Raw genomic sequence first — 288358 nt, 5'->3', positions numbered from 1 at the left:
TGATAGAGATTGTTCAGTGCTGAGCACTCTGTTACTTTTTCTCTGCATCATGGTGCCTTCTGAGTCACCCCAGGGTCACTGCCATCTGAAAAGAGAAGTTTCTCTAGCCAAAAGTGAGAGTAACATTAATATATGGGTATGAACATTAAGAGAAGTGCTTACGTGGCAGTTTGGTGAGCATAATATATACATTTAGCCAGACAGCAGAAGATATTATACCTGTAGGGCTCATGACTATCCCTGTCGTAGGTTTTCAGTGTCAAGGATATATTCCCTCCCATGGAGCAGTCCTCCAGTCCAATTATAGAATGGTTGGTTTTCCCCATAACAGACATGCCACTATTGCACCTGTTGGCTAATTTGGCCTGGATGGCCAGACATAAGGTTTGCAGTGTCCAGTGTTGAGTATCTTCACTGGTGATTTCTTCCTCTCCCATTGAACTGCATGCAGCATGACTTTTTCCAGCTTTCTGTCAGCTGGTCTACATGAAGGAGATTTTTCAGCACAGCTCCAACAGGACTTCTCAGTGACCTTGCAGCCCAAGTATGTGGAATCTTCAGCAACAAGGTCTTACCATCTATTCCTGGAGGGAAACCAAGACCCTTGGCAATGGCCTGTAATGTGTGGGGATATCAGGGGCCTCCCTGGCCAACAACTCACTGGAAGGCATCCCATCCCTCACACTGAAAATTTTTTAGTAACAATCTATGGCTTCTGGGTGTTCCATTGTCCAGAAAAGTAGGTTTCCATATGACTTATTCATACCCTCTTAGATTTTGATTAGCTCTCCCCGCTACCTCTCCTTTACTCAGTCTCTTCCCCTGACCTAATTTAGGCCTTTCTACCCCATTAATCTGTTCTTTTACTTACAGATATTCAATGCCTTCTATGAAGTCCCTCCTCTCTCCCTTCCTGTTCCCTTTATATCACTTTTTCCTATTTTTAATTAGGCTGCTGCTTTTTACCAATGAGCATTGGAAGTGGTCTTTATAAGTAGCATAGGTTCTTGCTTGGATAAATTTTGCAAGCATGTTCTTCCTCAGTGCTCGGAAAAGATGTTTTTCACCTAATTAGAAATTAACATTGTTGATGCTTTCCAAGAAGATACCATGCCCACGAAGCCTGCTGAGACAAGTGCCCCAGGGCATCACCCAGAAGCTGGCTCTAGAAGCCTCTGGAGCTGTGACCTGGTGGGAACTAGGACATGGAACTTTGATGACTTGACTGAGGCTGAGTGTCTAGTAGCAAGATGGGACCCCTGGGCTGGAGTCCTTTGGAGGACCTCACAGTTTCTTGGTTTTGCCTCCCAGAATTCAAGCGGTTTCTCACATGGAAAGCCAAGAAAGTTTCCCTTTCATTTCTGGCAGAGAGAAGAGAAAACTAACTAGACTGGATATTCAGGGAGACCTCGGCAGCTACGAGCCCTTCTTTCAGAAAAGGACTGCCCAGAGCCTGTTTCCATGGGTAGCAGACTCAAGCCCCAACACAGTCACCTTGGCTGGGCACATCTGTGAAACCCAAAACCCACCAAAATTTAGATAGAAGAAAGCATTCTGTTGCCATAGTCCTCAGAGCCACACCCTGTCATGGCAATGATAGGAACTTGGTATAAAACCAACTGATCACAGTTTATAGAGTCGTAAGACCCAGACTCTCCTCAGAGAAAACTCATAGAAATCACCAAGTCAGTGGGAAGATGGATAATGAACAGACGAGTCTGTATTCTGGCACCCCTAGCTTCAGCAATTGCTAAATACACTCCAGCCTGCAGGGAGACTTCCCACTGAAGACCTAATGCTTGTGTTCCTATTATGCAATCCATTATATGCAGCCTTAAATGAGCAAACAGAAAATAAAGGGCTCACCAACAGGCAAGAAGAGGTGTGAATGCTAACATGAAACAGGCCCACCAGACACAGCTATAAGTGAATTTTGAAATTATCAAAGGCTGATAATTTGAAAATAATTGTGATTAATAGTCTAAGGGACCCAATAGAAAAGGTGGAAAAAATGCAAAAGGGAGGTACAATGTGCGTATAGGTAAAGATACTAAATATGAATACATGGACATGTCACATTTAAATTACAGTGAAGTAAAGAGAACATCTTGAAAGAAATCAGAACATCTTACTTGTGTGGAAACAAAGATTTGAAATTTTCCACAGAATTTCCTTTGAGAGCATGAAAACCAGAGGAGTGAAATAGAATATTGAAAATATTCAAATAAGATATACACCAACCTTGGGCTGGAGAGATGGCTTAGTGGTTAAGGTCTTGCCTGTGAAGCCTAAGTATTAGTGATAATTCTTTAAGTTTCTAGTATAATTGTGAGATGCTTTGTCACTGGTATAATCTCATTGCTGGCTATAGAACTGTTTTTGTTTTATTACATCCTCCTGGTTCATTTTTTATTAGCCATGTGTGTCTATAAATATAGTCATTTATTATAGATTTTTCAAAATTATCCTCCTATAAATTTGAAATCATCTCTAATGATCTTCTGAATTTAGTGGTAGCTGTTCCAATATCTCCTTGTTAATTTAGAATTCTAGTTATGTATGTAAGTCATTTCTCTTAATTAATTACTAGTAGTATGTTTATCTTGCTTATCTTTTCAAAGAACTGGTTGCTTATTTCATTTAATCTTTTTTTATTTAAGAGCGACAAACAGAGAAAGAGGCAGATAGAGACAGACAGAGAATGGGCACACCAGGGCTTCGAGCCACTGCAAATGAACTCCAGATGCTGCACCCCCTTGTGCATCTGGCTAACGTGGGTCCTGGGGAATCGAGCCTTGAACCAGGGTCCTTAGGCTTCACAGGCCAGTGCTTAACCACTAAGCCATCTCTCCAGCCCTCATTTACTCTTTTATAGTCTTTTTCTGGATTCCCTTTCACTAATTTCTGACCTGATAATTGTTTTGTTTTTTTTTTTTTTCATTTTATTAAAATCTTGAGGTATATCACTAAGTTACAAGTTGGGTACAGATCTGTCTTTATTCCTTATACCTCTGTACCCCAACTTGAAATCAGCTAATAAACTTCCATTCAGATGTTTGATGTCGGATCAGGAACCTAGGTATCTTTATACACTTTGTGTCATTTTTAATTATGTGCGGAAAACAGTCTCTAGGGTTTTTTTAATTATTAAAGTTATCTAATGTCTAAAACCAAAGCAAGAATCTTTGCATTTTATTTAAAATAATTAATAGCTAAATAAACTGAATTCCAAAGCATCAACATCAGAAACTCAAATTTTCTTGTGGCTACATATATAACATTCGGTACTTGTGGTAGTTTGATTGAGGTATCCCCCATAAACATAGGTGTTCTGAGTGCTAGGTTCCCAGCTGATGGATATTTGGGAATTAATGCCTCCTAGAGTGAGTGTATTGTTGGGGGACAGGCTTATGGGTCTTATAGCAATTTCCCCATCCCAGTGTTTGGCACACTCTCCTGTTGCTATTGTCCACCTTATGTTGCTCACAGGGTGATGTCCATCCTCCGCTCATGCCATCATTTTCCCCTGCCATCTCAGAGCTTCTGCTTGAGCCTGTAAGCCAAAATAAATCTCTTTTTCCCAGAAGCTGCTATTGGTTGGGTGATTTCTACCAGCAATGCAAAGCTGACTGCAACAGTAAAGTGGTACCGAGGAGTGGGATTGCTGCTAGACACCTGACTGTGTGGCTTTGGCCTTTTGGAGCTGATTTTCAAGAGGAATATGGGTAGATTTGAAACCTTGGCCTAAGAGATGCCTTGCAGTGCTGTAAGTACAGCTTGATGGAATATTCTGGTCTGAGCTCAAGACCTGAGTGCAGTAACAACTATGGACTGTGAGGTTTGGCTTATGAGGGTGAGAAAGAGCTTTGCTTGGACTGGGCTAGCAGTTTGTGTGAGAAGCTTGCTCTTGTGCCCATGTCCTGAGAAGTTGTGCAGGATTGCTTTGTGCAGAAATGAACTGGTTTGAACAGAGGGATATGGCATAGAAAGAACAATCTTTGGGTGAACTTCTGCCCGTTCAGGTGCATTTGAAAGATTATAACCTTCGAGACTGGGCCAGCTGACCTGTACTGGGGCAACAAAAGAATATAGACTCTTTTGAAGGGGCTGAGTGCTCAAGGAGTGTCCTGTTCTTCAAAGTCTGCTTTATTCCCCCCTGGATTAACAAATTGGCACCCTACCTGGTATTGTGGAATATAAGAAATGCAGGAAAGAGAGGATCATTGAGTTTGCAACACAGTCTTGTGTTTTGGAAATGGCCATGGGCAGTGTGAAGCAGGTTTTGTTGGTTGCCCGCATGGAGACCCCATGGGGCCATGACAATGAACCATGGCTTGCAGTGGAGACCCAATGGAGATGCCGGAACCACGAGATGGCTGCCAAGAAGAGCTGCTGGCCCTGATGAAGTTTTCCAGGAGTGTGAGTAGCCTAGCTGGAGGGGCAAAATTGGAATGCCAGAGACTTATTGCTGGCTAGAATTATCAGACTTAAAGATTTGTCACTGACTAGAGTTGTTGGACTTGAAGCTTCAGAGTTTAATGTTTGTCATGGTTGTTTTAAATCTTGTATTGGTTGAATATTTCTTTGCTATGCCCAATGCCATCTTTTGCATTGTGAATGTTTATTCTGTGCCCTTATGGGCTTTTGGAGGATTTTTTTTTTTTTTTTGTATTGTGGTTCAATTAAAAGATCTTGGATTATGGGGATGTTTGAACATCATTAAAATTGTTTAAAAATTATGGGGACTTTTAAAGATGGACTGAATGCATTGCATTTTACATCATGTATGATTAACAGTTTATGGGGGCCAAGGGCAGAATATGGTATTTTGATTGGGGTATCCTCCATAAAATTAGGTGTTCTGAGTGCTAGGTTCCCAGCTGATGAAGATTTTGGAATTAATGCCTCCTAGAGTAAGTGTATTGTTGGAGGCAGGCTTACAGGTGTAAGTTTCCCCTTGCCAGTGTTTGGCACACTCTCCTGTTGCTATTGTCCACCTTATGTCGGCCAGGGGATGGTGTCCACCCTCCACTCATGCCATCGTTTTCCCTGCCATCATGAAGTGTCCCCTCAAGCCTGTAAGCCAAAATAAATCTCTTTTTCCCAGAGGCTGCTTTTGGTTGGGTGATTTCTACCAGCAATGTGAACCAGACTGCAACAGTACTAACATTTAAAAATTATTTAACATTGTTATGCATATCCCTGGTCACATTTTACTTATGAATAGAACAGAAGAGTCAAGGCAAATATTAGATTGAAATCTCAGTTTAATTAAAGCATATCTTTGTAACAGAGCCTGATTTGAGCTATTTTGGACTCTGCTTCCCCATTATCTGTTTGTTTGCTCAACAACAATATATTTAGCAGTGATGCCAGAAAAGAAAAGCAAGGCATATCCTCATTTGAAAACTATGAGGAAGAAAATTCTCCGCTGTTCAGTCAAGCCCTTATTAAGAAACATTGAGAGCAACCTAATTTTCTGGTGACAGGTAGAGCTATGTTTGTGTATACATCTATGCTTCTATTTAGCTATGTGTTTTAATTTTAGACTTTCAATCCAAGACCATTTTCTTCCTAGCATAAACTTTTCCATTTGTGTGGTAATAACTGATTACCCTTTTTCACAATTTTCATGACTTTAACCAAATGCATTCTATTTTGATTGCTTAAAGGAATGACTCATAGTAGAATGTTCTACTTTCTTATCAAATTTCCAAAAAGATTTTAAAAGGCATAAAATAAATCTGTTTCCTGTTTCCTCAAAGGGAAGATTACAGGAGACCCATATGTGGTATGCTTCTGAGATAGATCCTCTTCCTATAGAAATCAAATCTAAAATCAAGCTCCCAACTTCACTCCATGGCTCCAGAGTATTTTGAAAACACTGGTGGAACATTCTGTACACACTCCTCCTGTTGAAGGACTAGAGAGTCACAAACAGACCCTGCAAATTAATGAATGGAACCTCAACAAAGAAATCCCACAGTGACCAGCAAAGATGTTTGCTTTGTGTTTCCATAAGCACAAACACATGTTTCACAGATCTTTACCACAAGCAAAGAAGTATTAAAAGTAGAAATAAAAAAGACTGTGACTTCTTTTCTAGAAAATTATTGCCTAACAGATCCATAAAGCAAAATAATATGTTATAGCTTTCAGGGAACATCGAATAAATCACAGCAGGGCAAGCAGTGGATTTAAGAAACTGGAGAGAGCCTGCTTCTGTTCCCTTACAAATACAGGCTGCTCATTTGTCTCTAAGAGTCTACGTTATTCAAATGGAACAATGGTTTACTGTTGCTACATGTATGAGGGTGTATGTATGTGTGTGTGTTAGAGAGATTAAAGAGCTTTGTTACCTGAAAAAACAAATAGAATTCTCAACCCTATGGTACTTTCATCTTTGTGTAGATTTCTTTTATTCCTGCAATAGATTTCCCAAAGAAAGTATTTTATAATAGATGAAGATTAAACTTGAGCATAAGGCACGTACGACTTGATGTCTATTTCATGTTGGGCCCTGGTGGTACACTGGGATATAAGTAAGACATGTCTTAAGCCCTTAGAAATCTTAAAGATGGGTAGGAAATCAGAATTAACAATCAGGTCATGATAGCTGTGTGTACAGCGTAGAAAAGAACCAAGAAGGAATACACAGGGCATGCTTATCTCATCCTGAGATTAGGAAATGCTTCCAAGGGTGAATGGCTTTCTTCCTTTCAATGCTGAACTCAGGATAAAGGGAAACTTATTACTGGACTCTCTTAGAGTAGAAGTAAGTCCCTAGACATGTCTCAATAGGTAACCTATAAAAACTAGACAAGGGCTGGAGATATGGCTTAGCAGTTAAGCTCTTGCCTATGAAGCCTAAGGACCCAGGTTTGATTCTCCAGTACCCACATAAAGCCAGATGAACAAGGTGGTGCATCTGTCTGGAATTTACTTGCCGTGGTTGGAGGCCCTGGAACTATTCTCTCTCTCTCTCTCTCTCTCTCTCTCTCTCTCTCTCTCTCTCTCTCTCTCTCTCTCTCTCCACCTCCCTCTCTCCCTCCCTCCCTCCCTCCCTCTTCTTCTCTCTCAAATAAATAAATAAATAAAACTTAGGAGTTTATTTGAACAAAGAAGGATTCATGAACTGATATGCAATCTTCTCTTGCAGTTGTATCAAACCAATGTGGAAGATATCAAAAGTTATAGCCTTCTTTACCATGATGAGTGTCCATAGACTGAGCAAGGAAGCATGTAAGAAACCACCTAGTTGGCTACTGTGAGTAGTTGCCTTATTCAATGTAGTAGTTTCCATGGTTCAATGGGAGGGCCTGAGTTTTAAGCCAAATTAGCAGCCCGAGGATCTACAATTGGCTGATGATTGATTCAAAAATTAATCAATAAGTTACAAGAGATGCCTCCAACTTAAGTTTCCATTTGTTTACATTAGTGTTCCGGGTATAGACGACTTGGACTAAGGGCCATCTGCTGATGGGTTTCAACTGTCTGCCCATTGGTCAGACTATGACTCTTGACAAAGACTTGATGTTAGGAGACTGTGTCACCAGCACAGACACGTCATCTTTGTCTCTGCTCAGGATGCATATGGTAATTCAGATTCATTTAGGAAACTTTCTTTTGCTGTTGTCTTCATTTTTATTGCCTTTATGAAAGTGAAGCCATCTGGCACACTGTAGGCAACTGAAAACTTTCACTTAAGAACCTAGAGAAATTTTATCACAACAGGGAGGCTATGTAAGGACCATGAAGGATGGGAGCCTGCACTATCACCAAAACTCCAGTAACAAATCTGCATAATTGAAAGATAAACAAATGTTAGCATCTACAGAAACCATTAAGTCTAAGGAGTCATAACCTGAGATTTCTGGGGAGAGCTCAGAGGCACCTGCCTAGCCGCAGTCTAAAGGGCTCTGGTGGAGGCTCAGCCTGTCTTGAGGACCTCCTCGAGTGGTCAAAGCCATGACAACACCATTGATTTGTCCAGCACTGGTCTTCAGGAATTCAGGATGGGGACTACTATAGGAACAACACTCTCATATCCACTAGGGTATTTGGTAATTTTCTAATAAAATATCATATTTTTCTCCATAGCTACCCAAGAACCACAGTAATACCAATATATTTGCAAAATGTTTTTTTTTTATCCTCATAAACTATGGCTGGGTTATTTGTAGGAGCTTGGGAAGAACTCTGTTTTATCACCTAGGTTCTACTGGAGTTGGTTTTATAGTAAAGACTCACAGATTGGTTTTATAAGCCTCCACACACTAAGAAAGCAAGTCAATAACTTGCCCTGAATGCATGTCAAGTCCTTGAGGTCTTCAAAAGACTTTTAGGATTCATAGGACTTCTTCCTACAGAACTATGGAAAACTCAAAGCTAGGGAGATCTCGCTGAGGGAGCTGAGTCAGCACACGGCTTCGTAGCATTATATAAAACCCTAACACTGCGTGGTTTATGTAACTTACTGCACATTTCTTCAACAAACACTCTGGAAGACTTGGTAATATATCCATTTCCCCATGCCTGCTCTAATGAGAGTAGACTGTGGGTTAAACTTATAGAAATGGCTAATATCATATAGTAGAAAAAATATATGTTTTAATTTTGTTTATAAAACTATGATTTATCAAATTAATAAAAGTGATAGTTCAAAATAACAGAACAAAAACTTTGAGTTTAGAAAATAAATTATTAAAGAGCTAGCCATATTTAAACAAAAAACGACCATAAAAACACAGAATTCGCCCATCTACTGAGCCCCTTGTAACTCATTGTGTTTCATGCTGAGCAAGCAGTAGAATAAACCAATCAGCTTCTTCACCAGAGTTCTGAAAATCTTACCTCATCCAATGGTATGATACTTAATTAATCAAAAAATGTGTATTTGTAGTAGTCTTTTCTATAAATTTCTTGAAAACAAAGCATTTGTAAAAGCATTCAAAAAGATATCAGAATAAAATACCTGTGGTAGCAAGATTAAAAATCATCATGGGGTGAGGGAGGTGGCTCAGTGGTTAAAGGTGATTGGTGACAAAGCATGATGGCCCAGATCTGACTCCTCAGATCCAGTGCTGAACCAGGTACACAAAAGTGGTGCATGCATCTGGAGTTTGTTTGCGGTGTCAGGGGCCCTAAGTGCACCCCTACTCAATCTCTCTCTCTCTCTCTCTCTTTCCTTCTGTAAAACAAATAAACAAACAACCATGTTGGCTTAGCAAATGAGAGTCCATTGCAGTGCACTTGACAAGGATATTCTATTACACCTGTCACACAACGTCTTAATACACTAATGTAAATTATGACTAGTAGCATTGTACCAGAACATATCAGATTTCTCAACATTTCATACAATTTCTGCAACACATACAGTGATAGCCAGAGATGGCTAAATGTCATTCTTACTTGACCTTGCTTCCCCTAACATTGAGCTTATCTAATGAGCCCAATGAACTGAGCAGCTCCCTCTGTGTGAAGAAAGGGTAATAATTCTTTTGGGATTTCTAGGAGCCCTATGAAGGACCCAAAATTAGTTCATATAAAGAGAACTTCAGGTCTGGAGAGATGGCTAAGCAGTTAAGGCACTTGCCTGCAAAGCCCAAGGACCGAGGTTTGATTCCCCAGGAACCACATAAATCAGATGCACAAGGGGGCGCATGCATCTGGAGTTTGTTTGCAGTAGCTGGAGGCATGCTCATTTTCTCTATATGCCTCTTTCTCTCTCTCAAATAAATTTTAAAAAAGAACTTTGTTCACAATTCACCAGAGGTGTCAAACACTTTATTAACTAGGATATCTTATGAAATATTACTTAGCATCCAAAGGGAGCAATAAAAGTTCTTAAAGCTAGTTATGGAAGTTATGTAGTTGTAGAAAATCCTTACATTTTTTCATAGAGATTACTTAGTTTCCTTAAGAGTTAAAACCTGAGGAAACCCTGCTAAAAAAAAAAAAAAAAAAAAAAAAACAAAAAAAAACAGAGAATTAAAAGTTCTTCCTTGTCAGATCAAACAGCAAAACATTTCACAAATTTTTACTAAGACCAGAGAAATGCTCAAATAAGAAATCTTGTTTTATCAAATTGTAGTTTTTGAATGTGCATTTTTTTTTGAGACAGTGTCTCACAACATAGCCAAGGCCAGCCTTGAACTCATGACCCCACTATCTCTGCTTCCCAAGTGCTAGGATTACAAGCATGCCACCAGGTGTGGTTCAATGTGTTCATTTTAAAAGTTGTACTTTCCTCTTTCCTCCAAGTCTTGGTCATCATGATCCTACATGCTGTAGTGTGCTGTGCTGAGTACATCCCCAGTGGATATCCTCCAAGCACACATATGTTGGAAATGTGGGCTGCAGAGTCATGGTACTAGGAGGTGGGTCTGGAAATGCAAATGGTACATGTGTGCCTAATACAAAATGCACATAAGATTTTAACAACTCAGCACAAAAGAAGAAGCACAAGGTGATTTTCAGGCCCCTGGCACAGACAATATGTAAGGTATAGTGTATTAAAGAGCACTTGTTATTAAGGTGTTTCCACCTGTAACATGGGGCTTTCAGGTTGTCTACTAGAAAACTTACATTAACCTGTGTGGCTCCCAGCATGCTCTGAGAGTATGCCCTGAACCCAGAAACACATAAAGAAACTGAAGATCAGAGGGCAGTGGTCAGAATGAAGTCCATATTAGAGCCTCGGGCCATTTCAGCTGGATTTGTAGTCCAAGGGAGGTCCAGCTAAGGGAATTGACTTGACAGCATTCACTTTGGGCATGGCCTGGGCCCCACTCTATACCTACTCAAGAGGATACTGCCCTACTCATCTCTGGGTGACCCCTCTGACCAAGAACATTCTTCCAGCCTGAATCAGGAGGGGATCATTGTGACTCTCACCTGGAACTTTGTTCCCATCCTCCTGGGTTTAGAGGCTCTGACATCCTTGGGCATTGTGACACATCAGTTGTCCGTACATGGATTCAGATGGAAACCATGACACTGGAATGCCTCTAAAGTCATAAACTACATTGTCACCACCTCATGTCACTGGCCAACCTTTCTTAAATTTCAACTCAGTAGCCTTTGGTTCTACTCTAATACTGAGTGAGAAAGGAAGGGTTATAACACCATGCTTGGAACAACACCCAAGCACATATATTACACCTGCCGACAGCTATGCACACTCATTCTCACATATCACACTCACACTTGCACATTTTTTTCCTACAAATTCATTCATACACACACAGTCATCACACACACATACATACACACACACACACACACACACACACACACACACACACACACCACAATGCCCTCTTCCAAGCCTTAATGATAGTGCCAACACAACAGACCATCCCTGGCTACTAGTGTGAACTACCAAGGAGAGGGAGGCTCTTGGCAGCAGAACATGGTCCTTTCTTGTCCCCTTCCTCTGCTGATGACATAAATTGGCTAATCTTTTGCAAGAAGGAAGGATATTCCTCAAAGCAACCCAGACCAAAATCTCCCCTTTCCATGCCTTTGGAATGAAACACTCATTTGTTAACTCATTGTTACTCATATTTTATCTGTCTGCACATGATAACCTCAAGTGAATGGCTAACTTCTTAAGGTCCAACTGGATAGGCCAGACAGGGGCTCTCTCCTGCTCCTTGTGTGAGCTGTCATTGCTCAGGGACAGGACAACTTGCCTATTCCACTTCAAAAGGGGTGTGTTCATTTCCAGTTGCATTTCCAGCAGTGGGTTTGGAATTAAATATTCAGTCTTGGTCTAAGTTTGAAATTAAATCCTTGCAGAAACTCTGCAAGCTCTGCTGCCTTTTGTTAACAGCCTGCCTGTAGTTTTGGGGTGTTTCCATTGCTCCAAATTCCATATGACTTTGCACACCATCACCAAATTAGTGTTGAGGTGAACGTTGATTTACCCAAGAATGGAGAGCTAAAACACATAGCATACATAGGCTTTTCAGAGCAATGGGGGGTTCAGAAATAAACACCACCCATGGGAGAAATGTGAACACTGCCAATGCTATCATATCCTTAAACATTCCAGAAGGGATTCTGTGGGTTTCTGTAGTTGAGAACAGCTGGAGGACACACGACCTTAGTAAGCAGAGGCACTGAGAACTCCTTCCTCCCCACCTCTCACATGGGGGACTCTGGAGTAACTTCCCACTGGGAGGTAGCCCAGGGTTCTGTCATAGATCCACACTGCCCTTTCTGCTGGGGTGGGGCTGCCATTTCACAGAGCCAGGAGGCCACAGGAGGGTTCTCCCTGACCATAGTAATCATTAGTGGCTGGCATGTATGCATGAAGAGATACAAAAGGGACCCCCATCTTAGCAATTTGTTATGAGCAGTCTCCCTGTTTCACCCTGGGGGTGAACACTGCATACACAGGGATCCCAACCAGTCTGTTAAAGCATGCTTAAGACTGTGTATTAACTATTTTCTTGTTGCTGTGACCAAATGCCTGACAAGAAGTAACATAAGTAAGGAAGGCTTACAGTCTGACAGGACAAAATCCATCAAGGCAGGAAGGGCATGGTGGCAGGTACACAATGAAACTGGTCACATTGTGTTCTCAGCCAGGAAGTAGAGTGATGACACCCAGAATTAAACTCATAGCACTTGAACATTTTGTCAGACTTACCAAATGTGTGTGGAAAAAGGAGACACCTCAAGGAAATGCAGAGAACTATGGACGACACATGGGGAAGCATGTCTACACTTCTGACAAATGATTGGTAGACAATAGCAAGCAAAGCAATAAGGAAATAAGGGAGTTAGGTTGTTCTTATTTTTGTTTCACCTGCCCAGTACTGTTGAAAAGGGCGAGTGCTTAATCCTCAAGTCCAGAGCCACTCAGCCCCATGGAGCAGTCTGGGCAGAGCAAAGCATCACAATTTCAGTGAGCAGATTCTTCAGTGGATGGGGTCACACAGGGACCATGAAACACACTGGCTCTGTGTGCTAGGATTGCTTTCCGATTTGATTCTCACGGAATTCTAGGAAGTCAGAATGGCCATAGCTGTTGTCCCTGCAAGAGCACTGAAGAGCAAGCCAGCAAATTCCCATCCTGAGGACACACAGTGACCTTGCCTCGACTACACACCTTTGTCAAGGCCTAGACCTAATTCATGGGATATTGGCAGGCAGAAACTGAGCTCCATCAGTCAGTCACCCTGAGGCTTGTTAAAACTGATTCTATTGGGTTCAATTTCTGTGAAACCCAAGGTCCAGAACCTAGAAGATGCTCCTTAGCCCCCAAGCTTCACGCTTGCATGCCGTATAGTGGGATGGGAATGTAGGCATCATCTTTTGCAGAGAAATATGGCTTAGAACACTTCAGCAGTACTGAGGCAGGGCCGCTGACCATGAGATCACACCCTGCTGTCATTACTTCTCAGGGTCCTACCAGGCTTGGCTAGAGATCTTTCCTTTGCCCCTCACTGAAACTCCCAGGCATTTCTGGAATCCTACCAAGACTACTGACCAAGCTGTCCTGAGTGAGACCCTGTCTCAAAAAATAATTATAAATTGAAGCAGATATGTATTCTGCTTCTATTGCAATTGTGGGGAGAACAAAGGCCACAGAAACCAGCCAAGGTCAGGAATTTCCTTCCCAGCCACATGCTTGCATAGCTCTGATATAGAATCTCCCTGGCCTTCCCAGGAGCTCTGCCTCTGGCTTGCAGTCAAAACTAGGGGTATCTATCTCTCCATCAAGATTAGCAAAGGACTGAGGAAAAGGAGGGTACCTACCCCACAGGAAACCTTACAGGAAAACTGGTGTGACATTGTCAGGTGGACACAGTGTAGAGTTTGTTGTTTCTGTCAGAATTGACTAGGGGAACCTCCTCAAGGCCATTGTGTTTGAAAGTCACCCTGGCCCAAGCTGAGTCTGTGTTTTTACTGGGTGTACATAGCCAGACATACTCTGCCACAAGTAAAAGACAGTTTTGGCTTTGGTGTTTTGTTTTGTTTTGTTTTGTTTTGGTTTGGTTTGGTTTGGTTTTACGAGGTAGGGTCTCACTCTGGTCCAGGCTGACCTGGAATGAACTCTGTAGTCTTAGGGTGGCCTAGAACTCATGGCGGTCCTCCTACCTCTACCTCCTGAGTGCTGGGATTAAAGGCAAGAGCCACCACGCCCGGCCTTTTTTTTAATTCAGCGAGAACTATGTTTTTGCCAATGTTGCTGTGTTTGGCATTACATCCTGTGGTTTTTCACAGTATGACAGCTAATACGAGAGCAACTTCTGGTCTTCTCAATTGTGTTCTAAACCAGAGAGATGTCTGTACACTTTTTTTGTCCAAGTGAAAATTAGAAAGTACAAGAGTTAGAAATGGCATATTATATTTCCAAAAAAGACAACAGAGTCCTAATCTCCCATCTGAAGGGCAGCCTCTTAGGGAAACTGAGGCGCCCCCTACTACACCTGCAGTTGTGAGCTGAATTTTACTCCAAGTTTCAGTTTCTGAGTTTTATTTATGATAAAAATGTATATTATTCCCTCCAACCACACACAGGCTAAGGAATAAGCTGTTTCTTATTTCTTCATTTTAATTAATACAATGCAATGTGGACAGCAGACTATTGACAGTTCCAACAGAAAACAAAGAACCTGCAATGAAGGTGTGTTTTCAAGTCCACATGCTATACTGCCCCTGAAGATGGTGTCTCACTCAGGGCCAGAATCACGTCTCCCTCCTGGAAACTAAGCTTTCTGCTAGGAAGACAAGTGTCCGGATAAATACTAAACCCAGCATTCATAAAGCCCAACACGGGTCAGAGTTCCAGAAGCAAGAGTAATTGCCCAAGTGCCCAGGGCTCAGAGCAGAGCTGGCTTGTCACAGTGGGAGAGGATGACACATGTGACATCAGGTGATTCTCAACACCTGACAAGTTACCACTGAGGCAAATTAAAACAAACTTTAAAATGATCAAAATTTAGTTTCAAGTTCTATAAATTGCAAGAAAGGGATGGAGGGAAGAGAAGAAATACAGAAGGGAAAGAAGGAAGAAAGGGGGTGAAATGGAAAGGAAATGGAGAAGAATAGAAGATGGGAGAAAGGATAGAGGGAGAGAGGGGAAGGGAAGAAGAATGAAAGATTGGAAGAAAGGATGGAAGTAGGAAGGAGAAAGGGAGGAAAGAAAAAGAAAGAAAGGGAGAAGGGGATGGAAGAAGGGACATCCATCAGGAAACCAAGAACCAGTTTTCTGTCAGACTGCATCCCCAGCTCCAGGGTAGAAACATATGCTAGTAATGTGATGTTTGACACACTAAATGCATGCTTTATAATCCTTCCCTGCAGGATGATTATTGGTGAAGAGTGGGCTCCAAGCTGACCTGTGTGCTTGACTCAAGACTCTGGCTAGCCAATCACAGCAGGAGGGAGACTTTGTGGACTCTTCTTCCAACACTTGCTTTCATTCCAAGCAAGTTGCCTTTCACAAGAAGCCTTTGGGGCTGGCAGCAGATGAGAGTTGTCTGTGATTAAGGCATGCATGACCTGGTCCTAGCTATCTTCTTTTATTAGCCTTATTTCTGGTGATTTATTGTTCCCCAGGGTCTCTAGGAATGCAGCTTCCCAGCTTTGAAGAACAGAGAAAATATCAGAGGTCAGTGGTAAAAAAAAATGTGTGAAGTACAGAAGCTTAGGCCCTATCCATGCTCAGCTGGCCTCTCTCCATGTGCCTTGGATTGGGCACTGGCTGCTTCTCCAGGTCAGGTTTAAAGGCAGAAATGTAGGAGGAATGAGAATATCCTGCTCCCAAGGGATGCCCTTCTTTTCATACTACATATTTCCCCCATGAAAACCAGAATTCAGAGAAATTTCTAGAAAATCTATGCTAACACCAACTGCTGCCACACTGTAAAGATGTAGTCTACCTTAGAGGATCTTTTAGGTACAAGTCAACAATTTTTTCATTACTGTTACAGGCTCAACCTCTGCTGACTCTGAGATTGCCCCAACAGGTTCCAAGGGGCATCTCCTCATGGCTCATCTTAGTCTGGGAAGGCACATCCAGCCAAGGTCACAATTAACCCCAGTCAGGCATCCCTCAATGCCCCATGTTTCTCCTACTTAATGTATTGTATACACAAAGCACAGCTTTCCCTCAAAGGGAGTAAGAGACAATTTGTTCTTGAGCCAAACATGAGTGGCCATGGCCCAGGAACATAGATTCAAGTTGCCAGCAAAAATGTATTCCAGGTCTCAAGAGCTAACTCAGTGATTAAAGGTACTTGCTCACAAAGCCTAATGGCCCAGGTTTGATTCCCCATTTCCCACTCAAAGCCAGATGCACAAAGTGGCACATGCATCTGGAGTTTGTTTGCTGTATAAAGAGGCCCTGGTGTGCCTATTCTCTCCGCCCTCTTTTTTCTCTTCTCTTTCTTTCTCTCTTTCTTGCTCTCTTTCTCTCTTCCTCTCTCTCTCCTTGCAAATAAATAATGAATAAAAATTGTAAAACCATGTTCCAAAGTGGAAACAGTTGTGTGAAGCTTTTATTGTTACAGAACAAAAGTCATTAATCAAGGCATATTCTGAATACATTGGTGGAAACAAATGGTTTAGAGAAAAGTGGGGAAGTCACTACTACAGGTCTCAGATGCTATTTGAAGATACTCTTAGCTTTTGGATTGGTAGAAGCTAGTGGTCTGCTAAGTGAATACATCCCAGAAGGGTTCCCTTGTTAGTCACGATCTTGTTAGGCCAGACACAGAGCTGAGAACTGAGTGGCTGGTAAGAAAACTAACACTGGTACAAGACAGTGTGGATCTGGGCCAGTGACACTCCAATGCTCCAGAGTCATCAAGTTCTGATCAATCAACCAGCCCTGAAGAATCCTTAACACAGGTGTGGCTTTTTCTCTGGGAAGTCAGTTTATGCTTTCTTCTGTTGGCCGAGCATCACATTTGATGTACGAGCAGACCAAGTGCTGTTTTAAGTCCTGCAATCCCCGGGGAGCTCCTCCTCTCCTACCTCATGATAAAGGTGAGGCTGGGCAACAGGACAGTAACCTTCAGGAAAGAATGACCATTGTTGAAACTATGAAGAAACAAGTTACTGTATCAATCCAATATTATCAGCCATCATGATCAAGGTCTGATTTTTTTTTCACCCTCTGCCCCTGACATCACATTTACAAGTGACACATAACAGGAGTATTTACCCTGTTATAATTAAAATAATTAGGCACTCTACAGAAGTGAAGGTAGCAGGCATCGTAAGTTACCAAGAAAATGCGTCATCACACCCCTTAGTCAGGCCAACTGTATGACCCTCCCCATGTCTCCAGTCATTTGCAATATATGAAATATTTTTTGATGTTTGGGATATTTTAAATAATTCATTACTTTCTAATTCTAGTTTCTCTTCTGGCCAGTCTGATTTCATGACTATAACATCATGTGTAATGGCTAGTTCTAATTCTAGGAAAATTGGTCTTCAATATCTAACAATATAATTCTTATTTGTACATAATAATTTGATTTGTCCTATTTCTTAGTATTTCATCAAATTTCATTTTGGGAAACTCAGTGGAAAGTAACATTACAGATAAAAATCATTTTAATTTCGAATTCCTTCCCAACAAAATTATCATTTCCTTTGTATTGTTAGATAGGAATATTAATAAGAGGACATATATGTGAGAAATCAAGATTTAATAGATTTTTTTTAGTATAACCAAATCTTATTCCTTAATTCACAATCATAAAGGGAAATGAAACTGCACTAGGAATTATTTTGTAATATTGCCCATGTACTTCTCTTTGGCAAAATGCAAGTGCTATTCGGTATTTTTTTTAATCCTGGCTAATCATACTATTGCATTATTTGAAAATCATTTATTGGTGAGTGTGTTAAGTGACAAGCTTCATCTACTATTTTCCATAATTCATATTTTCCATAGAATTTTTACTAATTTCAACACTAAGAAGTATTTGTCTCATAGCTATTTGAGATTTCAACTGTATCCAAAAAAAAAAAAAAAAAAAAAAAACACCTGCTGAGTTAACATATGTGCTCTTTCCTACCTCTGACTTTGGGAATAGTCCTGTGTTGTTTATCTAGAATTTTAAATACATTTTTGTAATAAACTATTTTCTTTTAGAAATACTTCCATCCTTTTCCCTGTTTTTTTTTTTAAATTTTTTATTTATTTATTTGAGAGCGACAGACACAGAGAGAAAGACAGATAGAGGGAGAGAGAGAGAATGGGCGCGCCAGGGCTTCCAGCCTCTGCAAACGAACTCCAGATGCGTGCGCCCCCTTGTGCATCTGGCTAACGTGGGACCTGGGGAACCGAGCCTCGAACCGGGGTCCTTAGGCGTCACAGGCAAGCGCTTAACCGCTAAGCCATCTCTCCAGCCCCTTTTCCCTGTTTTTTGAAATAGCATTCCTCTGCAAGTCTTGCTTTTGAAAGCCAGCCCCCTTTTAGGGACTGTCTTCCTTCATTTTTAGCAATTCATCCTGTCCCAAAAACCCTAGTCTAGTATTGGAACCTCCAGGGATGTCTCTGGGTATTAGCATTTGGCCAATTTTGATGAATCTACCATGAATGCTGTTGCCATTGGAGACTAGTTGCTTCTGTACAATTTGAATAAAAGGTGTCAACTCCAAACATTTGAGCATCTCCTGAGTGTCAACAGAGTGAAAGTTACTTCCAGGTAGGTGACCATGTATGTGTGCCACAGGGCTTTCCAGAGTCTTGTAGGCATGATGGTGGTATTTCCCTCATCTGGAATTTGAGTCCACCAGGTTGTTGCTATGAATTGGAGTTCATATGGCTGATATATATGGTTAAGCCTCAAACTGTGGGGCATCCAGCCACAGTTACAGGGCAAATAATCAAGACAGGTTACATTATGACTATAAATACAAACAGCTACAACAAAGTGATCATTATATCCAGGAATTTGTTGTATCTTGAGCATTTTCAATTTTAATGGAAATACAGTAATCCAATTGGCTGGTTCCAAGCAACATTCTTCCCTCTTTCTTTGTGGCAAGACTTTCCATTGCATTGGTTATTTGGATTACAGATCTAAAGTAGAGCTATCCCTAAAAGGTACTTCCTTATGTAGGTTTAAGTTAGGGCTCTGCAGTCTAAAGTCTAAAGTTCTTTATCCAAATTACACTAATGAGTCCTTTTCTGCAGATAGTGAAAACTTTGAATCTTTCTAAGGATGAAGACAAAGCAGGAGGATTGGATAAATAAACAATCATAATGAAAACATGGTTAAAGAGAGACACAGTATAATTGAAATCAGTAAGACCAGCATTATTTCAATCTTATAAGAAAATGTACCAAGGTAAATTGTAAAGACAATTTCTAAAGGACATATATCCTAAAAGGAGTTGGGATTTTGTCTTCATTTACTTATGGCTTTAAATTGATGATAAAGTTGAAGTGTTCTCAGACTTCTGAAATCCACATGGGCATGTCCTCGGGAGGAGCTGGGTGTATTTGAAGTAGGAAATATGAATCCAAGAGTTTATCCCCCAAGGTTTGGCAGCACAGCTGGAGACTAGAAGTACATGGTAGGGTTTTTCCAACTAAGGCTGAAGAGAGACGCTGATATGGTGTCTTTTCTAATAGACACCATCCCCGGCTTGAGCTCCTTCTTATTCAGTTTTTCATCTCTCTGCAACCAGTTTTGAATTTTTAGATATAACTTCCATAAATATCCTTTACGATGGTGTACAATGTCTCCCTCTAGCAGACATAGTAACAAATCCTCCATCTATTCTCATAGAATTCATAGTAATTCTTTTTTTTAAAGTTTTTTCGTTTTTTTGGAGGTAGGATTTTACTCTAGCCCAGACTGACCTGGAACTTACTATATAGTCTCAGGATGGCCTTGAACTCATGGTGATCCACCTACCCTCTGCCTCTCTCCCGAGTGCTGGGATTAAAGGTATGCTCCACCACACCCAGCTCCCTAGTAATTCTTCCAAAAACAGATAATTGATGTTTCCCAAAGGAGACAGACCTCAGATTTAGAAGATCTAATGGAAGTGCTTTGGGCCAAAGAAGGCTGAAAGTTTCAGCTTACTTTGCCAATTTATTTTTTATGGTACCATTCATTGCCCAGCCAATCCAGAGAACTGAGGGTGGTAAGTAAAATGAAGATGCTGTGCAACAGGCCAGATTTTGCAAACAGATTTAAACACTCATCCAGTAAAATTAGTTCCATGATCACTATGTAACCCAGCAGGAATGCCTCAACTAGGGATAATTCCTTCCAACAGAATCTTTCCTACCACTAAGGCAGTGACTTTCCAGAAAGAGAAAGCATTAACTCAGTAGAGAAACATAAAAAATAGAATTAAGATATATTTATACCAAAGACATTTGGATAAAGTTTAATTGCCAGGTTTCAAATGGCCCATTTGGGAAAAGGAAATGCCCTTGAAGTGGCATACCAGGGTTGTATTTGGGGAAAATGGGGCACTTTCAGTATACCTTGTGAGATATTGTTCGGGAAGGCTTTCAAAAATATTGTTTACACAAAGAGATTAATTTCTCTGTTGCCCAATGTGTTAAGCTATGTGTATGTTCCAGATGCAGCAACTAGCCACTTCGGAGTATTATGGGCTTTTCATCTGGTCATAACCCGATTGCTCTGGGGATTAAATTTTCAAGGTTTCTTTTGCTAGGTTTCTTTTCCCTGTAGTGACTATTTTATATTTGGCAAGTAAGAAAACACTAGTTTATAGGTCAGTAGGATGATCTGAATTTCCTTAGCAAATCCTAGATGGTCCTGATATGACTCAGGTAACTACATAATCAAAGATTTCTGCTCACTTTTACTTCAGAGAATATACACAGTATTGGGATCCCCTTTCCTTCTGGGTTTTATCCTAAAAGGAGCCATAATAATTTATCCATTTGAAATAGAATGGGTCCCTTGGGAATTTCGAGAGACGGGAGCAGAAGAGAAAAAGTGAAACAGGGAGATAAGTACTAATGGGAGCACAGGGTTGAGAGAAGTTGGCCTTCAAAGTGTATTTTTAGTTTTGACACAGTGTCTAAAATTTTATTAATAACTTCTTGTCTTTCAATACCATTCTTCAATTATGATATAGTTTCCAAAACTCTTATTAACCACTGATAAGTTAGCAATTTTATAATTTCTTCTCTTCAATGCTGGTTTCTAAATTACAGTTAAAGTAGGATATCCATTTGCTACCTTTTGCTTTATTACCTAATACTCATATGTTTGTACATTAAAATTAGATACCACATGTTCCCCCTTGAGAGAAATGTAAAATCAAGGTATCTTTAGTGAGACTGGCCACTGCAAACTATCAAACCTAAAGCCAGCTAGAGTACCTGATGGCAATTTATTGCTAAATACTCCCTCCATTTTTGAACTTCAGTTTCCCATTCTCTTCTCTATATTAGCTGGTAGTGTTTGTGTCTTAGGTCAGATGTACATGCTTCTATCACCCTAAGGTCAGTTTCTCCCACTGTGTTTCAGGTTTATCCTGCACATTGATGAAAAGATGAAGGGGCTTAAGACACGGGTGGTCAGCCCTATGTGTATCTTCCCAGATGAGCTAATGTGAGTCCTTTCCAACACAAGGAATAAGGTATGGGTCTTCAGCTTATCTATAAAGGCATTAGACTTCCTGGGACATTCCCCTTGATACCTCCTTCCCCTTGTACAAGTGTCTCCTATCTTTAGCACTTTTACAATCAGATATTGATACAATTTCTAAATGAAAAGGGACAACATTGAAATAAGCAGGAGAAGGCAAACAAAATGCAGCATTAGATATTGGAGGGTTGACAGAAGAAACAGGCTAACTACTAGCAAATAAACAAATGCTTTGACCAAGTACTCTGGAAATAACAGTTAACAAAAGCTCTCAAAATATAATAAGAAATTATCCAATGACCAGCTCAAAAGAAACCAATATATCATCAGCCAAATGAAGGAGGGATCTGAGCCACAAAAAGACAAAGGTCCCATGCTGGTACCTTGTGCCTATCTGAGTGGCTCCTCCAATGAAGTGGATCATCATTGAGACCCCATGTTCTGTCACCAAAGCTAACAAGAACAACAACAAAAAGCTTTAATCTCAAAGGGAGTAAGAGACTATTTATTCTCGAACCAAATATGAGTGACCATGCATTAAGAACATGAATTCAGGTTGTCCCAAATAACATGCTCTAATATCCAAGTTGCTTCATGAAGATTGTATGCTTACAGAACATATTCATTTGAAAACAATGCATCTTTTTTTCAACTATATCAGGTCAGCAGGTTACAGCAAAATGGGGAGATCTCTGTTATATTGTCATATACTGAAAAATATCTTTAGCTTTGGGGTTGGTGGAAGCTAGAGACCAGCTAAGCTAATGAATTTCAAAGGTTTTACCTGCCAGTCACACAGATGTTAGGTCACATACAAAAGTATGCTGGCTATTAGAGGGCTAAGATAACCCAAGAAAATTTGGCTCTGGACAAGCAATGTTCCCACTCTTCACAACCATAAAGTTATAATCAGCCTTATAGAATGTTTAACATAGATGTAGCTTCTTTCTTGCCCCTGGGAATGTCAGTTTAGGAGTATCATATTAGGAAGAACATGACCATTTTTCAGTATTGGAGGCTGTCTTTTTCTATGGCAGGACTTTAGGATGCCCTGCCTGAACTTTACCAATGCTCTTTTCACAGCTACTTGGATTGTTTTCTGGAAAGATCAAGGCTTCTTTACAGCTCTTCTAGCTTCTGGCCATCACCCAGTTCTAAAGCCACCTCCATTAAGTATTATAATAGCACCTTGCTCCCAGAAACAATTCCGTCTTAGTCTACTTGGAATGTTATAATAAAATTCCATGTGTTGGGTGACTTATATACAACACACATTTATTTCTTCCAATTCCAGAGAATGAGAGGTACAAAAAGATCAAGGTACTGGCAGATTCAGCATCTGGTGAGGGCATGATTGGCCAAGTTCTTACATGATAAAAGGGGATATGATCTTTCTTAGTCCTTGTCCTGTAAGGACACTAACCTCATCCGGGTAGGTTCCATGATTCATGGTGGACACCACATCCTATGGAGTAAATGCCAGGGTAGAAAGGAAACAATGTGAGAAGAGAACAACATGACATGTGGAGCAGGTACCATGTGGGGAGTGGACACTCTGTCCTGTGAAGTGGATACCATATAAGGAGTGAACAACACACCCCATGGAGTTATTATGCTTTGTAGAGCAGGTGTCATGTGAAGAGTAGACAACAGGCCTGAGGAGTGGGCACCACATGATTGGGTGTGGTTATTGTGTCTTGTGGAGTGAGCTCCACATTAGGAGTGAACATATTCTATGGAGTAGACATGATGTGAAAGCTAGAAAACACATCCTATGGAATAGCGCCATGTGAGCAATAGATAGCATGTCCTGTCAAGCGTGTGTTATGTGTGAAATGATTGCCACTTGTGAAGTAGATCTCCAGTCCTGTGGAGTGGGTTCCATCTGTGGGATTAGTGCCATTTGTGGAATAGATATCATGCCTTGTGTAAAGGATGTCACATTCTGTGGAGTGGGCTCCATGGACTACAAGACAGGACATCCTAATCATGAGATGACTTTTACATGGTATGTCTCTACTGACAAGGTCCACCACAGAAAGGAATGAAAGTCAAGTGCACAATGACTCACTAACATGTGCCACGTGCAGTGTAATCTGGCTCTGCCGGTGGTGGACTTGGTAAATATGGGACCATGCCAATGCTGGCTGATGGAGCTACTGCTAGTGCCACATGCTGAACCCTCAGATGGAGAAGCAGTGCTAAGGCCCTTTTGAGTGACACTCTTCAAGAAACCCAAGCAGCTTCCCAGACCTGGGTGACATGCAGGCCCTTCCATCCACAGGAGACCCACTTAATCTTTTTTTTTTTTTTAGTAGTAATGGCCATAGTATGTAAACAGCACATGTTGGTACTATCCTTACCCTCTTCCCTGCCCCTCCCAAGGGGCCCTCCTTGTTAGGGATGCTGGTTATCACCATGGGGATTGTGAGTCATACATTGTGGGGGTATCCATCAGTTATGGGGTAGAGGCAATGTCTCTGTGCATAATATACCAACTTGTGACTCTAACAATCTTTCTTCCCCTCTTCCATGAATCTCCCTGAGCCATGTTGGGTTCATTTTAGTTCTACTTCAGTGATGGGCTCTTAGGAACCTCTGTATCTCTGGATCTCAGGTTTAGTAGGAAATGAATGTCCTCAGTGTCTATCTCCTTCACCCTTGTGCTGATATCAAGTTCACCGAGTAAGTAGCACTCTTGCTCATTTACCTACTTCCTCTATGGTTTCAGCTGGGGCCCTGGTGAAGTACAATGGGCTGTTTCTCTCCTCAAGTCCTGTTTCCATCTGAAAAAGAAAAGTAGATTATCTAGCAGAGACTGAAGGTAGCACAGGTTACATGGGATGGCCATTGTTAGTTTAGAGAGAATTTAATGAGTGTAGGCCCTCTTGTAGCCCAAAATTGGTGGGAGCTTGATACTAGAGAGTGAACTTGTTATCTGGATATGCTTCTGACTTGTTTCCCAGTTCCAGACATGGTTTTCTTTCCACTGAGTGGATCTGTTAGCCAATCCAAGAGCAGTTGGTTACCCACCATGGCTGTGTGTCACTATAGCACTTAATTGTCAGGTTGTTTGCTTCTGAGTAGCTTAGATCTTGAGTTGCTCAGACAGATGTTGGCCACTTCCCCCAGTAGCTCATGTAGCAACTTCCAGCACTAGATGGGCTAATGGTCAGGGCTGGCTCTCTTCCAGATTCCAGAAAGGTCTCTCCATATTCTATACCGACAGTGTATGGTGTCCTTGGCAGTAGGGTCTTACCATTAACCTCTTGTGGGTAATCAAGTGCTTTAACAGAATTCTGCCTTCTGTGGGGAAAACTTATAGGTTTGTCTGATCAAAAGTTCATTGTAGGTGTTAACCACATTCTGGTACTGAGTTACTGGGCAATTGATCTTGATTAGGTCAGTGCCTTCCCATGGTCCACACTGAGATCCACTAGTCACCCATGCAAAGTAGATCCAGAGACAGATCCCATGGTATAGACAGTAACATTCAAATGTGAGAATCCTCAGTATGTCCTGGACCTGTCTTAACTGCCGAAGAAAACTTATTGATGACATATGGAGCTCTTCTTCCACATAAGGTAAGGTTAGGACAGTTTCAGAGAAGGCCAACATCAGGTGCCCTTCAAATAGCCACTGGAGCCACAGACACATGTATTAACCTGGACTGTTTAAAGTGTATCCAAATATGCAGTCTCACAGCACGGAGCTCAGGGCCTCCTCACTGACTCAAACCATCTCATCATGCCACATTTTAATCAGAAATTAAGAAGCTAAAAGTTCTCACCTTCCCCTCTTATACTTGCCCATAGAAAGCATCCACAAGCAGGGTGAGGTGTTTGGAATGTAAAATGCCCCCATAGGATCATGTGCTTGAAAACCTGGTCCTTCACTGGTTTCTATGAACCAGGAGGTTGTGGGACCTGTAGGAGGTAGAACTTGCTAGAGGTAGTGGGTCCCTGGTGGGTGGGCCTAGAAGTGTTATACATGCTGCCCCGCATACTGTTGGATCTCTGCTTCTTGATCACCAAGACAATGTGACCCACTGGTGTCTACTCCTGCTACACCTTCCCTGCCATGATAAAGCTTTCTCTTGAAAGTGTCAGCAGAATTAAACCCTTTTCCTTCCATAAGTTGCTTCTTTTGGTATTTATTCACTGCAATGAGAAAGTAATAGATACACAGGTTGACAGAAAACTAGTGCTTACTGAACAGACAAAAAAGAATGAATTATGTTTACCAGGCTCTCTATAAAAACCCATTTAATATGTGAATGAATAGTCATGATTCTGAACTCGTGAGCCAAAAGAAATCAAGTTAATGATTTCTCCCATGGTTTATCTTTACATTAGAACAGGAAGTATCTCTCCATGTTTTCATTAAATAACATGTATCACTTTGTGTCTTTTTAGTATATTTATCTGTCCTATTATTTTCAGAAACCCTCTTGGGAAGTCTAGATAAAGTTGTTTAAATATTTGCAAAATCTGATCTTGTTCACTGCCAACTTTAGGTTACATCCATAAAAGTTGAGCCTCATTATGAATGCTAGTTCATAACTACTTTGAAATCGTGACTCTCTGCAGACACTGAGGACCCAAAACAACCTTCCTGGCAAGGGATGAAACATTAACAGTGGGATATTTACATGCTGAATACTTTTAAAGTGTTCAGTCATCTCAGCCCCCATAATGATCATAGATTTGGGGAAACAAGGACAGTTTAAGGATCCTAGAGGAAATGCAACTAATCAGTAGTGAATAGAAACAAATATCAAAGCTCAAAGCCAAGTCTACAGCCTGTCTACCCCTGGAATCTTCATGGAAGATGTCTGACAATGCCCTGCTTACTAAAGGTCGAATCTAAAGATATGGAATCCTTTTGGAAATTCTGCATAAATATTAGAGATCAAACCAATACTGGTTACTTTTTTGTTGCTGTGATCACATACCTGACAATACACAGTTTAAGGAAGGAAGGGCTGTGAGTTCAAGGTTATAACCCACCATGGTGGTGAAGGGAAGGCAAAGCCAGGAGGCAGGAGTTGGAGGTGTCCATCTAGTCAGATTCAGTCCACAGTCAGGAAGCAGAGATGAACAGTGGTGCTTAGCCATCTCTTTCCTTCCTATATGTCCCAGGACTCTGGACCATTGAATGATGCTGCCCACAGTTAAGCTTGTGTCTTGATTAAGCTAATCACGATAATCCCTTTGTCATAGAAATGCTCAGAGGTTAGCCTAATCTATATAACCCCTCACAGGCATGTCCACAGGCTAACCTGAGAAAGATAGTCACTCATGGGCATGTCTAGCTTGGTTTCCTAGGTGATTCTAGGTCCTGTCATATTGACAGTCAGGGTAAGCTACCACACCAATACATACAATACATACAATACATACAATACATACAATGCATATTCATGACAACATGAATTACAATAGTCAACAGATAGAATACAAAGAAACAATAAAAGAAACAATAGTCAACAGATGGAATACAAAGAAATGTCCATCAACAAATGAATCAGTGGGCAAATGGTGATATATCTATACAGTGGAATGTTATTCATCCTTAGTAAGGAATGGGCTGTAACACACATTGCAATATGGTAGAATCTTATGAACATCATGCTAAGCAAAAAAACCAGACCCAAAAGACACAGTATTGCAAATACGTGGAATGCAGAATAGGAAAATGCCTTGTTACAGAACACTGGCAGCTGTCAGGACCTGGGAATGACTGTGTAACTGGTATGGGGATTCCTAGTGAGGTAATGAGAATATTCTGGAGCTAGATAGTGGTGATTGTTGCACAATGCTAAGAATGTCCTAAAAGACATTGGCTTACTCACTTCAAAGCTGTTTATTTTGTGTTATATGACTTCCACTCCAATTTGAAAACTAACAAGAAAAGAAGCTCGAGGTAGTTAGTTTAAGAGGCCACCATAGCTAAGGGCTGATGTGGGATGGGACTAGTCCAGCCCCGGCACGTTTCTGCCCAGTACCATTATCACTTCCTCTGACCATTTCATCTTAGTGGCTCCTTCTGGAGAGCCAGATCAACAGGCTTCGTGGGCTCAGCCAGACACAGGAAGTTGAGTGGGGGCAGGAGTCACTGCCATCCTTCTGGCACCACTCTGTGTGGGGACTGGGAGACAATGAACTGCTCTGTCCTCATCAACAGAATGCTAGCACTGACTTTGCTTCCATCACCACACTATGTGCGTAGAAAAACAGATATTTAAACATGGGTAGAGCCACATAGCATGGTTAAGAGACAAAAATATGTTCTCTTGATATAAAATACACTCTGAAATGATGCTGTCCATGTAATGGCTATGTACAGAAACAACCCAATCTACATTGGACAACAGGGCATGGTGCCACACTTACATGGTCTCCCTAACTCTTGTCATGGGAAAGACACAGACACCCATACTCGGAGTTAGGCAAGCATAAAGCTGAACTATTAGCAATGGATTTGAGAAGACTTCACACACATGGCTACTGTGCTTTTCAGAATGCACATAAACATGGAGTTTTCTGGTGCACATGCGCTTTCCACAGGTGCCCTGGATTTCTGTCTTTGTATCTATTCACAGTCCTGTATAAAAGAAAGATGCTTCCATTATTTAATTTGTTCACAAAATCCAAAGTACATGAGACTTAAACAAACTATCATTTCTTAGAAGAAACATGTAGCATGTGTGGACAGTACCTGGAGCCCACACATGTTCGTTTCAGATGGAAACTGTGTGACCAGTACAAGGGAAGGAGACTGTGGAACACATCCAGTTTTCCTGTAGCACTCTGAGGTCCATACAACACCATCAGACTGAAGGCCTCTGACACAATCTTGTCACACCTAACACAGCTCATAAGCCACCCTGGGTCCTAGGCACCCCCAGCACTTGTTTGGTTTGGTGAAGCTGGCAGAAATAAGATAAGAGCTGAGTGAAAATTAGAAAGAGCAAAACTTGGGGCTGGAGAAATGGCTTAGCTGTTAAGGTGCTTGCCTGTGAAGCCTAAGGACCTAGGTCTGACTCCCCAGTACCCACATAAAGCCAGATGCACAAGGTACTGCATGCATCTGGAGTTCTTTTGCCATGACTAGAGGCCCTGGAGCACCCAGTCTCCATCCTCTGCCCTCTGCTTTTTCTTCTCAATAAATAAATAAATAAATTTTTTAAATAAGACATGTCAAAAGTAGGCAGAGCATTTTCTAAATAACATGCATGTAAGCTGAGATAAGAAGGCCCCAGGCTACTTCCCTATGCTTTGTAGTATCTGTGTACAGAGGCACTGGACATCAGACCATGGATTCCTGAAACATACATAGGTCTCTGACCTGAATAAACACAGTTCTATGTTCCACCAAGAGCAACATGGCTCCTGTCCCCTGATGGCTCTGGTGAGGATAAAGCAGGGACAAGCATGCTATGGGGACTCTGAGGGATTAACACTCCAAATCCAACATTGTGGCTTGATCACTTAAACATGAGCTTGTTTTGTGATCCTAAAAGAATTATAAACAAAACCACTGGCTTCAGTCAAAGAATCCAACCAGTACACAATCCCCTTGAGGGTGATAGAGGGATTTTTGAATCACATTAAACACATGAAATTTTACTCACCCAAAATTCTTAAGTGACACATGGGAATTGCTTTAAATTCACTTCTAGAGCAGTGGAGTTCAACTGGATGTTCTCTATACCTCCAAATGTTTGTTTTAAAACAATAATTACATAAATCATGATTCCAAAAAAGAGCTAGCATATGCTCCCAATCTTCTTTAAATGTTTCTCCCATTAGAGCACATCCCTGGCTCGGAAGATGCACATCGTGTGGGATCGACCTCATCATTTGAATGAGATCTCTGAGACAGATTAGGCCAGTCCCTTCATAGTATAATACTCAAAGCTGTGAGCAGAATACTGCCACATATACAAATATGCAGGAACTCACCAAAGGAGGACTAATCACCTAAGTAGGAAGGCTAGTCCTGAGTCTGGCCTTTGAACTACCCCCATCCACCTGCTTCCCACATCAACACTTGGAGGACAACAGGAGGCTAAGGGGGTCTCAGTATCCCAGCTGGCTTTGCCTGGGACCACCTCCTTGTGATCTCTGGGAAAGCACAAGTTTGCTTTGGACACTGGATGAGGCCTCAGAGCTGTTTTGCTCCCTAGAAAACCTGATGGCTTATGTGGTCCAAAATTCCTCAGAAGGCAGCCATACTCGGGCTCTGCAGGAGCAGTGGCCTCTCTGTGCCTTGGGTCATGCTTGTGTGAGGTACAGACACAAAGGGACAGACAAAGCTTATATACCTGACCAAAACAGCTCAGTCACCCCTCCCACCTCAACCCCACCCCAGGCCCCAAACTAGGCAAACATTTCCCCACTGCTGTTGCCTTGCACCTAGCCTGTGGAGCTACGGCATGGCCCAGCACTTCATTCTTGTGTTTTGGAGATTCCAGTGGACTACTCATTCTTGCCTTATAACAGGTCATGTGGGGTGTGTCAGTCATTAGCCTTCATTCTGGCTGATAGCAAAAATCCCAGGGGTCTGCAGCCTCTGCAATACCACACAGTTGCAGGGCCCCAGTGGGGCTCAGTGGAGCCCCTGCAGATTCTGAAGGGCAGTGTTCCCCTTGCCAGGGAAGTCATATGGCAACAGGTCCAGCTGCATCCCCTTCAGAGAGGAATCACACAGAGTGCCCAGATTCTCTTCCAGCACATTCCAAAGCTCACAGCTAATGTAAACCAGCTCCGTTGGGAAGGAAGTCAGCAGGCCAAGATGTTTCCCAAAGGACTGAGCCCCTTGTACCTCATCCCTCTCACCTCTGCAGGGTCACTTGGCATGGGTGAAATGATATAAAAACCCACTAGCAGACACTGGTCACTTCCAGAGGCACAAGGCAGGCTCAGAGGTATGGCTTTCCATCTTCATATGGGTCTCAGAGCAAGCAGAATTCAACTTAGTTCCATTACCCAGAGGCAAGCAACCTACAGGGATGACTCTCAGAGGCCAGGACATTCAGTAAGCCAGATGAAGTCAGGGGAGCTGGACCTCACCACCTGGACAAATATAGAGAAGATTCAGGACCTGCTGACAGCTTCAGGATAGTCTCAGGATCCTACTTCCACTACAGATAAACAGTTGGTCCCCACATGTCTTCCCTTTCCTGCTCCTTCTCATCAATGTACCAGTCCCAGGCTTTCCAAACAAGAATCCCAGATCTTGTCTAGTTGAAACCACACATACTCCTAACTTCCAAAAACTCAGTGGGAATACAGTGTGGACCCTCACTGTTCCCCTTCCTTCCCAAATACCACCACCAATAACAGCTCAGGTGAATTTACAGTACTCCATCACATCCTTCCACAGGAAAGGCATGACTCCACAGTCACTTGGGATCCCCCATCCTGCTCCTCAACATTTCCTAGTTCCCACAGTGCCATCATAGCCCAATGGCAGGTAGATCCACCTCTAGGGTAGCACCCACAAAAGGTCACTTGTGCCGGGCGTGGTGGCGCACGCCTTTAATCCCAGCACTAGGGAGGCAGAGGTAGGAGGATCACCATGAGTTCGAAGCCACCTTGAGACTACATAGTTAGGTCCAGGTCAGCCTGGACCAGAGTGAGACCCTACCTCGAAAAAGAAAAAAAAAAAAAAAAGGTCACTTGTCTGCCAGTGTGTCAACAAGAACAGAAAACCACAGAGCACAGACACCATCTCAGTAGAAAATGCTGTTTATAACATACACCTAGCACAGTGGTGGGGTGTCACTCCCATGCCATGCCTTGGGGTTCTCTAAGACTCTTTTCTGAATAAAATAAGGAGAGTCTAGTAGAAAGGGTGTGTGCCTGTGTGCGCATGCATGGGCAGGGAGGGAAGTTTCCACCTGAGGACAGGGAAAAATAAGTAACAAGAGTCCTCTCCATAAAACAATGATTTATTGCTCAAAGATCTCAGTCTAACTCACTGACAAATGTAGCTCTCTCAGACTATGTGGAAGGGGAGGTCCATGAGTAGAGAGCTGCATGTGAGGAGTCACATGTGAGGAGCACCAGTGATCTCAACAGAACATTTAAAATGTCAACAAAGATTTTGAATGGATATTTTTTATTTTTAACACTTCATAGTTATTTTTAAACTAACTTAAAAATAACTATGCTAGTCTGGGGAGATGGCCCAGTAGGTAAAGTGTTTGCCTTATAGGCATGAGAACCTGAGGTGGATCCCCAGGCCCATATGAAAATGCTGGATGTGATAGCATGCACCAGAGACAAAAGAATCCCTGAGTCTCATTGGCTAGCTAATCTAGTCTAATTGAAGAATTCCAAGCCACCAAAAGAGAAACCCTACTACAAAAGATATTGTTCCTGAGGATAACATCTGAGTGTGTCTTCTTGCCTCCACACACATATACACCTACTTGTATGTATATCTGCCCATACATGTGCATCCACACACATGAACACACATATACACACTACCAATAATTATTACATTAGACCAATCAGCATATGTGTTTCAAATTTGTTAAAAGAGTGGCTTCAAGCAAACCTTAAGGGAACTCCAATGTTACAGTGTCACATGGTGCTCCAGAATACTAGGAAATGCTCCAGAATACTAGGAAATGCTCCAGAATACTAGGAAATGAACACTCTGAAGTAAGCCATCTGCCTTGAGATGTCAGGATCCTGGGATTGTAAGGCCTCAGAGGGAGGTTCTGCTCTATGGGGCTAGGAGGCTATGGCATCGTCCTGGCTCTTACCACATAAACACAGAAGCCTCAGTAAGCATCAGTGGTGGGAAAACTCCCTATCTGCTATGTTTTTCAACCATCCTGGGAGAAGAAATACATCACTGATGGTGGGTAGTGAAAAACCCCTAAAATTCACCCATATGACCTGGAGTGTGTGTATGCACACACAGGCCACCATGCCCAGCTGCCTCTTATTTTTTGAAACATCAAACACTGCTCACTGATGCAGCAAGACTAGTTAGCAAGTGAGCTCTATGTATCTGCCTGTCTCTGCCTTCCCAGCACTGGGATTACAGGTGGGTTTCACCACACTTGGTATTTGATGTGGGTGCTAGGGATCATACATGCACTGGGCTATCTTCTCCTAACCCATCTACATTTTCTTTCAACAGGCTAAATTTTAAATGTGTAATAGTCAAGTGAGAGGGTAAAATTCACCTTGCCACTTTGAGCTTTCTTCTTCAAATTGATCACATGCTGTTATTTTCTACAGAGGAAGAAAGCATCTAGATGTCTTCAGAATTGGCTGCCTTACATGTAAGTCAATGTGTGCTTCAGCTTGTGCAGACCCACCTCTTAAGTAAAGGAAAAAACAAGGAAGGACTTTGAGCTACATGGACGAAGGCTCATCTGGGAATTAACTGTACCCAACAATGTTTCTCAGTGTACAGTGAGGCTTCATGGCATAACCCACTGTCAGCTGAAAACATCATAAGCCAAATGTTTTAATACAACTGACATACCATACCTCACAGCTAAGCCCAGGCTGCCTGAAATAGGCTTAAAACACTTGCATTTGCCCACAGAGAGCAAAATCATCTAACTGACTTAGTTCATTTTGTACTAAGTGTTCCATATGCCCTGTAAGGTATTTGAGTCTGTAGAGAGAGTAAAGAACAATATGGTTACTCAGTTACACCATCATAAAGATGAAAATCTTAAGTCAAACATCATATGTTCAGGATGGTCTGCATTCTAAAGAATGTGCTTGGGGTTGGGGGGATATTCAGTCAGAAAAGTAGTGTGAGCATGAAATCTCGAGTTGGCATCACCAGCACCCAGTCATAATGGCATGGACCTGTAATTCCAGCACTGAGGAGATGGAGACAGGAGGATTTGCGGGTCTTGTTAGCTTAGCTAGTCTAGCCTTATCAGTGAACTCTAGGTTCAGTGAAAGGCCCTGTCTTAAAAATAAGTAAATGGAGAGCAATTGAGGAAGACACTCAGTGTTGACCACCAGCCTCCACACACATGCATAGACACATGCATATGTGCTGTCACCAATATATGTACAAACATACACACACACACACACATACACACACCCCTACACAGAAAAAAAAGAACAAAAATAAAGTTCCTGGTAATGGCAGGCCAAGCTTAGGTCCTTGGAAGCATAGCAATCTCGCTTCACACTAACGAGCAGCAGATGGCAACTTTGGAACCCAGACATGCTGAGATTCCCCCAAGTACCCATAGCAAGCTCCCTACTTTCTATGGAGACTTAATGAGGCAAACTGGGACACCTTGTCCACGGGTGAAAATTGATTCTCTTCTTTAAAAAGATTATATATACTTGTCTTAATTATGCATCAGAATAGAGGAGCCTTAACCAAACAGTTCCTTCAGGGTTGAGGGCAGGAAGCTGTCTCGTCTTGAAAATTTCCATAGCTCCAAGCCATGAGAAGAACTGGTCTTTGCCAGGGTTCAGAAAGAAGAAATTGCTTGTCTGGGTTCCAAACATGTGTGGGAAACAGTGATTATCAAACAGAAGGCATCTCCAAAGCCTTGGCTGATCCAACAATGGAAGATGACTAACGTCTGCTGGTAACAGCGGCAGGTGTGAGTTTGCCCCTGTTGTCTGTTTCTACAGATAAGCCTCCCAAACACACAGAAGACAACCTGGTATCTGCACTGGGCAGAGCATAACTCTCAGCAAGACAGACACACCTCTACCTCCTGAAAAGATTCTAGTGTTTCCATTTCAACACACTGATGATGCTTCTCCATTGACACAGGCATCAAGAGTGTATTTATGGGAAAAAGCTGAGGAAATGCCTAAGTGGTCAATATTCTCAATCTCTTCAACATTGTTTAACTTGTTTAAGAAAGGCTTAAACATCACTATGCATCAGCTAGTGCTGTATGAAGATAGAGGAATGCCTGGGTTGACAAGAGGGGCAGAAGTCACCCTGAGCTGTCTTTGCAAGTTCAAGATGCAGGACGCAACATCAGGAAAAGGTGGGGTAGGGGGACCCACCAAGTCCAAAGTCACATAGATGCAGGTCACAGTACACAGCTGCCTGGTCATGCCAGAAACAGAAAAGACCAGCTGAAAGCAGCAAAGGCCCTGTGCCCATTCATCCCCACTTGTCAACAGTGTGACAGGCTTCTTCCTGTCCAGATGAGTCAGGTATGAGAGCCCCAGGAATAGGACAAACTGGGCCCACTGTCAAGAGAACATTTAAAGAAGTGATACTACAAAACAACAGTAACTAGAAGCATCTAGTAGAAACACAGGAAGGCAAACAATACCCCAGTCCCAAAGCCAGAGGTCTGGGGAGCTTCCAGAAGCAAGTGACATTAAATTTAGGCACTCGTGACAAACGTTAACCAGAGGAGAGAAGAAAGTACATGTGTACCCACCTCCCTGTGTGAAAACTTCATGTGTATTCTTCCAGGTAGAATAAATGTTTAGGGAATGGAGGATATGTCCATGAAAAAATGTGTCCTCAAATGATCTAGAATTTACCAAGAGAATAATAGAAAGACCCTGGAGAGTTTCTGCATGAGGGTGGTAGTAAGTGGAGATTTCCAAACTTTCCCCTGAGTGGGGCAGAGGTCTCCCCAGCTGTGTTTGGCATCTAGAAAGCAGCCCCAGCTGCTTACTAGCAAGCTTGCTCTATAATCCCGTGTGATGTCTGCCTCTCCTCCCTCCTGGTAACCCTGAACCTGAGACATAGAGATGACTGGTTTCCTTTTAGGCAGGAGTGCCTCTCCCCTCCCTAAGGCAGTGGGTGCAGGTTTCTTCCTGTGCTGAGTAAGTTCTGAGTAGCATGCTCGGGGAGAATTGCCATGCAGAACATCTGGGCTGAGCCCCTTGTGCCTTCCATGTCTCAGTGAAATTCAGATGAAACAGCTCCCTTGTGACTGATTCCCCAGGAGTCCTGGGAGTGTGAGAAACTGGCTGCTGATACCAAAGATTCCCAACCTTGACAGAAGCTAGTGAGCTAGTCCTAAAAGGGGTGCAACTCTCTTACTTCGTGTGAGTTCTGGAAATCCCACCTCCGGTAGTCATGCTTGCATGGCAATTGCTTTACCCATGGAGCCATCTCCCCAGAGTGTATAAATTTTTGATTTTTACTGACATTTTTCAAGCATGTTTATAATGATTTCATTATAATCTCCTTGTCCCCCTTTCACTGTGGATGTCTTTCTTTCTTTCTTCATGATGTCTTTGCCCGGCCCAGCAATGTGCAGGTCTTGTGCAGGCATTGACAGCATCTGTGAGATAATGACTACTTCAGGCGTATCATGTCTGGAAGACAGCACTCCACACCACTCCTCCCCATCATCTGGTTCTTTCATTCTTTGGCTCCTTTTTCCACAATGTTCTCTGAGCCCTGGGAGTGGGGAGGTGATATAAATGTCTTACTTGGAGCTGAAAACTCTGTTTCTAATCAAGCAAATACTTTAAAAAATAATACAACACACCAGAAATCATTTTGATATTGCTTCCTAGTCCCTTTGCCAGAAGGTCCAGGCAAGCCCTTGCAGTGTGACTGCTCCTCTTTGGGCAGCTCCTGAGGTCACCTGAAGTGAGTCCTGAACTCACTAAAACACCAGCAGAGGTTCCAACACAATGAGTGCATCATTGAGAGATTATGGCAAACAAGAGAACCTGGACCTTGAGCCAGCAACAGGACTCTTTAAAAAGTAAGACAAGCCGGGCGTGGTGGCGCACGCCTTTAATCCCAGCACTCGGGAGGCAGAGGTAGGAGGATCGCCGTGAGTTCAAGGCCACCCTGAGACTACAGAGTTAATTCCAGGTCAGCCTGGACCAGAGTGAGACCCTACCTCGAAAAACCAAAAAAAAAAAAAAAAAAAAAAAAAAAAGTAAGACAAAATATTCAACACTTACAATGTACCATGAAACCCAAGAGCAAAGAACCCAGCATTCCTTGGCCTTTAAGAGAAACATCTTCAGTATCAGGCCATAAAAGCAGTCTGAATCCAGAAGGAAAAGCTAACAGAAACTGAGTTAAAAAGTTGAATAAGAATTACAAATTAGTTGGAAATTATGAAACAAAAGTTGACTCAAAAATAGTTCAAACAATTTTCAAACAAATCTCAGAATTGAAAAATCAAAACCTCTGGAAAATTTTTACAAAAGCAGATGAATATTTCAAGAAAAATTTGTGGCTTAAATAGAAACAATTAGATTGTGGCTTTGTATTAGTGTATTCATGTTTCATTTTTCTCAAAATATCAGTAAACAATTTTCTACTTTTAGCCAAATTGACCAGATTTTCTTTCATAGGGTTTATCCTTCACAAACCCTTTAAGATCCCCTCAGGTCCTATGTGACCTGTTTAAATTTACTATTGCCCTATATTTCTTTCTTTCTATTTCTACAACCTAGCTAGTTGTCCCACTGGAGAACAACAGTAATTCTACTACAGTTTCTTTTATTAAAAATAGTTATTTCTCTAACTTTCCTTACAAAAATGCATATCACACTTTCAACTATTTTGCATCTCTTTCAATTACCTACTTGTTCCTCCTGCATTGATTTTCATTTTTTTTAAACTTTATAAAATTTTTTATTAGTTTTGTACTCAGTGTATACAGTAGAGTGGTACCATCATTAGCCTCCTCCCTGTTCTTCCCCTCTGCAGGGACCCTCCTGGTTGGGAAATATGGGTCGTGCATTATAACTCACTATATAGTACAGGCTGGCCTTAAGCTTGTGGCAATCCTCCTGATTTAGCCTCACAAATGCTGGGATTACTGGTGTGAGCCTGATTATACCATGTAAATGGATCTTTGAAGGCACTTACCATGTAGACATAAATATAACCTGTAAACATATAGAACACACACAGGCATAGATACACAGAGACCTCGTAGCTTCCATTTTAGAGTTCCACTTATGAGATGTAAAAACACAGCAATCAATATAACCTAATTTATAACAAGATAGTTGAATCCAAATTATACTTCTGACAAAATGTAAAGGTAATTTTTTCATATGACTAAACTTTAAAATTTTCATTTGTCCTAAAATATAGTCTTGTAAAGACTGTAGGCTAAATTTGAGGTAAAAAGTCATCATAGTAACTTAACTTTTAAAAACTTCACCCTTTTGTTATTGGGCTTTGTTTTGTTTTATTTCAGTTTAGTTTAGAATAAGCTCTCAGATATCTACACTTAACCATTATTGGCTAGGATAACAAATCTCTAAGCAACCTTGAATTTTATAACAAAATTATCTTTTTGCCAATCTGATTTGCTTGTGAGTCAAGGTTGGTGAGTAATATTTTTTGAAATATCTTTTTAAAGATAACTTATGACACAGATATGGGGGAACCCACCTCCCCCTAGAGCCCTGGGTAGGTGTTAAGCACTGTTAATACATGTGTCAAAATCTCTATTAGTGTTGATGATAAATTCTTTGTGCACTTACTTTAAGCACTTCTGATTTTCATTTCCCTGTAAATAAGCAAAAATATGGGGTGGCAGATACTGGACTCTTGTTTGTTGCCTTATCTTCCTTGAGCAAAATGGTCTTTGGTCAAACAGCCAGGTAGAGTGCCCTTACACCAGCACCAGCCATCCTGAACACTCCATAGACTCCTTGATAAAGACTTCACAATAAACATAGCTGATTGGTCTGGCTCCTGACAGAGTAGCCTCAGTCAGGGATGTGTGAAGTTTTACCAATCATTTTACTATCATCAGCCTCAGTGGACTCTAGGTGCTCTGCAGCAACTTCCCCTTGTGGCCTCTGAGGGGCTACTATGACTGGTGCCAAAGAGTCAAGGCTGAGATCAGATCACACACAAACATTCATTTACATGCAAGGGGTATTATAATTAGTCAGACACTTCCCTGTTCATATAAACAGGCTGTTCAGGCTCACTGAGTCAGCTGGGAGACACTGTCCTGTGCTGGCCTCTCCTATCACCAATGTACAAAATTAGGTTCCATTAGAGTCTTCTCTCCAGAGCTGTTTCCTTGCCTAGTACAGTGGAGTGAGCGGAAGCATTAAGAAAGGAGCAGCAGAATGCAGCCAAATGACAGTGACAAACAGGGCAGAGAGAGCCATGGCACAGCTGAGCAGTGGGCAGGCAAAGCCATGAAAGCAGCATGGCAGCCCAGCCTGACAGTACAAGACACAGCAGCGGCACGGCTCTCGGCGGCCAATGCTTTGCAGCTCCAGGAAGGCAGAAGCACTGGGATCCTTGCCTTTAACACTGGCCTCTATTAAACATTCTTATCTTAGGGCATCTGAGATTCTTGTCCCAAAGACCTGACAACTCTGAACTATTATCATAACCAGGCCTGTAGGTTTTCTTCTCCCCCTCCTTATGGCCTTCTCTTCTTTTGCCCTGTTTTTGGGGTCATCTGTCTCTATTTGTGTTCCCTTCCTCTTCCTGCTATCCTGGACTGTTTGCCTGCCCACTGCCCAGCTATGCCATAGCTCTCTCTGCCCTGTTTCTTGCTGTTATTCGGCTGCATTCTGCTGCTCCTTTCTTAATGCTTCCAGCTCACTCCACTGTACTAAAAGAAAGCAAGAAAATACCACTGGAGAGAAGACTCTAATGGAACCTAATTTTGTAACATTGGTGATGGGTGAATTGAGAACAAGATGCTCCTAGCCCTACTCAGGAACTAGAACACTTGCAGAGTTAAGGGTCTTCACACTCAAGGCCTGTGCAGTGGCTGCCACACTGGTGGGCACCTCCTGCTGCTGCTCCCACCGGCCTGCTGCCACCACTCCTTGCTGAGAAACACTTAAGAGACAAAAGCTGCCTAAAACCAGCATGGAAGGAGCAGAACTCACCTAATATTTCTGAGCTGAACAAAAGGTCCATAGCCAAATGATTGGTGAGACAGGTTATTTTGGGTGGGTTTTGTTGTTGTTGTCTGTTGTTTGTTTGTTTGAAGATTTTTCTTTTGCTTTATTTTGTTGTTGTTGTTGTTTTGTTTTGTTTTGTTTTTCAAGGTATCCCAGGCTGACCTGGAATTCACTCTGTATTCTGATGGTGGCCTGAAATTACTCACAGTGATCCCCCTACTTCTGCCTCCAGAGTGTGGGTATTAAAGGCATGTGCCACCACATGTGGCTGATTTTGAGGATTTCTGATTGATCATTTTGGCTTTTGAGTTATTCCTTATCCAAGTTCCAGACCAACAATAAATAAATAAAAAAGAACACTTTATGTCAGACAGAGATATCTGTCTGATATTACTTGAGCTCAAGAGTTGATAAAAAGATTTTTTTAAGACAAAACCTTTAATCACCCTAAGCCACAGTTAGCCAGGAAAGTCTAAATTTTCATTTCCAAGGGGCTGACACAGGTGTTTCCATGGAACTCCTGTAAATTCCAAAAACAGCATTTGAAAGTAGCCTTTTCCCAGATCTTGGCTAAAATAATGTAAGAAAAACTTTGAAGCAGGAATTGGCCTGTTCTTTTTCAATTTGTCTTTATCTTAACATAAGTGAAAAAGTCAACAGATTCAAAAATTGGAAGAGTTTAAAAGCATTTCCATGTTAACACTGTAATTTCATTTTAAGACTTATCTTTTCCTGATGCTAAAAAAGATTGCACACGAGAATGGATCTCCATGTAGCCTGCTGGTGCCAAGAAGGCTCTTCTTTGCATGTTTTAGAATTTAGGGAACGTAATTCATTCCTTGCCAATTACAAATATTATTTACTCACAAAAGCAAGAAAAGGCTACCAAATCCTTCAAGTTAGCTACTTAGGGTAATGTGTTTTGGTTTGACCACTGTGTCGCAGATGGGATTTGTTGTTTTGGTTTTTTGAGGTAGTGTCTGTATCCCAGACTGACCTTGAACTTACTATGTATTCTCAGGGTAGCCTCAAACTCACAGTGGTCCTCCTACCTCTGCATCCCAAGTGCTGGGATTAAAAGTGTGTACCATCATACCCTGCTGACATTTTTTTAGTTGAGTAGATGACTTTTCTCCTAGTTTGTCTGGCCTATGGTTAAGTTTTATTGAGTTGTGATGAAATTTTCTTATGCCATAGCCTTAATCTTGTTGGTTTCTAACCAGGTAATCTCTACACAGGACACTTTACCTTTAGAAGTTAGAATCTGTGCTGGCAGCATATGGTGTCTTCAGCAATAGGGTCTTACCTTTTACCTCAGAAGAGCAACCAAGTGCTTTGACAGAAGCCTGTCTGGTTTTGAGGACCTTGTGGGTCTCTCTGATTGACAGCTCATTTTGGATAGCAATCACCTTCTGGTACTAGGTATTACAGGTCAGAGCTAAAACACTTTTTAAGGTTAGCCTTTATCATATTCTCTCCAGAACCCTTCTTTTTGGGTTCTCCCCCTGTTCCTATTGAGGGTTCAATCTTTTACTCTATCTTCAGGGATAAATGTTTCTATGGTACCAGCTCATTTGGGGTTTAGCATTGTGGGGTTGTTTTGTTTTGTTTTGTTCTGTTTTTCCCCAACCTTCCCTTCCCATAAGTATTTCCTTCCACGTTGTCTGGGCCTATCAGGTATGTCAGCAACTCCAGCTGATCCAGGTTAGGAACTGCAGATGAGTGTGGCCATGCTACAGTTCTTTCTGTGATTGTGTGAGTTCACTGAGTATGACCTGTTTTACGCCCATCCATTGTTCTCCAAATTTTGTTTTGTCATTTTTTTAATTCTCAAATTATTTTATTAGCATTATGCATTAACATGTCTTAAATTTTAACAGTTTTTCATAAGAAACAAGTATATTTAATATTGATTGTTGTTTAAAGTTAAATATATTTTTGAATCATAGTATATTATTTTTAATAGAAACTAAAGCAATGTGTTGTAGGTACACTATATAGCAAACAGACAAATTGAGTTAAAGACCATATATATATACATCATTTATACATATGATTTAATTTATATATGTATTGATCTCATTCAAAGAAGAAAGTCCATGAAAAGTTTTTTTTTTAATTAAACTGGCTTTAGACAAGTGATCATCATAAAAGAATAAAATTCACATCATATACAAAGTTAAAATTATGTCCATATATATTAGAAACTAGCAGTATAGGCTTTAAAGTTCAACTGTAGAACATCTTGACAAGCAAGTATAAAAACCAACAGCAATAAGGAAATGGGCATAGGGAAAACAGAAATAACTATTATTTTAATACTGAGGAATGTAAAAAGAGCAAATGTATATAAAAGAGTCAAACTGTCATTATCCATTGTAAATATTACTATCAAGGATTCATATGCAAAACATAAATAATTCACTAATAAATAATATTATAGGCAATCTAACTTTAACATAATAAATGCCATAGTTTGTATCTAAAATGTCCCCCAAAGTATTAAAGTCTTTTGTAATTTATTTTATTTTATTTAATTAATCAATTTTTTTAAATTAATTAGTTTTGTACTCAGTGAATACAAGTTGGTACCATTGTTAGGCTCACCCATGTCCTACCCACTCCCCTTGGCCCCTCCTTGTTGAGGTATATGGGTCATGAATTGTGGAATTAGCCCACAGTTATGGGTAGGAGAAATGTCTCTGCATATTATGACCCAACGTGTGACTCTGACAGTCTTTCTGCCCCTTCTTCCGCAAAATTTCCTGAGCCATCCATTTTTATTGCTGCTGAGTAGAATTCCATTGTGTAAATGTACCACAACTTCATTATCCATTCATCAAATGATGGGTACCTGGGTTGATTCCATTTCTTAGTTATTGTGAATTGAGCAGCTATAAACATGGTTGAGCAAGTATCTCTGTAGTGGAGCATGGAGGAGCTAGGGTAAATGTCCAATAAGCAATAGGACTGATGGCTCTATATTCAACCTTTTAGGAATTTCCATATTGATTTCCATAGTGGTTGTACAAGCTTACAATTCCACCAATAGTGAACGAGGATTCCTCTTTCTCCACATTCTCACCAACATTTGTTGTCATTTGATTTTTTAATGATTGCCATCCTTACTGGAGAAAGGTAGAATTTCATAGTTGTTTTAATTTGCATTTCCCTAATGGTTAAGGATATTGAATGTTTTAAGTATGTGTTAGCCATTTGTATTTCTTCCTCTGAGAACTTCTTATTGAGTTCTCCACCCCATTTTTGGAGTGGGTTGTTTGATTTTTATATTGTTCAATTTTTTGAGTTCTTTGTAAATTCTAGATCTCAGACCTCTGTCAGTGGTATAGCTGGTGAAGATTTTCTCCCATCCTGTGGGTAGTATATTGGCTCTGATTATGGTATGTTTGTCTGCACAAAAGTTTTTTTAGCTTCACGAGATCCCATTGTTTAAGTGATTGTTTAATTTCCTGGGCTACTGAAGTTTTGTTCAGGAAGTCTTCCCCACCCCTATTTCATGGAGAGTTCCTCTTATTTTTTCTTTCAGTAGAAGAAGAGTTTCGGGTCTTATATTGAGGACTTTAACCCATTTGGACTTGATTTTTGTATATGGTGAGATGGGAGGATATAGTTTCATTTTTCTACATATGGTTAGCCAATTTGTCCAGTACCATTTCTTCAAGATGCTGTCTTTTCTCCAGTCTATATTCCTGGCACCTTCATCAAAGATCACATAGCTGTAGTTACTTGACCTAAAGTCTGGGTTTTCAATTCTTTTCCATTGGTCTATATTTCTGGTTTTATGCCAGTACCATGCTATTTTTGTTACTATGGTTTTATAATAGTTTTAGATCAGGTATGGTTATACCTCCAGAGGTGTTTCTTTTGCTAAGGATATGCTTGACATGGCTAGAATCCAGAAGGGAACAAGTCCTCAGATAGTTAGCCCATCTAGTGCTGGAAAGCTCTATATGAACTACCAGGGAAAAGTGAACAACAATGGTCTGAGCATCCAGGTGTCTAAGCTACTCAGAAGCAAACACCCTGAAAAGTGTACACACAAGTGAAATAGTGACATACAGTCTTGGAGGGTAGTCAAGAGTTTTCTGATTATCTAAGAGACTCAGTGAAAAGGAACCTACATCTGGAATTGGGAAACAAATCATAATCTTTTGGAGCAAAGACCATGCTCTTCAATGTCAAGCTCCCACTAGTCCTTGGATAAAAGTTGGGCTACATCCATCAAATTTTACCTAAATTAATAAGGGTTATCCCAATTATGCTGAATTCAATGTGCTGAATTCATTCTCTATTGGAGAATCAATTGTTTTTTTTGTTTCTCTTTCAGAAGGTTGTGAGACCAGAGGAGATAAATTACCCCTTGTACTTCAGCCAAGCCCCAGCTGGAGCCACAGAGGAACTGAGGAGATGAACAGGAATGCAGCTTCCATGGTGAGCCTAGCAATCAACACCAGGCTAAAGGGGACAGATGCTGAGGATACACAACACCTACCAAAGCAGCGATCCATAGGCTCCTAAGAGCTCATCACTGAAGTAGACTTAAAACACACTCAGCATGGCTCAGGAAATTTTGTGGAATAGGATGTGGAAATATTGGAAGAGCTGAAGGGTGGGACATCATTCCCAGAAGCATTGCCTTCCCCAAACAACTGACTGCTGCTCCCTCAACACATAACCCACAAACCCATCGGGAATACCTGCATCTCCCCTAGGAGTGCCTGCAGTGGAAGGGGACAGTGACAAGAAAATGATGGTAATAATTCATTATGTATACATACTATGTATGTCCATAACTAATAAATAAAAAACAAATGGGGAAAAATGAAGTTAGAATCTCTCAAAGATAGTGGTGACCACTCCACAGGATTTTCATTGGCTGTGTGATGTCCACCATTTAGAATGTTTGTCTTGTTCTTTTGAAAGGAACAAATTACACACAAATGCCTATAATTAAACCAAATCAAAGGTAAGATTAAAATGCTTGTGAAAATGCTGATTAAGAATGTTAACCAAACGAAATATTAAATCAGGTATGAAAAACCCCCAAATACTTTCCAGACAAGAAATGATCTTCTTGCAGACTATAAATTCTGAGGAGACCCCAGAACTCCCAGGACTGTGTCATTATATCATAAAAGGCTTGCAAAAACAAAAATCTTTTACAGTCCCACAAAAAGATGAAAAATTCTTCATGCAAAGTGATCTTACCTAAACAAGCTCCAAAATAATACCTGAGAAGATTTTCCAGGCCAGCAAAGGGCTGGCAATGGAAACAGAAAAGGCAAAGGGCACAGTGTCACAATTCTCTCTAAGGTTCATGAGATCTCTCTTCTGACAATGGTTTGTCAACCTACAAGAGCACAGAAAGATTCCCCAAAGAGTAATGGTATTTTTAATAGAGCACTTCAGTGGGACTGTGCATGCCACAGTAAACCAAACATGTTCAAGAATGCTAAAGGGAGGGGAAGTTTTTAAATGAAAATAAGGAAGATTAAATAAAATTTCTGGAAATAATAACCTGTGGCTAGAATGACTAATAACAAAGTGGCATCTGCCTGAGATTGGGTAGGTGGCTGCTGCACAGATGTGCATGTGGAAATGTGCTGTGAGTGTCATTGTGGATGCCTTTCTGCAAAGCTGACCTCAGCCTTTGTGAACAGGTTTCATTACCAGGCGTTGTGCATGAGATCCTCTCCCTGGCAACATTCTGGATGTGTTTACATATTGAATTATTTATTTATCTATTTGCCTTGACAGAAGTGATTCCATTTTGATTCTGACAACTTTCACAAGTACCAAGTCTCACATGCCTTGCACAATCATATGAGCTATAGCTTTAGATGACTGTTACACTTGCAATGTGTCACACTATGCCATTATGATGGTTGCCATGTCACTAAATGAAAAGAACTTTTTGGCTCCATCATAAATTTCTGGGACTGCTGTCTATGTAGTCCACCAAGCACTGCTCATCATGTTTATTGGGTGACTTACTGCATCTTGAGGCCCCCTTTTCCAGACTATCCCTTGAATTCTTCTCTCTAATCTGAGCTGACAGCCTCCTCACCATCCCAATTCTACCTGTAGCCTGGTGCAGAATTCATTTTCCATGAAGCACATGCACAACGAGGTGAGAAGGGCCAAGAGTAAGCGAGTTGTGCACGTGCGCCTATGTGTGTTCCCTTACAACGCTTACCTACTACAGCCAAGGAAGCTGTGCTGCCCTTGCGCAGCCCTTCAGTTCAGCTGGCATTGGAATGGCCCTGCAGGATCTGGGTTGAAGATACTTTTAGTTTGGCTTTGTGATGTACACTCACTGATGTGAACATCCAAGTACCTGTGTGTAACAGAGTTATCATGAAGTAACCTAATGTGGAAGTGACCTCCAACAATACATCATGACACTTAAAAAAACACTGTGACTCAACTCCTACCAAATCAGAGATCCAGAGGCACAGAGGCTCCCAAGAGCCGATCACTGAATTAGACCTAAAACGAACACAACATGGCTCAAGAAAATTCGTGGAAGAGGCCGCAGAAAGATTGTTAGAGCCACAAGTTGGGACATTATGCGCAGAGACATTGCCTCTTCCCCGTAACTGATGGCTTCCCCCACAATGCACAACCCACAATCCCCATGGGGAAAACCAGCATCCCCAACAAGGAGGGTCGCCTTGGAGGAAGGATAGGGATGAAGGTAAGGATAGTACCAACATGTGCTATTCACACACTGAGTATGTACATAACTAATAAAAAAAACACTGATATATAATTTTGTACTCAAAAAGTTGAAATCTTTATTCTAAAGAGAACCCCTGTATGAAGTATGTTTTAGGTCCTACAAATCCTAGATTTGTATGATAGACCAGTACCAAGACAAGCTCTTCATTGTCTATTAACTAAGTCATCTCTTACAATGACTTGCCATCTTTACAACCTATCTAGCCTCTTTCATCAGGTGTGCAAATTCCATCAGGCCTGTGTCTCATCGTCTCTGTACCTTCTTCTCTGCTCCCCATGCAGGTGAACCACCAGATATTGATGAGTCACATGTTAACCCACTACTGAACTTCAGCAGAGTTTTGGTCTGGCCAACACTTCTGTCATTGGAATATTCAATCTACAGTAAGCTTCAGGCATTTCTTACAACCCAGCTAGACATCTGCTTGCCAGGAAGCTCCTCTCCTGTTCCTGGGCATGCTGCTCCTGGGCATATCCCTTCAGCCCTCAGCTTGCATGGGGATTTCTAGCCAGAGGGACCTAAGATTGCCAAGGAATATCAGTACCATTTAAGGGAAAAGATACATTTTATAAGTTTGTATAAATCTACATTTAAATGTATTCATAGCATGATTCCATCTCCTACCTCAGATTCTGACCCAATTTGTGAGGATGACAGTAGCCTTGGTCATTCTCAGAGCATCCCAGTCTGAATGACCAATGGTCACCTTCTTATGTACCACAATCACATGTACACCATTAATTCTTAATAAAAACAGAAACACATGTAAAATTATCCACATCATCATGATGTTCAGAAAGGACATTATTTAAAATAACTCACTTTTACAGTAAGCACAGTTTAACACACCACAGCAGTATGAGCATGGGTAAGAAACAGATGGGGTGTAATAAAGAAATGTGGTGACTTTGGTTCCTTGGGCGGAAGCATTAAAGTCTATAGGCACAGTGTAATTTTGGACCCTCCTGTGAGAGACCATAATTACAACCCTTTATATTATAACTCAAGGATCCCAAGTTACAACTGTGACATGGAGAAAAAGTATTTTTTTGTATGTATATTTGCCCTTTAGCTAAGAACTAAAACCTCTCTGTAAGCATTTGGGGAAATCGGAGACAGCTGCATGAAATTGCAATTGTGGAATAAGCACATGGGATTATAGGTTAGGTCAGCTCGGCTGATGTACATACAGTTTCTACTATTAGACATGGATTACTGTGAAGATAAAAGCTATGGATCATGTATCAAACTTGGCCTTTCTACTGTTCTCTGTACTTATCATCCAGCATGGTCAGGGGGTGCATGAGCTCACCCTGCTGGCAGCTTCTCATCTCTCCTTCTACCACAGGGCCATGTCACTTTTCCAGTAATGACTTCTACAGAAGTAAAAAGCAAGTTACTTGCACATGCCGAACCCCCCCACACACACATATTGATATTTTTGTCAAATGTTTTACTATACTTATACTCCAAACAATGCCTTTTTCTTATAAATATTCCAATTATGTCATTAAATTGAATAATCTTTTAACGACATCTGTGGTTCTTATTCCAGCACTATGATATTTTGTTGTATATTTGCAATGCTTTAAAGTTACATTTCTGATGTATTTTGTTCACTTTAAAAATTATTTTTCACTTTGAAATACAGGATTATGTGTTTCATTATGAAATTTCATCAGATTTATTTTGACTATTCAGGGTCTCTTTGGGGCCCACAAAAATATAGATTATATAATATATATAATATAATATATAAAGAATATATATAGAATATATATTATATGTATATATAAATATGTAATTTTATATAATAATATATAATATAATAAATATAGAATATATATAATATACATATTATATATAGAGAGAGTATTTCACATTTCTGTAAAGAATGTCGCTGGTGCTTTGCTAGGGTCTTTACTGCATCTGTAGGTCCGTGTGAAATCCATGAAAATGGGATGCCTTTACCTCTGTGGAGCTCAGGTCCTTTCATCAGTGTTGTGTGGTTTCTGATGTGAGGCTCTTTCACATCCTTGCATCAATTTGTTACTAGGAATTTTGTGTAGTTATTGTAAATAGTGTTATTTCTTGATTTCCTTCTCATTGAGTTTGTTGTCTGTATGTAGAAACCTTACTCATTTCTGTATGTTAAGGTTGCATCCTGAAACTTTAACTCATCTACCAGTTGTAAAGGTTCCTTGGTGGGATCTTTAGGGTTTTTGCTACATAAAGTAATATCATCTGCACACATGAATAGCTACTCTCTCATTCTCAATTTAAGTGCCACTAATTTGTTTGTCTTAACAAACTACTGTGACTAAGGCTTCTGCTACTATGTTGACTAAGTGTAGTATCATTCCAGGTATTGGAAAAAGCACTAAACTTTACTCAGTACAACATAAACTATGGTATTGTCATATATGGCCCTGTGTTGACATGTGCTTCTTTGAAATCTCATTTGTTCGGAGGTTTTCTTGGTGTATGTTCTGATGTATACATATTCACATAGTGTGTGTGCACAGATGTGTGTGCTCTGTGTGCATCTGAATGAAGGTAAGAAGATGTTGAGTATCCTCCTTTATGAGTCTTTCCCTGTACATTCATGAGGCAGAGCCTGTCTTTGGAGCTACTGTTTTTTGGTTAGACTGGTTGATCGGGGATCCCCACAATTCTCCCCTCTCTACCTGACTTTGCATGGGGAATACAGGCATGTATAGCCATGCCTGACTTTTTAATGTGGATCGTTGGGAACAAACTCATATCCTCATGTTTGAACAGCAAAGCACTCTGAGCTCTCTCTCCAGCCCCAGTGTTGTTTCTTCTTAAACCATGAAAGGATGTTGCATTTTATCCAGTGTTTTTCTACACCTATTGTGCAATCATTATTTTCCTTTCTGTTGAGGTGAAATACCTCATGTACTGATCTGAATCATTAAGCCACTTTCACATTCCTGGGATAAATCCAACTCAATTATCATGCATATATTTTTATAAATTGCAGTATTAATTTTGCTGATGTTTTGTAAAGAATTTTTGCATCAATGTCCATCAATGATATTGGTCAGTAATCTATGTGTATGCCTTTGGTTTATACAGGAGAATGCTGGTCTTGTAAAATGAATTTGTAAGAAGTAATTCCCTCTTTTTTTTTTTTTTGGAATAGTATGAGAATTAGTTCTTTGAAATTTTGGAGGAATTTATTTGCTTGCATTTGTGCATACGTGTGTGTGTGTGTGTGTGTGTGTGTGTGTGTGTGTGTGTATGCACACACATGCAAACCAGGTTCTCTTGCCACTGTCAGTGGAATACCAGACACTTGTGTCACTCTTGCATCCAGTTTTATATGAGTGTCTGGGAATTGAATCTGTCTCTACAAAGGCACCGTACACTAGATAAAAGAGAATCTTCCCATAGTGAGTGCTGGGAAACTAGAATACACATAGAAGGATGGATTACACCCTTATCTGTCAAATCATGTAAAACTCAACACAAAAATGCACCACAGAATGCAAACATTCTTAAAACGGAAGGAAAGGAAAAATGCTTCTCAGCACTGTTCTGCAAAAATAAATTTTTTGAACATGATCACAAAAGAATTGGAAACAGAAGCAAATTTTTATAATCTTCAAATCTATGAAAAATATTGTCAGGGAGGAGCAAATCAAAATCACAGTGAGGTGTTGTTCTGTCCCAGTCAGACCGCCATTGTCCTAAGGACAAAATAATTACTGGTGAGAATGTAGAAAGTAACTCTCTTCTCTATTGCTGGTGGGAATGTAAATTAGTACAGGCATTGTGGGAAAAAAAAAGGAAGGATACTACTCAAGCCATCTATAACAGTTACTTTCTCATTGCTGGTACAAAATGCCTAGAATAAGCAACTTATGGAAGGAAAGGGTTTGTTTTGGCTTAGTTTCAGACAGCAGAGTCCATCATGAGAGGAAAGGCATGGCAAAAGTGGGAAACTGAGATGACATTGTAACACAGAAAACAGAGAAGGCATCCTGTCTAACCAAGCTGACACCTCAAGGCCCACCCCCAATGACACATTTCCTCCAGCAAGATTCCACCTCTTAAAGTTTCCAAAACCTTCCCAAACAGCGCCACCCGCTGGGAATGAAGTGTTCAAACACATGAGACTATGAAGGACACTTTACATTCAAACCACCCCAACATCAGAAATAGAACTATGGTATGACCCGGCAATCCCGTTACTGGGTACATATAATCAAAGAAAAAGGAATCAGTATGACTAAGAAATACACACTCTCCCATTTTTATTGCAGCTCTGTCCACAATTGCCAAGCTATAGAAATCCATGGATAGGTTAAGAAAGTATGGCATATATACACAATGGAGTGTAAATCATTCATACAAAGAATGAAATCCTATCATTTGGAATGATAACTGGAAACCTAGAGATTATCATGTTAAGTGACATATGTTAGGCTCACAAAGAGAAGTCTCATGTAGTGTGGAAGCCAAAGTTGGTCCCATAGAAGCACAGAGTATAACAATGGTTACCAGATACTAGGAAGAGTCAGGGGATAGAGAGTGAGGAAAGGTAGCTAAGGGGCCACGGGGATAGCTGAACAGCAGGAGAAACCTCTAGGAGTCCATAACACAGAAGGGAAATTGGCCACAGTGGCTAAGTATTTCAAACTAGCTAGTACAGGAGTGCAAATGCACAGAAATTCTCAGTGTGTCAGGAGATGGGCACACCAGTCACACTGATCTGATGGCTACAAAGTTCACTGTGTACCTATACTGAAATATCACACTGTATGTGCACAAGTATGTGCAATTATTATGCCAGTTGAAAATAAGGAACAACTTGCAGAGTTACTACCTTCCAAGACTTGACTGGCTGAGCAATCAGATCAATTTAAGCAAGTACAAGTAATATTATAATTCAAACCACAGTATAAAGAAAATCAACACATACATACTTTCAGAAGAGTGCTAAAATGTACTTTGAAAATATCAGTTATAGACAAAGTTATTTTCCTAAGTTCTTATGAAAGAAAACTAGTACATACGTATGTTCTTTTCTTAAAAATTTAGAGATATAATATTAAAAATTAACATGCAAAAATTAAGCAAGAGCAAAAAAGATACTATCCTTGGTCAGAGTTTAAGCTATCTGGATGAAGTCATGGTTACCTTAACATAGATACTAATAGTAATATAAACATATACACACATATATGTACATGCACATATACATACACAAAGGGAGGTATTTGTCAAGATTGATGCACCTATGTGCTTGCTATACTAATTAGTATACATCAAGGCTATTCTGCACGTGTCCAGTTGATGAAGATATTCCCAGCTACCACAGATTAAACATATAGTCTAGCTAACACAGATGAAAGTGTTTAAATGAGGAACTCTGTGAATTCAAACATTTTAGAATACATTATACCAGTTCTTTTAGAATCCTCTGTATCTCTCTCTCTCTCTCTCTCTCTCTCTCTCTCTCTCTCTCGCTCGCTCGCTCTCTCGATATATAGTACTATAGCATGTATCTCTCATACCTGATACATTATTTAAAATAATAAAGTCACACTTGTATAAGGAATTCAGGAGTGGACTATTCTGCCCAGGGCCTGCTCTGTGCCCATCCTGGGACTCAACGGGAAGCAGGAGGGTACAGGTTATGGAGGAGCAGACACATTCCATGTGAGCCTGCCAACCTTCACTTCCTCCAGGTCAGTGAACTTACTAAAATATTTACCTGTGGGTAAATCAGTGTGGTCTACATTTGTCTTGAATAAATTTGTTATTTTGGGGGTGGAATTTTTCCTGAGTTGAACGATGGAAGTCTGGAAGAAGTGTTGGCTCTCTTTGCTTGTTTTCCACTTATATTCTTATTAAGAAATATATTGGCTTTAAAATATTAAACTTTGACTTTATTCTTCTGCTACTTTGGTCCTTTGAGACAGTAAACAGTGCAAAGTGTACTGATTCTTTTGGATCCCTCTTGTCATCTCAGGCCCACTTCAGCAAGCCAGGCAGCACAAGAGCTGGGTCGCCTGGGGCACAGCAGAGCACAGAGCCTCCAGGCATAGCCTGCCCCAACCCCAGGTCCCACACCACCCCTCAACACCCAACCATGGCAGCTAGCCTTCTCCAGCCAAGAACCTGTTTGTTTTCTAAGTCTGGACCTCATTCTTCACTCAGCTGGTTGTCATTAGGGCCTCTGTGGTAGCACTGAGATTAACCACAGCCAAGTCTTTGAATTTTGACACAGACTCAACCAAAATTCAATCTGCCACGTTCAAGATGAAATGAGAATATGGGGGAGGAGACGGTGGCTCCCTGCTGCTCTCAATGCTGTGCCTTATAGTGTTGAAGGAGGACAGCAACTTCCTCTTAAAAACCCAGGGTCAGGCTGGGAGATGGCTCAGTGAGCAAAGTGCTTGCCATACAAGCATAGGACCCTAAGTTTGATCCTGGCACCCACCTAAAATGCTGGGCAAGCTCACTGGGGAGGTAGGGGAGACAGGAGGATTCCTGGGGCTTGCTGGATAGCTGAGTTTCAGTTCAGTAAGAGACCCTGGATCCAAAAATAAAATAATAATAATAATAATAATAATAATAATAATAATAAGGTGAAGAAGCAATAGAGGAAGAAACCTAACCTAACTTCTGGACTCCACATGCACACACATACACACACACACACCCCACACATACATACAATATACATGCACATACACATATACATACAAATGCAAACCACACATACCCATACCCACACATACATACACATGCACACACACATACATACACATACAACCGCACACACACACATCCACACACACAGGAAAAAAATGAAACAATGTCTGGGAACCTTAGAGGTGATTTACTTTTCTAATTCTTTTTCACAAGGAAATAGAGTAAAAGAAAGTCAGTTCCTGTAAGCTAATGAAGACTCCCATAAAGGAAAGGGCTTGGTGGATGTGTCTAGAAGTGCTTCTGACAGTGAGTTCACAGGGCTGGCAAGTGAATGGAAAGCTCATAGTGTCAGAAAACTTGGCCATGAGCAGCTGACAAGCCCTGAGAGCCCTGCCTCATCTTGTATTGTGCGGGTCCTATGAGTCCATCAGACCACCACAACCCCTACGCTGGCAGAAAGAAGGCTCAGGGCTATGACCTCCCCCAGGTGGGGAGCAGCACCCTGGGTGAGGGCAGCTAAACCACCATCTGTCTTGGCGCTGTGGGGTGGGGTGGAAGTACCCCTTCAACACTCCACTGTGCACTGCACACATCCCTACAATAGCAAGTTCATCAGCAAGGTCACCGTGTCTTTACTGACTCATCACATTTCTTGCTTAGTTCTTCCATCTGCTGAAAGGATATGTGAAAAATTACACTCTTGTTGAGCTTCTTATCCCTATTTTTAATTTCACCCATTTTGCTTCGTGTTGGAGAGCCAGCTAGGGGTCATTTCACCAGCATATGAATGCTCTCTTTATCTTTCTAGTCCACATCATGGGGTGTGTGTTCTGTCTGCTCTGAATGCAGACCCTCCACTTCCTTCCTCTTATCATTTGTGTGGCTTATTTCCTTCATGTGTTGATGTTCCACTTGTCCATGACATCTTACCTAAAATTTGTCTTTCATGGGCCTTGTTTGTTTGTTTGGTTGGTTGGTTTGGTTGGTTGGTTGGTTTTCAAAGTAGGGTCTCTAACCCAGGCTGACCAGGAAATCACTATGCAGTCTCAGACTGGCCTCAGACTCACATTGATCCTCCTACCTCAACCTCTTGAGTGCTGAGATTAAAAGCATGTACCACCACGCCTAGGAGAGAGAGGGAGAAAGAGAGAGAATGGGCCCATTGGGGCCTCCAGCCACTGTATATGAACTTCAGACTCATGCACCACTGTACATCTGGATTTACATGGGTACTGCAGAATTGAACTCAGGTCATTAGGCTATATGGGCAAGCATACAGGCCTTGATTTTTTTTAATTCAATAAGTTTTACTTAACGTGAATTTATTAGAGACTATATCATTAGTATTGTATTTATTAAAATTAACATTTAACCAAATGATGATCTGTATTTACAATTTTATGTTTTAAGTTAGCATTACTGAAAACCACTCAAGAGATTAAAAGCATGTCTTAATGGAAAAGTGAAAGCTTTGTACTTCCTTTAAAGCAGTGGGCATTTGCTAATTTTGGTTGCTGAAAAATAATTCTTTCACAAAACTCTTTTTGGTTGCAAGCTGACTTCCCTGGTTGAATGTGAAGTACAAAGCTGATTGTCAGGCTCACCATGGAAGTGGCTCTCTTGCTCATCTCCCCAATTTCTCTGTGGTTTCAGATGGGACTTGGCTGAAGGACCAAGAGTAGTTTATCTCCTTGGATCTCACTACCTTCTGAAAATGACAAACAGATTCTACAAGGGAGAGTAAAGTCTGCATAGGTTTAATGGGGTAAGCATTATTGATTTAGGGAGAATTTTATGGATATAGCCTCTCTTTTATCTAAAGACTAGTGGGTGCTTGTCACTGAAAACCATAATCTTTCTCTACATAAGATTCTGACCTGGCACACAGTTCCAGATATGTGTTCCTTCCCGCTGAGGCCTTCTCTTCACCTATTTCAATGATCATGCAGTTCTTTTTATTAAATTTATTATCTGGTGTATTACATTGACTGACTTCCATATGTTGAACCATCCCTGCATCCCTGAGATGAAGCCCACTTGATCAAGGTGGATAATGGTTTTGATGAGTTGTTGAATTTGGTTTGCAAGGATTTTGTTCAGGATGTTTGCATCTAAGTTCATCAGGGATATAGGCCTATAATTGTCTTTTCTTGTATCTCTCTCTGGTTTTGGTATTAGGGTCATGCTAACTTCATAAAAGGAGCTGGGGCCTTTCCTGACCCTCCAATTATATGAAACAGTTTGAGAAAAATTAGCTTCAGTTCTTCAGTGAAAATTTGATAGAATTTGCCTGAGAAGCCAACCAGTTCTGGACTTTTGTTTTTGGGGAGGTTTTTGATTACCATTTCAATCTCCATGGATGTGATAGGTTGGTTTAGTAGATTAATCTGCACTGAGTTTAGTTTTGGTAGGTGATATATGTCTAGGAATTCATCCATTTCTTCCAGATTATCCAATTTTGTGGAGTAGAAATTTTAGAAGCAAGTCCTGATGATTCTTCCAATTTCATTGATTTCTGTTGTGACCTCTCCCTTTTGATTTCTAACTTTGTTATTTTGAGACTTCTCTTTTTTCACTTGATCAAATTGGCTAGAAGTTTATCAATCTTATTTTTCAAAGAACCATCTCTTTGTTTCATCAATTTTCTTAATTGTTTTCTTAGTTTCCATCTCATTAAGTTCTGCTCTGATCTTGATTTATTTCCATCTGGAGCTCTTGGAGTTGGATTCTTCTTATTTTTTCACTACCTTTAGGTGGATGGTTAGGTTATTAATTTGAGATCTCTCTGTCTTTGCTATGAAAGCATTTAATGCTATGAATCTTACCCTTAGGACTGCCTTCATTGTGTTCCATGAGTTTTGGTAATTGTGTTCTCATTAACATTCAATTCTAGAAATTTTAAAATTTCTTTTTTATTTCTTCCACTACCCATTCATTGTTTAAAAGTGTGTTGTACAGGGGCTGGAGAGATGGCTTAGCAGTTAAGCGCTTGCCTGTGAAGCCTAAGGACCCCGGTTCGAGGCTCTGTTCCCCAGGTCCCACGTTAGCCAGATGCTCAAGGGGGTGCACGTGTCTGGAGTTTGTTTGCAGAGGCTGGAAGCCCTGGCGTGCCCATTCTCTCTCTCTCCCTCTATCTGCCTTTCTCTCTGTGTCTGTCGCTCTCAAATAAATAAATAAAAATTTTTTTTAAAAAGTGTGTTGTACAGTCTCCAATAGTTGGTTGAATTCCTAATGTGTCTCTTGTTAATTTCTAGCTTTAAAGCAGGAAGCTACTTTAATTTTCCTGAATTTATGGACACATGCTTTATGGCATAATATATGGTCTATTTGGAGATGGTTCCATGGGCTGCTGAGAAGAATGTGTATTCTGTAGAGTTGGGATGGAAAGTTCTGTAGATGTCCATCAGGTCTAGTTGATCTGTGGTATTGTTGAACTCTCTTATTTCCCAGTTGATTTTCTGCTTGGATGATCTGTCTGTTGATGACAGTGGAGTATTGAAGTCCCCAACTATGATGGTGTTGGTATTTATTTCTGTTTTGTTATCAAGTAGGTTTAGTTTTATAAACTGTGGTGCACCTGTGTTTAGTGCATATAGATTTATGATTGGATGTCCTCTTGCTGGATAGTTCCCTTGATGAATAAGAAGTAGCCTTCTTTGTCCTTTGTGATTACTTTTGGCTTGAAGTGTATTTTATTAGGTATTAATATCATCATCTGCTTGTTTCTTATTTCCATTTGCTTGGGATGTCATTTTGCATATTTTCCCCCTGAGGAGGTGTCTTTAGTGGTGAGGTGGGTTTCTTAAGGACATCAAATTGATGGGTCCATTTTTCTGATCCATCCTATCAACTTGTGCCTTTTCATGGGTGAGTTAAGACTGTTAATATATAAGGATATAACTGTGAGGTTTGATTTAATCTCTGCCATGTTGGAGTGGATTATGGGGTTTGGTGTTTTCTTGGACTTTTTACTTTTCTGAGCCTGCTCTAGTTTTGGTTATTGTGATCTTCTTGCAGGCTCTTGAGATTGGTTGTGTGACTCTTCTATGTGGAGAATTCCTCTGTAGGTTTGGCCTTGTGTTCATATAATCATAGAGCTGGGTTTTATCATGGAAACTTTTCCTTTCACCATTTATTATGAGGGATATTATGTGGGAGACGGGGACACTAGCCTAGAGGTGCACACAAGGGCCCCTGTAGGCAGCATAGGCGGAGAGGGTCTGTGAGCAGGGAAGCAAGGCAGCTTGCAGACCAGCTCACCAAGGAGGCGAGCCAGGGGAGTGTGTGAGCAGCTGGGGAGCCTGCAGGGCCATAGCGGGAGACAGGGGACTGTGGATAGACTGTAGGCTCAGTCCGAGGAGCCTGAAGGATCACAGTGGGAGAAAGGGCAGCCTGAGTGGGCAGTGGGTGCAGTCAGTTGGGCTGTGGGATCACAGTGGGAGACAGGAAGTGTGAGTGGGCAGAAGTGGGAGGCTCCAGGAGAGAGGGAAGTGCATGGGCTGTCCACAGATGCAGTGGGCGATGAAACCTGTGGGTAGCTTATCAGGAGACAGGGGAGTGTGTGGGCCTGCAGATAGCACAATGGCAAACCTGGTTGAGGAGCTGCGGCAAGTGGTTGAGAGGACCTGAGGGTCTGGTGGGATACCTGAGAGTATGGAATCAGGAGATTCCCAAATGTGCCCCTCCTGGAAGTCTGCCGAGAACTACTCAAACTGGAGCCCCACAGATATTGCCTGATATTACACCAGGAGCTGGTGTGGTTAGGAGGATGCCTTCTTTACCAGAAGTCCCAAGGCCTCGTTTTTATCCATGCTGAAAATCCTTACTACCTAATCAAACTGTGTACATGCTTAACATTTAATATAATTACTGATAATGCTCAATGTGAGTCTATCATTCTATTATTATTCTGTTTTCTGTTTTTTATTCTATATCTATACCCACCCATCTATCAACCTGTATGTGTGTGTGCATTTACACACACACACACACACACACACACACACACACACCACATACACTGAGAGAAAAAAGTAACTTTTAAAAAATTAATTTTCATGATTTTTACAGAAATAACAGTACAGAGTTTCTAAGGCTAGTTGTACAGTCTGGACAAATGTTTAAGGAAATCTTATCCACATTAAATTATAAGCAATTTAGAATGATAATTTATAGTAAGGAAATAATTTATAATAAATCAACATTTAAAGATAGCAATTATTATCAATATGAAAAATAAATGATATTTAGAGCATCAACCAGCAAAATAGTGCATCTCTGTAGTGGTCTGACTGCAGATCTACTCGTCAGTTCTCCATGCCATGGTGCTGGGCATAGAAGAAGGAGGAGAAGGAGAGGGAAAGAGAGCAGGAGAAGGAAAAGTAGACAAAAAGAGGAAAAGGGAGAGGGAGAAGGAGGAGGAGGATGTAGTCTTTACAGTTCTTCTACCCCAGGCTCTTGGGCCCCTGCTTTTCTCCCTTTACTCTCTCTATCCCTTCTCCCCCTCCCTTTACTCCTCCCTGACACATGTATACCTCTCTCTGTCTCTCTCTCTTTCACCTTCTCCTTCTCCCCCATTATAATAAAGTTTTAGATCCAAGAAAAAAAATAAATGTGAATAGGGCCTTTGACAACCTGCAGGAATCATGGGCTAGGAGAACATGAGCAGTGGCTGGGAAATCTACTTTTCAAGAGCACTATAGGCATTAGGAAAGTTTAATAAATCCATAGTTGATATGAGGTGAGCATGGATGGAAATTATTTTAAATAATTGTTGATTACTGTACATAATGTTACATTAAAATATGAATCTAAAATTTAATGAAAAAGATAAAATCCAACCTATGTTGTTTCCAAGAGAGACTCTTAAATGAATGACACATAAAGTGTACAATTTTTCAAATACTCCAGATAATATGAGCAGAAAGCTTTATGAAAATCAGCAAAGTAATTAAATGTGCTATTCAAAATTGAAGGCCATTTCTTAGTGCTTCAGGGTAGGTGGTTGCTGCCTAAGGTACCTGTGTTCACAGCACTGGGTTCCTAGATTCCTTTGTCTGCAGCTATACCTTCCCCTTAAGATAGGCTGTGACATACTGAGGGTCCAGATGCTAAAGAGGGTGGGAGGAAGTGGATCCTCTTAGGTGTAGCTTTGGAACAAGAAGACAGAAGCTCTGTGGCCTGAGAAAATAGAACCACTGGCCCTGGCAGAACTAAACTTTGAGGGATAGAGGTGATACAGCAAGGGGGGGCAGATATCAGGACCCTTCATAAAGGACTGCCCTTTGTTTCAGACAACAAAAAATTTAAGATGTTAAAAAGTCTAAATCCAAACATGTTGTCTCCACTCCTAGTGGAAAGTGCTTCCAATGTCTGATAACACCTCAATGACTATTATCTTTTACAATATTGTTCTTAAGTTCTGCCATTAAAGTTTGTTCCCATGAGTATTTTAATGGGAATACTTCTCATAAGGAATTTTAAGCTGATGTGGAAGTTACTATGTAGTCTCAGGCTGACCTCAAACTCACAACTATCCTCCTACCTCTGCCTCCCGAGTACTGAGATTACACATGTACCACCACACCCAGCCTAAATGGTCTTTTAAAGTGCTTATAGTTTTATTCATAATGTTCCCTGAAAATTTATTAAAATCAGATTAAATTTTTATAAAACAAATAACCCTTCACCCAAAACTTCTGGAAATGTTTATGGGTCACTTTATACCTCAGGCTTCCTCATTTTGATGCCATGTGCTTTTAAAATAATTGAGGTTTATCTTTTCAACTGCCTTTCTTAAGTAATTATTTTGGTTTTTTTTTTTTTCCAGTGGATTTCCTGGAGAACAAAAGGTTGAAGTCTTAATAGCATAACCTTTTCTGCTGGATAGCTGCTTAGAACAGCTCCAGCTGTAACTCTCACAATGAAAGCTCTCCCCAGATAACAGCCACCCTCATAGGGACATAGTTCATAGACCAATGGAACAACAAAGAGGCTGCTGGCATCAGACATAAAACAATGGACTCCACCATCCTCAAAAAGGAGAACGAGATCCAGAAGTCTCGCTGTGGCCTGGGTCCATAACAGGGCCAGACCGAGAGGACCTGCAGGGGACCAGCACCAAGCCCAGCATCTCCTCAGCACAGAACTGGCTCCCACCGAGTCTCGAGGTCCAGATGAAGGACACCTTTCTCTGGTAGGTGAGTCAGGCCCAAGAGTTTCTGAAGTGCAGTGGCAGCATCATCGCATGAGTATCATTGGTAAAGGTGTAAACACTGACCCCATCATTAGTGGGAATCATGTCAAGATTCTCTACAATATATTATTGACTATTTTACACGTTTGTGGTTTGGTGTTTTATTTTGATGTTTCTTGGATGTTAATTTAAAAGAGCATGGCTCATTTTCACAGATGTTCTTATATACTTTAATCACTTTCTGTATTTACTGTTGTGACTAAGTGCATACTTGCGCACACACACACACACACACACACACACACACACACACACAGTGCTTGGAGCAAACTGCCATTATTTGGTTATTCAGCGGATCATGGTGATGGAGGATTTTCTCCCCAGGTCTTAACCTAGTACCCAGTGTCAGTCTTAGCATAGAGTAGAGGAGAACTTCCTCCTAGGAAGCACCCCATCCCTGGAGCTGAGAATCCTTGCACTCTCCCCTGGACTGTGCACCCACCTCTGCTGGCACTTGTTGAATTGCTTGGTCCTCAACTCTTCCAACACCTCATCCTCATGAGACCAGCAGCTCTGATGGTGGATGGTGGCATTCCCCACTGCCACTCAAAAGGACACTGTCTTCAAGGCCCAGGCACAGGCACCTCAGGTTTCTGATGGAGGAAAACAGGATGTTTGGAAATGAGTTGAAGGGCTGAGGGTGGACAGGTGGAAGCCTTGAGCTAGAAGACATACTATCCAGCCATGAAGCCAAGAATTACCAAGCATTACCCACGAAATTGGGAAATGTGCAAGACAGGCAAACAACCTTCAGGTGCCATGGAGAAGGGCCACCAGGCTCATTGGGGAAAAGATGACAGAAAGAATGTAAGAACCAAATGAAGAGGACTTCTTACAATGCTGTCTTCTAGACACAAGATGACCTTGATATTCATGACCTCACAGTGGCTAACACTATATACAGAAGACCTACATAATAGGAGGAAGAAGGGATGGCATCAAAATAGAAATATCAAAAAATAGAAATAGAGATTACTTGAAATGAAGAAGGGATTCAGTGGAGGAGTGATTTGGGGGGGGAGGGAGAGTGGTAGGAGGGGACTATAATTATGTTGTATTATCTATATTTATGGAAGTTGTCAATAAAAAAAATTAAAAATAGTCTTGAATCTTTATTTTCACAAACTGTCCTGTCTTGCCAAGGCTAAAGCCCATGGTGTCGCCAGGGAGATGACACCAGGTGGATATGCTGGGGATCAGAGCTCAGGATCAGGGACGCCATGTTCAGAATAGCCTAGCACAGGAGCAGCTCTTAGACTCTGATATCTGTCCAACCTTTCTGATGACATGAGGATCAGGCATCTTCCCAGATTCTGGGGACCCTCGCTCCTCCATGTTTGTGTAGAAGAGAGCATACCAAAAGGTCTCTCCAAATTCCTTCAGGTTGAAACTCACAGGGTGGAAGTCCTAAACACAGAAAAAGAAGTTAGGCCAGAAAGAAGGGATTGATCTCCTTATTAACAGGAAGTGTGGGTCTTTAATTTCATCTGGGGCAGTCACACCATTCCATCTGTAAAGAGTTCAAGTCACTCTTTTTTAAGAGAATTGTGCTTTAACATGCATGAAAACAACATACAAGATATGGGCATTTAACAAATGTTTGTGGTATTCAAATTTCCTATCATCACAGTCTTGTTTGCCTGTGTTGTACACCAGTGAGAGGGAAATATAACTTTTAATTCACCTGTGTAGTTCCAAAACCTGACAGAGTGCCGGCGACGTGGCAAGTGCTGGACAAGTAAAGCACCTGGGTAAACATAATTAAGAACTCCCAACTAGGCCAGAGGGGTGGCCTGGTGGTTAAGCGCTTGCCTGTGAAGCCTAAGGACCCCAGTTTGAGGCTTGATTTCCCAGGACCCACGTAAGCCAGATGCACAAGGGGGCGCATACATCTGGAATTCATTTTCAGTGGCTGGAGGCCCTGGTGCGCCTGTTCTCTCTCTCTCTGTCTGTTGCTCTCAAATAAATAAATAAAAATAATTTTTAAAAAGAACTCCTAATTAATAAATTTTTCCAAGGAAATGAACATCTGAGAATGCACCCTATCTCATAAACAAGCGCCCCAGAGCAGAGTTGTGGACATGCTGGCCAGTGTATGGCCCGTGCTGGGGTGGTCATGCTGGCCAGTGTGTGACTCACACTTTCTTGGAGTGGATCTCAGGTATAGGCCAGGTGTGGGCCTTGACCCCTGCTTTCAGAGGCAGCAGAACGGAAGGCTAAGGGTGAGATAAGCAGGTTCTCACACTTGAAACCCCCATAGCAAAACCATGGAGCACTGTGGTTCCTTCTGGCTGGAAGTGCATGAAGACATAGGGAGTTTTGAGCCATATGTGGGGCAGTAATGGGACATCCTATAAAGAGGAGAGAAGAGAAGGCTGTGAGAGGGAAGGTGGGAGGAGGGAAGGAAGGCTGAGGGAAGCTGCTTTATTGTATTCCTGGCTTTCAAATCTGTTTCTCCATCTGAGGTGCTATAGAGTTCCTTCCTATCTTAAGTATCTTCAAAATACTTCTGAATGGCAGTGACCACTGGGAAAACTCAAAACTCACCATAGAACTGAGAAGAGGTGACAGTGTAGTATTTTTGACACTAAGTGAAACACCTCTATCACACTATTCAAGGCTCAGGACTCACTGGGGAAGAGATGGCAGAAAGAATGTAAGAACCTAATGAAGAGGTGGACTGCTTACAAGGCTCTCTTCTAGACACAAAATGAGCTTGATATTCATGACCTCACAAAGTCCTGCATAAAAGAGGAAAAAGTGATGGCATCGAAATAGAAATATCAAAAGATTGAAATAGAGATTAGTTGAAATGAAGAAGGGATTCAGTGGAGGAGTGATTTGGGAGGGGGAAAGGGAAAGTGGCAGGAAGGGATTATAATTATGTTATATTATCTATATTTATGGAACTTGTCAATAAAAAAATTTTTAAATACTCCTTAATCTTTATTTTCACAAACTATCCTGTCTTGCCAAGGTTAAACCCACACCTCCTTTCCTTGAAAAGGAAAAAGCCCCAGCAAGACGCAGTCATCCGCCTCCTGTTCCGTCCTCCCCTCCCACCATCTCTCTCTCTCACACACACACACACACACACACTTCCCCAAGTGGTACCTTTGGAGTTTTATTCATTTAGTTTTATTTTTTTCTCAAGGGATAGGAAAGAAAATACAAATAAACAATTAAAAGCCTGTTTTAAAACTCTTATTTTATTTTATAGCCATATGATAACAACAGATTAATACTCATACCCAATAAAAATAATTTTAAGCTGACAGAAGCTACTTACTTCCTTCATGGTGTTTAACGAAGAATGGCTTTCCCTTACTGTGTAGTGTTGCTAGCCCATCTTCTTTAGGCAGGCCTTCAGATTCTGTCACATTTGCAATATTAGCCATCATACCCTCTAACAGTGCCTAAAACACGCTTGGCGTTCAAAATATGGATGAATGAGGCTGGATAGATGGCTTAGTGGTAAAGGTGCTTGCCTGCAAAGCCTGAGGACCCAGGTTTGGTTCCCCAGTATCCACATAAGCCAGACACACAAGATGGCACATGTATCTGGAGTTCCTTTGCAGTGGCTAGAGGCCATTCTCTCTCTCATCTCTTTCCCTCTCTCGTATAAGTAAATAAATAAAATAGGGCTGGAGAGATGGCTTAGTGGTTAAGCGCTTGCCTGTGAAGCCTAAGGACCCCGGTTCGAGGCTCTACTCCCCAGGACCCATGTTAGCCAGATGCACAAGGGGGCGCACGTATCTGGAGCTCGTTTGCAGTGACTGGAAGCCCTGGCGTGCCCATTTGTTCTATCTATCTATCTATCTATCTATCTATCTATCTATCTATCTATCTGTCTGCCTCTTTCTCTCTCTCTCAATCTCTGTCACTCTCAAATAAACAAAAATGAACAAAAAAAATCTTTAAAAAAAAAAATAAAATATTTTAAGAAAATGGATGAATGAATCTGTGTCCAGTGCACACTGGCCCATGTATGCACTTTGAAGTAACATTCTCCTCCACTGTCCTGTTGTCAACAGCTACCACAACAGTGCGAAGCTTTCTTTCCTCAGCAGAGCTCGGGTGTGTGAGACCTGTGGGCCTGTGGTCCTCCTAGCTGTCCCAGCAGCAGAGCATATGACCTAGGATCCTCATCACGAAGTGTCATGCCCTGCGGGCCAAAGTGATAAGCAGTTCATTGCTCACCTTTCCTATCTGTTTCCTTCTTACTCCTCTTCCTCCTGAAAACATCTAGTATTGTTGGGCTTCCAGATCGAGCAAAAGTTTGGCATTTTTATCAGCAAACACTGGTTGCCTCCTGTCCTGTGTTGCTGGTAGGGTTCGTATCCCCTCCCTGTGGATTTAACTTGCATTTTCTTGATCTCCAACAGTCCTGGATCACTGGCCACTGGGGCACTTGTTTTGCCAAGTGTTTATGGGACCTGTATGCATTCTTACTTTCTCACTGACTTAGAGGGATTATTTCTATATTATGCAGGCAAATTAAGTCGCCCCACTTTACCACTTTATTAAGGTTGTCTTTTTGTAACTGTCGTAACAGACTTATCACTCTCTGACACTTCAGGTGCCAATGAGCAGAGACAAGAATTAAATTTTTATTTATTGCTTGTGAGATTCACTACTGGGCATAGTTGGGAGGATATTCAGACATGAAGTGCGGGAGTGCAGATCCTGCCATGCATCCAGGGGACCACAACTAGGTATGAGTCTGACTGCAATTTTTAAACAATTGGAGAAGGCAGTGGGTTGTCATTCTAAAATTCTGTCTTCTTTAAGTTAAAAATTCAGTTGAGAGACACAAGCAGTTGAAGCAATATATTTAGCAAAGCAAACACTCTACAATGAGACTGGAATTGGCTTCCCCATAGGTAAGATGGATGGGTGCATGTGCAATGGGGTCTACATTATGTATTTTAAAAATGCTTTTATGTGTATTTATGAGGTGGGTGGCATACTCATGAGGGAGGCAAGATGGCCCCTTTACCTTCAAATCATGATGGACTGGACACTTTCTTTTAGATATTTCCTCCATGAACCTCTAGAAAGGAAGACTTTCAAAACAACAATACAAGTGATACCATAATTACAACAGATCTTTTAAGGATTCCTTACCTTCATTATAGCACATGTGTGAGAAAGTGTCCTGGGGCCTTAGTTTCTGATATCATGGGAACCTGACTGTAGTCCCAGGATAGTTAACCATTAAGGGGTATTCTGACATCAGGAGACATATCTAGCAGATGCAGATATAGTTTCCTCTGTTACCTCACATCTAACTTCTTGTTTACCTAGTATCAGTTGATGGATATATATTCTAAATTTTGCTGAAGCCTAATTTAACCACATATCACTATTTGGGATGATTCTTGTGCTCTGAAACATTGTTGCTACTTAAGGTCATGGAGATGTTTTATAGGATAAGACTTCTAGAAGGGGTGGGTAAATTTGACCTGATAAAGATGTGAGGAAGAACTAGGAGATAAATGAAGCTATACTCTTTTCATTTAATTCATTTAGGTTTCTTGTTCTTCCAGTTGATGAACATCAGCAGATGTTGGTCTAAAATCACAAGCTGGGTTAAAGACCAGTATCTGAGACAACGAAGGGAGCTTGCCTAAGGCACAGGGCAGAGGAAATCAACACGAGGTTTCTCATCTGCAGAAAGAGATGTGCCCGCATGCATCAAAAACTTCTGAGAAGCAGCCTACTCCAGCCAAGGATGCCATTTTTAGGGAACTGATTTATGCAAGCCTCATAAAAATGTTCAATCAAAGGGCATGAGTTCAAGAGGCTTCTTCAGGCTGGCATAAACAATGGCCTCTCTTGCCAAGAGCGTGACCAGGCCAGGCCTGTGACATTCCTGCTGTGGAGAGTAATTGTGTCTTCAGCATCAGAACTTAGACCAAGCTTTGCCTCTGAACTTTATTCTTCTTTTCTCTCCAAATATCAGAGAACACACTCTACTGTTATTGTCTTCTTGCGAAAGGAATGATTTGGATTTCTGGTGATGAAAATTTGAACAGACAGCTAATTTTGCTAAAAAGTTTTTGTTCTAATCACAGCCCACATTCCAGGCAGACAGAGTCGCTGATGGCTCTTTATTTAAATCAAAAGTCAAGTTGTCCCAGTGGTCAGATCCTTCTCAAAAAGCAAGGGATAAATACACGAGTGTTTCAAAATCAGCATTTTGGGAAATAATAAGGCCTTTAAAGTCAAATTTGCTTTCTTGTCATTTTTCTAAGTTTTACTAATAGCTCTTATGAAGAAAATGTTTGGAGAAGGAACTATTGTGATGACATTAAAACAACTTGTTAAGTATTAAAAAAACTTAATCCATCCCTATATTCCCCAATTCCATTTTGTACTTTTTATCCACAGACCCTTAAGATCACAACAGCATAAGATGTTTTTCATCTTCTGTTCCATGCCATCACTTCTTAATGATGTCACCACTTCTGAGGATTAGAATTTTCTTCCTGTCCTTTTTTTTCCATTGACTGGACCTCCTGGTTTTGATTCTGTTCATATTGCCAGCTCATTTCAAAACATTGGTTCTGGCAGCACTAATTGAAGACCATGATGTAGCATACCCCAGATCCCTTCTCTTTGTGACTCTTGTTTTACATAATTCATGTGTCCCTTAACTATGACACCCACTCACTGAGTCACTTGCCTCATGACAAGCTCTGTGTGTTTCTTCTTGTAAAATGGTCGCTTTTCAATTTGCTGCTTTCACCAAATGACAAGCATAACAAGCTTACCCATGGAAGCCTGGGCATTGGACCCTCCTTGATGTTGTCTCTGCAGCCGACTGTCCTCAGCACTTTATCTGGCACTCTCGTCTCATCCACCAGTTCCTATCGCCTGGGCTTCCACCACTTCCAGAGCAAGTCGGAGTCCACAGGTGACACTCCCCAACCCTGTCCTCTCAGCTCACACTGGTCTGCTGACCCCGAAGGCCAGCATCACCTATGTGTCCACAGGCTAGGAACCGACTATATGGACACACCTCCTGCTCCTTCCTGCCTTTATGCATCCAAACGCTGCAATGCCATTGGCTTTCCCACAGGCTCACTATCCATCAGCTGCAAGGGAGAGGGATGGGAGGAGGGAGAGATTTTTATGGAATTGCCTCATGGGCTTGTGGGGTTGGTGAGTCTGAAATCTACTGGGCAGGCTGGAGACCTAGGCAAGGGTCGGTACAGTCTTGTGTCATAGGCTGGAAATTCAACCAGAATTCCTTCTTCCTGGGGGATCTTGGTCTTTTCTCTGAAGGTTTGCAGCTGACTGGGTGGGGTGGAGGGTCCTCTGCTTCACTCTGAGTTGGCTTGCTAAATGTATTTAGCTCATCTAGCAGTTTCTATCATTAGTTCAGAGCAGTGTCTAACCCAAAGACTGTGTGGACACGTGAAGTGCAGCATGACCATGTCCCCAGGCTCTTGTTGACCACTAGCCCACGTAAAACTGACGTTTTATCACTCTTTCCAGCACCCTAAATCAAGCCTTCTCTAACTTTTCACCTTTTGTATTTTTTGAGGGGATGGGTTTTTCTAGGTAGGGTCTCCTTCTAACCAGGCTGACCTAGAATTCACTATGTAGTTCTCAGGGTGGCAATCCTACCCATACCTCTGCCTCCTAGGTGCTGGGATTAAAGGTGTGCATCACCACACCTGGCTATAATGTTTCACCTTTCAAACTTGACTGTTCACTCTCTGTTCTAATCCATGTGTACTCTGGAACTCCTGAAGAGGCCAGAATTCTGGGACAGGCTCCATGCAGGTGGCAGCCACCAACCTCCAACATGCTCTCAACCTTGCCCATATCCTGGATCACCCTGAAATACCATCTCACAATAGCCACAGCCTCACTTACTCCCACCTGAGTACGGGGGTGAGGAGTATTACCTCCTGACCTCTGTGCTGGACCCTTCTGCCCTCTCAGGAGGTACACACAGCCCAGCGGCCATCACAGAATCCACCCTGTGCAGTAGTTAGAGGAAGCTGTTATCTCAGTACTCCTTCATACCCCACATTACCCTCACATGCCCACCAAGGGTCTCCTCTGTTTCACATACCACCTTCTCAAAACCCATTTTCATGTGCATGTGGAGGTCAGAGGACAACATCAAGCATTGTCTCTCAGTCACTCTCAATCTACTTTTTGAGATAGGTTCTCACACTGAGCCTGGAGTCATCCAATTTGGATGCACTGACTAGCCAGCAAGCCCAGGGATCTTCCTGTTGTCACCTCCCCAGTGTCAGGATTGCAGAATGCACCACAGTGCCTTGGCTTTTACATGGGGGTTGGGGACCTGACCCTGCAGGTCCTCATACTTGTGAAGCAAGCACTTTACCCACTGGGCCATCTCCCTAACCACTAGAAATGACCTCTGAGGGAAGAAACCATAGGCTCCTGCTTAGAACTAGGACCCATGAAAGCCTAGCTGGGAAGAGGAAAAGTTGAGCCCAGTGTTTCAACCTGACTGCTTTGTTCATCAGCAGTGGCTACAGAGCTGAGGGACTGTCAGAGGATGATAAGGATGGAGAAGGAGTCCAACTAAGTGGGTCAGATATCCATTTTCAAATGCAGCATCTCCCTTAAATCCCACTGTGAGGACATCCAACCCCCCAGTCATAGGGTGCATTACTACTTGCTCATTGCTATGAACAAGTACCTGACAGGAAGCAACCTAAAGAAGGAAGGGGTTTATTTTTATTTTGCTTACAGTTCCAAGGTTATAGTCCACCATGGCAGAGAATGCAGGCAGAAAGAACAGACACCGAGGAGGTGGCCACACTGCATTCAGTCACGAAGCAGAGAATGAACAGGAGGTCAGGCCACACAACAAAACCTGGAGGCTCTGTGACCTAGTTCCGTTAGCAAGGCTCCATCTCCTAAATATTCCATAGCCTTCCCAAATAGTGTCACAATTAGGGGACTAAGTGTTCAAACACATGAGTCTATAGTGCACATTTCACATTCAAGTCACAACACAGGATCAAGTCAGGTCGTTCATCACTATGGGAGAAACTTCCAGTGTGGTGACAAGGAGCCACAGTCGGATATGATTCTCCATCAATGACACTACCTTAATGGCCTCAGAAAGTGACAGAAACAAGAATCAAAGACATTCAAACTCAAATACCAAGTGGATGGCATGTGGGCGGCCAGAGCAAGTCAGTGAAGAACACCTCTTACACATTGTGTAATTTTAAAATTGTTATCTGGGGCTGGAGAGATGGCTTAGCAGTTAAGCGCTTGCCTGTGAAGCCTAAGGACCCCGGTTCAAGGCTTGTTTCCCCAGGACCCACGTTAGCCAGATGCACAAGGGGGCGCATGCATCTGGAGTTCGTTTGCAGTGGCTGGAAGCCCTGGCATGCCCATTCTCTCTCTATCTGTCTCTTTCTCTCCCTCTCTCTCTGTCACTTTCAAATAAATAAAGAAAGAAACAAACAAAAAATGTATTTTTTAAAAAAATCGTTATCTGATGCTTCACACTTAAGCTAACCAGACATATGGATCAAATTTTCCTTTAAGTGTTTTGAAAGCTAATCAGAAAAATGCCTGGCAATACTATTAAAACAATCTTCATCAAATGGTTGTTTTTAGTTATAAATGTTCGCAGAACCCAAAAAGGCCACAAAACTCACCCATCCCAACTGCGGATCAATCAGTGTTGCTCACATGAAACCCAACTACCAAGTGTGTTATAACCCCCCTGTAACCAAAATTCCATGCATCTTGGGAAACTCAAATTATCCTACGCTTGTTTTCCCTTTTCTTTCAAATTTTCTTTTGCTATTAATTCTAGAGATAGTATATTTAATGTCATTTTTCTGTTTTGATGATAACACAAAATTCTCACCTCAGAACTAAATATTCTAGTGAGTTTCAGCAGCTGATGTATCTGCACCAGAGGTTATTGCCTTCTGGGAAATGAATTTGTATTTTGAATTTTGAGGACCAGGGCCAAGGACTTAGCACAGTCAGCCAAGTGCTTGCCTTGTAAGCATGAATGCCTAAGTTCAGCCTCCAGAACCCATGCAAAACGTCAGGCATAGTGTAGCGTACTTGTAATCCCAGTGCTGTAGAGGTGGAGCAGAAGGATCCCTAGGGCCAACTATCAAGGCAGTCTAGCCTACTGGTGAAATCCAAGCAATGAGAGACCCTGAGAGGAATGATACCTGAGTTTGTCCGCTAGCCTACGCACACATGCATAAAAACAAATTAAGATAAAAATAAGTGAATGTTGGAGACAGCAAACAAATCATGGTCACATTTTATTTTTGATTATAAACAGCGATGATCTTCATAAATATTCCAAGTCTATATGTCTGTGTCTTTGTATGCGTGCACCACGATGTCCAGACATATAGAGGCATGCAGTGCGTAGGGCACACACTCATAGCCACACCAGCCGTGCACAACGGGGGCCACAGCACCTTCCCACAAAGGTTTCAGGATATTTTCTGTGTTTTTTCTTTCCCTTGACAGTTCCTTTTCTGCAATGCCCTGTTCTTGTTTCATTGATACCATATCTTCTTGTCTCAGGATGCCAGTGATGAACTCTTTTCCCCTACCAGCACAACCTCTGCTTCTTCTGGAATGTTGTTTCTTTTGGGTTTTGTCTACTACTGCTGAGGATTCTCTTGGCTGCCTCTTTCATCCTGGTTATCTGGTCATAGTTAATGCCATAATTAACATTATTAACCTTAGGAGATGAGTGGTTCTTATGGGGTCTGAACTTGATTAAAGCATCAGATATTTTGTAAGGATCCTTTTTTCTGGATGGTCCCTATGCCACAGGCTGGATACATTCAACACATTGGCTTTGAACCACTGAGCACAGCTGTCCAGGATCCAAGGAAGGAGGACTCACCATGCATTACACCCCTATATAAACAAGCATTCAACTGGCAGTTAGAAAGCTTCAGGACCCAGCAAAGTTGAATCCCTTACTCTTCACAGTCTGCTTCCCAGGATGATGGCACATGCTGAGGATCAGGGACCAAAATGAGGCACCAGATATCCTGTGAACTTCTCTAACTGCCTTCCCCCAATTTCTTTTCTTTAGCCACACCCCAGAACCCAGACCCAGTGGTGGCTCATGCTGCAATGCCTGAGAAGTCTGTGGTTGTAAATGCAGCTCAGACCAGTTTCTCATTCTCCCCTGCTGCTTCCTTGTCCTGTGAGTCCCATTAGCTCAATATCTTCTGCTGTTTTGGCCTCTCATCCTAGTGGGTTCATCTTCACAAGCGTTGGATGTAACGTGATGCATCTTGCAACCTGTTATCCCCCATCCAGGTACCAACACTTTTCTCCCCAACTCAGTTTTGCATTCAACTCTTAATGTGACTGGAGATTACTTTGGCATAGGGTAGGGTTGATTTCCCAAGAGTTTTTGGACAGAATGTTCTCAAATAACATTTTTTTCCAATTATTCCACTGAAGTCACAACTGTGAGAGTGTTGGGACTAGGCCTCAGACAAACTGAGTTTCAGAATTTGCTTTTCATCAGTCCTGGAAGTGGGGATCAGCACAGGTCTCCTGAAACATTCAAAGACCAGGGCATATAGTCCTAATGTCTCCTGCCTCCCTGACACTCAAACCTCCATATTAAAAAGATCATGTTTGGGCTGGAGAGATGGCTTAGTGGTTAAGCACTTGCCTGTGAAGCCTAAGGACCCCGGTTCGAGGCTTGGTTCCCCAGGTCCCACGTTAGCCAGATGCACAAGGGGGCTCACGCATCTGGAGTTCTTTTGCAGTGGCTAGAAACCCTGGCGCGCCCATTCTCTCTCTCTCTCCCTCTATCTGTCTTTCTCTCTGTGTATGTCACTCTCAAATAAATAAATAAAAAATGGACAAAAAAATTTTAAAAAGGTCATATTCCAGCAGGGTGTGGTGGCGCATGCCTTTGAGGATTGCTGAGAGTTCGAGGCCACCCTGAGACCACATAGTTAATTCCAGATCAGCCTACACCAGAGTGAGACACTACCTCACACACACAAAAAAGCAGATCATGTTTTAGTGTAGGCAATGGAGGCTCAGCGTCTGAAAGCCCAGTGACGGAGACAGGTGACAGCAGTAAAAATGGGATAAACTGAGGCTTCTCACATGTTCTGTCACTTCCCCAAGACCCAGAATGCTCTGAAAGGTGAAGAAATAGGTAACCCTCTTATGATTTTTTCAATTTTTCAGGAAGTTGGATGGGGAGAGGCAAAAAGACTCCTTCATGAAATATAGATTTAAGAAATTTGAACTACCTGTGTTGACACACAAGTCCTGGAAACCCAGAGGCAAACCTCCCCCAGAAGACAACAGAGCAGAGGAAGTCTCGGAGCTACAGGTGTCCTAATGGGAGCCCAGCCCACTTACGGAAATGCTCCATGATTGCCCACTCCTGCCAGTCAGGTATCGACCAGCCTGCTCACCTGGCATAAGCAGGGGTTTGGTTACAAGGACATGAGGAAGCTTGCCCTCCAAATGAGGCACGTAGCTGAACCTTTCTGTCTCTAAGGCTGTCACCCTGCACTGGCGACTACCGCACCCTTTCTCTGCAGCCTCCCTTTGATGTCATCATCTTTCCCAAGTTCATGCAGTGGTCTATATTGGATCCACAACCAATGTCACCTGTCAATTCTGACTATCAGTTCCACATACTCAGAGAAGATCCTTTGGTGAGTGTCCTTAGTCAGACAACCATGCATCCTCTGCAATGGAAGTGGGCTGGGGTGTTGGGGAACTTTCCCTGCACTACAAGGCTCATTCCCACACATGAGGGCCAGGAAATTTATGGGAGACATACCATGTGAAGGGGGGAGTGGTGAGTGCCAAGGGAAATTTTAGAGCCATTCTGCTCTTTTCCATCTTTTCCTTATTTAAAAAAAAATTATATTTATTTTGTTTTCCAGGATATCAGGTGATAAATAGAAAAATCAATTTGTTTAAAAATAGTTTTGTATGTGAATCTTTCTCCAAAATACTTGAAATAGCCATTTCAAAACTATGTTATTTGTTCTTGCAATATATTTTCCATTCTTTCTGTGAGGTAGTAAGTGGCTTGATTTCAAGACCCTGAGGAAAAGACAATGCCTTAGTGAAGAACCATCTAAAGGAAGTTGAACCCTGTGAATTGAAGTCCTCCCCAAAAAGTAAAAACCAGCCACATCTATGTGTAAGATTCTACACAGTTGGCTGGGGACTGGTTAGGATTTCGTGATTGTGGAGAGTTGGAATGTTACAAATCCAGAGCCAAATTTCTCAGGCCATCCTGAGTCCACTGAACAGCCATTCATTGCCCACATCTGTAACCTAACACCTTTGAGAGAATCAGATTAATCCTTTAGGGGTGTACGGGTATATTAACTTAGCAGACATATAGCTTTCACCAACCCAAAAGCTGCAAATGACATTAGACAGCATCTGAGACCTGTGACAGACTTCCCTACTTTACTGTCCACCTAATGTTCCCACCTATATATCTGAAAAATACCTTGGTTTATTACTTCCCTTTATCCTGTGACTAGAAAAGTTCATGCAGCACTTCTTGTTGGAGCATGTCATGCAAGACAACATGAGTCTGTGTTCCTCAGCCATGGCCACTCATACTTGGCTATGATAAGCTTGTATTTTCTTTGAGGAGAGATCTGTGAAGCTGTGTTTTGCACCCATAGTCCTGTCCTCCAGGAGGACCCACAGCCAGCCTTCAGCCCAGCAGAGGGCAGCTTTGTCTGAATCCCAGAACACGTAACCAGGTCAGAACTCCCAAACGGTGCCGACAAGGAAATAGAAGATGCATTTTTTCTCCTGTGTGACAGAGCAGCCCAGAGCCTTCACACAACGTTCAGCAAGCCAGGTGAGTCCCTGGCTAGCAGCCTCCCAGAGGCTTGAAGTAAGTCAGCAAAGTGTGAGTATAGCAAGAACAGAAAGATGGGGTCATCACAGACCACATAGGACAGGCAGCAAGGAGAGTGTCAGGTCCCTAGGAAGAGCTGCGTCTTTAGACTACTGGCTAAGACACAGGAAGACTGCTACAGGGCAAAGCAGCCCAAGTCAGAGGCCTCAGGAGCCACTGGCCAGAATCAAATACAATAGAGCTAGTTTCTCTGTTGTGGCCGCCTGCTCAGAAGACTGGGTTTCAGGCGGCTCCAGGAAGCGTCCTGGGTCTTTCTGTGAGGATAGCTTTCCCAGACTGTCCTCAATCTTGGACAAAGGACTATCCCCATCTGAGATGCCTTGAAATCTGGAGTTTCCTCTGGTAACTAACAGTGTACCTTTCATCACTATATTGTTAGCAATTAGGCTTCAGGTCCTTGCTGACCCATAAATGACTTGGAATCAGGACCTGGACATTCTTCACATTGCTCACGCTCTTCCTCATGTGTCATAATAACTCAGTAAGTGGCCAAATGGGAGTTCTATTGAATTAATAAAATTCACTACCCATTGGACCCAGGCTCATCTGGTCAAGTACTGCATGCACTTCCTCTGGAGAGATTTGTTCTGCTTACTTGTGGCACCATGTCCACTATTGATAAGCGTATCCAATGAGGAGAAAATTTAGAAACCTGAAATGGCTACAATTGAGGACTTATGGGAATATAAACAAGTCATTCAGAAAATACAATATGTGGAGAGCTTAATCTCCATGTGGTCAGCTGGTGCCCTTGTCAGGAGTCACTTAGCACTTGTCACTGAAAGATCCCATGTTGGAAGACTTGTACAGACACGGACAGAATTGAATGAACAGTTCATGGGGAAATCAGAGATGCACACACGCACTGTGGGACACTGGCAATGCTGAGTCCCTAGTCACAAGTCTGACCTTCCAAATAGATCATGGGGAAATCAGAGGTGCACACTCACACTGTGGGACACTGGTGATGCTGAGTTTCCAGTCACAAGTCTGACCTTCCTGCAGGCTCCTCTAGGCTCTTTCCCCACACCCTTCACAGTATCCACTCTGGATGCACAACAGGTTGACATCACATGCTAAGCTCTACAGAACTCAGAAGTTACAGTCTCAATTGCCTTCCTCCACCACAGCCTATGAAGTTCTGGACCATCCTGCTGCCAATGCCAACCATGAAAGATGTAGGCTGCCTGTTCTGTTCAGAAGAAGAGAAGAAATACATCAACACCCTACATCTATAATATCTACAGCAGAGCTTCTTAAACCTCTTATATGCCAACTCATTTCTATAAAAATTTTTATACTATCCTGACTATATTGGGGTATAAAATAGGGGGTGCTAATTGAACATTTATTAATAATAAGTCATAAATAAAGGTATTTTAAATAATTCTTTAGTACATGTGTACTTCTACAATTTATTAAGCACTAAAGTAATTTGCATTGTAATAAAATGTATGTGCTTGTCTATTTTACATAAAGATCTGAATTTTGGCTAATGTACTGCAGGATGTTGAACATCTTCACCCATTTTTAGAGTGAACAGTATTTTGATTTTATAATCATCAATTTTGAGAATGTCACTTTGAATAAATACATAATACAAAATGACACAAGTAGGCATGTCAGAAATTGCTGGAAATTCTGTCCTAATCCCAAGCTAAAATTCCTTGAATAATTTATTATGAAACCCAAGTCAGAAACTCAAATGGAAGTTCTTAAAATCCAATGCTCTCATATAATACAACCCAATGATATATAATCTAATCTTTAATATTCAAGAGTGACAGAAGAAAAATATTTAAAGTCTTTTTTCTTTGTAATTAAGTCAGTATGCTTCTAAAATAGCATAAAACTTTGTATGTACAGTAAAAAGGCGTCAGTTCATAACATACAGTAGTCTTAAATCTACACAGATTATTCAGGCAGTGTTTGTTGATGTTTCTCGGTATGACAGTATGCTCAGTGCAGAGTGCACATGTGTGTTCAGAACCAAGGCTACATGTGAAGTGCACATGATGCAACATGAGTGAGCAGGGGCAGAAACATCTCAAATTTTTAAAATGTGTTCTTGAATGAATTCCTGGTGACTGAACTTTCAGAAACTTTTTAATTGTTGCCAAATTTTTTACGATTCCCAAGTAGTGCAAAAGGCAAGTATATTCAGGGACACTACACAAGCTGTGGGTTGCGAACTGTGCTTGAAGAAGCCACACTCCAGATAACACTGCCTCGCGCGGTCTCATATACCTAAGCCAGCAATCACAGTCAGCAAAAAGAATGCACCTGGAGTTCCTAGGAGGAAGCTGAGGCTCAGGAAAGTTGGGGACCTCTCCTAAGGCTCTATGTTAAGGGGGTACTGTGCTTGCAAGCCCAGCCCCACACAAATCCTGTCGGACTTGAACACAGAGCCCTCTCTCCGTCTTCTCTGCCATCTCCTCAGCGCTGCCTCTGACTTGAAGTAGTCACTGCTGTAGTGTTTATACAAGATGCTTCCCAAAGCCATGTATTAGGCTTGGTCACTAGTTTGGCACTATTGGAAGGTGGTAACCTTTAAGGGGAAGAGTCTAATGAGAGGAACAGGGTCACTGGGGACATGCCCTTGAAGGGGAACCTAGTCTTACTTCCTGACAACCATGAATTGAGCAGTTCCTTCATCATCTTTGTAGGTTGACTATCACAGGCTTCTGTTGTAGTGATAAAAGCTGACATAGTTTCTATACCCCTAAATGTATCCCAATTTCTCCCCAACCCAATAAAGTTTCACGAAGTTTACAACCAGAGCCATTACTAAGGTCTGTTTCGCTCCTAAGACACCCACAAATAAAATCTAGTAATTGTTACATAAATGTTACTATAAATTACAACTATAAGCCGGGTATGGTGGCACACGCCTTTAATGCCAGCACTCAGGAGGCAGAGGTAGGAGGATTGCTGTGAGTTTGAGGCCACCCTGAGACTACATAGTAAATTCCAGGTCAGCCTGGACTAGAGTGAAACCCTACCTTGAAAGGCAAACAAATAAATAAATAAATTACAAACTATAAATGTTGCCATTTAATCTACTTTTTCTCAAACTATAGCTGCTACTGCTCAGCATTCCAGGTGAATAAGTAAGGGTTGCATGCTGGCTCCCGTTCTGAAAGCGAGTCCTGTTGTGGAATTATAAAACCTGCCTAGGTTTTCAAGTCATGCCCTTCATGCTGTTCAACAGCATCTACCAGACTATTCCAAGAAAACTGACATGATTCTGAACACACTGTTTTCTTGTACTTTTTAGGGAAAACATCCAAAATATTGTAAAAGTCTTGAAAATCTGTGGCTTTTCTCAGGTAGTCACATTACTCTAAGTCACATTATCCTTTTGAAGGGTAAATGGGAGAAAATTCTGTTTCCGTACAATAAGCACCCTTCATAATTAAAGCAAAATGATTATGGACTCCAATTCAACTCTATTATTATGCTCAAACCCAGCAAATACCACAATAATGTGTATAAAAGCAAAACTGGTGCCAACATTTAAAGGATGCCATTTTAAGTAAGAGTCAATGCACTCCTGTAAGACCGCGTGGGCACTCATGCTGTGGCACCTGAGTGAATAGGAGCCAGTTTGCTATTTCTTAGAACCAGAAGTACCTTCAGCCAGGAGGCAGGAAAAGCCCTATAGTGACCAGCAAGTCATGGGGCTACGGTAGCTAAGCTCTCTGTCCTCTCACCAGCCTCTAGCCTCAGACACAGAAATGCTCCTCAACTCAGTTTGTTCATGTTCAAAGTTGTAACCAATGACTCAATGAATTTCTCATAGAATGAGTGTGGGCCATCACTGTGTGATACCTCTTATTAATGAGATTTTCTATGTGTTTCATCTCACACTGGTGGGTTATGAATCCTCTTCCCTTGTTACGTAGCCCAGGATTACTATGGCTATTGTTCTCTAGGAGGGGAAAGAGCCATGTGCTTCATGTCTGAGACACGGTCCTCTGTATGAGAAGCCTGTGTGATTCTGCATGGTCCATGAAGTGTTGCCACATGGCAAACATTGAAGGGGTTTATGAGTCCCTTAATTGGTAGGAAATACACAGACAAAGTGGAAAAATCCTGGAGGTGTCTTTCTGTGAAACCATCACAGCTTAAGAACCATTGCCCCATAATCTAGACAGCACCCTTATTCTCTAGCCCATCCCTACCCACTCCTGAGAGTGTTTTCAAACTTCATTCCCATCCCAGTATTCTCTGTCTGTATGGCATTTCACTTTTAATTAAGTACCTTGTTGTGTCTAGTAGTATGACAGGGTGACAGGGCCTTTACACTCCCACTGTCATTTTTCTTTTTTGGTTTTTCGAGGTAGGTTCTCACTCTAGCCCAGGCTGACCTGGAATTCACTATGGTGTCTCAGGGTGACCTTGAACTCACGGAGATCCTCCTACCTCTGCCTCCAAAATGCTGGGATTAAAGGCATGCACCACCACGCCTGGCTCCACTGTCATTTTTATTCTCCTGGAACTACAGATAAATCCCAAAACTGGCTCCTTGGAATCTATCTGGATTTTTGTCAGAACCAGAGAAGAAAGCTTTCTGTTTCCTGTGAAGAGGATATCCCGTAAGTGAGGTGTTGTCTCCAATATTCAAATTTTCTCAATGCAAAATTTATTACATTTTCTTCATAAAAGGCCTTTAATTTTCCTATCTTGGTGTCTCACGGGCCTTTTAAGTCAGGGTCATGACTAGAGGTGTTTACATTACATGTTATGTTATCACAAGTGTGTTTAAGTCTTACTGGGATCATGTTGAGTTCTAATGATTTTTCAGTAAGCACTTCAGCTTTCCAAGAAGGCAAGCATGTCATTTTCACTGAATGCCTCAGTTTCTTTATTCCCCACATGTGCACACCACTTGCAGCTCTAGCCTTCCAACCCTTCAAGCTGGAATTTGTGGGGAGAGGCTTGCCATAATCTAGCTTAGTCTCCAGGTTCTTGAGGGGATCCATGAAGTAACTGTTGGATTCAGAAAAAAAACGAAAATCGGTCTTCATACTATAAACTAATATTTTTGAATGTCATTATTAAATCCTCCTTAGCCACTGTCAAGGTGAGCATGGATTATGAATTACATTCATATACTTGTGACTACCAAATACCTTTATCTGTGAAGCGAGGCCAGCCCTGCCCCTGTGTCTTCACATTCCATTTAGAACTCTTGCTCTGTGATCTTAAGCTCAATCGCTAGCATCATTTAACTGACTCACGTTTGTGTCAAACCATTTGGTCACCATGGTCTCTGACACTCTTAAGGCTCTAGGCATGCTTAAATCTGTGACTATCTACTGTTTTCCCAAAAAAAAAAAAAAAAGATGATAGACTAGACCCATAAAGCCATCTTAGCAGAGAATCATTCTTGAGGATTTTATTACTGTAGTTGTGGGTTCATTGCTGTACTTTCCAATTTTCAAATTGTTCAAGGTTATTTTTTACCAACTGAGCATTTTGATATTCAATGTTGATAATACACATGCTTGTCTAATTTTATAGTTGTTTGAATCACAAGGGTGAAATTGGTAGCTTTCCATGATGACCAAGAACAGAAGTTCCTGGTGTTAGTTTTTGTAATCAACCTAATGGTTTATAAATGAGTGACTGTCACAGTATGACCATTAGTCCACAGGAAAGCTTGTGGTCTGTGTCATTAGATATTGACAGTTCTCTAAAACCTTTCATCAGTTTGCATACCTTCACTGTCAGTCATATCAGGTCAGGTCCATGACAGTGTGAATGTGAATTCATCTCATGAAGAAGTTACATCAACACTAGGCTGACGCTTGGCACTCAGTGTCACCTTGGCCCACATAACTTCACCAAACCCTTGCACCTGAGTGTTCTGGCTGGGTAGGGTGGGGAAGCTGGATGGTCAGGATGTTTTCCTTTTATTGTCTCACCATGTTGCTCCTTTTTCTGTATAATTTGTTATTGGAGAGAGAACAGCCTGGGTTTTGAGTTGATCTGTTTTTAATTACATTGTTTTTGGTCAGAATGCTGAAAACATCCTCTTTAATTTTGAAAGGAATATATTTCACTCTCAATGCTCTCTCAGAAATTTTCATACTGAATTTCTTATCTGTCCAGGACCTCAAATATGTGCAACACACACACCCCGTTTCTCCTCTGTGACACTATGGGTTAGCTCAACATTCGCCGTCCACTCTACCATGTACCACCCTTCTAAAGCCTTGTGTCTTTGCCCTTCTGATCACAGAAACCACTAGAGCTGCCCTTCATGTGACTGACTAGCTTTCAATGCTGTTAAGCGCAGCATACCAATTCCAATATGTATTACAGTTCACATAGCCAGTATCAGTTTCCTTCCAATCTTCCTTTTAACATGTAGCTCCATTTCCCTTTCAGGATGCTTTTTTTGTTGGCAATTATTTCACACTTAAATAATGTGACATCAAAGCCAGGTGTGGTTGTGCACGCTTTTAATCCCAGCACTTGTGAGGCAGAGGTAGGGGGATCACAGTGAGTTTGAGACCACCCTGAGATTACATAGTGAATTCCAGGTCAGCCTGAGCTACAGTGAGACCCTACTTCTAAAAACCAATAATAATAATAATAATAATAATAATAATAATAATAATATGAAATCATTTCTGGAAATAATTTTCTGCATTTTGGAAAAGATTGAGTCATATTCTTCCTCTACACATTGCATACTTTAGTTATATAAATGCTTTACATTTTTATGTACACTTTTTATGATAGGCTTTAAATAATAATATTTTCCTCTTTACTCACTTATCAAAAACTTGGAGTACAAATCATGGTGTCACTTCAGGAATAAGGGAATTTCTCTCAGAATCACTCTACCCATTTATATAGTGGTTAGGGGCTGGAGGGGAGGCTTAGCAGTTAAGGCACTTGCCTGCAAAATCAAAGAACCCAGGTTTGATTTCCCCAGGACCTATGTAAGCCAGATGCACAAGATGACACATCCATCTGGAGTTCGTTTGCAGTGGCTAGAGGGCCTGGAATGCCCATTCTCTCTCTCTCTCTCTCTCTCTCTATCTCTCTCTCTCCCTGCCCCCTCTTCCTTTTATATATATATACATATGTTAGAACCCTCTCTCAAACATATCATGAACCTCAGTTTTCTTGTGATATGATTGAGAGAAGGTCCTCCAGAGATTCACCTCTTCTAACTTCAACTCCCAGAATATATTGGGTCACCATGGAATTTCCTGTAATAAAATGGCAACATGTTCTCTAATATTTGTAGCAGTGCATCATTGAAAGATGAAGGGAAAGTCATCACCCTTTGGAATTCCTCTGACAGCAGTTTCAGTGGCACTGAGAATGTGCATGGCTACTTAATCTTCCCTAAAAATTAAATTAAAACCAAAACATTACCCCCCCAATATCTCTGAAAAAGAAAGTATGAGAGTGCACCTGTGGGCCCTGTGGCTCAAGGTCTTTACTAGGGCTGCAGGTGGGCTGCCTGCTAGGACTCTGTTCGCCCTTGAAGAACCAAACCAAAAGGAGACAGACTATAAGCTACAGTTCTTATGGTAGTTTGAGTGTGAAATGCCCCCTATAACCTCATATGTTTTGAATACGAGGCTCCCCAGCTAGTAGCAATTTATGGGGTAGAGCCTTGCTGGAGAAGGTGTGTTGCTGGGGGTGAGCTCTAAAAGCAGCTCTTTCTTGCCAGAGTTCACTCTCTTGCTGCTTTCTGCCAAGAGGTGATGCCAAGTCTCTGCTCTACCATCCTTTCCTTGCTATAATGAAGCTTCCCCTTGAGACTGTAAGCCAAAATAAATCCTTTCCTCACATCAGCAGCTTGTGGTCAAGTGTTTTGTCCCAGCAATGAAAAGGCAACTGTAACAGCTCCCCACAGCTACTGGGGTGACAGCTCTACTCACTGTGAGCTTTGGGGATGAGAGAGCTTCAGTGCCCTACAGTTTGGTGAGGTGATGTCTTCAGCTGGTAACTACTGGAGTAAGAGCTCCAGTCCCCTGTGGTTTTCTGAAATAGAGGCCTCATTTCTTTATGGACTGTTGGAGTAAGAGCTATGGTTACCTCTGTGCTGTATAACTTTCCTCTCAGCTGAGCTGTCATAGGCTTAATCTGAAATGTCCCCCACAAACTCATGTTTTGGCTGTCCACAGCTGGTGGTCCTATTGGGAGGTTCTGGAAGCTTTGGGAGGTGGTACTTAACTAACATAATTAGTTCACTGGGGCATATTATCCCTGGCCAGTTTGTGCCACTCACTGTTTCCTGTCTTCCATGGTATAAACAGTTGTATGCCACCACACAGACCTACTCCCATGATATCCCACACAAGTACATGGGACCAAGCAAATGTGCACTGAACTCTGGGAAGCCATAAGCTAGCATAAATAATCCCCTAACTTGTTTCTGTCAGATATTTTAGTCACAGGATTGCAAAAGTAACTACTACAGGAAATTAGTGCAGCCATGGGGTCATTACTGCGACTAAACCTAACCATATTGTTCTTATACCTGTGGAATTAATCCAAAAGAAATCAGGAGATGCAGGCTACAGAAACCACAGATTGTCATAAATAGAGCTTACTGGGTGATTCTTGTGGGAGCTCCAAAAACCAAAATACCAATAGAAAGGACAATACAGACTGTAATGCAGCAAATGGGAACAAGAACTGTATTGGGAATTAGAGTCAAGACCATTCATGTGATCTTCTGGCAAAGAATCTGTCCACATTTTACTCACAGACTAAAAATTTGAGTGATTCTCAATTCAAAAGTAATGGGCTAATTAATTGGCAGAGGAAATTTTACAACATCACAGCATTCAGGCTGTGACATAGCTAATGTTCACTACTTTTAACCAGGTTTACTCTGAGAACCATCAGCAAAAAGCAAAGCAGATACCTTACATATCCAGCAAGAATCTCATGAACTAGACACTAGGATGGATGGGGAGGGAGGGGAGAGCATTGAAGGGGTGGGAAACACAAATCTAGACTCAAAAGGCAATTGTACCATAAAATGCTAGTTTCCTAAAAGGCAGGCCAAATGGCTGAACCTTCACGAGGCCCTTATAGGGAACACCTGAACCACAAGACACTGGAGAGGGTAGGATCAAGGCTAAACCTTAATCTTTTACAACCTCTCTCTCTCTCTTTCTCTCTCTCTCTCTCTCTCTCCTCTCTCTCTCTCTCTCTCTCTCTCTCTCTCTCTCTCTCTCTTTTCTCTCTAACTCTTGTATATTAGTTATCTTTTTCCTCATTTTCTTAGTGGGCACTGACCTGTAACTCCCAGTACCAGCATGGGGCTATCATCCACAATGAGCATTTGATTAGAGACCTACAAGGTTTCCTAAAAGACAGACAGATTTCTATCAGAATACTTGATGACCCACCAAAGGTTAGTGGTAAGACCCTACTGCTGAAGACACCATATGCATTTGACACGTAAAATGGAATGGCATGGCTGGAAGCTAGAAGAGAGTCAGTCCCCAGTCCCCAGACAGTCAGTGTATCTAGTACGACTGGGGGAAAATGACCAATATCTGTCCAAGCAACTCATGGTCTAACCTACTAAGCAGCAAATAACCTGTTGTGATGCCCACACAACTGCAATAGAGGCACATAGTCATGCTGGGGAACCAACTGCTCTTGATTTGGCTGACTGATCCCCTCAGTGGTATGGGACCCATAGCTGGAGCTAGGAAACAAGTCAGAACCATATCCAAACATTAGCCCACTCTTCAATATCAAGCTACCATCAATCATGGGCTACAAGAGGATCTTCACCTATTAAATGCTCTATTAAAAAGTAAGGGTTATCTCATTTGTCCTGGTGCTAACTTACTTTCCGTTGGAGGATCTGTTTCTCTTTTTCAGATCGATGTAGATCCTAAGGAGAGAGCCACCCCATCATACCTCAGAAGGGCCCCGGTTGAAACTAAGGAAAATTGGCACAACAAGCAAGGGTGCTGTTTTCCTGATGAACTGGATACCAGCACAAGGGGGAAGGAGACCAACACAGAGAAAATTCAATTCCTACCAAATCAGAGACCCAGAGCCTCAGAGGCCCCCAACACCTCTTCACTGAAGCAGACCAAAAATGAACCCAACATGGCTAAGGGAAATTTTGCAGACCAGAGGGCAGAAAGAATGTCAGAGCCACATGTTGGGTCATGATATGCAGAGACATTTATCTTACCCATAACTGTGGGCTAACTCCACAATGCATGACCCATATACCTCAACAAGGAGGGGCCAATGGGGAGAGGGTAGGTCATGGATGAGCCTAATAATGGAACCAAACTGACTGTATTTGCTGAATACAAAACTAAATTAATTAAAAAAAAAAAAGCAAAACAGGCAAGTGACAAGCACACATGAAGTCTGTAACAGGTGCCCCTGGGGTGTCATGAAACTAGCAAAACTAGAAGCTCACAGGCACCGAGACCCAGAGAGCCATCCCCACCCTGACTGTCCTACATTTCTCCTGGCTGTTCATGCTGGCCTACCAATGTAGAAGGGACAGAGTGGCAATGGAAACCTACCACTTTATGCCAACATTAAAGTCCTTTGTGGAGCTGAGACATGCTGGCTTTCCTCAAGGAGTCCAGCATCAACCAAACACAGAGAGAAAGAGACCACCAAGAATGCAAACTCAGTTAGGCTAGCCTTGTAAAGAGGTTCAGGTAAGAATCCAGACAAATGTCCAGAAAGGACACTATGTAGCGACCGAGGGGATAGAAGAGGACCTATGAAGTATTATGACAATCTAATAACATAAATTCAGTGGATCTTAGAGTGCATTTTTATGAAGGTAACAGCAAAATGAGTTAATCACCAAAATACCAATTTGTAACCACTTGGCTTTGGTGTTAAATGTCTTTAGTATAGCTTGTCTTTAAAATTATAAGCTCCTTTTGAGTTCAAATTAAAGAACTTTGCAAACAAAATTTTAAGAAGCAAGAAATAGTAACATTTTAGGCAAGTCACTGATCTATTGTTGAGAATTTATTTCATCATGCTCTTGTCCTGGAAGACAAAAATGGATTTCTGAGCAGTTTATACAATACAGTGTGAATAAAATATAAAGAGATGCATTAAATCAATTTTAAAAGAATAACACACTTGGTTTTCCATAATCCTGTGAGCATTATTATTTATAATCTATGCAACATTTAATGAAACACCTGGCTAAATAAAATGTTGGAAGGCAAAAAAAAAAAAAAAAAGCAAAACAGAAAAATATAAAAAGTATTCCATTTGGCCAGAAAAGGAGTGAAAACTTCTAAAGTTGTGAATAAGTAATGTATTGTGTCAGAGAAATCAAGCATGTTACACTGGAAAGGTGAATAAAAGGGCATCTGAGGAGCTGGTTGAGAGCCTACCCATCACAATCTTCATGGTATAAAACTTCAAACTCATCCAAAAAGATTTTCTATAACAAGATAGTACCTCCATGGTACCCAACCCACACAAACATTAAAGAAGTATTTTCATAGGTTTGGCACTTGGGCAACTAAGAGGCCATCACTGCTGAGGGCCCATATGGTCCAGATAGTACCTGAGCAGCAGCAGAACTTTAGGTCATCCATGTGGTGCTGTTTTTGCAAGATTGACAGGCTTCTAAAGGAAAGCCTTGAGGATGGATAATATGTAGCAGTGTAGTAACCTCTGCCAGGGCCTCCAGAGAGAGTAATGCAGGAAGCTGTATAGATGCTATAGTGAAGAGCCCTGGATGAAGATACCAGAACAGAATGTCTTTCAAGGAAAACCACAGGCACTGAGTGGAGCCAGAGAGAAAGGTCATGGGGGCTTAAATAGAAAGAACATAGGGGTAGGGCTATGCAAATCTGTTGAGTTCATAAAAGGATACCACATGCCCCAGATGCCAGTCACAGAGCTACAGGAATTAATATTTTCTTACTGGATTTTAGTCCAACCCTTCCTTCCTATCTTCCTGACCAGCACCTACCAAACACTGACAAATAACCATGTTGCAATGCTGACATAGTATTGGAAGTAAGTTTTCATTCACTTATCCATATAGGATCTCAAATGTAGAATAATCCAAAACATGATGAAGGTATGTTTTAATTTATTATGAAAGCAAATGTAGTACCTTAAATATTTTGCTAAATTAAAATATAAAAGCAAGAATGTTTAAATACTATAGTTGAATTAAATATGATAAAATTAAAATATTATCATAGAGTTAAAAATTTCTGTTTGAAACATTGAGTACTCTAAGTAACAAGGACTTTGCCCCAATTTGTCAAAACCAGACACAGCAATAAGCATGGCTGCTGAGGTGCCAACTCTTGTCTTTCCACCTAGTGGTGCAATAAAACAGCTTTAGTATGGTCTCCACAATAGGTGGAGGATGGGCCCTCAGAAAAAAAATTACAGACTGTTCAAAGATACCCTGGCTAGTAGCTCATACCAGAACAGCCTTCTCTTCACATGCTCCTAAGACATGGTGACGAGTGGCCTCCATCTGGAGCATGTGCATAGGATAAGGTCAGTATTTGTGGTTGGCCAATAAATTCATGAAGATCTCAATAAATGCATGGATCATATTTTTAAACAAAATCTGAACCCAGCTGAAAATCCTCCTTTTCTGCCCAAGATTAGGATTCACATGGATGGCGCCTGCAGGAGGAATCTGCTTTGTGTTATTTTAGTCAACACAAAGCTGTGTGAGTGCCAGCTGAAGGGGAGAAATGGGAGAAGCATAATCACTACTGTAAATGAGTTTTGTGTGCAGAGATGGCCCTCTTCCCTCACCCTCATCCAGTGTCTAAGCCTTGTCCAGCTGTGAAGTGGCCAGGCACTCCTGAGACTGCCCGTGCTGGCGGCCAGAGGCCAGAGCCCAATGCCTGCTGAGTTATAGCTGGAAAAATCTGGTCTCCGTATGCCTTTTCCATGTGGTGAGCAAATCCTCTCTGTTCCCGCAGAAGGGCCAGCACTTCTCCCCTGACGGCCTTAAATATTTTACAAAGTGGAAAATATTTTGCTTCCTTGGGCTATGCAAACTACACAAAATGGAAGATGCTGCCTTGTATTTGGAACTGTGTGCTCAGTTTTCCACATCTGGTATTCTCTTAAGTCTGAGTGAAGGTAAAGAGTTTCAGGTTTGCAAGTGAACCATGTAAAAATCAGAATTGTATGTTGATATTCTCAGTAGACTTTCTTCATCTTTGATAATTATACCTCTTTGTCTGCACTTGTTTCTACATACTTTCACAAAATGTTATTTTTCAGAAAAAGAAAACTAAAATATTGGGGGTTTTCCTGTTGAGAAATAGGAATACTGAAGAGTTAAGGAGTCAAAGCCAAGTGTAGCTGCTGCTTGCAGTTCTCAAGTGTGGCCGGGGGTTCACTCTACACCCTGGACTGCAGTATGTGGTCAACCTCTCTAAGTATACTCTCTAAACAGCAACGTCTTCAGTTGTTATCTCAAGTAGTTCAGAAATATATTTGACAACCCTTCATAGAATGTTGGATTAGATGCTTCTGACTAATGACCTATTAAAGCCTTGGATTGAAATGTGATTGTCATCATTTCTAATCTCGTTTCAACCAAAATACAACTTAGCAGAACTACTACAACTATCCTTAAAGTCCTTACTTCAGTATTTTAGATTTGTTTTCTTGAATTGTCTTTTTAGACATTAAAAGAATAACTTTATTTGTGCAAGGGCCAGTCACATACTAGATGAGTCCATTTCACATGAAAGACTGAAATGATGGATCTAGAAACTAAAGAGAATGGAGGTAGGCTATATGAATTCAGGGCTGATTTATTTTTATAAGGACTACTCTACCCGGAAAGGGCATTAATTTTTCAAGACTCCTTACTTGAAAAGTAGTTATCTGCAGGCTGGAGGGATGGCTTAGTGGTTAAGTGCTTGCCTGTGAAGCCTGAGGACCCTGGTTCAAGGCTCATTTTCCCAGGACCCATGTTAAGCCAGATGCACAAGGGGGCACATGTGTCTGGAGTTCGTTTGCAGTGGTGGAGGCCCTGGTGCACCCATTCTCTCTTTCTGTCTATCTGCCTCTTTCTCTCTCTGTCTGTTGCTCTCAAATAAATAAATAAAAATAAACAAACAAATTTTAAAATTTTTTAAAAAGTCGTTATCTGCAATTGCTGTGCCAGATAACAGCAAGCTGAAGTAGAAGTGTGATGAATAAAGGGGGGGGGGAGGAAAATTCTACAAAGTATAACTTTGCAAGAGACAGTCTTCAAAGGTAGAGTTTATTTTTTAAGACTTTTTGAAGAACTTAAATATTTCTATTTTCACCCTACCAATTTTATGAAATTTTGCACTAGGAGTTTTATTTCTCAAAATGTTCTAGTAAAAGCATTTAAGCCCAGGTCAGAATAACCAGATCAACTGAAAAAAGTACTTCTTCAAGACAGTAGACAACACTGAGGATAATGTGGCCCCAAATGATTTTTTGGCCTGAGGTGACCAGACTTGACCCCCCACTGCCCACACATTTACTGACTAATCTTCAGGGCTTCTACTTCTGCAAAAAGCTTGGAATTTTTTCAGATTGCTGGACTAGGCTTGTCATTCTTCTCACAGAAGGGAAAAGGGGCTTGTATTAATTTTCCACTTATTTTTCTCCTGTTTTTAAAGTTATTTTAATTTTTAAAATTAATGTATTCACAGATCTCATTAAATTCTAGACTTTAGCCATTTAAAGCATGATCTTAAGCCAAAATTGGTAGTTCCTGCTTATAATCTCAGCACTCAGGAGACTGAAGCAGGAGGATTGCCACAAGTTCTAAGTGATCCTAGGCTATAGAATGAAACTATAACTAAATGGATAGATGATAGATCAATAGATATATAGATAATAGATAAAAAGATAAAGTCCACAATCAGGTGGCATTTAAACACCAAACATGGGAGGTCATCATCACCTTTATGCCAGGACTTTCTCACACCCAAAGAAGTCCCATGCTCCATTAGCAGCAATCTCCTCTAAGTACTAAGATTCTTGCTGTCTCAATGGGTTTACATCTTCTGACATTTGATACAAATGGAAAAAGACAATATATGGCTCTTTATGTGATGTATGTCTTTTTTAACTTGACGTTAAGTTCATCAATGTTGTGGTTATATAACGGTACTGCATTTCTTTATTTGTTTTATAATGTTATTTTGTTAAGACACGCATAAAATAAAAATTAGCTCTTAATGTTTTTAGATGCATAGTTCAATTATTTTAAGTACATTTTTATTGTGTACAGACTTCACCATCATCCATCTCTAACTCTTCAAAACACTCTCTGCATCCCTTCCTTCCCCAGCCCCTGGTAACCATCCCTCACCTTCTCTGTAAAATGAGCTACCCTTAGGACCTAATATTCTGGAGTCAAGAGCTTTCATCTTTTAGCCCTTCACAATCTTGAATAGTCTATCTCCATTTTTTTGTAACTCCATTTGCTGAAATTTTTATCATCGTGAGTATAGTTTACTGTATGTCAATTTTGTCAATAAGGTTATTGAAGACCTAGTCTAGTTGCTGGTTGTCACTAATGATAAGAGAAAAATTTACATATGTAATACATATATTAAGTGGAAAATAGATAATGATCATTTATACTTCCATAGCACAAAGCCAAAACAGGAAAAAGTCAAAATGGGAAATGGATAAAAGAAATGATGACATAAAGAACAGAAATAATCACACTGTAAAATATGTTTTGCATTTGTCTGTCATCTATTAATTAGATGAGATACTGCCCCCCCCCATATTGTGTTCTGAACCATGGTTGGGGCACACATGCAAAGTCCAGAAATCAGAGCATTATTTTGTAGAGACTAAAAATGAGTAAAGGGAGGTGTGTGATTACATGCAATCAAAAGTAATGAAGTTGTAAAGAGGCACAAACAAGTGGATATATCCTGGAAGTCAGACTAAAAAGTGGAACCTTCATGAGGACCTTAGGGGGAGCATCTGAATCAAAGGGCTCTGGAGAAAGAAAGACAAAAACTAACCTTAAATTTCTCCTGCTTCTCTTTTTTCTCTTTCTCTTTTACCTTGGCACTGGCCTGTAATTCTCTGTACCAGGATGTGGTTTTCATCCACAATGAGCCATTGATCAGAGAGTCCTAGTAGATCTCCCTAAACAAATAAAACAGACTTCTTTCAGGGTACTTGATTACCCACCAGAGGTTAATGGTAAGACCCTACTACTGAAGACACCATACACTGTCAACATGGACCATGGAGAGACCTGGTTGGAATCTGGAGGAGAGCCAGTCCCCAGACAATTAGCCCATTTGGTGCTGGAAGTTGCTACATGAGCTATCAGGGGAAAGTGGCCAACATCTGTCCAAGCAACTCAAAGTCTAAGCAACTCAGAAGCAAACAACCTGACATGATGCTCACACAAGTTCAAGAGTGGTACACAGCCATGGTGAGTAACCAACTGCTCTTCGATTGGCTAACAGATCTGCTCAGTGGAAAGGAACCATACCTGGAACTAGGAAACAAGTCAGAATTACATCCAGATAGTGATTCTGCTTTCCATAGTCAAGCTCCCACTAATCTTAGACTATAAGAGGGTCTACAACCTTTTAATTCTCTCTAATTCAATAATGGTTATCCTATTTAACTGGTACTGACTTCATTCTCTGTTGGAGAATCTGCTTCTCTTTTTCAGAAGGGAACTGGACCTGAGGAGATAAATGACCCAGTGTACTCCACCCACCCCCAGCTGAAACCACAGAGGAACTGGGGAAATGAGCAAGAGTGCTGCTTTCTTAGTGACTCTGATATCAGCACAAGGGTGGTGGAGATAGACACTGAGGACACTCAACACCTACCAAACCAGAGATCCAGAGGGTCCTATGTGCCCAGCAAGGAAGTAGACTTTAAAAGCTCCCAGCTTGGGTCAAGGAATTTTGCAGAAGAGGGAGCTGGAAGATTGTTAGAGCCACAAGTTGGGACATTTTGTACAGAGACATTGCCTCTCCCCCCGTAATAATGCATGACCCACAATCTCCATGGGGTTGACCTGCATCCCAAATGAGGAAGGCCTCTTCAGAAAAGGGACAAGAAGGGGGGAAAGGATGGTACCCACATGTGTTGCTTACATACTAAATATGTCCATATCTAATAAAAAGGAGGGCAAACAAAGGAAAAGGTGCTAGGGAACTGACTGATAAGGACTCCTGCCTGGTTCAAGGGGAATGTGGGAAATGGCAAACTGAATAAATGATCTCCCAATGCACTTTGAGAAGCAATTGAAGGAAATGAGCCAATTATTATCATCAATGCCCCAAATAGTTCCCCCTCAGACAATAATTAGTGATTCCAGTGACCTTTCTGGGTGCTGGGTCTAGAGTCCAGAACTTTGGCTCAGCCACCCCATATCCTCATCCTCTCAGGTGAGCTCTCAGCCCAGGACTCCATCCCCTTAGGTGAATACCTGCCATGGTCTCCTTTCTCTTCTGGTGAACAGCCTTCTCCCCTCAGGTAGCACAACTTTTCATAACCTTGCCAATGCCCCTTGGCCCCAAAACCCATTTGAGGTCATGGCAACTGTATTGAAATGTGAGACAACTGTGACTGTAAACACCTTGTTTGTAAGCCTTTGGGCCCTAACTTTTGTAGCTGTCACTCACAAGTACCCTGTGAGCAGTTCCTCCTTGTAAGGGGACCCCACTGCAAGAGAGTGTCTAGACACGATAAATTTTTGGATAAGAGAAGTTGAGAATTTAATGGTGCTAGAGGGACTGTTTTGTAGTGTTTTTCCTATTACAAGGCTCCCACCTGGAGCCCTAAAGTACTCCTGCATTTATGCTCCCTTGTCATGTAGCACTGATGGGCACTAGGGAAGGGATTTCCAGTCCTTAAAAAGTATGAGAGAATATGTATATGACCATGGGGTAAGATACACCCTCCGCAAATCAGAAATTTTTCTGCATTAGAGTGAAAACTGTAGCTTTCCCAGAGATAAACAGGAACAACAAGGTCAAAGGCTGCATGTCTGGACCAGAAGCAAGTTGTCACTTGGGCAGGTGATGGTCATGTGTGCTTCCCTTGGATAGGTTCTGAGTGGCACTGAGACATTGCATGAAAAATAAGACTGATTTGTGGCCAAATGGAAATCCTGGTTCAGTAACAACAGCAGAAGTGTATATCCTTGTCTCTGGGCTTTCAGCACACTGCCGACCCCCTGCACTGGGAGAAAGTTCCTCCTGCCATATCTCCAGACCTGGTGCTCTTGGGATACACCAGCCTGTCACAACAGTACACACTTGGCCTGTCCCTCCCTGCAACTCCCTAAAGGGGCTCCTTGGAGGCTGACCCAATGCCCTTGTCACTTATGACTACATGTTACTCCTCATCTCTTGCTGGAAACAACTTGCCATGATAATGGAGGCTTCATGGGAGTCACTCACAGGATTCTATATGCTTTCACCTGCTTCAGTGGAAATGCTGAAGTAGATTTATGAGATTCTAGCAAAGAGGAATGCAGTCACTAAATTTAAAACTTAGCACTGGAATCATTACTGCTTCATCCTCTGTCATAAAGACAAGTGAGGGGCAGGAAGGGTCCCTGAAAACAAGAAGCAACTGGAAAGTGTGGAGTGTGCTGGCTCACAGGCCAGGCATGGAGACTGGTGATGCACGGAGTGACAGAAGTCAGAATCACAGATGGGATCAGAACACTGAGTGGGGTACTTGCCTATCAAAGAACAAAGGTGTGAGCAGTTTGGGGAGGAAAAACAGGGTGGAAATCTGTTACTGGCCAGCCAGGTAGGATGGGGACTCAGGATCCACCAATGCCACCAGTGTTGGGCAGATACAAAACCCCTAGTCATCTGGCTGTGTTCCTGAGAGTTTCCCACACTGATCAAGTACACACACACATGTGGGCACACAAGCACCCATGCACCCACACTCACTGGCTGCCTGTAAAGAGCTGGTCACATGCTCGCCTTCAGAAAAGGACAAGAAGTATCTCTTCTACTCTACTTCAAGTGTGAGGAACTGCTCTTGTAGGAATTCTGAATTCTCACAGTGCGCTAGGCTGAAGCGGAGTAATTTCTAGCTTTCTCCTCCTGCTCCTCCTTCATCTGCTCTTGCTCCTCCTCCTGCTGTCCCTCTTTTTCTTGCTTCTCCTTCTGCTCCTACTCTTCCTCTTATTTCTCCTTATCTTTCCCTCCTCTTGCTCTTGCTCTTCCTCTTCTTATCTATCCTCCCATCCTACTTTGGCTGCAACTGTGTGCATGCCCTTTCCTTATTTCATGGTATCAAGCACATGCTCAGGAGTCTGGGTTCCCTCTCCACTGAGCACAGATAATGCAGAGGAGATCAAACAAAGCTCCTGTCAGTGGGTGCTTACATCTAGAGGGAAAGAGAAATGAAAGGCCTATTTCAAGTGCACACAGAGCATGGGAAATCACAGAGAGCATGAAGTAGGAGGGCTTCACCCTTCACAAAGACCATGGTGTTGGCTCAGCATGCCTGGACTCTGCCAGGCACCATGAGAATAATAAGAATAATAAATGAACAATGATAAATGGTTATTGAAATGTAAAGAACAGAGCTGGGGAAATGTCTCAGTCAATAAAGTGCTTGCTTCAGACTAATTAGAGACACTCTCTCAATAAAAGATGGTGAACTTTCTTCCTAAGATAACACCCAGGCCTCCACACACACATGTACCCATGTGCCTGTGCATACTTGAACACATACACACATGAACAAAATGTAAAGGAAAATGACTAGTGCCATTGGCATCACTGTGTGTGCTCAACAGAACTGGGAAAGAACTTTTCTCCTGACCTGTTCATAACAGGCAGTGTTATTGGCACCTGAAATCACTGCTGTGTTCACAGATGAATTTCACTATCCCTTGCAAGCACCCACACTTCCCCACCAACTGTCAATGTGAAAGCTCCTGTCTGGAATTCCCCTTGGCCTAGACTGAAAGTGATACAGCCCTGTAAAAGAGGCATGTAATACTTCAAAATCTGCAGGAGGGTGGTCAGACAGTTACCAAAGGCTATGGAAAATGGGGAAGTAGAATGAGCCAAGCTCATGCCTTTTACAGTTCTGATTTCATGATTTTCAATATTGTAGATGCCTGGACAGCACACTGACATGTGGAATCCATATTCCTGCTGAATCATTGAAGGAGTGGAGAGCAGTCTTAATTACAAAAAAAATGTGCAAGGGTACCATGACCCCATGTAGAGGCCACAGAACCACGTGTGGGGTTCAAGTCATGACACCCTAAACCCCAAATCTTCTCTTAGTGATGGGGTGGGGCTACTGTATAGCCTGCTCCCTGCCCCGCTTGCAACAGAGCAAGGCTCTTTCCCTGCTTCAACTGGTCATGATGGCTCTGTGATGTAACCATCTCACTTCTGTCCCCAAATGCTGACAGGGCAGGTGACCCAATTCCAGGCTGTGAAAGGAAAAATCTACCTAGGATTCTGTGGAAAATACTCAGAAACAGCCATTTTTCATCTCTGCCCAGCATACATACCTGAGCAGCCCCATGTACTCATGTTGTCATATATGCTCACATGTATGTATGTGTTCTCACAGCCACATTTGCTCTCTCATTCACATGTATGTTCTCATGTGTATATAACCTCATTACATTCTTACATATGTTTTCACATATATGTTTATGCATTGTGCATTGTGTGAGGACAAAGACTGCTGGTATTACTATGGAGGAAAAGCCATCCATGTTACAGACAGAGTAACTGGAGAGACTGGAGACTGTGAAAAGGTCTGAAAACCACATCTGAAGTTCCCACTGTGGACACCTAGTACTTTGGGACAAAAGCTTCCATACTCTATCATGTTAGTTGACATTTCTCTCTCCAAATACAGCTGACTGTCCAGGTGAAGCAAGGGATATATTATCCATCTCTTAAAACCAAAAACCAGCATAAACTCAACACCACCCAAAAACAGTTCAGTAAGATCAACACAGTGACAGTCAGTGTGAGCAGCATGCAGGGGTCTTCTGTATCACTTACCTTCTGAATGCCTTTGCCATTTTGTCTCGGTTTACCTTTAAAAATATATATTCCAGATATAACCTAGACCCCAAATTTCCTGTTCCAATTAGGATACTGAAGGGTATTCAAATACACATAGCAAAATAGTAGGTACAGATTACCTAGTAGAGCCTGAGTAAGAGCCCCCATAAACTTCCAGAATGGTGTAAACTAACCCAACATTCTCCTCTGACCTCCACACATGTGCGCATAGGGTGCACCCATCCATTCACACAATTGCATACACTGCACATACACATACCATACCACACACACACACAGAGACATATACATGCCAAAATTAATAAGTAAAAGTGGAACAATGAGACTGACAAAGTCCATCCTGAATGAGGCCCTCTGACCAGTGTCATATTTAGGAAATTTTGTTCTGTCTGCTGCTGATGCTAATAAAATCATCTTAGCTTGGAGCGCTAAATAGCTAACACATTCTTTTACCACCATCTGTAAAGCATATAGTATGGCTGGGGAAAGTAAAAATAATTACAAGGCATTTATTATGCTCTGGGTTAGGAGGATCAAAACACATGTTGTCATAGCAAAGAACTCTGCTTGGTCTGGAGTAGGTGTGGCTGAAAGAAAGCATGTGACCTCATCATATAGAAAATGTCCTCTGAGTAATTCTCTAGGAGGACAGCATATGTCAGCTGTCAAAAAATACAAAGTAATTGAAAACTGAACAAATAATGAAATTGTTACTGTCAGATACATTGTTAGCTGGTCCTGGAACATGTATCAGGGGCAGTGCAGTGCTGTTCAGTATATGCAAGTGCATGGTTACCAGAGTTCATCAGCATGTCCCACCATCACACACACAATTGAGATATCATTCCAGAGGGCTGACCTGACTGGCATATAAGCAGACATTTCAGTTTGCTAACCCTGAATATCAGTAGCTAAGGAACAAATGAAAGAATAGATTCTATTACCCACATGCATACTTAAAATTGATCAGTCTTGGACGTAGAAGAAGCATATCATTTGCAGATGTTCAGGGCAGTGCAGGAAGAAGGCAGACATGGTGCACAAGGATTGCTTCATCCCATGGAGCCACATAGTTCAGAGGTCCTAGAATGTGGCACTCCTAGGAACATGGTCTTGTGATAAGATTCCAGAGAATGATTTGGATAAGGCCCCAAATGCCACAGCCATCAGGACAACACACATGGTTGAATGCTCCTGCCATACAGCTCCAGGCAGGCTGGCTCACTGAGTTCTGTCCCTGCAAGGGATAGGTGTGGAAGCAAGTCTAGAAGTCTGTCATCATTTCTGTTCAGGATGCAGAATTGCTATGGAGTTTAAAGATACATGTTCTGTTTCCCAGGAAAGTGATGGAAGCCTCCCAATCCATCCATCTGTCATGAAGTTCCAAGCAGTAACTACTGAGTCCTGCCGGCATTGCATCTGTAGAACATGTTACTCTGACCAGAGCTGCTTATCTGGGGAACACAGAACAGTCCCAGTCAGCCATGCACCCACAGGATGACAGAAGACAGCCAGGGCCTCCTGACCTGTGTGTCTGGCTGTCCCACAGCTATTAATGACTCAGTTGGAAATATGGTCAACTAGGAATTGGGCAAGACAAGAATATCCATAGGAAAGGGGAAGGAGAAAGAAGGAAGACCTCCACAGATGAGAGGAAGGGGAGAAAAGGACCTCATGTGCGCTTGGCAAATGGAACACTAGTTTTAATGAATTCACCAAAGCTTCCACTACTGCAGGTACCCAGCCAATTGTCTTTTGCTGCTGCTCTGCTTCTACTGACCATAGTGATGTCTCCTGCACTTAGACTCTGAAGCTATATGTCCCTTTCTGCTTTTCGCAAGCTCCTCAAAGCCCTGCATACCTAAAACCATGAGCAACTAGGATCCTCAGGCATACGCCACCATGCTCAGCATTTTCACATAGGTTGTAGGAATTGAACTCATGTCCTCATGCTTGTCAGGCAAGCACTTTACTGACTGAGCTGTCTTCCAGCCTAAGGTTTGTCTTTTGTCCTCAGCTTTTTGGAGGGGATCTCTGTTTCAAATACTGGCTGTGACTTGGAGCAGGCTCACCACTGGGCCTTGGCCCCATGTACTCCACCCTGCACACTGCATGGGCTTATTTTAACCCATGATAAACTGGATAGGAAACAGTGTCCAGAACCAGCCACTTCCCTACACACATTTCCATCCTTAGCAGCTGATCTCTTTGCCAAGACCAATGTGCTCTCCAACTGACCTCTGAGCCCACTGTGAGAGTTGATGGTGACACCCTCTTTGTACTCACCATTGGTCAAGAACAAGTGCCCTTCAGAGAACTCATCTGAAGCCAGATCAGCTCAGAGAAAGGAAGATAGCTGAATCCTACCTCATTAAGTGTGGCTGCCCTGGACCCCTTGCCTTCAGTGCTTGAGGACATTTTGGGGGTCGACTTGGGTGTTTCAGCCACTCTGGCTCAGTGTCACCCTGGTGTGAAACATGGCACAGTCTAGTCCCACACTTGAAGGCCACTCTCAAAAGATGTCAGACTAAGTATATGGCTGGTTTCTGACTATGTGGGATGCCTCTGAGACCAGCCTTTACTGAGCATCCCCAAGTCATCTGTGCTACATTGGCCACAAACAAGATGCATGGATGCAAGTGCATGCCAAAAAGGTCCCTTGCTTTAGCCAATTGTTCTGAGTTACAAGGTGTTATTTTTCCTATGTGTGTGATTCAAAGGGAATATAAGTTACTGATATCTGACTGGATAAGCCTTACAGACTGCCCAACTGGGAGAATATTTGTCATCCACCCTTTCACTGTCACTGCTGTCTCCTGTATCACTTAATGACAAATTCCTCTAACAGTGGGACGTGCTTCCTAAGCATGTCTGTCCTTATATAGCAAGGGTGGTACTAAGGGTTTGATGTCATGGGATCCTGGGTCACTGATCTCATAGCACTCTAGCTATGAATCACAACACATATCTGAGAATCATGGCCACTCAGATCCACCAGGCTGTAGAGCCTGCAGGTCTATGTGTCTGTGGGCACTCACAGCTGCCCATCCCCACACAGCTCTTAGAAGGCTGAGGTAGCATTTTCACCTTCAAACACAAACACAAAGGCAGTACATGCCCACCTCAACCCATCCACACAACCCCAAGTCACCAAACTCAACACAGGAGGGCACAGCCCCACATGACAGTGGCTATGTGTGGTCTTCTAATTGGGCTATTAGAAGGAGGAAGGCCTTCTGTGAGCCATCAGCCCCTCTCTGATGTAGAGTCTCAGCCAGTGCCTAGGAGGCCTTCCAGGGCCTTTACTACCAAGCATTGACCATCAGCCTGGGCCTGCACTTCACAGCTGAAGGGTAATTCCTGGGACTACCACAAGTAACTGGACCATAAGTACTAACTATCCTGTGTCTCAGCTTGCCCTGTCTGTGAAATGGAATAATTGGTACTATGTTATGGTTTGGGGAGCTAGATGCACAGTGACAGACTTAAAACAGTTCCCACTCCAACAAAGACAATATAAAGGCTGGATGTTACTATGTCTACAAGTGAAAAACTAAAACTGTCAGACAGAGCTGGTCCCTTCAATGCATGGGGTGGGATTGCAGGAAGGTACAGCCCAAGACAGCTCCAGATGGCAGCCTCCAGTCCAGCAGGGAGCTGGGAGCACAGGGATCCATGGCCTCTGGGACCTTCCCAAGTTTCCAGCTGGTGGGAGGCTGAGGTGTGAGCTGAGAGGAAGCTGTCCAGGACTGTGTGTGAGGAATCTACATCTGTCTGGAAGGGCCAGGGCAATATGTGTATATATATATACACATATATATATATATACATATATATATACATATATATATATACATATATATATATATATATGATTTTATGTTCATATAAAGTCTAGAACCCGCCAATGAGAGAAAGCATGTAGCATTTGTTGTTGTAGATCTGGATTATTTTACAAACATAAGCAAACTCTCCCAAGCAGTTGTTTTAATTCTTGAACTACATAAAGCTTCTTTGGGTAGTAAGCCATCTTCATAAAGACTGTAGAGTCAGGGCTGAAGAGATTTCTCAGTGGTTAAGGCACTTGCCTGCAAAGTCTAATGATCTGGGTTTGATTCCCCAGTACCTACTTAAAGCAGAAGCACAAAGTGGTACATGCATCTGGAGTTTGTTTGCAGCAGCTGGAGGCTCTGGCATGCCCATTTTCTCTGTCTCTCTCTTCTCTCTATCCCTCTCTGCTTGCAAATAAATAAATAAAAATACTTTTAGGAAAAAAAAGAATGTAGAGTCACCCTCTGATTCTATTTCTCCTCATAAAGCAGAAAGTGGAAGGACCAGCAGAGGGCCACTGTCTGATCATTTAAACCAAGCCTGTTAGGGCCAAAGCACATGTCCAGACAGTCCTTTGTATTTTCATTGTTACAGTGGAGCTTCTTTGTGATTAAAACTGTGCATTCTTAGAATCTTGGTTTTGTTTTTGTTTTTGTTCTTTTCAGAATAAAGGGTGAAGCCGAAGCCAGCATACTCTATATTACTGCCACTTTCTTTCAAGGTATCAAATCCCTATGGAAATTCACCATTGTTTTTTGTTTTTGAACTTTCTTCAGGGAAAAAAAAATGTTGTTCCAAGAATTTCTCTTCAGGATTCATAACAAAATGATTAATAGTACTAACATACAAATGGAGTCTTCATGTGCATTTTATGATGTAAGTCTCTGGATGATGGTGCCCTATAGCACTTCCTGTCAATCTCCAATAGTATCGTACAGAAGGCACAGTACATGCGATTGCTTCACTGGTACCAAGTGTAGTAGCAGCTCCACAGCTGTGCAAAGCCTCTTAGCTTGGGCTATGAAGTAGGTGACCTCATGTCTGGCTTCTCAGAGTTTGATATTCTTGTAACTAATTTCTTAAAAATAGTTTCATTTCTTTAAGCTTGTAAACACCTCAGACCATTTTGCTACACACAGAATAATGTGAGAAGGCACTTTACTCCTATTACAGCTTTTCCCTAATGGCATCTCCACTGAAGAGAGAAGCCTTCAAGTGATTCATTTGATAGAGAATTCATGCTCACACTTCTCACTGACTACATAAGGCCTTGAGGCTGGGCAGAACTTAGGTTACTTGGTTGGTTTTCCTCTTTAATGAAAGGTGTTCCCTGAGATGAAAAGCAGTGTCAGCAGTTACAATACTATTCAAAACTAGCACATTTCTGGTTAGGATTAGATAGTTAATTTTGTTGGTGTAATTTTTTAATGTGTCTTTTTTTAATCCTTTTTGACATTTTCATATGTGTGTGTGTGTGTGTGTGTGTGTGTGTGTATTACATTTTAATTATATGTAACCCATCTTGATGTCCTTATGTCCCACAGTCTCACTCCTCATTTCTTACTAGTAGTGACACCTCAGAAGAGAATGATTTTCCTTCCCTGGCAACCGTTAACTGCTTTTCAGGAAGGGCAGTGACCTCCTAATCCCCTCCCCTACATATAACAGAGTTTCAGCTGGTCCTGTCACATGCAGGCCTTGTACAGGTAACCACATCTGTCATGAGTTCAGGAGAGTAATGGCCTTGGCATGTTTGGACACCAGAGTTCTATGGCATTCCTCCCCATCTTCCAGCTCTTACATTCTTTCCATCCCATCTTTATTTTTAGTTTGACAAACAGTCTTCCTACATAGCCCAGTCTACAGCTTACAGTATAGTTTCTCTAGAGTACCATTTGTACATGAGAGTCTGGCACTGAATTCGCCATTCAAAAATGAGGCTGCAGAGCATGCGCATTCTGTACCAACGGAACTTCAGAGTCTAACATTCTGCATAGCCTATTACATGCTGAGACTCATCGATTCCCATTCATGATCATCTCTTTTCTTTCTAGTTCTTGAAATATAGGAAATTTCATGTTTTGCCTAACACAAACAATAATATAAACAAAGATTTGGGGGAAATTTCTAAGAAATCTACAACATCTGAATCTGTTGAGACAAAAGAAAACTATGCATTGAGTAGTAGTTTTCTGAAATGTAGCCCAGTAGATATGACCAAATGTGGGGAGCAGATGAACACTCTGAGAATATGCAAAGGATTTCTCAGGGGTTAGAGAGATGGCTTAGCTGTCAAGGCACTTGGCTGTAAAGCCGAAGGGCCCATGTTTGATTCTCCAGGTCCCACATAAGTCAGATGCACAAGATGGTACATGATTCTGAGTTCATTTTCAGTGACTAGAAGTTCTGGCACATCTAATCTCTCTCTCTATCTATTTATCTATCTATCTATCTATCTATCTATCTATCTATCTATCTCTCCCTCTATCTCTAATAAATAAAATTTTAAAGATTTCTCAGCCACATAAAACAATAAAACACTCAAAAAAGAAATTCCTTTGGAATCACAAAAAACCTCGAATATCTAAAATAATACTGAGCAACAAAAAAGAGGCTAGTGGTATCACCATACCTGATTTTAACCTATACTACAGAGCCATAGTAACAAAAACAGCATGGTACTGGCACAAAAACAGACATGTAGATCAGTGGAACAGAATAGAGGACCCAGATGTAAGCCCAAGTAGCTATAGCCACCTGATATTCGATAAAAATGCCAAAAATACTCATTGGAGAAGAGACAGCCTCTTCAGCAAATGGTGTTTTGAAAACTGGATAAATATCTGCAGAAGGATGAATATAGATTCTTCTCTCTCGCCATGCACAAGAATTAAGTCCAAATGGATTAAAGACCTTAACATCAGACCGGAAACTTTGAAACTGCTAGAGGAAAAAGTAGGGGAAACCCTTCAACATATTGGTCTTGGCAAAGACTTTCTGAATACAACCCCAATTGCTCAGGCAATAAAACCACAGATTAACCACTGGGACCTAATGAAATTACAAAGATTTTGCACCGCAAAGGACACAGTGAAAAAAGCAAAGAGGCAACCTACAGAATGGGAAAAATTCTTCACCAGCTATATATCTGATAGAGGATTAATATCTAGGATATACAAAGAACTCAAAAAGTTAAATAATAAGGAATCAAACAAGCCAATCAAAAAATGGGCTATGGAGCTAAATAGAGAGTTCTCAAAAGAAGAAATACGAATGGCATATAAGCATCTAAAAAAATGTTCTACGTCACTAGTCATCAGGGAAATGCAGATTAAAACTACATTGAGATTCCATCTCACTCCTGTCAGATTGGCCACCATCATGAAAACAAATGATCATAAATGTTGGTGGGGATGTGGAAAAAAAGGAACCCTTCTGCACTGCTGGTGGGAATGCAATCTGGTCCAGCCATCGTGGAAAACAGTGTGGAGGTTCCTAAAACAGCTAGAGATTGATCTACCATATGACCCAGCTATAGCACTCCTAGGCATATATCCAAAGGACTCATCCCATTTCCTTAGAAGTACATGCTCAACCATGTTTATTGCTGCTCAATTTATAATAGCTGGGAAATGGAACCAGCCTAGATGTCCCTCAACAGATGAGTGGATAATGAAGATGTGGTACATTTATACAATGGAGTTCTACTCAGCGGTAAAGAAAAATGAAGTTATGAAATTTGCAGAAAAATGGATGGACCTGGAAAGTATTATACTAAGTCAGGTAACCCAGGCCCAGAAAGCCAAGCGCCACATGTTCTCTCTCATATGTGGATCCTAGCTACAGATGACTGGGCTTCTGTATGAGAATGAAAATACTTAGTAGCAGAGGCCAGTAAGTTGAAAAAGAGACATAAAGGGTGGAGAAAGGAAGGGAGGAGGATACTTAATAGGTTGATATTGTATATATGTAATTACAATGATTGTAATGGGGAGGTAATATGATGGAGAATGGAATTTCAAATGGAAAAATGTGGGGGTGGGGAGGGAGGGAATTACCATGGGATATATTTTATAATCATGGAAAATGTTAATAAAAATTTAAAAAAAAAAGAAATTGAGAAGGACTTGAGAAAATGGAAAGACCTCCCATGTTCCTGGATAGGCAGAATTAGCATTGTGAAAATAGCAATCTTACCAAAAGCAATACACAGATTTAATGCAATACCAATAAAAATCCTAACATCTTTCTTCACAGAGATAGAGAAAGTGATCTCAAAATTCATATGGAATGGCAGAAGGCCTCAGAAATCTAAGTATATCCTCAGCAAAATAAACACCATACCTGATCTAAAGCTATATTACAAAGTCATAATAATAAAATCAACATGGTACTGGCATAAAAACAGGAACATAGACCAATGGAATATAATCTAGAACCCAGAATTTGGGTCAAGTAACTACAGCTACTTGATATTTGACAAAGGCTCTAACAATGCAAACTGGAAAAAAGACAGCATCTTCAACAAATGGTGCTGGACAAACTGATAACCATATGCAGGAGAATGAAACTCAATCCACACATTTCACCATGCACAAAAATCAAGTCCAGATGGATCAAAGACCTCAATAAAAGACCAGAAACTCTGCTACTACTAGAAGAAAAAAATAGGAGGAACTTTCCATGATATAGGAATGGGAAAAGACATCCTGAACAAAACCACAGGAGCTCAGGAAATTAAACAATCACTCAACCATTGGAATCTCAGGAAGCTGAAAAGCTTTTTTCACAGACAAACGATAAGCAGAGCCAATAGATTTCCCACAGAATGGGAGAAAAACTTTGCTGGAAACACATTGGACAAAGGCCTAACTTCTAGAATCTACAAAGAACTCAAAAAACTAAACAACAAAAAGTCAGACAACCCACTTACAAAATGGGCAGAGAACTGCAAAAGGAGTTCTCAGAGGAAGAAATATGAATGGAAAACACACACTTAAGAAAATGTTCAACATCCCTAATCATCAGGGAAATGCAAATTCAAACTATAATATTCCACCTTACCCCAGTAAGGTTAGAAAACATTAAAAAAAATCTAATGACAACAAATGCTGGCGAGGTTTTGGAGAAATGGGAACCCTCATTCACTGTTGGTGGAAATGTAAGCTGGTACAACCGCTATGGAAAGCAATATTGAAACTCCTAAAAAGGATGACTATAGAGGTACTAACAGACCCAGTTATTCCCTTACTAGGCATTTGTCCTAAAAGCTCCAAACCTCAGCTCAGAGATATTTGCTCAACCATGTTTATAGCTGCTCAATTCATAATTGCTAAAAGTTGGAATCAACCCAGATGTCCATCATTAGACAAATGGATAACTAAGATGTGGTATATCTACATGATAGAATTCTACAAAGCAGGAAGGAAAAATAAAATTTGAAGAAAAATGGTCACACTTGGAACAGATCATTCTCCGTGAACTCACCCAATCACAGAAAGATAATCTCCACATGGTCTTACTAACCTGTGGCTCCTAACCTGAATCTGCCCATGATGCTGATATACCTAATAAACACCTCAAGGACAATAGTGATGGTGGGGCAGGAAGGGAGGATAAGGATGGGGGGCAAAAAATGGACCCAAATGGAAATGGTACCATGAAATCCTACATCCTGAAAAACATACTAGAAAGTTAAACCTTCATCAGGTGCTGAGAGAGAATACCTGATTCACAGGGGCCTGGAGAGGGTATGATAAAGACTATCCTCAATCTTCTCCTGTTTCTCTCTCTCTCTCTCTCTTTCTCTCTCTCTCTCTCTCTCTCTCTCTCTTTTCTCTTATTCTCTTTTATATTACCTACATTTTCTTCCTTCTTCTCCCCCTTGGAACTAACCTGTAACTCCCAGTACATTCACAATGAGCTGTTGATCAGAGAGGCCTACACGTTTCCCAAAAGAAGACAGAATTCTGTCAGAGTACTTGATGACCCACCAAAGGTTAATGGTAAGACCCTATTGCCAAAGCCATCATATGCTACTGGGATGGAACATGGAGCAATCTGGCTGGAAACTGGAAGAGGGTCAATCCCCAGACAGCTGTTACATGAGCTCCTGGGAGAAAATGGCCAACATCTGTCTAAGTAACTCATGGCCTAAGCTACTCAGTAGCAATCAACCTGTTCTGATGCTCACACAAGTGCAATAGTGGCACACAGCCATGGTAGGTTACCAACTGCTCTTTATTTGGCTAATGGATCCACTCAGTGAATTGGAATCCATACCTGGAATTGGGAAACAAGACAGAACCATACCTAAAAATAAGCCGACTCTCCAATATCAAGCTCCCACCAATAGTGGGCTACAAGAGAGCCTACACCTATTAAATTCTCTCTAAAATAATAATGGGTATCCATGCATCTTTCACTGACCTCACCCTCTGTTAGAGAATTTGCTTCTCTTTTTCAGATGAATGCAGAACCTGAGGAATCAAGCCATTGCACCTAACCAGGGCACCAGCTGAAGCCATAGAGTTAGTGGGGTAATGAGCAAGAGCTGCTTTCTCGGTGAACCTGGTATCAGCACAAAGGTGAAGGAGACAGACATAGACACACTCAACTCCTACCAAATCAGATATCCAGAGACACAGAGGCTCCCAAGACCTCCTGTCACTGAAATAGACCTAAAATGAACCTAATATGGCTCAAGAAAATTTGTGGAAGTGGGGGTGGAAAGATTATTAGATACATAAGGTGGGTCATTATGCACAGAGACATTGCCTCCCCCCCATAACTGAAGGCCATGCCCATAATGCAACACCTACAATCCATGGGGGGTGGGGGGAATGACAGGGAAAAGGCTAATGATACCATCATAGCTGTATACACACTATATACATAACTAATAAATAATAACAAAAAAGAAAAATATGCTAAAGTTTTGACAAGTAACTTTGGCTTCTCACTAGTTCTAATCAGGTAGACTTTAATTTCCTCACTCTGACTTTCATTCTTTTTTGTCTCCCACTTAGCTTCTTTTCCTTCTCAATAGTTCTCTCCTCTTTTCTCTTAAACAGGTCACAGCTTGCCATCTATTATCACCTTCTGGGACAATCTCTGTTAAAAACATGTTTAAAACCTTGGTGACCTAATGAGAATTTTCTAGGTCTTCACAGGCCACCGTTCTTCCCCATTATGCCATCTGACTAGCAGGCCCATGTTCAGGCACATGCTGAGTTCTCAGTAAAACAGGTCTTTACAGTGTGGTATAATTAAGAGAGAATAAAATTTGACGCCAGAAAAAAAAGAGATTTCTCAGCCACACAGGCTCAGCACATACAGTGCTCACTAGGGTCTGCTGAGATCGGTTAGGATGACAATCATGAGGTCCACTAGACTGAAGGTCATCTGGTTGGCCCTACTGTCCAAAGTTGGTGATGTTGGAAGAACAAAAAGTGTATAGCATACAGAAGAAGTCATGTCTCAAGGTGGAGTGTGGATAGAAAAGTAAGTGATCCAGCCCTTTACTATTGTAGTAAGCTTCTCATTGTTGGCAGAAAACACCCAACGAAGAACAACTCATGGGGAAAAGGGTTTTTTTTTGGCTTATAGTCTCAAGAGGAAACTCCATAATGGCATGAGCATAGGGTGAACATCGCCTCCTGGCCAACATAAAGTGAACAACAGCAACAGACGACTGTGTCAAACACTGGCAAGGAAAAGCTGGCTATAACACCCATAAGCCTATTCCCAACAATATACTGCCTCCAAGAGGCTTCAGTTCCCAAATTGCCAACAGCTGGGGATCTAAGCATTCAGAATACATAAGTTTATGGAAGACACCTGAATTAAATCAACATATTCTGCCCCAGACCCCCACAAACTGATAATTATGTATGATATAAAATGCAATGCATTCAGTCCAACTTAAAAAGACCCCATAGTTTTATGAACCCCAATATTCAAACCTCCCCATAGTCCAAGGTATTTGAAATGAGCCATAATACCAAAAAAAAAAAACATAATGGCACAAAATATTCACATTTTAAAAGATGGCATGGGACATACCAAAGAAATATTCAATCAATACAAGATTGAAAACAAACAGGGCAAACATCAAACTCTGTAGCTCCGTCTAACAACTCTAGCCAGTAACAAGTCTCCAAGTCTGATAATTCTAATCAGAGTTTATGGAGTCTCTGGAGTTCCAATTCTACCCCTCCAGCTAGGCTACTCACAGACCTGGCAAGCTGCATCTGATGCCAGCAGCTGTCTTTGGTAGCAGTCCCATAGTCCTGGCATCTCCATAATTCAACTATAATTCAACAAACCTGCTTCACACTGCTCATGGCCATTTCCAAAAAACAAAACCGTGTTGCAAATTCAACCATCCTCTCTTTCCTTCATTTGTTATACTCCATAATACCAGACAGACTTAAAAGAAATGCAAATTCCTTCAGCATTCAGGCCCCTTCCAAAAAGTCCATATTCTTCCTGATGTTCCAATGCATATCAGCTGGCCTAATCTTAATGGTTATAATCTCTCAAACAATTGCTCCTGGACATGCAGCAGTTTCAACACAAATATTTCATTTCTAGACCAGTTCTGACAAAGTTCTTTTTCACAAAAATAAGCCAAACCACATAGTCTATAGTTCTTATTGCATTCAGGTCTTTCAGATCTGATCAGAAGTCCATCAAGCTGAGCAGCACTGCAAGGTGTCTATTAGGCCAAGTTTTCAGATCCATTCACATTACTCCTGCAAATAAGTTCCAAAAGTCAAAGCCCTATATTCAAATTTCTAGCAGCAACAACCCCTCTTCTCAGCATCAATTTTACTGTTGCAGTCTGACCCATATTTCTGGCATAAAAAACCTGACCAAGAAGAGCTTGTGGGAGGAAAAGGTTTATTTTGGCTAAGAGATTCAAGGGAAAACTCCACAATAGCAGGGGAAAATGATGGCATGAGTAGAGGGTGGACATCACCTCCTGGTCAACATCAAGTAGAAAACAGCAACAGGATAGTGTTTCAAACATTGACAAGAAGAAGCTGGCTATACCACCCATAAGCCTGCCTCCATCCCCTCTTCCCTGCAATACACTGCCACCAGGAAGCTTCAATGCCCAGATTGCCACCAGCTGGGGACCTAGCATTCAGAACACATACATTTATGGGGGACATCTGAATCAAATCACCACAGGAATTTTCTGGTGAAGTAAAAATACATGGCCAAGACTATGACCACTTTTAAACAAATGGGTTTAAATTCTATAGCTCTGTATCTGGGGACTAGAGTATAGGTTGTCCTGACTTGGGCTCCAAAGGTCTTGCACAGCTATGTCCTATTCTTGCCAGCACATATAGTTTCTTTCCTTGAGTAGCTCCAATCAGCTCCTGCAGCTTTTCTCAGCAAACACTGGAGTCCCCTGGCACCTCTAGCATCCTGGGATCTCCATTATAGTTTAGGATTGCCCTCAATGTTCCTTGTATCACCACACTGTCAAAGACTCCCTTTTGGGAATACAATCCTGCTACAAACTGCCTGACCTCACAAGCTTTACTCAGAAATCCTGATGGATGCTTCCATGACCCCATCATTCTTTCATTCCTGAAACCCAAGCAGTAAATGAATAAAATCTCTGCTATAAGTTTAAGGGCCATCTGGGCTCCCTTGAACCATGGCTGCAGTGATCTGTAAGCCCTGGGTGGTTAAAACCAGGAAAGTTCTTCCCTATGTTACCCTTTTGAAGCAGTCAGAGTGGAAGAGGCTCTTTTCATTAAAAGGATCTTTTAAAGATTTTGTAGTTGTATATAAAGAAGCTATAATAGGTGTGGTGTCTCACAGGTTCCAGACATGCCTTCAAGCATCTTTCTTACTGTCTCAGTGCATGCAAACGACTTGGCTTCACTTCAACAGTTCTAATTTAACAACCTCAGCTTCTTTGTCTGCAGCTTAAAATGCTACCTTCTGGCCAAAATTCATGTTGTATAAATGAGTCTTTCTGTCATATTTTTCCTCCTGATTCTCACTATAAATTTGGCTGAAAACAGCCAACAATAACCATGCCTGAGTGCTGTGCTGTCTCAAATTTTTCACCTCATATTAATTTATTCCATTATTTTGGAATATGTTTTTATTTATTTAAAAGAGAGAGGGGGTGCATGAGAGAATGGGCACACCAGGGCCTCTAACTACTGCAAACAGACTCCAGACTCATGTGACAATTTGTGCATCTAACTTACATAGGTATTGGGGAAATGACCTGGGTCCTTAGGGGTTGCAGGCAACTGCTTTAACCTCTAAGCCATCTCTCCAGCCCTACTTAATTACTTTTGAGTTCAGCCTCACTCAAATTTCTAGAACACAGGAAATAAACAGAGACAATTCCTTTGTCAGGATGTAATATAAATGTTCTCTAGTGGCTTAACTTGAAAATTTTCTTCTAAGAAGCTGCTGTCTCAATTCAAATGGTAACAGACCCCAGGGCCTCAAATGTCCTATTGAATTATGGTCATCCTTTGTTTGTTTTTGTTGTTGTTGTTGTTGTTGTTATTGGATGATTTCTTTTTTTTAATTTTTATTAACATTTTCCATGATTATAAAATATATCCCATGGTAATTCCCTCCCTTTGCAAGACACTATAGCTATGTGCAGAGAGCTCCTGGGTTGTGGCTTATCCACCTTCATTTCACTCAACATGCAAATGAAAGGATAGAATACACTTATGCTTGTGATGATTTCAGCCCTCTCCTTCACAGTTCTGTGAACTTGTTGATGTGATCTGGATAAATGGTTCCAAAAGTCCAGCACAATGAGTGCCTGACTCTCTCAGCCCATGTGCAAAGAGTTAAGTCAGTAAGAATAAGGAATACATGAGAGAGGAAAACAATGGGGAAATGGGTCTAGGTTCTGCTGGGTGTATGCATATATGCAGAGGACAGAGGTTAACACTGAATGTCTTCCTCAGTTTCTCCCTGCTTTATTTCTTGAGGCAGAGTCTCTCACTAAACCTACAGCACACTGATTTTTCCTAAACTGGCCATCCAGTTCTGTGTATCCTTTTGTCTCTGCCTTCCCAGTGTCAGGATTACAGGTGGCACATGCCACCATGTATAGAATTTTACCTGGATGCTGGGGGTCTGAACTCAATTCTCAATGCTTCATGGCTACCACTTTACCAATGGAGTCATCTGTCTGACCTCTGCTCCCTTGCTGGAAGAAAATATTCTGTAGATAGAAAGTGATTGAGAGCTGGGGTAATTGGTTCCATGGGTAAGAGTGCTTGTTGCACAAGCATGAGGGCCTAGAAGGCCAGGGTTCAATCCCCAGCACCCACATAAAGCATTCTGGCCATGGCCATGCACACCTGTAACCCCAGTACTGTCAGAAGCAGACACAAGAGAATTGCTGAGGCTTGCTGGTTAGACAGTCTGAACAAAAATGGAAGCTCTGAGTTCAAAGAGAGACTCTGTGTCAAGGAAAACAATATGGAAAATCAAAAGCATTCACCTCCAGCCTCTGAATCAGCATCACTCCCACACACACACAAACATACACACACACACACACACACACACACACACACACACACACACACACAGCATGTGTGCAAACATGTTTGTGTCAGTAGGAGGCTGTCTGAGTCCAATACAATGAGTCTCTGGCTCCCTCAGCAAATGTGCAGAGAATTAAGTCAGTAAGAATGAGGAATAAGGGTGATTAGGCATTGGTCATTGTATTTTATTTCATAGGCAAGCCCAACAGACTGGCCTTTTTTTATGCAAGAGAGAGAGGTTGAGAATTGGTGCACCAGGGCCTCTAGCCACTGCAATCAAACTCCAGACACATGCCCCACTTTCTGTGCATATGCGACCTTGCATGCTTGCATCACTTTGTGCATCTAGCTTACATGGTACCTGGAGAGCCAAACCTGGGTCCTTAGGCTTCATAGGCAAGTGCCTTAACCATTAAGCTATCTCTGCATCCCACATTGGTCATTTTAAATGCTTCAATTTTATAAGACCCCGCAAAAAAGTATCTGTTGGGCATCTGATAGGTTCCACAAGAACCTGTCACCTGCAGTCCATGTGCGTACCTGCACCTGTGTCCACTGTCTTTTCTCCACCAGCCATTCATCACATGCACAGTAGAGATGCAGCCCTGCCACATAGGGAAGGCTAGCACCCTCCCCTAGCAGGCCCAAAATGCACAATAGGTTCTCCTTAGGCTTAGGAGAAAGAATGAGGCCTGCGTCTGCAAATAATGCCTTTAAAGGGAATGTGAAAATGAGCAGAAATTGCTTATTCCAGAAGGTCCTGGAAGGCCACTGTGGCCAGGCCTGGGACCACAACCACATTCTTGCTTTGATGTCTTCAAAAACATGGATGTGCCAAAATTGTGCAAATCCATGACATATGCCACCAACTATGAATCATTTTATCTTCCAAATACCAAAAGTGATTGTAAGAGCCATCTAATTAGAGACTTAGCAGACTAGCCTGAGCTGTGGCTTATCCATGTTCTGCCCCAATGTCAGTGTGGGTCATCAAGGTGGGCAGCACATGGCATGGCCTCCTTAGCACCCTTCACCCATGAATCCAGCTGCCACAGTGGTCAACATGAAACAGAAAGCTACAGGACATGAACAGGATGAGCTGTCTCATACAGCATCAAGAGCTGCACATCCTGGTTCTCTGGGCTCAGGGACAATTGGCTGAGGTAGTCACCTGGCCAACCAGCATCTCAAGCCCCAGCACACTTGGCTGGCTCTGCCATGATGGATGGCTGGAAGGTTCCTCTCTCAGACTCTGGAGGGGACAGCTCTTAGCTGGATTAAATCTACACTGGAAGGGACATCCACTGACACTTTCCAGATAAGATCTGTGAGCACTCTCACTGTACATGGCTTTTATCAACTGTCTGGAAAATGTAGATGACAAGACAATAAACCCTCACACACTTGATGAGGTGATGAAGGAAGCCAAGGCCACATAAATATATTATCATCCACTTTTCTCTGAGAAAGGCAGGGCCTTTATCACATGTGGTTACTCTTGGAAAGTGTGTCAGATCTGCCTGTGTGCCACTGACAAGACCTTCGTTAGTAGTGAGATAGAGGCCTGAGGCTCCCTGCTCCAAAGCTGCAGCCACCCTACCTCTGCCCTGCCGGTCACAGCTGTCAGCATGTCCTCTAGCGTGGAGCCCATGCTGGTACACTCACAGTCCTCTCTTGGCAGTTTTTCCAAGTCTACATCTCCCCACATTTCCCCTTAACAAAGGTCTCTGGTGGGTATTTTTCACATACTGGAGATTTTCTTTTACATGAGCTAGTGATTTCATTGAACATTTTTTCTTGGGGTCACATTTGAAGATGTAGACTGACTTTGAAGAAACTTTATATAAAAGTCAATTATAATTGCAGAAGTTACATTTGGCCTGAAAAAGCACATGAAAATTTTGGGTGTATCTAAGACAAAAATATCACATGCTCTTGTGTAACCCTGGTAGAAGACAACATGGTAGCCCTTCAAGAACTTAGAAATAAGTGACTGGGCTCCAGTCACTCTGCTTCTGGGCATGAACCTAGAGTGGAAATTGAGTCTAGAAGTGATGTTTGCACACCACGATCCCAGCAGCCCAGGAGCAGAGCAGCAGGGTGCCAAGCAGTGTGTGGATGGATGAACAAAAATGTGGGACAGGGCTAGAGAGATGGCTTAACGATTAAGGTGCTTGCTTTCAAAGCCAAAGGACCCAGGTTCAATTCCCGGAGATCCACTTAAGCCAGACTCTCAAGGTGGTGAATGTGTCTGGAGTTCCTCATAAGAGGAAGAAAAGATCATGACATCAAAATAAAAGAGAGACTGATTGAGATGGGGAGGGGATATGATGGAGAATGGAATTTCAAAGGGGAAGGGGGGTAGGGAGGGTATTACCATGGGATATTTTTTATAATCATGGAAAGTGTTAATAAAAATTGAGAAAAAAATAAAATAAACAAAAAATATTATATGTACCACCAAAATTGTTTTTAAAAATTAAAAGACATGGGACACCCACACAGAGATTATTCAGCACTAAATAGGGAACTGTACAACTTTCACAGTGAGACGTGTCAATCAAATGTGCAAATGCTGTGATTCCCAGTATACTGAGAGCACACCAAACCCGGCTTACAGCAGTGGGTGTATGAACCATACAACAGTGGGAGTACACTTAACACTACTGAGCCCAGGTTGACCTAGCACTCACTCTGTAGTCCCAGGTTGGCCTTGAACTCATGGTGACCCTCCTACCTCAGCCTCCAGAATGCTTGAACTAAAAGTGTGTGCTACCACACCCAGCTGAGCTTATAATTTTCTAATGAAATTCTTTTGTATTAAGATTTCACTATAATTCAAAATAAAACTTAAAAAGATGTGATTGATGTCATTCAATTAAAATAATGCATTAGATTCAATTGTCATGTTTGCCCTGAAACAGCTTCCTTCACTGGACGGTAATTTCATTTTAATAGAGGGAATGAACAGATAATATAATTAGATCACTCTAAATGGTCAGAAAAAAATGTGGTTCTATACTTGCTTTCCCAAGCATTGTGTGAAATTATACACATCTGTGTTAAACGTGAAAGTTCCATTAAGCCAGAGTCCTCCCCTTGAGACCTCACAGATGGTGGATTGGCAGGTAGACCCATAGGGTAGCAGGTATTCTCCAAGGCAGGAAGGCTATACTAAGCTACAGTGTTCTTGGGAGGGTCCCCAGTGTTGGCACATATATAGCTATAGTCATGCAGAGACTATCTTGACTTTTCTAGTATCCTATTAAGACTTGGATCTGTGGTCTCTGGAGTATGACCCTGGAGTCAATTCCCAGGGTAGCTTTTTGGCTCTAAGGAGCTTGTCCAGGCAGCCATGAGACCCCAAGAGATTCAGTCAGCAGCTGCAGGAAGAAAGGCTCAGGCCGGACTGGCATGGTGGTAGGCTCACCAAAAAGAGCCCAACGTCAGCAGGGAGAGCTGGCTAGAATGAAGTCCTGCTTCATTTTCCTCTCTCTAGTTCCCTCCTTCTTTCCCTCCCCCTTCCTCTCAAAGTTCAATCACAAGAGAAACACCAGGTCTTTATTGAACAGTATTTTGCTCTACCATCATCCAGGCCTGTTTAGGACTGGATGCCATTCCCACTTATACTGAGGAGTTCTTTGCAGAGTGGGAAAACTCAGATAAGGCATGTGGTACAGATGGCTGAGACTTGCAGAAGGGGATCCAGCAAGGGGCCCCCCTGAACAAATCATCCTGTCTTCTCAGATGGACTGGCTACCAGCCTCTCCTGGTTCCTCCCACATCTGGTACTAGCAGGGCAGCAGTCAGTTAGCCACAAACAGCTGAAGTTTCCCATCCAGGGTAGCTGTGACAAGCTATAATAGAAAACACAGCACAACTTAACCACCTTACATTAACTGAGAAATGTGCAAGTAAGCCAAAAGTGTGTATGCACATGATTTATAATGTTTCAGATCAAAGAATAAAATTTGCTCAAAGAGTAAAACCTGTAGATTCAATAGACCCAACACCTACACTTGATCAGTCCAGTCTATGTTTTGTTTAGTATTATTTTCAAATTTGTTTCCAGCTTTCTTTATTCTTTCTTTCTTTTTATTAGTTATGGACATACTTAGTATGTTAACAGCATATATTGGTACCATACTTTCTCTCATCCCTGCCCCTTTTCCAAAGGGACCCTCCTCATTGGGAATGCATGTCATCCTGATGGGAATTATGGGGCAGCCATCAGTTATGAGGAAGAAGCAATGTCTCTGGGCATAATGTCTCAACTTGTGCCTCTCAGTCTTTCATCCTTCCCTTCTGCAAAATTCCCTGAGCCATGTTGGGTTCATTTTAAGTCTAAAACAAACCCAACATGGATCTCTGGATCTCTGGTTTGGTGGAAGTTGAGTTTCCTCAGTGTCTATCTCCTTCATCCTTGTGCAGATATCAGGTTCACCAAGAAAGCACCATTCTTGTTCATTTCCCCAATTCCTCTGTTTATGAGAGAATGGCACACAACTTGTGCATTTGGCTTACATGGGTTCTGGGGAGTTGAACTTGGGTCCTCAGGTTTTGCAGGTAAGCGCCTTAATTGCTAAGCTTTCTCTCCAGCCTTAATTTAGTATGTTAAATGTTTTTATCAGTCAGTCTGTCTACACTGAACAAAGGGTCATAAGATAACCATTTTACTGTCTGCATATTTCCAACCAACTGTGAGAGCCACAGAACAAACTGCAGGAGAAGCCAGAGGAAAGAGTGTGGCAGAAAGCAGCTGGATTCCATGCCAGCCTGTATAGGAACTACAGCAGCAGAATGTCAAGTACTTTGAAAGTTTGGAGTCAATGAAGGCTTGCAGCCTCCAAGTGAAAGCTCGGCTGCAAACTGCAGTTCATTTTTGTCAACTTCAGATCTTACCACATTAGCAGCATCCCCACCTGGATGCCCATGTCTCATATTCCAAGAGTCAACTGTACCTAGCTGACGGGGGCCACTTAAATAAAAAGCCCTCTGTCCTCTATATCAAAGATATGTACTCTAACCTTGCTGTGACATCCTTCTCCATTCTTGCTCTTTATGAGTACTCCACCTTGGGGAGAGTGGCTTCCAGGGAATTTGGAGAGCCAGTGTCATTTATGCTACCTCTATTTTTATTGTTGTTGTTGTGTCTTGATTGGTAGGGAAGACATTAAAGATTAAGACATTTAAATATTTTATTTTTATTTATTTATTCAATTATTTGGTAGAGAAAGATTGGGCATACCAGGGCCTCTAGCCCCTGCAAACAAACTCCAGGCACATGTACCACCATGTCCATCAGGCTTACATGGGTACTAGGGAATCAAACCTAGGTCCTTAGCCTTCACAGCCAAAAACCTTAAGGGCTAAATCATCTCTCAAGCCCAGAGTAAGGCATTTAAAACCACTACATAATGCAAACAATTAGAAAATGATTATCTATGATAAAAGCTGAAAGAGGGCTTAAAAAAATAACTGGAAGACTGTAACTTTATCTCAGGGTGATCCTGGGCTGAGACACACACTACAACCAAAGTGAACAAGGAAGTAACAAAAATATCAAACCATGAGCAAAGGAATAACTTCAGTTCCAGCGTTATCATGTTACTATGTTCAAATGTCCACTTTTCAACAAAAAAGCCACTGGGCAGGACTGGAGAGATAGCTTAGTGGTTAAGATGCTTGCCTGCAAAGCCAAAGGACTCAGGTTTAATTTCCCAGGACCCACATAAGCCAGATGCACAAGGTGATGAATGCATCTGGAGTTTGTTTGCAGTGGCTGAAGACCCTCACAGGCCCATCAACTCTCTTTCCTTCTCTCTCTTTCTCTGTCTTTCTCTCTCTCTCAAATAAATAAATAAATAAATATTTTAATTTAAAAAAAAAGTCAAGGGCATAGAAAGAAATAGGAAGATGTGGCCCATCCAAAGAGAAAAAAACAGATCAATAGAAATGATCCCTGAAACAGACCTAATGTTGGATCCATGACATAAAAGCTTTAAAATGACAGTCTTAAACATGCTTACAGAATTAATTTAAAAATGTTGTATCAGGGCTGGAGAGATGGCTTAGCGGTTAAGCCCTTGCCTGTGAAGCCTACGGACCCCGGTTCGAGGCTCGGTTCCCCAGGTCCCACGTTAGCCAGATGCACAAGGGGGCGCACGCGTCTGGAGTTCGTTTGCAGAGGCTGGAAGCCCTGGCGCGCCCATTCTCTATCTCTCCCTCTATCTGTCTTTCTCTCTGTGTCTGTCTCTCTCAAATAAATAAATAAATATTTTAAAAAAAATGTTGTATCAGTTACTTTTATCCTTGCTGTGAACAAACACCTGACTAGAAACAACTTAAGGAAGAAAAAAGTTTATTTCAGCTTATGTTTAAAAGGCTATAGATGATGGCAGGCCAGCTTGTCACATTTCAGTCAGGAAGCAGAAGCAGAGAGACAAAAGGTATGGAGCTTCTGTAGTGACCCACTTCCTCCAATATGACTCCACATTCTAAAGGTTCCATAACCTTTCCAAACAGTGCCACCAGCTGGGGACCAAGTGTTCAAACACATGAGCTTTTGGGGGACATGTTATATTCAAACCACAACTGATGTGTGTAAAGTTTTTAATGCTGTAGAAATGAAATAGAAATATCAGTAAGGAGATAGTGCACCTGAATTGAAACTATGAAGAAATAATTTTAAATCCGAAACCCATAATAACCTAAATGAAATAAGCATTCAAAGATTCAAAGACAGATTTGAGCATGCAGAAGAATTGTCAAACTTGAAGGTAAGACAGTAGAAATCAGCATGTCTTAGGAACACAAAGAAAAAAAGGTTGGAAAAAACACTGCAGACATGTATGAAAATGGCAAAACAGGAAGAAAACTGAAAAGTGAAAAAAACTGAATACAAGAGAATATAGCCAGGTATGGTGGTATTGCATACCTGTAATACAAGCATACAGGAGGCTGAGGGAGGAGGATCATGAGGTTAAGACCATTCTAGGCCACTCACCATGGGACAGCAGTAAACAGACCAATGTGTACACTGCAGGAGTCTCAGAAGAGTGAAAAATGAAAAGAGTAGGCATGCTACTTAAGAATAATGGCTTGGGCTGAGGAGATGCTCAGTGGGTAAATCGCTTGCCACACAGGCATGAAGACTAGAGCTCTGATCCCCAGTGTCCATGTAAATTACTGGGTGGACATAGCAGCCCTGCTATAATCTCAGTGCTCTGGCAGTAGGGACAGGAGTTCCTCAAAGCAAACTGGCTAAGTAGGCTAGCCAAATCAGTGAGCCCTGAGTTAAAGTGAGAGGCTGTATCTCAACACAATAAAATGGAGGGCAATCATAGAAAACATACCTTCTGGCCTCCACATGCATGTGCACATGTGCATACACACCACACACACACACACACACACACACACACACACACACACACACGCACACACAATTTTTTAAAATAATGGCAGAAAATTTTTCAGATTTGACAAATGACATGAATATAAATGTCCAAGAGCCTGATGAGCTTTGAAAGTTTGATTACAATGTGTAATCTTTTGGTTCATCTTACTTGGCCGAAAGAGGGTTTGATTACACATTGTAATTAAACTTTCGAATTCCAAAATCAGACTGAATCCTGGAAATAGGAAAAAAAAAAGTTATTCCTCACACTCACACACAGGATTTTCAGTGAGCTCACCAGAAGATTTCTCATTATAAACTTTGATGAAAAAAAAAAAAAGTAGTGAGCTGATACACTCAACAGGCTGAAAGAAAAAAATACCTGTCAACCAGGAATCCCACATTTAGTAAATGCCCTTGAGAAGTGAGGGGGAAATTGAGACTTACTAGATAAACTTACTAGATAAATGAAATCTGAATGAGCTCATTATCACTAGACCTATTCTGCAAGAAATGCTTAAGGGAATCCTACACAGTGAAATGAAGACACTAGATATCAACTCAAGGCCATATAAGGAAATAAATATCTCAATAAAGGTAAATATAAGGGTAATTATAAAAGCTAGCATAGGGCTGGAGAGATGGCTTAGTGGTTAAGCGCTTGCCTGTGAAGCCTAAGGACCCCGGTTCGAGGCTCGGTTCCTCAGGTCCCACGTTAGCCAGATGCACAAGGGGGCGCACGCGTCTGGAGTTCGTTTGCAGAAGCTGGAAGCCCTGGCACGCCCATTCTCTCTCTCTCCCTCTATCTGCCTTTCTCTCTGTGTCTGTCGCTCTCAAATAAATAAATAAATAAAAATACTTAAAAAAAATTTAAAAAAAAAAAGCTAGCATAATTGTAACAGGACTCTAACTCATTTTAAAGACAAATACATTAAAAATGATTGCCAACGTAAAAACAATATTGTAACTCTGATATTGTAACTCCACATTTTCCTACATAATTTAAGAGATTACTGCATTTAAACATTATTAGTTTATATTTTGCTTAACATAATAAACATAATATGTATGTAAATGTAATTTTTACTTTAATAACTGAAAAATGTAATAATAGAGTATCAAGAAAAGCAGTTTTTATGTTATTTAAGTTAATCTAGTATAAACCAAATACAGATGATTTAACTTTAAAACACTAAATATAATCACAGCAATGAAATATATATAAAGTGAAAACTTTTGAAGCATTTTACTGCAAAAACCGACCAAAGACAAAACAAAATGCAATATAATGTAATAAGTGAGAGACAAAAAGTTAAGAGACATATAGGAAACAAACATTAAAATACATAAGTAAACCTCCACCATGCAGTTACTTTAATTGTAAAAGTAAATAAGTGGATCCAAATCTCCAATAAAAAGACAGATTTGCATAGTGGATTAAAAACAAATGATCCAATTCTATGCTACCTACAAGAGATTCACTTTATTTTTTAATTGTTTTTGTTCATTTTTATTTATTTATTTGAAAGTGACAGAGAAAGAAAGAGGCAAAGAGAGAGAGAATGGGCACGCCAGGGCCTCCAGCCACTGCAAATGAACTCCAGACGTGTGCACCCCCTTGTGCATCTGGCTAACGTGGGTCCTGGGGAATCGAGCCTCAAACCGGGGTCCATAGGCTTCACAGGCAAGTGCTTAACCACTAAGCCATCTCTCCAGCTCAGAGATTCACTTTAGATGCAAAGACACAAACAAATTGAAACTGAAAGAAGATATTTCCTGTAAACAATGACTAAAACAGAGTGGGGTTTACTCATAACATAGATCTTAAATCAAAAAAGGTTATAAGTGGCAAAAAAAACTTCATATATTAATAAAAGTTTTCAATAAATTCAGAAAATATAATGATCACAAACATTTACATTCTTCATAGAGATCATCAAAATATATAAAACAGAAATTGTCAGAATTAAAGGTAGATAGATATCATTTGACAATAACAGAGGTTCTTATAAGTAAGTATTTAGAGAAGTTAATACAATAACTAGATCTAGCAGACATATTCAAAATACTATAGCAAGGAAGAATAACACATGTATGTACTCATCTCAAGTACACATGGGACATTTGCTAGAATGACTATATGTTAAACCAAACACTAAGTTTCAATATATTGAACAAGATTGATATCATACAAAGTATTTTATCTGTGCCCATTAAATAAGCTGAGAAGTCAAAAATAGGGGTAAAACTTTAAAATTCATAAAATTCTACAAATTAAGTGACATATCCTCCCACATGCACATCACAAATGTATGGCTCTAAGGTTTCTCCATAGGTGTACCTTTACCTAACTCACATAAATATTTAAATATGATATTTATATGGAAATTATTTTTCTCAATGCAGAGAGCTATTTTTAAACATTGTACAGGATAATTCATCTTCATCATTCCATGGTACTGTGTTCAATACATATTGAGATATTAAATATAAATGGGCCTAGATTCTGAATTATGTATTAGATTCTTCCAGCTCTATTTCTTTCACAAACTCCTTATTGGTTTTGTTTCTACAATTTTGAAAGTATTTTCTTATAGGGAAAATAAGCTGATATCTTTTACAGATTTTTGTATATATGTGCATATATACAAAATTGACATCTATATAACATTAGTTAGAGCTTAAACTATGGAATATCATAGATTACTACTCAGACCTTCTACAAAGGTTAGCAGAGCTTCAGTCCCATACCCCTCCATGGTTGTTTTTATTTAGTGAAGGACCTCCAAAACTTCAGAATGCAATTATCATGTTATCCAACAATTATACTTCTGCAAAAGAATTGCAAGCAGGGTCCTAAAGATATGTTTTACACCCATGTTCATAGCATTAGGATGCACCTCAGGTGTCTGCCAATGGGTGAATGAAAAATCAGAACATAGAAGGCATCCATCACATATTCTTTAGCCTTTAAGATTAGGGATATTCTGATAAATGTTACATCATGGATGCATGTTGAGGATACGGGCACAAAAAGGCCAATATGACATATTATAAGTAGTCAATTCAGAGACATCAAAAGTCATGTGGCCATTGCCAGTGTCTGGAAGACAAGAGGATTGCACATGAGCATTTAATGGGCACAAAGTGTCAGATTTTAAGAGAAAAGGGTTTTGCACATGGATAGTTCAGTTTTCCTCTGGGACCTGGGTTTTCCTGAGAATGAGCACGGTCAGCACCTGGCAGACCCAAATACTGGCTCCCTGCTCCATGAAACCCAGCTGTTGTTGGAGAAAGGGAAGGTGGAGTTTCACTCAGCACAAATTCTGAAGCCAGTAGCAATCTCTCAGTCATAAGGGAATTGCAGATATTAGCAACACTGTCAAAGACTTGGAAAAGGAAGAGGTTTAGTTTCCTGTAATCCTGATTCAGCTCACTGGCTCGGCCTGTGTGGATCACAGGCTTCTGGGAAAGAGCAGTTGGCATGCATCACAAGACCAGCAACATGGTGGCTGACCCCAAGCATGCCATGGAAGGTGAGGTTGAGCTCTGTGCCGCAATCAATGCTCCACACATCCATGCTCCTCCTCTCCTGCACTGATCAGAAGTGGGAAAGCAATCCAGCTTCCTCATCTTGCCTTAGCCCACACTAACCTTTGAGCTAGGCTGCTTTCACTCATCAGGAAATGGCCCTTCCATGTCTGAAAAATTTCCCTGTTCTGCAGGCTGGAGGGCATCTCATGAAGTCTAGCAAGAGGACGTGGCCTAAGTGTGCAAGGGCATGTCTACCCTTCTGCTATGCCCACTATCCAGTGGTGGGAAGCTCTCTGCAGAGGCAAGAGCCCTGCTCCACAGACAACGGAAAAGAACAGTGACAGGGAAGACTGCTCTTGGCTGTGGAGATGGTATGTGCTGCAATGCCTGTGACTCTTTTGCTGCTTTGAAGGGAACCCAAGTAGCCCCCCGGAAGCAGCCACCAGGCTCTCAGGCACAGCACAGCAGCACGGCCCTCAGTTGGGCCAGCCTGGGTATCTGGAAAGGATGGGTTCCAGATGATGCACTGTGCAGTTTTAAAGGAATAGCTGAGTGATAAACTTGCTCTCTGCTCACTTGATAGCACCTTTAGTTAGCATTCTTCCATGGTTCAGGTATTGAACTAAAATAAACAAAATATGTATGCCATTGTATGTTTCCTTTCTTACTGCTAGGACAAAATACCCGACAAAAACAACTTAGGGAAGAAGGGGTTTGTTTCATCTTACCGCTCCAGGTTACAGTCCATAATAGAGAGAAAGGATGGTTACAAGAGCTTGAGGCAACCAGCAGCATTCAATCCACAGTGCAAAGGAAAGAATGATGAATGTTGCCCTATAGACATTGTCCAGGACTGGGGCCCAAGAAATGGTGGCTCCCACAGCTAAGGTTGGTCTTCCCCACCTTAATTAACCTAATCAAGATAATTCTTCACAGACATGCTCAGAGACGAACCTCAACTAGGTAACTCCTCACAGGTGAGTTTAGATCCTGTCAAGTGGACAATCAATATAAACCATCACAGCCATGAAGCCAACCATCCGGCAAAAAGCCGAAGAAAAATTTACTGCTAAAAGACAAGTTTACAAAAATGAATATGGCCAATACAAGTGCAGTGAACATTTTCGCAAGTAGGAGTTGAAGCATGGTTGTGTGGGGCGAGGAGATGGAGCTGACCCTCCTCAGAAGCAGGAGGTGAACCTGAGCAGGTTGGTTCTCAGTCAATTCTTTACCTCACCCGATCTTGTTCAGTCACTACTGGGGATTCATATGGTATGCCTAGTGCAGTGTACTGATATCACCTAAGAAAAGCCTGAAACCTAACCCTGGTTAGTCTGATAAGGGACCACAAGTGGAGAGCAGCTCACTCCTGCCTGTCAGTGGCCAGAACTCTGTGATAGCAGTGGCGCCCTGCGTCCTGGCTCTACCCTCACTCCAGGCAACTCCACTCAGACTGGTGCACACAAGCAACTTCTACTTGTTCCTCAGGCCAGATCCAAGGACAGGACCAGCTCAACCTAAACTGATGACCAGCAATATAAGTGTTCACTGGTACCAGATGAGAAATACAGTGTGAGCAGGGTGCCCACAATGTCCCCAGCCCATTATACATGCTGAAACAGCCTATGTGGACAAGTTCCATTAACCAGGAGAGAGGAACGGCAGTGTGCACACATGTAGAAATATCCAGAAATGGCATGCAATGTGGCTTGATTCTCCCAGGGAGGTGGCCTCTAGCCATCATACGGTTCTGTCTGTGACTCTTGCAAGCACCCAGACAAGGTGCTGTGCTCATTTGCCCCAATGTGATGGCCACAATATGGCCAGCCCACATCTCATGCCTCATGCTTGGGTTGCAGAATAAGCCCAAAATTGGCTGCTTTTCTTCTGGACTCCAGGAGAAAATGATACCCATGCATTCTCCTGCTATGAGGTAGGCCAGTCCCTGGCTAAGGCCCCTCCTCTATCTCAGGGCCAGCAGGGACCATCTCTGAGCTAGCTCTTGCTGTCAGCTCTCTCTCACTCTCTCAGACTTGCTTTTTTTTTTTTTTTAATATTTTATTTATTTATTTGAGAGCGACAGACACAGAGAGAAAGACAGATAGAGGGAGAGAGAGAGAATGGGCATGCCAGGGCTTCCAGCCTCTGCAAACGAACTCCAGACACGTGCGCCCCCTTGTGCATCTGGCTAACGTGGGACCTGGGGAACCGAGCCTCGAACCGGGGTCCTTAGGCTTCACAGGCGAGCGCTTAACCGCTAAGCCATCTCTCCAGCCCCAGACTTGCTTTTTTACCTCCTTCCTCGGGACCCCTGTGAAACCAGAATAGTGTGTGTGGGAGGGAATCAGCTAATGAGAAATCCAATTCACCTGCAACCTTAGTCCCCTTGCTGGTCACAGGCTCTACAATTGGGGGTTGGGGCTAAGACATCACTGTGAAGCAAGCAAGCACAGAGAAGAGCCTAGCAACTTGGGATCCTGCTTGGCTTGGGCGGTGAACACGCCCACTTCCTAATGATGCACCTGCACCCTGTTGGCAACCTGGGAGCCCTCCCTACACTAAGTTGCTTGTGAGCCTGCTTTAAATAATGGGATAAGCTACTCCTCTCATAGGCCCTTAGTAACGTCCCATTTTTATCCAAGCATGGTCTAGGACACATGCAGAACTCGAACACGGGGGCCTATCTAACCTGGACCCATTGTGGGTGCACAACCAATATAAGACAAACTGTGTCCTGTGAGTAGAGTTTTAGAGAGAAACCTTTATTTACCATCTAATGTCCATGCATGACTGGTATATGTATGACTAAAATCAGATGCATCATGGGAAAGGATATGTATAGAGAAAAGCTTTTATAATTCAAGCTTGTCAATTACAATAGTCACTCAAACTGTGACCCTTACCAACCAGCTCCTTTTTCTGGAATCTATAAATAGAAGCCCTGAGCAATAAACCAGGGCCCTGGAGAATTGTTTCATTAGGATGACCAACTGCCACTCAAGCAGTGTATTCAAAACATACACTTTTGCTTTGTTTTAATCAACTTCTTACTAATTTATTTTTTAATGTGTGTGTCTCTTTCAGAGCCTGAAAACACCCTGCCACCACCAGTAACATCTGGAGCCACCATTTCACTCACCACAGGCAGACCCACTCTAGGAGGGGAGCTAGAAATTGAACCAACAGAAGGTTAGTGGACTTGTAAGCTGTTCTTATACAAGCTTCCCAAAAACCTTTTGTCTGGTTCCCTAAAAGTCTGAGAACTAGGGGCTGGAAGGATTGCTTAGTAGTTAAGGTATTTGCCTACAAAGCCAAAGGACCTTAGTTCAAATCCCCAGGACCCATGTAAGCCAAATGCACAAGGTAGAGCATGTGGATGGAGTCCATTTGCAGTGGCTGGAGGCCCTGGAACACTTATTCTCTCTGTGTGTGTCTCTCTACCTCTCTCTCCCTCTATCTGTCTCTCTCTCTCCTCCTCTCCCTCTTTCCTCTCTCAAATAAATAAATAATTTTTTAAAAGCCTGAGAACTAGCCCAAGAGGTTTCTACCTCATCAAAATACAGAAGGACCAAATTATCATTATATTTCATGAGCATTTTCAGAATTCATAGATCACAAGACAGCTATTTCATTTTTCTCTGCTTGTGTCCTTCAAAGGGATGCCGTTGTCCATGAGGTGAACAGAGTAAGTAGGAAGAGGCAGGTATTGAAAAACACCAGTTGGCCAGTTGCTAAAAAGCCTCAAGGTGCTGTTCAGTGAGGAGCACTTCCTCGTGTACACAGGGAAGGCCTAGGAAGCCATGCAGACATATGTGCAGCAGGACTCTGTGACACAGAAGGACTAGGATGACACAGAAAGGGTATGTGACAATGGTCCAAACTAAAGACATTTATACTGTGGATGCTCCAGTCCTCAAAGAGATCCTTGCCACTGGAATGACAGATGACCTGCTTCTCACCCGTGCGATACATAAACACTTCTGGGAAGAGTCAGAGTGAGGGGCCCCAGGGAACAGAACTCTCCTTCCTGCCTTCCAGGAGCCATCCCCAGACACCACAGCCTGCCGTGGGTTGGCTCAATGGAAAGCAGAGGCTTTTATTTTCTTGTTGGAAAAAAAAGAAAGATGAGACACTCTGATTAAAAATGTGTTTGAAATGTCTTGGGAACTTTTCTGTTCATGTGGCTTACTAACAATTCATATTTCTTGTATGATTTTCTGGGCCTGCCCAGTATTCCAAGTCACATAAAGCAGAGTGAACGTTCAATTAAATTCTAGCCAACTATCTACCCCTTAACCATTACTTTAAAGTTATCTCTATCAAGCCTTCAGCTTCTATAAGCTTTCTTCCAAAAATTCCATTTAAAAATCTAGCAGTCCAATCTCAGTAGTTGTCCCTCTCCCCCATGTAGCACCCTGCCCTCCCCTACCATCATGAATGGCTTGCTGGTAAGTGAGACAGAATTTGGGTTTAAAAATAGGAAAGTTGTTATGGGGAGGTAATATGATGGAGAATGGAATTTCAAAGAAGAAAGTGGGGGGGAGAGAGGGAATTAACACAGGATTTTTTATAATCATGGAAAATGCTAATAAAAATTAATATATATATACATATATAAATTTAAAAAAATAAATAAATATAAATAGGAAAGGTCAATTTTACAGAATGATAGACACTAAATTATTGGGATGGTGTGCTAACATGTAATTGACTTTGACATCCATCAAAAGTCAGGCAGGGGGCTGGAGAGATGGCTTAGCAGTTAAGCGCTTGCCTGTGAAGCCTAAGGACCCCGGTTCGAGGCTCGGTTCCCCAGGTCCCACGTTAGCCAGATGCACAAGGGGGCGCACGCGTCTGGAGTTCGTTTGCAGAGGCTGGAAGCCCTGGCGCGCCCATTCTCTCTCTCCCTCTATCTGTCTTTCTCTCTGTGTCGCTCTCAAATAAATAAATAAATAAAAATTTTTAAAAAAAAAAAAAGTCAGGCAGGGGGCTGGAGAGATGGCTTAGTGGTTAAGCGCTTGCCTGTGAAGCCTAAGGACCCCGGTTTGAGGCTCAGTTCCCCAGGTCCCACGTTAGCCAGATGCACAAGGGGGCGCACGTGTCTGGAGTTCGTTTGCAGAGGCTGGAAGCCCTGGCGCGCCCATTCTCTCTCTCCCTCTATCTGACTTTCTCTCTGTGTCTGTCACTCTCAAATAAATAAATAATTAATTAATTTTAAAAAAAAAAGTCAGGCAGGTAAGCAGAAAGAGGGATGAATAGATAGCTACATAATCATAGGTGTCATGGATAATTCCACTGCTGCTGCAAACACTGTCCATTTTGTGAGAATATTTTCATGACAAAATTCTAAGATAGGGGCTGGAGAGATGAATTAGTGATTGAAGCACTTGCCTTCGAAGCCTAACAACCTGGTTCAATTCCCCAGTACCCACTTAAAGCCAGATTCACAGTGGCACATGCATCTGGAGTTCATCTGAAACAACTAGAGACCATGGTGTGCTCATTCTTTCTATTTCTGTTTCTCTCTCTCTCTCCTTGCTAATAAGTAAATAAAAATATATTTTTAAATGCTAAGAAACCTGCCAGCCTTCTGCCTAGTGTGGCAGTGTCATGATACTACTCTGCCACTAACATTAAATTAATTTATTTTAGGCAGCAGGCCTTCTATGGAAGAGGTAAAAACTGTACCTTAAACACCATCTGTGTAATTTCCCATAAATCTGGCAAGATGTATAGTGATGCATCTATGAATTAGTAAGTGCCACTTGGCATTCCACATGACAATGGCTAAGCTATAGTGAAGCAGATTTTCCCTTGGAGGTGCATATGGGTTATGTGAAATCATATCTACCTTAATATCACTAGCTATGTTTATAATTTTCCATTCAATTAAAAGCTTACCAAGACCTGCTTCTACTCGTGTGCTCCTCTGGAAAGAGAGAGGATGGGAAAGAAGAGGTAGAAAGAGCCCTTGAAGGTGATTTCTTCCCCAGTATGCCAATTGCCACTTACATTGCACTATGAGTCTTAACTCACCGGGGCAATAACTAAAAAAAATCTATTATTCACTTGTCTCTTATCAAACAGACACATCTGCTATATTCCTTAAGGCTAAAAGCACCAAGCTAAGGTAGGTACATCCATTGTTCTTTCCTATGTGCTAAGAAACAGGTTGATAGGATGGATCATGTGACCCAGAATATCTGGCCACAACTGGTAGGCCTGTGAGTCACACAGTAGATAGCATCCCCCTTCTCCAAGTAGTCTTGAGACTAGCAACGAAACCCAGTGCTCCCAAGTCCCTCAGACGTGCAAAATCATCCAATGAGAACCTCAATGTCAAATGAACTGCTGAGGGATCCCATTCCTGCAGCCTCCACAAGTGAACAGAATCATTTGGAAGTCTTATGAACACCCAGGTTCTCACTCGGCTCCACCCCCAGGTTTTTAGGTTGCCTGGGTCAGAGCAATGCGAAGGGTTCCCAGCAACTGCTGCTTCAGAGAACACACTTTGCAAAACGCTGCTCTCATCCACACCATTGCATGAAGACCACCTCGGCTGCTGTAGTTATCAGAAACATACTGGCTGATAGCCCCCACAAGCTTCTAGAACTTTTCAAAGTCCTCTTCAGGGCATCCTTACAATTTTATATTTCTCTCTGTCTTCCAAGGAATTATGAATTTTCTGCAGGCATGTGCAGCTTAGAAGCTGTCCTTGAACTTCCAGACACGAATTCTTCCCAGGTTTAGGCTAATATTGCTTTCCCTTTGATGGGAGAGAATTGTTACACCCATCCCACGCATTTAAGATTTCCTAGAATACTATAATCATGATCTATGTAATAATCTATATGCCATTAAATCACACTGTCTTCCACAACAAATATTGACCAACTGCATATTTTAATCCACTTACATGCTAACAAGATTTCAAGTGATTTCAAAAAAAAAAAATCTAAGGTTCTTATTGGTGCCTGTCTTAAAGGAGTCTCTTTCCCCAAGTACCTGGATTTATAATTTCTGAATCCTGCCTTGCCCTAGTCACTAGTGTCTGGAAATCCACTGAAAGCAAAACATTTGGCCAAATAAAAAGCAAGACTGAGGGAATAAGGAAACAGCAACTCCAGTAACAAAACAAGAAAACAGTAGACTACAATAAATGTACAGAAATGTGTTAATAGGATAAAAAAATGTGGTGCTGCAAACTAGCTGTGAAGATAATTCTATCTTCAAAACTCATGTGTCCTTTATACTAAATATTCAGTACCTCTCTTTACATTTGGTCTGAAGCTGCCTCTGTACATTGAGCTCCTATGCAGCAAAGTGCAATCATATTTGGTATGTAAATAAACCCCAAACTAATGTTATGTTATTATATTGCTGAATCACCACCAATTATAGCAGTCAAGCCTCAGCCAATCATAGCAACCTCCTGCTCAAACCACAGTGGTCCAACAGTACTCAGCTGTAGCCAGCCAAGAGGCTTCCAGGTCCCCAAGAAGGTACAAGATCCTTAGGCTTTTCTCTTAGGGTTTGATTCCAGGATGAGAACTGAAGTAAGCGCAGTGAGCCCCTGCAGTTAAATGTGTAAAGGGTACCCCCCCCCAGGCCTCATTGTACCTATTAACGTCACAGTAACTGGGAACCAAGTTTAAACTCCTTCTGGGATTTGAACACCAGGGTTTGTACTTAGAACTGTCTGCTTCACTGTACAATTTTTACCACAGAGCCCAGCACAATATGGTCCAGACTGGACTCAGCAATTAACTGCCTTGTTGAATTAGCTACTTTTCTTGTTGCTGTGACAAAATATCTGACAGAAGCAACTTAAAGAAGAGTTAATTTCAGCTCATGGTTACAGGAGAATACTGTCTATCATGGTGGGAAAGGCCTGGCAGTGGAAACAAGAGACTGCAAGAAACAGTCACAGCCTAAGGCCAGCACAATCCTCAGAGACCTTCTCCCAACAATCCCCACCTCAGCTAGCAATAGACAGCAATCAGTTAAGGACCAAGTGTTCAAACACATGAGCCTGTGGGAGACCATTTAGAACCAAGCTATAACAACTGTCTTGTCAGGCTGGAGGTGTAAGTTTGAAAAGTATTTCCTACAATTTATGAAGTCTGGGCATTGAAGGGAGATTAGCTCAGTCAGTAAAGTATTTGCCTTGTAAGCTTGAGGGTCTGAGTTTGTTTCCCCAGTGCCCATGTACAAATATCAGGCATGGTGGTGACTCCTATAATCCCAACATGGGGAGGTGGAGACAGAAGGGTCCCTGAGGCTTGATAGCTGGCCAAGCTAAGCTAACTGGGGAGTTCCAGGCCAATGGAAGAGCCTGTCTCAAAAACCAGTTAGACAATGTTCTTAAGGATGAAGCTGGAGATTGTTCTCTGGCCTACACACACACACATTCTTTTTGTTTGTTTGTTTGTTTGGGTTTTGGGGGGTTTTTTGTCTTGTTTTGTTGTTCAAGGTAGGGTCTCACTGTAGCTCAGGCTGACCTGGAATTCACTATGGAGTCTCAGGGTGGCCTGGAACTCATGGCGATCCTCTTATCTCTGCCTCCCGAGTGCTGGGATTAAAGGCGTGCGCCACCAGGCCCGGCGACACACACACACGTTTTTTAAAAGTCTCAGATTCCAACCAGAGGTCTGGAACTCCATTCTCTGAGATAGGCTTTTTTTTTTTAATTTTTATTTATTTTTTAATTTTTATTTATTTACTTGAGAGCGACAGACACAGAGAGAAAGACAGATAGAGGGAGAGAGAGAGAATGGGCGCGCCAGGGCTTCCAGCCTCTGCAAACGAACTCCAGACGCGTGCGCCCCCTTGTGCATCTGGCTAACGTGGGACCTGGGGAACCGAGCCTCGAACCAGGGTCCTTAGGCTTCACAGGCAAGCGCTTAACTGCTAAGCCATTTTTTTTTATTTATTTATTTTATTTATTTGAGAGTGACAGACACAGAGAGAAAGACAGATAAAGGGAGAGAGAGAGAATGGGCGCGCCAGGGCTTCCAGCCTCTGCAAACGAACTCCAGACGCATGCGCCCCCTTGTGCATCTGGCTACGTGGAACCTGGGGAACCGAGCCTCGAACTGGGGTCCTTAGGCTTCACAGGCAAGCGCTTAACCGCTAAGCCATCTCTCCAGCCCTGAGATAGGCTTTTTATACAAGTATTGTGGGCCCAGAGTCTAGACAGTTTTGGTAATGAACATAGCAGGGAAATTTTAACCTAGATACATTTTTCACTTGTTAGATGTGTGAAAAAAGGATCCAAAGTGTCATGAAAGCAGAGGGCTGCAAGAGGATGCCTTCTTGGATCAGTATACAGAGGCGCATAAAGGAATAAGTGAATCAAAGACTGATTCTTTTTTTTTTTTTTTTTTTGGTTTTTCGAGGTAGGGTCTCACTCTAGCCCAGGCTGACCTGGAATTCACTATGGAGTCTCAGGGTGGCCTTGAACTCACAGCGATCCTCCTACCTCTGCCTTCCAAGTGCTGGGATTAAAGGCGTGCGCCACCACGCCCGGCTAAGACTGATTCTTTTTAAGTTCCTTGCAGGTGACAAATGAAAAAAGTCTTGTTATTTTCACCAACATTAGTCAAAAGCTTTAGACACATAGTCAGGAAATCTTAGTTCATTATCCAGAAAAATAACTTGGATACATATATTACTTAATGAATTCCCGAGTTTTGTAGCTGCACCTGTCCACAGCTGAAAATTTAAGTGTCAGGTCTGTTTCTGGATTCCTCAAAGGAAGTGAAGTTATAAGTGGCCAACACTGAGATTGTGCGCATATCATTAAGAATTTCCACACCCATACAGGCCACCACATACACATCTGGAGATGGTAGTTTATGTTGTTTCTATTCAAAGAATTACAATCCAAATTTTAAAAATACTTTTAATTAGTAAACATAAAATATTATAAATTATTTCATTATAGATAAGAATGCACACACCTAGCACTTGACAGAGGCAGAGGAAGAAGGATCACTGTGAGTTTGAGGCTACCCTGAAACTACATAGTGAATTCCAGGTCAGCCTGTGCCAGAGTGAGACCCTACCTCAAAAAGGAGGAGGAGGAAGAGGAAGAGGAGGAAAAAGAAGTAGAACTGACAAAAACCCTGTAATTTCCCTCCAAATAATAATAGCTAGTGGCATTGCTGCATGAATATCTTCAAGTGAAGAAACTTTATTATGATATATCTTAAAATCTTGAAAGTGCAATTAACTATTGTCATTTCACCAGAATTTGAGTCTTTTTCATCTTGTCAGTAATCCAATATTTTGAATTGAAATAATAAAGTACCATTTCAACTTTAGGTCTGAATATAATTCAAGTCAATTTTCAAATAAGATTTAACTGTCAAAGCCGGGCGTGGTGGTGCGTGCCTTTAATCCCAGCACTCAGATGCAAAGGTAGGAGGATTGCCATGAGTTCAAGGCCACCCTGAGACTCCATAGTGAATTCCAGGTCAGCCTGGGCTAGAGTAAGACCCTACCTCAAAAAAACAAAAAATATATATTTAACTGTCAAAAGGTGTTCTTCACACTAGAACCAGCAGCAGTCCAGGTACTGTTAATAGGCCTCCACGTCTCCTCAACCACAGGGAACTCAGCATTTTCTATCTTTAATAGTAAATTAACAGTAAACTCGTAGTGTTGCTGGAACCCCAGTGAATTCTTTTTTTTTTTTAATTTTTTTGTTCATTTTTATTTATTTATTTGAGAGCAACAGACAGAGAGAGAAAGAGGCAGATAGAGAGAGAGAATGGACGTGCCAGGGCCTCCAGCCACTGCAAACGAACTCCAGACATGTGCGCCCCTTGTGCATCTGGCTAACGTGGGTCCTGGGGAATCGAGCCTCAGCCTGGGGTCCTTTGGCTTCACAGGCAAGCGCTTAACCACTAAGCCATCTCTCCAGCCCCCCAGTGAATGCTTTGATATGACTCTTTCAAAGTTCAAATGGTGACATTCCTATTATTATGTGTTACTGCTAAATTTAAAAGTCATGTAATTCTGCTGTTTTAGTCTTTAAAAATTATGAAATTATCCAACACTAAATCTTCTTTTCCTCCTGGCCACCTACTTTCCCCAGAGGAAAGGAAATATCAAATCTCAAGACTTTTTCAATTCATACCCAATTTCTAACTGTGCCTAAAACAGTGTGGAAAATAGGAAGCTTTCTCTGTAAAAAAAAAAAAAAAAAGAATATTTTCCTGAAACTAATAAGTCAGTGAAGTGACTACATGAGGGTTATGTGGCCCAATAAGGCATTACTTTGGTTGTAGTTCAGTGATAATCCTGAGTGTCTTCCTTCAGGAAAGGCATAAAGTCAAACAGCTCTAAATCTACTCACAATTTGATTTCTAAGAAGACCAAAAAAAAAAAAACTAAATTAAATTTAAAACTGTAAGTCTGCAGAACAGAAGTATAATCACATACCCAAAGGACACACAGGTTACAATGTTAACACCTTTGGCAACTTTATTACGGAAGAGGCTAAGATCTATAAAACAAGGGATGTTTATTGAGAGCTAGAGACTTCATAACTTCATCAAATGCCAGATTTTACTAATACCACTTGAAGGCTGTTTAAGGTGCACAGATATGAGAACTGAGCACGACGAAGCAGTAGCACTGATGACTGCATATAATAGAGAGACAGTAGTCCTATCACCTTCAATTTTGTGCTCACTCTGTATCTGAAGCAAAACAAGAAAACATGATCCCTTGCTAATTTGCCTGCTGGAGTCTTTCATGTGAAAAGACAACCTGTGAAGGGACAAGACAGATGCAAGAAGCAATGGTTTAGGAATCATGATGCTGAAAAACAAAAGAAATCACTCTTACCCTCAGCTACTTGCATTGCTGGCTATTCCAGCACCTGGTGATTTAAAACAAGTAGCACTTTCTATCCTCCAGGAGCTGCCCAGGGTCAGTGGGCAGCCTCGTCATCTGTGCACTGATGCCATCTCTCACCAGAGAGCTTCTGCTGAAGAACCAGCTACTGGCCTCCTGCAGGGAGCCCTGTGGTAGTGCTTCTGCCAGAGTGGTTCACTTTCCTAGAACCAGGGCCAGCAAAGAAAGCAGAAGCTACAATTGCTCATTAGCATGGCCTCAGAACTTGCACTGTACCCTTTGAACACATTTAATTGCCCAAAATGGCCACAAAATCACCCAGGATCAACGAAAAGGGACACGATGCTTCTGGATAGAGCAAGTGTCATAAGCACTTGTAGCCTATAGCAGCTACCTTATCAGTGCTTGGACCAAACATCCAGCTCCTGCACTAGATGACACAGATAATGGCTTCTGCTCTCATTATTAGAGAATTAAAGTGCCAAGGAGCATAAAGAGGGAAAAGTCATACTTTCATAGAACTAAACCAGCAGCAAATGGGCTCTTGTTGTGCAATGTCTCTTGTCTTTTGGCAAATGACACAGGCCACTGAACATTAACTGGCCATTTGCATACCTGGCTGCTGACAGGCCATCTCCAGCAGTCCCAGAAATATCTCACCTACAGACTGAAATCTCCCTACTAATAAAAAGCCTTTGTTCCATAACTTTAAAACTGCTTCCAGAACAGATCAGAATAAAAAAGAATCTTTGCTAAGCATATTTCTATAAGAGCATTTGGAAATACTATGTGATAAAATTATAGAAGGGAATAAGATAAGGAAAATAAGTGTCAGAAATTATGGTGTTATTATTACTGTGTTATTATGAAGAGCATAGGTGTGTCCAAAGAATCCCAGCACTTAGGAGGCAGAGGTGGGAGGATCGCTGTGAGTTCAAGGCCACTCTGAGGCTATATAGTGAATTACAGGTCAGCCTGGACCAAAGTGAGACTCTACCTCAAAAAACAAAAAAGAAAAAAAAAAAGAAACAATTATTTAATGGATTTCCTTCATGGCAACAAAAAATACTTGGAAAATTCAAAACTGATATTTATAAATTACTTCATCATTATTAAATAAATATAAGGAAGCATATGCATTTACTATGTTTATGTATCATAGATACTTTAAATGAGAAATAAACTTAAGATTTTTAAAGTTCCCGTATGTTTTTGAAATAACTTTTAAAAAGAGACATATGAATGCCCAGAAAATCATAGATATTCCTGGATATTTAAAATACCCAAAACTATAAAGATTTAAATCCTTTGCAAATTCATCTGCAAGTGGACTATATTCCTAATATAGTAGCATTTATCACAAAAAAATGAAAACAATCCCAAAATCTATCAGTAGATGAAAAATATACTGGGGGAAATGACCAATATCTGTCCAAGCAACTCATGGTCTAACCTACTTAGCAACAAATAACCTGGTGTGATACCCACACAAGTGCAATAGTGGCACACAGCCATGGTGGGGAACCAACTGCTCTTGATTTGGCTAACTGATCCCCTCAGTGGTACTGGACCCATAGCTGGAACTGGGAAACAAGTCAGAACCATATCCAAACATAAGCCCACTCTCCATTATCAAGCTACCATCAATCATGGGGTACAAGAGGGCCTACACCTATTAAACTCTCTATTAAAAAAGTGTTATCTCAATTTTCCAGGTGCTAACTTACTCTCCATTGGAGAATCTGCTTCTCTTTTTCAGATAGATGTAGATCCTAAGGAGAGAGCTGCCCCATCATACCTCAAAAGGGGCCCAGGTGAAACTAAGGAAAATTGGCAAAACAAACAAGGGTGCTGTTTTCCTGATGAACCGGATACCAGCACAAAGGGGAAGGAGACCAACACAGAGAAAAATCAACTCCTACCAAACCAGAGAGCCAGAGCCTCAGAGGCCCCCAACACATCACCACTGAAGCAGACCAAAAATGAATCCAACATGGCTCAGGGAAATTTTGTGGAAGAGGGGGCAGAAAGAATGTCAGAGCACATGTTGGGTCATGATATACAGAGACATTTATCGTACCTATAACTGTGGGCTAACTCCACAATGCACGACCCACTTACATCAACAAGGAGGGGCCGTTAGGAGGGGTAGGTCATGGATGAGCCTAAACAATGGTACTAAACTGCCTGTATTTGCTGAAAAGAAAACTAATAAATTTTTAAAAACATTAAATTAAATTTAAAAAAATAAAAATATAAACAATTCACAGTAAATTCATACTATGAAATGTTTCTCATCAGCTAAAATGAACGGATACATGCTTCCATGTGATCAAACCTCAAAAACATCAGACCAAGGCAAAGAAGCTACAAGACAGGCCATGCTGAAATATCCCACACACAGGGACATTTCAGAACAGGAGAAAAATGAAAGGGTATCAGCCTTACACAAAGATAAACCCAAGAATTAAAATTTAAGTAAAATTTAAAATGCCTAAATACAAATCATATCAACATGAAATATAATATTGGAAAATGATCAATGAATATGGTCCTTACTTGAATGTTCTAATGATAAGAACAGACTTTAGAATGTTTTTAAGTACCATGGAATGAGAAAAATTATCACCACACATGGTAGGGATTAACAGCTAAAGAAAGAGATTTCTCTTTTCATGTATGTGTGGCATGTGTATGTGTTTGTATGCATGTTTGCATGAGTGAGCACATGTGTGGGAGGGGGATGTGTGCCATGCATGTTGAGGCCAGAGGTTGATGTCAGGTATCATCTCCTTCTATGACACTCCACCTTATTTATAGAGACAGGATCTCTCACTTAATCCAAAGCTTACTGAGTTTAGCAAAGCCATCTTGCCTAAGGGATCTGCTTGTCTCTGCCTCCAGAGACAAGAACCACAGGTACATGTCACTACACCTGCTCAGCATTTATGTGTATGCTGGGGATGTGAACTTAGGGCCTCATGATTTTTCCCAATTACTTTACCAATGGAGTGATCTCCCCAAGCCCTGAAAATGAAAAAGACATTTTGGTGAAAACATGTGACTTAAAGAGTTTGATAATTCCTAGAAGGAAAATGCATAGGCCAAAGTAGTAAAAAGCCCCCTTCCTGCTGTCTGGAAGCTGTGACTCTCAATGCATGGAGCAGAGCAGCCCTTCTCTGTGAAGTCCCATCCATTACAATGAAAAGTGTAGGTATCATGGAAAATGTTAATAAAAATTGTGAAAAGAAAAACAAAGTGTAGGTAAGTGTAAGTGTTCTGTTGCTCAAAGCAAACACCCTTGATCTGTGCTCAAAGAGGTTTTAAAAATAATTGTGCTTGTTTGATACAGATAATTTCCTCACACTCTATAAGAAAACACATTTTCTGGAGAAACACCACTTTTATCAAAAGCTATTATGAAGTGGGTATACTGACTCATCAATTCCAAATGTGGAAAAACAAATCACAAACAACCACAATTGAAGGATGCACATCACAGCTGGAAGGGGGCACATCACAGCTGGAGGGGATCACATCACAGTTGGAAGGACCACATCACAGCTGGAAGGGCGCATATCACAGCTGGAAGGGATCACATCACAGTTGTAAGGAGCACATCACAGCTGGAAGGGCACACATCACAGCTGGAAGGAGCACATCACAGCTGGAAGGGCACACATCACAGCTGGAAGGGATCACAGTTGGAAGGGATCACATCGCAGCTGGAAGGGCGCATATCTCAGCTGGAAGGAGCACATCACGGATGGAAGGAATCACAGTTGGAAGGAGCACATCACAGCTGCAAGGGTGTGCATCACAGCTGGAAGGGTGCATATCACAGCTGGAAGGGCGCACATCACAGCTGGAAGGGATCACAGTTGGAAGGGCACACATCACAACTGGAAGGAGCACATCACAGCTGGAAAGAGCACATAACAGCTGGAAGGGTGTGCATCACAGCTAGAAGAGTGTATATCTCAGCTGGAAGGAAGCACATCACAGCTGGAAGGGATCACAGTTGGAAGGAGCACATCACAGCTAGAAGGGTGTGCATCACAGCTGGAAGGGATCACAGTTGGATGGAGCAAATCACAGCTGGAAGGGTGTACATCACATCTGGAAGGGCACACATCACAGCTGTAAGGAGCACATCACAGCTGGAAGGGCACACATCACAACTGGAAGGGATCACACTTGGAAGGGCACACATCACAGCTGGAAGGGTGTGCATCACAGCTGGAAGGGCTCACATCACAGCTGGAAAGGTGCACATCACAGCTAGAAGGGATCACATCACAGACCTTTGGGAAGCTTTTTATAAAAAATATTTTATTTATTTCTTTATTTTGAGAGAGAAAATGGGTGCACCAGGGCCTCTAGCCACTGCAAATGAACTCCAGATGCATGAACCACCTTGTGCATCTGACTTACATGAGTTCTGGGGAGTTGAGCCTGGATCCTTAGGCTTTGCAGGCAAGCTCCTTAACCACTAAGCCATCACTCCAGCCCCTGGGAAGCTATTTTGATCTTCACAGAGGAGAGATCACACTGATCGTGGCACATTCATAAAATAGGGTTATATGTGGTTATCAAGGCCAACCAGGTGGGAAATCAGCTAAGAGCCAGTATTCACAATCACATCTGATTCCCTTGTGTGCATGTGTTTAGATAGAAACACGTATGTGCCCACATAGATTCAGAGAGGACTTCCTGAAAGCTTCCATGCTGGTGGAGGTAGGGGCTGTGCCAAAGAACTATACTGTGCTTTCTTCCTTATGCTTGCTTGATTTCTTTTATCTTAAATTTTTTTTTATCTATTTTTTTTGTTGTTGCACCAGGGATAGAACTCAGGGCCTCTATACCACTGAGCAGCAGCCACAGTGCTTTTTAATTTTGGTTCTTTTGTGCTAGGGTAATAATAAGTTGCCCAAGCTGGCCTTGACCTCAAGATCCTCTTGACTTGGCTATCTGAATAACTGGGATGGTAAGCCTATGATATCTCATCTAACTTCCTTGGTTTATCCCCAAATAGTATATACTGTTTCTTTAAAAATTAAAATCATGGGGCTGGAGAGATGGCTCAGCAGTTAAAGTTTCTTGCTTGCAAAGCCTGATGACCCGAGTCCAGTTCTCCAGCACCCACACACAGCCAGATACACAAAGTGGCACATGCTTCTGGAGATTGTTTGCAGTGGCAGGAGGCCCTGGCAAGCCCCTTCTCTGTCTCTCTTTCTCTCTCTTAAATCAATCAATCAATCAATATTTTTAAAATTAAGGTAATATAGAGACAGACTCTGAAATGATAAAAAGTAACCCCACCAACATCCAATCTTCTGTATGTACATCTTACATTTCTATAAAATGACTGCATAGTATATGCAAATTCTAATAAACATAGAGATCTTATCATGGCCAAACTGAACTAACTGTGAGGTGTGATCCTCAGTTCACCCTTGCTTGCCCTTTAGGAACTCTGCTTGATTACCACCAGCACTGAGGTGCCAAACCTTGCTCAAGTCTGTACATTGTGGGGGCTTTTCTGGACACTTTTGTTACTGTGTCTTCTTCCTTGATACTCTGTTGTTGTTCTCATCAATCTGCTTTTCCTTGAACAGAAAACCTTTTGATTTATTTTTGTGTGTGTGATTCACAAACTTCAATAGTGGTGTGCAATAACAGAGCTAGATGTGTAATAGGAATCCTATGTGCTGAGTATCACTGAGATGCTGCAATGCATCCTAAGATAAATTTTTCAAATTGAGTTTATAAATCACTCACAAAGAAACTGAGCAAAACTAAAATTATGGCCCAACTGTCACATTCCTGCAGTGTGATCACAATGTGCTCAGAGCTGGAGACCATGGCAATGAGTATGTGCAGACCCAGAAGCTTTGCCAGACCATCAGAGACAGCCAGATATTAGATCAACAACTGTTCGGCATAATCCGAACCATCTTCCATGGCCAGGGCTCAAGAGCTGCAATGCAGTCACCTTGTCACTAAGGGTCCACTTGCTGCACAAACACCTCCAGACCCTCCAGGAGAAACCCCAGGGTCTGTGGGGTGGATGGCAGCAGGGCCTAGACTTGGGAGACCTGCCCTTCTGGTCCCTCCTTCCCTAGCTACCCAGAAGGCAAAGATACTGCTTCAGAGGCACCCCTGATGCTTGAGGCCACATGTGTCACAGTGTGAGCCTCAGTTGTGCTAAATCTAGTCGAGGGCTTACTAGCTCACTCACTTTGCATCTTTGGCTCTCTGCTGTATGCAAAGCTGTAAGCATTTGCTGCTGGTCTGACATGATCCTCCTCTGGGATGGGAGACCAGCATCCTGGAGACTATCTGTTCTTTCATCCTTCATGAAGCATTCAACCTCTCTGCGCAGTATGTTCAATAAAAGTAATACCCAATCATCAAATTTCCCAAGCCAAAGGAATAAATTTTTCTGGTAGAAAAATACATTTGTAAGAGATATTGCAAATTTAAGTTTTGTGCTTAACCACACTCATGCATCTACACACACCTCATTCCCACAGCGTCTCTGTCCCTCACAGTCTGTATGTGCTTTGACTCCCTGCCATCCTCCATACAGTAATCACACAAAGTCCCACTGGTTCTGCCACAGCACCCAACACAGCCTGTCTATAGAGCATAGATGTGGTCATTTTTGCAGTCCCCTGCTACCTGAGACCAAGGCCAGGCAGCACCCCCATCACTACCACCACCACTGTCAGGCCTTAGACAACCTTTAAATCTATTTGCTCTCTTATCCATGGGCCTTCTTTCCCCAACCCTAACCCCAGCCCCAATCAGAAGTGGAACAGACCCTCCCCTTAGAGACCTTGAAGAGGCCTTCTCTATCTCCCTTTCTCTCCTCCACTACTTCCTTTACTTCCCTCATATGCAGGCTGAATCACTGACCCTCCCCTGAAAACTTTAAAAATGACCATCTCACTTCAGGTTGCAAGATCCCCTTGATTCCTTCTCCCCCCTGCATGCCCTCTCCCCCCCTTCTCTTTCTAGCTTTGTATCCCACCATGCTATCGTGATATGATGCTATAACTCTCTTAATAAAGCTTTTATTCTAGAAAGGCACTTAATCTCTGCTACCTGTCATTGAACCAGCCTACCTTCCCATAATTCTTGAGCTCTAACCTTTCTTTCAGCCATTATTTTACTTGCTCACACAATTAATGTCTATGTTTCACAATGCTATGAAAGCTAGGGTCCACGAGTCTTGTCCATTCTGAGATTTAGCATTAGCTGCGTGAGTGGGCCTCTGTGCGCACAGCAGGACTTTCTCATTTCTGACGGCCCATGCAGCGCAAGACTGCTAGCTCTAGGTCTGTCCTCCCCTCACTCTGCGCTGTACTTGTGCGTGTGTGGTAAAAGTTAGGAAGTGGTGCAGATTGTGCAGAATTAAGATCAACATTCAAGAGCTAGGAAAATTACTCAGTGGTTAAAGGCACTTGTTTCCAAAGCTTGCCAGCCTGAGTTCAATTCCCCAGTACTCATATAAAGGCAAATGCACAAAGTGGCACCTGCATCTAGAGATCATTAGCAATGACAAGAGGTCCTGCATATCCATGTCCATACTCTCTCTCCTTGCAGAGAAATAAATATATAAGCATATATATTTTTTAAAAATCAACATTTAAGCTCCATTTTTTTTTCCTACTGGAGCCCATATGTTCTTTCCCTTAACCTTGTTTTAAGACCTACATCATCTGAGCCCTCACCCTTTGAGGTATGCTCCTGATGGGACAGGAACTTCTCCCAAATATGACCAAGCAGGGACTCTTGGGCAAGAGGAAGACTCTTAAATCCTCAAATGTTTCCTTCAAGGGTGGGAATGTGCTAAGGAGCTGAGGTTCACTTTTCTTCTGCTCCCATTCATAGTCTAGTATTGACATCAAATGAAAGAAAATCAAGTAAGTCCATGTGGCCAGTGAGGCCTGTTTTGCACATAACAGACTTCTCTGTGCAGTTGTCTCTAGATGGAGCATGTGTGATCTCTAATGACTATTCTTTACATTGGCAGGCAGACCAAGAAATTCAAATTGTTTTTCTTTCCTATGAAAATACTTAGTGAGTTTCTTTCCTCTTAAGAAAACTAAAGCAGCCCAGTTTTATTTAAAGTCAGGATACAATTAATTGAACAGTTACAAATTCTATAGTTTTAATGAATTTTTTCTGAGTAGCTATTTAAATCATATGAACTTCATTCTGAAATAATTTTACCTTTAGAAAATTTGTATTTGGATGAAAACTTATTACAAAGTATCTGCATCATATAATTATCTCTAATTTTAATGCTTTGAGTGATAGGACAGTGTGGTTGTTTGAGTATAATACCTTCCCCCATAGACTCGTATGTTTAAATACTTGGTCTCCAACAAAGTGGAACTATTCAGGAAAGATATAGAACCTTCAGAAGGCAGAGTCTTTCTGGAGGAAGTGTGTCACTAGGAGCAGCCTTATGGGGTGACAGTCTACAACCACTTGTTCTCTCTACCTCCTCTCTCTGATATGACAACATGAGAAGCTGACTTCCATATCCTGCCATGCTTTCCATGATGGACTCTACCCTCTGCAATAATAAGTCAAAATCAACTTCTTTCCTAAGTTGCTTCTGGTCAGCTAATTTTGTCCTTGCAACAAGAATGAAACAGGTGCAGATAGAAAACACTAAGAGTGGGTAAAATAGGCCTCAGGCAGCGACACAAACTGGCACAAGGAGCCTATCCTCACAGGCCACCTTCTCCAAGTGCATCAGGACACAGCTTCACTAGCAACCACTATTGGGCCCCACTCCTAGGCTCAGTGCTGAGCAGTGAGGGTTCTCATCACCAGATATAGGGGTGGAAGGCCGCCTTACCCTACTCCCCAAGGGAGACTCACTGCACAGTCAGCCCTTCAGCTGACCCAACTGTACAGAGACAGTTAAGCTCCACTGTTGGAAATTTTATTTGCATTAGTCAGAGAAAACTCAATTTTGTATGTGTGATTTTCTATTTTGATGTGATACAGGTATATTTAGTGCTATCATGGGTGAAGTGTATTCGTTTATGACTTTTTAGGTAAGGTAAAACTTCTAGCCCTTACTCTGATAAAGCTTCAGGGCAGAGCCCAGATGGCATATGTCTCAGAGCTGCAAGGATGGGGGGTCACCCTGACCTGAGTAGGGTCCTTGTGTACTGATAGTGCCTCCTGGACACAGTCTGTATCATTTGATACCTTGACTCATGAATTCTGGAGGAAACAAGAAAATAAATTAAAATGCATTTTGAATTTTTCTAATTTGAAGCTTCCCTATTTTTTTTTTTTTTGCTTGATCAAATTGGCCAGAGGTTTGTCAATATTGTTTATTTTTTCAAAGATCAGCTCTTTGTCAATTGTCCTAATTGTTTCCTTGGTTTCCAATTCATTAATTTCTGCTCTGATTTTAATTATTTCTTTCCTTCTGGAGCTCTTTGGGTTGGACTTTTCTTGCTTTTCCAGTGCCTTTAGGTGGATGGTTAGGTTATTGATTTGGGATCTCTCTGTCTTTTTTGTGAAGGCATTGAGTGCTATGAATTTTCCCCTGAGGACCACCTTCATTATGTCCCCTAAGTTTTGGTATGATGTTTTCTCATCATCATTCAATTTTAGAAATTTTGCAATTTCATTTTTTATTTCATCCACTATCCATTTATTGTTTAAAAGTGTACTGTTCAGTTTCTAGGTGCCATTGGGATTCTTGGTGGGTCTTTTTGTTGTTGATTTCTAGCCCATGATTAATGGTAGCTTGATAATGGAGAGTGGGCTTATGTTTGGATGTGGTTCTGACTTGTTTCCCAGCTCCAGCTATGGGTCCCGTACCACTGAGGGGATCAGTTAGCCAAATAAAGAGCAGTTGGTTCCCCACCATGGCTGTGTGCCACTTTTGTACTTGTGTGGGCATCACAACAGGTTATTTGCTGCTAAGTAGGTTAGACCATGAGTTGCTTGGACAGATATTGGTCATTTTACCCCAGTCTCCCAAGCACCTTCTGGCACTAGACGCGCTGACTGTCTGGGGTACTTTTATATAACTTCAATGCCTTTTAATTGTTAAAACATAGAAACTCTAGCAATAGTTCTTTGAGGTTTGGAGAAATGACAAGGGAAGGTATACATTAAGATGCATCAAGGAACCAGGCCAGGCCTGCAACACCATCAGAAGACATGTCCTTCAGAGAGAACATGAGTGTAGGCAGAACCTGAAGGGCAGGAGAGTAAGCATGTGCTCGGCAGAACATGGTAAGTTCATCTACCAGGAAAAAGAAATTACAGAGCACAGATACAGTAGAGCAGAGGACTCGACATATGGGGATGGGGACATGATTTTTGCAAGACAGTTGAAGACAGGGCATAGAGACAGGAAATGAGTCTTCTGCCTATATCCAGAGTGACTAGGATCAATGAGGTTTTCTTGTGTTTAGTGACAGATATGACTAAAACAAAGGTGACAGCTGAGACTATTTCCTGAGAGAATATCATAAGAAGGTGATGCCAAATCAGAATCCCAGAAGTTTCTTAGAGACAGCATGCCTGGTCAGGTTTCAGTACCTCATTCTAGTAGCTCAGTGATCCCATGTTCAGACATCAGGGAAATCGGTGGCATAAAGGTTTCATGAGCAAACACTGCAGGTAAAGAACTGTACATGCAAGCTGACCACAAAGAAAGGTGTTCTGAGCACACAGTCACAGAGGGAGAAAACAAGCCCTCTTCTTCTGAAGTGTGGCCATGTGTTTACTATAAACACAGGGACGATGAATACCCCAAAGCAAACACAAATTGCCACTTGGTAACAACTCTCCAAAATTCAAGGGTATGCACATGTATGTTTCCTAACCATCTAGATTGCAGGCTTGAGCACAATGAAGACTAGACATTGAAGAATGGACATCTTCATCTTTGGGCAAGTGTGTAGTCCCCCACTTCCAAGTACAATGTTAGCTGTGTATTTTTCGCCAGTCACCCTAACAGGTTGAAGAAAATCCTTCCTGGTTTAATATTGGTGTATACTGAAACAGGGATGACTGCTGAATATGGCAAAATGATTTCTCTGTGGCAATTAAAATAATTTTGTGGGGCTTTATTTGGTTAATGTGATGTATTGCATTAATACATCTTCCCTTGTTAAACCAACCTTGCATTACTGCAACAAAAAATCACTTGTAATCACAGCAATAATATTTTCCATATTTCAGTGGATCTGATATTCTGCAATTGCTTTAAGAAGTTTCAATCTATATTAATAAGAAATATTCATCTTGGATTTCTGTTCTTTGGATGTAACTTAGGTTTGGGATCAAGGTCATTCCTATCTCACAGAATGGCATGACATGTGCCATTCTCTTCTGGAAGCTGAAATCATGTAGGAAGAGTTGGTGCTCATGCCCCTAGGCTGTATGGCATAAATCACTAAAGAAAACACCTTGTCCTGTGCTTCTCCTGTGAGAAGCCTTTAGATTATTGTGTGATTTCTTTACTTAGTGGAATTCTTAAATTTTCTATTTATACATGAGACAATTTCAGTGATTTGTGTCTTTCTAGAAACATATCCATTCATCTACGTTATTTAATTTTCACATGTAGTGCACATGCACATCTGTAATCCATTTGTGTAATGCAGAAAGTAATGGTTCCTCTTCATATTTAAAGTATAATGGTAAAAAACAATAGCTGATGAAGAAAATAAGAATAATTCAAAGGTAAAATTCTAAGCTGTCCTGAAGGCTTCCTGGAACAGGAGAATAGGTACTATCCCAGGCCTGAAGGGACCTCTGTGGTTGCAGCCCTGTGATGAACAAGCTCTAAATAGAATCAAGTGATTGATTCAAAGACCCATATACCACATGGTACTAATCCTCCAGTGTTTGGTATCTGACCAGGTGGCAGATATGGTGTCCATCAATGCCAAAGAATCTAAGGATAAGGGAAGAAAGTCTTCAGAGATGAAGACAAGTGTGGCCTGCTGGCAGGAGTTGCCAGTGCCCATCTTCATGTACACCTTCCCTTGTCATTTCTCCAAACCTCAAAGAACTATTGCTAGAATTTCTATGTTTTAACAATTAAAAGGCATTGAAGTTATATAAAAGTACCAAGAAATATTTCTAATTCTTAAACTCAACAGTGGGGAAATATAGGTTCATCTATCACAGTTCTCTTTTCTCCCTCTTTCTTTTATAATCTGCCATAAATCATGGAAACCCAAAGGAAAAATTAAAAAGTATAAAGTATTTCCAGTAGTTCATCTCTTCCTAGGAAATGAGACTACACTGCTGCCCAGATGGACTTAATGGAGCTTAACCAAACTGGGGCACAGCTTTAAAGCAAGGCACAATGACTAAAGCTTGTGCTGTTTGCTGGGCGCATAACCACCCACACTTGAGAACTGTCCAAAATTCTTGAAGCAAGTGTCCTGCAAAGTCTGGCAGGTCAGGAAAGGAAGACAAAGGTCAAGGGTGGGTTGGGATGGGGCTGTGCCATACACATATCTGTGTGGATTGTTGGTGACAAAGATAAGCACGTATCTGGATGCCCCAGCAGGAAATGCCAGTGCTGAATCACTGTTCCATTTTATCCCTATGAAAGCCAATGCCTTCTCCACGTTCTTTAATTTAAAGGAATTAAGGGAAGTTATACACAAGACTGAGGGCTCTCTTCATAGAAGCATGTGCAGAAGCTGCCAGCATGCCTATAAGATTTCACCCCTGGAAAATATTAAGTTACCCTTCAGTGCCAGTAAGAAAAACAGACTCGGAGACTTCCAGCCAAAATGGTGACTGCCTGGCTGCGCTGCATATCCCAGGGAAAGAAAGGCAAGACATTAAGGGTTCATGGGTCTTTTAGAGGATAGCAATCTCCAATAGATTGCCACTGGGAGGGCACAGAGGGGGGAAAAACAGGGAATCGCTGATTCTCTCATGGGCGGGTAGTCCACCCCTCCAACCAGGTAGCTGCTGTATCCATGGCACCGCAGCGCACCAATCCATCCCTGGTGTGGCAGCTTAGACTGCTCCACCCACTCACCCACTTACTGCTCCAGCCACTGCAGGTTCAGCGGGTCCAGGAATAAACAGGGAATCACTGATTTTTCATGGGTAGGTAGCCCACCCCTCCCCCCAAGTACCCGCAGTACCCACGGCAGCCCACGCGCCAATTGATCTCTGCATGTGGAAGCTTAGAATGCTCTGCCCACTCACTCACTTACTGCTCCTGCCACCACATGTTCAGCAAGTGTAGGCCCACAACAACTGCCATGCAAACTCAGACTGTGTCTGTTGCTTGCGCCAGCTCAGGTGCCATCCCCTACCGGTCTGATGCGCTGTCCGTCTGCCTTTGTCCGAGCACAGACTACTTCCGGGTCCCAGTGTTCCCACGCCAGGGTTTGGGCTGCTTTGGTGCTTGGTGCCTCAATGTCCCTCCTAGCTCACAGGCAGCTTTGGCACATTACCACTTGAGAGATCAGGCAACATTGGCGCCCCAGCCAGGCAGTAGGTCAGGCGGCTTTGGCAAGTGAGAGCCAAAGCCCAGAATGCTTGGCAACTGCCTCAGGCTGTGTCAGATTCCCATTGTGCTTGAGCCCAGGCTGATCCACCCACCTAAGTGCCCACACATTTGTGATGGGCAGACCACAGCACAAAAGAAATAACATAAAAAATCAAATGCAAGAAAATCCAGTTAGACCAACAAGTCCTACAATGAATACCTCTAATCAAAACATAGAAGAGTCATTAGGATCCCAGCACCAAAATGAAGCTATGAGCAATGCAACCTTGACAAAGCTACTAGTAGAACTTGCAGAAAAGCATCAAAGAAACGATAATCATGTGGATGCTGCCATCACTAAACAAGAACTAATAGATAAGAAAATGGAAGGAGTTCAAAGAGAGTTAAATCTGTATGCATGAAACACAGGGGCACTAGAGTTCATAAAACAAAACCTACTTGACAATAAATCAGAAATGACCACCAACACCATCATAGCTGGGGACTTCAATATACCATTATCAGTAATAGACAGATCATCCAAACAGAAACTCAACAGGGAAGTAAGAGACCTCAACAAAACCATATATCACTTAGACCTAATGGACATCTACAGAACTTTCCATCCCAAATCCACAGACTACACATTCTTCTCAGCAGCCCATGGAACATTCTCTAAAACAGACCATATACTGGGTCACAAAGACTACTTCCACATATTTAGGAAGATTGACATAATTCCCTGCATGATATCAGATCACATTGCCATATTGCTAGAAATCAACAACACAAGACCCATCAAGAATTCCAATGGCACCTGGAAACTGAACAGCACACTTTTAAACAATAAATGGATAGTAGATGAAATAAAAAATGAAATTGCAAAATTTCTAGAATTGAATGACAATAAGAAAACATCATACCATAATTTATGGGACACAAAGAAAGTGGTACTCAGGGGAAAAATCATAGCACTCAATGCCTTCAAAAAAACACAGAGAGATCCCAAATCAATAACCTAACCATCCACCTAGAAGCACTGGAAAAGCAAGAAAAGTCCAACCCAAAGAGCTCCAGAAGGAAAGAAATAATTAAAATCAGAGCAGAAATTAATGAATTAGAAACAAAGAAAACAATTAAGACAATATACAAGAGATGGTTCTTTGAAAAAATAAACAATATTGACAAACCTCTGGCCAATTTGATCAAGCAAAAAAGAGAAGCTTCAAATTAACAAAATTCAAGTGAAAAAGGAGAGATTACAACAGACCTAAGTGAAATTGGGAGAATTCAAAAACCTTTACTCCACAAAGCTGGATAATATGGAGGAGATGGATAAATTCCTGGACACATACCATCTAATAAAGCTAAACTCAGAGCAGGTTAATCTCCTCAATGAACCCATCACACTCATGGAGATTCAAAAAGTAATAAAAATAAAAAAACCTCCCCAAAAAGAAGAGTCCAGGACCAGATGGCTTCTCAGCTGAATTCTATCAAACCTTCATGGAATAACTCAAACCAATCTTCCTCAAACTGTGCCACACAATTGGAGAACAGGGAAAGTTACCCAACTCCTTTTATGAAGCTAATATCACCCTAATTCCAAAACCAGGCAGAGATGCCACAAGAAAAGAAAACTACCGGCCTATTTCCCTAATGAACTTAGATGCAAAGATCCTGAACAAATTCCTCGCAAACCGAATCCAACAACATATCAAAAGCATTATCCACTTGACCTAGTGGGATTCATCCCAGGAACACAGGGGTGTTTCAGCATACAGAAATCTGTCAGTGTAATACACCACATAAACAAGGTTAAACATAAAAACCATATGATCATTTCGATAGATGCAGCAAAGGCCTTTGACAAGATACAACATCAGTTCATGATCAAAACATTGGAGAGAATTGGCATGGTTGGTTCATAACTTATTATAATAAAGGCAATATACAAAGCTCCTAAGGCCCAAATAATACTTAATGGAGAGAGACTGGAGGAATTCCCATTAAGATCATGAACAAGACAGGGTTGTCCACTCTCACCTCTGTTTTTCAATATAGTACTGGAAGTCCTAGCTCAAGCAATAAGACAGGAGAAGGAAATAAAAGTAATACAGTTTGAAAAGGAAGAAGTTAAGTTAGCTCTATCTGCTATGACATGATTGTATATGTAAGAGACCCAAGAGACTCCATCCCAAAACTCCTGAAAGTTATTAACTCCTATAGCAAAGTTGCAGGATACAAAATCAATGCACAAAAATTAGTAGCCTTTCTATATGCAAATGACAAAGATACAGAGAAAGAAATAAGGGACATGGTCCCATTTCAATAGCAACAACAACAACAACAACAAAAATACCTTGGAATAACGTTAACCAAGGAAGGAAAGATCTATACAATGAAAACATAAAAATACTCAAAAAAGAAACTGAGGAGGACTTGAGAAAATGGAAAGACCTCCCATGCTCCTGGATACACAGAATTAACATTGTGAAGATGACAACCCCACCAAAGGCAATATATAGATTTAATGCAATTCCAACTAAAATCCCTATAGTGTTCTTCACAGAGATCAGAAAAATGATCTCAAATTTCATATGGAAAGGCAGAAGGCCTCGCATATCCAAACATATCCTCAGCAAAAGAAATACCTCTGGAGGCATCACCATACCTGATCTAAAGCTATATTACAAACCCATAGTAATAAAAACAGCATAGTACTGGCATAAAAACAGGAGTATAAATCAATGGAATAGACTTGTGGACCTGGACTTTTGGTCAAGCAACTATAGCTACTTAATATTCAACAAAGGCCCTAACAATATAGGCTGGAAAAAGACAGCATCTTCAACAAATAGTGCTGGACAAACTGGATAACCATATGCAGGAAACTGAAACTTGATCCACACATTTCGCCATGCACTACACTCAAGTCCAAATGGATCAAAGACCTCAACATAAGACCAGAAACTTGACTAGTACTGGAAGAAAATTTAGGAAGTACCTTTCATGACATAGGAATGGAAAAAGACTTCCTGAACAAAACCCCAGTAGTTCACAGTCTTAAACAGTCACTCAACCAATGGGATCTTATGAAGCTGAAGAGCTTCTTTACAGACAAGCATACAATAAGCAAAGCCAATAGATTACCCACAGAATGGGAGAAAATATTTGCGGGTTATCCAACTGACAGAGGCCTAATCTCTAGAATCTACAAAGAACTCAAAAATCGAAACAGTAGTTAATTCTAGGTCAGCCTGGACCAGAGTGAGACCCTACCTTGAAAAACAAAAACAAAAAAAAAAGGTTAAAAAAAAATCTAAACAGTAAAAAGTCGAACACCCTACTCAAAATGGGGCAAAGAGCGGAACAGGCAGTTCACAGAGGAAGAAATACAAATGGCAAATCCATACTTAACAAAATGTTCATCATCCCTAATCATCAGGGAAAAGCAAATTAAGACAACTATGAGATTCCACCTTACCCCAATAAGGATAGTAAACATCAAAAAATCAAATGAAAATAAATGCTGGTAGGGATGTGGAGAAGTAGTAACACTCATCCACTGTAGGTGGGAATGTAAGATGGTACAGCCACTTTGGAAAGCAATATGAAGACTCCTGAAAAAGCTGACTATAGAGATACCAACAGACCCAGTTATTCTCTTACTGGGCACCTACCCTAAAACCTTCAAACCACAGGCCATAGAGATTTGCTCAACCATGTTTGTAGCAGCTCAATTCATAATAGCTAAGAGCTGGAGTCAACCAGGAGGTCCACCACTAGAAGACTGGATAACTAAGATGTGATATATCTACACAATGGAATTCTATACGGCAGTAAGAAAAAATGACACAATGAAATTTGAGGAAAAATGGTTGAACGTGGAATAGATCATTCTCAGTAAACTTACCCAATCACAGAAAAAAAAAAAATCGCCGCATAGTCTCACTCATCTACACCACCTAACCTGAATCTACCCAAGATGCCTTAAATACCCAGCAAGCATCTCATGGTCTAGACAATAGGATGGGTGGGGAGGCAGGAGAGGGCAATGGAGAGGAGGGAAACAAAAATCTAGACCCAAACGGCAATGGTACCATAAAATTCTACTCCCTAAAAGGCAGACCAAATGGCTGAACCTTCACAAGGCACTTAGAGAGAACACCTGAGCTACAAGACACTGGAGAGGGTATGATGAAGACTGACATTAACCTTCTACAGCTTCCTTCCCTCCCTCTCCCCCCTGTTTCCCTCTCTCTCTCTCTCTCTCTCTCTCTCTCTCTCTCTCTCTCTCTCTCTCTCTTCTCTTTAATTCTTGTATACTAGTTATCTTTTTCTTCCTTTTCTTAGTGGGCACTAACCTGTAACTCCCATTACCAGCATGTGACTATCATCCATGATGAGCTTTTTATCAGAGAGACCTACAAGGTTTCCTAAAAGAAAGACAGATTTCTGTCCAAGTACTTGATGACCCACCAAAGGTTAGTGGTAAGACCATACTGCTGAAGACACTGTATGTGGTTGACATGTAAAATGGAATGGCATGGCTGGAAGCTGGAAGAGAGTCAGTCCCCAGACAGTCAGTGTGTCTAGCGCCAGAAGGTGCTACATGGGCAACTGGGGGAAACTAACCAATATCTGTTCAAGCATCTAACCTACTTAGCAGCAAATAACCTGTTGTGATGCCCACACAAGTGCAATAGTGGCACACATACATGGTGGGGAACCAACTGCTCTTGATTCGGCTAACTGATCCCCTCAGTGGTACAGGACCCATAGCTGGAACTGGGAAACAAGTCAGAACCACATCCAAACATAAGCCCACTCTCCATTATGAAGCTACCATCAATCATGGGCTAAAAAAGGGCCTATACCTATTAAATTCTCTACAAAAAAAAAGTAAGGGTTATCTCATTTGTCCAGGTGCTAACTTATTCTCCGTTGGAGAATCTGCTTCTCTTTTTCAGATACATGTAGATCCTAAGGAGAGAGCCACACCATCATACCTCAAAAGGGACCTGGATGAAACTAAGAACAATTGGCGAAACAAGCACAGGTGCTGTTTTCCTGGTGAAGCAATACCAGCACAAGGGGGAAGGAGATCAACACAGAGAAAAATCAACTCCTATCAAATCAGAGAGCCAGAGTCACAGAGACCCCCAACACCTCATCACTGAAGCAGACCAAAAATGAACTCAACATGGCTCAGGGAAATTTTGCGGAAGAGGGGGCAGAAAGAATGTCAGAGCACATGTTGGGTCATGATATGCAGAGACATTTATCGTACCCATAACTGTGGGCTAATTCCACAATGCATGACCCATATACCTCAACTAGGAGGGGCCAAGGGAAGGGGGTAAGTCACGGATGAACCTAATAATGGTACCAAATTGACTGTATTTGCTGGATACAAAACTAATTAATAAAAAAAAAAGAAAAACAGACTCAAAGGAGTAAAAATGAAGTTCTGGGATAATGGTTCACATAAGGGGAAACCTTCTGTGGTTTCTAGCTTGGGAACTTTGATATCACCTAAAAGAGATGTTTTCAGGAATGCAACAATAGCCTTATGCCAAGACCCTATCTGCTATGCAAAGTGTGCAATGCCAACAAACTTAGGACACCACTTTCCTCACTCATTAGTCTAGCCTTCACTTTCATTCTGAGGGTCAGAAAGCAAGTCATTAAATTTGAGACTCTATCCAAGTGTATGCTGAGATCACATAAAGTATTTTGAGATTCTAATTCCAATGCAGCTACAACTGATAAATTATAGCATGTCAGTAAAGATTTTTCTTAAAGAATGAAAATATCTGGGATTTCTCCTTTCCAAGCAAAGAAGCAGGCTATACATTTTTTTTACAAACTTGCGACTGATTTTTGTAGCCAAGAGGAAGAGCCTGCGGGTTCCTTTTTTAGAAGCTTTGTGGGTTGATTTTTCTTTTCTTTTTTGTACATTTTTAATTGCAGTTTTAAAATGAATTGTAAGAGAACTTCAGCATTGTGCACGATAAGAGAATGTGTCAGTATTTCAGGGTTCTACATTTTATCTGTAAAATGTGACCTTTTTATCACAACAAAAGTAAAATGTTGCTTTGTAAAAAAAAGAAAAGAAAAGAAAAGGAAAGAAAAGAAAGTGGGGGTGGGAGGGAATTAACATGGGATTTTTTTTATAATCATGGAAAATGCTAATAAAAATTTTTTTAAAACTTGCAACTTTAGAAGATAAGCAAGTGATAAGAAATGTCCCCTGCCACCATTCAAAAGCTTTCATGGCAAAAGGTGCATTTCCCAGTGTTGCAGTCAGGTTTGCATTGCCGGTAGAAATCACCCAACCAAGGTGGACATCTGAATCAAAACACCACATTCTGCCCCTGGCCCCCACATACTGATAAACATCCATGATGTAAAATGCAAAGCATTCAGTCCATCTTAAACTCCTATATTTTTATCAATCTTGGTGATGTTCAAACATCCCCCAAATCCAAGGTTTTTAATTGAGCCATAATACCAGAAAACAATCCCCCCAAAAAACATAATGGCACAGAATAAACATGCACATTACAAAAGGTGGCATGGCATTGAGCATAGCAAACAAATATTCAACTAATACAAGATTTAAACAGGACAAACATAAAACTCTGTAGCTTCAAGTCCAACAACTCTAGTCAATGTCAAATCTCCAAGTCCAATAATTCTAACCAGCAACAAGTCTCTGGAATTCCAATTCTGGCCCTCCAGTTAGGCTACTTATAGTCCTGGAAAACTTCATCTGGGGTTGGTAGCTTTGTCCTAACATCTCCATTGGGTCTCTATTGAAACCCATGGTTCATCCTCATGGCTCCATGAGTCTCCATGCAGGCAATCTAGCAAAACTGCTACACATTACCCATGGCCATTTCTAAAACATAAGACCATGTTGCAACTTCAATGACCTTCTCTTTCCTGCATTTAAAAATCAACTCCTAGCCGGGCGTGGTGGCGCACGCCTTTAATCCCAGCACTTGGGAGGCAGAGGTAGGAGGATCGCCATGAGTTCAAGGCCACCCTGAGGACGACATAGTGAATTCCAGGTCAGCCTGAGCTAGAGTGAGACCCCACCTCGAAAAAGCAAAAAAAAAAAAAAAAAAAAAAAAAAAAAATTAAAAATCAACTCCTACCAAATCAGAGAGCCAGAGCCTCAGAGGCCCCCAACACCTCATCACTGAAGCAGACCAAAAATGAACCCAACATGGCTCAGGGAAATTTTGTGGAAGAGAGGGCGGGAAGAATGTCAGAGTCACATTTTGGGTCATGATATGCAGAGACATTTATCTTACCCATAACTGTGGGCTAACTCCACAATGCACGACCCATATACCTCAACAAGGAGGGGCCAATGGGGAGGCAGTAGGTCATGAATGAGCCTAATAATGGTACCAAACTGACTGTATTTGCTGAATACAAAACTAATTAATAAAAACATTTTTAAATAAAATAAAATCATAGCAAAAAAAAATACCAGGTGGGGTGTCAACTTGTTAATTCAGTGGGAGAACAAAGCTGACCTTGAAGAACAGGACACTCCGTGAGCATTCAGGATTCTTCCAAAAAAACTGCATTCTTTCTGTTGTTCCAATACAAGTCAGCTGACCCAATCTCAATGGTTGTAATCTCTCATATAATTACAGTTGAACAGATAGCAATTTTGGCCTAAAGATTTCTTTCTGTGTCATATTTCTTTGTATACACCAGTCCATTTCTATGAAAAGCAACCTTGCATAACTTCTCAGGACATGGCCATACAGCAAACCTCTCACACAAACTGCATGTAGCCCAATCCAAGCAAAGCTCTTTTCACCCTCATAAGTCAAACCTCATAGTCTATAGTTCTTACTACATTCAGATCTTTCATCTCTGACCAGAATAGTCCATCAAGCTGTACTTACAGCACTGCAAGGCATCTCTTAAGCCAAAGTTTCAAATCAAGCTCCATGATGGCAGGGAAAGTGATGGCATGAGCAGAGGGTGGACATTAGCCCCAGCCAACATCAGGTGGACAACAGGATCAGGAGAGTGTGCCAAACACTGGCAAGGAGATACTGGCTATAATACCCATAAGCCCACCCCCAATAATACACTGGCTCCAAGAGACATTAATTCCCAAATCTCCATCAGCTGAGAACCTAGCACACCTAATTTCATGGGGGGCACCTAAATCAAACCACCACACCTAGGCAATACCTTCACACTGTAGTGTCTGATATTTCTTATAGCCAATTATAGATGAATGAGCTTAAAGAAAAGAAGTTAATATTGACTCAATGCAGGATAAAACCAGTTTATAAATTTTTGATGCCAGACATTTATGTCATCTCAAAGTTTTGATCTCCCAAATTCTAATTATAATAGGAAAATACTAATTCTGCAACAGAGACACCTGATACGATCTGCAGTACATTGGCCAAGATATTAAGTTCAAAAGGATAATTAGAACATGCTGATCTCATGTTGCGATTACATGAGAAAATATAACATTACTTCTGCCCTTTTCCTGCCAAGAAATAGCAGCCATGATAAAATGGCAACAGTAAAACAGAGGAAAATCTTACAAAAGTGTTAACCTACATTTTTCAAAAAGTCAGGTTCAAGAAAGACAAAGAGAAGCTAAGAAGATGGTAGCAGTTAGGGATGCTTGTAAAGCCTGCCAGACTAGGTTCAGCTGCCAAGCCACCCATGTAAGCCAGTCACAAAAAGTGGCACAAGCATCTTGTGTACTTGTACAGCAGCAAGAGACCCTGATGTGTGCATGTACACATACACACAAATAAATTAAAAATAAAGACAAAAGAATGGCTAAGAAACTTTTCCAGTTAAAAGACTAAGAAGATAACAGCAGTTTGATGAAATGTTTCTTTTTCCTACAGGTGACAGTAACACAGGTTTTTTCATGTTTATTGGAAATGACTGTAGACTTAGGAAATGGATGGTAGTCTTGCTTTAATTTATGGTGCCCTTTGGTGATCCTCGTAAATGTACTGTATTTAAGTCAGAGGGTGTCATAGCCTTTAGGAAGAGCTTAGAAACTAAAGGAATCATATCTCTAAATTACTAGCAAATGGTTAGAAAAGTGAATTTTTATGTGCAATTCAGGATATATATTATGCAAGTCATATATGTAGTATTAAACATCCAGTAACTACAATATGAAAAATGATAAACAGGGCTGGCAATGTAGCTTACTGGGAGGACACTTGTTTAGCATGCTTGAATCCCTGGATTTAATCTGAAGTACAAAAAAAGGAGATGAAAAATAAAAAGAAATATAAAAATTTAAATAAATTTAAATATTTGATTTAACTTGGAATATGAAACAATTGCTACTTAAATTCATAATCACTATAAAAACTATTCATGGAAAAAATTCTACCTTTTATACTGTCTTCAGAATCGGATGTGTGTTTTAGGTTTACAGTGCATCTTGGTTTAGACCAACCATGTTTCAAGTGTGAATAGCCATATGTAGAAAGTGAGGAAGAAAGCATGACTCAGCAATATGTCCACCAAGCATAGAAGATGGGTATAAATAAAACAGTTCTTTAATCTGAGAAAAAAGTATATAATGCTTGTATATATTTTACTTTTCTGTAAGCTTTAAATGATAAGAAGAACTTTTTTAAAATGGAAGGGAGGTTGGGCTAGAGAGATTGCTTAGCTGTTAAAGCACTTGCCTGCAAAGCTTAAGGACCCAGGTTTGATTCCCCAGTACCCACATAAGTGAGATGCACAAAATGGCACATGTGCCTAGAGTTTGTTTGCAATGACTAGAGGCCCTTGCATACACCCATATTCATTCTCTCTCTCCCTCTCTCTCTCTCTCTCTTTCCCTCTCTCTCTCATAAATAAATAAAAATAATTTTTTAATGTAGGGAAAGAGTTGAGCAGAGAAGTATGTTCAGAATTCAATACAACCTGTGTGAAAGCCCTTACATAACAGTACCATGTACAATGAATATACACCATGAAAATGGTTTTTTTTAATTGTAGTGAAGCTCAAAAAAGGGATGAGAACATGATGAACAATTTCATGCCAGTAAGTGTGAAAATTTGAGAAGTGAGCCAAGGCTTACAAAGTCTTATCACTGTGAGGCCACGGCATCAGTTAGGGCCCCATAATTCTACCTCAGGACAGAGTTCTTAAACCTTTTTAAAAACAAATATTTTTATGTATTTGTAAGCAAAGAGAGGGAGAAAAGACAAAATGGGTACAGTAGGGTCTCTCACCAATACAAACAAACTCCTGATACATGTGTCACTTTGTGCATCTGGCTTTATGAGGGTCCTGGGGAATAGAACCTGGACTGTCAGACTTTGCAAGGAAGAGCCTTTAATGACTGAAGCATCTTTCTAGCCCTTCATAAATGTTTGTGCTCTTAGTACCCATCATACTCTTAAAGTTATCAAGGATCCCAAAGCACTCTTTTCTTTTAAGATATTTTATTTGTTATTTTATTTTGGGAGAGGGAAGGAGAGAGAGGGGTGCACCAAGGCCTCTAGCCACTGCAAATGAACTCCAGATGCATGCCATATGCATCTGGCTTATGTAGGTACTAGGGAATCAAACCTGGGCCCTTAGGCTTTACAGACAAGTGCCTTAAATGCAAAGCCATTTCTCCAGCCCCCAAAGCCCTCTTTTCTATGTCTTATCTACTTGGGATATAAAATTACTTACACACTTATTTAAATTATTAATAATAGTAAGCCCATTATATTATAATACAAACAATCTGATTGTGTTATTCAGTTTGCCATGACAATGACAGATACTCAAGAAAAACAACCTAAGGGGAGGATTTATCTTGACCCGCAGTTTCAGAGATTTCAGTCCATGGTCAGTCAGCTGGCTCCATTAGTTTTGGGCAGTGGTAAAGCCAAACATTACAGCAGAGAAACAAAGGAGAGCAAACTTGCTTAGCTCATGTCAGCCATGGAGCACAGAGTGAGAATGCCTGCATTATTGAGTTGTCTCCTATTTTCTCTTTTATTCCATCCAGGCCACCAGCCTAGTAGATGGTGCCACACACATTTATGGGAGTCTTTTCCCCTCAGGTAACCCTCTTTGGAAATACCCTCATGAATACACCCAGAAGTGTGCTCTACTAGTCTCCTCAGTGCTTTCCAGTCCAAGGTTTCACACTACATTATAAATATAGCTGTGTTTTCAATAAAACATACATGGTTTCTATTTTTCCAGCCTCACTAATGTCTGATAGGTAGAAGACAGCTGGATTCTCACACTGACCTACACAATAAAACATACATGGTTTCTATTTTTCCAGCCTCACTAATGTCTGATAGGTAGAAGACAGCTGGATTCTCACACTGACCTACATACAGTCTGTGGCAATCTGCTATTTGCGCTGAAGTCATATGGTTGGAAAGGAAGTATTTTAATAGTCACTTCAAACAACTGTCCATATTCTTCTCTGATTCTGCTCCAAAACATGACAGTTTCATGCTCACTAAAGGTCACATGAATTGTGGGATGTGAAGCTGTATTCTTTTGTATTCTTCACCATGAAAAGCTCCAGGCCAGTCTTTGATTCTGAGTGGGTCTTCACCAGTGCATGACCTGGTGACATCACATCCTACCATGTGGAAATCACCAGCTTACTGAGTCATGCAGACTTGCACAAACTAACAGTACCTAATCCAGTATCAAAATACCACAGCTGATGATATCAACAAGGAAAAGGGGAAAATTATATGACATTAATTGATGCAAAAAAAAAAGCATTTGGCAAAAGATAGTATGTATTTATGATAAACAGTTTTAACAAGTTCAAGAGGGAGAATTACCTCAGCTCAAGAGAGCATACCAAGAAAGCTCCACAGCTGACATGCTTTCAGGGAGTGAAGTTCCAGCAACCGAAGTGAACAAGTGCGAGAAATGAAATGCACAGATTAGAAATCTCTCTATGTGAGCAGATGATTACACAGACAGTCCCAAGAAGTCAACAGTAAGGAAGACAATAAAGAAAAATAAAGCTTAGAACTAATAAGTAAGTTTTTCAAAATCTCAAGATATAGCACCATCATATAAGAATCTGTTTCTGTACACTGACTGTGCAAGAAAACTTCTTAATCCCCTAGAGAAACTGATGGGCCTAGGTACAACTATAGCCCTATGGCCTACTCTAGCTCACAGCAGCTTCTGCTTCCCTTGAGAAATTTTCTGTAAGCTTAGAACCTGAGGGAGACAGACAAGACACTGAGGGAGAGAGCAGAAGCACCCTCCTTTACACAGGCTCACCTGACTGGAGGGTCCACACTGCACATGGGAACAAGGGCACTGAACATGGAAATTGCACTCAGACCCTTCACCTCATCATAAAGTTTCCATCCCACAAAGCTTACCCTGAACCCACCAGAGGTCCTAGGAAAGAAACTTCATAAACATGCCCATTTCTCTTGGTCCAGTGAGAAGAGTTGTGCTTTAGAGCTGTCTGGTACGATGTGGGCTCTAACGTATAGGCTGCCCAGGTCCCTTCATGTAGGACCCAGTGCTGTTGAGTTACATTTCTGAGTCTAAGTGGGTAGATGGTCAAATCATGAACAAAAGAAATTATGTAGGGTTGGAGAGATGGCTTAGCAGTTAAGGTGCTTGCCTGCAAAGCCAGAGGACCCAGGTTCAACTCCCTAGCACCCACATAAGCCAGATGCACAAGGTGTTATATGCATCTGGACTTCGTTTACAGTGGATGGAAGTCATGGCTTTTTCATCCTCTCTTTCTCTCTCTATCTGTCTCTTTCTCTCTCCCTGTTTTCAAATAAACAAACAATAAAATAATTTTTTAATTTAAAAAATAATTATGACCCATGACTTTGTTTATATCCAGCTCAAAAATAGCTTTCATGAGACATTGTGTGAGTTTCTGAAACCCAGTTTTTACCTTGAATTAATTGTGTGTATTGTCATTCAACAGCAGTGAGTAACATGGGAGGGGAAGGTAAAACTGATTCTGTAAGGTCTGAATTTAGTCTTTTTCTCCAACTAGGATGACTCAGCATCAGAAGAAACAGAACTCTTTCACCAGTCCTGACACTCAAGGTTGTTGCTTAGTCCATATGAGACCAAAGTGCCCTGGAGATACAGCACAAGCAAATAAGTAAACAAATGCCACACAGCTTGAAGCAGTCACTTGAGAAAATCCCCTACATTGTAGTTTAAATAAGACAAGGATTAACATTTTATTTGTATGAATTTCAGTACAACTAATTTTATCAACTAGAGGATTTTAGGAATAAAAAGAGAGAAACACTGTGAAAATGTTGCAGAAGTAACTGCTTCTAACAGGGTGACACCTCTGACCTGTGGCTCACAGCTCTGGAACACAGTGCCTCACACCATGCCACACCCTGCTACTGAAGACCGTAAAGGCAATAGGGAGTGCTTTCCCAGCCCACAAAATCAGTGTTAAAGATTCCCATCTTATATTAGTGGAGCAAAGGTATGGCTCACCAACTCTAGCCACAAGAGAAAACCTACATTTTTTGGTTGGAAACAAACACTATTATGATTGTCTTCAAAGTCTAAAAAAGCATTTTCAAAGCAGAGTAGTCCTGTGAGCAGTGTGAAGAAGAAGCAAGGATGACCCCAGAACCAACCAAAGCCACAAAGTGACTCATCACCGAGTCTGAGCCTACATCCCTCCCCCGAGCTCCCCGGCTGCCACCATGCCCAAAAGAAAGGCTGAAGGGGACACTAAAGGAGAAAAGGCAAAGGTAGAGGAGAAACCACAGAGAAGATCCACAAGGTTATCTACTAAACCTGCTCCTCCAAAGCCAGAGCTCAAGCCTGAAAAGATCCCTGAAAAGAAAGTACCCAAAGGGAAAAGCTGATGCTGGCAAGGAGGGGAATAACCCTGCCAAAAATGGAGACACCTAAACAGACCAGGCACGGAAAGCCGAAGGATGTGGTCTATATCCATAATGAGCTGTTGATCAGGGAGACCTACTAGATCTCCCAAAACAAGCAAGCAAGACAGATTTCTGTCAGAGCACTTGATTACACACCAGAGGTTAATAGTAAGACCCTACCTGGTGCTGAAGATGCCTCAACCTGGTTGGAATCCAAGGAGAGCCAGTCCCCAGACAATTAGCCCATCTAGTGCTGGAAGGCACTACATGAGCTACTGGGGAAAGTGGCCAACATTTGTCCGTGCAACTCAAACTCTAAGCAACTCAGAAGCAAACAATCTGACATGATGCTCACACAAGTGCAATAGTGGCACACAGCCATGGTGTGTAACCATCTACTCTTGTATTGGCTAACAGATCTGTTCAGTGGAAAAGAAACCATATCTGGGACTAGGAAACAAGTTAGAATCATATCTAGATAATGATTCTGCTTTCCATTGTTAAGCTCCCACTAATCTTGGGACTCTAAGAGGGTCTACACCCTTCTCTCTAAATTAATAATGGTTATCCCATTTAACTGGTGCTGACCTCACTCTCCATTGGAGATGCTGCTTCTCTTTTCCAGATCGGAGCTGGATCTGAGATAAATGACCCAGCATACTCTATCCCAGCCCCACCTGAAACCACAGAGGAATTGGGAAAATGAGCAAGAGTGCTGCTTTCTTAGTGAACCTGATATCAGCACAAGTGATGGAGATAGACACTGAGGACACTCAATACCTACCAAAGCAGGGATCCAGATGCTCCGAAGACCCATCACTGAAGTAGACTTAAAATGCACCAAACATGGCTCAGGGAATTTTGCAGAAGAGGGGGCAGAAAGATTGTTATGGCCACAGGTTGGGACATTTTGCACAGAGGCATTGCCTCTCCTCCATAACTGACTGCTGCCCCCATATGTATGACCAACAATTCTCATGGGGTGGACCTGCATCCCCAATGAGGAAGGCCTCTTCAGAAAAGGGGCAGGGAGGAGAGAAAGGATGGTACCAATATTTATTGTTTACATACAAAATATGTCCATATCTAATAAAAATGTTAAAAAACAGAGTAGTCCCCAAATACTCAGTGCTGAGATATCTAGGATTTGGGTAGTAGCCCAGTGGCCTCCATGTTCTCAAGCCTCTTCTCACTGGGGCTCAAGAGGATTGCCCAGTGAAGGCATTATATACTGTGGCCTCAGCATATAAGTTTCAGATCTGATAACTCATTGTAGACCTTCAGTCAGTGTGCTGGGAGCAAATACCAAGAATAAGCTTCTTTGGCAAAGTGAAAATAGATTAGCAGGTGGGTAGGTCTTCCTGAGAGTCACCAAGAAGCAGTCCTGAGGCAGAAGTCAGCGACATCCCTGTGGACCAGCAAGTCCCTTCAGGAAGAGAGTTTTAAACATAAATGATTATTTCCAGAGGATTCTCTGGCAGCTAAGATTATTTATGGCAAAATTTTTGCCTTGTGTAGAACCATTTGGAAAATATATTTGAAACATATTTTGAAAGACAACTGGCCCTGGTCCTGCAGGCCCCGTCCCAGCTGTGCTACTGTCACAGGCCATAGGTACAGTGCCAAGACCAGATGGTCCCAAACCCAGGCCACAGTACCTGCCTGTGGACAGGCACAGGACATGAATATTTAAACACGACCCTATTGTGGAGTAGTCATCTTCTTTCTGTTCTGCCATCAATGCCACTGAATCTAACCAACAGACTGTGGCTCAACATTTCAAAAGAATGTGCAGTCTCTTCAGGAATTTGGTGTTGGATGCCCAGGGAAGACCTTCATTTTATGTGGTTCATGGCTGTGAAGAGCTCTGGGACTGAGCTTCGTGACAAGCAAAGGCTGCCACTCTACAATGTCAAGGTGAACTAAAAGGCTACATATTCTTCTTTCTTTCCTCCTCACTTTCCTCCCTCCTTCCCTCCCCAATTTCTTTTGGGAAGAGAAGCTTCACTCTCATTTCATCTTTTTTTTTTAATTTTGTTAACAATTTTCATACATTCACATACTGTAATTTTATCATGATCCCCTCCTGTTACTTTCTTTTGCCTCCCTCTTCAGCCCACTTCCAAAAGCACCCCCTTCTTCTCTCAAACTAGTCCCTCTTCTATTTTGATGTCTTCTCTTTTTCTGTCCCCCTCTATCATCTGTGATGGCATGCTTATGGGCCCAATATTGTGGAGGTAGTAACAGCCATTGTGAGGTCATGAATGCAACAGTCACTTCATGTCCAAAGAAGAGCATCCTAAAGAACTCTTTCCCATCCTCTGTCCCTCAAATCTTTCCACTGACTCTTCCATAATGTTTCCTGAGCCTTGGAAGTGTCTCATTTAGCACTGGTCTCTAAACAGCCTTATTTTCATCACTGTCATGAGGTTTTGGTCTCCCCAAAATCCATCACCTTCTGCAAAAAGAAGCTTCTCTGACTAAACGTGAGAGTAGCACTAATCTGTGAACTTTTAAACAATATAAACATTTAGAAAGCGATTTGATGGGCACAACATATCCATTTGGTCAAATAACAGTAGTAGTTTCCCCACTAGGGACTATGACCTTCTAAATCATAGGCTTTTGAGTACCAGGCATGGACTCTTTCCTATAGAATGGGCCTCAAATCCAATCAGTTGGTTACCCCATAATAGACATGCCACCATGGCACCGGTGGGTAGCTCTTGGGCTGGCTAGTTGGTTGTAGGGCACTCAGGTAGAACCACCATTGGTTCATTGATTATTGATGCCTTTTCTGCCCCAGCAGTCTGCATAGTACTTTGCAGCACTATGACAGTTAGCCAACATGAAGGAGGCTACTAGCTCAGTCCCAGTTTGATTATTCAGTATTCTGTAACTGACGCATGTGGTGTCTTTAGCAATAGGGTCTTACATTCTAGTTTGCATGTGAACCAAGAGCGTTGACAATAGCCTTCTGGAGAACTCAAGTCCAGCTATTTATTGGGAGCACCCTGCCTCTAGTCCTGGGGTTTTACTGTAGCAGCCTATAGCTTCGGAGAACACCATTATCCACCCACCCCCACAAATGGAAGCTCTTACCCAAAGTCTTTTTAAATTTTTAAATTATACTTTTAATTATTCAACAAATAAGTAGGCTTTAGTTTTGGTTAACCTTCTCCCCATCCCTCACTTTTCTTCATTTCCTTTGCTGGTCCCATTTAAATTTTTTCCATCCCAAGTATTCCACCCTTCTACTTACATACCTACTAAACCCTGCCTGTAAACTTTTGCCATTCATTTCATCTTTAATATTGACAAGACATTGTTGACAGCACCCATCTAGTTAAGATGATAGTCTTTTCAGCCAACTCTTTCTTAAAGTCCTGAGGATGGAGAGGCAAGCCTATGTGAATGGACAATACAGTCCTCACTAATAACACTGTCACCGCTGTCCAGACAGCACAGATAGAGAAAGCTGGGGTCATTCTGCATTTGCACAACTTTTACAGACATTCATAGTACTGGTGTTTCATAATTTTTTTGAATCCTGTTTTGTTGATTTTTCACAGCCCATTCCTCTTTGTCTATTTCATTTTCAAAATATGATGATTATATAACCAAAAGTCAGTTAGTCTGCTTTTGTTTGCTCTTTGCCTCTGACAGATTAAATTGTGGTGGCTAGATGGTATGGGCTCTTTCACACAGATGTCATCTTGTATCAGGATAATGGAGCATGTCTGCAATTCAGCCTGGAGTGCACAGCTTCAGTGATGGGCATGTCTGTTTTCCAGAGGATTCTGGAAAATGCTGTTGTGGATCCAAACACTGATAAGCCTTATTGGGATTATAACCCAAAATGAAATCACCATTCAGGGGCCCCGGAAGAGAGCAGGTGTGATCAACACATGCAACTTCCTAAGTTGTTCACATTATTTCCTGGCATTAGGTTAGGACCATTTTCTTGACTGACCTCAAATACCACATGTTTGATGACTGGTGAATGTGATGAGGGATCCCTAAGCCAATGGCCACCCTGAGTTCCCTGAAGCATATCCTAGTCTTCTTTCCATGCCTGAGGAGCTGAGCTTCAGAATCTAGCTTGAGTGTCAACCCTTAATGAGTTTTGTTCTATCCAAAGTGTTACCTATGAGGGAAACCTCATTTTTTAATCCAACTTCAGTGAGTTTAATCTGCTGTTTCTCATCTCTGGCATCACATTATGGCTATTCTGCAATCATCTTTGATCCCAGACCTCTGTAGGATATTGTTGACTACTGGCCAGAACTCGTCTCTGGCAGCTTGCAGGGTGGACTTTATAGAGCACTTGAACTTCCCCTCTCATCATGATAGCCTCTAAGCCTCCATGGAGTGCAACAACTCTTTGGTGTTTCTCTGAAGAACTGTCAACAGTTCACACAGAAAAGTAACCGACTCCCTAAGAGAAAACACTACAAAGCAATCGGGCTCCTCCATCCTGGCACCCCAGCAATGACTTGGGCCTTTGCCCAGATACAGCATGGCTTGTGTTTGTCCTCTGCACAGACAATAAGCTAGGGCAATGCAAGGGAGGCACACATTTGGCCCTACACTGAAGGTCTAGATGGAAGCTGTTCCTGGGCACAGAAAGGAGCAAAATTTGACAAGTTGAGGAGCCATTCCAGGGTGACTTCGTCCAAAGGACCTTGCTGATGGTGTCCCATCACAGGCCAACACCAAGCAGATAGGATAGGTCCTATGATTTCATGCATGCTCGGGGGGGTGTTGACCAGACGGCAGTCAGGTTTCTGAACTGATGAAACACTGTGTCCCAGAAGAGAACATGCAGAAATCCTTCTCCTGCTGCACACCAGCAACTCTCACAGTTGATTTCAGTGGTTGGAGAGAGCAGCCCTGACCAAGGGTGTGTGCAAAACCCTGTCCTCTTCTCCCTTGCTTAATGCACATTACTGTGATGCCACTCCAAGCTAACATAGTCAAATTGATTTAGGTTAAGAAATAAAAGCAGGGGTTGGAACGATGGTTCAGTGTTTAAGGCACTTGCCTGCAAGGCCTAACAACCCAGTTTTGATTCCCCGGTAACTATGTAAAGCCAGATACACAAAGTGGTGCATGTATCTGGAGTTCATTTGCAATGGCTAGAGGCCCTGGTGTGCCCATTCTTTCTGTGTGTCTCTTCTCTCTGTCTGCATGAAAATAAGTAAATTTTAAAAAAGAAATAAAGGCAAAATTATCACCAAAGTGAACAGACGCAACTCCAAAGTGCAACAAGATAACTCTGTTCACTTTATGGGCCAACAAAACTGCCTACATGGTATTTTCTAAAGAAAACTTTACATAAAGAAATTGACATGTAATTTCCTTGCATGCTCTCTAAATGCAGCAGCAGAAGGCCTGGCTCTGGCTGGTCTGCTCCCATTCTGTGCTTTCCTTACTAATATTATCTCTGCAGAGCTGGTGCTGGCCCCCATCCCTGTAAACCATACACTGGAGGGAGCCCCTGTCCACACAGACTCTTTCCAAGACCTCCAGGAGCTGCCTGAAGCCACAGGCAGCACCAAGCCCTGTAATTTACTGTGTTTTCCATCCTAACTAAGGACTTGGCCACAACTTTTGCAGCCTGAGGTACAACAGCAAAACTGGTACAAATGTCTTTTTCCTTCACAATTTAATAGAAAAATCTGTCCTTACTATAGAGCTTGGCTGTGTTGGCCTAAGTTTTGCTTTGTTTTTGTCTTTCCTTAAGTCAACAGCTTGCCTTCTCTGAATTCCCACCATTGCCACTCTTGCACTTTGGGACCATAATGAAATAAAAAAGAGATTACTAGAACATAAGCACTATGAAACCACCACAATCCACCAAAAACCTAGACATTCTATTAAATGACCAACTGAGAACTCAGACACATATAAAGAAGGACATCGTGGAGGAGAAAATGGAGGTAAAATAAAACCTCCAATTATAAAGTAATATGACCAAAAAAAGTTTATTCAAAGTAATAACAGCAGCAATGCATTTGAATATGTATGGTGTGTGTGTGTGGTGAAATGATTGATAATGTAAGGGATGAAGAGAGATTAGGAATTTGTTATTGTTAGATACTCACAATAGCCAGCACTGTTATTTAAAACTGGACAAGCACTAAAAGAAGTGAAAACAATTTTTTTTAATTATAGCCAAAATACTAAGAGAGAAAATAGAATGATTCTCAATTAAAACCACACAAGGCAAAAAAGGAGTGGGAAACAAGACTAGGAACCAGGACAAGGCATCAATAGAAAGCTCAATACCACTCTATTCTGTCTATAACAAACCACTTTAAAAATAAAGATATATGTACATTAAGAGAAAATGGACTGAGCTTCTCGGCCTTTTGGCTAAGATCAAGAGAAAATGGACTGAGAAAAATATGCAAACATCACTAATCAAAACAAAGCAGAAATAGCTATATTCCAAAGCAAGAAGAGTTCTGAGACATAAAGAAAGGCATTTGTTCAGGGAAAAACAGGTTATTTTCTAAAAAGAAATAACAATCTGTACTATACATGACCTAACAAAGCCACTAACTGTATGAAACAAAAAAAAAAAAAATCTGGATAGAGCCACAGAGGGATAGGGATATCTATGATAGCTAGAGATTTCAACATTGTACTGTCAGAAATGGTTATATTTCAACCTGTTTCAGACATAAAACTCATTAGTATCTATTTATTTACCATTTTAAAAGTAGATTGACTACATAGCCTTGTTTTCTCAAACTCCACTGGTAAATGTGAGGTTTTTGCTTCTACAATGAGTTGAATATTTATTCTCAGGGGGGAAAAAAGCTGTTATTTCTAGACACACAAGATAAGAATGGTTGAAAATGATCATATGACCATAACAAACACAGTGTGGGCTGACTGACCACCAGTACTTTGGTGGTTCTGTTGACACCTATGACACCTGAGAAAGCCTATCACACCTGAGTCTAAAGCCTGCAGCTGAAACAGCAGGTTTCAGTTCATTGTATTGCAGGGGGTCTCAGAAACCAACCTCTCCTGGAGGGCTGATGGTAAGTAGAGCCTGTGAAGCCAGAGGGAAGATACAAGACAAGCCAACACTGCTCAGAAGAGTAAGGTGCCCTGAGCTAACAAAATCCTTCTGTGCATAGTAGGTCAGCAAAACAGTGAGGCCTCCTCTGCTAAGCTAAAGAAATGTGGCTGAAATCTGCAAGCAGTGAAGAAGAAACAATTGCCACTGAGGCCCCATGAAAATCCTTTGGCCTGGGTGATAACAGTTGTAAACTAACACAAAAATGCCACCAGGCTTTGCATAAGGCCATTTACAATGTGACCCACGCTTGCACTGCACAGTTTTCTGGAATAGTACAGACACATCTTTGCCTTCCTAACAGGATCATAAAACATTTTAGAGGTATTATTAGGCAAGAAGAATTTTTACTTACTAGACAATTACAATGACAACCATCTGTTGGGAGAATAAATCCAATTCACTCAAAATATCTTTTAAAACTATGTAAAAATTGAGCCTTAAACAGAGATTTCATCATACTCGGAGTGCACTGATTTTCAAACAAGACAGCAATGAAACTGAGGAGAAAGCCAACTATAGTATATACATATGGCGCTGGAAAGAGACTCCCATGGAATGAAAACTACTCTCTACCTCTCTCTCCTCCACATTGGCTGGTGATGGGGAATGAAGACCCAGCCTGAGTGTCCCCTCCCCATGGGAGTGACCATAACTTTCCTATGACTTTCCTGGACTTGAGAGACCTGAGGAGCACAATGGTGTGAGGGGGCAGTGCACTCAGGGTACACAGAGCATCACATGGACCACAGCACCACCTTGCAGGAGTCCCCTTTCCCTGACTGGCTTTGAAGAAGCAAGAGGTCAGGTTGGTGACATTGTGTGGTAGGAACTTCAGTGGCCTCCAGTCCGTATCCAGTAAGCAGATAAGGTCTTCAATGCTATAACCACAGAGAACTAAAACCCACCAATGGCATGGGTCAGCAAGAAGGAAGGCAGCTCATGACGGAGCTAAGAGGAATTGCACCTTCTGACATTTTGGTGCCATCCACTGAGTGTCAGAGCTGAGGTCCTGGCTGCTCTGTGCTGAGAAGGGTCAGAGGAGGTGGGTTCTGCCAATGCCCTTGTAGAGCAGTAACTAAGAGCAGGTTGGGCCACAGATTGAAGTATGAGGTAAAGCTGCAAACTTCCTGTGGGAAGCTTTTAGAGTGGCAAAGACTTCATAGATGAAGTACAGAAAACATCAGCCATAAAGAGAATGTTAGCATTCTTAAAAATTAAAAACTTCTGTTCATTAAAGGATCATAAAATAAATAAGCAAGCTACAGATTAGTAGAAATGCTTGCATTGCATTAATATGGTGCATGGTTAGGAAAAGAAAACATTTTTAAAGCTCTATAACTCAATAATAAAACATTTTATATGGGTCTGTGAATACATGAAAAAGTGTTCATTATTACCCACTGAGAAAGAAATGCAAATTAAAATAGTAGTTTAAAACACCATACATATTCATTTCAATGGCTAACAAAATCAAAGATAGCCAGAAATATGGAAGTTGGAACCCTCACCCACTGCTGGTGGGTGTAGAGTGTACCACTACTTACACTGCCATGGGGCACACACCACCCTATGATTAAGTGAACATTACTATGCACCAAGGCAAGGACATATGTTCACGCCAATGATGATACAAGAATCTCATGGTAGCTTTGTCTGTATTCACCAACAATGGAAAACACTGGAATTTCCCCACCCAATGAATGCTGAAGTATGTCACACCCACACCATGGAATTTCTCATGATGTGAAGGAAAGAACCAAGAATGCTCACAATATGGACAATTGCAAAACCCATGCTGAGCCAGAGGAGAGAAAATGCCAGAAACACCACGTATGCAAAAAATATACAAAAGACAAAACACTCTGTTTTGGGTTTGCAGTATATATAAACTTTGCTTGTTTGTTTGTTTTTTCCAGAACTGGAGATCAAACCCAAGTCATTGGGTTTGCCAAGTGCCAAGCAAGTACTTATAACTAACCCACATATCCAGCCCCAAGTCCAAATTTGTGATAGATGTAAGAATAGATTTCACAGTGTGGTGGAACCAGGATGCCTCATGTGGGAGGGACACATGAGGCCTTGTGAAGGGAGCACTGTATGTCAAGACGGGGTGGGGCTCTGGTGCGCATGCCTACCCCTGTGCCGGCCACACTTTTGAGCTAAGGTGAGCAGGTAGGACCTGGTCCTGCCCTGTATGCTCACTGGGCTGCCACAGCCAGCATGGCAGAAGACTTGTGACTCAGGACATGAGCTTTTGAAGCCATTACAGACAAATGGTCAGCTACCTTTATTTCTTTTATTTTCAGTCTTTCCCTTTTTACTTTAATATTATTTTTTATTTTATTGTAACTATAAGTGTCAAAGCTCAGAAGACATTTTGATTCCCTCTCCATATATTGAAAATATGTGCAGGGCAGGATCACAGCTAAAGAGCAGAGCTATTTTCGTTGCCCTTTTCTATGATGCATGGGTTTTAGCCTAAATGTATATTTTATATATTATATATTGACTAAGTTACAAAACTGGATAGAGGGCTGGAGAGATGGCTTAGCAGCTAAGCACTTGCCTGTGAAGCCTAAGGACCCCAGTTTGAGGCTCAATTCCCCAGGACCTACATTAGCCAGATGCACAAGGGGGCACATGCATCTGGAGTTCATTTGCAGTGGCTGGACACCCTGGCGCACCCATGCTCTTTCCCTCCCTCTCCCTCTCTCCCTCCCTCCCCCCCTCTCTCATTCTCTGTTTCTCTCAAATAAATAAATATTTTTTAAAAAAGTGAATAGATCCCTTTTAATTTTCATAGAAAGCCTGATATATATATGACTCTTTTAAATTTATAGAATTTTTATGAAGTCCGAAAACCAAAAAAGTAATGAGTAAATAACACTATCACATTTCCCACATAATTTGAAATTTTCTGGGTTCAAACAAATAAGGGTGACCTGTGCTTCCACAGAACATGGCTGTAGTTTTGGCTGACCAGCACTGGGCCTTCTTCAGCTCCCACATGACTCTCTGGGTCCAAGCTGAAGCACCTGGGACTGAAATCAGTCAGGAGCCCATCTACTCTTTCACCAACCATGCTAATTTGTCAAAGCTCCCAATTTCTTTGTGCCTCAGTTGTCGTGTCTGTGATATGAAGTGCTTCTTCCCAAGCTTGGGATGATGATTATACAAAGTGCCATGCCCAGCAGCCATTACACAGTGAGCTTCTGCCATGAACAACCAGCATTAGGCTGAAACCAGGCCGTTTGGTCTTTGTTGCAAGTTAGAAGTACGGCTCTCCTGTAGCTGAGACATGGTTGTAAGAAATGCCTGGCATGCACTGCAAGAGAAGGCTCCAACCTGGCTGATGTCTCATAGATTTTCACCCAGACAAGGCAGGTCTGTCACCACTGGGTCTTTTGTGGGACTCCCAACATAAGCCATTCACCCTGGGGTCTTACAAATACCCAAAACATGAAATATCACTAGGATCACGTTTCTGTGCTATTTATATTATAGGTGTTGTTTATTTCCTATGTTACATATGCACATACTGTACATTATACATAAAAATATTAAAAATACCTTTAAGGGCTGGAGAGATGGCTTAGTGGTTGAGCGCTTGCCTGTGAAGCCTAAGGACCCCAGTTCAAGGCTCGGTTCTCCAGGTCCCACGTTAGCCAGATGCATAAGGGGGCGCGTCTGGAGTTCGTTTGCAGTGGCTGGAAGCCCTGGCTCGCCCATTCTCTCTCTCTCCCTCTATCTGTCTTTCTCTCTGTGTCTGTCACTCTCAAATAAATAAAAAATGAACAAAAAAATATTTTTAAAAAATACCTTTAAGTCATCCCTACTGAACACACAGAATCCTACCCTCTCATCACTATCTTAACAAGTCTCCTAAGCTACCTAAGAACTATACAAATTATACATAATTCAAAACCTATTTTTTTGGCTTTTAAAAAAGTTAATTTTAAATTGGTAACAAAATATGAAATGTATAGATATCAGAATTTTCTCTTTTTTGACCAAGACTTGTTATTTTGGCAAGGCTAGCCTCAAACTGGCTTCAAACTTGAAGTCTTTCTGTATTGGTCTCCAAAGGCTGGGGTGACAGGTCTGTTGCACCACTGTGGCACCTAGATTACTAGAATTTCCTATTTAATTTTTTGAGCCAGTGTCTTATGATGTAGCCCAGATTGGCTCTTATTTTTAGAGTAAGAGAATCAAGACTCAGAAGGTCTGATGAAGAAGTATATGACAAATATATAAAATGTTTCCTTATTATTTATGAGGTAACAATTCAAATAAAATCAATAATTTATAGTGAAATATGGTGTGGTCATCTACAGGGCTACTATAACAAAATCCTCCAGACTGTGTTTCTCCCAGTCTGAAGTCTGGAAGTTCAAGACCCAAGTGTTATGGGGCCTGGTGGGGTTTTTTGGTTCTCACATTGTGGAGGGGCAGAAGCTTTTTCATGTCTCCCTTACAAGAACACTAATCCCATTCTTGAAGTTCCATGCTCTGTCACAATCACCCTTCAGAAGCCCCACTTCACCTTGTGGGTAAGGATTTCAACATGTCAATTTGGGGATGCACAACTATTCAGACCACAACTATGTAAAAGTAAAGTGTTCATACCATGAGGCTTGAGAGGAGAAATGAGTTCCTGCTGTGACAATCACACAGTGCAGGCATTGGGATATAATGTCACTGAATGATGGACTAGCTAGCCCATGTTGCAGACTATAAATAACTTCAAATTAGAAAAGCAGAATCACACCTGGAAAAGCCAAATGGATGAAATAATAGAAATACCAAATTCATCCAAGAGAAGACAGAAAAAAGAAGTGAACATAAACTGTTATATACAGAAATAAGATAAATCTTAGCAGAACTATTGCTACAGTTACACTAAATGTAAATGATCTAAACCTGCTCATTGAAAGGCAGAAATAGTTGAAGTAGATTTAAAAAATCAGACTCAACTAACACTGTCTGCAAGAAATACACTGCAGGGCTGGAGAGATGGCTTAGCGGTTAAGTGCTTGCCTGTGACGCCTAAGGACCCTGGTTCAAGGCTCCATTCCCCAGGACCCACGTTAGCCAGATGCACAAGGGGGCTCATGTGTCTGGATTTCATTTGCAGTGGCTGGAAGCCCTGGTATGCCCATTCTATCTCTCTCTATCTTCTTCTTTCTCTTTCTGTCACTTTCAAATAAATAAATAAAAATAAACCAAAAAAGAAATACACTGCAAACACAAACTCCACATGGAGTAAACAGAAAAGAATGTTTTAAAAGACAAGCCACCCAATACCAACAGAAGGAAACTGCATATGAATTATTGATGTGGCAAAATGGTGACATTGGTGTGTGAGTATACATTACAATAAAAATACTTCCTAGTAACAACTGGTCTATGCAAAAAAAGACATAATAACTCTGAACCAAATAAAATAACTTCAAAATGAGAGAAGCAAAAACTGATAAAATTATAGAAAAAAAAAGAGAAGCCTAGAACTAGCCAAATTTCAATATCATTCTTAATTAACAAGAGACCATGAAGTAAAGAGACCGAAGTCTTGAAGTATGCTATTTGCCAATGTAACTGTATTTACAAAATGTCCCAGCACTAATGTAGAACCTTTACTCTGCCCACATATACACAACATGAAAGATAGCTATGTACAATCAAATCATGCAGGTGTGCTTTAAGACCACCAGGAATTAAATCGGGAAATAATAAAAGAAAATGAAATGATACTCTTTTATATAACTCATGAACCAATGGGGAAAGAGAGAGCGGACTAGGAAATATCTAAACCAACTGAGCATGAAAATATACAGTTTTCAAGACTTGAGCTATGCCACTAAAGCAGTACATAGAAGAAATTAACAGCATCAAGAAGAGACAGAAGGGGACTTCAAAGCAGGAATATGAGCTTGTGAATGTCTTGGGAGAGCCACAAAGCCCAATCTCCATACTTACAAGCCATACCATGCCATGTCACCACAGGCCATGCTATACCGAACTTTCACACACTCCACACTGAATGCAAAGAGGAAAAGGAGTGTGGTAAGAAACAGGGAGAGAGTGGGAAATTTCTGTGTACTCAACTAACGCAAGCCTGCTAGAGGTGAATCAAGGGCAGAGAGAAGACACAAGGAGAGAGCTCCAGTCATGCTCTGTCTGAGCAAGGAACATGATGGTGAGGGAGAACAAGAAGCAGTAAGCTGGCCCCAAGCCCCTAGACTTGGCTCCCAGGTGGACAGTGGACAAGTCATCTTACCTGGAGAGTAAGGAAGCCCAGTGAATAAACTACTTTGGACCAAAACATAGAATTTCTGGATGAATATGCCCAGCAGCAAGTGGGCCTAGGCCTGGAAAATAAACAAGATTGTGGGGCCAAGGATCAGAGTCAGGCCACAAATGAGCTCAAAGACAGCACAGGAAGTCTAACCCTCTTGACCTCATGGGACTTGAGGAGGGTGAGAGCTGGTTCTACAGCTTCCCTGAATCAAAATGAGTCTAAAGAGTGGGCAATGTGGATCACTGAACAAAAAGGCAGAGGAAAGGGAGTTGGTAACAAAGACAAAAAAAAAAAAAGAGGGAGTCTGCATAGCCCACAGTGCAACTCAATAGAGCCTGGCCTCATCCTTCAGCTTGCCAGATCCTAAGCCTGTTTCTTTCCCACTCAGGTCTCCACTGATCCCAAGTCTCTAGCTGACCTATGGTGATTCTTGGTTCCAAAGGCTGAGCATAGTGGAAAAAGATCTGCATTCAGAGCAAGGGAGACATCTACAAGGGTGTCAAAAAGTGACAAGCACTCAAGTGACAGCTGGAAGGGATGGAATTAACCAAAACCTATGTGGCAGACACAGAGATTCATCAGGGCCCAGGAGGAAATGGACATGATAGGCCAAAGTTGGGAGACCACATGACAAGTATTACTGCTTTGTTTCACTTGACAGGAAGTACAGAGCCAACTCAAGCTGTGTCCCAGGAGCCACAGCCCACCCTGGACTGCAATAATTCCTATCAGTGAAAGGGTGGGTCTACAGAATACTCAGTTACAACAAGCTAGGCCAAAGTATTGTGGCACAAAGACATAATTCTCTGAATCAAAGCATCAGTTTTGAACAAGTTAAACTGAAATCCCCAAATACAGATGTTTAATAAATATTTAGTACTTTTTTATCTTTTGCAAGTGTCCTGCATTTGTTAAGACAATTTGTTCTTCTGTGAAGTTTGCATGAAACCATTACTGCCTTCTTGTTTTTTTTTCCCAATTATGAGTTTTTTAAATGGTACGGTTCTCTTCTAAGACTTAAAGTCTTTGCATGAGATTTTTATTCTACTTGCTTTCATTCCTGCCTCCTCTTGTCTGTAGAATATACACTAGTGCCATGAGGGTCCATCAACTGCACCTTTCCATCTTGCAGCATGACCAATCATGCAGGATGACAAATGCTTTTAGTTATGAAAAAAATTCAGATTTTTCTTGACCCCTAAAAAAAAGGTTTATTTCCTAATTCCCTGTCCTGACACTCAAGTTTGGCATGTAATCTTTTGTTTTGTTTTGTTTTTTGAAACAGGGCTGCACATATCCCAGGCTGGCCTCAATTTCATTATGTAGCTGATGATGACTTGGAACTCCTGATCCTTCTGCCTCTATCTCCCAAATGTTGGGATTAAAGACATGTGTCACCATGACTAGTGGGCATAATCTTTAAATATCATAAAATTTCACCAAAATAAAGTGATTTTTTAAATGTGATTCAAGAGCTGGAGAGATTGCTTAGTGGTTAAGGCACTTGCCTATAAAGCCAAAGGACCCAGGTTCAACTCCCCAGGACCCACGTAAGACAAGGTGGCACATGAGTCTGGAGTTCGGTTGCAGTGGCTGGAGACCCTGACATGCCTATTCTCTCTCTCTACCTCTTTCTCCCTCTCTCCCTCCATCTCTTTCTCAAATAAATAAATGAAAATATTTTAAAAATTACTCTGAAACAATAAAAAAAATTTTAAGATGTGATTCAAGACTATAAGCACTAGAGAAGCCCCATCCATGCCCAGAGGAGGTACCTGTGGAGTGGATGGGTTGAAGGCCACTGTGGTGATGGTGTCTGTGTGTCCTGCCAGCCGGTGCAGAAAGGTGCTAGAGCCCACTTCGTATACATAAGCCTGAGAGAAAAGACAAGCAGATGTTTTTAACTGACAGCTGGTGACCAACTCCAAACCATGCCTCAAGTACAGTGTATGGCTATTCAAAGTCAAAGGGACAAGCAGGCTGGCCTGACACAGTGCCAACCATGTCACAGATATGACTTACAGACAGCTTCTCCCTCAGATTTATAACACCCAAGTCTACTGGTACTGTTGAAGTAAGCCCAACCTTTGTATTCCAACCTTAAAGTCTGAACGGGAAGATGCCACCTTGTCTCCTCCTAGCAGCCTGAGAGAGTACTGCATACACACACGTGCTTCCTGATAATCATCATGGAATGTAAGTGTATTTATCATACTTCTCTTTGCTGTAGCCAAATACCTAACAAAAGCAATTTAAGAATAAAGCTTATTGCAGCTTTAAGTTGGAAATAAAAGTCCATCACGGTGGACGAGGCATAGCTGCAGGAGCAGGAAGCAGCTGGTCATGCTGTGTCTGTCACCAAGAAGCAGAGAGTGATAAGTGCTGGTACTCAGCCCTTCTTTCCTTTTTATACAGTAAGAACCCTGACTCATGAAATGGTGCTACCGCAGTTAAGGTAGGTCTTCCCGCTTCAAATAGTCTAATCAAGATAATTCCTCACAGATGTACCCAGATGCTAACTTAATCTAGATAATCCCTTGCAGGCTGCCCAGAGGCTTATTTCCTAGGCGATGCTAAGTTCTGTCAAGTTGACAATCAATATAAACCATGACAGTGAATAATTCATTGTTTCCTGATATGAATTACTATGCATTCCACATACATGACATACACCCAAAATTGCCATCAAACCCTTCATCTTGTGAACAAAAACCAGGGTTTCTCCTGATGGGAACTGAAAAATAACATGTCTGGAAGTGACAAGTATGTCAAGGGTATTCTTTGCAAGTCTTCTGGTGATAGAAAAGCACTTCTCTGCAGCAGAGGGACATTCCAGAGATTATTCCACTTCCCATTAAAGCCATCTCAACATCAGAAAAAGTCCTTTGGATTTGGACCTTCCCAGTGGCTAAATGGTGGGTTTGAAGAAAAATCTACACATAGATTCAATAGGAATTTTGAGGAAAGTGGAAGAATAAGATTCTCTCCATTTTTCTTCTGTTTGAGACATACCCTCCTCCTCAACTCTACGGGTCTCCAGCAATTGTAGCTTCAGGTTGCACACATAAAGTCAGAGAAAGTGCATTCTGCAGACCCAGGCAAGGCTAGTGCTGATGGTTCCCACCTTCAGCTACATGTGGGGTGGTCCCAAGACATGCACACTCTCTGCTCAGAACTCTTCACATCTGCCACAGGAATCACAGGTGTAATACATGGCCACTGGAAGCTGTCCATGCCCTGTATTTATCACAGGACCATGACTGTGGGCCAGACTGTGTGGAGGATACCATCTGGGTCACAGTCTTCCCAGAAACAATGAGTAGTCAGCCCTGACACAGAGCAACACAAACTCTTCTGCCTCACAGGTGCGTTCAACCATCCCTGCTCATTTCAGAACTGGTGGCTGTAGGAGGGTCTTGGGATTCAGGCTTCCCCCTCTGCCACATGGGCTGCATGAGGAAAGTGAGCAGAGCACTCCCTGCTGCACTCTGGCTGTTTTAGTTATGAAGCTGAGGCAGAATATTGAGCGTTACTTTCCAGGCACCCTGCATGTTCTCTCTATAGCCCACAAAGGAGACAACATGACTGTCCCAATTCCAAGTACAAGAAAACATGGAGGGAGTGGGGCTGGGGGGTTCACACAATGACAAGTGTCAACAAAATACATCTTTTTTTTTTTTTTTGGTTTTTCGAGGTAGGGTCTCACTCTAGCTCAGGCTGACCTAGAATTCTCTATGTAGTCTCAGGGTAGCCTCAAACTCACAGAGATCCTGCTACCCCTGCCTCCAGAGAGCTGGGATTAAAGGCATGCGCCACCACGCCCAGCAAAATACATCTCTCTTAAACCGGGCGTGCAAAGAGATGAATTCCTAAAACTTCTCAAGTGTAGAAATGCTATCTGCAGGGCAATGAACTAACACTTGATGGTTATAATTTAGCTTTTTAAATTATTTCCAGACCTGACATTTTCCCAGTACTATACATATTTAATCAGATGACTAAAATTACTTTACACAACTGTAAGCTTTTTATAAATATTTAATTAAATTATTTACTTATGAGAGACAGAGAGAGGAAATGGGCATGCCTGGGCCTCCAGCCACTGCAAATGAATTCCAGATGCATGTACCACCTTGTGTATCTGGCTTACATGGGTACTGGAAAATCAAACCTGGATCCTTAAGTTTTACACTTGCCTTAACCACTAAGCCATTTCTCCAGCCTACCAAAATAAGCTTTTCTTAAAAAAAACTAAAATGTTCACAACTTAATGTAGGTCTTATTTGAAATCACACTAAGATAAACATTTCTTCCTTCCAAAAGGAAGCAAAGTCCACTAGGAAACCATTGGTTTGGGTGTTCACTCAACTAAGCAACAGCCCTGGAAGCATGGCACCAATGTGGCAATAGAAAGTATGGCCCATAATGGGCCACTGCCTCTTTCACTACTCCCTCATGATCTCTGTAGGAAAGGTACTGGCAAGAGGACAGATGTTATATTGAGACACTAGATATGACCATAGCACAGCCCAATGTGGTTGTCACTCTTACCAGCTGTGTCCTCACCACCCATTTCCAAAAAGAAGCCAGTCTTTGCAGCATCTGTGGACCTGTGATCAGTCCTAACTGTCCTTAATTTGATAGCTATTAGACTACTCATTCATTTTTTTTCTTCCCTTGAAAGCATGATCAGAAAGGAAGCAACAGGGGAGAGCAACTCATACCAGCTGGTGGCTGGCAAAGTCAAACAGTGCTAACACAATATCTTTCTGGGCAATATACCCAAATGCAGTCTCATTTTAACCTCATAGTGGACATTCTCAGTGCACTGGTACCACCAATGATGTGACAGAAGCAAACAGTAAGCCTAATTTGTGAGCTCCAGGCCAATAAAAGACCCTGTCTCAAAAAGAGGTGTAAGGTGTTCCTCAGGATAACACCTGAGTTTTGTTTTTCTGGTCTCCATGCTCAAATGCATAAATGTTTATCTGTACACATATAGAAATATGCATACACACAAATACCCAAACACTTATAAGAGAAAAACAGTAGAGTGCTTCAGACTTTTCTAAGCCTTCATTTAAAATATTTCACATACTCAAAGAGAAAATATAAACCAAGAACTAACTTTTACACACAGATAAGTTGTTGAGAATTAAATAGTTGTAAATATGACTGACTAACTAGTGTTCTATTGAATCATCCTTAAATAAAAAGGCTTCAGACAACCCAGGTTAAGGTTGAAGAATCTCAGGTAAATGTTAAAGTGAGCAGTGAATAACGTATGTTTAATCGGGCTGGAGAGATGGCTTAGCGGTTAAGCGCTTGCCTGTGAAGCCTAAGGATCCTGGTTCGAGGCTCGGTTCCCCAGGTCCCACGTTAGCCAGATGCACAAGGGGGCGCACGCGTCTGGAGTTTGTTTGCAGTGGCTGGAAGCCCTGGCGCGCCCATTCTCTCTCTCTCCCTCTATCTGTCTTTCTCTCTGTGTCTGTCGCTCTCAAATAAATAAATTTAAAAAAAAAAACATATGTTTAATCAATGGGACTACAGGACACCAAAATGCTGTATGAATGTTTTTTTTATTATGATTTAAATAAGAAAGCCAAAATGGGAGAAGTGAATGTATAAGACTACGTTCCTTGATTTTCTTTGAAGCAGAAATAAAAAATATATCACTTGAAGTTGGCAATTCTGACAGCATTTCCTAGTGGTGGTGCCCTCCTCTGACACACTCCTCAGCTGACGTCATATTATAGATTGTAGCAAGCCCCTGCCCCAGGTTCTGCCTTGTGAGCTTTGGATTCCCTTACTGTTTTAAAATTATATGGGCATGTGAGTGCATGAAAATTTAGAATCATGATACTTTCTATGTAGACTGATATATTTATCATTTGAAACAGATTTTGTTCTTCCTAGTAATGTTTTATACTTTAAAGTCTGCTTTACATTAAGTAATCTATCATTAATTTCTTATGTATTTTCAACATTTTTATCTTTATTCTCTTAATTTCAACTGTTATATTTTTACATCTATAACTACCATTTCATTTTTTGCAATTTCCTGTCATATAATGAAAGTCCCTATCCAAATAAACCCTAACTTTTCCAACTTCTCTTTCATTTCCTTAAATGTACTAATAAGTTGTTTTTTTAATATTTGTATTTATTTTTTGCCAGAAGAGAGAGAATGGGCACACCATAGCTTCCAGCCCCTGCAAATAAACTCCAGATGAATGTGCCATTGTGCATATGGCTTTACATGGGTACTAGAGAACTGAACCTGAGTCATTAGGCTTTGTAGGCAAGTGCCTTAACTGCTGATCCATCTCTCCAGCCTCTTAATCAGTATTTTAATATCCTTTCTGCTAAACTCAATATTTGAGTTTCCCACAGCCCCGTTTATATTATATTTTGGGGGATTGCTCCATTTCTTGACATACTTTTAATTTTGACCAAGTGCTGGAGATTGTATTGGGAAACCATGGAAACTTGAAAATAAGTTTCACTAGAAAGAGAGGCAGATAGTACAGTTTCCATTCTCTCTCTCTCTCTCTCTCTCTCTCTCTCTTTCTCTCTCTCTCATCAGAATTTAGCAGGCACAGAAAGACCTGAAGCTCCTGGCTTACATGCCTACAGCAGGAGGACTGAAGTCATGGACACCCACACATACATCAGTCCTGAATGCTAGTCTTTATATACTCAGCTCTGTAGGATTTCTGGGAACTCCACGCTGCTTCCCAGAGGCATCAGCTTCTTGCCCTGGTCAACTGTAAATTTTTATAACTGATGCTAGAAAGTCTGAAGCACCTGGAACAATGCTCTGTGGTCCTGAAGTGTTTAGTGCTTTTGAAGATCATGTAGATGAGAAAATGAGTCAAATTTGGAGAGCTATAAGATAGGAAGGGCTGAAGTGAATGCAAGGACTAGGACGGAAATGAGAGTAAAGGCTTCCCAGAGAGCCAAGAGAAGCTGAGGCAATAGGAAGGTTACTCCACAGCTAGCAGAGGGAATAGTGAGGCCAGGTACTACTTAATACCAGGAGTCCCTGAGGGATGCTGTCCAAGCAGAATTCTATACCCAGTGAGACTAGACCTCAGCAAGAAAGGCAAATTACAGATAATCCAGATGGGGAATGCAAGAACCCATGATGGCCAAAGAACTGTGCATGCACATGTAAGGAGACTCACTGCAGCAGAAAGCTGTGCAAATGCATGTAAGGAGACTTCATGGCACAAGTCAACTTGTCTACATACAAGAAGAGCTGGAGCAGAAGCAGTAAGAGGGTGCAAAGACAGGTGGCTGGGCCAATAGCACACTGTTGTACCCATTTCAAGCTCTCTAAAACATGCCCAGTAGCTGAAATTATAACACTACATGGTAGGAGTTTGTCAATATTAAATGCAATTACACACAATAACCAAAGCACACAGTAGGAGGGCAAAGGGCCAGTGTATAGTAAAATTTTAACCTGTCACTTGAATTAGTGAAATGTCAGCTACATAAGGTTGTCAACTTGCTAGGTATTTGACCACTGAGCTTCCAATTACACATACCACTGTACAGATATAATTCAAAAAGTGGATACATTAAAATGGAGTTCTAAAGACAAACAAGGGATAGGGAAATGGTAAACTGAGTAAAGTGCTTGACATGAAAATGTGAATACCTGAGTTGATATCCTCAAAATGCACTTAAAAGCCAGATGTTATGGTGCTACCTGTAAACCCACAGTGTACCTATACAGAGAATGGAGATAGGGATAGGAAATTTTCCCAGAAGGCTGTGAACCAGTCAGCCTGTAAACAATAAGAATGGGAGAACCCGCCTCAAACAAGATGGAAGGCAAGGACTGACACCATAAATTGACTTCTGACCTCCACATGTACACTACAGTACATATAGGCCTGCACACACACACATACACATACGAGCGCACACACACACACACACACACACACACACACACACACACTAAGAAAAGGAAGACAAGTAGTACCCTGTTACATGAATAAACTGGCATTTATGGGTTGATACTACATCATAGCTCATACTGTCTTTCATGAAGTGTATACTCAATATTTATGAGACTATTAATCAATGAAGAAATGGGATAATGATTGGTAAGTGTATGCTATGATACACTGAAAAAAGACCCTTCCATGGCCATCAATTGCAGTGATGAAGTGTTCCTGGGTAAAAGTCTCAAAATAGGACCAACAGTCAGGTTTATTTTTATCCCAGAACACAGCAGCACCAAACACATTTTCTGTGAGATAATGGCAGCTAGAAATACTACACCTAAGAGACCAGAAAGCACACATACATGTCTGTCCTCTGCACCGCAGGCCACAAGCCGACCACAGGGACTGAAAGCAACTCCACAGGGGTAGCAGCGGTTTGGATGTCCCTCAAAGCGGCGCACACACCTGCAAAGGCAGAAAGAAACTAGGCATAAAACAGTTGCCACATCTACAAAAGACTTATCAAGATAATGTTTTTCCTTATAAAAAGGAGCAAACTAATAATGAAAAGCCTGCCTCATATGTTTGTGTGTGTGTGTGTGTGTGTGTGTGTGTGTGTGTGTGTTGCTTGGAATCAAACCTGATCCTTGTGCCTGCTATATACAAAAAGAATTAATTTGTGAGAATTACTTAATGGCAAATAGTCAAGGAGATCTTCAAAAACAAAATAAACTTTCTTAAAAATCATAAATTTGGGGCTAGAGAGATGGTTTAGCAGTTAAGGCCCTTGCCTGCAAAGCATAAGGACCCAGATTCAATTCCTCAGTACATGTAAGCCAGATTCACAAGGTGGTACATGCTCGAAGCCCTGGTGTACCTCTTCTCTCTCTCTCAATCTCTCTCTCTCTCCCCCCCCCTCTCTCTCTCCTCCCCTGCTTCTCATAAATAAATAAATAAATAGGCAGACAAACAAAAAATCATAAATTTGCTGGTAGATGTGGCACATGCCTTTAATACCAGCTCTCAGGAGGCAGAAGTAGGAGAATTTCTGTGAGTTCAAGGCTACCCTGAGACTGTACAGTGAGAGATCCAGGTCAGCCTGGGCTAGAGTGAGACTCTACCTAGAAAAATAACTTAAAAAAATTATAAATTCCCCAAAATGTCAATACTAAGAATAAATAAACTTTTAGGATGACTCAGAAGGCATCACGATGCTGAGAAGTGACAGAAGAGTGCTCAGCACTGCAATATCTCTATCACATCTTCCAAGGCTCAGCATCCACTGCGGAGAGGTGGCAGAAAGAACGTAAGAGCCAAAGGAAGGGTAGGACTCCTTACAACGTGCTCCTCCAGACACAAAATGGCCTGGATATCCATGACCTTATAGTACCTGACACTACCTACACAGACTATCGTAATAGGAGGAAAAGATGATGACATCAAAATAAAAGAGAGACTTATTAAGAGGGGGAGGGGATATGATGGAGAGTGGACTTTCAAAGGAGAAAGTGGGGGAGGGAATTATCATGGGATATTGTTTATAATCATGGAAGTTGTTAATTATAAGAAATAAAAATATGGAAATAAGAAAAAAAGAATAAATAAACTTTTATATATTGACTGCATAAGTGTTATCTACATGAGTATTAAATAGTAAGCATTTTCTGGAGATTGTTAAATCTCTTTAAACAAACCTTCTGAAGTCATAAATAGCTTAAAAAAATGACTAACAGGCTTTGGGGAAGTATATATCCCATCAAGAGAGTTGTTTCACAACCATTTATAAAGTGTCATATAAAACTTGTTTATTGAAAAAAAATTTTAAAGGGTTAGAGAGATGACTTAGCAGTTAAACACTTGCCTGTGAAGCCTGAGGACCTCGGTTCAAGGCTTGATTCTCCAGGACCCACATTAGCCAGATGCACAAGGGGGCGCATGCATCCAGAGTTCGGTTTGCAGTGGCTGGAGGCCCTGGCGCGCCCATTCTCTCTCTCTCTATCTGCTTCTTTCTCTCTCTCTCTCTCTGTCACTCTCAAATAAGTAAAAATAAACAAAAATTTTTTTAAAAAAACTTGTTTATTGTAAAAAAAAAAAAACGAACGAATGAGGGAGAGAAGATGAAGAAAAATGAGAAGAAAGAGAAGTAAAGAAAAAGTTCTGATGGGGTATGGTCCCCATTGCACTCACTGGACAGAGTTCATATGTTTGTTTTATTGCCAAAGAATAGAGCAAGTGCACTGTAAGTTATATCCTCATGAATATGCTTGGTGCACATATATACTAATATAAGTCAGTTTTATTCCATTCTATGTACATTGTAACACTCTAACTATCAGAAGATATAGACGCATGTTTAAATTGGATTTTACACTTCCCTCACCCCTCACCCAACCCCCACCAATGTGTGAATGACAATACAGCTCCTACATAGCTGCCTGAGCCTAGGATATACTGGACACATGCATGCAAAGAGCAACAAGTACATCTGGGCTGGCTGTTGCTACCGAGTACTGGACACCTCTGTATCTCTGAGTCTCAGCATCTGTGGGTAATCCCTCTCACCCAGAAGACATGGCACCGTGGCTTCACTATCCCAAAGGGGCAGCCCTACTTCTTCCCTTAGAGCAATTCAGGCAAGCCACAACCTCATTGTATTTGCAAAGGGATCTAGTTGCATCTCCAGCTTCAACTCCAGCTCAAGGCGGTGCCAGGGCAGTGCCATAACACAGACTGGCCTTACCTCAGGGTCCGCAAGTCCCACAGTTTCACCCCATCACCAACAGCTGTGGTCAGGAAAAGATTATACCCCAGGGACTTCTGGGTTGCAAATGATGATCCCTGTCATCAGAATAAGAAACATCCAGATGAACTCTTAAAGACTAAGGCATCTAACAACAATTGAAACTAAAGTAGGAAATTAATAGGACCTTTTTCTTTTCTTTTCTTGTTTTTTTTTTTTTTTTTTTTGTGTGTGTGTGTGTTGTTTTCCAAGGTAGGGTCTCAATGTAGCCTATAGTTCAGGTTGACCTGGAATTCATTATAGTCTCAGGGTGACCTCAAACTCTCTGCGATCCTCTTACCTTTGCTTCCCGAGTGCTGATATTAAAGGCGTGTACCACCATGCCCAGTAGGAACTTTTTCTTTTTATAACAAGTTTAGAGTTAAATCCTAAAACTTCCACATACAGTCAGGCATCACAGGTGACAGACTGTACACATGATGGGGTCTCATAAGTCCATCTCACACTCATGTCAAAGCATGCTCCATGATATTCCTGATAATGAATCATTATCCATACAATCCTCAGAACATAGCCCCTGTTGTTAAGCAGCAACCATCACATTCACTGATGATATACTCTGACTTTAGCAATCTTCTGCCACTGGCATTGCAGAAATAGACAATGATGCAGGATGAAAAAGCTATGGTGTTCATCTACCAAAGATGTGTGGTGTGTGTGCTCGAGTGTGCTGATGTGCATGTGCTATGGTTTGCGTGTGGAAATACGAGCACAACTTCCAGGTATCAGTCCTCATCTTCCACCTCTTTTTTGAGACCGGGTCTTAGTCCACTTTTCTCTCCAGGCTGGCTGGCCCCCAAACTTCCCATGCATTCTCCTGTCTCTGCCTCCCTTCTCACCCTTGCGCATGACTGATTACAAATGCTTGCCACAATATCTGGCTTTTAACATGGGTGCTGAGATACTGAACTCAGGTACTCAAGCTTGTGTGGCAAGTGCTTTGTCTACTGAGCACCCCAAGCCCTGTCAAACTGACTATTAAGTACAGATCATACACTATATGCAATATACAGTGACTTATCTGAAATATACTAATTAACAAGTACTTTAAAGTAAAGTTAGTCACTTTCTTGCTAATTTTCAAACCTTAAGTTCACTGAGCAAGTGCCGTGGTGATAACACAAGTGAGCTACAACAGGTCTAGGACCTCATACATTCCCTGGGGTGAGACTGTCCTGTGTGCCTGGGTGCTAACATGTTATCCAGGATGAAGATTCTCCGGGCCTCACATGTTACCCAGGGTAAGGATTCTTGCAAGTCCAGGTCTGACCGAGCCACTTGCCTCTCCCAGATGCTGTCAGAAGAGAGATGACAATGTAAAACCAAACTGAATACCTTTGGCAGAGCCATGATAATCAAGATATTAATTAATATTATTATGATTCAGAACTTCTATCTTCCTTCTGTATAAAGATTACTTAAAACATTAAGAGAAATTCAATGACATCTATCTCTGAGCATTTATACTTAAAATATACCTAGAAGTCATTTTTCATTCCCAATCAGCCACATACTCCAAGGATTAACTGTTACCAGACAGCATTCTAAATGCTTCATTAGGCATTCCTCCTTTTAGCAAACTTAGATACTGGTCATCATTTATATTGAGAAACCCAACACATTGGGTCCTGTACACAGCCATGAAGCCTAATGTTGGTTAGCACATGAGGCAGTGGGCCTGGTCAGAAGATCAGGATAACTAGTGTTGCAGCATATGGATGACCCAGGGGATGCTCACCACATGCTGAGAGCAATATGTGCATGCTGCACTATGAGAGGCACACACCTGAATAGCACTGCTCCCAGACCTAACCTCACAGATAGTCAAGACATGAGGCAGCCACCACCTCACTGCAGTGTCCAATGCTGGATGCTAAAGAGAAAGGGCTGCACAAAGCAAGTGGGAAGGACAGAGAACCACTGGAACCAATGTAATGACCACTGAGGAGCAAAAAATAAAGAAACAAAGAAAACTCTGAAGTAGAAAATACAGAAAGAAACAAATGCAAAAGAGAAAGAAAAAAAAGACCAAATATGAGTGATCATAATAATTGCAGACTTAAACCCATATTTACCATGATGCTAAAAACATACTCTTAAAGTCAGATTTCAGGAAAAATACTTAAAATATTACTCATAAAAATTCAAAAGTAAAGGGTAGAGTAAAGCAGTATGCAGTGATTTTGAGGACATAAAATTATATAAGCACTAGCAAAAACAGATACAAGACAAAAACAATTAGAAATCATTTCCTCACAAAATTAAATTTTGGAACATTTTGAAGCATAAGATGCATGAACTTAACTATTTCGAGTAGCATTGCCTTCACCTACATAAAACAAAGATCAGTGTAAGTATAAGAAGAAACTGAGCTAGGGACGGCAGCCCACTCCTCTAATCTCAGCAATTAGAAGGTGAAGGAAGGAGGATCCCAAGTTCAAGGCTAAGCTAGGCTATATAGTGAGACCCTGTCTCAAAACAAAATAAAAGGGGGGAAAGAGAAGGAAGAAATTGCAACCACAAGGGAAGATTTAACAGACTTCTCCCACTAATTAAGAAAACTATGCATAAAGCAATACAATTTTAGTAATTTTAAAATAAAGCTGGGGGCTGGAGAGATGGTGTAGCAGTTAAGCGCTTGCCTGTGAAGCCTAAGGATCCTGGTTCGAGGCTCGGTTCCCCAGGTCCCACGTTAGCCAGATGCACAAGGGGGCGCACGCGTCTGGAGTTCGTTTGCAGAGGCTGGAAACCCTGGCACACCCATTCTCTCTCTCTCCCTCTATCTGTCTTTCTCTCTGTGTCTGTTGCTCTCAAATAAATAAATAAAAAATTTTAAAAATAAATAAAAATAAATAAATAAAGCTGGGTCAACAGGCATCTATGTAGACACATATCCAGTAGCAAGCAAAAACATTCTTTTCATATACATATATAACATTCATTTTTTGAAACACATACTAGAGAGTCAAGTTTTTAAACTCAAATCCCAAAGGAAATCAAGGAGATTAACAGTATTTTATCTGGATAAGAAATAGATTAATAGGGCTGGAGATATTGCTTAGTGGTTAAGGCACTTGCCTGCAAAGCTAAAGGACCCAGTTTTAATTCCCCAGGACCCATGTAAACCAAATGCACATGGTAGTGCATGCATCTGAAGTTCATTTGCAGTGGCTGAAGGCCTTGGTGAGCCCATTCTTTCTCTCTATTGGCCTCTCTCTCCCCCTCCCCCCCCCTCCTTCCCTCTCTCTCTCTTTCTCTCTCTCTCTCTCTCTCTCTGTCCCTCAAATAAAAATGAACATATTTTTAAAAAGAAATAGATTAATAATTTTAACTCAAACACATGTAAATCTAGAAGCATATCTTTAAATAACACCCACGCTGAAAATATCATAATGGGTATTAGAAACATTTAGTACTGAATAGTAATAAAAATAGTGCATGCTCAAGTTGGCAGAACACACTCAAAACAGTACTGTAAATGAGATTTACATGTGAATGTCTGACGTGCACCACCATGCTCAGAGACATCATATAATATGACCCCAGGGTCAAGTGATACAGGGCACATGGTCCAACCACATTGTGTAAAAGGTAATTCTGAGCAAAACAGTTTCTAAGAAGGACTGCCTTTGAGTGTATACTTGGGAAAGACTTCTGCAAAATTCAGTGTTGGATTCAAAACTAATGAGTGAAAGAGAGTAGAGTTTTATCTCTATGAACAGTCATTTCATTTTTTTTATAAAAATACAGAAAGAACTAAAAAAAAAAAAACAAAATATCAACATAAGTGACTACTTGTGAAATCTAACATTTCCTATGTAAGTCTTTTCATTTAAAAGACAGCTTAATCCTTTATAAATTAGCTGTCTGGACTGTTTATTTGTGTCACAAAAAAAATTAGATCTCTTCTTCAGACAGAACAGTAACCTGTTCTATTTGTTCTGTTCTGCTTGTTCCAAAAACCAAGAAGAAACACTGAATAAATCATTTTAAATCTATCAATAAACTATGAAAGATCATGTATTTTTCACTGTAAAATGAGCTATTTTATAACATATAACACTCTAGGAAAGTGTTCCATCACTGGTGCACATGGCACTATTGTTAGCATAAGTGGGGGACATTCTCAGAAGATGCCACATCAAGCATCGTGTGACATACCACATCAAGTGATGTGCTGACTGGCATGGCCATGCTATGTTCTGGGCTTCAAGGAATAAGAAGTGTCCTCCTTTATGTTTTGCTGAAATGTAGCACCTGGGTCAGGTGGGATCTAGACCTAGAGGACAGTAGCAGTGCCCCAGAGCTACGGTTAGTCTGACCACTCTGATGTGCTGTGTCAATGCACAAAAATGTAAGAGACATCTTCAGTAAACAAACCACTGGGCGTGATGTGAGCCTCTGTGACTTCACCCTTTTGACATGCGTTCCATCACATACTCATCAGATGTTTACTTTCAGGAAGTAAAACCAGATACTTTCCTATGAAAAACCTCAGAACTATTTTTCCTAACATACACCTCCTATCCAAGAGCACACCACAATGGTTCCAAAAGTCTCTGAGGCCACTTTGACTAGGGACTGGAGCCCATTACAGTCACCACACAGGGGCCACAGCTCAGTGATTATGAGCAGCTTCCTTGGCAAACTAATACTCAGTGGCAAAATGTTAAGACAAGGAGAGCTCCTTCAACTGGCAGAGTGAGTATCCCTGTCACACAGAAAGGGACAATGTCTTCTCATAGCCCTGGTGATGATTATGATCTGTCCCATAAAATGGAGCAGAGTCATCTAAACCCCCTCAGGACCATGGTGATACAAGGCGGGCACAAGCCTGTTTCAGAGGGGCCATCTGGCTGTCCTGGTAAGCATGGCAGGAAAGGGCCTCCTCCAGTCTCACCCGCTATCTGAACAATACTCTGCATCAGTCTAATGTCTGTCCAGGCCAGCCTTACCCCTGCCTGCTCAGCCATGGCAGCTGTCTGAAAGGTCTCCCTGCCTCTCCATTTACCACTTAGAGTCTCCTGGAAAATCTCATCCATACCAATCAAGAAGGGCAGACATGTGAACAAGGACTATGTTCTCTGAAGAGCTATTACTCAAAGAACTGCTGAAAGATGAGTGAGCACCAAGCAGCCAAGGACAACCAGAACAAGTGAAGCCTGGGGCCCTGGAGGAGGGACCCACTCAGCTCCTGCTGAAGACAGAGCTTGGAGAAAAGTAGACTGGAGGCCAGGACGGAGCAGCCGGGGAAGGCCAGGCTGGCACTGCAGCTTCCATGGAAGACAAAAATGACCCTGATTCTCAGTGTGGAAAATCAAGCAGTATGTTTCCCTGTGGGAGAAATGATCTGCCAGCAGAGTGGAGAGCATCATGCACCAGGGATAGCAGGTAAGCCAGAGCACACCAGCATGGACAGGGAAATGCACTGAAGGATAGCTGGTAAGCCATATGTAGGACAGTATGTGTCACGGATGGGGAGCACACCTGGCCTAACTTCCTCGAAGCTACAGCATCTGGGAATTCTGTGGGTCAAAAGCCACTTGGTTCATATTTTAGAAACAACCCTGCTGAGTGGGCTGTGTACACAAAGCAGATGGAGCCCGAGACTTCAATAAGGAGACAGAATGGAGCCAGCACATGGCCATCCCTGAGCCAGAGCATGAGCTGTTCAGGTCACCCTTACCTTTGCCTTCTGTATGCACTGACTGAGCTCATACTTGATGAACTTATAGCCATACCCAGTGCAGAGGCAGCATGCACGTGCAAAGTATCACAGTTACATTCCTGGAGAGCACAGATTGGGAACCCCTATCGTCTGCCTTTGCTCCATCCTGCCCAGCCCCCTAAATACACCCAGACCTCTGGAGCTGCATCAAATCACAGATGCTGCTAGTTTTGGGTGATCTTCCCTTGGACGTGCAGCCTAAAACTAAGGGCCCATCCACTTCCTGAGAAAACAATGAGACAAGACAACAAGAGGGCAAGAGTCCACGTTGCAAACCCTGGCTCCCACCTTTAAAGAGCTGAGAAGCTCTGGGGAACAGAAAAGGCAACATTGAAACAATGTTTGGGGGTCAGCACAAGTTGGTGCAGTGTACTGATGAGCAGGTGCTAGGTGGGTGATCGGTCATGTCCAGATGGGGATGGGTAGCTTTGGGAAGGAAGATAGATAAATAACCAGGCTTTATTGTAAGATTATGTGTGGTATAGGGTTAATATGGTGCCAAAAGAAACCCATAGGAAGCTGGCAGGAAGCAGGTAGGAACCCAGGTTCAGGACATGCCATGCCAATGTTATATGCCTCTCGATGTGATGAAGTGGCCCAAACCTAACCCACTCCTCAGAACTAAGGAACACTATGTCCTGGAAGCCCTGCCTGGACTTGGATTTGTTCACAAGCCCTCTTGGATGTCCTCCATACCCATACAGATTTTTATCATAGCACATACTATTGCTTGTATACCTGGCTGGCTCCAGTTTGTTTGGATTCTGGGGGATGGGATCAGGCCATCTTCAATCATGAGCCCATGGAACACAGCACACAATATGTGCTCAACAAACTCCTGGAGCACATAGATCATGGTAGTCACTCCCGGAGAGAGTGTCTCAAATATCCTTTATGGCGGAGTTCTTTTAAACACAGAGCCAGCATTTAAACAGATTGTATGGATACCTACCAAGTCCTTGCTGCCCTGGTGGCACTCCTCCGTGTCACTCTATAAGAATACGTAGGCCAGCTCTGTATAGAGATCACTTCTGGCCATATTTATTTACTACCCCTATGTTGTGATATCTAACTCAGCTTCTAATCTTCTAAGCATTCATCCTAAACATTCATAGGAACAAAGGACATGTGTGAAATTAGATGCATATGAAAATTAAAAGTTTTCTCAGGCAAAATTCAGCAGCTTTTAAAAGTTTACATTTAAAAAATAAGAGTAACTTCCATTAATGAACTAAGCCCATGCTCAGAGATCCAGATTAGTTGTCTTATTTAGTACCTTCACACAGAAAAGCATTGCATGCACAAGGCCAAAACCTCTTCGGCTATGAATGGAAGCAGAAAGAAAGGAAACAAGAGGTTATAAGACAGTTCAATAACTATCCTCAAACCATTTCCAAAAATGAATTTTCTCTTGAAAACATGAGAAAAATCAGTGAGCTAAGTTTAAAATAATGGCCTTCACCACACTGTAAAGCTATGGCTTCTAAAGTTATAAGAAAAAAACATTTAAGTTTCTAAAATTCTATTTTGCATTTTCAAGCATCTGCAATGACAACAACAAATTTGGGAACCGAGTTTTTAAAAAGTCTCAGAGTGCTAATCTGAGAAGCTTCAATCTCAGCTTACTTTTTATGCATCTGTCATACAAGCCCCAGATATAAATAAAGAATAAAACAAATATCCAGGTGTGGTGGCACATGCCTTTAATCCCAGTGCTCGAGAGGCAGAAGTAAGAGAATCATTGTGAGTTCGAGGCCACCCTGAGAGTACATAGTGAAGTCCAGGTCAGCCTGGGTTAGAGTGACACCCTACCTCAAAAAAAAAAAAAAAAGAAAAGAAAAGAAAGAAAGACAGAAAAAAAAGAAAGAACAGGATAAAATAAAGAAAATGAAGTTTTATAATGGAAATTCTGACAGACTATTGTCCATAGTTTAACAAATATAACTGGCTTTGGAATGTCCATCTCTTTAAAAATATTTTAATTAACTTATTTGAGAGAAATGATGGGGAGAAAGAATAAGTACACCAGGGCCTCTTGCCACTGCAAAGGAACTCCAGACACATGTGCCACTTTGTGCATCTGGCTTTACATGGCTACAGGGGACTCAAACCTAGGTCAGAAGACTTTGCAAGCAGTTTTAACCACAGCGCAGTCTCCCCAGATCCAAGGAATGTCCATCTTTAATTAGTCATGTACAACAAAGTTAAAACCTACATGAGTAAAGAAACCATTTGCTAATAGTTCATGATACTTAGGAGATAAAGTCCAGCAGCTGCAAAGACTATGGCAAGGAATCTGATGTAGATATAACACCAACAACGTTAAGAGACCATCACATATTAGGTTTATTTACCTCACTTTCCATTAACTTTTGCTCAAGAGTGACAATATTTGGTAAATTAAGTCCATTCTCATGTAACTATATTACTTACTAACTCACAGAGGCTGAGCACATATATAACAGCATAAAATTTCCAGATAGCTAAAAGTGTTACCATTTGTCCTTCAGTAAATTGCTAGAACCTGGGCTGGAGAGATGGCTTAGTAGTTAAGCGCTTGCCTGTGAAGCCTAAGGACACCGGTTCGAGGCTCGGTTCCCCAGGTCCCACGTTAGCCAGATGCACAAGGGGGCGCACGTGTCTGGAGTTCGTTTGCAGAGGCTGGAAGCCCTGGCGCACCCATTCTCTCTCTCTCCCTCTATCTGTTTTTCTCTCCCTGTCTGTCGCTCTCAAATAAAAAATTAAAAAAAAATTGCTAGAACCTGAAATTTGAGAATGCATTGTTTTTAAATGCTATTTGTCAGATATTAGCTTCTAATTTTACAGAGTAGACAAGTCCTCCCAACAAGTTGCCTGCTCCATATATTTGTGTCATTTAAAAATTTTTGATTTTACTGAGCTTAAACTTGAGGCCTCACACAGTTTCACACACACTGTACCACTGAGCATTCCCTCAGCACATGTCCTGTTCACATAAAGAATTGTCCCCCCCCCGGCTGGAAAGATGGCTTAGTGGTTGAGGCACTTGACTGTGAAGCCTAAGGACCCATGTTCGACTCTCCAGATCCCACATAAGCCATTCGCACAAGGTAAGGCAAGTGCAAGGTCGCAGGTGCGCATTAGTTGATACACACCTCTGGAATTTGATTGCAATGGCTGGAGGCCCTGACAGACCAATTCTTTCCCTCTATCTCTCTCTCTCTTCTGCTCTCATTAAAAAATAAAATAATTATAAAAAGACTTGTACCTTTACCTGTGGTTCACACCAGCAAGTGTAGGTTCAGCAGAGTTTCCAAGATCATATCTGCAGTCACGCACCTTACAGACAAGTGTCTTTATCTGAGAATCTATTAAACAACTTCAGCAAATCAAATCTATACTATAATAGTCTACATCAATACATCAGCCATCACTGTTTCCTTGAGTTGCACTTGGAAGGAAATCATAATATCTAAAAATAAAATGGCAATAGACTAACAATTATTTTTAAAGATAATAACTCAGTTGTGGAAATTGTTTAAAGTCTTGGAACTACATAAGGTCCAATAGCCAATCCTAAAATCAGTTCAATCTCAACAGTCTTACTATGAAACTACTACATACAAAGCAGGCATATGCTCTTGTCACCCTCCACCTCACAGCTCTTTCCAGAAAAAGACAAACCCATGGACTCCATTAAAGTGTTTGAAGTTTGCTATTTCAAGCCTTATGAAGAAGTTATGAAATCCTTCAAAGAAATTCTTCCTCTCATCTGGTGGACCCTCTGTACAGTGTCTAAAAGCATGCTTACTATGTTTTCATGCAGTAGGATTCTGTACAAATAAGGGAAGGTACAGGAAAATAATAATCTTTTCTTTCACAACTCTGCACACTGGTATTTTCCATGGTGTTCCACAAACCAGTAAGATGTCTCCTGTAATAACTAGGAATGCTGAGGGCAAAAGGTTAAAAAACAACATTAGTAAAACTATCTGAGCCCCAAAGCCCTCCTGCCAAGACCATGGATGTTCTACAGAGCAGGCAGGGAAGGATGCTCCTCCTTTACGGATCCTCCAGCCCCGGCCCAAAGCTCCAACCACCTCACCCATTGCCAAGTCCCTGGATCTGTCACTCTGCACAACCACCCCCACAGTGCCCATCTAGACACTGAGTATCTGAATTCAGGGTCTCCTCCACTATATCCCTAAATAAAGTTTTCTACTAGCCCCAACAGTGCCAGTTCCTCTTCCCAAGAGGGAGCACCTCAACAAAGTCTGCATCCACGAGGCATAGCTCAAGACCCAGAATCTGATAGCAGAATCCCACAGATTATCAGAACAGACCTGCTCTGCCTGGTGCTTCCAGTAAGCCACTAAGTGTGTTAAACTATGGGCAACAATGTCTCTCTAGCTAATGTAGTTAGACCTCGCTGAGCACAAGGGTCTCAAAATCCTGGTTCCATATTGGACAGCCATCCAACCACATCAAAGTCACAGCATGCCTAGCACACAGGAGGTGGAAGGCAAATCTAGAATAGTGAATGAGAGACTCTCACCAACAGGATCATAATCTTGATACTCAAAATCAAACAAAAACCAAGCTTTATTCATAAGCCTTAGATGTGTTTGGGATAGCAAGACATGTCTAGGACTTAACATCCTGGAGACTATTAATCCAAGCCTTCAGCACACAGATCTGTCAAAACAGTTAACTACCAACAGCCAAAGAATCTGCTGCTTCAGCCCTGCAGTCTACATGGCTGCCAATCAGTCCCTCCACTGCTTGCTTCTATGCCCAGACCTCTGTCCCAGCTTAGGTAAGAGCACATAGCTAGTCTAAGACAAAAGTGTAAAAATTAACAGGCATTATGTTATTGAGATACCACCACCCACAGCCAATCAGGAAGGTTTAGGATGGTTTGATGATCAATAGAAATTAACATTGGGGCTGGAGAGATGGCACAATGGTTAAAGGTACTTGCTTGTACCAGTGTCCAACATAAAGCCAGATATACAAAGTGGCACATGCATCTGAAGTTCATTTACAATGGCAGGAGGCCCTGGTGTGCCCATACTTACTCTCTTTCTGTCTGCGACCCTCTCAAATAAATAAATAAAAATATATTTTTAAAAAGAAGTTAAACCAGGCATAGTGGTACACGCCTTTAATCCCAGCATTTGGGAGGCAGAGGTAGGAGGATCACCTTGAATTCGAGGCCACTCTGAGACTACAGAGTGAATTCCAGGTCAGCTTGGGCTAGAGTAAGACCCTACCTCAAAAGAAAAAAAAAAATGGATTTGAAGCTGGGCATGGTGGCGCACGCCTTTAATCCCAGCACTCGGGAGGCAGAGGTAGGAGGATTGCCATGAGTGAGTTTGAGGCCACCCTGAGACTCCATAGTGAATTCTAGGTCAGCCTGAGCTAGAGTGAGACCCTACCTCGAAAAAACAAACAAGCAAACCAAAAAAAAAAAAAAAGGATTTGAAGCCAGGCATGGTGGCACACGTCTTTAATCCCAGCACTCAGGATGCAAAGGTAGGAGGATTGCCGTGAGTTTGAAGCCACCCTGAGACTACATAGTTAATTACAGGTCAGGCTGGGCCAGAGTGAGACCCTACCTCAAAAAAATAAAAAATAAAAAAGAAGAAGAAGAAGATGGAGGAGGAGGAGAAGAAGAGGAAGAAGAAGAAGGAGGCGAAGAAGAAAAAGAAGGAGGAGGAGGAGGAGAAGGAGAAGGAGAGGAAGGAGAGGGAGAGGAAGAGGAAGAGGAAGAAGAAGAAGAGGAAGAGGAGAAGGAGGAGGAGGGGGGAGGAGGAGGAGAAGAAGAAGAAGGAGAAGTTAACATTGAGTTTAGGAGCAGTTATACATTATATCATAGTATATGTGTATCTGTTAAACAATTCAAACTCAACATTTTTACAATTATGGATAGTGTTGATGAACTTACTTTATTTTGACAAATTTGGTGGACAGGCCGTGAATGGGCTTCCGCTATCACCGCAGCACTGCAGCCAACATTGAGGTCGAAAACTTCCACAGTTCGGTCTCGGCCAGCTGCAAGCACAATGTCTGCAGTGATTCATTTAAGGACTCTCCTCAGTGGTACCACCCATGGATTCATCCAATTCTATCTATTTGACTACTGATAAATTCGGGAATGTCACAAGACTCAGAAATGTGTAGTTAGTAAAGAATTCCTGAAGTTCCACAGGGAAGTCCCAGCCCAGCTCCACTACACCAGCTTCCAGCTAGGACAGGAGCAAGTAGTGGCAGGTGGAGGGGCTGCAGGAGACACAGGGAGGGCACGACCTCTGCTTCTAGACACATGGTGTGAGACAGCAGTGGCATAGCCAAATCAGAATGTTGGCTGGTGGCCAAGGTGTAGCTGTGGAGCCTAGTCTGAGCTAAAGATGCTAGGACAAAGCAGAGCTGTGTGAGAGAGCACAGCCCTCGGAACGGCTTGTTCTCTGCATAGCTGGGCTCAGCACCTTGGGGAGAACTACTGTGGATTTTTTTTCCTGGCCTTTGTGGATATGGAATTCCAGGATGCCTACAGCAAGTATGACAGTTTATTTTTTAATATTTTAGTTATTTGCAATCAGAGAAAGAATGAATGGGTGTGTCAGGGCCTCTTGCCACCCATAATAAATAAATTCCAGATGCATGTGCCATTTAGTGCAACTGGCTTTACATGGGTACTGGGGAACCCAACAAGGCCATCAGGCTTTGCAAGCAGTCACCTTTAACTGCTGAGCCATCCTTCCAGCCCCCATGTGTGACAGTTTACTGAGAAAATAGACTAAGTGACTACATGTTATTTGGTAAATATAGACTAGAAATGTTTAGTGAGCTCACCCTGCTCTGTCATCACCCAGATTTTATTCCCCTGAGGCAATTCTACTATTGAAGTGAAACTATTCCACCTGCAATCACTGCAAAAGACCCCAGCGTGGGCTAGAGAGATAGCTTAGGGATTAAGGCGTTCGCTTGCAAAGCCAAAGGACCCAGGTTCAATTCCCCAGGACCCACGTAAGCTAGATGCACAAGGTGGTACATGTATCTTAAGCTCATTTGCAGTGGCTGTGGGTCTCGATGTAACCTATCCTCTCTCTCTCTCTCTCTCTCTCTCTCTCTCTTATTCTCTCTCTCTCTCTTTCATACATACATAAATAAATAAATAAAATATTTTTAAAAGATCCCATCTCCACAAGGACCAGCTATATAACTTCAGTGCTCAGCAAGACCCATGGGGCTGCTCAGATGCTCAGTACGGCCTTTGAAGAGAGTGAAGCTCAGTGTGGGACACCTCAGGAGGTTAGAGGAAGGATACAGGAATAAAAGTCATTCACTGCTGAGAGGCTGGTCACATCTGCTCCACTTGTTACTGGAAGCCTGAAAATGGACTTGCACCACCTCTTTGGTTTATACCTGGAAAAAAAGGAAGACTACCAATAGTCTTGCTTCCCCCTAAATACAACTAAACAGCCAACCTTTGACAACTTAATGAAAATAAGGTTTTTGCATCAATTAGTCATATTTTATAATACCAAGTGAATAAGTAGAATGGCTATTTTAATTTTCCATTAAGAAAATCTACACTGTTTTTCCTTGCAGAAAACCTCATCAAAATAATATCATCTTATATACCACAAAATAACTTATTTTCAACTATGAGAAAACAAATTTGTCCCCTAAAATTCCAAAATAATTATGCATACTTTAGTAGATATACACCAGTTATAACATATTAGTATTTTTGCTTAAGCATAAATCACTTTCAGAAGAGTAACCTAAGCTGTGGATATGGCTCTTACCCATGGAAATAATGAAGGGAAAGTAACCAGAGCCCTCAGAAAGTGGCCTCAGCCCAGCAAGGCATGGCTGCACAAGGACAAGGTAACAAAGATGTCAAGAAAAGGCAGACTGGTGTCATGGAGACACCAGGCCAGGCTAGAGGCATACATCACACTGCCTGGGACAGGGAGCTGAGTGCCTGGGACAGGAAAAAAGAGGAAGCTGCCTGTGGGAGTGCCAGGTCTGAGGATGAGAAACTCTGGATAGACCTCAGCACGACAGAATCCAGAGATAGTCCTTGGTACTTGGAGGGTGCAAGAGAGGTGGACCGAGAGAGATAGACAGAGGCCATATCTCAGAGGAGGCATGGGACCAAATGTGCCAGGACAGGACAGTGGTCACACAACTGTCCATAATAGAAATATGACTTAAAGCTACACAGCAGGAGGACCAACAAAGCAGTTAACCTGGAAACCTGCAACCACAAGGGTGAGGGGAGGCCTTCCTGACAGATGGCCAGAATGGAGGTGTGTATGGGAACGCAGACCCTGTGGGAAAGCCAGTCAGGCAGGCAGTCCAGCAGGCATAAACTTGATCATGCTACTCAACCATACTTCAGAAATAAAACATAACTCTCTTCAGAACCCATGCCCCCTAGTTTGCTCTGGCCACCAAATGGACTATGGTTTTAACCATTTGTTCCTTACATCGCCTTGCATTTCTCATTACTTGCCACTCACTGGATTGTAACTGTGGTTATGATTCTAAGCCTGTGTCTGCCTGAAAAAGCAAGCCTGATTCACCTAGAGCTGGTCAGTCACTCCATTGGCAAATTCTGGCTGGGATGTGGCCTAACATAGTGATCACGGTAAAATGAGCACAGCTGGCTTCCAGGACAAAAGTATCCCACACAGAGCTGCCTACTAGTGGCCTTCCTGGACTTCACTTCTCCTACCACAACTACCAGTGTGCCTGAACGTCACTTCCAATGATACCGAGAATCACAACAGGCAGCATTTTCTACTGTGGAAAGCATGTGGTGGGATGGGTGGGACTGAGATGGATAGGATGGCGTAGGGAAGGATAGGATAATTTAGGTGGGGGGTGGGATTAGGATGGGGTGGAATAGGATGGGATAGCTTAAAAGAGACGGGCGGGCTGGGATTGACTGAAGTAGGTAGAATAAGTGAGATGGGGTGGAATGGATCAGGTAGGGAAAGGTAGGGTAGGACACCGTGGAATGCAATGAGAGAGGCAGGGTGGGATAGTATGGAGGGGAGGGATAGTATGAGATGGGGTGGGATGATAAGAATCTGGATGTGTTTGGATAGATGGAGGAAATGGGATGAGGTAAAATGGGTGGAATGGAATGAGTTGAGTGCCCCTCTGGCTCTGCATTGCAGAGGGATAGGTAAGACATGGCAAGTCAGGTCCACCACATGAATTCATGGTATGAAGCAGGGAATTAGTAACTTCCCATCCCACTCAGGTCACTTTCCTTGATGAGGTAGTGGGCTCCACCCACTATGACTAACAGCTTAAGCAGAAATACAACCACTGGCATCTAGGAGTTTTGATTCATTCCAGCAGGAATATGTAAATCACTCATCATGCTGTATTTTACCTCAGTTTATAACATATTTATAGACTTAATAAAAGTGAAAGGTGTTTCATTATACACAATGGTGAAAATACAGGGAAGAAACAAAGAGCACATCTTTTCTTCAGTTATCTGAGCATCTTAATAGATATTCTTCCAGAAATTTTAGTATAAAACTGTATTTATACTAAAATAACTTTTCACTTTAAAATATCAAAATTCTTTATTATTATTATCTGTATATCATTATTCATCACCATAGCTTAAGTATGCATTAAAATTCCTAATGTTTCCATAACTTAACAGAAAGTAATGAGTATATGTGATGGCATTAATATATTCACTTGTACATAGTTATTTCCTTAAGATAAATGTCCAAGAGAGGAATACCTGGTCAGAGACAGGTATACCCACAGAGATTCTCTTGCAAGACTGCACTATCTTTAGCTCCTATGGAGCCCTGTCAGGATGCACCCTTTTGTCTGGACTCCAAGACTGTCTTTATCACTGTGTTAAATTTCCCAGCAAGATGAAGAAAAATATATTTCACTGTGAATTTTCTCTACACTCCTTTACTAACCACAACTGTCAAGAATACTTTATATTCTTCCTGGGTATCTGCATACTTACCATCTTAAGTTTAACTAGCTAAAGAGTAGAAATATTTGCATTAGCTACAGACAGTTATGTTATAAATGTTATCAAAAATAAAACCCAGGTTTTCATGCCGAACCAAATGTTGTCAAAAACAAAACCCAGCCGGGCGTGGTAGTGCACGCCTTTAATCCTAGCACTCAGGAGGCAGAGGTAGGTGGATCACCATGAGTTCAAGGCCACCCTGAGACTACATAGTGAATTCCAGGTCAGCTTTGACTAGAGTGAGACCCTACCTCAAAAAAAAAAAAAAAAAAACAGCCTCCTAAGTCTAACCAACATGGCAGAAATGCCCACAAGAGTAAAAGAATGGATGAAAAGGCCCATGTGAGGAGAAATACAATTTAAAATCTCCCAAAGAAAAGGGATGTGCTGTGTGAAGTCTGAGAAGCCAACATCTGAAACTTCCCCTGGAAAGTGTGCTTTTATTTTTAAGCTTAGAATTGCAAAGTACATGAATCTGAGGCGAGGTTGGGAAAAAGCTGAGGAAGGTAGGTTGGCTTTTCTGGACAGGCACAGGTGGACTAGACGCCCATCCTTTACACAGTGGCAGATCTGGAGGCTCATGCAGGGCCCAGTAACACTTGGACAGATCAGTGTAGTCCCTAATTAAGACCAGGAAATCCAGCCAAGTCTGCTTCCTGAGAAGGGAGACCTTTCACAAATGAAGTTCATAGGTCTCCATCCTGTCATGGGAATCCTCATCACCCACCTATGATGGGTCTGGGTGGCAGGCATTCCACCCCATAATGGGAGGCAGGAGGCTTGCAAAGGGAGATGTCACCTCATCTGAGCAGCTTCAGTGTCTGTTACTTGCTTGTTTTTGCTGCTTCTGCAGCTCAGCCTCTGTCACATCTGTGACATCATTGCCAAGACCAATGGAAATGACCTCCAGGTGTTGGGCAGTTTTATAGCTTCAGGTTTTGTCATTTTGAGTTGAATTCTGTATGTAGTATAAGGGTCTCAGTTTACCCTTTGGCATTGTGGGGATTCTGTTTTCCACACTGTTTGCAAAGGAGGTTTTCCTCTCCCCCTTGTCCTGCACCATTGAGGAGATCAGCTGACTGCACCTCAGATTTATTTCTGGTCTCCCTGGTCTATTTAGCAGTCAGTGGATCTGCTTTTATACCTTCATCACCCTGCTTTGATTAGAATATATTTCTGATACAATCTGAAGTGAATAACTTTAATAGACTAATTTCTTTTACTTTTCCAAGATCAATTTGGCTATTTGAGGTCTTCTGTAGTACCATAAGGACTTTATGATTTTTTTTTTCTATTTCATAAACTTGCCACTGTGGAGCTAAAGAGATGGTTTACAGGTTAAGGCGCTTGTCTGTGAAGCTTAAGGACCCATTTTCAATTCACCAAATCCCACGAAGCCAGATGCGCAAGGTGACACAAGCATGCAAGGTCACACATGCACACAAGCTGGTACATGTATCTGGAGTTAATTTTCAGTGGCTGGAGGCCCTGGAGTGGCAATTCTCCCACCCCCCACCCCCCCGTGCACTCCTCTCTCTCTCTCTCTCTCTCGCTCTCATAAAAAATAAAATTAAATTGCCAGTGGAATTTTGACATGTTCTACAAAATCTACATATTACTTTGGCTGATGGATGTAGTAAGTTTTCCAGTTTGTCAATGCAAGGCTCTCCTTTGAGTGTGTACCTTCCTTAATTTCTTTCACTGATACTCTGTACTTTCAGTAAACAAGTCTTTCACTTCCTTGTTAAACTCATTCCTGAGTATTTGCTTCTCTTGATGCTACTGTAAATGGGTTGTTTCCAAATTTCCTTTCCAGATAGTTTGCTGTTTTTGTACAGGAAAACATGATTTTTGATAGCTACTGGATTCATTAGTTCTAACTGTTCTATACCAAACCAGGGTTTCTGAACAATAAAGGAAACATGCAGAAGAGAGATGCCTAAGGGATAAACAAAAACAACTGCAAGCCATTTACCTGTGAGGGTTAGTCTCAAAGTTACCGAAGGATCTCACAACTCAAAGAGAACACTGAAAAGACCAACAGGATCAGAGCTTGGCTGAGGATGCTTTGCCAAAGATGACATATAAGTGGCCACGAAGAATATGAAAAGATGCTCTCTGTCACAACCTCAGAGACATACAGGCCAAATCCCAGGAGAAATGCTCCCTCACCCTGAGGATGGCTGATATCAAAATAGCAGGGCACAGGTGAGAAACTGAAACACTTGTGCATGGTAGGTGGGGGTGGAAAGTGATACTGGCACAATGTGAAACAGTATAGAGAGTCCTTGAAACTAAGAAGAGGACTTCTGATGACCCAGACATCAACTACATTACAGGAAATATTTCCATTACAGCCTGGCCACCTGCCCCCCGCCCACACACACACACATACCAACCATGACCCCATCACTCCTCCAGCAATGTGTTTACCCCAGCAGCTCTCACTGCACCTAGCTGAGGCCTGAAGATCCCTCCCAGCCCCTCTTGTATGTAGAAAAGAATTGAGAATTTCTGCAAAATCCAGTTACTTAGCTCTCAAACTTTGATTATGAGGGTGTTAAAGTCTGAAAAAATGGTTTTAAACATGGATTTTCTTTGTAGAACTCCATGTTGAAAGGGTGGGGAGGGAAGCACAGAGGAGGCAATCTACCTTTTTACGTCATCCCTGCGGGGATCAAGGTGGCATTTCAGCAGCTGAAATTGAGGGCCAGAAGACAATAGAATGAAGGCATCCATGTAGTAGAAATGTGCAGACGTTATTGGCTTGGGAAACATGTCTGGACCCTGGAAAGATCGGCCATGAGATAGATTAACATTGGCAGTGCATCTGCCAGAGACAGCACTGTTGTGAGCAAAAGCCTCCCCTGCACCCACCCCCTTCCTGTCTTCACCACACACACACACCTTGTTATAGCAACTCACATGCTGGCCCTGCCTACTGACCACTGCCAGTCACAACTAAACTTCACTTCAGTGAAGCCTTCTGAATCCTGCCCAGTTACAAACTCTAAGAGGATAAAAAAGTGAAACGTTTTTGATGGAGAATGATTTTTAAAACAAGGTCCTGCTATGTAGCCTAAACCATCCCTTGAACTCACTTGTGACAACCTCCCACCTCTGCCTCCCAAGTACTGACATTACAGGTATGTACCACTATATCTGGCTCAGAAAATTCAAATTTCAAAGTAAGCAAAATGTGTTAAATTACTATCACCTTTGCCTCACAGGGTTAGCCACACCTGGCCTGAAGTTGGCACTGACTGCTCAGGTTCAAAGCATTCCTTCCTCTGGTACCACCCTAGGCCTTCCAAAGGATGCTGGCCCTGACTGATCCACTTGCCTTTTCTGTCGTCTCAGCACAGTGGGTAATTTTCAAGTCCACTGAAGTTGACATGTGTTCAATAAGCCTGGCCTATTCAGCCTTGCAGCTCAGCACCCAGACCCTGCAGGACATGGACCATCAGCCCAGCTGGGCACACAGCTCCTGCCACTGACCAGCATTGCCAGAGAGCCTGTACTGTTTGTCATTAGTCCAGAAAAGGTCAAACTTCAAGTACAGTTTCAATCACCTTCACACTGTCAATAAATTCAAACACTAATTCAAAGAGTTAAAATCAGGTTCTTCACCAGGTGTGGTGGCACACACCTTTAATCCCAGCACTGGGGAGGCAGAGGTAGGAGGATCACCATGAGTTCAAGGCCACCCTGAGATTACCTAGTGAATTCCAGGTCAGCTTGGGCCAGAGCAAGACCTGACCTTGGGAAACCAAGAAACAAAACCAAAAGTCAAGCCCTTCTACATATAAAACCCATAGAAAATAAATATTAACTCTGTGAAAATCTCACCACTTCTCATGGTAAAGGCTTTTTCAGCTCATCAAGTCACAGTTTCATGAGTTGAAACTGGATTTCTTATTCTCTGTTCTTTCCATCTTTTTTAAAAATACTTTTTATTTATTTATAAACAGAGTTGACTACCAGTTAAGATGGCGGCATAGGTACCATGCCAAAGCAGCCTGGGGAAAAAAGACCAAAAAACCCAGCAAAATACACACTTTTACTAAAAAGTGAGGTGTATAGGAAATTGAAGCAGCAACGGAGAAGTAGAAGAGATCCAGAGCATCCAGAGCCTGCACAAGCGGGAAAAGCGGCTCCAGCAGCTCCGGCAACTGCGGCAGTGGCACACCAGAAAGCCACCAGACTCAGCTCCAGCGGCAGGAAAAGCCAGGTGCGGGAGCTTCCCCTCACACTGCACTCTCCGCAACTCGGGAAACGTGAAGGGAGAGCGGCAGTGAGCAGCGGAGGAGCAGACCACGAGGTAGAAGAACACGTGGAGCAGCGAGAGAACCAGAGCAGCTGCGGCTCCCTCCCCTCCCCCAGCGCCTGAGCCCAGCTCCAGCGAACAGAGCAGTGTCCTGGGACCGGCCACGCCAACTTGGGCAGACAGTGGGACCCAGCAGCTCCAGCACCGGTAACAGAGGCCCCAAAAGCAGCAGACCCAGGAGCAGCAGCTTCAGCAACAGCAGTGGCTCCAGAAGTGGCAGCTCCAGCAGCAGCAGCAGCAGAGGCAGCAGCAGCGGTGGGCCCAGCAGCAGCAGCTTCAGCAGCAGCAGTTCCAGCAGCGGGGGTGCTGATCTGAAGGGCCACAGTTGCCAGGCTCGTTTTGCCCCACAGGAAAAGCCAGTGCCCAGCTCCAGAAATCAGAACAGCAGCCCAACGACCAGGCAACAACTTGACTGAGACCAAAATCATCCAAGGTAACTGGGATTGCACCGAGGAAGGGTCTCACGTGGTCACAAGCTGACTTGGATCCCTCAACAGACCAGAAATCTTAACCTCTATGTTGATAGAGGATCTGGTTGTAATAATAACTACTCTGGCATACATACTTGGAGCTGTTTTTGATTGAATGGGTACAGTGTTTAGTTAACTTTTAGAATCTACCTGTATTTTATTCCACTCAGCCTACTTGAATACTCCCATAGCAAGGAAACTCAACCCCTAGGAGCACCTTTGTAGATACTCTGAGAGTCTTAAGAGCCACACCTAACACCTTAAGCTCCTACCCTGAAAATATATAACATCAAATCAACTGATACAGCTAAGAATACCGAGCTAGCTACAAAATCCAAGCATTAACTTAATCCAAGATGCAAAAATATATACATTATAACACAAGGAACACTAAAAATCAAGACGATATAAATACACCTAAAAGTATTAATGCATCAGAAATGACCTCCAGTGAGAATCAGTTAGAGGAACTGCCTGAGAAAGATTTCAAAAGATGATTGTAAATATGTTCAAAGAAGTCAGAGAACAAATCAAAGGAGTCAAAGAGGAACTTAAAGAGGAAATCAAAGGAATCAAAGAAGATGCAGGACACCAATTTAATGAAATAAAGAAGGCAATACAAGACATAAATAAGGAAATAGAAATAATAAAGAAAACCCAGTCAGAATTACTAGCAATGAAGAACACAGTTAATGAAATCAAAAACTCTGTAGAAAATCTCACCAGTAGAATGGATGAAGGAGAGGACAGAATATCTAAGCTAGACCAGGTGGCTGATCCAATATAGTCCAACAAAGAGAAAGACAAACTTATAGAAAAGTATGAGTGGGAATTTCAAGATATTCGGGACACTATGAAAAGATCAAATATAAGAATTCAGGGCATAGTAGAAGGAGAAGAATTCCACTCCAAAGGCATAGTAGGTGTCTTCAACAAAATCATCGAAGAAAATTTCCCCCAAATTGGGAAAGTGATGCCAATGCAGATACAGGAAGCCTTTAGAACCCCAGCCAGACAAAACCTGGAAAGAACCTCTCCTCGTCATATTATAATCAAACTACCAAACACACAAACCAAGGAAAAAATACTGAAAGTAGTTAGAGAGAAAAATCAAGTTACCTACAAAAGCAAGCCCATCAGGATTACAGCAGATTATTCAACACAAACTTTTAAAGCCAGAAGGGCTTGGAGTGATATATTCCAAGTTCTGAAAGATAACAACTGTCAACCAAGGTTACTTTATCCTGCAAAGTTATCCATTCAAATAGATGGAGAAATAAGGACATTCCACGACAAAAGCAGGTTAAAGGAGTATTTGAAGACAAAATCAGCTCTATAGAAAATACTTGATAGAATCCTCCATGCTGAAGAAAAGGAAAAGCACACATATAAGGAACCTGGAGAAAACAAGCAATACTCAAATACTAGTTAACACAAGAGAGCACAGGTAGAACCGGAACCACACACAAAAAAAAATGGCAAACATAAATACACACCTTTCAATAATATCTCTTAATATCAACAGCCTTAATGCCCCAACGAAAAGACATAGGTTTGCAGACTGGGTTAAAAAGTAGGATCCTACAATTTGTTGTCTCCAAGAAACTCACCTTTCTACAAAAGATATACATTATCTTAGGGTGAAAGGTTGGAAGACGGTGTTTCAAGCAAATGGGCCTAGAAAACAAGCAGGGGTTGCTATCCTAATATCTGACAAGGTACACTTTAGTCCAACGTTAGTCAAGAAAGATAAGGAAGGTCACTTTATATTGACTAAGGGCACACTCCAACAGGAGGACATTACAATCCTAAACATATATGCACATAACATGGGGGCTCCCAAATTCATCAAACAAACACTATTAGAACTAAGGTCAATCGCATTCAAGGCCTTGCAGTGGCTATCATTACCTGCCCAGCATTTAGACATCATCATTTACTCATGGATGACTTAGGGTGATAAAAAAAAAAAAAAAGTAAACATCAGGCTGGAGAGATGGCTTATCAGTTAAGGTGCTTGCCTTTGAAGCCTGAAGATCCAGGTTAGATTCCCCAGTATCCATGTAAGCCAGATGCACAAGGTGGCACATATGTTTGGAGCTCCTTTGCAGTGGCTAGATGCCCTGGTGTGCCCATTCATTCTCTCTCACTCTAATTTGCCTCTTTCCCTCTCTCTTAAATAAATAGATAATTTTAAAATGTCAAGAACCTGCAACCCTAATGAGGAGGGCCCCCTTCAAAATGGGGGCTGGGATGAGCAAAAGGATGGTACCAACACATAATGTTTCCATACTAAGTATGTCCATAATAATATAATAATAATAATAAATATATAAAGGACAAAGGAAGGGTCAGTGTGCTTGTGACACTATCCTCCAGAGACAAAGGGGCATGGTATTGATGACTTCGCAGTGGTTGATACTACTTACACAGACCTGCATAATAGGAGGAAAAAAATGATGACATTAAAAAATGGAAGGGAGGGCTGGAGAGATGGCTTAGTGGTTAAGCACTTGCCTGTGAAGCTAAGGACCCCGGTTCAAGGCTCGATTCCCCAGGACCCATGTTAGCCAAATGCACAATGGGGTGCACGCATCTGGAATTCATCTGCAGTGTCTGGAAGCCCTGGCACACTCTCTCTCTCTCTCTCTCTCTCTCTCTCTCTCCCTCTTTCTCTGTCTGTCACTCTCAAATAAATAAATAAAAATAAACCAAAATAAATTTTTAAATGGAAGGGAAATAGTTGGAAAGAAAAGTGGACTCAGTGGGGGGGGGATGTTGAAGGTGGAAAAAGGAGATCAGTGGGAGGGGATTATGATCATAGCATGTCGTGTATGGTATGGTATACTGTATGGAAGTGTTCAATACAAAGTTCAAAAAGGGAAAGAAAGAATAGAAATGAAAACCAGACTAGTTTGAAATAAGAGGTTCAGAGAGAAAGGGATGATGGTAAGACACAAAAAGTAATGAGAGGAGATTATGATCAAAATATATTATGTGTCTATGTGAATATTGTTAACAAAAACTTTTCTATTAAAAATGTATGAAAGCTGGGCATGGTGGTGCATGCCTTTCATCCCAGCACTCAGGAGGCAGAGGTAGGAGGATTGCCATGAGCCCCAGGCCAACCTGAGACTACATAGTGAGTTCCAGTTCAGCCTGGGTTTGAGTGAGACCCTACCTTGAAAAAACAGCTATATACATATATATGCCAAATGACACCTTTTCTCTTTATAAGTCAATTATCAATTATCTTGGGTATTTTGTTGTTGTCACAGGAAGCCAGTTAATACAGAGTGTTTAGCTGACATGCTAATGGACAGGAATCCAGTCCAGTTATATGGAAGTAGATGTAAGTATTTGTGACTTTCTCTTAAGTGGTCACACAAGGATGGTTGGGTATCCACAGGTATTCTGCCTCTTGACAATCCTTACTGTGTGTGTGGTTTGGCTTTGTAGAAGATGACCACATTGTTGGATCAGCATATGTACAATTAAGTTGTATAGGATTGTAACCTCTCCACCCTCTTCTGAAGACATTTTTTTTTCTAAGGTAGGGTTTCACTCTAGCCCAGGCTGACCTGGAAATCACTATGTAATCTCAGGGTGGCCTTGAACTCATGGTGATCCTCCTACCTCTGCCTCACGAGTGCAGGGATTAAAGGTGTGTGTGCCTGGCCTTGCAGACATTCTTACTCTCTCAACTTACACATGCAGGGGAAGCAAATTCTGATTTTCCAGATAATAAGGGACTGTGGGCACCTTTCAAAAAGCCAGCAAAGAAGAAGTTCTGACCCATAACTAAAACAGCAGAGAGACAACTCCTTTCCCAAACTGTTAGATAAGAGCACAGCACAGGATGCTACTTGGTAAGAGCTGTGGGAGACAGCCTGATGCTAAGAATCCAATGACAACCATGCTTGGATTCCTTAAACAGCATTGGTGACCTTTCTGTGCTTGTCAATTTAATCCTATGCTCCTGTAAGGACCTCTCACCCTTCTTTACAAGTAACATAAATAAATTCTTTGACTTACCAAAAAAAAAAGAACTAAGGTCACAGATAACACCAAACACAGTGGTGGTGGGTGACTTTAACACCCCACTCTCATCAATTGACAGGTCATCCCGGGAAAAAGTAAGCAGAGAGGCATCTGGACTAAATGAGGTCATAGAAGGAATGGACCTAACAGATATATACAGGACATTTCATCCAAAGGCTGCAGAATATACATTCTTTTCAGCAGCACATGGAACATTCTCTAAAATAGACCATATATTAGGACACAAAGCAAATATTAACAAATTCAGAAAAATTGAAATATTTCCTTGCATTCTCTCTGACCACAATGGAATTAAACTACAAATCAGTAGCAAGAAAGGCTATAGAGCATACACAAAATCATGGAAACTAAGCAATACACTACTAAATGATGAATGGGTCAATGAAGAAATCAAGAAGGAAATCAAAAAATATATAGAGTCAAACGATAATGAGAACACAACATATCAAAATCTCTGGGACACAATGAAGGCAGTTCTAAGAGGTAAATTTATAGCCTTAGTGCCTATATTAAGAAATTAGAAAGGTCGCAAGTAAATGACCTAATGCTTCACCTTAAAGCCTTGGAAAAAGAAGAACAAGGCAAACCAAAAATCAGTAGGTGGGAAGAAATAATAAAGATTAGGGCAGAAATTAATGAAATAGAAACAAAAAAAAACAATCCAAAGAATTAATGAAACAAAGAGTTGGTTCTTTGAAAGGATAAACAAGATTGATAAACCCTTAGCAAATCTGACCAAAAGAAAGAGACAAGACACAAATTAATAAAATCAGAGACGAACAAGGTAACATCACAACAGATTCCAGAGAAATTCAAAAAATCATAGGGACATACTATAAAAGCATATACTCCACAAAGTATTAAAATCTGAAAGAAATGGATGTTTTCCTTGATTTATATGACCTACCTAAATTAAATCAAAATGAGATTAATCACTTAAATAGACCTATAACAAACATGGAGATCCAAACAGTTATCAATAATCTCACAACTAAAAAAAGCCCAGGCCCAGATGGATTCACTGCTGAATTTTACCAGACCTTTAAGGAAGAGCTTACACCATTGCTTCTTAAGCTTTTCCAGGAAATAGAAAAAGAAGGAATTCTACCAAACTCCTTCTATAAGGCTAGCATCACCCTGATACCAAAGCCAGGCAAAGATAGAACAAAAAAAGAAAATTACAGACCAATCTCCCTCATGAACATAGATGCAAAAATTCTCAACAATATATTGGCAAACAGAATACAAGAGTATATCAAAAAGATCATTTACCCTGACCAAGTAGGCTTTATCCCAGAGATGCAGGGATGGTTCAATATACGCAAATCTATAAATGTAATACATTATATAAATGGGTTGAAGGACAAAAATCACATGATCATCTCATTGGACGCAGAGAAAGCATTTGACAAAATCCAACATCCCTTCATGATAAAAGTCCTACAGAGACTGGGAATATAAGGAACATATCTCAATATAATAAAAGCTATTTATTTATTTATAAACAGAGAGGGAGGGAAGGGGGTTGAGAGAGAGAAAAAAAACATATGCACCAGAGCCACTGCAAACAAACTCCACTTTGTATAGCTGGCTTTATGTGGACACTGGAACAACAAACCCAAGCCATGAGGCTTTGCTAGCAAGCACCTTTATCCCTTGAGCCATCTCTCTAGCCCTCTTCTTCCTATCTTACTTGTGAAACTTTTGTAATCTTTTGGCTCCCTTGTATTCTTCAATATCCAAATAACCTGTCATATAATCATGCGAGCAAATCATTTCTCCACAACCTACACCTCTCCACATAATGGTCTCTTGCACATTATTACCTACATAAAATCACATGTAATTGACATTTTTAATCATCCAAATGGCCAGGCATGATAGTGCATGCCTTTAATCAAAGCACTGGGGAGGCAGAGACAGGAGGATCACTGTGAGGTCAAGGCCATCCTAAGACTACATAGTGAATGCCAGGTCAGCCCAAGCTAGAGCAAGACCCTACCACAAAACAAATTATCCAAGTACTTCATTATGGATTTTTCCCATTTTTAGACCGTGACAAACATAAGGCCATATTATCTGGGCACTCAGGATAATACCTGCACAGCAGGAGCATGGTGTCATGGTTATGTGTCCACATGTATTATATGTGCCTGCACACAGGTAAGAAGCTATCCCACCATCCACAGTTTCTACTTCAGTGGAACAAATTTCTCATAACATCTATTCCTGGTCTCCTGCTGAGGCAAGATGGACAGCTATGACAGCCACAGCTCAAGACCCCTCAATGGTTGTTTAACATTGCCCCCCGCCATGATAGGCATATGTGCGCGCACACGCACACACACACACACACACACACACACATTACCAGAAGAAGTATGAGTTCTGTCCTGTGAGTGGACCACACCCTCAGAGTCCGATCCCAAGCTGCAGAGAGTAGCCACCTCCTGTTGTGGCTCCAGCAGATAGTGCTCACCACTCCGTCGTGACCTAAGGCCACAGGACAAAGGAGCATGTGGGTCAGCACTTTCTCAGGGCATGCCCGACCTCTTCTCAACAAACCAGGGACAATGTACCCAGAGGCATTGCTTTGCTCTTGCACCAAGGAACCAGGCCAGTGTCTAACAGACTTTCACTAAAAGCCATAGCTCTGTTGCCATGACCTCCACAGAAGGCCTATCAAAAGTCTTTATTCTTGGGCTAGAGGAATGGCTTAGCGATTATGGTGTTTACCTGCAAAGCTGAAGGACCTCAGTTCAATTCCCCAGGATGTACATAAGCCAGCTGCACAAGGTGGTGCATGCATCTGGAGTTTGTTTGCAGTGGCTGGAAGCCCTGGCACACCCATTCTCTCTCTCTCTCTCTCTCTCTCTCTCTCTCTCTCTCTCTCTCTCTCTCAAATAAATGAAAATAAAAATATTTTTTTAAAAAGTCTTTGTTTCTTAAAGGATGAAATACAGGCTTCATATGCCTCATGTTAGAGCTTTTAGAACATTATAAAAAATATTATGAAGGAGAGTAAAACCTGTGAACCTTGTGATAATTTACTAATAGTTTGAGGAGCTGCTTATCTGTTAGTAATAATGGGAAACCCCAAAAGGATTCACTGGCAATACTCACAGACACTGGCCATTTACTCTCACCAGCTGGGAGTTTTGTCTGGCTGTGCAAATGCCATTTTGGAGGCTAGTTTCTGCAGATGCTAGTGCACTTACAGGCATCTGAATATGTATAAAGACACTCATCAGTGAGGCCAGATGGGCCTAGACTGAACCTCAAGCCCATCAGAGCTTTTCAGTGCCATACCCCTCCACCTATCCAGCTTCCTTCTGTCTGGGGACACCATGTCTTCTGTGACCCTGTCTTGTCCTCATAGCCTCTCAGAAGCAAACTTAAAATAGTCTCCTCAGGCCACCTGACTGCTTGGAAAAACCAAGGAGTGACAGGATCTGAGACGGAGACGTGCAGTGTGGGCTCTGCCCTGGGAGAGTGGAGTGGAGACAGAGAACAAGGGGCTGAAAGGCATCAGGCTCACACCCAGACTGAGAGCCCTTCTGAGTGATCAGGGTGCCCAGGAGTACCCGGTGATGCAAACAGTAGAGGAAGGAGCCCCTGCTCTGAGAAGTCTCTTGCCAAGCAGGGAGCTCCCACTCCAGGTTGGTCCCAGCACAAGGAACTGCACCCCATGATTGAAAGGACAGACAGAGAATCCGTCTAACTATAGCATACTGGTCAGAAACAACCAAGACGAAAGTGGAAAAACTGGGAAGGGTTTATGAGTAAGCAGCTCAGCTCTGAAACAGGACCTCAAAGAGCAGAGCCAAAAGTTACTGAGCAGATAATTTGTGACATAGCTCTGCTGCCCTCTTGTGTCAAGTTCTGGAAGTCTTCCTAAAAGAGCTAAGGTCATCTAAAATGGCTCAAACATTTGTCAAGGCTGCTTCACAACCAGAATATGGCAGTGACTATTTTATCAAAGAGCATCTGCAGTATCGGTCACCTCTGAGAGCCATAATGGCAGGAGAATGGCTTTGGCTAATGCCTTGTTCTGGAGGCAGGCCACACCTGAACACCTGTGAGGATAAACTGTAAGAATGTAATAGGGCAATGAACTATGGGAATATTTCTTATGGACCTTACAAAATAACTTTTCTGAGATTATTGCTGTGAGGTGATAAATTCATTAATTATAACTTACCATAAAGCTAATATTACAACTATGTAATCCTCCCACGTAAAGCACTGTGACTAGGTTTCCTCTACCTTGGTGGACCTTTGGGCCTGAATAGCACAGATAACCAACACTGACAAGCAATGTTTAGAGGTGCTGACTGATCTTAAGATATGCTCTTTGCCAATTTATGCAGTGACCTGGTTGGACCCTGACTCAGAACAAGAGTACATGTGTAAGAAGTGCTAACAGTGCACTGAAAGCAATGAGGTCAGTAACTAAGTGCCACTCAAGGACTCCAAACTAGGCATACAGCAGCTAGCATTCAGAGCCAGAGGCCTCCTCCCTCACACTCTGTTTTACTAAAGATTAAGATTACCTGAAAAAGCAACAGGTGTTCTAGAAAGGCTGGCATTAAAGACCAGGGTAAGGTGGTTGGCTAAGCCACAGGCCAACTGCTGTCCATCTCCTGTTTAAAAGAAAATAAATACCTCTGATAAAATCCTAACATGGGGCTGAAGAGATGGCTTAGCAATTAAGGTGCTTACCTGCAAAGTCAAAGGACCCAGGTTCAATTTCCCAGTACCCACATAAGCTAGATGGACAAGGTGGCACATACGTCTAGAGTTCATGTGCAGTGACTAGAGGCCCTGGAGTGCCCATTTTACCTCCCTCTCTCCCTCCTCCTCCTCCTCCTCCTCCTCCTCTTCCTTCTTCTTCTTCTTTCTCTCTCTCTCTCTCTCTCTCTCTCTCTCTCTCTCTCTCTCTCTCATAAATAGAAAAAAAATTTTTTAAATTAATCCTAGGGCTCAAGAGATTGCTTAGTGGTTAAGGTGCTTGCCTGTAAGGCCAAAGGACCCAGTGTTATTTTCCCAGGGCCCACATAAGCCAAATACACAAGGTGGCACATGTGTCTGGAGTTTGTTTGCAGTGCCTGGAAGGCCTGGCACACCCATTGTCTCTCTCTCTCCCTCTCTCTCCCTCCCTCTCTCTCTCTCTCTCTCTCTCTCTCTCTCTCTCTCCCTCTCTCTCTCCCCCCTCTTAAATAAATAAAGTTTTTTTAAACTTCCTATGTATAAATCTCATTGATAAGTTAATTGGTAAAGTGGAGAATTTTCATGCAATTGATACTCACTTTATGACTTCTGAAACAGCAGGTAAGAAGACTCTCTGGCATTTTATATACCCACTGTCCTCAAGGATGGCTCACTGAATGAAGTCCCAAGATAATCCCTTACCAGGACCTCACACCATCTCCCCAGGATCTCACAGAGCACCTGCACTGGATGCCTAAAACCCTCCATACAGAAAAGAGGGAAGCCAAGGGTCAGAGTGAGCTCCAAACTGTAGGGTTGGTCACAGCAGGAGCTGGGAACCTAGCAAGCTCCCCAGTGCCTCTCACAAACACTAAGCCAGGCCCTGTTTCACTCAACATATTGGTTAAGAGGCATATTCAGCTATGCAATTAAATTTAAACATTTCCCTATAAAAAGGTTGAAATACATTATAGACTTCATCAACAATAGTCAAAGTTAAAATCTTTACCAAATGTCCTGATTTATAAGACAGAGCATGCCAAACATCAATGAGACGCTCACTGACAGCACTACATAATACATTCTCAAAAACTGGGCTGGGGAGATGGCTTAGTGGTTAAGACACTTGCCTGCAGAACCTAAGAACCCAGGATCAAGTCTCCAGGTCCCACATAAACCAGATGCACATGGTGGTGCATGCATCTAGAGTTTGTTTGCAGTGGCTAGAGGCCCTGGTGTGACCATTCTCTCTCTCTCTTTCTCCCTCTTTCTCTGTCAAATAAATAAATAAATAAAAATATTTTTAAAATCTTAATTTAAAAAAGAAGCAACTGAGAGAGTTGTAAACCATGGCACACTTTAGGAGATCCACCAAAAGTGCTTTGGGGAAGGTGAGGTATACAGGGTATGGCAGGGTCTGGAGTGGCCTCCATGAAGCCTGAGGCACTCACAGACCACCTCCTCACTTCTTTCAAGTGTTACCAAAAAAAAAAAAAAAATGTCATCCTGCTGGGCTCCAGTGTAAGGAGGGTGTCCTGACAGGACAGCAGGAAGGAAGCACTCGGCATCGCCCTCATCGGGTACAACTGCTGCCTTACTTTCCTCTGGTCTCAAACCATGCCATGGGTTATCAGTACTGAGATCTCCAAAGTGAATTCACATTAGGATCAGGGCATATTCAGGTTGTGAGATAAGAGAAATGAATGCTGCTCTGGGGTTCAGCCTACCTGAGAATTGCAGGCAATTCACAGCCACCGGTGCCTGGGCCACAGCAACCTGCCTGCTGAGTTTGAGGGACGATGGACTCTCCAGAGAGTATTCCTCACTTCAAGGAAGGCCATAGACAATAAAAACCAAGAAGATATCATTTCAAGTAAGATTAAAAATAAAGTAGATTTCCTTCTACTTGTATATATCATTTTGTATCAACTTGAAAATCTGTATAAACTCTTACATTCATAGTAATGAACAACTCTTTAAAAAAGAGTTCTACAAACTGGGCATGGTGGCGCACATTTAATCCCAGCACTTGGGAGGCAGAGGTAGGAGATCACTGTAAGTTCAAGGCCATCCTGAGACTACATAGTGAATTCCAGGAAAGCCTGAGCTAGAGTGAGACCCTACCTCAAAAAAACATAAAGTAGAGTTCTATAATGCTGAAGAGAGTTCTATAATGCTCAGTGGTTAAAGGCACTTTCTTGCAAAACCTGATGGCCCTGGTTTGAGTCCCTTGCACCCACATAAAGTCAGGTGCACAGAGTGCCAAATATGTCTGGAATTCATTTACAGTGGGAAAGCTCTGGTGTGCCCATACTCACTCATTCTCTTTACATCAGCCTCTTTCTCTCTATCTCTCTCAAGTAAATAAATAAAAATATTTTAAATAGAACGTTATTCCAAAGACATGTGTGTAATACAGCCATATAACACAGAATGAGAACATGTTCTGAGAAACACACTACCAGACAATGTTGTCACTGTCAACCACAACATGCATCACTCAACCCTAGCTGGTACAACACCACAGTGAAGTTGTGCAATGCAATGACAAGAAGGAGCATCCCAATGCTCCCCCATGGCAAGCAAAACTACAAGAAGGAAAATGACATGGCAACAGGAGACATCTGCCAGAGTAACACTGCAATTGTTTATTTTAAAAAAATATTTTTATTTACTTATTTGAAAGAGAAATGGAGAAAGAGGCTGATAGAGAGAGAAAGATAATGGGCACTCCAGGGTCTCCAGCCACTGCAAACAAAGTCTAGATACGTGTGCCACCTTGTGCATTTGGCTTATATGGATACTGAGGAATCGAACTTGGGTCCTTGGGTTTTGCAGGCAAGTGTCTTAACTGCTAAGCCATGTCCTCAGTCCCTAATTTTTATTTTTTAATCATTAAAATTACATTCTAAACTAACAATGAGAAGCATAAGCTAGTAAATACATAAGCCAGTGAAATGGCTGTTTACACCTATCACCAAACTTCATGACTGTTCATAACTACACATGCTATGCTACATGCTCATGTGAGCAGCTGTACACAACAGGACTTCTCACACCAGCACCACCACAAGCACATGAGTGAAGAACTATGCCATGAGGTTACAAGAGCCATAGACAAGAGGAGGTTTTTTTTTTTAGAGAAATTAAGTTTTTATTAACCACAAAGGTTTTAAATTCATGTAAGTTCACTTAAATAGGGTTAAGATGCTCAAGGCTGCATTGACTAACATTTGTCCCAGGGTAATTTGAAATCTTCAGTGAGTTCATTTGTGTATTTATATTTTACCAGCTTACAGAATTTCATCACTACATCAAGGTAAAAAAGAAATATATATATATATATATATATATATATATATATATATATATATATATATGGGATTTTTCCAGAAACATTCATTAGATTATACCGCTTTCAGAACACAGAAATTATACAAGTCACTTTTTGTACAATAATATTTGGCAATGTTGTTAAGATACAATGGCATTTCATTTCTAAAAACCATCTTCACTTACAAAAAAACCACACACACACCCCAAAAACAAAAACCCTCAGAAACTCCATTGGTTTTAATCTGCTTTTATAACTAGCCAAAGATTCCCTCCCTCTTAGATTCTTTAAGTAATATTTTAAGAAAACTACAAATTAAAAAAATTTAGTAAGACTTTTTCTGGCCTTATGCATACATATTAACTAGTATCTAGTAGGAAAACCCACCTGAGATTGGTCACATTAAGCACTGTAAAATAAAGGTGAGAACCAATCACCTTTTGACAAAAAAGATACAACCCTAGTCTCAGAGATCTCTCTCAGAATGGTCTCGTGCTTGAACATGGAGCAGACACGTTTTCTGGATTTGTACTTTGTAGCGCGGAGAACCTGGACTGCAGCTCTTGCTGGGGTTCCCCTACCCCACTGCTGTGTCCTCCCAGCGACACACCCCGTGGGGACACCATCACCAGGGGGGCCTGGCTTTGAATCAAGACTGCGTCAAGCAATCTCACATGACATAGTTCGCATGTAAAGAAGATGCTTTGTGGATAATTACCTCAAAAAGTAATCACATTCCCGTAACCGAAGCACACGTGCCTGGCTGTGACACATGGCTTGAGTTTCTACGGAGCACGTGAAGGCAACAAGAACGAGCACAGCTCCGCCGCGGAACCCACTCGAGGAAGGACTTCGTTTTCTGGGTGCCACGCCCCCACCCAGCAGCGTGCTCAGTGAACAAGGACAAGTCCAAGAAAGGTAAGAATTTTACTAAGTGACAAAAGTTTGGTAAATCAATACAGTACTCTTTAATACAACAAAATGTTTTTGCTGGAGTCATATATACGTTAATGCTAATTTACACTCCAAAAACATCACTTGAGTACCAAATCAAAATACCATGGTTCTTAGCAGAGCAAGTTATTTTATACAAACTACTGTCATCTTAAACTACACAAGTTCTCCTCACACATGCCATTCTAGCTAGGCAGTAAGGCCACTGTGTGGACCGAGGGGGCCCTGCTTCATCATGAGCTTGGGCCGCAGCCAGGCTGAGTGCCAGCGCCTGGAGAGTACCCAGGGAGACTCAAGATCAGTATCCATTTCTTACAAGTACTCCAGAAAAGCCGTTAATTGTTCACATGAGCACCATGGGCCTCAAAATCAGTCGCTTCAGGCCACACTAGCCTCACATGACCCTTTTGATTCCAAAGCCCCACATCTTTTTATCTTCATCAAGTCACAGCCTTACCCCACCTCTTTTAAACAAACAAACAAAAAAATTCTACCTAGAATACTTGTATTTTTTAAAATAACACATAAATATGCTGTCAGCTTGGCGAGCCGGGGACTGGCCGCTGCACCCGCCTTCGCGGTCATTCCTCTCCAGCGCTGCTGCAGGAGCCCTTAGGCTTCCTCTTGCCAAAGCGGCCATTCGCCGATCAAGGCGTTCAACTTGCAGACCACCCATTCATTCCATTGCTTCTCGGCCTTTCCTCGCGTTGGAAGATATGGTGCTGGCCATCAGGCCTTCGAGGGAGCTGCTCAAGTTGACGCCTTTCACAGTGATGACGGCTTCCTGGGTCAAAAGAGTCTCTTCTGGGTCCTGAGGATGTGGCTTGCATGTAAGTCTCTCATCTACGGAAACCACATTAGTGAATGAAATGTTGGTAGACCTCAGCTCCGGTGTCTTCTTCACAGGGTCAACCGCAGCTTGCTCCTGCACATGTGTCTTGGTTCTTGCTGCACCAACAAGAGACTTCACAATGGAGGGCAGTCCCCACTCAGTGCTGAGAAGCCTGTGGCTGTGCAGCTTTCCAGAAGGACCACTGCATCATAGTCTTTTGAGAATACTTCCACATGTGTGACCTGCCAGCATCTGAAGTACTAGGTGGATGTGACTATATAAAACAGCAAGGATTTTTCATGGTAGACAAACCAATGTGGATGCTGTGCTGATCCTGGGGTGAGGGTCCATTATCAGAAAACTTTCTGCTTTCTCGGTTCATATTCTAACACCCTGGTCTCATAATATTAGTTTTACAGATGCTCTTTGACCAACAGTGGGGTTGAGGCTTGATAAACCCTCACAAGTTGAAAATATCTTAAGCTAGAAATGAATTTCTCATCATCAATACAGATACTCAAGAGTGGACACTGAAAGCCTTAAATTTGGACAGCCAGGCCAAATGAGCCAACAGGTACAACAGTGGCATGTCTGTTATAAGGGAAAGTAACCATTTCCTAATTGGACTGGAGGCCCGCTAACTGATGCTAAAAGCCTACAACAGTGGGTAGCCATGAGCCCTAGGGTATAACATCTGCTGGTGTCTGGCTAAATGTATAGACTATACTCACCAATCTGCCCAGTAAGCACTTTTCTTAAAGTTCATACCCCTATATTAATGGTACTCTCACTTTTGGTTAAAGAAGCTTCTCTTTTCAGATGGTATTGACTTTGGGATGACTCAGAAGGCACCATGGCTCTGAGAAGAAGGGACAGAGGAGTGCTCAGCACTGAAATATTTCTATCACATCTTCCAAAGTCTATTGCTGAAGAGGTGGCAAAAAGAATGTAAGAGCCAAAAGAAGGGTAGGACTCCTCACAACGTGCTCCTCCAGACACAAAATGGCCTGGATATCCATGACCTCACAGTGCCTGACACTACCTACACAAGACCATCACAATAGGAGTAAAAAATGGTGACATCAAAACAAAAGAGAGAATTGAGAGGGGGAGGGAATATGATGGAGAGTGGAATTTCAAAGGGGAAAATGGAGGGAAGGAGGGAAGGGGTTGTTACCTACAATTATGGAAATAGTCAATTAGAAATAAATAAATAAATAATGGATTTCTCACACCCAACCAGAGAACTTCATGGCTCAGCCTCGCCTACTGTAACCATGTCCAGAGCACTCCCATGGGCCCACAGTGGCACAAGCATTCAATGCAAGGACTACTGTATTGAGCACAGTGGCAACAGTGCCCTCCTGGATGTGGGTTGTCTCCCTGAGGGTGAAGGAGTGAGCAGCTCCCCCCAGCCTCACAGGCCAGGCAGAGGAAGTGTAACAGAAGCACCCTGCCATTTAAGGACACAATGAGCCATGAAAGCCAGTTCTCCTCATGGAACAAGTGTAATCCTGGCGTTCTCAGCTGTCTAGATCTCCAGGATGTCAACAGGGCATAAGCCTGCCTGTCTACTCAGCCATGGCAGAGATGGTAGACACTGCTGTGAATCGAGAGCTGCTTATCTGTACACTCGCATTCTGAAGGAGCTGGTGAGGTGGGCCTGCCTCCAGCAAAAGGATGTCACCCTCCCCACATCCCACTGGTGGTGAGCAAGCTCCAGTCTAAGCCTCGAGGTCCTTTAGGAGCCTTAACACCCCTCTGCCTCACCCTATAGGTGCCCACCAGAGCCAAAAAACATACACAAAGCAGTTTACTCAGTATGTAGAGCAGGACTTCTCACAGGAAAGATTACCAAACACATCAGAGTTTGGGTCACTCTGTGATGCCAGTGTCACATGGCAGCACAAAGTATGTCCAGAATGCTGTTGGACATCTGGTGCTGTAGGCACATTGTCATCTAACTAATGGCAAAAACAGCAGCTAAAATGTTTAAGCAAAACATCAACATACAGGGGTAAACACAAACCCATAGTATCAAAACCCCATTAAAAATAAGCAAATGCTCTCAATAGACCCCTCTCAATAAAAGAACTACAAAGCACCAACAAGTATGTGGAAAGCTTTCAGCATCACCAAAGTGCTAGTGAGCTGTGATGTCAGGAAGCAAAATGACAAACGCTGGCTAGGATGAGAGGAGAAAGAGGCCCTTATCCCCTGTGAGTAGGGATGTGAATTAGGAGTAGCCACTATGAATCATGGTGTAGAAGTGACTCAAAAAAACTAAACTTGGGCTGGAGAGATGGCTGAGCAGTTAAGACACTTGCCTGCAAAGACAAAGGATCCTAGTTCGACTCTCCAGGAACTATCTAAGCCAGATGCACAAGGGGCCACATGCATCTAGAGTTCATTTACAGTGACTGAATGCTAGCCCATCCCCCACCCTCTCCCTTCTTCTCTCCCTCCCTCTGAAATAAATGAATAAATAAAATATATTTTTAAAAGCCTAAACTTAAAACTACTATATACCCACCAATCCCACTCCTGGGTATACACCGAAAGGAAATTAAAGCATCACCAGAGAGACCCCTGCTTGCTCACACTTATTTAGGCACTATTCACAACAGTGAAGATACAGAATTAACCTAGAGGCCCATGAGCACATAACTGAAGAAAATGTGGTACATATACACACTGAGAAGTGTTCAGCCACAAAAAATAATGAAATCCTGTCATTTGCAGCAAAATGGACAGAACTAGAGCAAAGTATGTTAAATAAACAGGCCAGACACAGAATTCTAAATACCATGTGTTCTCTCTCAGATGTGGAAGTTTCAGTTTTTTAAAAGCCACAGTACTTTTCTACAATAACATTCTAATAAAAATTACATATGTCAAAATTGTTAGGGTAGTAAAAATGGCAGGATATCCAAAGAATTATTGATGCAAGAACATTAAGTTTGACTTAAAGGACACATATTAGTGATTTAGGAATGTTTACATTTATGTACATATTTGCATATAACATGTACAGTCATACTAATACCTGCTTAATAAAAAAATATGAAAGCACTTTCAGGATGTTCCTAAGTTACTTAAAATTTGTTTTGAATGCACATACTTTATTACATACCATTGGCAATTGTTCTTGCATTTCAAAGATCTTTTGCCATCATGCTTGATGTTAGTCTTTGGTGAAAACATGGTTGCACTGTAGAAAAACACTCATAAATAAATATGTATATTTATGTATGTATGTACATGTGCATATCACTTTTCACAATTAAAGATCTATATTTCTTGAGAGATTTACAATTTACAGGGGAAAAGCAGCCCTACACAAACTTGTATAAATGTTTTCAGCTGCCTCTTTCCAGTCCCTATTTGTCCTTTATTCTGCCTCAGAAAAGTCACTGTGCTCTATACTGCTCTCTGGTGGCCCCATCTAACATCCTACTCAGTTCAAAGTCCTAAGGAGTCATCTGGGTAATGATAGTCTGTCAGTCACCCACCTCTGGTCCCGCATGTAGTCCAGTATGTCTCAATACAGTGGATCCTTGGAGTCTACACTTAACCTCATAGCCAAAAATGCTACATCATTTTTCTGAGGAATGAATTCATAAATTATCCATCAATCCACTTCTATCTATCCATCTATTTATCTATCTCTCCATCCTGTGATCTCTTCTCCATCTAGCCATCCCTCTTTCCATCCACCATCTATCCATGCATGAGTGTCATATTGGAGAATATGAGTACCAAGTTCTGTCCATGGTATAGGGATTCTTAAAATAAACAATAAGTAAAAGACAATCCACATGTTGGTCAGAACAAAGAGAAAGAATGAGGTAGGAAAGAAGGAGAGAGGTGAGGTGGCTGCAGTTAAACACAGGGTGGCCTGGGACAAGGGCCTGTAGAATACCTGAATATGGCCCTTGGGCTGAGGTGGGGGTGGAGGCTGGGAGAGGTAAAGTGGGAGCACCAACTGGGAGAAGACAGAGAGCCCTCCAAAGGCCTGCCATGCGGTCTGGGCACAGGGACCCCATGGATGTTCCATGCACTAGGGCCTTTTTGACCCCAATGTTAAAGGCATATGCAAGGTTTGGACTTGAGGTAGGAAAATGATGAGCGTGTATAAAGAAAAGATAATTTGCCTTTGAGAAATTTAAAGCTCATGAAGGCCTGGGAAACTCCCAAACTGTTGTAGCTTCTCTGAAATTGCTTTGTATTTCCCTGCCTATGAAAACCTCACACAGTCAGAATTGACATCAAAGGTATTGAACAACCCAAGTTTTAATGTTATGATATAGAGCAGAGCTGTGTTCTGGTCAAAGTCATGTGGTGTGGCCTTGGTGGGCTATATCACTATTAAGATCATTTCTCTTCATTCCCACATCCATATCTCACCTTCCAGGCCAACCTATCATCTAACAAAGATGAAAGGGACCAATGAGAGGTCAGCACACAGTAAATGCTTAATAAATGTCAACTATTGCAATTTGACCCTGTAGTGACTGTGGCATTCTAAGGTCTAAGCCACCAGATTTTAACTTCTCTGTCTCTCCTATCTATGGTCTGATGTACCAGGACACATCAGTGTCACGAGTCAATTCCACAGCTATGACATGCTTGCAATTCTCTTCTTCCGTTGACATGAATGACCAGTACTCACTGTGGTGCTGACATATAACCAGATGACTTCACTTTAGAGTGGAAAACCAGGGGCTGGTCCCTCACAATGCACTTAACAGCTGTGCGAAATAATTTGAAAGAAGCAGAAAATATTTACCATCACAATTTCACTTGCCAGAAAAAAAAAAAACGTAGTTTCTTAAAAACAGAAAAACTCAAAAAGAATGAGCTACTGACTTATAAAATTAAGATAATCCATATATAAATCAAACCAAAGAATACAAACCAGCTGGGCATGGTGGCACATGCCTTTAATCCCAGAACTTGGGAGGCAGAGGTAGGAGGATCACCATGAGTTCGAGGCCAGCCTGAGACTACAGAGTGAATTCCAGGTCAGCCTGAGCTAGAGTGAGACCCTACCTCGAAAAACCAAAAAAAAAAAAAAAAAGAATACAAACCAAAAATTAATCAAGGAGATTAAAGGCACAATATAGTAATGGGAATGTGTTTTCATTCTGTAGACTGTATTTAATAACAGTATGTGTACCATCATGTATTTCAAATGTATTTGAACAATACCTCAGCACAGAGTCCCTGCTGGACTGGATAACTTAATGAATCATGGCACACACAGACTCATCCTGACAGGAACTCTACCTACCCAGGGAAAACTAAGAGCCACATACAAGGGCCACCTGACCCACCCACAGATCAAAGTTAAGAGTTTAATGGCTGCGCATTCCTCAGGAGGGCGGCTCCAGATGATGGGGACCCAGAGCTATAAAGGAGATGGAGCACCTCCTGCAAGCACAACCTGGAGATTCAAAAGAGCTCCAGTCAGGAGTGCAGAGAGTGTGCTGCCTGGTAATGCAGAAGACAGACTTGGTAGGAGATGAGGGTGCCTGCATGCAGAGTGTAACAACCTTTCCCTGGGGTCCTGATCTTCTCAATGAAGAGGCTGAATAAGACTGCTTGAGAGTTTATCTTGAGCCGGGCATGGTGGTGCACACCTTTAATCCCAGCACTCAGGAGGCAGGGGTAAGGGGATCAACCATGAGTTTGAGGCCACCCTGAGCAATACATACTGAATTTCAGGTCAGCCCATGCTAAAGTTTATACTGATCATTGAAAAGAAAAAAGAAGGAATTACTCATGATTCCAATAAGTAAATGACTGGGGTACAGTAAGATCTACCATCTTAAAATGGAAGTTAACCTTTTTTAAGTAGCACATGAGCTGTTTGGCTATAATTTACATCAAACCAATCAAAAACTATTTTAAAACAACCAGTAAATGTTTTTTTAGGCTGGCTAATACAAGAAACAAGGAATTATTGCTCACTGTAACAAAATACACTTGTGGCAAGATGTTTCAGAAACAGGCACTGAAACGTGCTATATGAACACCAAGGGCCCACCACAGGCACTTCTGCAAGTCCCCCTTAGAAGCCATGTCAGCACTGAGGCATGTCCCAGAATACCTGTGAGTTGTGCCCAACTCAGGGAGGTGCATGGAGCATGGTCCCCATTTAAAGGTATGAAATAAATAGGACGAGGCAGAGAAATTGGTTGATGTGAATACACAAAGCAATGTGGCAATGCTGGCTGTAGGGGGTGGAGCACCCAGCCTGTGTATCTCAGAGGACATTCTACTAACCAGATGGCTTGTGATTGGCAGGCTTAGGATACTGTTCCTTAACAATTCCAAAATACAGTGGAGAAGTTGGTAAGACACGGGAGCTAAAATAAAAACAAATCATATTATAAGAGTAAAGAGTAGTATGCTGAAATTGTTCCAATAAAACACACATTTTAAGGACAGATACCAATGGCTAACTCATGTAAATATTGATGTATGATATTCAGAAACAAAAACTATCAAGCCTATTCTTATCTTTATAAGAAAATATTTGTAGATTCTTATAAAAATGGTTTTATGATTTACATTCTATGCTGAGATAAAGTAGTATTTTGTGTTAAATTATGAACCATTTATTTGAGCTTTTGTTGTGTTTGTATGTAATATATGTGATAGTGCAGTATGTGTGTAGTGTATGCATGTGTATGTGCAGATGTGCACACCCTGTGAGCATGCCTGTGGAGGCCAGTGAACATCAAATGTTCTCCTCTATCATTCCTTCATGCTTCTTCTCTGATGTGGAGTGTCACTCTGAACCCACAGCTACCATTTTTGATCAGACGAGTTGACCAGTGAGCCCCAGTGGTTCTCCCAGTCTCTGCTCCCCATAAGCCTGAGGTTACAGGCAGGCACGTTAACACCCAGCTATTACATTGCTGTTGGAGATTGAGTTCAGAGTCACTTACATGAAAAGTACTCTTACCCACCAAGCCATCTCCCCAGCCCAGACTGCTTAGTTTTAAGCAGGATAAAAGTGATGGTATAAACAACTAGCTTTTCATATAAGATCAGTATAGGTGACAGTTTTGTAAACCTTACCAGTATTTATTCATGTGAAAGGGAATCCAAATACTATTAGCTGTCAAAAGCCTAAATATAAATGTTGTTCATAAAAGACTATACCTTGCCAGCATGGAGAGCATCTTCTCTGGGCGAGGGCGCTGCTGAGAGTTCAGCAGAGCAGCCATACTGATTTCCAGCACAGCAATCTTATTTCCAAACATGGATGTGAGTGTGCACCATGCCTGTGGAGACAGAAGTGACTAACGGCATGACTGGGCCAGAGAAGCCCATGGGTGAGCACCCGTCTCTCCAGTCATGAACACAGCATACCAATTAGGTCTGTTCCACATGTACAAATGGGCGAGCCATGCATAGCACTGGCTAGGTCATACTTGCCACATAAGAAGTCCACTCAATAAGCCTGTATGCACAATGGCATAATGAATAAGGCATACATCAGCAGCATAAATGGATGGATCTGACAGAAACATACATCACACAAGTTTTTCAACTTACCTTGTGGTTGTCGGTGTCACTCATTAATGCACATGACCCAGCAACTTTGATGCACAGGCTCTGAAAATCTTGATTTTCAACAAAGATAAATGATGTTTGAAGAGTAAGTAAAGGGAAATAAGGCACTGACTCATTTCATCAGCCTAATTATGGATGCCACACACATAATCAGAGCCAACAGCTGAGGACACAGCATAGAAAGAGATGGGTCCTTTGTCACAGAGCTAGCTGGTGAAGAGCCCAGCTGAGGGCCAGAGCACCCACACAGGTAGAGTGAGGCTGTGGGAGTGTTCATGAGAGCAAAGTTTGTAACCTGAGTCCACATCCTAGAGGAATAGTAACAGTGTCATTGAACCTCAGGAGCAAACTAGGGGCACCCAGGAGTTGAAGAGACATGTGTGTTAAGCCACAGAGAGCCAACAGAGGGCTGGAAAGGTCAGAGAACAATGAAAAAGCCATGTTCCATCCTCAAAGCATAGGACAAGACCATAGAGAGTCTGGAGGACAGTACATTTGTTTAAAAAAAAAAAAAAAAGGCCACCATGAGAACTACAGAAGCCTCAAAGTCTAAAGGAGGGACTGACAAGCTGAGGCCAACTATACCAGGGGACACCCTGTAGGGTAGAGAAGGTGTTGGTAAGTATCCCTCTCTTTCTGTGAGGCACAGACTGAGCAAGAATCAGGAATGGAGAGGGGTGCACCTCAGATAAAGGTTGGACACATGGAATCTGAGTTTCCATAGATTGTCGAGGCCCATGTCTAAATCTCAGAAGGAGGGACATGTCCACATCCTGACAGAAAGAACGAGGCCTGTGAGAGCCTGTGTCTAGAAGCCTGTCAATGTGAACTGAAGCAGGGCCTTACAGGAGCCTGGCAGACATGGATAGAGGGAGAGTTCACAGAGACTAAGAGACACACGTGGATGATTACAAGGAACAGCTAACTATGCTGAATGTGCCTGAAGTGTAGAACTGATATTACTGAACTCATGAGCTTACCCTTGAAATGTAAAACAGCTTCTAATTCAAAGTTTGCCAGGTTAAGTATGAATAAACCAGTTGAACTTCCAATCCATAGGCATGTGGGATGCTCAGAAGAAAGTCTAACCTTAAGAGAAAAAGAAAAGATCACATCCCGCCCTTCTTCTTTCAAGTCAGTTCTACTGCATCTCACTAAGGTACTTACACCCAAGTGTGGATGACCCAGAAGCTGTCTCTACCAACACTGCAGTCATTTGCCAAACACACAGAGTTACACTCTGGAATCTATGCTGGGTTTCTGATGTAGCCTGAGTCAAACCACCACATTCCGCCCCTGGCCTCCATAAACCAATATCCAAGCATGATGTAAAATAGAATGCATTCTGTCCAACTTAAAAGTCCCTATAGTTTTTATCAATCCCAATGTAGTTCAAACATCCCCATTGTCCAATGTCTTTTAATTAAGCCATAACACCAAAAAATTCACCCCCAAAAAAACCATAATAGCACAAAATAAACATTCACATTGCAAAAGATAGCCTTGGGCATAGCAAAGAAATATTCAAGCAATACATGATTTAAAACAGGGCAAACACCAAACTCTGTAGCTCAAGTCCAACAACTCTAGCCAGTGACAAATATCTAAGTCCACTAATTCTAACCAGCAAGTCTCTGGAATTCCATTCCGCCCTTCCAGCTAGGTTATTCACAGTCCTGGGAAAACTTCAATGGGGCTGGCAGCTTTCCTTAGCAGCCATCTCCTGGTCCCAGCATCTCCATTGGGTCTCCACTGCAATCCACAGTTCATCCTCAAGGCCCCATTGGGTCTCCATGCAGGCATCCAGAAAACTTGCTTCAAACTGTCCATGTCATTTCCAAAACACAAGACCATGTTGCAAACTCAATGACCCTCTCTTTCCTATATTTCTTATACTCCACAACACCAGGTAGGGTGCCAATTTGTTAATCCAGGGGGAAATAAAGCAGACTTTGAAGAACAGGACACTCCTTGAGCCCTCAGGACCCCTCAAAAGAGTCCATATTCCTCCCATTGCCCCAGTGCAGGTCAGTTGGTCCAGTCTCAAAGGCTGCAATCCCTTAATTGCAGCTGAATGGGCAGAAGTTCACCCAAAGTTGTTTCCCCCACCCTTGTGCCATATCCCTCTGCTCACACCAGTTCATTTCTACACAAAGCAACCCTGCACAACTTCTCAGGACACAGGCATAACAACAAACTTCTCACACAAACTGCTAGCCAGTCCAGGCAAAGCTCTTTCTTACTCTCATAAGTCAAACCTCACAGTTCATAGTTCTTACTGCATTTAGGTCTTTCAACTCTGGCCAGAATAGTCCATCAAGCTGTACTTACAGCACTGCAAGGCATATCTTAGGCCAAAGTTTCAAATCCTTCCATATTCCTCTTGAAAATCAGCTCCAAAATGCCAAAGCCACACAGTCAGGTATCTAGCAGCAACCCCACTCCTGGTACCACTTTACTTCTGCAGTCAGGTTCACATTGCTGTTAGAAATCACCCAACCAAGAGCAGGTTCTAGGAAAAAGTTTTATCTGGCTTACAGGCTTGAGGGGAAGCAAACAATAGCATGAGCAAGGGTGGACATCACCCCATGGCCAACATAAAGTGGACAACAGAAACAGGACAGTGTGCCCAACACTGGCAAAGGGAAGCTGGCTATAACACCCATAAGCCTGCCCCCAACAACACACTCCCTCTGGAGGCATTAATTCCCAAATCTCTATCAGCTGGGAACCTAGTATTCAGAACACCTAAGTTTATGGGGGACACCTCAGTCAAACCACCACAGTAATCAAGATTAAAATATCTAATTCCTTTTGCTAAAAAGGCTTAAATAAGGCTGGCAAAATTTATCAAATGTAAGACTTTTAAAACTATGCAATTCTAGCCGGGTGTGGTGGTGCACACTTTTAATCCCAGCACTCAGGAGGCAGAGGTAGGAGGATCACTGAGTTCAAGGCCACCCTGAGACTCCATAGTGAATTCCAGGTCAGCCTGAGCTACCTTGAAAAACCAAATACACACACACACACACACACACACACACACACACACACACACACAAGCAATTCTATGAATATTTAAAGTCATAATGAAAGACATACCAATTTTTTTTATTTTACTCATCCTTAAGACTGAACCTAACACTGACTTAGGGAATAAGAGACTTTTTGCCTATGGCTTTGGCCCTGTTCATCATACGTACACGCCACACATGGGATCTGGAGCATGGGGAAGGTTGCAGTGCGCCAGTCTCAGGACTGGGTATGTTGCTTCAGCCTCTTCTTTATGGGCCTCATGTCTACGATGGCACTGCCTGTACCCTAGGCAACAGAATCATGATGATCAGAGTGAAAGTACTTGCTAGTCAAATCAAAGGAAAAATATCTGACACATGGATGTCTCAGAAAGTGCCTGTTTCTAGAATGAGTCATAAATCAGAAAAATACTAGGCTTAAACATTAGAAAATAGGCTAAAAGTAAGAATTGCACCCCAGATTCTGAGTAGGTTAGTAATAGAAGTTCACACATAAAGCCAAAGAAAGGAAGCAGGGAAACGGGGTAACTGTAATTCATGAAGTGGGTCTAAGAGGAACCTAAGGAATAAATGGGTATTCAGTCTAGAGAGATGGCTCAGCAGTCAAGTCACTCACCTGCAATGTCTAATGACCTGGGTTCTATTCTCCAATACACACATAAAGTGAGATGCACAAAGTGGCACATGACACATCTGGAGTTTGTCTGCAGTGGCTAGAGGCCCTGGTGCACCCATTCTCTCTCTCTCTCTCTCTCTCTCTCTCTCTCTCTCTCTCTCTCTCTCTCCTTGCAAATAAATAAAATAAGAATAATGGGTATTTATAAGAAAAATAACAAAAGCCACAACTTAATGCATTAGGAAAAACAGGAATATGAATAGGACAACAATTTCTGGCCTAATAGGAAAATAAATCATTTCAATCCATAGGAAAAAAATGTGAACTAAAGAAAGAATGAAAAATCATGAGGACAAACATGTAGAGAAACAACCTGACATGAAACTTAATACTCCAGGCCTATGAAAGAGTTCTCAACCTCACTAAGAAAAGAAGTCACACTTCTTCCTTTTATGACCTGCAGCAGGGTGAAAGACATGTGAAGAGGAATGATATGGACAACTGTAAGCAATTCTGGACAGCAGAACAGATGAAGAGCCAGAGGTGGAAAAGGGGTAGAATCTGCAATGGGCAGGAAAGAGTGGAGACAGTATGACTGCTGGATGTGTGATCAGAAACATGAAGAAAGTGACAGGCCTGCATATGAAGCTGAGGTGGGTAAGGTAATAAACTAAGTAAGCCATGCCCCAGCCTGTTAACATGAACCATTCCTGACAGCTGGAGGGCTTACCCTCCTGGGCTCCCACTCCCATAACAACTCTGTCCCCTTGTTCTCTGGGCCCTTATTCCCTACACAGCAGAAATTTTGATTTGTGAGCCAGTCTTAACCCTGGTGCATAGGGCTTGCAAGCTTCAGTGTTGTCAGAGGTCAGGACCCTTGGCCTTTCCAAAATCAAAGCAAAATCATTTCCTTTATATCCCTCCCCACTCTGTCCCACAGAGGTTCTGATGTGTGCCCATTAGATACATGTCCACCCAGTAGACCTGTGGGACCCAAACAGCATACCTGGCCAGCACAGTCCTGCCTTCATCCTTTGGGTGGAGAAGGTCTCACTTTTCTTCCTCAGGTCCACATGTGCCACACAGCGGTAGTTATGATGCTCTATCAAACTGAAGATCCACAGCTACAAAAGCAAAACATGGAGACAATGTATCTCTAGACAATGGTACTTTTTATTAAGACCCAAAAGAGAAAACAGGGTCTAGAGCCGATGAGTCACACAAGATGTGTCCCTGGCCTTCCCTCAGAGACTTTATTTCCCCCTGGATTAACAAATTGGCACCCTACCTGGTGTTGTGGAGTATAAGAAATATAGGAAAGAGAGGGTCGTTGAGTTTGCAACATGGTCTTGTGTTTTGGAAATGACATGGACTCTTTTATCCTGAATGCCTTTTTTAGTTCTGTTCTCCCTGGAAGGCACCACAGCCTTGAACTATCTGCTTATAAGGGGTGGGACATTCAAATTGTGAAATCAGGTAGAACTGTAACCCTTGTCATGCAATACTCCCCAAGACAAACACCCATGGGTCTCCAAGACCACACCCAGGTTCCAACACAGTACATACTAGGGCATCCAAGCCATATAACTGGGCAGCAACACACAGAATAACAGCAGTTCAATTTGCAAAACAGAAAACAAGCCTTCTTGGCTTTCAAAAGTTTATCTGCCATATTTATATCTATGCTCTTTATCCAGGCTTTGAGAAGTAAACCCAAATTACATTTTTTTAAAAACTTGGGCTTGGGCTTGGGCTTGGTCTAGAGAGATGGCTTAGCAGTTAAGCTCTTGCCTATGAAGCCTAAGGACCTCAGTTCAGGGCTCGATTCCCCAGGACCCATGTTAAGCCAGATGCACAAGGGGGCGCACACATCTGGAGTTTGTTTGCAGTGGCTGGAGGCCCTGACACACCCATTCTCTCTATATATATATCTTTCTCTGTCTGTTGCTCTCAAATAAATAAATAAAAATAACTTGGGCTGGAGACGTTCCTTAGTAGTTAAGGCACTTGCCTGCAAATCCTAAGGACCCAGGTTCAACTGCCCAGAACCCATGCAAGCCAGATGCACAAGGTGATACATACATACAAGGTCACACACATGTACAAGGTGGCACACGTGTCTGGAGTTCAACTGCGGTGGCTAGAGGCTCGGGAGAACCTATTCTTTCTGTCTGTCTGTCTCTCTCTCTCTCTCATAAAAAATAAAAAGTAAAATAAGCCCAGCATGGTGGCACATGCCTTTAATCCCACCACTTTGGAGTCAGGGCTAAGAGAATCACCTTGAGTTCAAGGCCACCCTAAGACTATGTAGTGAATTCCAGGTCAGCATGGGCTACAGCAAAACCCTACATCAAACACATACACACACACACAAAAGAATTTAAATTTTTTTAACTTTTTGAAATAATTATCTTTAGTTTCAAAAATATATACAGACAATCTTGCTAGAGAGATGCCTTATTGGTTAACGCATTTCCTGCAAAACCTAAGGACCCAGGTTTGATTCACCAGTACCCACATGAGCCAGAGGCACAAGATGGTACACATGTCTGCCATTATGGAACTTCCCCTGGATCCATAAGCTTCAATATATCCCTTTCTCCATAACTGTTCTTGGTCTGGAAGTTCATCTCAGCAAACCTGAAGCTGTATGCTACACAGTGGCTGGAGGCCCTGGCATGCCCATTCTTTCTATCTCTATCTGCTTCTGTCTCTCACTCTCTAAAATAAATAAATAATAAAACATTGTTTAATTTAAAAAAAACATACAATCTTAACTATTTAGCAAGTAATTATCAACTTTTCCACATTCACGTCCCACATGAAACTTCTAAGGTATGTAGATTGTGGGTCTCTGTACAGACCTGGGACCGAGGCATCAGATTGCCAAGATGCATAGAGGGTTATGGTCCAGCACACTAAGAGTGACAAAGTAACACAGATACAGCGCCCTGGGCACACACATTCAGCTATGTTTGAAACTTGGCCATAGCCATGTAGTATCCCACCTGACCATCAGCACAGCCAGTAATCAGCTGCCGGCTGTCCTCATCGATGAGTAAACTCAGGAGAGGATATGCTATGGAGAGAGCAGAGGGGTAGTTGGCATGGACACACTTCTTCCAATCAAGTCTGCACTACTCTGAAATGATTTTCTCACTAGGAAGAAAAAACTGAGAGGAAATATAAAATTGCAAATCTCTGTGAGCAGAAGAGAAGGAAGGAATATGCTCCAAATAAAAAGCATGGAAGCTGTAAATCAGAGCTGACCATTCGTAGACCCTACCCCATCTACCGGACAAAGCATGGTACATGCGAGCAGTCCTATAGCAACTGCCAGCAGGCAGTCTGTGACCTGAAGAAAGGCAGTGAGCTCAGTCAGCACTTCATATGGGACAGAGCAGGTCCCGCCAGCTAGGCACAGTAAGGCTATGGAGTTAATGGTGAAAACAGCAATTAAACATATGTATTACTTTAAGAACGTTACCTAAATTCTATCCACTTAAAACATAAACTAAACTGTCAAAAATCTAAAACAATTAGATAAAGTGATTAGAAAGCACTCTATGTCCTAATTAAGCTATAAATAATATCAAAGACAAGTCTATAATTGTGTCCTTGACAACAAAATTATTCCACAGAGTTAAATTCAGGAATATCCAACAAACTTACAAAAAGTAAGTTTTGCCCTCAAGATTGGTGACCAGCCCTGTGGCATCAGAAATCTAACTTCTACACATGAGAATGGGCACACCAGGGCCTCCAGCCACTGCAAACAAACTGCAGACATGTGCACCACTTTGTGCCTCTGGCCCGTGTTGTACACATGGGTTAACTGGATTAGGAAGAATGCTCAATCTTGAGGAAAATACAATGGTAACTCTACCAGGTCATCAAGGCTCATGTATTTTCCTTATTGGGCATATTTACAAGACTCATCACACAAAACACCCTTATACTGGTGTTCTCACATCCTCAGAACAGCAGCACACACCAAGAAACCCCATGGGATGCAAAGGAAATGCAGTGCCCATGAGTTCTACTCAGTGGTAAAGAAAAATGAAGTTATGAAACTTGCAGGAAAATGGATGGGTCTGGAAAGGATTATAGTAAGTGCGGTAACTCAGACCCAGAAAGCCAAATGTCACATCTTCTCCCTCATATGTGGATCCTACATACAAATGATTGGATTTCTACGAGAGTAGGAATAAAACTCAGTAGCAGAAGCCAGTAAGCTATAAAGGAGATAAAAAGAGAATAGACAGGGAGGGAGGGGACTTAATAGGATGGTATTGTATATATGTAAGTAGAACAGCTTAATGTGGGTGAAAAGGCCTAAGTGAGGTCAGGGGAAAAGATTGAGTAAAGGAAAGATAGAGGGAGGGTAACCAAAATCTAAGAAGATATAAATAAGTCATATGGAAATCTACTTTCTTGGACAATGGAACACACAGGAGCCATATATTGTTACTAGAAAATTTTCAGTGGCAGAGATGGGATACCTTTCAGTGAGTTGTTGGCCACAGAGGTACCTGATATCCTCAAAACATTACAGGCCATTGCCAAGGCCCTTGGTTTCTCACCAGGAATAGATGGTAAGACCATATTGCTGAAGACTCCACATACTTGGCCTGCAAGTTCACTGAGAAACCCTGCTGGAGCTGAGCTGAAAACTTCCTCCATGTAGACCAGCTGACAGAGTTGGAAAAAAAAAAAGCCACACTGCATGCAGTTCAATGGGAGAGAGAGAAATCATCAGTGAAGATACCCAACAGTGGACACTGCAAGCCTTATAGTTTGCCAACCAGGCCAAATGAGCAACAGGTGCAATAGTGACATATCTGTCATAGGGAAAACCAACTGCACTCTAGTTAGACTGTAGGCCTGCTCCATGGGAGAGAAAACATCCCTGATACTAAAAACCTACAGCAGGGGTAGTTATGAGCCCTAGGGGTGTTAATGTCTGCTGCTATTGGGCTAAAAGTATATATTATTCTCACCAAAGTGCCCAGTAAGCACTTCTCTTAATGTTCATAGCCATATATTAATGCTACTCTCACTTTTGGTTAGAGAACCTTCTCTTTTCAGATGGCAATGAGCTTGGAATGACTCAGAAGGCACCATGGTGCTAAGAAGAAGTGACAAAGGAGTGATCAGCACTGAAATATCTCTACCACACCTTCCATGGCGCAGGGTTCATTGCAGAAGAGGTGGCGGAAAGAATGTAGGAGCCAAAGGAAGTGTACAACTCCTTACAACTGCTCCTCCTGACACAAAATGGCCTGGATATCTAAGACCTCACAGTGCCTGACCATACCTACACGAGACCATGATAATAGGAAAAAAGGATCGTGACATCCAAATGAAAGAGATACTGCTTGAGAGGGGGAGGGGATAAGCTGGAGAGTGGAGTTTCAAAGGGTAAAGCGGGGGGAGGGAGGGAATTACCATGGGATATTGTTTACAATTATGGAAGTTGTCAGTAAAAAAATAAAATAAAATAAAATAAAGAAAAGGTCCCAAACAATATCCTCTAGTCTTCAGAAGACCCACACCACAGAAAGTGGCCATGCACCTGTGTAATCAGATATTGGTTTGAGAAACATGCATAATTACCCTAGAATTAACCAGGTGTACAAATACTTCCAGACTAACCAATGGATCACATACTGCCTAATCCTCAGTCTTAACTTGACCAGGCAGGGTCATCTCTCCAAAACCCTCCAGCTCTGGGCTAGTTTCCACATGGCAGAAGAAGACAGGTTCCTTATCTGAGGGCCAACATGGTCTACAAACTCCCCTGAGACAGGGCTTAGATGCAAAGTGTATTCTGAAATTTCCCTATGTAAGTTAAAAGAGACACACTGACTGTGAAGTTCACCCATCAATAGAACAGATGAAGAAGATAGACATTTGTGAGTAAGGTTGACTTGCACACCTCTACCTGTAGGATAATAGATACACTTGAGGAAGCAACTAGACAATTTGACTACATAGGTTGTTCAGCAAGAATGTAGAGATTTTTTTTTTCATTTACCTGTTAAAATGCATGAACTGTATATTAATGCTCCCACAGAATGGTCCCAGACCTTTGGACAAAAGACATTTCTTTAGAAGAGGAGAAGATATTACCATTATTGCTAAAATGTTAAATTAATAAACAAATTAATCCATGTGAAGAATTATCAGAAAATTAAAATTTATAAGGTGGAGGGATGGCTTTGTTGATAAAGTGCTTGCCTTGAAAGCATGAGGAACCTAAGTTTGATCCCTAATACCTTTGTAAAAAAAGGGGGGTGCTGGACGGATGGCTTAGCGGTTAAGGCATTTGCCTGCAAAAGCAGAAGGACCCAGGTTCGACTCCCCACTCTGACTTCCCAGGGCCCATGTGAGCCAGATGCAAAAGAGGGTGCACATATCTGGAGTTCATCTGCAGTGGCTGGAAGCCCTGGTGCACCCATTATCTCTTTGTGTGTATGTCTCTCTCTCTCTCCCTATTTCTCTGTCAAATAAATAAATAAATAAATAATTTTTTAAAGTAAAATATTTTTTAAAAAATTCAGGTGTGGTGGCACATGCTTATAATCCCAGTGCTAAGGAGGTAGAAATAGGATGGGCCACAAGCAAACCAGTCTGGCCTACACACACAAGTTCCAGGACAGTAATAGAACACTAGGGATTGTTTTTCCCCCTCTGGCCTACACACATACACACATACACACACATACATACACACATACACACACACATACACACATACATACATACACACACATGCATGTGCATTCATACAAATTAAAATCCACACTATTCGTCATTGAACCATTATTAAAACAAGCTGTAAAAGTCATAGTGAAAAAATTCCTGACACTTTGGGAGATAACCACCTCTGGGTTTGGGAGAAATGAAGACATACACTGAGAGATGGTTATAACTCCTGGGAATCAACACTCCAGAGAGAGGTCAAGTGAAGAATATATGAGATCACTTCCATGGGCCCCAACTACAGAGGGCACTCACCAGCAAAGCTGCACCTAGGCAGTAGAAAGCACTTACCCACAGGGCTGTGCCCTGGCTGCAGAGGGCACTCACCTGTAGGCATGATGGTCCCATGTGCTTGCCGTACCCTCTGTGCCAGGCACAGCTCCAAGAACATTCCAAAATATCAACTCTCTTTATTCTCATGACCACCAGTGAAACAAGAGGTTCCTTTGAGTTCATTTACGATATGAAAACATTGAAGCACAACACAGTTCAACCAGCAAGTTGGCAATCAAAGTAGCTTGGATTTGCTCCTATGTAGGGAAATTACCCATGGTGATTTAACCAGGTTTCACCAGGGACGTATTTCACAAGGACAAAAGATGATATTTTCATAACCTCTCTCATCTGGCACATAACTCTTTTTTAGGACAATGTATAATGTCTACCTATCAAACACTAGCTGATCTGGGACAGCCTGGCAGTGAACCTGAACTTTGGTTCATTTTCTTCTGAACCAGTTTATTTCAGATCAAATCTTCTGATTCTGGACATGGTCCTCCTGCTTTGGGTCACTAGGAAGGAAACATTGTGGACATAAACTGTGCACTCAAGGTCCTGAACTTGAGGAAGTTCTGGAAGTCAATTCAAGCCAGTGTTAAAATGCTGAAGGCCCAAGAAATGGGCTAGGGAGCAGCCCAAGCCAGCTGTCAAGCCCCACCAGAGTGCCCAGACTCCACTTGTGTACCGGGAAGAAAGCAGTACCTTCATGTGACTGCTATGCAAAAAGTGACTTGCATGGTGATGATCATCAAATGGCACCATGCAAATGTGTCCACAGCAGCCTCCTAACATCCAAGAGCCACCAGATACCCACCCTACCTTAAAGCTTCTGTCTTCAGACACAGAGATGAGGACGTGTGCTTGCCAGTTACAGAATTCCACTGCTGTCACCGGGCCGCAGTGGCCCTTCAGCTCCACCAGCACAGACTGCTTCTAGGAGGATTCAAGAAGAAAGATTACTCACAGAATTTCCTGAAATTACCAACACCAACAAGTCATATTGCACCACAGAAAAGATCCTTTAGAAAAGGAAGATGAGACTAAATTCTCCTTTGCATGCCTCCTCTTCTGAATTGGGAACTACTGAATATCAAGTTAAATGTCGCCATGCTTATGGCCCACCTCCAAGTGAGGCACGTCATCAGCAAGTGTGAAGGACAAGAACTGACAAAAGCTGAGTTATAACAGAAATCTGCTATCTCACAAACATCAGCTTCCTAGCATGACTGTGCACCTTGTCCCCAGGTGGCTTTCTCTGACAGACTACCTTCAACAGTCATATGATGCTCAACCTCTTACTCTTCATTACCCATTTCTGTCTCTGATTCTTCCATCTTTGTCTTTCTCTATCAGTGTTTCTGAGTCTCTATCTCTCTGTCTGTCTCTACCTCCCTCCCTAATCCTTCACCTACTATGGGAATTATCTATCCTATCTTCCACCTCCCTCAATGGCTATTTTCTGTAAGGAGAGGCTAAATGTTACAAGACAGCACTTTTGCAGCTACTAAGGAAAGAACTGTCCTTCCCTTCATTTTCAATTCTTCAATTATAACTCTCTCACAGCTCAAGGCATCTCCTAGAAGCCACTGTCACAAGCTGAGCAACATGGATGCAAGAGTACCAGGGCCTCCCAGGAGCCACAGTCCCACGGCAGGTCCTGGTAGGATCCCATGTCTGGCATGAGCTGTCTGTGGATTTGCCATTGCTCCGCAGTTCTGCTGGCTACATTATTCTCCCTTGGGAGCCTTCTTGCACACCTGCTAGTGACACAGACTACAAACTTCTGCTGCACCTGATTTTTATGACTTCTAGGTATGTGGCTGGAACCTAACCCAACATCAATTACTTTCACTCTCTGACTACTTCCTCCCTCAAACACTAATAATCTTAACTATGTCCTTATTGCATTTCTCCCTTGTCCTGACATAATGGAGTCAAATCTTCCCATTTTGGTGGTTAGATTTGTGGTGTGGTACAGTGGCCTAATGCTGATTGGTTCAACTACCCCAGCATGTTTCTGCAAACATTTTAAGTATTTAGATCTGAGACACCAGTTTATCCAAGAGGATCCCACAGACTGCTGACCTGGAAGCCACTCATTCAGCCACCCCATCTCCCAGCTGTGACTTATGTGAGGTAGAATGGTAAGTCCTTCAGTATGAGCCTCAATTTCTCAGTTATCCCCCAACTGTCCGAAGACAGAAATGTGCTCATTTGTGTCCCCAAATGCCTGGCAGACACTGGACCCAGAATAACCACCCAGTGCTTCATGATAGCCAGCCTTCCTTGCCTGAAAGCTTCAAAGAAAGGCATAGCACTTGAGCTGTGACAGAATGTCACATTTCAGGAGGCAGAATGTAGCCTGTGGGGTGTGGAGAGGTCTATGTTTACTGAGTTTATGAGAAATTATCCAGTGCCTGGTACCCCATCTTATCATCAATTTGTTAGGTTAATACAGCACCCAACAAACTCTCAGCTGGACATGCCCAACCTAGGAGAGGTTTTCTTTACTATAAACTAGTTCTAACGAAAAGATAAGTGAGAATTCTAATGCTAGGTAGAAAAAAGGTTTATTTCAAGTAAATATATTAAGACCAAGAGGTTCTGAAAGGATCCCTGAGTCAGGAGACAACTCACAAAAATCTCCTTTTACTAAACATGTTTGCTGAAAGATATCTTTATGGTTTATGTAAACAACACTGATTTGATGACTTTCCAATGTCAAGGTCCTTTGTTTCCCCAACATTTTTTTTTTATTTTTTTTGGTTTTTCGAGGTAGGGTCTCACTCTAGCCTAGGCTAACCTGGAATTCACTCTGTATTCTCAGGGTGGCCTCGAACTCATGGCAATCCTCCTACCCCTGCCTCCTGAGTGCTGGGGTGAAAGGTGTGTGCCATCACTCCCGGCTGTCCCAACATTTTTATAAGAATATCACAAACGAAACTTTCATTTAAAAAAAGAGCAGGGAAGAAAAGGCAGGCAGGCCTAAGCCCCCAGAGGCACCCCAGCTGCATGCTCCACTCCATAGCCCCACACAAAGCACCACTATTACCTCCACATCCAGCAGGAATATTTTGTTCCCAGCACACAGTGCAATAGCATGATCATCTGGACTGAATCTTACACATATCACTGCTTCTGAAAAGGTGCCCAGGATAACTCCTCGAAAAGCCAGCCCTAGAGTGGATTTCAGAGTTAGTATCTGTTCACCAAATGCAACATCACAAGACAAGGTTGTGAAGAGTTTTCTCCAATAAAGCAACATACAGAGGGCAGTGAGCAGTGATGAAATGCAATTATTTGAAAGTATATCAACCACAGAACCCAGACCCTTTTTTTGAAGCATATCACCTCAAGTCACCAGGACAGGTCTCCAGAGGGCCACAGGCACCTGGGAGACTAAGTGCTGAATCCCTGAACCTCCTCAACCTGTGTCCATCACTGTCAATGCTCTGCCATGACCTGCTCTGTCCAATGTAAGGGGGGACAAAGGGACAGTGTGCATCAGGACCTGGCCTCTATAGCTCTGCACCACAAGGAGGAAATCTCTAAGGCAGCCAGCATGTCCCAAGGTGACAAAAAGCATGTGGAGCAAAGCTGGTCCAGACAACCTGCAGCTTCAAGTAAGGCCCAGCCAGCCAGGCCACAAGTGTGTGAGCATAGAATGTGACACCTGCCATCTTCCCTGGGCCTCAGAAACCACTGTCGGGCAGGATGGACATGTCATCAGCCAACCAAGACTAAGAAGAAAGAAATGCATGCATGTGCCACAAGGTGCCACTGTGGGCAGGCTTCACCCATGAATTCATCCAGGCTCCTGTGCCAGCCTTTCTCTATGAATTATGGAGATGGCCACCAAAGAGACAGGTGCCTGGCTGGGTGGAAAACACACACACAAGAGGTGGAGGGGCCTGGAGAGATAGCTTAGCAGTTAAGGCATTTGCCTGCAAAGCCTAAGGACCCATGGTCAACTCTCCAGATCCCATGTAAGCCAGCACACAAAGTTGAGGCAAGCGCAAGTACATACATGCCCACTAGTTGGCGCAAACATCTAGAGTTCTATTGCAGTGGCTGAGGCACTGGTGTACCAATTCTCTCTCCCTCTCTCTCTCTAAAATTAAAAAAAAGAGGTGAGGGGCCAGGCATGATGGTGCACACCTTTAATCCCAGCACTCAGGAGGCAGAGGTAGAAGGATCACTGTGAGTTCAAGGCTACCCTGAGACTACAGAGTGAATTCTAGATCAGCCTGAGCTAGAGTGAGGCCCTACCTCGAAAACAAAACAAACAAACAAAAAAAAAAAAAAAAAAAAACAGAGGTGGGGGGAAGACATCGTCATCCCCAGGAAACAACATAAACAGCTTGCAGACTATTAGAAAGGGGTGCACTGTGGAAAGAGACCAAGCAGGAAAGAAGATAGGCTCCATGTGGTGGCCAAAAAAGGCCTATGGCAAAGGAAACACATGTGTCAGGACCAAAAGGACACAGCAGCCTCAGCAGTGACTAAGGAGTTGCTGAGGTGAAGACCCTGGCCTGGCTGAGCCCCCGCTTGCAGGTACTGGCTCATGTTCTGTTCTGCATGCAGGGAGTTAAGCAATGGCTGGACATAATCAGACTAACCTCTAAAAGACTTTCTGGTTACTAGGTTGAAAATAAAATGCCAACATGTGGTGAGTAGGTCAGAAGGAGATGATAAGAAATTAGAGTGAGAATCCAAGTGGGGGTTTAGGCAGCGCAAGCCTTGTGCATGTGTGAAAGAAAATGGACAGGGCTTGAGGGAAAGCTGAGGGCATTTGCCAATGGGATGTGGAGAGTGAGGTGGGGACAACCCAGAGGTTTTGACCTGAGCGATGAAGGACAGAGTTCTATTGAATCCAAATGGGAGGGTGGTAGGAGGAGAGTATGCAGGCAGGCAGAGCAGCTCCAGGCATCACAGGGAGTGTCCATCAGGGAGGTATCTGCAGGCTGACTCAGGAAAGGGTCCAGCCAGAGAGAGGGAGAGGATAACAACATATGATTGGCCTGGATGAAATCATCAAGGGGCGTTTTGGTGGAAAAGAGGAAAAGCCTATACCCTCACATTAAGAAGCTGGATAATGAGATTCCAGCAAGGAAATGGGGATCGAAGGCCAACAGGCTCAGATGGCTGAGATTGACCACTCATCACTGTGGAGACAATCTACTACATCTCATTCTTTCCTCCAAGCACAAGAACAAATAACAGACCCAGAAGTGCAGTGAACACAGCTACCCTCACAATGCACCCAAGAACCAAACATAGTCAGGTTTCAAGCTACTGTCCAGGACTACACTGGGAACTTGTAGCTTCTCATAATCCCCTCATATACGAGGTATGGGAAGCAGCAAGTTTCTTGTCCCCAGCACATCAAGTTAGATGTCTGAAAAATATGTCACATGCCATGTCAGAAGCCAAATGAGCACACGTGCTGTGATTCAGGGACAGACAGTTCTACTCATGTCCACAGAAACAGACCACTATGCACCAAAATCCATCAGAGGCTCTGGTGGAAAGCAAAGGCCTCAGGACACTACCATCTTCTTACACAGAGAGGTGTCTGATGACAGCCTCAGGGATGCAGCTTTCTTAACATGCAAGACTATATATTGAAACCTCAGAGGCAGTAACCATTAACCAAGGGTCTACTAGGTGCTTATCTGCATGTGCTGGTTTGCATGTGTGCACATGCATGTTCTGTGTTGTCAGAATGTGACTGAAACTGCAGAGGTCACACATAGTAAGATGGAAGTGGGACATAAACTGTTCCACAGTTCAGTAGTCAGTTGGCATCATTTAGTGTAACCCTACAAACTCAAATCTTTGATTTGGGCCCACCCAACCCATTGACCTCCGCTGGAGAAGCTGCTGTAACATGCTATGTCCCACTCACACATGCACCTTCTCAGTCTCCACCAGCCAGGCCCTTAACACCCAGAGCCTCTGCACACAGATTCTATTGCCTCCAACTCCAGGCCCCAGCTGACTCCTCCATCTTTGGCTCTAGTGTCACCTCTGCAGAAGCTGCACAACAGAAAAGGACTCCTGCCTCCATTCTCTGTATTCTCCACATTCAACTACAGCTCACAGCTGTTCACCTGCCTGAATACATGTTGCTATCTGTCTCAGTCTGAGTAATGACCCCCCCGCACTTCAGGTGGCGAACCCTGCTCCCTCACCACTGTTCCCAGCCCAAAATACATCTGGCAGGTAGGATACTTGTGTTATGAGAGGAACACTAAAACCTGCCCATAAGTCTTCAGAGATCCACAAAACTTGTTTAAATAAGAAGGTACCAAAGAACAAAAACAATAAGCCTATGCATCCACATAGTACACAGCAAGGGTTTTCAGGGCTCATGACAAGACTCACTCAGCTACCTGTCATCACTGTACAAACTAAAACTCCCTCCTCCCTCAATTGTTTCATATGTATTTAAAGATAACTCTTTCCTTTGTGGTGCTGGAGATTTAACCCAGGGCTTTGTACATGCTAAGTCAGTGTTCTATCATCCCTCCTATTCCCTATGAACATTATTAAAACTGTGTTTTGATTTTCATTTACCTTGCAGTGTCTTCTCTCTGCATTCATCCATGTTCCACATTATAACATAATCTTGTGATGCAGAACAGAGCTGAAGTGGATTTACTTTATTTCCAAAAGCCATAGCTGTAATTGGCTGATGGTGTCCTTGTAGAATTAGAAGCTAAAAGAAAAGAACCAAAAATCATCACAAGTTACTCATAGCATCTGAACATATAGCAAATCCATATAACTTCAAACCTAAAAACTTAAATAGATTGACTTTTTCAAATATATGTTACATGTGCTTATTTTAATTAACTAAATAAAGCTCCTCCACACACTGCTAAATTATTCTTTCAAGTTACCTACATCACTTTTACTAAATATCACACACTGAAACAATGTTTATTAAACAAATGCATACTAAGTCATCAGTGAATACAGAACAGGTGCTGGGTGGACTTACACTAAGGAGTAAGGAAGGAGCTGGCAGAGGAGGAAGGCTGGAGATGCAGAGGCACTCTGGGATACAGCAAGAAGTGAGGCCAGAAACTGCCACTGACAGTGCAAGAGGATTGGATAGCTTGCCAAGAAACTTGAAACCAGTACTCATGTACAGAGTGCAGGGACATATTTGTGTTTCTAAAAACAACATTGCTATTAGTATGGAAAAGAGACCAGCACAGGGGCCTAGGTAAGTTATGAAAATGTGGAAACATAGTCAAGGAATACATATAGGTTTGACCTTCAGCTGTGTTGATGCAGATGGAAAGGAGATGAACAGAGACTCCCTGATGGCATGAGAAGGAAAACAAAGGCAGATGGAAGGCAGAATGAGATTGTGATAGGTCATGAGTCCTTTGGTATATGGTAAGTTAAGGTGCACACAAGTTGACAATAACAAGGAATTTGGAGTGAGGACTATCATTGGAAAAACAGACTAAGGAAAACCCCACTTCCAATAATAAAGGCTAGCTCTGCATCAGCATTCTGGATAAGAAAACTAGAAAAAGTATAAAAGCTTTTTTGAAGACATCAGAAAGCTAAAGAATTGTGATGAAGCCGGGCGTGGTGGCACACACCTTTAATCACAGCACTTGGGAGGCAGAGGTAGGAGTATCACCATGAGTTTGAGGCCACCTGGAGACTACATAATTAATTCCAGGTCAGTGTGGACCAGAGTGAGACCCTACCTCAAAAAAAAAAAAAAAAAAAGAATTGTGATGTTAACATCACAGTGAAAAAAACTGAGGTAATGATCACAGGACCTGGAGGCATTTATTCTACAAATACATTCTCTACAAAAGCAACTATCAGGACTGGGGAGATGGCTCAGCAGTTAAAGGCAATTGCTACAAAACTTGTTAACCTAAGTTCAATCCTCCCCAGCACCTACATAAGGCTGAATTCAAACTAGCACATGCATCTGTGATTCCAATGTGCCCATGACAATAGGAGGCAGAGCCAGGAGAATCTAAAGCTCATTGGCCAACTACTTTGACATTGTAAGCAGCAGCAAGAGACCTTGCCTGAAAGAAGTTGGAAGAAGAGCACAGGTACTTGGAGGTTGTCCTCTGACCTCCAGACAAGTGTGTCATGGCACACATACAGCCCAAAGAAAGACACACACAAAATAGATAAATAACTATTTTTTTAATGTCTGATGGTCTAGAAAATGCCACTAAGAAGCTAATATATTAAAAGGCTAAGAACACAAACATGGTATAATCAAATGCACCATTTTCAAAAACATAGCAGAAAGCCAGGCATGGTGATGCACGCCTTTAATCCCAGCTCTTGCAAGGCAGAGGTAGGAGAATTTCCATGAGTTCAAGAACACCCTGAGACTATTGAGTGAATTCCAGGTCGACCCTGGGCTTTTAAAATAAAAGCAGAAATACTGTATGGATAGAAGGGCAGACACTTCTGTTGTGTTAGTCATGTTACATAGAAATTCTGAAATGTAGCCAGGCGTGGTGGTGCATGCGTTTAATCCCAGCACTTGGAAGGCAGAGGTAGGAGGATTGCCATGAGTTCGAGGCCACCCTGAGTCTCCATAGTGAATTCCAGGTCAGCCTGAGCTTTAGTGAGACCCTACCTCGAAAAACAAAACAAAAAAAAATTCTGAAATAGAGTGAAAAACTTCACACCAGAGACTCTTGGGATATAAAACAAGTATGAGTGGATTTTAACAGTTTTGTTAAAAAGACAAACTACTAAGGTGGAAGGGCTAGGCATGCCAGCTCTCAGGCTTAGTATGAGAGACCAGAAGCACCAAACTCAGGAAGAAACTATAATGCATGGCCTCAGTAAGGCCAGTGTCAGAAGTTGGATAGAAACGATGATTCTGAGTCTCAGATTAGCTCTACATTGTTTCATACACAATATCTATCAATCAATCAAAATTACCCAGGCAGGGCACAGATCGATAATGCTGCTCCTAGCAGCTACGGGTCATCACACAATAGTATCAATAACCAGGCATGGGGCAGCTCTCTGTTGTTACTCATGGAGATTTCTGACCCCTTCCCCCACAACACATGCTGTTGTCATGGCTCATGTCTCCCTACCAGAACTGAATGGTAAGAGCCTATTGCTGAAGACACTATACCCATTGGTTATAGGACATACAGAAATCAAGCTGGAACTGTATAATTCCTGCTATATAGTTTTCAGAGTTCTGGAAGGTTCTCTACAGGCTGCTGGCAGAGAAAAAAAATCATCACTGATATCACCCAGCAGTGAATCCTGCATTCTACAATACTCATAGGCAAGACACACCCTCCAGTTCTATAGTGGCACGACTGTCACAGGGGTAACCAAACACTCTTTGATTGGATTTGAGGACAGTTTCACAAAAGAGAACTTGTGGTTGGTACTGTAAACCTAATCAAAAGCCTCTGACTGAGGAGACCACAGGCTCTAGGGATATTCTATTATGGTTTTGCTAAATGGACGTGTTGTCAAACTGTCTCCTAAATATTTACTTTTATAACCACAGATTAGTTCTGCTCTCAGCTTTAGAAAAGCTCCCCACCAAGGGCTGGAGTGATGGCTTAATGGTTAAGGCACTTGCAAAGTCTAATCAAACCCAGGTTCGATTCCTCACTACTCATGCAAAACCAGGTACACAAGGTAAAGGCTGCACCTGGAGTTTGTTTGCAGCGGCTAGAGGCTCTGGAGCACCCATTATCTCTCTCTGTCTCTGTCTTTGTCTCTGTGTGTGTCTGTTTCTCTCTGCTTGCAAATAAATGAATAAATAAAAAAAAATTACCCAGGCAGGGCTGGAGAGATGGCTTAGCAGTTAAGGCTATTTCCCACAAAGCCAAAGGATCCTGTTTCAATTCTCCAGGTCCAGTGTAAGCCAGATGCACAAGGTGGCACTGCATCTAGAGTTCGTTTGCAGTGGCTGGAGGCTCCGGTGCATCCATTCTCTCTCTATCTCTCTTCCTCTTTCTCTGCCTCTTTCTCTCAAATAAATGAATGAATGAATGAATTAAAAATAAAAATAATACCCAGGCAGAGAAGAAGACTCCACTGAATCAAAACCAAAAAGATGGCTGGAGAGATGGCTTAGTGGTTAAAGCGCTTGCCTGTGAAGCCTAAGGATCCAGGTTTGATTATCCAATACCAATGTAAGCCAGGTACATATAGTGGTGCCTGGGTCTGGAGTTTATTTACAGTGGCTAGAGGTCCTGGCATCTTCACAGTCTCTCTTTCGCTCTCTCATAAAATAAATAAAAATAAAATATTTTTTAAAAGAAATAATATAGAAAGATTACAGTAATCTGGATGGATAGGAAATAACCCAGAACTGAACCACAGGTTAGAATTACTAGACAAAAACATAAAAATTGTCACCATTTTATTCTATATAATCAAGTAGCTAGGCACATAAAAGATAGCTTTAAAAAAATCTAGACTTCTGGGTTGGATGGTGGCTAGAAGTGACTCCCTTGTGACCTGGTGAAAAGAAGAGTATAGAAAATAAAAACACAGACTGTATTATTGGAAGATGCTGTCCTCTCCAGGACATGGGCACTGTAGAGCTGGTGAGAGGTGGACCAAGCTTCAGAGGTGCCACCAGGGACTAGAAACAGCATGGGTGCAGAGGGGCCTGAGTTGTATAGCCTGTACCATGGGAACCTGGAGCTGAGACCTTCCAAGAGCACCCCACTATGTGCTACATGAGAAGGAGCCACTCCTGATAAGTGTGCCAACAGGCATGAGTATTGTCCAGCAAGAACTGTGGAACATCAGTAAGAAAAACAAACACACAACATCTGACAAGATCCAGCCAGGAAAAGGATACCCTGAGGCATAGGAAAACACAAGCACAGGTGTGCTTCTATGCCCCTAAGAGCCTTAGTCACAGAAAGCCTATGTGGAAAGTGTGACATCCAGCACACTAGAGAGGAAGTTGCAAGTGATAGAAAGAAGGTCTCAGACTGGGGAATTCCAGCAGAAAATATTCTCACACAGAAACTTCACATACCAATTTCACTGGCCACCACTGCCCAAATGACTGTGCTCAGTATGTGGGCTACTTTTTTCCTAAGCATTTTATACTTCACTGAAAAAGTGAGAATGCTCAAGATGGAGAAATAAGTGTAGGAGGCTTGTGTTAGGATTAACTTTTTCCTAGTCCTGTTCTTAAGTGTATGTTTGTGTATACATAGTGCAAGTCCATGTATGCATGCATGTGGGCATGCATGTGTGTGTGGGGGAGTATGCATTTGACACCAGAGGTTGACACCTGTGGTCTTCCTCTATGGCTTCCTCTTTATTTTTACTGAGGCACAGTCTCTCACTGGAGCCTGTGACTCACTGATTCAGCTAGTCTAGCTGCCACCACACCAACGTGGCATGTATGTGGGTGCTGGGGATCTGAACTCTGGTCCTCATGCTTGCATAGCAAGTGCTTTACCATCTGAACCATTTCCTCAACCCCCCGATTCATGTTCTTACTGGAGATTATTTTTTTCAGAAAACTAATTCCAGGCAATTTGTATTCTAGAAATAAGAACTTAAAAGTTTTGCTTTATCAACATTTTTCTACTTAATTAGTAGCCAAATCCACAGAGTTGTCATCAGAAACAGAGGTCAAGACCTCTATGATCTTAGGCTTAACCAGATCCACCTTTGACCCATGACCTACCTGGTAAGCAGGGCCCCTGGGCCTCCACACACAGAGACGATTCCCATCCAAAGGGAAGGCACAGTGTTGTGTGCTGCAAGCAAGCTGAGTGTGTGCTTCAGACTTCTTGGACTCAACCAGGTATCTTTCTACAATGATATCACTCGAATGGCCATCAACATAGGGACTGTCCATCTTCAGCCTGAAAGCACAAAGCACATGAGATGGATACAGGGAAAGCATCTAATACAAGTGGAAATCTGCTGTTTGTTCATGGTTACCATCATGAGTACATACCCACAGTGCCCACCAACCCCCCACCCCCAAGGAGAAGACGCCACTAAGTGTGCCAGGTGCTCCCACACCTCCCCCATGCTCCCTACATCAAAGGTCTTCCTTGACCTTCTAGGCCTTTTCCTATGCTATAATAAAGAACAGAGGCCAGTACTAAAAGAAGCCCCTGAATGAATGGACTTGGCACCTGTAATAGAAACCCAGGTCCCCTAGGGCATCTTTGGAATGTGTTCTTGTTTCTATCAATGTTCTATGTGATGTAAATTAGGTTATCACAGGCTATATAATCAGTAACTCACTGTCTAAGTCTCACAAAGTATAAGTTGACAAAAAATCCAGAATTTCTTCCTACTTCACTCTGAATAGTTTCATGAACATAATCACCTTAGACACATGGCAGCAATCTAAAGGTACCCTGGATGGCCCCATCCCCATTCCCCACTATAGCCACAGATGAGTTAGGGCATAGCCAATGTATTTGCTGACAAGGGCTGTACATGCACCCAGCCTTCTGATCATAGTGGCCACAGCTTTCTATAAACAAAGCACTAGCCACAACCCAGTCATCCCTCTAGATTCTCTTATCACAGGGGAAAATGTCTTCATGCTTGAACCTTACTGAAAACATGATTTTAGAAAATGAGATTCAAAGAAAATACAGAGACAGGGCAAGCAATTGTCACCAAACTTGGACCCCAGAGATGTCATGTAAAGACCTAACCAACTTGAGCTTTGGCATCTGATAAAGGCCCACACTCGAGCTCTTTTGAGGTTAATTACAACACTGAAACAGTAAAATTACAGATGACTCTGATTTATGCTCACAACTTATTTTAACATATAGCTCATCACGCTCTCCTGCAAGCAGAAGAGCATCATCGCTGCCAGGCTGCCCAGGAAGGAACAGCGCAGTGGGAACCATCAAGTAGCGCATAGCTCCCCGTAACTTGAAAAACAGGTAAACTCTGGAGCACACAAGCAGAGACCCAGGTGTGTGTCACCTCCACAATTCTATGGAATGGTCCACCCAAGATTTTATACCAAAGTCATAAATGCAGAATTGGTATAGACTGGCACAGATTCTAAGGATGAAGGGCCAGAATCCTAGGTTTGTTGGCTGCCTAGACACCAACTACACACCCTTATATACACAGACATGTGCACACATACACACACACACAACACTCTCAGGATGCCCAAAGGTCACTGAAGAATTAGATATGGCAGAGCACAGGGGAAGGAGGCAGGAAGGGGGAAAGTGAGCCAGGAGGATAGACTAGGAGCAATGTTGCAATGGAACACTTACAATTTTAATTATTACAAGTTATGATTCAAATTTTTTCAATAAATTTATTATAATTGTCAGAAACACAATATATTACTTTCTAAATTCCTTGAGACAAGCCCAACAGACTGCCTTTTTTAATGTGTGAGAGAGACAGAAAAGTGGAGAAGGTGGGATGAAACCTGTGGGGATTTGATTCAGGGTCCCCCATAAACTTAGGTGTTCTGAATGCTAGGTTCCAAGCTGATGGAGATTTGGGAATTAATGCTTCCTGGAGGCAGTGTATTGGTGGGGGCAGGCTTATGGGTATTAGAGCCAGTTTCCCCAAGCCAGTGTTTGGCACTCTCCTGTTGCTATTGTCCACCTTATGTTGGCCAGGGGATGATGTCCACCCTCTGCTCATGCCATCATTTTCCCCTGCCATTGTGGGGCTTCCCCTTGAGCCTATAAGCCAAAATAAACCTCTTTTTCCCACAAACTGCTCTTGGTTGAGTGATTTCTACCAAGAATGCGAACCTGACTGCAACAGTAAAAAGATACCGAGGGGGCTGGAGAGATGGCTTAGCGGTTAAGCGCTTGCCTGTGAAGCCTAAGGACCCTGGTTCGAGGCTCGGTTCCCCAGGTCCCACGTTAGCCAGATGCACAAGGGGGCGCATGCGTCTGGAGTTCGTTTGCAGAGGCTGGAAGCCCTGGCGCGCCCATTCTCTCTCTCTCCCTCTATCTGTCTTTCTCTCTGTGTCTGTCGCTCTCAAATAAATAAATAAATAAATAAGTAAATAAATAAATAAAAGATACCGAGGAGTGGGATTGCTGCTAGACACCTGACTGTGTGGCTTTGGTCTTTTGGAGCTGATTTGCAAGAGGAATGTGGAAGAATTTGAAATCTTGGAATATCAGATGCCTTGCAGTGCTATAAGTACAGCTTGATGGACTATTCTGATCAGAGTCAAAAGACCTGAATGCAATAAGAACTATGAACTGTGAGGTTTGGCTTATGAGGGTGAGAAAGAGGTTTGCCTGGACTGGGCTAGCAGTTTGTGTGAGAAGCTTATTATTATGCCCGTGTCCTGAGAAGTTGTGAAGGTTGCTCTGCATAGAAATGAACTGGTGTGAGCAGAGGGATATGGCACAGAAAGAAAAACTTTAGAGTAAACTGTTGCCCATTCACCTGCAAATTGTTTGAGAGATTACAACCATTGAGATTGGGCCAGCTGACCTGCAATGGGGCAACAGGAAAAATGTAGAGTCTTTTGAAGTGGTCTGAGTGCTCAAGGGGTATCCTGTCCTTCAAAGTCTGTTTTATTCCCCCAGGATTAACAAGTTGGCACCCTACCTGGTATTGTGGAGTATAAGTAATGCAGGAAAGAGCGGCATTGAGTTTGCAACATGGTCTTGTGTTTTGGAAATGGCCATGGGCAGTGTGAAGCAGGTTTGCTGGATGCCTTCATGAAGACCCAATGGAGCTGTGAATATGAACCATGGATTGCAGTGGAGACCTAGTGGAGATGCCAGGATCACGAGGTGGCTGCTAAGGAAAGCTGCCAGCCCTGATGAAGTTTTCCAGGACTGTGAGTAGCTTAGCTGGAGGGGTGGAATTGGAATACCAGAGACTTGTTGCTGGTTAGAATTCGTGGAGCTTCCCCTTGAGCCTGCAAGCTAAAATAAACCTCTTTTTCCCACAAGCTGCTCTTGGTTGGGTTATTTCTACCGACAATGCAAACTGATTGCAATAAAGCCTAACCTTAATTTTTCCCCCCTCGGGCTTGTAACTCCCAGTTCCAGAAATCAGTTCCTACCCACAATGAGCTATTGATCAGAGTGACCTACGAGGTCCCCAAAACAAGACAGACTTCTGTCAAAGCACTAGATTACCCACTGGAGGCAAAAGGTAAGACCCTATTGCTGAAGATACCACATACTGCTGCATGGAGAGACCTGGCCGGAATCTGGAAAAGAGGCAGTCCCCAGACAGTTAGCCCATCTAGTGCTTGGAAAGCACTACATGAGCTACTGGGGAAAAGTTGCCAACAACAATCTGACCAACCAGAGGTCTCAGAAGCAAACACCTGACAGGATGTACATGCCAGTGCAATAGTGGCATATAGCCTTGGTGGGTAACCACTAGCTTTTTGCTGGGCTGAAAGATCCACTCAGTGTAAATAAACCCATATCTGGAATTGGGGACCAGGTCAGAATCCTGTAGAGACAAAGATTATGCTCTCCAGTGTCAAGTTCTCACTAGTCTTTGCCTAAAGAGGGGATACATACATCAAATTCTCCCTAAGTTAATAATGCTCAGCCCATTTAAATTATTCTGACTTCACTCTCTGTTGAAGCATCTGTTCTTCTTTTTCAAAAGGTAGTGAGATCACAGGAGATAAACTACGCCTCGCAGTCAAGCCACAGATGAAACCACAGAGGAATGGGAAGACGAGCAAGAGAGCTGCTTCAATAGTGAGCCTGACAATCAGCGCCACCAGAGTGAAGGAGAAAGACCCTGATGATACTCAACACTTACCAAAGCAGCGATCTAGAGGTTCCTAAGAGCTTATCACCTAAGTAGACTTAAAACTTACCCACCAGGGCTCAGGGAATTTTGTGGAACAGGGAGAGGAAAGATTGTAAGAGCCACAGGTTGAGACATCATGCCCAGAGGCATTCCCTTCCCCCCCAAAATAAATGACTACTGCTCCCACAACACATAACCCACAACCCCATAGGGAATACCTAATACCCCACTAAGGAGGGTCCACAGCAGAATAGGGGCAGAGACGAGGGAAAAAAGGGTGCCAACACATGATGTTTCCATACAAAATGTCAATAATACTAAATAAAAATTTATTTATTTATTTTTAATTAAAAAACTAAAAGTCCAGTTTTGATTCTCCAGTACCCACATAAGCCAGATACACAAAGTGGTTCATACGTCTGGAGTTTGTTTGCAGTGGCGGAAAGCACTGGCATGCCCTTCCCTCTCTTGCTCATTTTATCTCTTTCTCTTTCTCATGACAAATATTTTTTTAAATAAAGAAAAAACAACTTAAAAATCCTAGCTGCTTCTAATATAAATATGTAAAGATAAATTAAATGAGGCAATTTATTTCCAGCTGACCTGCCCTTCAAGCATCAGTGGGTACAATCAAGAAAATGAAGATAGACATGCCTTAGCCAAGCAGACTAGGAGCAGACAGACCCACACCATTGGTTCTTGGCACATGCAACCATTTCACCTTTTGTGCACCTGTTCACTGGAATGATAAGATAGAATGACAAGACTGTCTTCTTCATGAGATTTAAGCCCTAGAAGAATATAATCCTGTGTCCACAATTCAAGGTTTTCTGCTCGGTACCTTCAATCATGTGTGATGCATATAGACAATAAAAACTTGCAACTTGTTGCATGGACAAGTGTTATGAAGGAAAACAGAGAAGGTAACGAATGGGGTGGGGAAAGATGAAATGTAAACTGTACATACTTCAGATAAGGAATCTTGCAAAAGAAAACTAATGTGAGCTTCAAACTTACAGGGAAGCTGGCAAAGAAGAAGATAACACAGAAATGCCAAGAGAAGCAGTCTGATGTGAGGGCCAGAAGAGGAGGTCAAAGGCAACGGGGTAGGAAGAGTGCTGACAAGAAGCAGGCCAGCACCAGCCAGGGCAAAAGCCTGCACATTGACTATGGAGACAGTGTTACATAGATCCATAGAGCCTACACTGTAGTTTCTGGCGATGAGCAAATTCCTGAGGCTACATCAAGGTAATAGTGTGAGATTCTGCTGTTATTCTGGGGAAGGCGGATGGTGCTAGGGCCCAAGTTTAAGACCTCAGCCGGGGAGACAGCACCAAGCACTATATCACCAATGGGACCTGCTCTGCAGTGGGTGCTAATGACTCTTGAGTATGCTAAGGACTCTCAAGTGGGTACTGAGGACAAATTAGAGGGAGCAAGCATGCCTCTTAGGTTGTTGGCCTAAGTAGTATCATTTATGAGAATGTAAGAACAGTATGGTATTGAAATATCATAAATTCTGTTGGAAAATATTAAATCAGATGTAGAACTTCAGCCGTGAGCTTCTCTAGGCTTTGAACTAAATTTTATCCAATCGTGGGAAGAATCAGAGACCACATTCTTAATCCTCAGTATGAACTGCAGAGGGTAACAATCAGAGTTCTCATGTTGCCCATAGCAACAGGAGCCTGCAGATTATAAACACCCAAGAGTACAATGGTAGACACAAAGTACCCCAGACACCAAATTCTAATCCTGGGACACTGACAACACTAGATGGTATAGCAAAGGAAGTTAGAGAGGGTCAAGTGATCTCAACAAGAGGGGTCCTGCATATCCATAATCACAGGGTGGGTCCTACAGTGTCTAAGAGGAATAGAGAAGACTCAGGGGTATGACCGAGGATTGGCTCCAAACACAAAGGAGCTATGCACCACAAAAGGCAGCTGTTTCTACAAGTCCAAAAGGCAAGAAAACAAACCTCCTCCAGAGCCTCGAGGGGGAACAGCCCTGATGACATCTCAATTTAGCCTGATGAAACCCATCCTGGACTTCTGAAACCCAGAACTACAATCTAACAGTGTGGGCATGCACTGTCATTTCAGGTGTGCACAACAGACAAAGAAGTGTTGCTCCAAGACTCACCAGGGCAATGAGGTCACAGAAAAACACCTTAAAAACTAGGAAAAGGGCTGGAGAGATGGCTTAGCGGTTAAGCGCTTGCCTGCAAAGCCTAAGGACCCTGGTTCGAGGCTCGATTCCCCAGGACCCACATTAGCCAGATGCACAAGGGAGTGCACGCATCTGGAATTTGTCTGCAGTGGCTGGAAGCCCTGGCACACCCATTCTCTTTCTCTCTGCCTCTTTGTCTGTCTGTAACTCTCAAATAAATAAATAAAAATAAACAAAACAAAATTTAAAAACTAGGAAAAGAAAGCCTGCTTGTGGTAGACACATGGCTCATCTTCAGGAAAAGCACTGAGCACAAGTTCCAAAGCCCCAGGGTCAGCCAGGCCCAACACCCACATCACCTTCCTACTATGATCTTTGGTGTTTTCAGCTACAATTGCCTTTCCTGCTGGCAGCAATATAGGGCACTCAGAAATGACTAAGCTGCACACACCTCTAGTTCTTGATTTCCAGGTTAGCTAGCTTAGTCCCAGACTGTCTTCCCACTGAGCAGAAGCCAGATAGCCCCTAAACCTGATGGTAGGAGCAAGGTTGCCTCTATCTGTAAAAATGTTTGCTTTTCCAGGGGGGCGCATGTGTCTGGAGTTTGTTTGCAGTGGCTGGAGGCCCTGGTGTGCCCATTCCCATTCTCTCTCCCTCCCTCCCTCCCTCCCTCTCTCCCTCTCTCTCTCTCTCTCTCTCTCTCTCTCTCTCTCTCTCTCTCTCTCTCTCTCTCTCCCTCCCTCCCTCCCTCCCTCCCTTCCTCCCTCCCTTCCTCCCTCTTTTTCTGTCTGTCACTCTCAAATAAATAAAAATGAAAAAAAAAATTTAATTGTTTGCTTTTCAACATGATGGTCTGGCAGCCACCTACTGGCTTTTCACTGGATGCTTTAGGCTTTCTCCCTAGAGCCACAGAAATGTGGCAAAACCTACATTCCCCAGCTCTCTGGAAATCAAGGGCAGCTGAGCCACCAACCTCCAGCTAGGGCAGTCCCAAGACAATCCCTCATTGGTGCTTGATCTATGATGGTCCTCTTGGACAGATGACAAGGCCCCAGGGTGAGATACCTAGATTCCTGAACTGACACCAGGTGCAAGACAGGAATCACAGCCTGTCTGCTATGTATTCAAGAAACAGTCTCTGCTGTATTAAACTACTGGTATTTTGAGGTCATTTCTTACAGCTTTCCTTGACTAACGTGCACAATCAATGGTTCTGTGGGATACTACTCAGTGACTCAGTGGGGGGCACAGAAACCCCCACAGGACGCTGGCCCAAGATTCATGTTATACAGCAGCAAACTATGGGGCCAGGCTGTATGGGTACAACCTGAAGACTGAACCACATGTACACTGATCATGAGCCCTATAGGAAATGACCAGGAAGTATCAATAACCCACACATAAACTTGACAAAGCTCCATGGGAGCAGGTGAAGACAGCAAGTGTTCAGAAGCACAGGAGCCTCTAGCTTGCACTTGAGCACCTCGAGGTGCCCAAATGAGGCACAAAGGGCAGTCAAGGCCTTTCAGCAAAGGCTAAATCAGGGTATTTGTTTGGCCATCAGGGAAGCAAATGTTTAAAAAGAATGAAATAAGTTTCATGAAAAGACCAGGAAGAATGATGGTGTATGTAGGTGACCTCACGTGGAGCTAGCCAGAGCCCACTGTGTATTTGAGGGAACCATGAGATCAGAGGCACAGAGAAACTGACAGCTCCACAGGGACCATCTCCAAGTTCATCCCAAAGGTTCCAAGAGTTGAGCCATCCACTTTAGAACATACCCTCAGGGGCCACTTCAGCGGCAGCCACAGCAGAGAAACAGTCAGGGTGGAACCAAGGCCCTCACAAAATAATGGTGAGAATCAAGAGTACAACCAAGGAGGGCTTCCCAGCTCCACCCAGTAGGACTTCAGAACTGCCCTAATCAGGCTGTAACAGTAACCTGACCCCGTATTATCTTAGTAGCTCAGAGGTTTTCACCCAGACCCTATGAAAGAGCCATCCAAGGAAGGGGCATGTGCCTCACCATGCTGGGTGCCCAGACCAAAGAAGTTTTCTAGGAGGCTGTGACTATGTTTTCCAAGTGGAATTTAAAGTGAAGCAGAAGTTTGTTATCAGAAGGGAGACTTCTGATATTGCCCTTTCCTTCTGGACACAGGATTAGCAGACAATACCCAGCAATCCCTGCAGTTAAGACTAAACCACACGGCTGCATTCTGGCAAGGGCAACTGGGACAGGCAGTAAGCAGACATGAGTAACATGTTACTTTTAATCATGGCTCATGAAAGCCTCCTCTTAATGACTCTCCTTCTTCAACAGTGGAGAGGCTTGGGAGGGCCTATGGAAGGTGCAAAAGCTGCCTGAGAGAAGTATCTGACAGAAAACAACCACAAAGGTGAGCAATTAAGAGATTGTCACTCTTAGGGGCTATTCAATACTACTGAGCCTACCCTGACAGTGTGACTTACTAACACCTAAATTACAGAAACAACACTTAAATACTGTAGACACCACAGATGTTAGGTTTTCCATTTCTACCTGCTGGACCTACTGTGCTTCTTCAGAGATAACCCATGGAATAGCACATGCCAAACAGCCTACACACATACACATCACAGAAATAAGGGGCTGGGAAGATGGCTCAGTGAATAAAGTGTTTGTTGTGCAAGGCTGAGTACATGAATACAGTGGCCTGAGCATCTGTAACACAAGTGTGCCTACAGCAAGATAGGAGAAAAGAGAATCCTCTGGAAGCTCACAGGCCATCAAACCTGGTGAACACAGCTGTAAACAAGGGGAGACTCTGCCTCAAACAAGGTGGAAGGCAAGGATCAACACCTGAGGATGTCCTCTACCTCCACATGCACACATGGTCACACTCCCCAGCACACACACACACACACACACACACACACATACAAATTGTAGACACACCAGGAAGGGAAGAATGAAGCACATTAGCTGACTAACAGGAAAAGCTAAATTTATTTTTCTGAGATTACCATGCATCTCAGGGAATGAAGTGATGACAGCCCAGGAAGAATGCTCAGTGGGTGGGTAATGCATTTGTAGTGCAAGCCTGAGGACCTGACTTCCAATTCCCAACATATAAAATGACAGCACATGTCTACAATCCTAGTGCTAGAGAGGCAGAGACAGAAAGAGTCCTAGGGTTTGCTGGCTAGCTAGTCTATCCTAATCAGTGAGCTCAAGGTTCAGTGAGAAAGACTGTCTCAAAAATAAGGTAGTCTGACTAGGGAAGACACCCATTGGCTTCTGGCCTCCACTTTCTCGCACACACATGTGCACCCACAAACATACAAACATACATACATATGCATACACATATACATACACATAAAAAGAAATTCAGCACTAAGTGCCAGGGCAACACCATGGTTTTAAAGCTCAGTCAGTATACAAAACAGCCATCTCACACAAACTGGGAGCTGTGCATTTAATAACCTTTTATTGATACAAAAATAGTTCACATCAATTGTAGAAAATATGTAAAAACAAGAATTATTCTCTATTAAAGGGAACAACAGTTATAAATTTGTTATTCATATATACATTTACATGCATTTTAGAAAGAAAAATTGTTTTCCTTCTGATTATATAAGATTAAAATGTTTCCCTCTTAGTAGCTGCACAGGCTGAAGCATGCTACTTGAATTAGGAAAATATGATAAGGCAGTTCAACAGCAGGATGAACCCCCACAGCAAATGACAGACAAAACCATAAACTACCCTTGAAGCTTACTTACATTACAGCAAAAGGTAAAGTCCTCCACAATAGCCACCAACTAGAGGATCTCTGAGGACAAACGTGGCTATGGAGAATAAAATGAGTAACAGAGCTAACAAAGAATGTGCCCACATGATATTGTCTGCCTCCACAGGCTCCATGAAGGAGCTTAAATTTAAGCTAGCTTAAATTTCTTTTCCAAATTGTTAGATACACTAAAAACTCATAAAACTCTTCACATTTGGCTTGATTTAGAAAAATAATCTGTACCCTGCCTTTTAAATTTATTTGACAGAGAATGGGCACACCAGGGCCTTCAGCCGCAGCAAACAAACTCCATGTGCATGTGCCATCTGGCTGATGTGGGTCCTGGGAAATCAAACCTGGGTCCTTCGGCTTTGCAGGCAAGTGCTTTAACCACTAAACCATTTCCCCAGCCCTGTACCGGGCTTTTGTTAGCCTAGTGTACAGCCCACCATCCTCACTACTAATTTTGTACTTTCGTGCCATTATGACAAGTTACATTTAATGCTCTTATACTAAATGAATCCCCCCAAAATCCTATGCTGAATACCCTCTCTAAAGGTAACGGTGTTACGAACGGAGACGCTGGGGGATGAGGGTGGAGGATCCTGGGTAGAATCTGTGCGCAAGAGCTAACCCAATGACCACATGAGGCCATTCATTTGTGAACTCAGAAGCGAACTTCAGACGCTTGTGACACTTTGTGCATCTTGGTACTGGGATTCGAACTCCGGGTCGTTAGGCTTCACGGGCAAGGGCGTTAACCGCTGAGCCATCTCTCCAGCCCGAAGCAGGCTGTAGGATGTAGTGGCAGCCCTGGATACGGACTGAGAACACTAATGAAAAAATCACTAACAGCTCTGGCGCTGAAGTTTAAAACCCCATTTCCTTCCGTAATGGTTTGAAACAAATCCCACAACCATGCGGATGGAGGCACCTGGTCCTCCAGCGCGACAGGCTTCCTCCAGGGCGTGCTGGGCTGCTGGGCCGGCCCGGGCTCCGCCGCACTGTGACCGGACTCCGCGAGCGGCGACCACGGCGGCTCACCCTCGCCCGGCCTCCAGGGTTCAGGGAAGCTCTGGACTCCCCCCAGCCGCACCTCGGTTGGGACAGACATCAGCGCTGGCACGACGCACGCGCCGGTCCTCGGCGGCCTCGCTGGCCCCGCAGCGCACCGGCACCGAAGCCGACCTGGAACACACACGGGGCGCCCAACTACCCGGCCGCTGGCCCCGTCGCTATGGTCACGAGAGGGCCCGTGACACCAGGTCCTTCGTAATTCTCGCGAGAGCCGAGCACCGCCTCACTTCCCAGAGTCCAGGCCTATTGGCTGCACAGTGCTTCCGGAAGACCTCACTTCCGGCGCAGCTTGTCTTCTGCCTGCAGCGGCGAGTTCCGGCCCGGCCGGCCGGCCTGCTAGCCTGCGCGGTATGGTGGTGAGCCCGGGCCGCGCAGCCCACCCTTCCCCAGACGCCTGAGCCCCTGCCCCGGCTCCCTAGCTGTCTCCTCGCCGCGCCCCTCTTCCCATGCCCTTCTCCTTTCTTCCCCTTCCCTTGCTCCGCTCCCATGTCTGCTCGCTGGGATCCGAGTGTCTGCATTTCGGCCCGCCGGTCAGCGCTATCCTTGTGCTTTTCTACACAGTGACACCACATGAAAGCGTCCCCTTGCTGAGCGCCCTCGCGATGGCCGCTCCCTGGAGGGGCGCCCTGCTGGTGCTCCTGGCGTCACAAGCTGTAGCCCTGGTGAAGGGCTTGGAAGAGGAAGATGTCCCGGAGGAGTGGCTCCTACTGCACGTAGTCCAGGGCCAGATTGGGGCCGGGAACTACAGCTACCTGCGGTTAAGCCACGAGGGGAAGATCATTCTCAAGATGCAGAGCCTGAGAGGCGATGCGGACCTGTATGTGTCGGACAGCACCCTGCACCCCAGCTTCGATGAGTATGAGCTTCAGTCTGTCACCTGTGGCCAGGACACAGTCTCTATACCAGCTCACTTCCAGCGCCCTGTGGGGATAGGCATCTATGGCCATCCATCACATCTCGAGAGCGACTTTGAGATGAAGGTATATTATGACAGAACAGTTGATCAGTACCCTTTGGGAGAGGCCGCCTATGCTGATCCCACAGGTGCCAGTCAGAAACAAGCTTATGATCCCCAGGAGGCGCCCCAAGAGGAGGAGTCGGTCCTCTGGACGATACTGATAAGCATTTTGAAGCTAGTACTTGAAATTCTCTTCTGATTGCTTGGCATACCCTGGAGTACAGTGCCCTTAATCCGTTAGGGCAACTAGTCTGCTGTGGACCTTGCTACTTTACCTGGTGAAATTATGGTTACCTTTTCTAGACTAGGGATGGAAAAATAAAGCCATACAGATGTTACCTCAGTTACTCCCCAAGTAGGAAACACAAGCAAGCACAGTATTTGTTTTACAGATCAAAATTCCTGTAAAAGGAATATGCTCAATAAAAAGTTTAAACACATTTTGATTAGCCAGGTGAATAAAAAAATTATTCCAGTAGGTTATATCAATGAAAATGGATCTGGTACAGATCAGATCAAAGGCTGACAACTTTTAGAATTTTACTTTAGACAATTCTAATCAAGTTCAGCATGTCAGGCTTTCCAGAGGGACTAAAATCACGTCAGAAATACAGGCTCTTCCCAGAGCCTAGGCCCACAGTAGGAACATGTGGTACTTGCTACCCATGCAACCCTTTCTGGCTGGGTGACAGGCATGTACAAACATTGTTGCTGTGTCAGTTGGTGACACTCCTCAAGATCCAATTGTACAGTCTTAGGTCATTGGCACTTTCATTAGCTTGGGCTGGTGAGAACTCTGGTCATCAGGTAATTTTGTGATGCTACTTAGGGTAAGCCAGAAACCACCACCACAGATCAAGAGGATGGTAACTTTTCAGGCTCACAGAGGAATAAATACTTCAAATTAGCTTGCTAAATATTTCTGCTGAGTTCTTGGAGAAAGACAAAGCTCTTGGAGATTGGGAAAAAAAAAAAAAGATGTTTTGGAAAATGAACGATTTCTCTGCCTGGACTTATTTTCCAGGGTAGGAATGACTGATAATGAAATAAATCAACTTGCAGATTTTAAGGTCAGAATTAGTTAAAAAAAAAAAAGTTTTATTGGCATAAAAATGAAAATGTAAATAAATTTGCACCAAGTATTCCAAACATTAGGGTCAAAAAACTATCCCTCTTTGCTGTTTTTCCCCCTTCTGCCCACTTTCCTGGGTGTTGGGGGAGCCCGCTGACAACAGTCACAAATCCAGCGACCTAGGAGAAAAATTGTTAGTTAATATGGAGTGGATTTTTTTTTTTTTTTTTTTTACAGGACTGAGTATTAAGCCATCTAAACTCCTTCCTTAGCTGTCAATAATGACAGCTCTGGGGATTTTCAGTGGAGAGAACTCTTGCATAATCAGTATAACCAATATTATATGAAACTCAGTGCATGGGCAAGGTGATGGAGGATGCTATACAAATTAAAATTAACTACTGTAAACCTTCCTGAAATTGAACACAATCATGCTTCTAAAGGCTCAACAATTCCTAACAAAACCTGTTGCTGAACTTGACCTTTTTTCATTAGCCTTTATTTTATTTATTTATCTTTTTTCGTTTTTCGTGCTCTAACGCTGTCCATTTCTGGTGAACAATGGTATAGTATGACAGCACTTTAAAACTAGCATAAACAACTACACTATAAGCTTGATCTGAATTCCTGTAGGACCTTCAGTGATTGTTTAAGTCTAAGTGAGTCCCAGAAAACTTAGTTTTATAAAGTACTCTACTGTGTTAACTATGCAAGTAAGTTCTAAAATTACACAGTATATCTGTGTAATATTTTAGTACAATGTCTGATTTGCTCTGATCCTGTGTCATCCTGAAGTCACCTGGAAATGTGCTGCCTCACCTTATAGAAATATTATCTAGTATGAATAAAAGCATAGTGGTCATTTTGTTAAATTTCTAAATTACTGATGATAAAAAATAAAGCATTGAAAGAAATTGGTACTCTGTTACTTTAGCTATTTAGTAGGAAGACACCAGCTCATTCTATATATCAAGCTACCTACCTACTCTCCAAACCTAGCCTGAGCATTCTGCCATGTTACTTGTCTCTTCCTTGGACTGCCTAAGGAGGCTGACCCAGGCAGTCACAGCTTCAGTCATGTTGGAACATAAAGGTCTAAAGGCTAGGTAGCACATCATGCACACATAAAAAATGCTGACAAGAGTCTCAACACACAATAATGTGCTTTTTGTATTTCATCTTTACCTGATGGAATAGCACCAAGGCCCACACAAAAAGTATGATACCCTCTGTCACACACATCACAGAACATCATTTCTTCTTCATGGTGGGGCTGTCCACATATAATGCATGTCTTACACTCCATACACTGCCATGGGTAGGTTTTAATCATAGAAACAAGCTCCATGGTCATATCCAAGCAAGAAGGATGGCCTAAACCAAAACCAACATTAGTAGTATTTTACAAAAGAACTTCATATGACATATAAAATGCTAGTTTGCTTCTGACCTCTCAAGGATGACGATCATGCTTAACATGAGACGACAATGTAGATGATACATCAACTTTGTCATGCCTCACAAGTTACCCTATCCATCTGATGATTCTTTGCAAAGATCTAGCAACTATAAATGCTGGTTTTTGAAACAAGACATAAGGTGGGGTTAAAATCTTAGGAGACATCTCCGTACTTACCACTGTTATCACACTGGGAGCAGTGTATAAGTGATTCAGCCTTTCCTTTCTTGTTGGACTCCTTACCCTTCAGACAAATTCCACATAGAGCATTTGGAATGACCTTTGGCTGGAAGGGTAGAAGAGGGCTATAAATTCATGCCAAATTCTGTTATTGCCTTATCTTTACTTTTGGTAACTTGATAAAAAGAACCTTTTAGAAAGATATAACTGGGCATGAGCTGGCCAGAAAATAAAACTGCTAATGAAATCCTATACTGTACTCTGTAAACACCACGACCTTGTGCTGATTAAACATAGCACTCTACACGCCACATAGTGCATCTGTATAAAGACCAGGAAGGAAAGATGAAATCTAATGTCAAATGACACTATTAAAGTCCAACTGCCAGATGACCACACATTAAATCTTAGCCTAAGCTTTAACATTCACTTTTTAAAAAAAAAATGTTTTAAAATTTGGGCAGGAGAGATGGCTCAGTGATTAAGGTGCTTGCCCACAGAGCCTAATGACGCAGGTTTGATTCCCCAGTACCCACATAAAGACCAGATGCACAAAGTGGCACATGCATCTGAGTTCATTTGCAGCAGCTGTAGGCCCTACTACACCCAGTCTCTCCTCGCTCGCTCTCTCTCTCTGATCATAAATAAATAAATACATAAAGAATGTTTTAAAATTTGCCAATATATAACTGGATCTAAAAAATCTATAAAGACAATGTTTTAACATTTTTAACTGAAAGATGTCTCCTTTATACGCTGCCTCATGCATAAATGTAGAAAACTGAGCTGCCTGAATACTCTCGTTGCATCTCCAAAGAGCTATGTTAAAGGAAAGAAGCATTCAACATGAAATGTGAGACATTATAAAAAGGAGAAAAAAAGCTGGGCATGGTGGCGCACGCCTTTAATCCCAGCACTCGGGAGGCAGAGGTAGGAGGATCAACATGAGTTCAAGGCCACCCTGAGACCATAGTGAATTCCAGGTCAGCCTGAGCAAGAGTGAGACCCTACCTCGAAAAACCAAGAAAAAAAAAGGAGAAAACTTTTCAGACAAGCAAAAATAATCAAGTAGGAAACACACAAAACACATACTTTGAATATTAAATTATCTTTCAGCATAAAAACATGTAGTACTGGGGGTTTAAATATATTTGGCAAGAAAAGGTTTCCATATGCCTAAAATTACCAGAACAAGGAGGGTATCTGTACATCATAAGCTTGACCTTCACAATAGAGCTCGCTCACTATAGGTGTGCATAAATAACTGGTTTAAAAAAAAAAAAGAGCCGGAGAGGGCCAAGAATGAAATGGGGGCAGGGGAAATATAAATGAGCTGCAAGAGAAATGCTTTTAAAGTAGAATTATATTTCTGCTTTATTCCAGTACAGCCCAATAATTCTTTCATATCCCTTTCCTATGGTGCTGCCCCAAAAAGGAATCTAAACTCAAACTTCTTGTAATGGTTTAAAAGTCTCACTGGCCCTTGTATCACCTGTTAGACCTAAAAAAAAAAAAAAAAAAAAAAAAAAAAACTTGATTTTAATTGATTGTTTTTTATTTTTAAATTATTTGCAAAAGATGACAGAGGCATTCAAAAACAATTTTTGGCTTATTTATTTAAAAAAGTCAACTTTATACATAAATATGATAAAAACAATAACTAAACAGTCACAGATATCTCTACAAAATAATAAATATGGAAGTTAAACAAACAAATAAAACAACCCCATCAACTACTCTCCACCTTCTCTATGTGTTCTTATACCCTGCTCTCCCAGCACCTAGCAGAAGGCACCCACTGCTGTTCCTGCTGCACCCTAAGCAGTTTCATTGTGTGCTCCTTGGCCTCAGTAAATAGTGCACTTCTGAGGTCCACATTCTGGTTCAGTTAGGATCCCATCTGTAACTGTCATAATACTCAGCAGAAAGCTAAGTCAACAATCAATACTATGAAATCCTTTCTGGTTTATGATACCTGTACTAAATGTAAAAGGTATACACATTTAATACTTGTAGTTAAAGTTAGATACGAGCAAGTAAACACTAGTATCTTTCACTAAAGTCAGGGAGGTAACCACACAATATTAAATTCTGAAAAAACTTCTCAAAGGAGACCCTTTACAAAACAATTCAAAAGGAACAAACACAAGTGTAGTTATTCACATTCTAGAGCAATTCAAGTTCTACAATCATGAAAATACACATAATGCCTATGATTAAAAGGTATACTAAGAAAATTCAAGGTTTACTGTTAAGATCATAATAATGTTCTGTTAAATCACTGAAAATTTTTCTTACCCAATGATCTCCATGTTTTTGAGAAGAGGGAAAGATGGGAGAAGGAAAATAGTCAAAGAGAAGGGGAGAGAGATGGGGGGGAGGAAGGGAAGTGGAAAAGAAACAGAGAAGGACAAGACATACATGAGGACAGAGAGAGACCACTGTATTGTTGACTACAGTGGAGCTGCAGACAACACAGAAAGCAATACATAGTTGGTGTCAGTCATCTGGGCTCCAAGAAGCTACAGAGCCTGTATCCAGAACCTCACAAAGAGTGAAGGTTGCAATCTACAGAGCCTGGCTCCTCTCTCATGAATTTTGGGGTTGAAGGAAGGAAGAAAATGACGTGCAGAAATCCCCTGAAGATGAGTAGGACAGAGCCTACTCTCTCACTGAGACCTTCTCTTCTACTCAAATAATTTTATCATCAAAGTTTCACCAGCACAAGAAAACCAAAACTCTCTGAACAGTCCTCAGCACCTCAAATGAAAGGCTTACATGAACGTCTCTTCTTGAAAAATAGCAAAAAGGAAGTAAGACCTTGATGGTAGTGCTAGTATACTACAGATTTTAATTATATACACATAGGCCTGAATCCTAACAATTATGCTTTCTTTAATTTAAGGTTAATGTAACCTAAGCAATACTGTCCTACAAATCAAGGGCAAGCACTAGTCCATCAAATACATTATCCTTTTATTTACCTCTCATAGTTTAAAGTGTGTGTGTGTGTCTGTCTGTGAGCTTCAGCTTGAAGTACCCTAATGCTTAGGCACAACTTGGCTTATTAATACTTTTCAATAATCATGTTCACATTAATATATACTGTCTAGATATTAGCTGTTCCCATCTGTAAAACGCCTGAAACTCTTTTAATGTTCACAGATTATAAAATGCATATTTTGCATACCAGTCTCCCTTGAGTACTATTAACTAGGATTAAGCTATATGATTTATTCATTAAATCAATGATATTATGGATAGTTATTCATTTCCAGCCCGTATTAAAACATCCATTTCAATATTCTCTAGTTTATGATGCATGATCAAACAGGCTCATTGCTGGAATCCCCTACTCAGCACTGAAGACCTGACAGGATAGTGTGTTTTGATAGTGAGCTCCCACTAGGAGCTCTGAGACCAGTGAAACACTTGCTCATACAGGCTGTTTCTGAAATGTAATCTTTGGAGTTCATTTGCTTTTGATTACTAAGCAATAACTTAAATCTTTAGTTTAAAAGGCTTAGATAAGCTATATGTGTAAAAATAAATACAAATCATATAACCACAATCTATTAAAGGGAACACTTGTAGAATGAGGCTTCAATCACTGGCTATGGCTATATTTTTAAGTTAATCAAATACAGGCATTTTTCTAATAAAATAAGGATTGTAAATTATTCGGTCTTCTTCCACTCATGAAATGAAAAGCAATGAAATATTGGGAAGTTTCCCAGTGAGGCTGAGAAAGAGATGAATCACAGCTGACTTCCACTTGTTCCTGTGGGTTATATGACATAGTCACAAATGCTGACACACAGATGTTTAACAATTCCATTTGGCCAGGCTCTCATCACCTTACTTGAAACCTTCCTTCAATACACATTCACAATCCTAGCAGAATGCATATCCAACAACATACCAGGGGAAAAAAAACCCACTATATTCTTTACTATCACCATCCACAAGATACAACAACATGAATTCCATTCTTTCTATGCTATTCCTATATCTCTGTGTACCACTACAGCTCCTCACCTCTCACCCAACCTTCCAAAGGGGAGAGGCAGACAGAAAGGAAATGTTAAAAATAGTAACAGTAATTTCTGACATGTGATCTTACTACTAATCAGACCCAATATCTAACACATAGATTTCAGTCCTTCTCAAAGAATGACTATCAGATGTCAAAGGATAGGCTAAAAGCTACCAACATGTAAGTAAGTTTCACTATTTTCTATCCTGGACTTGGTACAACTTGACAGATGGATTAAACAATCCTCAGATTAAGCCCAGATCTTCTTAATGAAAGGCACTACAGAAATGCCACTTAGTGTGACATGTATATACCCCAGCTCCATCAACTGCTCAGATATTCAGAATGCCAGATAAGTATGCCCTGTTCTCAGAAAAATAGTCATAATAATAATAATAATTAAGTATCAAGTTCTGCCTTGAAATAATGTGTTAAAAGTACATACTTGTCTGGTTATAATTTAAAGACGGAAAAATCAAAAATTGTACATTTACAGAAAAGAGAAGTAATACTATAGCCAAAAGTGCCAGGAAAGCCACCAGAGAAATAAAGCAGAAAGAAAGCAGTGGATAGGCGTACACCACAGGGACAGCGAGGGAGGCACAGCAAGTAAGCTCCACAGTCTGAGGTTCAGAGTTAACATGGTTCAGGGAGAGGCTGCTCAGGAAAGAAGCTGAGTCAGGGGCTTTTTTCTTCTACCTTGTACCCAGGAACTGATTTGGACAGTACAGAACGTTTGGAGCCATCTTTTCTTGGAGTAGCCGCTTTGTCTTTTGATTTCTGCCTTCCCTGGAAGGGGTCCTCCTGGCTGTCAGCAGGGCTGTCTCCTTCAGAAACATTGCCTGAGGAACTGTCCTGGAGCAAGAGAAGCAGAAACAAAAGTTCCTTCAAATTACAACGGGGGGGGGGGGGGTAGAGAGATGGCTTAGCGGTTAAGCGCTTGCCTGTGAAGCCTAAGGACCCCAGTTCGAGGCTCAGTTCCCCAGGTCCCATGTTAGCCAGATGCACAAGGGGGCGCACGCGTCTGGAGTTCGTTTGCAGAGGCTGGAAGCCCTGGCGCGCCCATTCTCTCTCTCGCCCTCTGTCTGTCTTTCTCTCTGTGTCTGTCGCTCTCAAATAAATAAATAAATAATTTTAAAAAAATTACAACAGGGCTGAGTCTGAAATTTTTGATACTATAGAATATGTTTGAAGGTTTAAATTTTCATCAAATGAAAAACATAAAGATCATCCTAATAAACTTATTTCCAGTGGGGAGTAAGTTACAAGTTCCCCCACCTTTCTTACTTAACAACTCTAACATGCTTAAAGCTAACCCTTTCTATAAGAGCTCCAATCAACTGTTTTCTGATATTAAGTCAACAAGAACAGAATTATCAGCTTTAGCTATTACACTATGCATCTTCAACATGGGTCATGCCACAGGAACATTGTTTTCCCTCAGGAAAAAATAAGTGTAATTCCTTTAAGTAATAAATACCATTATGAAAGTCCTACAGATACACAATTCTCATGACTGTAAATGACACAGGGACATGGCCCTATCCAAAACAGTATCAGGCATATTTTAACTGCTCAAAGCTAAAGTCCTCAGCATCTGACCATTTAATTCATTTTATAATAACAATTCTGTGTTCACAAAAATTTAAAAAGTTATACATGATAAAATTAAGCTACCAACAATCAGTTGAAAGCACTCTGCCATGATTGGGCACATGTGCACACCTTCCTTATCTGTTTCCAGTCATGGGCTTATATTGTGCAGACACCTAAGCTCTCTCTCAAATATACTCCCAGTCTCATAATGTTCCCTCATTCCAACAGTGAGATCCACATCATCACACTGTGTGCACAATGACACTATGTCCATAATCACAATGCTTATTATACACTTCACTTTGGTAAAGTATGATATGAATTTTCCAATCGCTCTATCAAGTAAATGTATATGTTATCACCATTGTGGATAAAATTCTTTTCTAATTTTCACTATGAAAAATATTGCTAACATTTGCACAGTACAGAACATTTGGAGCCATCTTTTCCTGGAGTAGCCACTTTGTCTTTTGATTTCTGCCTTCATTTCTATTTCAACTTTGCTGTCATTAGGTTAACTCCTTAGGATGAACTAAGCTCCTTAGGATGAATTCTCTTAGCAAATTTTCCAAGTACTATAAAACTTAAAATTCTTGATATGCTTTCTCTGAGTATCAGATTAATCTATACCCCTCAGAATAGTGTAAAGAAGTCAGATGCATGTTTCAAACTTGCCATAGTTCCCTTCTAGCAACTGACAAGTGGCATAACCACTGTAATACTTGGACAGGACCTTGTTTTGTGTAACATGTATATTAAGTATGTCAGACACACATACTTGTTCTGATTGGTTACAGTGCAAGATGTAAGATGGCCAGTGTCTTACTGTGCATTACTAAAGCTGGACCCTAAACTACCTCAGAGTTGCTGCCGTTCTTACGCTCCCAAGTGCACCCTCATCCCCACTGCCTTGTAGCAAAGTTTTTTGCTAAGTCACCAAGGAAAACTAAATGAATGACACGATACTAGGAAGAGTAACGTTTTCCTACAGGAAGCCGCAGATTAAGCAACAGATGCACAAATTAATATACCGTTCCAGGCCAATAAAAATGCATTTCTTTTATGGGGAGGTAATATGATGGAGAATGGAATTTCAAAGGAGAAAGTGTGGGGGGAGGGAGGGAATTAACATGGGATTTTTTTTATAATCAGGGAAAATGCTAATAAAAATTTTAAAAATGCATTTCTTTGTGGCAAAGGGCAAAGTCCACTTGGCTTAATATTTTAAGCTTTATCAACAAGCTGAATAAAAGAGAAAACTAATGTTCAGTATTGCCTGCCTATCCTTCTGCTCACAATAAAGTTTTTTAAAACAAAATCTACCAAAGGTCATGCAGAGATTACTTATATAAACACACAATAAATAAACAGTCTCAATGAAACTATCTGGAAGTTATACTCAACTGTCCTTTACAAAGAGTATGGTAAGAGAATTCAGTTTAAAATTCCAGAAAATCAAATCAGGAAATACAGGATGTCTCCTGCTAAGGTAAGTTTTCCTACCGAAGTGCCTTTATTTTTCCTCTTCTCATCCCCTCGGCCATCTTCTCCATCATCCGAATCACCATCGCTATCTAGTGCTGGGAGCTCTGGGTCCAGGGGGGGCTCGTACAGTGCTGTGTTTAATGGCAAATACCGAAGCTCATCTGGCGAGTACCTAATTAAGAGACACTGCTTTCACTCTTTCCTGTATTAAGTAGGAAAACAGTATTCTTTAAGCTGTAACATTAGCCTTAAACTTCTTACTCCCACACATTTTAGAAAAGTAAGTAGGGACAGTAATTATTTGTTTGCATCATCAGTTGTGAATAAGAAATAACTTTTAAAAAATAGCACATTTTTTCACTTGACTGATCATGTCAAGTATACAGCTGATTCTTCTGATGAAGAGGTAAAGTCTTTCCCCTTTACCTTCAACCCCCAAAAATGATAATGTCAGCAGACAAGGTCAAAGTGCAGCAGCCCAGAGTAACACTTGAACATGGGCCCAGGCACCACCTGCTTCACCCTGTCCTGAGCTACTGCTACTTTTCTCCCCTGTACCCTTCCACCTATAAACCAGGCACAAACAGTCTACCTCCTAAAACTGGCAGGAGGGTGAAATAATTCCACTCATGGCATGGTATATGTGCATGTGTGTATGTATGCATATATATTACTTAAAATATCACTGAAGAAACAACTTCAGGCCAAGCATGGTGACACTCATCTTTAATTTCAGGACTTGGGAGGAAGAGATAGAAGGATCACCAGGAGTTTGAAGCCACCCTGAGAATATATAATGAATTCCAAAAGCCGGGCGTGGTGGCGCACGCCTTTAATCCCAGCACTCGGGAGGCAGAGGTAGGAGGATTGCCATGAGTTTGAGGCCACCCTGAGACTCCATAGTGAATTCCAGATCAGCCTGGGCTAGAGTGAGACTCTACCTCGAAAAAAGAAAAAATATATATATAATGAATTCCAGGTCAGCCTGGGCTGCAGCGAGACCATCCCTTGAAAACAAAAAAAAGAATAAGAAAAGGCTGGAGGAATGGCTTAGTAGGTAAAAGTGCTACCCTGAAAAGCTAAAAGACCCAAGTTTGATTCCCCAGGACCCACGTAAGCCAGATGCACAAGATGGCACATGCTTCTGGAGTTCATTTGCAACAGTGGCACGCTCGTTCTCTCTCTAGCTGCCTCTTGTGTTCCCCCCCCACCTCTCTCTCTCTCTCTCAATGCCTCTCTCAAATATAAAATAAAAAAATAATTTTCAACGACAAATTTTTTTCAACCAAAATCACAAAGCATGTGGTCTAACATTTAAACTTTCTTCTGTCTGGAGCCAGACTGGCAATCCCTTTCCATGCCAGATGGCACATAGCCATCTTGGCCTTCAATAAACTATCATGTCCCTTGTCCCTGGGCTAACAGCTCCCTTGCTAAGACAGCACCAAAAATAATGAGGCTGGTACACTGCCATAGGACTTTTAATAATTTCCTGGCTCAAAAAGCAAAAAGTACTAAAACATCTGCACATAATTTAAATTAGCCTTTCAAATGGCCAATATGATCTTGTATTATTTTAAATCATCCTGAGAACAACCATTACCACAATGAAGTTTAATGCTGAAGGAAACACTAAAACTTTAAAAGTAGGAAACCCATTAGCCCTAGTGTTGGGAGGTTTGTTATACTGAGGCTGGAAAGAGGAGTATAGGACACATCTGGGCAGATGGAAGTAGCAAGCAGGCTGGGGCACATCCTCAAGTTTATTCTGTACTACAGCCCGAGTGTCAAGTGCAGACTCTGAGAGGAAAGGTCTGGAGCTGCATATGAGATTCTAGTTATCTGCTGCTGGACCCTGGACTGGACTGGACTTTTGAGCACTGAAGTACTCCAGAACCTCTGGCACCTGTGAAAAACCCAGATAGGATGGGCAGGGGTGTAGACACACCATGTTTCATCATCAGGTATTGGAATTCTGAATAAAGTGTTTTTAACACAGATCCCAAAAAGATAAATATATAAAATATATTACATTATAATGATGAAATTGGGTTTTCTCTTGTGAATTTTTAATTTTTTGTGAGCAATACTATCATGCCCACCATAGTGTCTTATTTGTACTGTTTCACATTCCATACCCTCATTTAGTTCTTCATGAACTGTTCATTTGTTTAAAAAAAAAAAAAAAAGATTAGTGACATAAAGCCTACACATCTTCTGGTGTCATTCATAAACATAAATACACCTGACTCTGAAACCATATACTAGAACTACTGAATACCTCTTGTAATACTCCTGGAACTGTCCGGGGATGAGAGCCACTGGGTAAGAACTGACCTTGGTTCTATCAGTCGGCAATACTTTGTACTTCCCTTGAGGCACCTGGATAACCTGTGTTAACATGAAGAAATATGAAAACTGGGCTGGAAAGATGGCCCAGTGGTAAAGGTGTTTGCCTGCAGAGCCTAAGGACCTGAGTTCAATTCCCCAGTACCCACGTAAAGCCAGATGCACAAGGTGGCACATGCAACTGCAGTTTCTTTGCAGGCACAAGAGGCCCTAGTGTGCATGCCTATTCTGTCTCCCTCTCTACTTACAAATAAACAAAACTTTAAAAAAAACAAAATAATAAATTTTTTAAAAATATGCAAACTGATTCCATGCTGGGAATCAAGGCTTCTGGAAAAGAACCCTGATGTCCATTATACACTATAAACCTATGTTCCTGCCCCACAGATCTACCAGTATCAGTAGCACTGTAAGCAGGAACCTAAGGGACAGTGAGTTTCGCCTAGTGTTCTCCATGAGCAAAGATTGGAGTAAGGTAGGCTGTCTCTGGCTTACCATGCAGTGGCAGCATGGAAACCACTCTGTACCACACCTGCTCCCTCTATGACAAAAGGGAGATACTGGTCCACTCTTATGTAGCTACCATGAAAATCAAGAAAGCAAATATGGGATGTTCTCATAAACACCGATGAAGTATGATATGCAGTTACTATTAGTCTCACTCAGCAGAGTACCATCCATAACAAGAGTTCTCACAAAAAAAAAAAAAAAAAAAGCAAGCAGCATTGTTTCTAGGAGAAAATGGACACTGAGCTGGTACCAAAACACACACTAATAAGGGGAGTGACGAGCACTCTGCAATGACAACAAAGGAGGTCCAGGTGCTGCTCAACTAAGTCACCCTACATGTGTCTGTAAGTCAAAGTAAGCTCTTCTTTCTTCCATGCGTTCCCGGTTTAGGTTGCTGTTAAATTCAGCTGCTTTTCTGGCGGCTTTCTTAATGTATTCAGGCACTTTGCTGGCTTCAACTTTTTGAGTATTCTGTTGTTGCATTTGCTAAAATAAAATCATTGCAATGGGAAACTGTAAGTAATTTGTGAAATGTTATTCTCCCCGACCCAAAACAGGCGTGGGGCACGTCCATCACTTACAGAATACTCTTTATAATGATCTGTGATTCGTTGACGCTCTTTTTCTTGTAGAATAACTGAATACTCAGCGTGTTTAGCTGGATATTCCTTTATCATTAAATCAATGACCTCATCACTGCGCAGTGCTGTTAAGCCTATTTTAGACACACATAAAAAAGTAAAGAATCTTTTACCACTAAGTAAACAACAAAACCATGTTTCACACATAGCTTTTCTGTCAAAGTATTCAGCTTCTACAAGTTTTACAATAGTTTAAAGCAAAATAAAAAGAAAATCTATCATTCCTAATAAAAAGTTAAGCAATTTAAAATGATTAACTTGGGCTGGTGAGATGGTTTAGTGGTTAAGGTGCTTGCCTACAGAGCCTAAGGACACATGTTCAACTCGCCAAATCCCACATAAGCCAGATGCACAAAGTGACACAAGCACACAAGGGGGCACACACATCTCGAGTTCAACTGCAGTGGCTAGAAGTCCTGGCATGCCAATTCTCTCCCCCTCTCTCTCCCTCCCCCCCTCTGTCACACACACACACACACACACACACACACACACACACACACAAATTAAATTAAATTAAATTAAATTATAAAAGGCAGTTTGTTTGGCTTGCTTCAAAAAACAAGATTAACTTGAAAAGGCAAAGAAATTAATTAACTGACCTAACTAGTATATTATAAGTTACTTTACTTAGAAATGATTGTTAATGATATATATTAGCCATTGTTAATACTGAACATTAAATATGCAAAAAATTTCTCAAGGTGTATTTCCTCATCTTCAAATTCTATATACCAGAAACATTACAATCAATTCACATATCAAAAAATTCATCAGTATTTACACATCACATAATTTCAAAAACTCATATCAAATTTTACCAATTGCTGGAATGAATATTTATGAATTTCTACTAAAAAGTCATCATGTTGCATCAAATACTTATTAAAGAGAAAAATTAGGGCTGGAGAGGTGGCTTAGCAGTTAAGGCATTTGCCTACAAAGCCAAAGAACCTCAGTTTGGTTCCCCAGGACGAGCGTAAGCCAGCACAAGGTGGCACATGTATCTGGAGCTCATTTTCAGCGGCTAAAGGCCCTGGTGCACCCATTCTTGCCCCGCCCCCCCCGCCCCTGTCTTTCTCTCTCTCAAAATAAAACAAATAAATAATAAAACATTTTTAAAAAGAAAAATTAAAAATAAAGTATAGAGATAATTATATAGAACTAAATGTGACAAAATTTACCTTCTAAGAGATAAGGATCTATGGGTTGTATTTTATACATGAAATACAAACATTTTAATAGCTCTGTGAAAATTGGCAGAAATTATATTGCTATGAAGTTTCATTCATGTCCCTTACATTTGAACAATAATCCAAAATGAAGTAAACAACTTAAACAGTTAAATACTTCTATTTATTTTGTTAATTTTGTACGCTATTTTAAGAAAGGACACACTTATCCCACATCAACTACAAGTGCTCAGCTTGGAAAAGTGCCCTTGGAGTTACTGATTACCTAGTGTGCACTGAGTTTCTGTGATGACGTTCAGTTCTCGTAAGTACAGCTTCTCCTTGTGAGACAAATCTCGCCGCTCTAAATCTCCAAAAGAAGGACAAAAGACTATTACTATGTCATGTTACATAGTCCAAATCTTATAAATTCGGGGAATAAATGTTAGTAAGTTAAAAATAGATTAATCTAAAAAAAAACCCTAAGTAACTATATTAACATTGTAAACTATGAACAGCTTGTCTTATCCAAAATATTTGCTTTGTTTCTTAAATTCCCCCCAGGTAGGTAGGCATGATGGCACATATTTATAATCCTAGCACTTGAGAGGTTGAGGTAAAAGGATCAAGGACAGCCTCGCCCACACAGTGAGTTTAAGGCCAGCCTGGGCAACACAGCGAGATCCTATCTCAAAAAAAAATTCCACTAGAAAATTCTCATTCTGGTGAGATATAAGAAAATGTCAATTGTGAGGACACATACTGAATGACAGTAGTAAGTAAAAACTATCAAGTATGACATATAAAACAGAAAATTCATGACCACGACTTGCAAGAAGACAGCCTATCTGTTAAAATTCAGATGTTATTGTGGTTGGTTAAGCTCAGCCCCAAAAACTGGCTTCACGGCTGGCCTCTTCTTGAGCCAGCCCCTGGACCAAGACCAATCAGCCCTCATTCTGGCTCACCTGAGCCTAAAGGTAAGGCCCACCACAATAAGGTTATAAGTAGCCACTTACCAGGTAGGCAGGTCTCTCCTTGCTGGCTGTATATCTCTCATGACCTTTCAGGTTCTAGTAAGCCTCCTCATCTGCCTGGGCTGAGACGAGGGGAAATCTCCCCACCCCTGCTCCCACATGGGCTTTAGCCCTCTTGCATCCCTCATGGCAGGAGCTCTCTGTCGTTCCTCCTCTTGCCTCTTAATCTAATAAAACCTCTCTAACCCTTCAGAAAAAATTTATTTGTCATCCATTACATACACTAGGCTTAAGTACCTGGATACTTCCGCTTGAAGGAGGTTACCCCCAGATATTCACTGACTTGTTCCTGAAGCATGTAGTACTCTCCTGTTTCATCAGGTGGCCACTTGTACTCTATCAAGTTTTCTGCAGGATAGTAACTAAAGCTAAGACATAGAGCACACATTAGGCCTTATATATGACTTTGATTAAACTTTAATCACATTTAATTCTGAGGGTATTTTAAAACAAGTATTAAAATTCTGCTATGATTATTTAGTGTTTAGCAAGGAAAATTACAAAACAGGCAGAAGGAACAGAAACAATGACCCCATACTCCAACAAATACACTGAAAATGACACATTCTCTACACCAATGATCCAAAACTCCACACCAACAAACACTGAAGAAATGACACTTTCTCTCCACCACAAAGTACCAAGACTCATGAACGCAAGGACAGATGTATTTTCAGACTAAGGTACAATAAGAACAAAGCAAGGTGGTCATTCTTTTTGAAACAATACTCATAACAATTATTTCTTCCACGTAACATAAAACTTAAGTAACTTAGAAGTCTTTTATGCTACTCATTGAGTCACAAACATCTGAGAAAGCAGTATGTCAGTGATGTCTTTCTCATTCATCTGGACAATAAACTGCTATTCTATTTCTATACTCCACAAACCCAGAAAAAGGAATGGACATTTGCGAGTTTCAGTATATTACATTCAATGACAACCCTGAACTGTAAAAAGTAACATCAGAATCTGGGCCATCTCAACATCTAGATTTGAGGGAGAAATGTGACAGTATTAATCTTTCATGTGCCTGACCCAAAACACTGTTCCCAACCTGGAGGTGGAAAACCATATATACATGCAAAACTGTTGGAAGTAAGCCTCTACCTTATGTTATATCACCTATAAAAATTAACTCACGGGCTGGAGAGATGGCTTAGCGGTGCTTGCCTATGAAGCCTAAGGACCCTGGTTCAAGACTTGATTCCTCAGGAACCGCATTAGTCAGATGCACAAGGGGGTGCATGCGTCTGGAGTTCGTTTGCAGTGGCTGGAGGCCCTGGCATGCCCATTCTCCCTCCCTCTCTTTCTCTCTCCCTCTTTCTCTCTGTCACTCTCAAATAAATAAATAAAAGTAAAACAAAAATTAACTCACAATGACTCAAAAGCCTGAATAGAAAACCTGAATTGGTAAGTTGGCAATGGATCCTTAAATATGATAACAAAAGCACAAGCTATTTAAGAAAGAAAGAAAGAGAGAGAGAGAGAGAGAGAGAGAAAGAAAGAAAGAAAGATGGGGGGGCTGGGGAGATGGCTTAGTCAGTAAACCGTTTGCTGTGCAAGCATGAAGATCTGAGGTTCAGACCCTTAGCACATAAATAAAATGAATGAACAGAACACCCTGTGCCTATAATCCCATCACTAAGAAGGTAAGAGACTGGAGCAGCCCTAGGACTTGCTGACCACCAAGTCTAGCCAAATCAGTGACCTTCAAGTTCAGTGACAGACCCTGTCTCCAAAAAATTAGATGGAAAATGACTGAGCAAGACACCTGACACCAACCTCTGGCCTCCACATCCCAGTGTGTATATGCACCCACACATTCACATGCCCACAAACATGTACACACACATGCACACACAAATTTGGACCTCATCAAAATTTTTTAAAATGTGCATCAAAGAACTATCAAGAGTGTCCAGGGACTGGAGAGATGGCTCAGCAGATAAAGGCACTTGCTTGCAAAGCCTGATGGCCCAGGTTCAATTTCTTAGGACCCACATAAAGCCAGATGCACAAAGGGGCTCATGCATCTGAAGTTCATTTACAGTGACAGGAGGCCCTGCCATGCCCACTGTCCTTTTTGCCTTTCTTTCTCAAATAAACAAAAAATTTTTAGAGTGTCCAAAGGCCATAGAATGGTATAAGATATTTACAAACTATATCTGATAAGGAATTAATATGCAAAATACATAAAGAACTCCTATAATTCAACAATATAAACATAAAATTGAAAAAGGGGCTGAAGAGATGGCTTAGCGATTAAGGGCTTGCCTGTAAAGCCTAAGGACCCTGGTTCAAGGCTCGATTCCCCAGGACCCACATTAGCCAGATGCACAAGGGGGCATGCGCATCTAGAATTCTTTTGCAGTGGCTGGAGGCCCTGGCATACCCATTCTCTCTCTCTCTGCCCTTTTTCTCTCTGTCACTCTCAAATAAATAAATAAAAATAAACAAAAAAATGGACAAAGAACTAGAACTGACATTTCTCCAAAAATACACATGGCCCATAAGCACATGAAAAGATGTTCAGCAAGCATCCCTAGTCATGGATATGCAAAACAAAATCAGGGAGGGAGGGAGGGAGGGAGGGAGGGAGGGAGGGGGGGAGGGGGGGGAGGGAGGGAGGGAAAACAAAAAAAAAGCAGGCAAGGAAACAACAAAGCTTAAAAATCTGAATTTTGGCACTGTTGTGAATACAAAATGATACACTGCTTAAGAAGTTAAGCACAGAATTAACATATGATGCCAATATTCTTCTAGGCATTTGTCACCAGGGAGTTAATAGGGATTATTAATGCCACAGGGATCCTAATGACCCCAGCCAGAAGGTGGAAACACCTTAAATATCTACCAAAATGTGGGCTGGAGTGATGGCTTAGTGGTTAAAGCACTTGCCTGTGAAGCCTAGGGACACAGGTTCAATTCCCCAGTACCTACATAAACCAGATGCACAAAGTGCTACATGTGTTTGGAGTTCGTTTGCAGCAGTTGGATGCCCTGGTGTGCCCATTCACTCACTCACACTCATGTTCTCTCTCTCTCTCCCTCTCTCTCCCTCCCTCCCTCTGCCTCTTTGTCTCAAATAAGTAAGTGAATGAAGTTTTTTTTAAAAAAAGAAAAAGAGGGCTGGAGAGATGGCTTAGCGGTTAAGCGCTTGCCTGTGAAGCCTAAGGACCCCGGTTCGAGGCTCGGTTCCCCAGGTCCCACGTTAGCCAGATGCACAAGGGGGCGCACGCGTCTGGAGTTCGTCTGCAGAGGCTGGAAGCCCTGGCGCGCCCATTCTCTCTCTCTCCCTCTCTCTGTCCTTCTGTCTGTGTCTGTCGCTCTCAAATAAATAAAAATTAAAAAATTTAAAAAAAAAAAAAGAAAAAATTGATATTGTTCCAACATGGACCAATCTTGAGGAACCTAGCATAAGGCTAAACAAAAGTCAAATACAAAAGAACAAGTAATTGTACCGTTTTATTCATGAAGTTGTCAAATTCAGAGGCAAAAAATGGAGCTATGGTTGTTACCAAGTGAATGGAGGGAGGGAGGGAAGGAAGAATTACTGGTGGGTTATACAATTTAAGTTAATGAAAAAGTTTTGAAAATGTATAGTGGTAATAGTCGCACAACCCTGTGCATGTAATTAATGCCATGGAATTGTACAATTCCAAAAAATTACAATGGTGAATTCTATGTATTTATTTTTACCGTAATTTTTTAATGGCTCTGAGGAGCAAGTCTAACAAAACAGTAGACATTTTTTTAATAACTGCTTTTGCCAGGAATTGGGGTTAAGAGAAGAGTTAATACAGAGAAGAGAAAGATACCACCTAATCCCCCCCATACATACACACACACACACACACACGACTATTTAACAGTAAAGTGACAGTACCCAAGGTCTTGACTTGAAGTCTCACAACTCCTAGAGCTGTCTCCTGAGCCCATCCGCCTCCTTTTGGATGGCTGGGTCCCATCATTTGAATTATCTTCATTATCATCCTGTATATTGAAAAGATTCAAACAAATAATGAGGAGAATGAATTAAGAAACAAGGAGCCAGGTGTGGTGGCACACACTTTAATCCCAGCACTTGGGAAGCAGAGGTAGGAAGATCGCACCCTGAAACTACATAGTGAATTCCAGGTCAGGCTGGCCTAGGAGGAGACCCTACCTGGGGGTGTTGAGGGAGTGGTGAACAAGATTATGTATCTTTCTAGACTTCCTTAAAGTCTCAACATGTGAAAGACTTTCTAAGGACTACTTATAAATATGCTGTTTTCTATTATGATTAAGAAGATGAAGGCATGGCAATAAGCAAGAGCTGGAACAAAACTGAAAATATCTTCTACACACACAAAAAAAAACATGCTCAATCACAATTTTCACAATACAATCTACTTTCACTTTCTTATCAACAGGAATAAAAATGCTTTTGAAATTTGAATCAAACCTTCCTATACCAGCTTGGGTGGGGGGGGACAGGAGAGGAAAATATAAGGATTATTACAGCCTTCATTCAACTTACAACTGAATTTGCCCATAGTAATGTATTCTGGCTACTGTCGAAAATAGCACTGTGAAAATCGGAACAGAATAGGCTACCCATTCTAACTATATTTTTATTGTAAAATGCAGCTAAAATATACTTTAATTTGGGGTCATCAGTTTATGATACAGCAATACACAGCCAAAAAGGAACCACTTATATATACTTTAATATAACATCTCCAGTATCTGTGTGTATGTGACCAGCACGTCAGTATGTTCAGCCACTCCAATAAGGAAATGAATAAGCAGTCTTTTTAAAATGATTTATTCCCCTCCAAAAAAATAAAAAAATAAAGTGACTTATTTACATATTCTTCAGGGTATAAGACCTAAAAGTCCTTTTTTGTTGTTTTTTTTAGTCAGATAATGTAGCTTCTAACACTAACAATATTTTTTGTTAACTATCATGGCCCACTTGCTACCTATGAAAATGAAAGCCTGAGAAAGGAAGGGAGGAGGATACTTAATAGGCTGATATTATATATATGTAACTACAATGATTGTAATGGGGAGGTAATATGATGGAGAATGGAATTTCAAATGGGAAAGTGTGGGAGTGGGGAGGGAATTACCATGGGATATATTTTGTAATCATAGAAAATGTTAATAAAAATTAAAAAGAAAAAAAGAAAATGAAAGCCTGAAACAGAGAGCGGAGGCAGTGCTGGGTCAGGGCCCAGTGTTGACTGCCATCACTAGCACTTCCAGAACTTTTCAGCACTGGGTACTGGCCCCTTATCAGCCCTGTGGCAGGTAATGCTGGGGGCTTCTCATCTCAACAGCAGGGAGCACAACAGCGCCCAGGTTACAGCGCTGACGCAATGATCACACGAGTGTGTTCATACACTCAGAGCAAGAAGTAGCATGAATTAGCGCCGTGGTGGTGATCAAGTCTCATGCTTCAGGGTTTTGGCTCCATGGAACCCAGACATACTTTTGTTTCAAACAGCAAAATGTAGAAAAACATTGGCTTTTTCACGCTTTATAAAACAAGAACTCAAACGCCTTGAGTATTCCTTTACGACCAGCAACCAAGTGCGGGCTGGAGAGCAGACCCAGGAATTTACACTTTCGGTAAACGTGACAATTGCAAAGTTTCATGTTCCATACCCGAGTCATCATTCGTCCTGCGAATCCAAGTACTTGTTTGTCTCATTTGTGAGTACTTTAAGAAACTGATTCCCTCAAAAACGAAGTTGCTACGGGCAGCACACACGGAAAACGCCTAACCGGGGGAACCCGGTGCCGAGGCCGCGGGCGGCGGCGGCTCCGCGCGCCAGGTGAGGCGACTTCCGGCCGGGCTGCCCCCCCGCGGCCGCGGGAACCGTCCCGCACCGGCGGCTGGGCAGAGCCCCGCGGAAGCAGAGCCGCCGGGCGCCCAGCTTTCCCGAGTCCCGCCCCGGGCGGCCTGCAGGCCGGCGGCCGCCGAGTTCGGGAGGCCGGCGCAGGACGCGGCGCCCCAGGCCCCTCCGCGCCGCACTTGTTGCTCCGCCCGCCGCCGACCGCTCACCTTCAGGGACTGCGCGCCGGGGGTGGCCGGACCGCTGTCGCACGGCCGCGGGGACAGCGCCGCCCCGGGCCCGGCCGCCGCCATCAGCCCGAGCGCGCCGCGCCGCCGCCGCCGCCGCCGCCGCCGCCTGGTCCCGGCCGCCGCCACCGCCGCCGCCGCCGCGCGGGCCGCCCGGCGCCCCGGCCCCGCCCCCTCCGCCCGCCCGCCCGGGGGCCGGCCCCTGCCTCCGCGCGCCCCGCGGCCCGCCAGCGCCACCGCCATGGCCGCCAGGGCGCCCGCCGCCGCGCCGCCGCCTGGGCCCGGGCCCGCCGCCGCGCCGCAGCCGCGCCCGCACGCCGCGCCGCGCTCCGCTCGCCCGCCGCGGCCCCGCCCCGGCCCGCCCGCCCCGGCCCGGCCCCCGCCGCCCCTCGCCCGCACCCCCGGCCCGGCCCCCCGCGTCAGCCGCCGCCCCGCCCCCGGCCCTCCTCCGCGGCTCCCGAGACCCGCGCCCGCGGCGGGGCGGCCCGCGCCTCCTCTCCGGATCCCAACCGCGTCTCCTCCCCGAAGCGCCCTCCTCCTCCGTCAGCGTCCCGCCCCTCCCTCAGCGGGGTCCCCAGCCCGCGGCCCCGCCTCCTCCTCCAGCCTGCGGGTCTGCGGCCCCTCCGCCCACGCAGTGCGCCTTTCCTCACTGGGTTCCCGGCTCCGCCCCGCGGTCCTCTCTCCATCTCCCATTGGGGTCCGGGGACACCCACCTTTGTCCTACGGCTTCCTTCTGCCCGCCCCGCCGCCCCTGGCAAGGCCCAGATGACAGGGGAGCCCGAGATGCTCCACGCTGCTCCCCACTCAGGGGAAGACCGAGCCCGCCGGCACTCACAGGACCCAGGCTGGTGGTTCGGGAAGGTGGGAGCCACGCTGTATATATTAGTCTCGGAGCCAGACATGGTGGCGCACACCTTTAATCCCAGCACTCTGGAGGCAGAGGATCGCCTGAGTTCGAGGCCACCCTGAGACTACATAGTGAATTCCAGGCCAGCCTGGGCTACAGTGAGACCCTACCTGGAACCCCCCCCCCCCAAAAAAAAGAAAAATTAGTCTTGGACTTCACCAGGGCCCTGTGAAGTCAGAGCCCAGCCTTAAAGGAGCACAGAGAGCACAGCATGTCCAGAGGATGAGGGGAGCGGCCTGACATGAGCTGGAGCTCCAAAAACTAAAAGGACAAGGAGCTGGGAAGGTGTTGGTGTTGACCTTGCTGGCCCAAGGCAAGGTTTAGGGTCCACGGGGTTTCCTTGTCACCACCACGGTTGCCCGCAGGGGAGTGAGAGACTTGTTTTGTCCCCAGGCATCTGGGCCGAAATGGTTTTCCTGCGCCAGTCTGCTCCTGATCCCCAAACCCAGGATCCATGAAGAAGACATCTAACACAGACAGAGGGAGAGAGACTTCCAGCCTCTGCAAACGAACTCCAGACACGTGCGCCCCCTTGTGCATCTGGCTAACGTAGGACCTGGGGAACCGAGCCTCGAACCGGGGTCCTTAGGCTTCACAGGCAAGCGCTTAACCGCTCAGCCATCTCTCCAGCCCCTGACACTGCTCTTTGATTGCCCTTGAGACCCTCATTACCAGAGGCGATTCCTGCCTGCTACTGAAAACCTTATATGGGGCAGTTATAAGCCCAGGGGAGGGACCGTACTACGGTTGTCTTGCTACATGGATACATTTTGTCCACCAAACTGTCCTCTAAACACTTGTGTTTATGCCCATACATTAATGCTACTCTCACTTTTGGTTAGAGAAGCTTTTTTTCTTTTCAGAAGGTGGTGACCACTGGGGTGACGCAAAGCTAACCAATGTGATAAAAAGCGGCAGTGGTGTGTTCAGCACTAAATGTGACATCACTATCACACCCTCCAAGGCTCAGGGACTATTGCAGAAGAGGTGGCAGAAATAATGCAAGAGCCAAATGAAGGGGAAGACTCTTTCAATAAAACTTCCTAAACAGCCCAGCATGGTGGCACAAGCCTTTAATCCCAGCACTCAGGAGGCAGAGGTAGGAGGATCACTGTGAGTTCGAGGCCACCCTGAGCTACATAGTGAATTCCAGGTCAGCCTGGGCTAGACTGAGACCCTACCTTGAAAAAAACAACCAAATAAAAAAAAAAAAAAAAACACTCTCCAAACAGAAATTGGACTTGATATTCATGACCTTTCAGGGTGGTTGAAGAAAAAAACATGGCATCAAGGGCTGGAAAGATGGTGTGGCAGTTAAGATGCCTGCCTGTGAAGCCTAAGGACCCAGGTTCAATTCCTCAGTACCTCCATAAACCAGATGCACAAGATGCATCTGGAGCTCCTCTGCAGTGACTAGAGGCCCTGGCACTCACATTCTGTGTTTACATACTGTTTTCCCTCAAATAAATAAATTTTTTAAAAGAATGATTTTTTAAAATGACATCAAAATAGAATAGTTGGTCAGGTGTGCTGGTGCACACTTCTAATCCCAGCATTTAGGAGGCAACAGTAGGTGGATCGCCATGAGTTCAGTGCCACCCTGAGACTACATAGTGAATTCCAGGTCAGCCTGGGCTAGATCTAGGACTACCTCTGAAAACAGACAAACAAAATAGAAAAGTTGGAAAGAAGGAGGGATTCAGTGGAGGGGATATCTGGGAGGGGGGAAGGGAGGTTGGTGAGATGGAATTTTGGTCATGCTATATTGTTTATATTTGTGAAAGCTGTCAATAAAAAAAAGTTGTGTTTTTTTTTTTTCTTTAAAAGAAGAAAAGATGCCTGACATTCACAGAAGGCACTCTGTCCTTCAGAGTGCACTGCAGGATCTGCCACAAGAAAAAATATTCCCCCAAATTCTCTTCAGTAGTCTTTCCCTGAATATTGTAAAAATGAATAAATTTTTAAACGCTTATCTTGTATTACTGTTTTCCCTGGATTATCTATTGTGTCTCCAGTTGAAAGATGAAGAATTTAGTAAAAATCAGCCTACACACTTCAGGTTAAGATGGCAGCTTACATATCATGCCAAAGCAGCCTAGAGGGGAAAAAGACCAAAAAAACTCAGCAAAATACACACTTTTACTAAAAAGTGAGGTGTATAGGAAATTGAAATGGCAGCAGAGAAGTAGGAGAGATCCAGAGCATCCATAGCCGCACAGACCAGCAAAAGCGGCCCCTGCAGGTCTGCTGACCACAGCAGCAGCAGCGCACCAGAAAGCCACCAGGCTCGGCTTGAGCCGCAGGAAAAGCCAGATGAGGGAAGTTTCCACTCACACCGGCACTCTCCGCAACTCAAGAAATGTGGAGAGCAGCAGTGAACAACAGAGGAGCAGATCACAAGGTAGAAGAACATGTGGAACAGCAAGAGAACCAGAGCAGCTGCGGCTCCCTCCCCTCCCCCACCACCTGTACCCAGCTCTGAACAGAGCAGTGGCCTGGGACTCGGCCACGCCAACTTGAGCTGACAGTGGGACCCAAGCAGAAGTAGAGTCCCGCAGCAACATCAGCAGCTCCAGTACCGGCAACAGCAGCCCCAGCAGCAGCAGATCCAGTGGTGGCAGCTTCAGTGGCAGCAGCGAAAGATCCAGCAGCAGCACCTTCCGAGGCAGCAGCGACAGATCCAGCAGTGGCAGCTTCAGCGGCAGCAGCGGAGGCTCCAGCAGTGGCAGCTACAGCAGCAGCGGCGGGGGCAGCATCAGTAGACCCAGCAGCAGCAACTTCAGCAGCCCCACCAACAGACCCAGCAGCGGCAGCTTCAGCAGCAGCGGCGGCAGCTCCAGCAGTGGCAGCTCCAGCAGCAGCGGTGGCAGCTTCAGCAGCCGCACCGACAGACCCAGCAGTGGCAGCTTTGGCAGCAGCGGTGACAAATCCAGCAGCAGCAGTAGCAGTTCCAGCAGTGGGGGTGCCAATCTTCAGGGCCACAGTTGCCAGGCTTGGTTTGCCCCACAGGAAAAGCCAGTGTCCAGCTCCAGAAATCAGAACAGCAGCCCAATGACCCACCCAGCAACTTGACTGAGACCAAAATCATCCAAAAAGGTAACTGGGATTGATTGCACCAGGGAAGGGTCACACTTGGTCACAAGCTGACTTGGATCCCTCATCAGACCAGAAATCTTAAACCCATTGTTGATAGAGGACCTCATGGTGATGTTTTTGATTGAATGTGTATGGTGTTTAGTTAAATTTTAGAATCTACCTGTATTTTATTCCAATAAGCCTACTTGAATACTCCCATAGCAGGGAAACTCAACCCCTAGGAACACCTTTGTAGATACTCTGAGAGTCTTAAGAGCCACACCTAACACCTTAAGCTCCTACCCTGAAGATATATAACATCAAATCAATTGATACAGCTAAGAATACCCAGCTAGCTAGAAAATTCAAGCATTAACTTAATCCAAGATGCAAAAATATATACATGGGCTGGAGAGATGGCTTAGCGGTTAAGCGCTTGCCTGTGAAGCCTAAAGACCCCGGTTCGAGGCTCGGTTCCCCAGGTGCCACGTTAGCCAGATGCACAAGGGGGCGCACACGTCTGGAGTTCATTTGCAGAGGCTGGAAGCCCTGGCGCGCCCATTCTCTCTCTCCCTCTATCTGTCTTTCTCTCTGGGTCTGTTGCTCTCAAATAAATAAATAAAAAATTTAATATATATATATATATATATATATATATATATATATATATATATATACACACACACACATTATAACACAAGAAACACTAAAAAGCAAGATGATATAAATCCACCTAAAAGTATTAATGCATCAGAAATGACCTCCAATGAGAACGAGTTAGAGGAAATGCCTGAGAAAGCATGATTGTAAATATGTTCAAAGAAGTCAAAGAACAAATCAAAGGAATTAAAGAAGAAATCAAAGGAATCAAAGAGGAAATTAAAGAAGATGCAGGACACCAATTTAATGAAATAAAGAAGGCAATACAAGACATAAATAAGGAAATAGAAATAATAAAGAAAACCCAGTCAAAATTACTAGCAATGAAGAACACAGTTATGAAATCAAAAACTCTGTAGAAAATCTCACCAGTAGAATGGATGAAGGAGAGGACAGAATATCTAAGCTAGACCAGGTGGCTGATCCAATACAGTCCAACAAAGAGAAAGACAAACTTATAGAAAAGTATGAGTGGGAATTTCAAGATATTCGGGACACTATGAAAAGATCAAATATAAGAATTCAGGGCATAGTAGAAGGAGAAGAATTCCACTCCAAAGGCATAGTAGGTGTCCTCAACAAAATCATAGAAGAAAACTTCCCCCAAATTGGGAAAGAGGTGCCAATGCAGATACAGGAAGCCTTTAGAACCCCAGCCAGACAAAACCTGGAAAGAACCTCTCCTTGCTATATTAAAAAAAAAGAGTACTTTATATTGGGGCTG

General features: G+C 42.1%; 3 protein-coding genes and 1 pseudogene across 5 annotated transcripts; 2 read left to right on the top strand and 2 right to left on the bottom strand.

Annotated features, from left to right (window-relative positions):
- Nucleotides 1-114226: 114226 nt before the first annotated feature.
- Wdr27 (WD repeat domain 27) lies at nt 114227-260818 on the bottom strand. Its single transcript, XM_045159406.1, has 24 exons — nt 260444-260818; nt 249333-249513; nt 244214-244355; nt 240687-240811; nt 238454-238567; nt 236628-236679; nt 233599-233669; nt 231597-231714; nt 230143-230260; nt 227920-228023; nt 226922-226989; nt 226526-226647; nt 225641-225723; nt 224025-224103; nt 222486-222563; nt 215960-216057; nt 214076-214165; nt 211894-212015; nt 203317-203450; nt 197961-198058; nt 196578-196699; nt 184864-184961; nt 175938-176036; nt 114227-114403 (listed from the first exon to the last, which is right to left on the bottom strand). The coding sequence occupies exons 2-24, from the start codon at nt 249504-249506 to the stop codon at nt 114277-114279; spliced, it is 2436 nt and encodes an 811-aa protein (XP_045015341.1). The 5' UTR covers nt 249507-249513; nt 260444-260818; the 3' UTR covers nt 114227-114276.
- Nucleotides 160586-160841, top strand: LOC101600002 (annotated as a pseudogene).
- On the top strand, nt 260741-263316 carry C9H6orf120 (chromosome 9 C6orf120 homolog). The gene is made up of 2 exons (XM_045159411.1): nt 260741-260772; nt 260986-263316. The coding sequence occupies exon 2, from the start codon at nt 261027-261029 to the stop codon at nt 261579-261581; it is 555 nt and encodes a 184-aa protein (XP_045015346.1). The 5' UTR covers nt 260741-260772; nt 260986-261026; the 3' UTR covers nt 261582-263316.
- On the bottom strand, nt 262468-283058 carry Phf10 (PHD finger protein 10). 3 transcript variants are annotated; one of them, XM_045159407.1, is made up of 12 exons: nt 282975-283058; nt 280809-280915; nt 277157-277287; nt 276169-276252; nt 274651-274784; nt 274406-274555; nt 273492-273601; nt 271229-271382; nt 268829-268984; nt 264091-264199; nt 263640-263828; nt 262468-262633 (listed from the first exon to the last, which is right to left on the bottom strand). In XM_045159407.1, the coding sequence occupies exons 1-12, from the start codon at nt 283056-283058 to the stop codon at nt 262548-262550; spliced, it is 1494 nt and encodes a 497-aa protein (XP_045015342.1). In that variant the 3' UTR covers nt 262468-262547. The 3 variants fall into 3 exon arrangements, with proteins under 3 accessions (XP_045015342.1, XP_045015344.1, XP_045015343.1); XM_045159409.1 differs by having other exon boundaries at nt 276169-276246; nt 282975-283045; XM_045159408.1 differs by lacking the exon at nt 277157-277287 and having other exon boundaries at nt 276169-276246; nt 282975-283002.
- Nucleotides 283059-288358: the final 5300 nt, after the last annotated feature.

The sequence above is a fragment of the Jaculus jaculus genome, chromosome 9 (assembly GCF_020740685.1).
Source record: "Jaculus jaculus isolate mJacJac1 chromosome 9, mJacJac1.mat.Y.cur, whole genome shotgun sequence".
NCBI lineage: Eukaryota > Metazoa > Chordata > Mammalia > Rodentia > Dipodidae > Jaculus > Jaculus jaculus.
The sequence above is the reverse complement of the archived record's forward strand: the minus strand, read 5'-3'. Positions and strand labels throughout refer to the sequence as shown.

What these genes read in the sequence shown, in the direction of transcription:
- Wdr27 (XM_045159406.1), bottom strand. Translation starts at nt 249,506, where the DNA reads ATGGACAGTCCCTATGTTGATGGCCATTCGAGTGATATCATTGTAGAA. An exon ending in CAGAGAGAAGACACTGCAAG is followed by an intron (nt 240,812 to 244,213) that starts GTAAATGAAAAT and finishes AATCCACTCTAG; the next exon opens with GGCTGGCTTTTCGAGGAGTT. An exon ending in GTGACACCGACAACCACAAG is followed by an intron (nt 226,648 to 226,921) that starts GTAAGTTGAAAA and finishes CTGTCTCCACAG; the next exon opens with GCATGGTGCACACTCACATC.
- C9H6orf120 (XM_045159411.1), top strand. Translation starts at nt 261,027, where the DNA reads ATGGCCGCTCCCTGGAGGGGCGCCCTGCTGGTGCTCCTGGCGTCACAA.
- Phf10 (XM_045159407.1), bottom strand. Translation starts at nt 283,058, where the DNA reads ATGGCGGCGGCCGGGCCCGGGGCGGCGCTGTCCCCGCGGCCGTGCGAC. An exon ending in GGAAAAATAAAGGCACTTCG is followed by an intron (nt 268,985 to 271,228) that starts GTAGGAAAACTT and finishes CTCTTGCTCCAG; the next exon opens with GACAGTTCCTCAGGCAATGT. An exon ending in CTCCCAGTGTGATAACAGTG is followed by an intron (nt 263,829 to 264,090) that starts GTAAGTACGGAG and finishes GTTTTGGTTTAG; the next exon opens with GCCATCCTTCTTGCTTGGAT.